The sequence below is a fragment of the Pinus tabuliformis genome, chromosome 4_2 (genome assembly GCF_031772625.1).
Source record: "Pinus tabuliformis cultivar Carrire ecotype Pingquan chromosome 4_2, CPIR1, whole genome shotgun sequence".
Taxonomy (NCBI): Eukaryota; Viridiplantae; Streptophyta; class Pinopsida; order Pinales; family Pinaceae; genus Pinus; species Pinus tabuliformis.
The window spans coordinates 653,855,013-654,143,370 of record NC_142304.1 but is presented as its reverse complement, the minus strand read 5'-3'; positions in this window follow the sequence as shown (position 1 = coordinate 654,143,370).

The window sequence follows — 288,358 nt, the reverse complement described above, 5'->3', positions numbered from 1 at the left end:
AAGATTGCAAAGCAGTAATAATGTGGGTAACCTTCTTGTCTCATGGCCTGATTTCATTTCTGCGTTAAAGCAACAATTTTATCCCTTGGGTTATAAGCAAAAAACATTAATGAATTGGTAGTATTTAAGGCAACGAAGAGGTCAAGATGTTCAAAGTTTTACAGAGGAGTTTAGAAAGCAAGCACTTAATTTGGGTAGTGCACTTGATACACCTGAAGTAGTAACTAAGTATATTGGATCATTACATAGTTACATTGGGCATTCATTATTATTGTTTGAACCTACTACCATTGACTTAGCCAGTGTAAAGGCCATTCAACTGGAAAACAGGGGAACACATGGACAAGATGACCACTTAAAGAGAACTGTGGAAGCTAAGAGAAGGGTAACAAAGCCCTCTTGCACACATTTTGAGAAAGAGGGGCATGACAAAGAGAATTACTGGAAGCTGCACCCTGAGCTGAGACCTGAGAGGATTGACATAAAGGGGAAGTAGAAGGTCGTTGCCACCATGCAGCAAGGCCAAGATTCTAATTCAGAGGAAGACGAGAAGGTCACAGCTATAGGATTTGCATGGGGTAGGCCCATTGACTTGGGGTCTGACTTTGGCGATGAGCCAAAGTTTGCAACCCTTGGGATTGCGGCAGGAGGAACCAAAAATTTGGGGTATGATTCCAGCACTGAATCAAGGATTTCAACCGATATAACGGAGAGGGAACTCCCCATAGCAGGAATACAATAACTTGAGGAGATCAACCATTGGATCCAAGTAGAGAAAGCTGAGCTAAGGAGGATTCTACAGGAAGCAAGGGAATAAAACCAAATACTATTAAGCTAGTTGCAAGCCAAGGATGAGGCCTTGGAAAAGCTTCAACATAGCTATCTGGAGGTAAAAATCGATTCTCTGATTTCATCTGATTTTCATGATGATGGATTTGCTACTTTTGAAAAACACACTACAGGGATTGGATCCAAACTATTAAAGAAAATAGGATATCAAGGAAAGGGCCTTGGCATCAAAGGCCAAGGCATCATAAACCCCATCGAGGTCAAGGAGTTTCCGTGCCATGCAGGACTTGGATACACCAGAAAGGAAATGGGGGAAAGATCCAACACAACTAGTAACCAGCCAATGATAGGCGATGAAATCCCTTCCTCACAGTCCAACGATGGTGAAGGATCCATGAATACTTACCGAAGGAACACCAGGGGAAAGTGCCCAAAGTTAGCTTTGAATGTTTGGAGGAGAAAGAATTATTGTAGCCATTGCAACAAATAGGGACACCAACAAACCATGTGCCCGATGCTCCATGTTCTGGAAACATCACTAGAGGAGTCAAAAGGTGAGCATGTTCAACAGATAAATCCACCCCATTCACAGTGGTCTACTTTATTAAGATGATTTTCTTAGGGGTAGTCACTTGTTATTTCCACCATTGTAAATCATATGTTGCAAGTAAATGTAATAAAAAATGATGGTGTGATTCCCATCACTTCAAAGATGCAACAATGATATTTTGGCCTTTCCTTATTAGTATTTGAGATAGTAATTACTTTTTATGTAATCCTTGAACAATGAGTGTGTGCTATGAACTCTTGGCAAGGAGGGGTTTTGAGTCATGTATGGTGTGCATGATTGCAAGAATGTACCAATTTAAAATGCAGGTGATTGAAAGTGTGGATTGAGACAATGTGCTAAGTGTAAATGCTTTTCAGGTCCAAAAGCTTTTAGTGGGGAGGATTGATCCAAATGGATCTTCACAAACAGTGGCATGGGAAAAGCTCAAAATTAAAATTGGTAGAAAGGCAATTATCTTGACATCAGATCGAAATGCTCATCGCCCTGGTTCCAACGGTGCGAACGACACTCCAATCTGAGTCCGAATGAAGGAGATAGAAGTAGTCAAATTTCTAGGTTGACTTGTAGGAAACAGAGGAAAGTGAAAGTCCAAGGATGCTCCTAGAAATAGTCCCATTGCATAGATCTTTTCATTTTGAATCTATTGCAACTTGAATGGGCTAAAATGGACTTCGGATGATGAAGTTATCGTGAAAAGAAGTTTCCTTTGTTCCTTTGAAAAAGGAGGCATTTCTTCTAAAAATGGGCTTAAGGCCTTAATAAAAGAAAAATCACATTGGAAGGGTTGAGCAGAGGAATTAAAGCAGAGGCGACAGGGATCCCCAACTGTGACCTCTGACTTATGGCATCGGAGATACACCTGCATGCGATGTCGGGACCCTAGGTAGAGCAATGAAGTGATTGCGATTATTGGCATCAACGATCAGCATTGGTATATGCCCAGGTATAGAGGAAGAACCCCTGGGCCATCGCAAATGCAATATGTTGATCAACGACGTGCGATCCCAGCCTTTGAATCAGAAAAGAGATCAATAGCAAGGATTTAGTCGGTGGTCGGGAGATTGGTGATCCCTAACACAAAGGGCCGATGCGATAACGACCTGTGATGCGATATTGACCGTCTAATCAAGGAACAGATTAATGGTCCAGATTTAATTGGCAATCGGTGATCAGTGATCCCCGACACAAAGGGTTAATGTGATAGTGACTTGTGATGCGATATTGACAGTCTGATCAAAGAATAGATCAACGGTCCAGATTTAATCGACGATCGACAATCCTCAATGCCAGGGACAATGCGATTGCAATAGATATGTGTTGATAAGGGCCAGACTCAATGGGATTATAGACCCAATTCTATAAAATTTGAAGTCCGTTTTTTCAGATTTTCTATGTTATCCCGTGTATTTGGGGTTTTTGGCCAATCCACCTATGTGATGTGATATGCCGACTAAATGTGGACCCGACCAGAGATTAAGGCAAATTTCATGAAATTTGAGATCCGGCTTTTAAGCTTTGTGGTCAGATTTTCTTGTTTTTCCCATGTATTGTTTGTTTGAACGAAAAGAGCTATTTCTGGGTTTTTGTTCAAACAGTCTCTATTATAAACGAACAGATCCCCAATTTAAGCAACAAAACAATGTGATAAAACTCGATGCATGTAGAAAAGTATAAGGGGGATTCCTCGAGAGGAAGACAGAGAGCTTGAGTGCCCGAGAGCCTAAGTGCCAGAGAGCAAAAGGGAAGGCTGCACCAGATGGAGAAGCAGAGCTAGACAGAGTTGCAGAGCCACAGAGAGAGAGGTCTAGACAGAGCTAGAGAGCTAGACAGAGCCTGAGAAGTTACTTAGAGAAGTGTAAAAGCCAAAAAGCTTGAAAGCAAGAGCGCTGCAAATCCGTAGAGCCACAGAGATTGATAGAGGCAGAATTATAAGACTGCTTTTGTAACTAATTCTTGCACTCTTCTTTTCATGCCATTTAATGAATGAAGGCCTTCCCATTGATCAAGCAGGGCCTGGAGATGAAGTCCAAGTTGGACGAACTCCGTTATCAAGTTTTATTGTCTTCTTCTCATGCTTTATGTGTTTCTTCTTCTTCTCTCATATGCACATTGGATTTCTATGGTTAAGCTCCAATTCCTACATGTGATTCTTTAATACATCTATAAGAAAAATATTTTGGATCAATGAGATAGGGAAAATTCTACTGAAATTGGTCTTTGGTGAGCCACTTGCCTTGGTGCAAGAGTTGGCTAGCTTTTACAACCCGATATAGTTGGATATCCTAGTTGTGAGTGTTCTCAATCTGTGTGTCCATGATATGATCAGTTGTGGCATGTTCTGGGAAATCTGGGTTTAGCTACTTTAGTGTGAGTTGTTCTACAATGTTAGATGTGTCCAACAATGGTGGAAAGTATGGACCAAGGTGGTCTACAATGAACAATGCATGCAGACCAAGGAATGGTGGAATGTTGAGCTCGAAGGCATTGTCCCCTATAGCCTTCGTGATGGTGTATGGTCCATATTGGAGTAGGAAAAGATTTTTGTGGGGTCAAGCGAGGCTCTCCTTCTACAAATGTAGCCAAACTTTGTCACCCACCTAGAACCTATGCGACACTGTATGATGATCATTGCACTGCTTGTATGTAGCATTAGCTCTATCCAATATATCATGGACCTGCTGGTGTATGTGTTGAATATGCTCAATAAAGCTGCTAGCCATATTGGTTTATGACTGGAAATGAGCCTAATTAGCATGAGTAGTTGCAAATGGTATGGCAACATTAATGGGACATAATGACTGAAATCGCACCCCTATCTATAAGGGGTCGTGGCCCGTTGATCTGTGGAGAGCTCTATTGTAGCTGTGCTAGACATAGAGGAGGCTTTCATCCCATGTGAACAGATGCTTCGAGTTGTACATGCATAGAATGTGTGCGATCATCTTGTTAACAACTTCTGTTTGGCCATTAGTTTAGGGATGGAAAGCTGTGGACTTAGTGAGTTTAGTATCCATCATTGACTAGAGACTTGACCAAAATGCACTTAGGAATCTGCTATCCCAAGTAGAGACAATGGAATATGGGAGCCCAAAGTGTACCCACACTCTTTCTAAGAAGAGCTTAGCAGTGGCCTTTGTTGTGATACTATTATTACATGTCGCCATAATGGCCATCTTAGAGAATTTGTTGACGACAATGAAAACATAGTCATTATCATGCTTAGTAGAAGGGAGGCCGAAGATGTAACCAATGGATATAGATTCCCAGGGTTGACTACGAGTAGGCAGAGGAGTATATAGGCCTTGTTTCTTGATGGTTGGTTTGGCAATGACACAAGCAATGCAGTATTTAATGTACCTCTGAACATCTTGATAAAGGTTCAACCAATAAAAATACTTCTACAGTACTGCCAGTTTTTTCTCTACTCCAAAATGTCTAGTGACCCGACTGTAGTGCGCCTCCCAAATCATCTTGGCATGCTCCCTCGAAGAAACATAGATGTGTCATAGGTGGGATAGCAGTGCATCCTAGAGGTTAAAAATTCGAGCTTGATTACCTTCCAGGAGTTTCTGTTATGTGCTGCTAAATTCTGGATTTCTATCATAAAGATGTGGCCACCTTGAAGTCTTGTTCCCACAATAGTTGAGCACAGTGATCAACGCCATGACTGATGGTCGACTCGGGTAGTCTGCAACATTATTGGTGATGCCCTTCTTATACTTAATGTTCAAACGTAATTGTTGCAGGTATGTGCACCATTTTGTATGGCGATCATTCTCCAACTTGCCTTGTGTTTGCATGAACTGCAAGGGTCATTGGTATGTGTGGATGACTATTTCCTTCCCCATAATGTAATGCTTCCATTGATGACAAACCTTCACAATGGAATACATTTCCTTTTCATAAGTGGGATACTTTCAGACCGTGTTTGTAAGCGTCTCACTATGGTAAGCCAATCGATTCCCTTGATGAGTAAGAACTGGACCAATAACATAGTCGGAGTTGTCTGTCTCAATCTCAAATGGTTGCTTCAAGTCTGGTAATGTGAGCACTATTGTAGAGCAGAGTCGATGCTTCAAATTAGAAAACACCTTCTATTGGTTTTCAGACCAAAAATACTTTTCTTTCACTCCTCCCTTAGCGACTTGACTTAAATTCCAAGTGATTTAAGAGAACCCCAACATGAACCTGTGGTAGAAATTGGAAATACCTAGAAATATGTGAAGCTCTGTTAGAGTGGTTCAGGCTAGCCAAACTCGAGTGACTTGTATCTTTGCTTTGTCCACATGCACACCCTGCTCATCAATGATGTACCCTAGATATTGAACCTCAGTCATGCCAAAACTACATTTCTCCAAATTGGCACATAACTTGTGTTGTCATAGGGTTTGAAGGACCCGTCGAATATGGTGGAGGTGCTCTTCCTAGCTCTAGTTGAAGATCAAGATGCCATATAAATACACAGCCACAAATTCATTGGTGAAGGGTTTTAGTATGTCATACATCAATCTCATGAAGGTTGTACGGGAATTCATCAACCTGAAAGGCATGACCAACCATTCGAAAATGCCCTCCTTGGATTTGAAGGAAGTCTTCCACACATCATTGGGTCCGATAGGCACCTGATGACAATCAGACCTCTAGTCAATCTTGCTGAAATATTTGACCCCCTTGAGCTGGTCCAAAAGGTGATAAATCCATGGGATTGGGTACCTATTCTGGAGACTGATCTTGTTCACTACCCGATAGTCACGATAGAGTCTTTAGGTACCATCTTTCTTTTGTACCAATCCAATCAGGCACCCACAGTGTGATGAGCTTGGCTTAATATTCTCTTTCTACAACAACTCCTAAATCTACCTCTTAATCTCATCCTTCCAAAAAACAGAGCATCGATAGGTTGGTCCATGGGGTAGCAGCAAACCTGGGATTAGATCGATGGAATGTTTGACCTGATAGTGCAGAGGTACCCCTGCAGGTGAGGTGAAAATGTCACTCTACTCCTCCACGACCTTGTTAGTCTGCTTCTCCTCTGCAGAGGAGTCTTGTCTGGAAGCTATGGCCACAAACTTCTTCTTACAGTGAGGGAAAATCATAAGGAAAATAAATTTCCTTGTCTCAGAAATGATCTTGTTGCATTGCTTTGCAGTGATCAAAGAGATGGTAGTAGGAAGGGCTACCTCCATTTTCCTGTGCAAATTATTTCCCAAAGTAATAATCACAGAGTGAGGTCTAGAGTCATATAAAGCAAGTTTCTTCCACAAGTATGGTTTTCCTTTTAATACATCAAACAATACCTCATCCGTTAAGGGCTTGATGTTGAAGGTAAGGCGACACTACTGGCTAACGCAAAGATCTTGTCCTTGGTGAATCCACCCAATGGTGTATGTCTAAAGATGTGCTATCATTGGCAGGCCCAACTACTTCATGACCTCTTGCTGAAATGAGGTTCTTTTGCCTCCCACTATTGACAATGAGCTGTAGCAGAGAACCTTTCACCCACATCTATGGGTGGAAGAGGTGATCCCCCTCCTTTGAATCTTCATGTTCATTCTTCTGAATCTTGGTGGTGGCCATGGTGGAACTAGCTCCGTGTCAATGATCTGCTTCCCTTTGTCATTCCCATTGTTGGGTTCTGACCTAGAGTCAGAACATGCGTGTTGTAGTGTTTTATTCTCAAAGATGTATGAAAAGAACCCACTTAAGATCGTGGATGACAAACAATCTCAACAATATAAATGACTACTAAACATTGTATATCTACAGCAACTGATAGAGACAAAACCTGCCAAGGTCCGGATCTATGCTACAATTATAGTTAAACAACAAAAAGAAAGAGTAATAACTCCAATAATCCAATGGAAATAAGATATGTAAAGAATAATTTTATTATAACACCTATGAAGGGAACAAATAAATGTTACTAGTCCCCCTCTATGGGGTGGGTTCTTGGCTACCCTCAAATGTCTTCAGCTTGTGTAGAGTCTCTCTCCTCTGTAATGTGAAAACCCAATAAATATATGGTGTGCGAGAATGAAACTAATCAGAGTTACACCAATGAGTGCAACAATGAAAATAATCAAAAGTGAATAATGAATGGAAAACCCTTCTATTTATAACAAAGTATTGATTTATCCTCCAATAACAAGCAATAATAAAATACTATTGATCCCATTCTTGGAATATTTTAGTATATTTGTTTAGGAGGGAAAAAGTATTAAACTTTTATTTAGAAATAATAAATAAATAAAAGATGTATTTATCATCTCAAGGAATTAGTTAAGGAATAATAAACAAATAAAGATTTTTTTTAATTATTCCTAAGGGATTTAGTCAAATTTAACAAAGAATAATAATTATTTAGTGATTAATTAGTTATTCTTAGAGAAAAACAAGAAAAATAATGATTTATCTGTTTATTTTTCATGATTGGGTCAAATTTGACAAGGAATAATAATAAAACAATTGTTTAATTAATTATTCCTCAAAGAAAATCAAATAAATAGTGATTTATTTAATTATTCTTCACGGGTTTAACTATAAATTACTTAATAAAGGTGGTTTATTAAGTAATTTCTCACAGTGAAGGAAATTTTACTATGGTAGAATTGGCTTTACATGGTGTACATCGATCCATCTAGTAAATTAGGCTAGATGAACAATTTTTTGGTGATAATAGATTCCCCCCAACGTATGAGTGTTGGGAGAAAAACGTATGACCAATGTATGTTGTAAAGACACAATCACTTAGACAACACAGGGAAGTCAAGGAGAGAGAGAGAGACCAATGAAGCTGAATTGAAAGAGGATATGGACAGAGGGTGCAAGACTAACACAAGTCTCCTTTTATGTTGTGGTATCGGACCTCAATGAGGCGAGGGAGGCATAACCATACCCGTCGAGATAACTTAGTACAAAAATAATGGTTCACCCAGAAACATGAAACTGAGCAATGAAGTACATGCTGAATGGTACATGACATGTTGGCATAATAGAGCCATAAAAACGATAGAATGTGCCCCATATACATAATGCCTTTGGAAAAACATGAGCAAGTAGTGAATAGAATAATATCTGAGTACATGAGATACAAATTCCCTTCCCTAAAAAAAATGGGTGGGAGGGAGGGTAGAACAATTGGAGAAGCCCTGCTGAAGAAGAAAGGGCTCCACAAAACTAAATGGATCATCTAGAGGAGACGTGCATGCTATGAACATTGCGATTGATGGGAACCGAGCCCTTCAAATTTCCAGAACTGCATCTGAGGCTATAGCATAGTAGGTATGCATCCGGGCATGTGGGGGGCTACCTGAAGAGCCACCCCCTAATGAGGTCTGAAAAATCTCACACACACCCATGAATCACTAGCACAATCTGTTGCATCACTTGACCATCAAGTGTGTTACAACCTAAAGTGACCTCAGGCTGAAGGGAGGCAATCATAGGATAACCAAAAACCAAGCTTAACCTGGTAGCTAAGCCCTACCAAGTCAGAAGAGGGCTATTGCCTTGTCAATATAAGTTGAGATGACTGAATAAAAGATGGATTTTAGGCTAGGTATAGTAGCTCTAGGTTTTTTGGATTGATTTTGATGGTTTTGTTGCTAGATCAAATGGAGCAGGTAGCTTTGAGTCTTGGAAATCAAGTCAGGAATGCAGGGTGTTCTATTGGGCAAGGTAGGTAGGTGTTTTAGCTCTCAAAATTGAGTGAAATGGTAGGTCTAAGACTGTTGAAGAGTTGAGGAGGGCATGCAGAGATCATGAGTCCTCTTCAAACAGTTGAAAACATAAAAAACTAAATGTATTGCCAAGGCAGAGCACTATTACCAATGTATTCTACCTATATATCTTGATTTCATTTGGTTTAGAAGAATGAAGTAGATTTTGGCACACATAAAACATGAGAAAAACTAATGATAGAAGGAGAAACTATGCAAAATCACATTACCAAAGGAATCTGACAAAAATAGTTGCAAATCCTAGTTTATTTCCTTGCCAAACTACTGTAGAGATGTACAATGTAGCTCAAGGCATCCAAGGGAGTTCAACCTTTACAAATGAGAAAGAAAATACATAATATAGGCATAAAAAAACTCATCCTGACATTTAGGGGTAGAATCCATGAGAAGAGGGGCAGTTTCAACCATTTCCCAACTAAGAACAAGAATATAGGCAGTGGAACAACTTGCCTCTATAAGTATGGAAACTGATTCATTGACCCCCAAACCACCTCAAACTAATGAATCTACCATCTAAGGTAATTTTACAATTACATTTACATAGCATAGCATCATTTGCAATCATAAATTCATCCATGATGAGAGAACAAGTCAACTTGTAGAAAAACTAGGCGAAAACTGGATTTTTGGGCAAACTGGCTCTCTGCGTAGCGCCACTGGCTAGGTGCATAGTGCCACTTCACAACTACTTTTGGAGGCCTTACACTTAGCCAAATCGAGCCTTATATAGCTCATTGGAAAGGTCTTCTTTTCTAGTTTCTGGAACATCTTGAAGTTTTGCATTTATAGGTCATTTTCTCCCTCAAAAGTGGAATCTCCCAAAGATGCTTATGTGTGTCCAAAAATAGGCAGAGAGGTCAGTTTTTGATGGGTTTTTGACCTTTTAGTGACCATGTTTTGCTCCAAAATTGATGATATTTTCTTGGTTTGATGATATCATCATGCTGAATCCAAATATACAAGCCATTTCTCCAAAAAGTCTTCCAGTGAAAAGCATAGCGCAAGCCTCTTGTGCGTAGCGCCAACTTCAAACTCACTTTTGACAGCCTTCCTGATGTTCAAATTGGGCGTGTGATAGCTCGTTGGAAAGCCTGGAAAGTCTAATTTCTAGAAAATCTTGAATTTTTCAATTTGTAGTTAATTTTCCCTATCAAAGATCAAATCTCCCAAGACTGGTCAAAATGTGCAGAATGAGGCTGCTCAAATGCAGAGTGCTATTGCAGTCAACTTTGGAAGGTCTATTTGTGTCTACATATCACTTGAATCATCATGAAAGTCATTTTTTCATTCCATATAGGAGAAAAGATGATTTTACCAAGGTCACTCTAGAGGTGCAACAACTCCCTTGAGGAAATTGTATTTTTGACATTTCTCTAAAACCACGACACCTGTGTAAAAAGTGAAGGAGGTTTTTCTTCTTTGGCCTATTGTGGACAAAAATTGATCTCACTTTTTCCAAATTCATTTTGTCTTGCTCAGAAACAAAAACCCTAGGAGACGGAAATGAGCCTTAGCTAAGCACAACTGAAGCACAAACAAGGTGTAAAATGACCCATTGGAACATGAAATAATGATAACAACTCTTTTAATGATGGTACAATCATTTGAATGGTGACATGGACTAACACTTGGAAAACTTTGGAAGGAGTGAAAACAAATCTTAGACCTAATACCTAGTGACCAAATTTTACTTGAAGACTCATTGAAATGACAAAATTTGACTTTGACACCCTAAGACCACATTGTAACAGCATGTTTGATCACTCATGGAAGGCTTCAAAGATTGATACTAACAAAATGTATGTATCAGAAACATGAATCAATCAAGTTGAAAGGGCAATAATGAGACCCTCTACTCGATCCGAGGCACCGAACAAGAATGGAAGTTGGAACCAAGATACACCACCCTCTAGGCCATTCTTCTAGAATAAATGAGCTGATGTCGACAGAGTAGGGCCCACGGTAGATGAGGCAATGAGGATTCTCAACTAAAGTACGAGCGAAAATAGTAATGTGACTGATGGAATGACACTTGGGATCACAGAAATATGGGACTAAAGGAAAAAAAATGACTTCCCTTGTTAGAGCATAAAGTGCATGTTTCACTTGGCAGAGACTGACTCAAATATAGAGGGGATGGGGACAATATGTCTGGACACCAAAATGGGAAAAAAAGGATTAAAAGTATGCAAATATGGATGGAATACAGTGACTTGATATGATGGGACATGGAATAGAATCCAAGAATGCAAGGGTGACTCATCATGGATGCTCTGAACAAGGGTGAATCGATGACGCTACTACATAGATGAGGCCTGATGGGGACCATGAAAACATGAGTAAATGATGGTTACTCATGACAAAAATCAACATATGGTATGACAATTATTAAGAGGAGGTGGAACTCAAAGTACAAGTATCACTTTATGACGAAATTCAATTTTGAGAGATGACAAAGCAACCTTCTTGGAAAAAGGGTTTCTGGGTGAAGTGTTAAATCATCAAAAACTGAGGAAGACCATTTTAGAGCTTAGTGAGAGCTTTCCAATGGTGTTAACAGTTCATCAAATAGAGCTATGGTCTGGTTGGGTTGTGCGACATAAAAACTGTGGGTTTTCCTATAAAAGGGTGTTTTCTCTCCAATTTGGATTCATTTGCTAAGTGAGTTGTGGTGAACATGGAGAGGAGGAAAAGGCCCTAAATCTTTTGGAGATTGTAGCAGACAAACCGATCATTCGAATCATGATCTGGTGGGATCCAAGAAACATGTTACTAGCAGGAGGGGGATAAGTGTTGGAGGAACTGGTGCCCCCCTGTGGGTAGCCATAACTATGCTAAGTATATGTCGAAGAGTGTGAAAGGGATCCAATGATACCACAGGCGGCGTGAGATGCCCTCAGTGCATTGGCATGTCCAGGATGAGGGAGGTCTGGGATGACGGTATAGACATAACCAGATTGAGCATAAATCAGATCATATCTCGAAGAAGTCTGGAGAGATTTTTCCTCGGCTTGAGGAAAATGGGATGCAACATCTTTCCCGATGGGGGATAGAAGTCTCTTCAGAAACCAATCTAGATAGACACGGTCTTGGAAAGGAGGAGCACGACATGTGCTCCTCCTTGGACGCCACTCTTGAACATGGTTAGAAAGTTGAGTGGTAGAGGACTGACGGAAAGTGGTCAATAGCTCTGTACCAGTGTCGTACCGGAGAGGTAACTGGAAATATGAAAGGAATGCTTCAGCAAGCATTGTGAAAACGGAATTAGATGTGGAGGGTTGGTTAACATAACATTTTCAGCATCTCCAGTGAGCATGCATTGGAAGAGCCGAAGATGAATGGATTCATCGATTATGGAGTTGGACGAAAACCACATGTGTTAGGATCAGACATGGTTTTTAGGATCCTATCTAGCATTACCCTCGAACTTTGGGATGTTTGAAGGAAGCGTAGGTGGAATAGAGGGCCAATCAACATCATGGTGTATGGGGTCATTTACCAACTGGTTACAATCTAGTAGACTTAGCCCATCCATAAAGGGGAGCATGGGGGTTGCCAAAACGGTTCTTGAGACTTTTCCGCTTGATGTGACTACTGGTATAGAACCAGAGCCAATACCCGGTTGGTTTCCTGCACCAGCTATGGGTCCAAATATGGTGATGATATGCGGTGAATGAGGCTCAGAATCATAAGAACTAGAAGAAAAGTAGGTATGGGGACTCAGAGGGCTATGAACTTGAATCCGATGGGGAGGAGTAATATGCCTAAGTGGAAACTGGGGTGAAGGCCTAATAGTCTCCGAAACACATGCCTTGGCAGTGCAATGATGGTAGGACACACGAAACACATGAATGGTGATCAGAGATTAGCAATATATCTTTGTCTTGATGCAGTGAGATAAATTTATTATGTTAAGTCTTAGGTTGGCAGTGTAAACCAAGCACCCTTTGCTTAAGGCGTGCTTGTGTGTGTAAGTGTATTAATTGATTAAGCCCGGATCGTGTTTGTAAAAAGAAAAATTCTTGTTGAAAAGAAACTAAAATAAATAACAGAAAATGAACTACAAAATAATTATCTAAACAATGTACTACTCGGTGGCTAAACCGATGGGAAATACACCGAAATGGTCAAGAGATCTAAATTTCGGTGTGACTAGGATTAAGTGACACTAAGTTGATCTAAAGTGGTGCAGCAATAACAAAAACCAGAGGGAAGATCATTTTAGAAAGATAGGGAGATGGGTGTTATACCTAGGGAAATCGATGGGGCCCTAAGGAAAATGACCAAACAAGTGGAAATGTGACACTATGGATGGTAACATCCTATCTAAATAGATTTGAAATAGAAAGGTACATATTTGGAAAATGTGGCTAAAAGTGCTACAGAAACCAGACTACTCACTCAGTTAAACTCCTCCTAGAAAGGTGGAAGTGTACTACAAGCCATAGGGAAGGCTAAATTTGACTATGACGAGTGAAACAGAGTGGATCAAGGCGTAAGTAGGATGAGACAAAGGTCAGACTCCTAAAAGACAACTCTCTACAAAACCTAGAAACAGATTTGAGAAAAACAATAAACCCACAAATCATAGGTACTGACCTGTTTCTCTGCAAGGATCACACTTTTTGGGCTGAAAGGTGCGTTCTGAAGCCCAAAACACACCTTTTGGGCTAGAAACTACGATTTCTATTTCGCGGATCTGAGTCTGTAAATCTTAGAAAAAAATTCCGCTTTTGTCATGGCTAGTTCATGTGACCTACGGAAACGACCATAAAGCTTGCGAAAGTCATAAGTTTATCAGATCTAGGGTTAAAAAATTAGGAAACATTAAGAGAATTTAAAACATAGGAAACCCTATGCTAAAAACCCAGGTTTTTGGATTTGAAGTATAAAACCCAGTGGAGTCACCAATTTTGTTGTAGTGTTTTCTTCTCAAAGATGTACAGAAAGAACCCACTCAAGATTATGATTACAAACAATCTCAACGGATTACAAACAATCTGAACAATATAAATGGCTTCTAAACATTGTAGATCTGCAGCAACTGATAGAAACAAAACCTGCCAAAGTTCGGGTCTATGCTACAATCATAGTTAAACAACAAAAAGAAAGAGTAATAACTCCAATCATCCAATGGAAACCAGATATGTAAAGAATAATTTTATTGTGACACATGTGAAGGGAACAAATAAATGTTTCTAGTCCCCCTATATGGGATGGGTTCCTAGCTATCCTCAAACGTCTTCAGCTTGTGTAGAGTCTTTCTCCTCTATAATGTGAAAACCCAACAAAGATATGGTATGCGACAATGAAAATAATCAGAATTACAATAATGAGTGCAACAATAAAATAATCAAAAGTGAATAAGGAATGAAAACCCTTCTATTTATAACAAAATACTGAGTTATCCTCGAATAATGAGCAATAACAAAATATTATTCATCCCATTTTTGGAATAACCACTTGGAATATTTTATTATATTTCTTTAGGAGGGAAAAAAGTATTTAAACTTTTATTTAAAAATAATAAATAAATAAATGATTTATTTGTCATCTCAAGGAATTAGTTAAGGAATAATAAACAAATAAAGGTTTATTTAATTATTCCTAAGGGATTTAGTCAAATTTAACAAAGAATAATAATTAATTATTGATAAATTAGTTATTCTTAGAGAAAAATAAGATAAGTAATGATTTATCTGTTTATTTTTCATGATTAGGTCAAATTTGACAAAGAATAATAATAAAATAATGGTTTAATTAATTATTCCTAGAAGAAAATCAAATAAATAGTGATTTATTTAATTATTCTTCATGCATTTAACTATAAATTACTTAACAAAGGTGGTTTATTAACTAATTTTCCACAGTGAAAGCAATTTTACTATGGTAAAATTGGCTTTACATGGTGTAATTTGATCCATCTAGTAAATTAGGCTAGATGATCAATTTTTTGGTAATGGAAATGCATCTAATTCAAAATCCTTCAGCTCGTCCATGAGGGACTACTTAGATCAACACTCACTTGTGTTGTGAGTGGAGCTCTTATGGAACTCACACCATTTTCTTATGCCCTTCTTTGTCTTCATCGTGTTTTTCTTTGATTGTGGCTTCGACAAGTTGTCCTGGATCACCCCAGCTTGGCTTTGGCATTTGATGTATGGTTTGGGGGCATATTTTCCTTTCTTTGGATTCTTAGATCCAAAGTCTTACTTCTTCTATTTAAACTTCTACTCAATCTTGACAACGTATCGGTATGTCATACGAATAAGGAGATGTCTAGGAACTCCATCTCTTCCTGGATGTACTTTTTCTTTATTCGTGGTAGAATCAAATGTGCTCTAGCCATGAAAATTAGTGGAGAGGCTAAACCGCATAGGATCTCCAAGACCTAGAAATGGTTCGGGGAAATTCTACCCAGTTAGAGAGATATTAAAATAATTAATATTTTTAATGGGGTTCCTAAGTCTAAAATTAGGAAAATTAAAATATTAATGGGTATTAATATAAAACTGGGTGAGAAGGTTATAAATGACATGGATCAAGCCAAATCTAATATTAACCGTTGATATGAAACTTAATCTAGGTTGTTAAAGACTCAACAGAAAAAGGATAAGAGGAGGCTTGAGGGTTGGTTGGAGATACACAAAGATTGATCATTCAACTCAATTTTCTAGAGTGGGGTTTTTTGAGAAAATTTGAACAAGTGATATGACTTGCAGTGACGGGTGGTGAGTACATAGTAGAAAGGTAGAGATAGTACCAGAGGGCCAACGCAATGATTGAGGAGGCTACACAGAGCTAGTAGGAGCCACATAGAAAGCCAGAGAGACTACACAGAGGCTAGAAAGGCCTACGTGGGTGATGCAAAAGGTCAGAGACCTGATGCAGAGAGGCAGAGTGCTAATGTAGGGGGTTCCAAAGCTACAGAGAGGCTAGCAGGGGCGATGTAGAGCCTTGGAGAAGTGCTGGAAAGATTTTCATGGGGCAGAGTTGTTGAATATCGGCTTCCGAAGAGAGGAATTACTATAAGATAGAAATATCTATTGGGTGAGCTAGTTTGGCACCTTAGTCGTACTCAAGAAAACTTCTAAATAAATAAAACCCTCAGAATTGTTGCACTGGTTTTCCCAAGTTGGGTTTTTTCGGGGACGATTGTCCAAATTAACGATGTCCCTTGTGTGTTTGTCTATTTCTTTTAGTTGTTTATCTGTAGATGGTTGAGACTGTATTGTGTTTATTCTAGTGTTTATATGGTTGAATAACTTGGTAGTAATTAAATAAGTAGGCGAAATAAACTAGAGAATATAGATAAAATTTCTAACGGTTAATACTTAGAAATTTCGACATAGTATCAGAGCGTTGTAGTTCATAGGAAAGCTAAAGGTGCCAGCTTAATTAGAGAATTTGCAGTAGAATCAACTATCCTGAGTGACAGAAGTTGTTCCTAGGTAGAAACCAGTAGAGAAAAGTTGACACAGAGGGTTTGCATCATTATTTTGAGCTAAAGAGAGGTTAGCGCAGAGGCAGAAGAAGGCAGAATAGTCTCATGAAGAGCCACGCAGAGACCAGGAGGGTTGACCTAGATGGCCAAGGGAGAAAATCAACTTTCTCAGCATTGTGTAGAGCCTAGAGGTTTAGTTATTTAGTTGTTGTGGTATAGGAAGCTGTGGGAAGATTGTAAGGAGTGAAGCTGGTGGGGCGATATTGCTGCTGAGACAGAAAAATACCTAACGGGGCAAAACCAAGGTAGAGGGAGTTGCTACCTAAGCGGATTTCTAGCCATGAAATCTAGATTAGTGTTGGAGGTGCATAGGAGATCGAAGAGGTGAGACGCGACGGTTGGTAGGTAGATTTCTAGGAGGGAAATCGAGACTTGGAGGGAGTCTAGCAAAGAACCTCCAAACGCGAAGTAGCGACTCAGAGGGAATCAAAGAGAGGAATTCTAGAGGGAAGTAGATACTCGAAGGAGTCGAAAAGGAAGAGCAGAGAGATGGCCATGAATGGACTAAGGGATTAGGATAGGCTAGATAGGGCATCCAATTTTGTGGTCTGAAAGGCCAGGATCATGTCCATTCTAGATAGACATCACATCAAGGCCATCGCCTTGAGAATAGTGACTATCCCAATTGACCCAACTGACAATGAAAAGTATGAGGAAGCAATGGCCAAGGAGAAATGAATAATCCTTTATGGGGTCAAGGATCATGTGGTCTAGCATTTTTCCAAGAAGGAAATGGAAAAGGAAATGTGGGACACCTTGAAGATGTTGTATCAACAAAATTCCAAGCAGAAGAAGATGTTACTTGAGAATCAGCTGCGGTCATACCAAATATAGAAGGGGGAGTAGATAGATCACTTCCTCAGTAGATTGAAGGAGATCCAAAACCAACTGACTTCCATAGCGGCCACACCACATCAAGAGTTGATGGTGAGGACCACCCTAAATGCAATCTCTGACAACTCTTCACCAAGAAGAGATCAGTCAATTGTCAAAGACGCGAATTAGCAACAAAGTATTCCAGATCAAGAAAGAGGAGGAAGAGGATGCAACTCTCGCATCTATAGTGAAGCAGAAGAAGAGGAAGAAAAAGGACCTCTCCAAGATAAAGTTCTTCAACTATGGGGAACTAGGGCATTATGTGAACCAGTGTCCAAGGAAGAAGAATAAGGGAGAGGTGTCTAACTCTAAGGTAGTTCCAGTGAAGGTGGAAATGGAAGTAGAAGAGGATGACAATTGTTCCATGAGTTCTCATGTATCTCTAGAGAAGAGGCGGGGAGACATCGAGCTACAGTTAGGAAGACTACAAGTGAGGAGGGGCAGGATCCTTGAGTTACCCGAAATCTTGGATTTTACCTAGCTACAACAACCCTAAAATGAGAGTAGGGGGATGGCAGATGGCGGTAGAAACAGATGCAGATGAAGTGGCAGAGTGTGCTATAATGAAGTAGAACTAGGGCAGCATAGATGAGGTTGCAGCAGTGTGAGAGGAATAGAGGAGGTTGTAGCAGTGTAGGATGTCACATAGAGGGTTGCAGCGGTGCGAGAGGCAGGGAGTTCTTCGAGCAGCATACAGGTAGTAGATGGAGCAAGAGATGGCGATAGAGAGAGCTTCAACTTCAAGAGTTTTTCTAGCCTTACAAGGATGTCATTAGTTGGGTGGATCAGTTACTTACTTCTTAGTAACTTAGTTGCAGTGTAGTAGAAGTTGGTAGTAGCATGATGCAGCATGATGAGAGGGGGTTGCAGTGTAGATGTAATGTTGGGAGAAAGGACTAACAACAACACAGATGCAAGTGAGCTATCGTATGAATGCAACAGTGGCAACAATAGGTCCATGTGTATTCATACAGGATGAAACAGTGTAAAGGATGTTGGGTGGGAGGCCTAGCATTAGCACAGGTACCGGTGTCGTATAATTAGAGTGATGCTTAGTGTGGAGCATTACTAGAGCACATTCCTCGCTAAGGGGGAGTGTTAATTTGTTGTAGCATCGAATGTGGTATAGACATGAGAATTGGTGGAGGGGCTAAAGCACATGAGGTATCCAAGAACCATAAATGGTTTGGGGAAATTCTACACAATTAGAGAGATATTAAAATAACTAATATTTTTAATGGGGTTGATAATTCTAAACTTAGGAAAATTAAAATGTTAATGGATACTAATATAAAACTGGGTATGAAGGTTCTAAATAACATGGATCAAGCCAAATCTAATCTTAGCCATTGATTAGAAACTCAATATTGGCTGTTGAAGACTCAACATAAAAGGTATAAGAGGAGGCTTGAGGGTGAGTTGGAGATACACCAAGATTGATCAATCAGTTTGATTTTATGGAGTAGAGTTTGCTAATAAAAATCAAACAAGTGATTTTAGTTGTAGTGACGGGCAGTGAGTACATAGCAGAGAGGCAGAGATAGTACCATAGGGCCAATGTAGTGATTGAGGAGGCTACACAGAGCTAGTAGGAGCCACGCAAAAGGCTAGAGAGACTGCATAGAGGCTAGCAGGACTTGCGTGGGTGATACAAAAGGCTAGAGAGCTGACACAAAGAGGAAGAGTGATGATGCATGGGGTTCTAGAGCTATGCCGAGGCTAGCAAGGCTGATATAGAGCCTTGGATAAGTGTTGGAAGGATTTTCGTGGGGAAAACTTGGTGAATATCTGCTTCCGAGGAGAGGTATTACTGCCAGATAGAAATCTCTTTTGGGTGAGCCAGTTAGGCACCCTAGTTTTACTCAAGAAAGTTGCTTAATAATAAAATCCCTCAGAAATGCTACATCGGTTTTCCCAAGTTGGGTTTTTTCCAGGGACTATTGTCCAAAAATAATGGTGTCCCTTGTGTGTTTGTCTATTTCTTTTAACAGTTGATTTGTAGAGTGTTGAGACTATATTATGTTTATTTCAATGTTTATATGGTCAAATAACTTGCTAGTAATTAAACAAGTAGGAAAAATAAACCAGAGAATAGAAATAAAATTTCTAACAGCTAATGCTTAGAAATTTCAACATGGTATCAGAGCATTGTAGATCACAAGAAAGCTAAAGGCACCAACTGAATCAGAGAATTTATAGCAGAAACAATTATATCGAGTGACAGAAGTTGTTCCCAGGTAGAAATTAGCAGAGAAAGGTTGATGCAGAGGGTTTGTGTCATCATTTTGAGCCAGAGAGAGCCCATTACAGATGTAGAAGGAAAAAGAGGCTCACAAAGAGCCATGCAGAGACCAGGAAGGTTGATGCAGTTGGCCAAGGGAGAAAATCAGCCTTCTCAAGATTGTGCAAAACCTAGAGGCTCAGTTCTTTAGTTGCTGGGGCATAGGAAGCTATGGGTAGATTGCAAGAAGTGAAGTTGGTGGGGTGTTGTTGCTTCCAAGATAGAACAATAACTAACAGGGCAAAGCCAAGGTAAAGGGAGTCGCTACCTACGTGGATTTCTAGCCAAGAAATCCAGATTAGTGTTGTAGGTGCATAGGAGATCGAAGAGGTGAAACTTGACCGTTGGTAGGTGGATTTCCATGAAGGAAATTGAGACTCAGAGGGAGTCTAGCAAAAAACTTCCAGACGAGAAGTAGTGACTCAGAGGGAGTGGAAGAGAGAACTTCGAGAGGGAAGTAGATACTCGGAGGAGTCGAAAAGGAAGAGTAGAGAGATGGCCATGAATGGACTGAGGGATCAGGATAGGTTGGATAGGGCATGCAAGGTTTTGGTCTAAAAGGCCAAGATCATGTCCATTCTATATAGACATCACATCAAGGCCTTCACTTGAGAACAATAGCTATCCTAGTTGACCCAACTGACAATGAAAAGTACGAGCAAGCAATGGCCAAGGAAAAATGCATAATCCTTGATGGGGTAAAGGATCATGTGGTCTAAGATATTGCCAAGAAGGAAATGGAAAAAAAAATGTGGGACACCTTGAAGACATTTTATCAGCATAGTTCCATGTAGAGGAAAATGTTACTTGAGAACCAGCTGCGGTGATACCAAATGTAGAGTGGGGAGTAGATAGATCACTTCCTTGGTGGACTGAAGGAGATCCGAGACTGACTGAATTCCATAGCAGCCACACCATATGAGGAGTTGATGGTGAGGACCACCCTAAACATAGCCTCTGAAGAGTGGGAGACATTTGTCCAAAGCATTTTGGGCAGGGTGAATCTTCCAGATTTGGAAGAATTGTGGATAACTTTTCACCAGGAAGAGATCAGACAGTTGTCCAATACGGGAAGTAGCAACAAAGGATTCCAGATCAAGAAAGAGGAGGAAGAGGATGTAGCTCTAGCATCCGCAGGGAAGCAGGAGAAGAGGAAGAAAAAGGACCTCTCCAAGATAAAGTTCTTCAATTGTGGGGAGCTAGGGCATTATGTGAACCAGTGACTGAGGAATAAGAATAAGGGAGAGGCATATGACTCTAAGGTAGCACCAGCGCAGGTGAAAAAGGAGGTAGAAGAGGACGATGATTGTGCCACGAGTGCTCATTTACCTCTAGAGAAGAGGTTGGGAGACATCAAGCCATGGTCAAGAAGACTACAGGTGATGACAGGAAAGATCATTGAGGTACCCAAACTCTTGGATTATACCTCCCTATGAGAGCCTTGAAATGAGAGTAGGAGGATGGCAGATGTCAGTAGAAATGGATGCGGATGAAGCAGCAGAGGGTTTTATATTGCAGTAGTCCTAGGGCAGCGTACATAAGGTTGCAATAGTATGAGAGGCACAAAGGGGGTTGTAGCAGTGAAGGATGTCACGTAGACATTTGTAGTGGTGCGAGAGGTAGGGAGTTATTGCAATAGCGTAGAGGTAGTAGAGGGAGCATGAGATATTGGCAGAGAGAGCTTCAACATCGGGAGTTTTTCTAGCCTTACAGGGATGTTAGTAGTTGGGTGGATTAGTTACTTACTTCTCAGTAACTGAGTTGCAGTGCAGTAGAAGTTGGCAGTAGCACGATGGAACATGATGAGAGGGGGTTGTAGTGGAGATGCAATGTTGGGAGAAAGGACCAGTAGTAACACAGATGCAAGGGGAGCTGCCATATGTAGTGGTAGTGGCAGGGCCATGGGTAGCTATATAGGATAAAATAGTGCAAAGGATGTTGGGTGGGAGGCCTAGCATCAACACAGGTACCGGTGCCATATAATCAGAGTGATGTTTAGTGTGGGGCATTACTAGAGCACATTCCTCGTTAAGGTGGGGTGTTAATTTGTTGTAGCATCAAATGTTATTTAGCAATGAAAATTGGTGGAGAGGCTAAAGAACATGAGATATCCAAGACCTAGAAATGGTTTGGGGAAATTCCACTTGGTTTGAGAGATATTAAAATGATTAATATTTTTAGTCGGGCTCGTAAGTCTAAACTTAGGAAAATTAAAATATTAATGGGTATTAATATAAAACTAGGTGGGAAGGTTCTAAATGACATGGATCAAAACAAATCTAATCTTAGCCATTGATTAGAGACTTAATATTGGTTTTTGAAGACTCAATAAGAAAAGTATAAAAGGAGGCTTGAGGGTGAGTTGGAGATACACCAAGATTGATCAATGAGTTTGATTTTTTGGAGTAGGGTTTGCTGAGAAAATTTGAACAAGTGATATGAGTTGCAGTGAGGGGCAGTGAGTACATAACAAAGAGGTAGAGATAGTACCATAGGGCTAGCGTGGTGATTGAGGAGGCTGCGCAGAGCCAGTAGGAGCCACGTAAAAGGCCAGAGAGACTGCACAGAGGCTAGCAGGGCCTGCGTGGGTGACACAGAAGGCCAAAGAGCTGACACAGAGAGGCAGAGTGATGATGCGAGGGGTTCCAAAGCTATGCAGAGGCTAGCAGGGCTGATGCAGAGCCTTGGAGAAGCATTAGAAGGATTTTTGTGGGGAAAACTTGGTTAATATCTTCTTTTGAAGAGAGGTATTACTTCCAGATAGAAATCTCTGTTGGGTGAGCCAGTTTGGCACCCTAGTTTTACTCAATAAAGTTACTTAATAATAAAACCCTCAGAACTACTACACGCTTTTCCCAAGTTGGGTTTTTCAGGGGACAATTGTCCAAAAATAATGACATCCCTTATATGTTTGTCTATTTCTTTCAGCTGTTCATCTATATAGGGTTGTGACTATATTGTGTTTATTTCAGTGTTTATATGGTCAAATAACTTGTTAGTAATTAAACAAGTACGAAAAATAAACCAGAGAATATAGACAAAATTTCTAATAGGTAATACTTAGAAATTTCAACACTCGTGTAGACAGCCACGATACTTGAGTACCAAATGCCGCTCAGATTCCTTAACACCCAACTCCGTGCAGAGGGTATTGAAAACCTTTGTGAAATACAACACATCTTGGTCCCTTCCATACCATAGCATGGTCCACTTTATTTATTTATGTTCACCTCCCAATAGTGTAATATTATTCCTTGATTTCGTCTCTAAACAAATCACAAGTGGGTCCAACTGAAAACAATGAGGATTCCCTCTCGTCCTTTTGTTTACAATAGGTTTCCCAATGGTCCTTGATGTGTGGGGGGAATTTGAGAAGTGAAAAAGTAATATTTTCATGATTGGAAAATTCATGGACTGAAAAATACCCTTCTAATAGATTCAACCATTTATCTACGACGTTTGCATCTATCTGGGCCTCAAATATAGGAATATCAAAGTTATATTGTACCTTAAAAGGAGTGGCACCTCTAGAGTGGATGCTGGATGAAGATGCATTGCCTATGGGTAGCTTCTAAGGACCTGGGAAATTTCATTCGTCATCATGTTCCTCTCTCGCTCGGGGACATCCTCGAGTAATACTTTGAAAGGATCTCATGCCCCCTCATCTTTCTTTTCTCTACCATGGGAGGCCATGATGGTTTGTGAGGCTGGTCCTGCAAACGTTCAACCAAATTGAACCCTAACTCCTTATACCCTAACCCTATTGGGGACATGTAAAGAAAAAAATAGAGAAAGAGCAGAGCCCTCTCATACCACTGATTTGGACTTAAACAAGAAAGCAACAAATTATAGATATAACCACAAATACAAATATGCAGCATAAATAACCCCATTTCATTAATATTAGAATATTGAAATATGCTTGCAAACAAAATCTAAATAAACTAGCTCGGGTGAGGGTAGCTATCTCTGAGAAGAGACGCATCGATTACATCCCTATGAAATGTGCTTCAACAAAGCTTAAAGGCCTATTTATTATAAAGAAACAATGGAAAACCATACACATCCCAAACCATAACCTTAGGAGATGAAGCCCCAAAACAGTGGGCCCCACTTACGTAAATTGGTAAATCAAATTCCCAGGGGCGTAACTTTAGTATATGATCTATGTTGGCCATCATAATACCTCATTTTGAAAACGTTGGTCTCTCTGTTTTCCTTAAAAAGTTCAGGACCTGAAAAAATGCCAAAAATAGAAACTATGCTATAATTAAGGAAACTGAAAATATAAAAGAGACAATGTGGGGGGCTCCAAGGGTGTAGGTTTTAACCTCGTACAGAAACTACCTGCATATGAATTCTAACAACAAAAAATAAAAAAGGCGAGAGCATAACAAATAAAACACATATACACAGAGATTTTCTCCTGGATCCCAAAATCGGGACTACCAGCTTGATTTTTCATTATATTCCTTTCAATGTTACAATACATATTTATACATGCCAAAGCATCCAATACCATTTACCGAAAATTGTTTTGTCCAAAACCATGGACTGAAAACCATCACATCCAAAACCATGTGCGAAAACCATGCAAAAAACCATAGATAGGTATGCCCAACCTAATATAGGGTCCAAAAATAATTTCCCCGAGGTGCTACCCTAGACCCTGTAGAGGGGGGCTACCCGCCCCTCCCAAACCCCCTAGACAGGGGCAGCTGCCGCCCCCCTTGTGACCCCCACGCTGCACAATTGCCGCAACAAAGGGGGGGCTCCCCCTCTCTGGTTTACTACGTGAGCTAGTCGTGGAAAGAATATAACATAACCCAACATTATCCCACTTGTTGTTTTGTTTCCACAGGGGGTCACAAGAGAACTTAGTCATTTATCCAGCCCTGCAATGCCCAATATTTCTCTACAACAAGAGAACTTCTCATAGCTCACATATTTTTCAATGCATCTGCAGTATTCTTCAAAGTGTCAACCTTTACTAGCAACACCTTTGCTTCTTCTATCATATCCCTCACAAAGTTATACTAAACATCAATTTGCTTTGGCTTTGAATAGTAAGAAGTGTTCTTTGCCAAGAAAATTGCACTTTGGCTGTCACAGTCTATTCTTATAGCTCCCTGTACTAACCCCATACTTAAACACAATCTTTGCAACCAAACTGCTTCCTTTCTTGCATGTGTGGCTACCATGTATTCTGCCTTTGTAGTTGATAGTGCCACTACAGATTGTTTCTTACTCATCCAAATGACTGCACGTCCAAATAGGTTAAACACATACCCACTTTTAGATATTCTCTGATCTAGATCTCCAGCCCAGTCTGCATCAACAAAGCCATGGATACCCAAAACTCTGTCCAATCTTGGTCTTCCTTGGTAGCACAAACCATAATCACTAGTGCCATGCAAATACCTAAAAACCTGCTTCACAGCTAACCAATGCTCATTCCCTGGATTTGACATTAACCTGCTCAATGCTCCCACTACATGTGCAATGTCTGGTCTAGTACAGACCATCGCATACATTAGGCTACTGACTGCACTTGCATATGGAACATAGGACATATCTTCTTCCTCTTCTTGTGTCTTGGGACACTGTTTGTTGGAAATAATACTGAGAGGGGGGGTGAATCAATATTATGAAATTCTTTTCAATATATTTTCCTTATTTATTCTTTGAATTATTTTTGCATGTCAGTACCATAAAATAATGAGCATGAACAAAGAAAACAGATAGTCACACCAAAGAACACAAGATGTAAGGTGGAAAACTAATGTGGGTGAAAACCACCTGCTGCAATATGTCTCTATCTTCTTTCAAATTAGAAACTCCTTTTACAATGGTTTTGTACTGGTGCAGTCCTTTACCAGTATGCAGGCTGCAACCTGCAGAGAGCTACAACTCTCTCTCGTTTTCCAGTCTCTCCTGGAAGGGAGCTACAACCCCCTACTTCTTTTCTTTCAAGGACCACTTTTCATAAATTTTCAAACTGGATCCAAGAACATCAAAAACCCATCAACTACACCTGCATCATCAATATCTGATTTCACCAAAGCCAACCCGCATACAGATCTACAAATATTTCCTTATAACTTTGCAGTTGTTACATCAGACATACCCAGATCATAACATGTGTAAAATAAAACATGCATCAATAATTCAGACCCAGATTATTAGATTTATAGATCAAGCGTATGCCACATATCACAGATCAAAATCATATAGAGATACCACTATTCCAGCCTTAAGATTTTGACCCATCAATAGAATTTATCCTTCTCCTTACGCTCAGGTTCCTTCTTCATTCAGATCCAGATCTGCACCAAAACCCAATCACAATATTCCAGATCTAGCACTTTATCAGATATTCGATAATTCAGAAGATGCTTTGCCAAATGATCTCCTTCCTCTTTTATAGTCTTAGGCCTTTCACAATACCACGGGCCAAAACCATAGGATCAAAAAACTGTTTGACTAATACCATGAACCAACCATGAAAGTACGTGAGATCAACACTTTTGGATGCAATACCACGGGCCAAAACCATAGGATCAAAAACTGTTAGACTAATACCATGAACCAACCATGAAATTGTGTGAGATCAACACTTTTGACGAGGTACCATGGTCAAAAACCATAGGTTCAAATACCAAGGACTAACTACCATGGACCAAAGGTAAGTTCTCCCACATATATGCGCTTTTCCTTGCATGAAAGTGCGTACCATGGTCCAAAACCATAGGTTCAAATACCAAGGACTAACTACCATGGACCAAAGGTAAATTCTCCAACATATACGCGCTTTTCCTCATAGGTTCAAATACCAAGGACTAACTACCATGGACCAAAGGTAAGTTCTCCAACATATACACGCTTTTCCTTGCATGAAAGTGCGTGAACTTTTTCTCTACATGAAATAAACTTTTCTCTGCAAAAAAGTGCGTGAACTTTTCTCTACATGAAATAAACTTTTCTCTGCATAAAAGTGCGTGAACTTTTCTCTACATGAAATAAACTTTTCTCTGCATATAAGTGCATGAAATTTTCTCTACACTATAATTTATTATCTGAGATGAGTGGGTTGCCATCAAGTAGAACATATGTATCATAATGCCAACACTGTTCAGCAGATAAATTTACACGTAAAGGAATAGGAACCTTCATCGGTTTACTATCGTGCATATTAAACCTCTGTAATATTGTCTTGACATACTTCTTTTGGTCTAACCAAAGCTTCTGCTTTGCCCAATATCTTTTAATTTCCATGCCCAAAATATAGTTTGCAGCACCAAGATCTTTCATGTCGAATTTGGAGGAAAATTGGGCCTTCAAATCCTAGATAATTTCTTTGTCATTTCCAACCAGCAACATATCATCCACATACAAGATCAGATAAATAACATGGTCACCAATTGATTTAAAATACACATAGTGATCTACCTTGCTTCTGGTAAAGACAAGTCCTCGTATAAATGTATTAAATTTATCATACTGCATCCTTGGTGACTGTTTTAGCCCATACAAAAACTTATTTAATTTGCATACCAGTTATTTCTTACCCTTCACCACAAAGCCTTTAAGTTGCTTCATGTAGATCTCCTCTTCCAAATCCCCGTGAAGAAATGTTGTCTTCACATCCATCTGTTCTACCTCAAAATCAAAAGAAGCAGCAACAGATAAAAGTAATCTAATAGAAACTTCCTTGGAAATAGGAGAAAAAATATCACCAAAATCAATTATCAGCACCTGGGAACAACCATTTTCTAGCAATTGAGATTTATATTTCTCCACCTTTCCTTCTGCATTTGTCTTCCTCCTGAACACCCATTCACTGCCAATGCATTTCCATCCTTTGAATCTACTACTTCCTTCACAGTTATGGGATCATCATCAGTAATAGATAAAGAAAAATTTGAACAGAAAGTAGATGGACTATACCTTTCTAGCTGCCTTCTTTCTCGAATTGAACTTCTCACAACTAGAGTGGCTCTTCATCTTCTAATTCCTCTTCTGCTATAGAGTCTGATTATTCCTCCTTAAGCTCAAACTCTATCTTCTAAGGTTCCTTTGGTTGGACTTCATGTTTAATGACATCTTTCACCTCCCTGAGCACCACATCTCAGTTGTACACAACCTTCCTTGTTACTGGGTTCCAAAGCTTATAACCCTTTAAACCAACCTTGTACCCAATAAAGATGCACTTTTTAGATTTACTATCCAACTTTGTTATTTTCTCCTTTGGAACATGTACATATGCATCACATCCAAATACCCTTAGATGTGAAAGAGAGGGCCTCTTCCTAGTCCATACCTCTTGTGGAGTCCTATCCTACAACACTGATGAAGGTGATCTGTTAACTAGGTAGCATGCTGTCTCCACCACCTCTACCCAAAATTCTTGTCCTAACCTGGCACCACTGAGCATGCTTCTTGCCCTTTCCATCAACGTCTTGTTCATTCTTTCTGAAACTCCATTTTTCTCATGTGTGTATGGAGTAGTCTTCTGCCATGATATACCACACTTCTTACAGAATTCTTCAAATTCCTTGTTGTAAAACTTTCCACCGTTATCTGACCTCAACACCTTTATCTTTCTCTCTATGTGGTTTTCCACCAGAGCCTTAAATTCTTTAAACCTGTCAAAGACTTCAAATTTCTTCTTAAGGAAATATATCCGTGTATTCCTTGAGAAGTCATCTATAAATGATAAATAGTACATAGACTTACCAAGTGATGGAACCTTCACAGGTCCAAACATATCACTGTGCACAAGCTCTAATATCTGTTTCACCCTCTTACCACTAGAGGGGAAACTCACTCGATTCTGATTCCCATATACACAATTTTCACAGAAATCAAAATCCAGAGAGCTATTACTCATACCTTCTACCATACCTTTACCATGAAGTATTCGAAGGCCCTTCTCTCCAATATGTCCAAGCCTTTGATGCCACAACATGGTCTTCTCTCCAGAGACCACTAAATTTTCTGCTCCACTTTCAAGAACCACAGAACTGTTACACCCATTAACGATAGTGCTACCCTGCAGCTTGTACAGAGTTCCAATGCGAACTCCCCGCATCAATACCAGTGCTCTTGAACCATCTTGCATGTATATTTCTCGAAAACTATTTTTACACCCACATCATTGAGTTTGCTTACAGAAGTCAGATTTCTGGCTAATGCAGGAATATGTAGAACACCTGGAAGTGTTCTAACCCTTCCACCTTGTAACTTCAACTTGAATTTTTTGTGCCTAATGATTCTAGCATTCCTGTCATCCCGCAAGAAGACATCACCACCTTCATATTTCTCATACTCGCAGAACCACTCTCTATGGGGAGTGAAGTGAAAGGATGTGCCTGATTCAATCAACCATGCATCATGATCTACATGTGTACTTGAAGAAGCGAATTACACATCCCCACCTTCATCTGAGGTGGTTTTTGCCTCTATAGAAGGAGCATCATCAGATCCCTTTCCTTTGTCAAGAGATTTAGATTTACCATCCCTTTTGTAGTGCCATTCATTTCCGCATTTCAAGCACACCACCTCTACATGTTTTCTTGGAGATTTAGATCTCCCACTCGATGAATTATTTTGGTTTCTATTGTGGGACTGTCCTCATACAACAAGGTGTTATCACAAAATTTGAACCTGAGAGGCTGTTGATCAAGTAGACTCTGAGTAACTCTTTCAAACCAATATTTTAGTTGAGGCTTAGCCTCCTCAACCTGAGAGGGCTCTCTCAATAAGTTTAAGATTTTTGATTAATGATTAGATGGCTGACTCTAGGAACAAAAAAGGACAAAAATGTATAACTGTTTGACTAGTTGAATCAAATATTAGTAAACATCTATTGGGCTATGGAGTCAAGATAGCCTTCTACAAAACATTATGATCAGAAAAACATGGAAGTCAAGGCACTTGGAGATTAGGTTTATAAGTAAAATAGTAACACAGTGAATCAACACAATTTGCAAGCATGTGAAGGAAGTTAGAGTATTTTCGAATGAATTCTAAGTATCACAAGCTCATACCACTGCAAATAGGTAATTGAAAAAGTCCATAAGAACATCAAACACATAAACCCCTTGTGAATCTTAAGTAGTCAAACTGATCTCTGTATTAAGTTTGAAAAACCACAGTTTCTTACAATAACACATCTTTCTCTTGCTAATAAAATTACCAACCTTGATGAATTCGATTCTCATGAATTATGTAACGTTTTTACAACCTAGGTTCTATGATCCATCCTTAGGAGAATTCGAATTCCTAACATTGACACCTATCTATTCATAAAACAAACTAATTAATTACAACTTGACAGCTAACTATCTTTAAAAGTCCCAATACAAATAGGAGAGAAACTCCTAAAACATGCTTTCAACAACCTTATCTATGACTTAAATACATTCTTTAATCCACTACTAATCCATGTCTTCAAGCTTTATGATGTCTCCAGTATTGTTGCAAACCCTGCTGAGTCATGACCTAACTGTCTTGAAAACAAGGAGACATAGTTCCTCCCTTAAAAACCCTACTTTATGCTTATCTTCGAGCAGTTTCATATATTTGGCATGTGTTATTAATCCATTAAAACTTAATTTGTCCACCTGTGCAAGAAAGGGAATCTCGAACAGATGAAAAAGAGGATGAAACATGACTGTGCTACGAAAATAGTCTATTTTTGTAGCACAACTTTTATATCACTTATGGAATACTTATTTGAACCATTCTTTCTGCATTACTGCCATCTAAAACTTCATCAATGATCCTCATATGTCTACCAACAATCATCAAAACTTGGAATTTATCAAACATTACCTTCGAAATACATCTATTAGGTGTTAAAAGGTCACCTTTAGTAGTTTCATAGCGCGCTACGAAACTGCTATGTATGCTCTTTTTCCAATACAGTTTTCAAAAATTTGCAGTTTGGGACTTTCCAAAATTTCATAAAGACTGATATGATCACCAAAAATCAAAACAACTTACCCTTATAAGATGTTCTTCTTCACATATGACGTTATTTTTTATACCAAAACTGTTTTAAGATATATCCTTCACTGCCCTTTTTCATCACCCTGTTTCATTATTGTTGTAGCCTTTTCTTCAGATTTTGTTAACTATATTTCTAGGTCTTCAATTTGTCTCTTCAATATCCTATTAGTAGCTCTCAAATGTGCATTCATCCTCCTGACAGATGTGGCTTCTTTGATAGCAGGAACAATCCAAGTAAAGTATTGAGTTTCACTGCTAACTATTTCTAGTTTGGAAGCATTTTCAACTTCCCAGAGGGCCTTTATCCTTTTGAAATTTGTATTCTTAGTAGCATGCCTTCTTGCTCTCATCCTTAGTCTAGAAATTTCATTATTAGCTGCTATTATCCTTCCTTCCATGTCTTCGTAGCTGGTTTTTTCTATTTGAGTGGGAAAAACTCTTTTTTGGTCACCTTCAGGTATTGGTGATGAAAGGTCTATCAACTCTTCCTGAACATCGGGAGCTTCTTCTATTTTCCCTAACTCAATATTGGACTCTTGCATCTTTTTGGATTGCCTGGTTAAGGGATTTATGGGCTTGAACAAAAATGCTGTGACATCATCCTCAAATTTGAGTTTCTTAGAAGATTTCATCTTCTTCAACTTTCCTTTATCAAACTCTATGACATCTACCTACACCAAAGGGGATTTCGCAATATCAATGGATTTTAAAATATCATTTAAATTCCCCTTCAATCGTGGACGTTCTCCCGAGATCACTGATTTACTGTTCTCCTTTGTAATTTGACTTCTAGTCAATCTCCTTTGAACTGGTTTGTTAGCTGATTGTTCTTGTGTCATTTCTTTAACTTCAGATATCTTTTCCTCTGTGGATTTAGGAGTCTCAAGAATAACCACTGATGTCTTTCTCACTTGCTCTTTCACCTGCTTTCTAGGGTTCAGCTTAGCAAATCTCTTTGACATGGACATTGAAGACTTGTTGGTTTTTGCTGATGGAGTTTCTTTAACCTTAGGGCTAATGCCTGTATCTTGATTTTCCACTCCAAAATAACACAGTAACAAAAATGAATACCATTCTTTGTTTATCATTTTGAGTTCATGTAAAACTAACAGTTTAATTAAACCATGCTGAAAAGGGAAGTTTCATATCCTTGAGATTTCATTTGCACTTTATCTACCATCTTAGCTATACTTTGATACAGGAAGTAAGGCAAATCTAAAGAAATCATACCAGTAAAATGCAACAAGAGTTTAAAATGATATGAATAAACTTTTTGATATCTACCCTCACAGGTAAAATAACGTTGAATGTTGAAGAGCAATTTGGCATAGATATATTTGATGTAGTTTCTTGGAATTGCCTTGGTTAAGTCTGTTTCTGCAAACTCTGACTTTAGAAACACTTTACATGGTTCCATGTTGAATCTGAAGTTTTTTAACCATATATCTTGTTCCCTAGGGGTCTCTGTCACCAAAGCTATGATCTCTGGAGAAGCTTGCAAGTTTAGGATTCCAACCTTTGTGTTTGTTGTAGTGAAATGTAATGCAAACTCCTTTGTCACCTGAGTATGTCCTCCTTGCAAATTTTTACAAAACTTCCAACATCCTGCTTTCTTGAAGCCTTCTACAACTGATTTATCTCTGGCTAAGACCTCGGTGCTTTCAGGCTCTATTCTTAAGCAATGACTAGACCTGTGACATTTCCTTTCTTCTGTTATATTTGCCTCTAAATTTCTGTAACAAATCAGCTTCGCGTGAAATTCTATTTATCAGCCTCGCTTGCTAATGGTGGTCAACCTCACTTGAATTATGGATGAGAGAAACATTGGTAAGAAATTACCATAAGATTACCATTTGAAAAATGATCTGTTTGAGGGTTTGCATGCAATGTGTGGTAAGAAACTAGCTAGCCCTTTCGAATTTAAAATTTCCTATCATGATGACTCCTAAATTTGATGATGAGCTTTGAATGGCGACATGCTTAAGGACTGACTCCTAGCTGACACCTAATAATGAAAATTTAAAGGAATCTTAACGGATTGATGTTTTCACAAGACTGTCTATGAATCCACACTTTCATAGCGCACAGGGAAAAGTGCTACGAAAAGAGCAGCATTTTCGTAGCATAAAACAAACATTTTACACTGTCTGTGCTACGAAAGCATGGTTTTGGGGCTAATTCAAAAAAATTTCAAAATGGTTTAAGATATGAGTTTCTAAGCAGAATGTGAGACTTATGAGACATGGAATAAGGTTGTTAGACTTTATTTTGATATGAAAATGAGACCTTTGAGACTCCTAAGCTATCAGCTAGCCATTAAAACAAAGGATGACATGACACTTATCTAAGACCATGACTAGGAACAATATAAACTCTTATTTTGGTGATAACACAAGGCCTCACCATTCTGTCTCTCCACATTTTTTTTCTCATCTCCTCTGTTACCAAAGATGAGACTATTTCATCAAATTGTATGGCAGCTGCATTGCTACCTATTGCGATAACCAAACTATCCTGTTAGGATTCCAAGAAACTCTCCTAGGTTGTAGCTCCGAGATGCTTGGTAACATATAAATTCAACTTATTGTTGCAAATGGATGAATGGAAGGAATGATGCTTGTCTAAGCCAGATAACCACTTCTATTTTTCTTAACTCCAGACATGCATGAACACCCCCAGACTACAAGGCTTTAGACCACCAACTACTCACAGTTTAAGATTGGGTGAATATGGAGAATACTGACCATACCAGTAGATGCACAAGACCATGTGATGGCCAGCTACAACCAGTAAATAAGTATGAAAATTTAATCTACTAATGCACTGACAGGATGAAAACTCTCTGGCACCAGATGAAGAGAAACATGAATAACTTATTCAATTATACATGCAATATTTTAACACAGAGGTAGGATGAAAGCTACCCTAATGCTAAACATCAAGAGTTTAGGAATACAACATATCAGGCACAGCTTGGAAGAGAAGATAAATGGAAAGTGAGCAATTAATAGAAAAAGAAGCTTGTATTAGCTGAAAAAGAAGACTAGATGCTGCAAGTATCAAAATACAGTCTCCAGAAGTTGAACCTTACATCAAAACATCAACCATCAACCTTGATTACATCTTGTTTGTCGGTATATATAGAGTTTAATTACAAAGGAATGTGGCCATTCTAGATATGGAGGGGTCATAATTGACCACCAACTGCATTTAACTGCCTGATGGATCCTATGAGTGCGTTTTCTTGCTTCAGTGGATGAATCTGATCTTCTCGGATGCTCTATTATCCTCTCAGGCAGCTGGAGTGTTCATATCCATGAAGTTTCATAACTACTAAATGCAGTTACATGCTCAAGATCTATCCTTTTCCTCCTTGGCCATACTGTCTGTTAAATGTGGTTGTTAAGGAGCAACTACAATTGGTACTGGTAGCCGATCGCCTTCGTCCTTCAGGTGCATGGAACGGTCAAGGGACGTGGATTGTATGGCAAGCGGACGGGTTGAATGAAGGAGAAAGATTGGTTGTCGGATCGAGAGAACAGATGGCGAAGATGGTTTGGTGGAAGATATCAGAAGAGGTAGGAGTGGAGTGAATGTGGGCCGTTGGATCGAGAGGTGGACAGATCCAACGGTGATTAGACGGAGAATGCAGGTGGTAGTTATCGGGTGGTGACAGAGGTTTAAGTGATAAGCGGTTTCCATCGGATCGCCGTCAGGGCATTGGGAGATAAATGGTGAGGGCGCGTGATCCCATTCAGCATGTGATGCATGGTGGCGGAGGAGAGAAGAAAACAACTCTCCATTGCGTGTTAACGTCTCATTACTTTGTGGGCATGAGGGGAGCGACTGCCATCTCATCGGGGCAGAGATGATCGGATGGTGGGGATTTGAGCACGTGGGTATTTTTTTTGAGCGCGACGAGGGCTATTGGATTAGGAGGTGGAGATTGATGGCTGAGGATACGGATGACGAGTTCACGATGACATGAAGTCGTATGGGTGCGGCTTTATGAGGCTTCGGGTTTTAGCACTCAGGGCTTAAGAGAAAGGGGTTTTTATGTGGTTTTTTGACAAAAAGCACGGGAAAGGGAGATAAAGGGAGGGCGAGAAGGGTAAAAGAAAAGGGTGAGAACGACTGTTATAGGCCACCTTCGAGCGTAACCAATCACCATCAAGCTTGTCCCTGACCTTCAAGGACCATGGTTATGTGGTAGAGCTAACACTAGCTCCTTCTAGGGATGAGATCCTCCCTATGAGGTCTCAAGAACTGTAGACCAATGACTTTCCTATCAAAACTAGATGAGAAAAAGATCCTAGTGTTCCATTGGGCATGGAGTCTAATTAAGCTTACACTAAAACTCATAAAACAACATATTTACAACTTTAAGGCCTAAAGACCTTAAACAACATAAATTTTCAAAAATTTCCCATTAACTGGGCCATCAAAAACTGTCTCTCCTTCCATGATTTTTAGCATGAAAGTATTGTTCCCCTAGATCTGAGTGATGAAAAAAGGTCCTATCCATAGGGCATCAAACTTCCCATGGTTGCCTTTCTTCTTTTTCATTGCATCCCACTTAAGAACCAAGTCTCCAACCTGAAAACTATCTATCTTTGCCTTCCTGTCAAAGGCTTCCTTGATTCTCTTTTGATTTGCTGCAGACTTCTCAACCAACTGTTCTCTGATTTGATGTACTTCTGCTAAATCAATGATCCTTTTTGCCATGTCCTCTTCCTCATTCTGCTCTTCTTGTAAGAACTTTGCCACAGGGAGGGTTAACTGAATTTGGAATACAGCTTCAGTGCCATATACTAGCTTGAATGGAGAATTCCCTGTGGATTTCTTGGTGGTGACTTTGTCAGCCCACAGTGCATACTTGAGCTTAGAATCCCAGTCCTTTTTGTTGTCTTCCAACAGTTTTTTAATTATCCTCATCTGGCTCTTGTTGGAAGATTCTGCTAGACCATTGCCTTGAGGGTAGTATGAGGTGGAATGAACTAACTTAATGCCCATTGAGTCACACATGTCTACCAACTCTCTTGCCCTGAAGGCTGCTGCATTATCTGTGACTAATTTATGTGGAAAACCAAACCTGGTGAAGACATTCTCTGTCAAGAACCTCATGACCACATGATGATCAGCCTTTTTGGTAGGGATGGCCTCAATTCATTTAGTGAAGTAATCAGTAGCTACTAAGATCCACCTATGCTGGCCATTGGAATGTGGATTGATTTCTCCTATGAAATCCAAGCCCAACTACTGAAAAGGGCCACTAACATGTATTAGTTTTAAGGGCAGGGAATTCAGTTACTACTTCCCTTCAAATCTTTGGCACCTGTCACAAGATTTAAAAAATGAAAAGACATCATAAAATAAGGTGGGCCAATAGTACCCAGCTCTAAGGATCTTGTGGGCTGTAGTTTTCTAATAGTGATGCCCTCCACATATTCTGGAATGAAACTGCTACATAACCTCCATGGATTTTTCTTTCTCCAAACACCTCAAAAGAATCCTAGAGGGGTCCCTCCAGTAGAGTAGGTTTTCATGAATGTAGTATTTGATGGCCTTGAGCTTGATAGTTCTGTCTTGGCTTGAACTAAGGCCTGGAGGAACTTCTTCCTCACTACTACCAAATTGGCTACCCACTTTGAATATCTGAGAGGGACTATGATTTTGGTAGCCAACAACTTCTTGATTTCTTTTTCAATCAGAGGAAGGAGCAAAGGGTTTATGGGTCTCAGATTCTGCTTGAAAGGGATGGTGTCTTTTTCTAAAGGAATTTTATGCTGGACAATCTTTTTGTCATACTTTTTTAGGTCACTATATTCCCAGGAAAAAACATCGGCAAATTTCTTCATTAAATTGCAGTACTCAAAACTTTGGGCAGCAGATAGATGAGTGGACAAATTTACATATTTTGGATGATATGGACTCCCTATATTATGCTTATAGACTACAAATTGATCTTCTTTTTGGGCAGCTTTATAGGGCACATTATTCTGGTCAAACAACTTTTCTAAGGGAACTAGACCTTTAGGTATATGATTGCTGGGTAGTTGGACAATGCTATCTTTGCCAATTTTTTTCTTTAGCTAGGATTGGGGCTTTCCTCCAAGGCTTCATTCTCTTGGTCAATTTGTGTTTCAAAGAATTCATCAATAACTTGCAGGAAACTATTCACTTCCTCATCATCCTCAAAAACTTTCCAATGTTGGACATTATCAGGCAAGGATGGTCTATATTTCATCTGAACTTCATAAACTAGTCTGGGAGGCACAGGAGGGATAAACATCCTAGTAGACACAGCAAGGGAATCAATAAGCTTATTCTTTACTCTAGGGATATATGAGATACAAAAACTATCAAAAGAATCTTTGAGTCTCCATACCTCATCTTTGTATGCTCTTAGCCTTGGGTGCCTTGCTTGAAATGTTTTGTTCACTTGCTGAATGATGAGATCAGCATCTCCAAACACCTTTATGTTTTTGATTCCTCTGTCTTTAGCTATGTTAAGAGCCAATATCAGAGCCTCATACTCTGCTATATGGTCGGTAGCTTGGAAAGTCAACTTAAAAGACAGATGTGTGCTTTCTTGTTTTGGAGATATCAGCATCACCCCTACTCCTGTAGTTTCCCTTGTAAATGCTATATCGAAAAACATCTCCCAAACCTAACTTCCTTGCTCTCCCAGGGCCTCGACTATTGGTTTCTTGAGCTGCATTGAGGCCTTATGATATTCTTCAATTTGGAGAATGCATGCCCCAAAGTCAATGTCCACAGCGTAGATAGGATGATTAGAAGGATTCTTCTCATCACTGATGATGTATGCCAGCTGTGCCTCTCTATATAATCTCCCGCTTTCTCCCCCAAGGACTGGAATAGTGGCATAATATAGATCATTATGTAACATCCCACCTAGTCTCTTAATCGACCCTCTGGACAACAACATGCCAAATTTAGGGGGGACATCTACTACCACAATGTCCATCATCATGCTCTTCATGGGCAGCTGAGTTAGGGTAATAGCTAAATCTTTGATCAACCCAAAACATTTCACCTTTCTTGAAACAAAGAAGAATAGATCATGATAAGGTCTAGTAATATCAAGGCCTAACTCTTCCATGACAACTTTGGGCATCAGATTGTGGCTGGCCCCTATGTCTAGCAGGCAATTGTGGAGGATTTTGTCATGAATGGTCAAGGAGACATAAAATGATGGGGAATTATCATCAACAGGTTCAATCATTGGGCTAAGCACAACTGCATGTTTGTCATCTTGCAAATTGACATAGTCAGTGGAGGTTTGTGTGGCTTTCAGCTCAAGGGCATCTAGAATAGGCTTTCTAAAGACTTCACTCTTTGCAAGCTCTATCCGAGGCACATATATTTTTAACTTCCAGACTTCTGATTCAAAGCTGAAAGGGGAAGGGGACTTGTTAGGACCTCTTACCTCTTGAGCTGGAGCTTTGAGGATGAGTGGGTCAACTGCTGGCCTTTTTTGTTTAACGTTTTGATGTTCTATGGGGACAACAGATCTCTGGACAAGATTCTCCTTGTCATTGGTTGGTCTTGACCTTAGATTATATCTTTGATGTTCATTGGTCTACAAAATAGCCTCTCTGTCCCACTCTTGACCAGTTTGGTCCTGGAGTAATGATTCTTCATAGGCAGCCAATGTCAAGAAGGCAACACTGCCCTTATCTTCCATGCAATGGATTTTATCCTCTTCTTCAAACTGCTCCTCGTCCATCACCACATTTTGGAAAGGAGACTTAACCTTTTGTTCTTCAATGGCTTGTTTACCCCTATGAATGATCTGCATTTTCATTTGCTCTTCTGAATGGATTTGGGTTTCTTGGAGCAAATGTGTTTGGAAGCTTTTCCTTTCCAAAGCTCTGCTCAACCTTCAGCTTAGATATTTCAGCAGCCGATGACCCTATCATCTTAGTCATTTTGTCTAATTTAGGCTTTGAAGATGAAGCAGAGGAAGAAGCCTCACCTCTCTGACTCCTTCTATTAGCATGACCTTTGAGCTTTTCTACAGCCATGATATTAGATTCTACCTTTAATGCTGCATCTTGCATCTCGGTCAGAGTGGCACATTTTCTTTCTCTCAGCAACAAGCAAAAATCAAAGTCAAAAGCATTAGCATAAATGAGTTTGGCAGAGGTGGGGGTAGGCTTTACTTCAGCTGGTATTTTACTATACATACGATTGAATCTTTTATTAAAATCAAGCAATGATTCCCCATTCTCCCTCTTGAGGTTTCCAAAATTAGTATGGTAATATAGTAGGTCTTTTTTATCTCCCAAGTGCTTCAAGAATACATCATCTAATGCTTCAATGTCTGATATAGACCTAGGGGCCAATTCTCTGAACCATTTTCTAGCCTCCCCATCAAGGCTTTGGACAAATACTCTCATCTAGACATCATCCTCACTGATATCTAGGTTATCAGTGTAACTATAAAAAGACTCAAGGTGTTCTTCAGCTGTTACTCCTTCTGTACTAGTGAACTTAGGCATGTATTTCTGATACTCTCCTACATGCATGGCATTTAAAGGAACAGGAAAGACCAGGGGTCCATACCTAGCAGTTATGACCCTTTCCATCTTTGTGGGTGCTTGTTGGCCTGCCACGACTGGGATAGATGGAATAGTACTAGTTGTTTGGATGACAAGGGACTAAGGAATGAATAATAGAGATGAAGGAAAATTGATTGTATGGGAGGATTTCTTTAGAATAAGATCCAAAGGGGAACTTAATGAACAAGGGGCTTTATGAATCTCTGAGGGTACTTCTTCACTAACAATGCTAGGCTCTATATCTTCGAACTATACATTCTCAACTATAATCTTCTCTTGTAGAGATACATAAGATTTTTTAGGCTTACCTGATCCTGATGCTCCTTTCTGTGATGTTTTTCTTTGCTTAACGATCTTCTCAGGGTCAAGCACTAGGTCAGGTGGTGATTTATAAGGATTTCTCCGAGTATGCCTCACAAATTGAGCCTGAACTGTAATGTCTAGTCGCCACTAGGTTGGTCCTCCAGTAGAGTCGCTAGATAGATGATTACAACCAAAAATGTGTCCAGACTTTGTCTATCATCAAAGATGGAACTGTGTCGTTCTCCCAGGGAAGCTGAGCTTCAATCTCCTCTCCCCGACAACAGTGCCAATTATGTTAGGATTCCAAGAAACTCTCCTAGGTTGTAGCTCGAAGATGCCTGGTAACATATAAATTCAACTTATTGTTGCAAATGGATGAATGGAAGGAATGATGCTTGTCTAACCTAGATAACCACTTCTACTTTGCTTAACTCTAGACATGCGTGAACACCCCCAGACTACAAGGCTTTAGATCACTAACTACTCACAGTTTAAGATTGAGTGAATATGGAGAATACTGACCACACCAGTAGATGCACAAGACCATGTGATGGCCAGCTGCAACCACTAAAGAACTCTGCAAATCTAATATACTAATGCACAGACAGGATGACAACTCTTTGGCATAAGATGAAGAGAAACCTGAATAACTTATTCAATGATACATGCAAGATTTTAACATAGATGTAGGATGACATCTACCCTAATGCTAAACATCAAGAGTTCAGGAATACAAGATATCAGGAACAGCTTGGAAGAGAAGATAAATGGAAAGTGAGCAATTAACAACAAAAGAAGTTTGTATTAGCTGAAAATGAAGATGAGATGCTGCAAGTATCAAAATAGTTACAGTCTCAAGAAGTTGAACCTTACATTAAAACATCAACCATCAACCCTGATTACATCTTGTTTGTGGGTATATATAGAGTTTCATTACAAAGGCACTTGCCCATTCTAGGTATGGAGGGGTCATAATTGACCACCAAATACATTTAACTACCTGATGGAGCCTCTGAGTGCATTTTCTTGCTTCAGTGGATGAATCTGATCTCTTTGGATGCTCTGCTGTCCTCTCAGGCAGCTGGAGTGTTCGTATCCATGAAGGTTTCATAACTACTAAATGCAGTTACACGCTCAAGCTCTGTCCTTTTCCTCCTCAGCCATACTGTCTGTTAAATGTGGTTGGTGAGGATCAACTACAATTGGTAGTGGTAGCCAATCGCCTTTGTCCTTCAGGTGCACGGAACAGTCAAGGGACATGGACTGTATGGTGAGTGGATGGGTTGAATGAAGGAGAAATATCGATCATCAGATTGGGATAATAGACGGCGGAGATGGTTTGGCAGAAGATATTGAAAGAGGTAGGAGCAGATTAAATGTGGTATGTTGGATCAAGAGGCAGACAGATCCAATGGTGATTGGATGGAGAAGGTACGTGGCGGTTATCGGGCGGGGACGAAGGTTTAAGCGGTAAGTGGTTTCGATCGCACTGCCATCGGGACATTGGGTGGTAAAGGGTGAGGGTGCGCAATCCCATTCAGCGTGTGATGTGTGGCAATAGAGGAGAGAGGAAAACCACTCTCCATCATGCGTTAACGTCTCATTACTTTGTGGGCGCGGGGAGAGTGACTGTCACCTGATCGGGGCAGAGATGATCGGACGATGGGGATTTGATCACGTGGGTCTCTTTGACAAGGGCCATTGGATCGGGAGGCAGAGATCGATGGATGAGGATATGGGCGACGAGTTCATGAAGGTGCGAAGTCGTATGGGTGCGACTTTATGAGGCTTCAGGTTTTAGCACTCGGGGCTCAAGAAAAAGAGGTTTTTATGTGGTTTTTTGACAAAAATCACAGGAAAGGGAGATAAAGGGAGGGCAAGTAGGGTAAAAGAAAAAGGTGAGAACGAATATTATAGGCCTCCTTCAAGCATAACCAATCACCATCAAGCTTGTCCCTGACCTTCAAGGACCATAGTTATGTGGCAGAGCTAACATATCCCACGAATCTAGTAGATAAAAAACAAACTGATGCATTTATCTTCATCTGAAATTTTAATATCAATAGATAATAACTCACTTACCACAATATTAAAAGCATTCAAATGTTCTTTCACTGAGTCTCCTTCTTTGATCTGCAGGTTATACAACTTTTTCCATAGGAATAGTTTATTCACCAGAGATTAGATTGGTACAAAGTCCCTAACTTGTCCCACAAAGCCTTAGTTCTAGCTTCCCCTGATACACTCAACAATACTGAATCTGAGACACACAGTCGTATTGTGCTCTTTGCCTTTTGATCCAACTTCTTTCATTCTTCATCGGACACTCCCGTTGTTTTAGTACCTGAATCTACCACGATCCACTGATCTTTATCCACCAGTAGATCCTCCATCTTGAGTTTCCACAACTCAAAACTTTGACCATTAAATTTATCGATCTCTATGTTTCCACTACTTGCCATCTTGTTTCACCACCATAATCGATTCCGCAGATCTCCCATTGAACAGGGTCTACCACAGGCCTGAACGAAAACCCTCAACAGCAAAGGCATCCCCTTGAAGCCAAAATAGCTTTGATACCAAATGTAGGTTTTAATCCTGTACATAAATTACCTGCATATGAATTCTATCAACAAAAAATAAACAATGCGAGAGCATAACACATAAAACACATATACAGAGAGATTTTCCCTTGGATCCAAAAATTGGGACTACTAGCTTCATTTTTCGTTATATTCCTTTTAATGTTACAATACATATTTATACATGTTATTGCTTCCAATACCATGGACTGAAAACCATCACGTCCAAAACCATGGACCAAAAACCATCGCGTCCAAAACCATAGGTAGGTCCGCCCAACCTAATATAGGGTCCAAAGAAAATTTCCCCCGGTCGTTGCCACGGACCCCGTAGAGGGGGGCTACCCTGCGTAATTAGCGCAACGAAGGGGGGGTTCTGCCCCCCTCTAACCCCCCAGTTAACTACGTGGGCAAGTCGTGGAAAGAATATAATGCAACCCAAAAAAAGAGGACTAAGCAGGTGGCCACCAATATCCACTTGGATAACCATTCCTAGCAACAAGACTGCTTCAATTCTTTCTTCAACCCCAAATTCTTCAATTTCATCCTTTATTTTAGAGTTTAAGACTTTAATTACCATTGTGGCATCTCCTAGTTTTTGGTCCAATTCTTATTTTATTTAAACTACTGTTGCTTTTGATCTCTTCAATAAATATTCTTGTTCAAAAATAATTTCAATGGATGGACATAGCTCAGTTATTGATGCATTAATGTCAACCCATGTTTTTTCTTTGTCCTTATATATAGTTGTGCAATCAATGATTCATTCTCATAAGTTTCTACTTGCTTAGTTAACATAATTATTTTGAATCTCAACCAAATATGCATCATCAGACTTGATTTCCTATTCTTGAATCTTTTGGAGTTGCATCTTAAGTTTCTAAATTTCTTGATCTTTCAAAGATAAATCTCCCATGGCCTTTGACAATTTCTCTGTTGAATCAATAGACTATGTTTCTACTGTGATTTCTGCTTCTGTAGATGTCCCTTCCATAGAACTACTCGATATAGAAGGTGTCACTATGGGTGTTGGGTAATTTTATTCACTGTTAAATTACTTGCATTTATATTTCAATCCGGGTACATGAGCTTGCGAAGTACACTACGTCGTATGTGCTAGGAGATTGGGTTTCAATATTTATGCATAACTGAAATGAATTGGAAACTTCAAAACTAAATTATATGCTATTTATGAGATCTTGGTAGGCACATGCACACGTTTTTTTCAAATAATTTATCTAATAAAAATGTCAAATCGAGAATTGAATTGTAAGGAGATTCAAAGAAAAGCAATTTTGACTATGAAAGCTCTTGAAATTATATGTGATTAATGATAAAAGCTAATGCTAGTCTATTTTAATTAAAATCAAATCTAGTTTATTATGCTTGAAATCAAAACTAATATATTAAATTCAAAGGAAATCCTAATCTATCAAATTCAAAAAGCAATTTTAGTCTATAATTAAAGACAACGGTAATCTATGAGACTTGAAAAATAAACCTCGATTATCATTATTATGGCAATAGAACTAGAAAGTAGGGATAACGAATCTTATGATGAATAAACTTGAACTAGAGAAAATAATAAACTATTAAACATAAATATGAGACTAAGCTAGAAAAACAAAGTCAAAGTAAATCATTTTTATCCTTTTTGTTTTAAAAAGCGTTTGTCCTGTAGAAAAAAATAGAGGCAAAAAAGTAAACTAAACGAAATGAATTGAATCTAAAGCAACAAAGCATTAAAATGAAATAGAGTTTTTATTTAAGCATAGAGAAGAAAGAAATTAAATTAAAGCAATGGAAAATGTCTACACTATTCTCACAGATCTCCAAGGGGCCCTCCTAAGCACTGCGAGGTGTTGAAAATTTAGATAAAGAGAAGAGAATTACCAATTAACAACTACATGAACACCATGGACAAAGTTTGTATTAGTTGCAGCGTGTAAGTAGAGTTTTCACAATGATAACATTAAAAAATAATTACAAATTCAGACCTGAGCTTCATACATTGAAAATATCCTCCTTTTTAAAAAAGATTACAATGTTTTATAGAATTTTGAAACAACTAGAAACTAAGAATTGCATTACATGAATTATGCCCATGATATCTCAACAAATCAATTTGAGAATAAAATCAAATAAGTTTTGATGGATTTTAGGATAAGAGATGAACCTGGATCTATTCATAATGATCTTCTTTCCACGAATTTTCTAAATAAAAGCATGTTCTGACCTATTTGTTGACTATGCATTAAATGATGAATTGAAAAATCATTTATCCACGTAATCTATAAAATAAGTCTTCAAAGAACCTCAAAAAATCTCTCAAATGGTAATGAATATGAGAGAATTACTCATTGAGAACCTAATTTCACTAGTGGTAAACAAAATCCATTTTTTTGTTTTCCAAAATTCGGTTTCCTTTTCTCAGAAAATGCGGTTGAATTTGACGGGTCAAAACTATTGTGTATTTCCTTTGATGTGATTCTAGAAGTGCACATGTGGGAGCTGTATGGAATTTAACCAATTAAAATCCATATTGGAACATTTAGAAACAATGTTCCATGTGCCATATTTCCTTCTAGAGTGGTACTACTACCTCAGCCATAGAGATAACTACATAAACTTGACTAAGTTGTAGAAACTTGCATTGACAAGACTATCATTAGTAAAACCAAGCACAGTTCTTAACTCATTACAAATAATGGAAATATTAATAATAATAATAAACTATGCAAACATGTATGTCGGAATTTGGTATGTTTATGAAGAAATATGGTTGAGAATGTTGACAATGGGTGAGTGGAATGATGCAAAAATGGATGGTGTTATTAGCAAAATCATGACAAATTTGAGGGCCAACATTCCCCCACACCTAAGTTTTTGCATGTCCCCATGCAAAGAAAGCTTTGAAAATTTTCAGAAATCAACTAGTTCTCGGTAATCCTTTATTTTGTTATTTCAATTAAATCCTTGACCAAAGCTCCAAGGGATTGGTGTAGATCATCTATCCTGGTAAGATTTGTTTTTCTCTCTTGTTTAGTGAACCAATGAATTAATTCTCCAAAATTACACATCTGGTAGCACAAATCTTTGTTTCCACACTTATTTCTTAATAGTTGTAAAATGAAAAAGAAGAGCTATCCATCCTCTTATTGAAATTCTTGCCATAATATGCTACTCATGAATGATATGGTGCCCACTGATTTGTTCTTCTTTAATAAAACAAACATATCCGCATTACTTATTAATCCCCTGCATATTATCATATACAACTTGTGTGAAATACAAGGGTATCCATAAAGTAGCATAGCCAAGTACTTGTCATTGTTGTTAAAGCCTTTGCAAATTCAATATTAGAAAGAATTTATGAAGTTTTTTTCACTTACTCAATTGTGCACAAATTGTTTAATCCTTGGTAGAATATCCAACATGCTATATTGTGAGGAATGCATCAATAATACTCTTAGTACATTCATGCGCTTTCCAACCCAAATAATGAATGATATCCATGTGCACCATGAATGTTGTATGTAAACAGATCACCACCTTTTGATCATGTGCTACAAACATGTACCATGAAGTCAAGCTTGCTATATCTGTAAAATAATTATTTTTCTCAAGAATTTCATGTTGATGGACCATTAAGGAAAGCATGAATGAAGGCCAAAAGGTTAGATTGTTCATCAAAGAAGCATGAATTAATTTATATGGCAACAAGAAGAGAAAAGGTAAACATAAGATCTCATGAAAAGGTTATGCAACCATAGCATGGGGCTCAATCATAACAACATTGGTAGAGCATCCAATAAGGTATGAGGGATGAAAATATTAGAATAAAGATGAACGATTGAAAAAAATGGTTTGAATAATGTGAATATGATATGGTGAAATAAATAGATCACATGTTTTCAATAGCTTTATTATTTAAATTTCCAAAAGAAATTAGCAAATTAAAAAGTCTAATGATAGTTTTACCTCAATTTTACCTTTTGAAGAACTTGAAATGGTGATGTAGGTGCTGTAGGTGTTGATTTGGATCAGGTAATTTGTTGTTGCATGATGCGTTGACCATCACTTTGACCTTGTTCCATATATTTTTTCCCCTTCTTGTAGCAAACATTTTTTTCAAATATCTCTCAAATGAAAAATTACATTCTCCTGAATTTTTATGAGGTTGTTACCATTAATTTTATGCATCTTACCACAAAATATCTCACCTAATGGGTGCACTGATCTCGAGAAAATTGAGAAATGGTTGGTGGTGGTCACGATGGTGCTGGGTTCTGCATCAATGACCTGATTCCCTTTGTCATTCTCATTGTCGAGTTCTAACTCGGAGTCAGGACATGCATCTGATTTGGAAGGATTTTGCTCATCCACCAGTGACTACTTGGACCGACACTTAATTGTGTTGTCAGTGGAGCTCTTATGGAACTCACACTATTTTCTTGTGTCCTTCTTTGTCTTCGTGGTGCTATTCTTTGCTTGTGGCTTTAGTGGGTTTACTTGGGTCACCCCGCCTTGGATTTTTCCTTTTCTATGTGGTTTGGGGCACCTTTTCCTTACTTTGGATTCACTGATCCAAAGTCTCTCTTATTCTATTTAAACTTCTGCTCAATCTTGACAGTGTATCGGTATTCTGTGCCAAGCAAGGACATGTCCAATAACTCCATCTCATCTTGGATATACTTGTGTAGACAGTCACATTACTTGAGTACCAAATGCCACTCAAAATCCTTGATAGCAAACTTCGTGAGGAGGGTATGGAAAAAATTTGTCAAGTCTGACACACCTTGGTCCCTTACCTGCCATAGTGTGGTCCACTTTATGTATTTATCTTCACAGGTCCTGACAGGGTAATATTGTTCTTTGATAATGTCTCGAAAAGAATCCCAAGTATGTGCAACTGAAAACTGATCTGAAAATGAGATCTTAGATTACTTTTGAGGTATTACAGACTCATGTGCATGGATTTGCCTATATCACTTAGTGCAACGAATCGATAAGATTACGAATAATATAGATAATGAGCAGTTAGGGAAACATAATAGACATACACACATAACACAACAGAATAATCAAGGAGTTCATCCAGAAATCTTGGGCTACCTCTCCTAGTCCAGCCTTTAGTGGTGACTTTCTATTATGTCTTCAAGAGAAAAATTTTACAAAAATGAGCTCAATTTGAGTCTCAAAACAACAGATACCAAACAACAGGAGTTTACTTGAATCCCTCAAGCATCTCTAAGTACGTAGATTCTCCCTCTCGCTTTCTGTCTCTGTCTTCTCTCTGACTTAGCACTACCTTCTCTGTCTCTGTCATTCAATAGCTTTTAACCCAATCAGCATTTGGTTGTTCATTTTCACTTTCAGGCTCTCCAGCTCCCAGTCTCTATTTACTCAAATCCCCTCTGAGCGTTAAACAATCATTTGTTAACATCTTCAGGGGAGGTGGCCACCTGTTCTGCAACAGAAGGGACCATCGGCGCATTAGAATCCCAAAACAGTCGTTCTCTGTTTACACAGAGAAGTACACAAAAACGATGCCAAGCTGGCGTTTATCGGACTTCAATATCATTAACTCTACCCTAAAATCCATCGTGTGCGCCTTTGATCACTATTGCAAGTCGCAAGTGCCCATGTGCCATGGTTTCCTTTGTATTTTCAAAATACATTAAAACAAAAAAAATCATGACAATGGCTTTATGGAGGGCTTCAAATAATATAAAACTCCCTTTATAAAAACTTTTGGGTCTGGTTTCATCGCATCAGGTGCATTTTCTTTATATTTCGTTTATTTAACAAAAATGTGAAATACATAGAAAAACCCATTTACTAAAACTCAAAATATCTCAATTATCATCTATAACCCCATTGGGTTCGGCTTATTGCAAGTTGCATATGTATTGGCCTCGCTCCTCTGTATCGCTCTAATGTGATATTGCGATGTGATACATCATAGATACTTATCGCATAGTCACCAGGCCTTTGGTAAGCGCTCCCTTGTATTTTTCCGATGCGATATTGAGAGTTAACTTGGGCCATCGATCTACGTGCTTGATCGACGATCCTCGTTGACTCGAGCTGATCGCTGCCATAACTTTCATATGATAGCCTCCAATAGCCTCCACTAGCCACCTTCGATTGTGATATGGTGATCGGATCTGGACCGTTGATCAGCTAGATTCGACGACTCTTGTGAAAAGTTGTTCAAGCCTCTAATAAACTCTATTTTTTGCCATGTTTCATGTTTTTTTCTCTCTCGATAGTGTAATCTGACTTTTGTGAAGGTTTTTCCTTCGTGATAGTTTTTGATATTTGAAGAATTAGAGGTTTTATTTTTTTTAGGATCCCTTTTGGATCATGCCTTCCCACTGAAAAGCTTTTGGACCACCAAAATTTGGTTTTTAAGCATCGATCAAGTGAGGATACAGATTCATCACTTGTACAATCTCTATCCATTGTGAACTACTTGGTTTTGAACCTTTGAGTTCGATTCTCAGGTACTCAACATCCCATCTGCGTGTAGTTCTCACCTTCCTATCCAGAACTGTGTCTTCCTACAACTCATTGAGATATTCAGGCAACAGATCATTAATAGAAGGAAACTAACTTTGCTCTTCAGGATCTTCAATCAATGAAGGTTCATATAGTCTCAAGTTCTTTGCATTAATGACTGAATAGATATGCATAAAAGATGGCAAATAAAGATGAAAGCGTTTTCACCAATTTTCTCAAGTATCTTGAAAGGCACATACCTTATTGGTTTTAGCTTCTTACCTTCACCTTGCATTTTTTCTTTGCTGATGTACTACCAGACTTGATCACCAACTTGGAAGCTATGCTCAATTCGATGCTTATCATGCCTTGCCTTGTACCTGGCTTGGCTTCTTTCCAGCTATTCCTGCACTGCCTGGTGAATTTCTTGGATTTGTTCACTGAACTTGGTTTCTTTGTCCACATCATTGTGCCCATCAACTGCTATGTATTTTCTGAAGAAAAAATCCAAGGGAGACTTTGGTGTAAAACCAAAGCAAGTCTCAAAAGGAGATCTATGAGTAGGAGAGTGCTTGGCACAGTTGTAAGCATGTTGCATATAACACAAATTTTCATCCCAAAGCTTGGGATGCTTACTCCAATAGCCCCTGGGCAACTGGATCACTATCATGTTGACCACCTTTGTTTGGCCATCTATTTCTGGATGAAATGTTGTGCTCTTATTCAATCTAGTGTCCATCAATTCCCACAGACTTGACCAAAACTTCGCAACAAATCAGGAATCTCGATCAGATACAATAATTGGGTAACCCAAAATGAACCCATACATGCTGAAAGAACAAATTTATTGTTTGTTTAGCCATAGCCTACTTGTTACAATGTATCAGAATACACATTTTGCTAAAAATATCCATAATAACATATAAATAATCATGACCTTTTCTAGATTTTGGAAATCCCCCAACAAAGTCCATGGAAACAATTTCCCAAGGATGAGAGAGAACTAGAAGTGGAGTGTACAAGCTTATTTCTATTGCTTGGTTTGCTTTTAGCACACATGGTAAACCCTTTAATATATCTAGAAACAGTTTCATGCATTCTTGGCCAATAACAGAACCTTTGCAATTGTGTAACTCTTTTACTTACACCAAAGTGACCTGACATTAGAGAAGTATTTGATTCTCGGATTATGTTAACTTTTTCAGTTTTTGGAATGCATAACTTTCCCAAATGATATAAGAGTTGGTCCTTAACATAACAATGCAATTCTTCTACTTGTTTGCCATGACTTAAAGTTGCATATACATCTTTAAAATCTACATCTTGAACATATTGTTCAATGTAGCTTTCATGCATTACTGAGCTATGCTTAAGTATATTAGATGCATTTATGATTGGTCTTGATAGCATATATGCAACCTTATTGTGTATGTCTTTCTTATATTTGATGACAAGATGAAATTGTTGTAGGGAACCCATCCACCTATAATGTCTCGATTGCTGCAATTTAGTTTGTGAGTGTAAATATTGAAGTGGTTGACGATATGTATGTATAATTTTTTGTTTTCCCATTAGGTAATGTTTCCACTTTTTCACACTCTGCAATAATGCACACAATTCTTTATCATATGTGGGATAATCAACTATTACAGAATTAAATGTCTTAGAATGATAGCATATGGGTTTACCGTGTTGCATCAACGCTGCTCCGATGGAATATTCACTGGCATTTGTTTCAATCTCAAATGGTTATTGAAGATCTAGCAGTGCTAGCATTGGCACTATACTAATTTTTTCTTTTAAGGTGTCGAAGGATTTTTGTTGTTCGCCTCCCCACTGAAACACCTTGTTCAATCTTGTTAAAGCATGTAAGGGAGCTGCAATCAAGGAAAACTTAGCAATAAACTTTCTCCAAAATTGTGCTGCTCCTAGGAAACTCCTGACTTCTGTAGCAGATTTGGGTTTAGGCTAGTTCACAATGACTTCAACCTTAGAAGGATCTATCTTCAATTCACCATCGCCTACAATATGACCCAAATAATTTAAAGACGTTTTTCAAAATTCACATTTTGATAACTTCACATAGAGATTTTCTCTTTTCAAAACATCTAAAGTTTGCTTTACATGCTTCAAATGTTTTTCCCATGTTTTACTGAAAACAAGAATGTCATCAAAATATACAATTACAAAATCATCAATAAAATGTATGAATACATCATTCATAACTCTCATGAAAGTGGTAGGAGCATTGGTTAAGCCAAAAGGCATAAACAACCATTCATACAGCCCTTGATTTGTCTTGAAAGCAGTCTTCCTTGCATCTTGTTCTACAAATATGACCTGATGATAGCCACTACGCAAGTCTAACTTGGAAAAGTAAACTACTTCTTTCCTGATCTAATAGATCATCAATGCAAGGAAGAGGATACCAATTCTTGATTGCTATTTTATTCAGTGCTCTGTAATCAATGCACAACCTGCACGAAACATCTTTCTTTCACACCAATACGACTAGAGATCCACATGGTGATGTGCTTGGTCTTATGAACCCTTTATCTAGAAGCTCCTATACTGCCTCTTGATCTCTGCATTCTCTAAAGCGGATAACCCATACATTTCGATGTTAGGTAATGGAGCATCTTGCTGCAAATGAATATCATGTACTATTTCCCTTTTGGGATGCAGACCTTTAGGTTCTTGAAATAGGATATCATATTCTAAAACAAATTTATCTAAATAAACTTTCTTTTTAGCATCACAGCCTTCAAATACATTGGTTGCATCAGGGTTCTTTTCCTTTACAACCATTAGTAAAAATTTCTTGCATGAATTTACGATTATTTATTCTACCCTGAGTTTATGAGAGAATAGTTATTTTTGAGTTTAAGAGCTCTTGCAATATTTTCTATTCCATATTTACTGAGTTGATTCTTATTTTCAGCCCTACAGAAAATGGATTTTCTATCATACAAGTAAGGACTTCCTAAAACAATACCACATATATCCAAGGGAACTATATCTAACTCAACCTCATCTACAAATGTTGACCCAATACCAAACCTAAGTTTACATTGTCCTGTCACTTGTAGCTTTGCTTTATCACATACCCAACCTAATGGATATGGATTCTTGTGAGGTGTTGTTAGCAATCCCAACTTCTTTACAATTGTTTAAGAAATCAAGTTTACTTGTGATCCACTATCAAATAAAGTATCAATATTTTGATGCTTGGAAATAAATATAATATGAAAAAGCTCATGTTTTTTCCTCTCATTATCTTCATTATCAATAGATTGTGCAAAATTACTTGTAGATGCTTTATAATTTTTACCTTTTATACCTATGGCTGTGATTGTTGTTTCATCACCCGAGTCTGACCCCAAGCCTTTCTGAATAGCAGCAGCAGGCTTCATCTTCTTACCACCGAAATTCTTAGGCTTCAGCTCCGAATGCAAAGACTAGTAGTGTTCATCATCGTGCCCATCCTTCTTGCAGTGACTGCATGAAGGTTTGTCTTTTTGTACATCATTTGTCTTCCTCTCCTTCCATTTCAGCTTCTTCCTTTCCTTGTTCTTTCCTGCATAGGGTTTTGATGATCCCCCAATCTCTGGGTTCACATTGATGCCTCTAGCTTCTAGATGTGTAGCCTGAACTGATACATCATTTAGGCTAGTGGGATTAAACATGAGAATGGTGTGCTCCAAATATCTATGCAGACCACCTATATACTTCAACAAAGTTTCAAGTGAGTCTAGAGAAATGCCTAGAGTTAAAGCTCTTTTTCTAAATTCCTGGGTATAAGTTTGTACACTTTGGCCCTTTAATTACTAAAGAGTTTGCCAACTCATCATTGCTTACTGCATATATGCTAGAGGATAGAATTTTTTTTCTGATGGTAGCAACAAATTCATTCCAGGTAGAATGTCTCTTTAGATCAACTTGTGTCTTGCCTTCACACCGCACTAGTGAAGTCCCTCCAAGGCGAAGGCTAGCCAGCTGAATCTTTCTCCTTTCCGAATCAATGTTCTGCAACCTGCAATATACATCAATCTGTCTAATCCAGTTATCTAGCTTTTCTGCATTTAATTCTCCATCATATATTGGCAAATCAAACTTTACATCTAGCTTAATTAAAGAAGTTTTCTATTTTTCTTTTCAGGGCTAGTTTTTTGTGAAGAGGACGATGAGGATGGTGACGATGGAGTAGATGGTGGAGAAGGCTTCTCTTGTTTTCCTTTTCCTTCTGGATGGGCAACTAGAAGAGGTTCCTCTGCTCTTTTATCTGGTTGAGGTGTTGAAGTGCTTTCACCTCGACCTTTCTTAAACTCTTGATACATCTCCTCCACCATGGCTCACATGGCCATAAAACTTTCCATGAATTTGGCTTCTGATTCCTGTGGAGTTTCTTCTGCCATTCTCCTATGAGAATAGACTCTCCCAATCTCTAGAGTAGCCTCAACAAGTTCTCCTTCTCCTAGTTTGAGCTTTGACCTAGTTAGCACTCAAGAATCTTGCACAAGCTTGTCTAAACATGGCGAACCTAAAGCTTTGATACCACTTGATCTGAAGATGAGATCTTAGATTACTTTAAGGTATTATAGACTCATGTGCATGGATTTGCCTATATCACTTAGTGCAATAGATCAATAAGATTGCGAATGATATAGACAATGAGCAGTTAGAGAAACATAATAGAAATACACACATAACACAGTAAAATAATCAAGGAGTTGACCCAAAACTCTTGGGCTACATCTCTTGGTCTAGTCTTTAGTGGTGACCTCTCTATTATGTCTTCAAGAGAATATCTTTACAAAATTGAGCTCAATTTGAGTCTCGAGACAACAAATACCAAACAATAGGAGTTTACTTGAATCCCTCAAGTCTCTCTGAGTACACAAACTCTCCCTCTTGCTTTCTGTCTCTGTCTTCTCTCTATCTCAACACTGCCTACTCTATCTCTGTCATTCAATAGATTTTAAGCCAATCAGTGTTGGTTTGTTTGTTTTCCCTTTCAAGATCTCTGTATCTTGGCCTCTGTCTACTCAAATCCCCTCTGAGTGTTAAGTAATCATTTGTTAATGTCTTCAGGGGAGGTGGCTACCTGTTCTGCAATGAAAGGGACCATCAACGGTCTATAATCCCAAAATAGTCGTTCTCTGTTTACACAGAGAAATGCATAGAAACGTTGCCAAACTGCCATTTGTTAGACTTCAAATATCATTAACTCTACCTTAAACTCGATCGGGTCTGCCTTTGATCGCTATCGCAAATCGCAAGTGCCCATGTACCATGGTTTCCTTTGTATTTACAAAATACATTAAAACATAGAAAATCCCAACAATGGTTTTATGACTGGCTTCAAATAATATGCAGCTTCCTTTATAAACCCTTTTGGGTTCGCTTTCATTGCATTGGGTGCATTTTCTTTGTATTTCGTTTATTTAATGTAAATGTGAAATACATAGAAAACCCATTTACTGGAACTCAAAATATCTCAATTATCATCTATAACCCCATCAGTTTCAACTTATCGCAAGTCACATATGTATCAGCCCCAATCCTGTATCGTTCCAATTGGATATTGCAATGTGATATATCATAGTCACATATCACATAGTCCTCTGACCTTTGGTAGGTGATCCCTTGTAGTTTTCCAATGTGATATTGCGAGTTAACCTGGGTCGTCGATCTATGCAGTTGATCGATGGTCCTCATTGACTCGTGCTAATCACTGTTGCAACTTTCATATGGTAGCCTTTGTTGGCCACCTTCCATTGGAATATGCCAATCGGATCTAGACCATTGATCAGCCAGATTTGATGGCTCCTGTGAAAAGTTGTTCAAGCCTCTGATAGACTTACTTTTTGGCCATTTTTCATGTTTTTTTCTCTCCTGATAGTGTAATCCGCCTTTTGTGAAGATTTTTCCTTGTCGATATTTTTTGATCCCTGAAGACTTAGAGGTTTTTTTTTTTTTTGGGATCCCTTTTGGATGAAAAATAGTGAGGATTCCCTCCCTCTTGTACTTTTTTTTAGAGTAGGTTTCTCATCTTTCCTAGACATGTGGGGCGACTTTGAGAAGTGAAAAGGCAATCTTTTCCTAATTGGAAAAGTCATGAATTGAAAAACGTCCTTCGAACAGATTCAACCATTTATCTATGGCATCTACATATTTCTAACCCTCAAATTAGATTATTAAAGTTAACTTGTACCTTAAAAGTAGTGGCACGTCGAGAGTGGCTGCTAAATGAAGATGCGTCTCCTCTGGGTAGCCATCAAAGGATCTCCACAAAGTCATCCATCATCACATTCCTCTATCGCTCAAGGGCTTCCTCGAGCAATATTTTGAGAGGATCTCTTGCCCCCTCATTTTTCTTTTCTTCCGCCATAGGAGGCCGTCGGGGTTTGCCATGATGGTATTATAAAGGTTCACTGAGATCGAGCTCTTACTTCTTATACCTAGACCTTGTTGGGGACATGCAAAGAAAAAATAGAGAAATAGAAGTCCCCTCTAATACCACTAATCCAAAATTAAATAAGAATGAAACAAATTACAAATATAACAATTAACACAAAAATAAAGAAGAAATAACACTTCATTTCATTAATATGATAATAATGAAATATGATTACAAAATGGAAATAAACTAGCTCAGGTAATGGTGTCTTATCTCTGAGAAGAGATGTGGCGGCTACATGCCTCTGAACTATGTTACAAGGAGGCTCAAAGGCATTTTTATTTTTAGAAACAATGGAAAACCGTAAACATCAAAAAATCTAACCCTAGGAGATGTAGCACCAAAACTGTGGTCCCCGTTTTGGTAAATAGGTACATCAACTTCCTGGGGTTGTAACTTTGGCATACGATCTCCATTTGGCTATCATAATACATCATTTCGAAGATATCAAAGAGGAGGTTGCACAAAAAGTGCTAGTATCGTTTGGTAAATTTTGATCTCTCCATTTTCCCTAAAAACGTCGTTTAGGGCCTCAAAACGACTTCGAAAGTTCACGACCCAAAAAACTGCGAAAAATAGTAAGCTCTGCTAAAATTAAGGAAAGTGAAAAACTAAAAGAGATAGTGTTGGGGGTCCAAGTGGAATAGGTGGGTGAACACCAATATCCACACGGATCAACCATTCTTAGCTCCAAGACTACTTCAGTTCTGTCTTCAATCCCAAATTCTTCAAGTTCATCCTTTGTTTTAGAGTTTAAGACTTTAATTATCATTGTGGCATCTCTTGGTTTGTGGTCAAAATATTCTTTTATTTCTACTACTACTGCTTTTGATCTCTTCAATAAATCTTCTTGTTCAAAAATAATTTCAATGGAAGTACATAAGTCAGTTACTGATGCATTGATATCGACCCAAATTGTTTCTTTGGCCTCAGATATAGTTTGTGAAATCAATAATTCATTTTCATAAGTTTCTAATTGCTTAGTAACTTCTAGTTCTTTTGAATCTCATCTAAATATGCATTATCAGACATGATTTCATATTCTTGAATCTTTTGTAGTTGCATCTTAAGTTTCTTAATTTCTTGATCCTTCAAAGATAAATCTCCCATGGCCTTTAACAATTCCTCTGCTGAATCAATAGACTCTATTTCTACTATGATTGTTGCCTCTATAGATATCCGTACTATAGAAGTACCTTCTATAGAAGGTGTCACTATGGGTGTTGGGTAATTTAATTGTCTATTAAAATTGCTTGCATTTATATGTCAATCTAGGTATGTGAGCTTGCGAAGCACACTACATCGTATGTGCTAGGAGATTAGCTTTCAATATTTATGCATAACTTAAATGAATTGGAAACTTCAAAAAAAATTAGATCTATTTATGAGATCTTGGTAAGCTCATGCACATGTTTTTTTTTCAAAGACTTTATCTAATAAGAACATCAAACTGAGAATTGAATTGTAAGGAGATTCAAAGAAAATTGATTTTAACTATGAAAGCTCTTGACATTCTATGTTATTAATCATAAAAGAAAATGCTAGTCTAATTTAATTAAAATCAAATCTAGTTAATTATGCTTGAAATCAAAACTAAACTATTAAATTCAAGGAAATCATAATCTATCAAATTTAAAATGCAATTTTAGTCTATGAAATAAGGGCAACACTAATATATGAGACTTGAAAAATAAACCTTGATGATCATTATTGTGTAAATAGATCTAGAGAGAAGAAATAACGAATCTTATGATGAATGAACTTGAACTATACAAGGTCATAATCTATTAAACATAAATCTGAGACTAAGCTAGAAAAAGGAAAGTCAAATTAAATGATTTTGTTTGTTTTTGGTCTTTTAACAAGCACTTGTCTTGTAAAAAAAACGGAGGCAAACAAGTAAAAAAAATGAAATGAATTCAATCTAAAGCAACAAAGCACTAAAATGGAATAAAGTTTTTATTTAATTTTAGAGAAGAAATAAATAAAATGAAATAAATTGAAAAAATCTACATTATTTTCACAGATCTCGAGGGGTGCTTCTAGAGGAAAGTGAGGTGTTGAAAATTTAGATGAAAAGAAGAGAATTGCCAATTAACAATTACATGAGGCCGTGGACAGAGTTTGTATTATCTTTAGTGTGTAAATAGAGTTGTCATAATGATAACTTTCAAAAATAATTACAACTTCAAACCTCAGCTTAATACATTGAAAATCTCATCCTTTATCAAATAGATTACTGTGTTTAATAGATTTCTGAAGTAACTAGAAACTCAGAAATGCATTGCATCAATTATGGCCATGAGATCTCAAAAAATCAATTTGAGAATAAAATAAAATATGTTTTGAAGGTTTTTAGGATAAAAGATCGGCCTAGATCATTTCACAATGATCTTCTTGCCATATATTTTTTAAAGAACAGCTCGTTTTGGCTTCTTTGTGTACTATGCATTAAATGATGAAATGTAAAACCGTTTATCCACATAATCTCCAAAATAAGGCTCCAAAGGACATCAAAAATTTCTCAAATGGTAACGAATTTGAGAAACCCTCTCCTTACGAACCTAATTGTGGCAGTGGGGAAGAAAACCCATGTTTTAGTTTTCTGAAATTCGTTTTCATTTTCTCAAAAAATGTGGTTGAAGTTGATTGATAAAAATGCTACGTATTTCCTTTGACTTGATGTTGGAGGTCCACACATGCGACATGAGTGGAATTTAACCAATAAAAATCCATATTGGAAACTTTATGTTATGCAACCAACTCACAAAATAGAAAAAAATATAGATCAAGGACTTCAAAATCAGCCTCTTCGAGGGGGAAACCTCCTTTACATTACACAAATGAACAATTTTTTAAATGATATAAATGACAAGGCCTACTTTCTATATATAGGAGTCTAAGAGGTCTTAATATAATCTTAGCCTACATAACAATAATATTTTAGGATCACAAAATAACAATAGTGGGCTTCTAATGGGCACAATAATAACAATATGGGGACTATATGGACACAATAATACAATAAGGGGGTTGCACTAATAACAATAAGGGGTTATAGTAGTAGTATAGGGACCTGACATACCACTCTCCTTCAAAAAGTGTTTTCCTTAGCGCTTGAGTAGTTTTGGATGCTTCTGTATAAAATTCTCATCCTCCCATGTGGATTATTTAGCAGGTAAGTTCTTCCACTTGATGAGATACTCTGAAATTGATACATTTTGTAGCTATCAATTTCTTATTTCTGTGACTGCTCTTGGTTCCAATATGATTTTTCCTTCATTGTCAAGTTCTGGCAATATTGTTTGAACTAGGATCTTCCTCAACTTTTGAATGAGTGCCCACACTTGTTCGTCATTCTTCCATTCATCCCTTTCTTTGTTTATCCAATCTGGTTGGATAATAGAAATGACAAAAGACAATACTTCCACATCCTCTTCCCTTCTTGAGAGTGCATCTGCAACAAAATTTTTCTTCCTTTTTTTGTAGATGATTTCAAATTCATTACCCTACATATTTGTGATCCATTTTGTTGTTCTTCTGAAAACAATCTTTGTTCTAAAAAGTATTTAACACTATCATGATCCATTTTTACCTTTAAGTGTCTTCCCATTAGGTAAGGTCACCATTTCTTAAGTGCATGTAGTGTTTCCAACATTTCCTTCTCATAAATAGATTTGTTTAAATAATTTCCTTTGACTGGATGAATTTTGAAAGAAATGGGTCTTTTTTCTTGTATTAAAACAATACCAATTCCATTTCCTATGGCATCACATTCCAAAATAAAGGTTTTTTTGAAGTTTGGTGTAGCTAAGACTGGTGCTTGACACATTGCCCGTTTAAGATGTTCAAAGGCCTTCGTTGCTTCTGGAGTCTAAGAAAATGGATCTTTCATTACTAATGTTGTTAGAGGTGCTGCTATTCTCCCATAATTCTTAACAAACTTGCGATAATACCCTGTCAACCTGAGAAATCCTCAGAGATGCTTTATGGATGTGGGAATTTTCCATTCCTTAATGGCTTTAATTTTGCTAGGGTCTACCTTAACACCTTCATGAGATACAATATCACCCAAATATACAGGCTCTTGTACTCCAAAGAAACATTTGGAGAATTTTGTATATAATTGTTTCTCCTCCAATAGTTTGAGCACCCTTTCAACATGTTGAACATGATCCTTCCAAGAATTATCGTATATTAGTATATCATCAAAAAATACTAACACAATTTTTCTAAGGAAGGGTTTGAAAATAGATATCATCAAACCTTGAATTGTAGAAGGTGCATTGGTAAGGCGAAAAGGCATGACCAAAAATTCATAATGACCCTCATGAGTTCTAAATGTTGTTTTTGGAATGTCTTCAGTCTTCATTCTAATTTGATGATATCCTGAATGGATATCCAATATGGCGAAGTATATTTCTCCATGTAATTCATCCAATAATTCATCAATGACAGGAATGGGAAATTTATCTTTAATAGTAATATTTTTGAGCTCCCTATAATCTAGACACATGCGCCATGATCCATTCTTCTTGTGTACCAATACCACTGTAACATAGAAATAACTTTGACTAGGTTGAATTATACCAACCTCTAGCAATTCTGCAACCATACGTTCAATTTCATTATTTTTGGCATATGGATATCTTTAAGGCTTGATGTTTGGGGTAACACATCCTGTAATTAAATGAATAGCATGATCATGATCACAAATAGGTGGGAGGAATTTGGAAGTCTCAAATAACTTTGAATGGTTGTCCAAACGTTTTTGGAGATCTAGAGCAATAGATGATTTTGTTGTGGGAACCTCTAGTGGACATAATTGTGCAAGTACCCCATCGGGTCTGGCTTATCGGAAGTCGCATATGTATTGGCCTCGCTCCTCTGTATCGCTCCGATGTGATATTGTGATGTGATACATCGCAGTCGCATATCGCGTAGTCACCGGGCCTTTAGTAAGCACTCCCTTGTATTTTTCCGTTGCGATATTGCGAATTAACCTGGGCCATCGATCTACGCGCTTGATCAACGGTCCTCGTTGACTCGAGCTGCTCGCTGCCATAAATTTCATATGATAGCCTTGATAGCCTCCACTGGCCATCTCCAATTGCGATATGCCAATCGGATCTGGACCGTTGTTCGTCAAGATCCGATGACTCTTGTGAAAATTTGTTCAAGCCTCTAATAGACTCTATTTTTGGCCATGTTTCATGTTTTTTCTCTTTCGATAGTGTAATCCGACTTTTGTCAAGGTTTTTCCTTCGTGATAGTTTTTGATCTTTGAAGACTTAGAGGTTTTATTTTTTTATTTTTTTCTGGATCCCTTTTGGATCATGCCTTCCCACTGAAAAGCATTTGGACCACCAAAATTTGGTTTTTAAGCATCGATCAAGTGAGGATACAACTTCCTCACTTGTCCAATCTCGTCCATTGTGAACTACTTGGTTTTGAACCTTTGAGTTCAATTCTCAGGTACTCAACGTCCCCTTTGCATGTAGTTCTCACCTTCCTATCCAAAACTGTGTCTTCCTGCAACTCATTGAGATATTCAGGCAACAGATCATTAATAGAAGGAATCTAACTTTGCTCTTCAGGATCTTCAATCAATGAAGGTTCATACAGTCTCAAGTTCTTTGCATTAACGACTGAATAGATATGCATATAAGATGGAAAATAAAGACGAAAAGTGCTTTCACCAATTTTCTCAAGTATCTTGAAAGGCCCATACCTTAGTGGTTTCAGCTTCTTACCTTCACCTTGCATTTTGTCTTTGCTGATGTACAGCCAGACTTGATCACCAACTTGGAAGCTATGCTCAATTTGATGCTTATCATCCGTTTCCTTGTACTTGGCTTGGTTTCTTTCCAGCTATCCTGCATTTCCTGGTGAATTTCTTGGATCTGTTCAATGAACTTGCTTCTTTTGTCCACATCACTGTGTCCATCAACTGCTATGTATTTTCTGAAGACAAAATCCAAGGGAGACTTTGGTGTAAAACCAAAACAAGTCTCAAAAGGAAATCTCTGAGTAGAAGAGTGCTTGGCACGGTTGTAAGCATGTTGCACATAACAAAAATGTTCATCCCAAAGCTTGGGATGCTTACTCCAATAGCCCCTAGGTAACTCGATCACTGTCATGTTGACCACCTCTATTTGGCCATCTATTTCTGGATGAAATTTTGTGCTCTTGTTCGATCTAGTGTCCATCAATTCCCACAGACTTGACCAAAACTTCCCAACAAATCGGGAATCTCGATGAGATAAAATAGAAGTGGGTAACCCAAAATGAACCCATACATGCTGAAAGAACAAATTTGTTGTTTGTTTAGCTATAGGCTACTTGTTACAATGTATTAGAATACACATTTTTCTAAAAATATCCACAATAACATATAAAAAATCATGACCTTTTCTAGATTTTGGCAATCCCCCAACAAAGTCCATGAAAACACTTTCCGAAGGATGAGAGAGAACTGGAAATGGAGTGTACAAGCTTATTTCTATTGCTGGGTTTGCTTTTAGCACACATGGTAAGCCCTTTAATATATCTAGAAACAGTTTCATGCATTCTTTGCCAATAACAAAACCTTTGCAATTGTGCAACTCTTTTACTTACGCCGAAGTGACCTGATATTAAAGAAGTATGTGATTCTCGGATTATGTTAACTTTTTCAGTTTGTGGAATGCATAACTTTCCCAAATGATATAAGAGTTGGTCCCTAACATAATTATCAAATTCTTCTACTTGTTTTCCATGACTTAAATTTGTATATACATCTTTAAAATCTACATCTTGAACATATTGTTCAATGTAGCTTTCATGCATTACTGAGCTATGATTAAGTATATTAGATGCATTTATGATTGGTCTTGATAGCATATATGCAACCTTATTGTGTATGTCTTTCTTATATTTGATGACAAGATGAAATTGTTGTAGGAAACCCATCCACCTATAATGTCTCGATTGCTGCAATTTAGTTTGTGAGTGTAAATATTGAAGTGTTTGATGATCTGTATGTATAATTGTTTGTTTTCCCATTAGGTAATGTTTCCACTTTTTCACACTCTGCACTAATGCACACAATTCTTTATCTTATGTGGGATAATCAACTATTTCAAAATTAAATGTCTTAGAATGATAGCATATGGGTTTACCGTGTTGCATCAACGCTGCTTCGATGGCATAGTCACTGGCATCTGTTTCAATCTCAAATGGTTGTTGAAGATCTAGCAGTTCTAGCACTGGTGCTATACTAATTTTTTCTTTTAAGGTGTTGAAGGATTTTTGTTGTTTTCCTCCCCATTGAAACACCTTGTTTAATCTTGTTAAGGCATGTAAGGGAGCTGCAATCAAGGAAAAGTTAGCAATAAACTTTCTCCAATATTGTGCTACTCCTAGGAAACTCTTAACATCTGTAGTAGATTTGGGTTTAGGCCAGTTCACAATGACTTGAACCTTCGAGGGATCTATCTTCAATTCACCATCACCTACAATATGACCCAAATAATTTAAAGATGTTTTTCCAAATTCACATTTTGATAACTTCACATAGAGATTTTCTCTTTTCAAAACATCTAAAGTTTGCTTTACATGCTTCAAATGTTCTTCCCATGTTTTACTGAAAACAAGAATGTCATCAAAATATACAATTACAAAATCATCAATAAAAGGTCTTAATACATCATTCATAACTCTCATGAAAGTGGTAGGATCATTAGTTAAGCCAAAAGGCATAAACAACCATTCATACAACCCTTGCTTTGTCTTGAAGGCAGTCTTCCATGCATCTTGTTCTGTAGCTCTGACTTGATGATAGCCACTACGCAAGTCTAACATGGAAAAGTAAACTACTTCTTTCAACTGATCTAATAGATCATCAATGCGAGGAAGAGGATAAGGATTCTTGATCGTTATTTTATTCAGTGCTCTGTAATCAATGGACATCCTACACGAACCATCTTTCTCTCTCACCAGTATGACCAGAGATCCACATGGTGATGTGCTTGGTCTTATGAACCCTTTATCGAGAAGCTCCTATACCTGCCTCTTGATCTCTGCATTCTCTAAAGCAGATAACCCATACCTTTCCATGTTAGGTAATGGAGCATATTGCTGCAAATGAATATCATGTGCTATTTCCCTTTTGGGTTGTAGACCTTTAGGTTCTTGAAATAGGATATCATATTCTGAAACAACTCTATCTAAATCAAGTTTCTTTTTAGCATCACAGCCTTCAAATACAGTGGTTTCATCAGGGTTCTTTTCCTTTACAACCATTAGTAAAAATTTCTTGCATGAATCTACAATTCTTTATTCTACCCTGAGTTTCTGAGAGAATAGTTATTTTTGAGTTTATGAGCTCTTGTAATATATTCTATTCCATCTTTATTATGTTGATTCTTATTTTCAACCCTACAGAAAATGGGTTTTCTATCATACAAGTAAGGAATTCCTAAAATAATACCACATATATCCAAGGGAACTATATCTAACTCAACCTCATCTACAAATGTTGACCCAACACCAAACCTAAGTTTACATTGTCTTGTCACTTATTTCTTTGCTTTATCACATACCCAATCTAATGGATATGGCTTCTTGTGAGGTGTTGTTAGCAATCCCAACTTCTTTACAATTGTTTAAGAAATCAAGTTTACTTGTGATCCACTATCAAATAAAGTATCAATATTTTGATGCTTGGAAATAAATCTAATATGAAAAAGCTCATGCTTTTTCCTCTCATTATCTTCATTATCAATAGATTGTGCAAAATTACTTGTAGATGCTTTAGAATTTTTACCTTTTATACCTATGGTTGTGATTGTTGTTTCATCACCCGAGTCTGACCCCAAGTCTTTCTCAATAGCAACAGAAGTCTTCATCTTCTTACCACCGAAATTCTTAGGCTTCAGCTCCGAATGCAAAGACTAGTAGTGTTCATCATCGTTCCCATCCTTCTTGCAGTGAGTGCATGAAGGTTTGTCTTTCTGTACAACGTTTGTCTTTCTCTCCTTCCATTTCACCTTCTTCTTTTCCTTGTTGTTGCCTGCAGAGGGTTTTGATGATCCCCCAATCTCCGGGTTCACATTGTTGCCTCTAGCTTCTAGATGTGTAGCCTAAACTGATACATCATCTAGGCTAGTGGGATTAAACATGAGAATGGTGTGCTCCAAATAGCTATGCAGACCACCTATATACTTCAACAAAGTTTCACGTGAGTCTAGAGAAATGCATAGAGTTAAAGCTCTTTTTTTAAATTCCTGGGTATAAGTTTGTACACTTTGGCCCTTTAATTACCGAAGAGTTTGCCAACTCATCATTGCTTACTGCATATAAGCTAGAGGATAGAATTTTTTTTTCTGATGGTAGCAACGAATTCATTCTAGGTAGAATGTCTCTTTATATTAGCTCGTGTCTTGCCTTCCCACTGCACTAGTGAAGTCCCTCCAAGGCGAAGGCTAGTCAACTGAATCTTTCTCCTTTCTGAATCAATGTTCTGCAACCTGCAAGATACATCAATCTGTCTAATCCAGTTATCTAGCTTTTCTGCATTTAATTCTCCATCATAGATTGGAAAATCAAACTTTACATCTAACTTAATTAAAGAAGTTTTCTACTTTTTCTTTTCAGGTCTAGTTTTATGTGAAGAGGATGATGAGGATGGTGATGATGGAGTAGATGGTGGAGAAGGCCTCTCTTCTTTTCCTTTTCCTTCTAGATGGGAAACTAGAAGAGGTTCCTTTGCTCTTTTATCTGGTTGAGGTGTTGAAGTGCTTTCACCTCGACCTTACTTAAACTCCTGATACATCTCCTCCACCATGGCTCACATGGCCATAAAACTTTCCATGAATTTGGCTTCTGATTCCTGTGGAGTTTCTTCTGCCATTCTCCTATGAAAATAGACTCTCCCAATCTCTGGATTAACCTCAACAAGTTCTCCTTCTCCTAGTTTGTGCTTTGACCTAGTTGGCATTCAAGAATCCCACACAAACTTGTCTAGCCTTGGCAAACCTAAAGCTTTGATACCACTTGATCTGAAGATGAGATATTAGATTACTTTTAAGTTATTATAGACTCATGTGCATGGATTTTCCTATATCACTTAATGCAATAGATCGATAAGATTGTGAATAATATAGACAATGAGCAGTTAGAGAAACATAATAGACATACACACATAACACAACAAAATAATCAAGGAGTTCACCCAAAACTCCTGGGCTACGTCTCTTGGTCTAGCCTTCAGTGGTGACCTCTCTATTATGTCTTCAAGAGCAGATCTTTACAAAAGTGAGCTCAATTTGAGTCTCGAGACAACAAATACCAAACAATAGGAGTTTACTTGAATCCCTCAAGTCTCTCTGAGTACACAGACTCTCCCTCTTGCTTTCTATATCTGTCTTCTCTCTATCTAAGCACTACCTACTCTGTCTCTGTCATTCAATGGATTTTAAACCGATCGGTGTTGGTTTGTTTGTTTTCCCTTTCAGGCTCTTTGGATCCTGGTCTCTGTCTGCTCAAATCCCTCTGAGTGTTAAATAATCGTTTGTTAATGTCTTTAGGGGAAGTGGCTACCTGTTCTGCAACGAAAGGGACCATTAGTGGTTTAGAATCCCAAAACAATCATTCTTTGTTTACACAGAGAAATACATAGAAACGTTGCCAAAGTGCCATTTATTGGACTTCAAATATCATTAACTTTGCCCTAAACTCGATCGGGTCTGCCTTTGATCGCTATTGCACATCGCAAGTGCCCATGTACCATGGTTTCCTTTGTATTTACAAAATACATTAAAACACAGAAAATCCCGACAATGGCTTTATGACTGGCTTCAAATAATATACAGCTACCTTCATAAACCCTTTCAGGTCCGCTTTCCTTGCATTGGGTGCATTTTCTTTGTATTTCGTTGATTTAACGAAAATGTTAAATACATAGAAAACACATTTACTGGAACTCAAAATATCTCAATTATCATATATAACCCCATCGGGTTCAACTTATCGCAAGTCGCATATGTATCAGCCCCACTCCTTTGTATCATTCTAATTGGATATTGTAATGTAATATATCGTAGTCACATATCACATAGTCCCCGGGCCTTTGGTAGGCGCTCTCTTGTAGTTTTCCAATGTGATATTGCGAGCTAACCTGGGTCGTCGATCTGCGCAGTTGATCGACGGTCCTTGTTGACTCGCGCTGATCGCTGTCACAACTTTCATATGGTAGCCTTTGTTGGCCACCTGCGATTGCGATATGCCGATCAGATCTAGACCGTTGATCAGCTAGATCTGATGGCTCCTGCGCAAAGTTGTTCAAGCCTCCGATAGACTTAATTTTTGGACATTTTTCATGTTTTTTCTCTTCTAATAGTGTAATCCGCCTTTTGTGAAGAATTTTCCTTCGCGATATTTTTTGATCTTTGAAGACTTAGAGGATTTATTTTTTATATTTTTTATTAGGATCCCTTTTGGATCAAAAATAGTGAGGATTCCCTCCCTCTTATACTTTTGTTTAGAGTAGGTTTCCCTTCTTTGCTAGACATGTGGGGCGACTTTTAGAAGTGAAAAAGAAATCTTTTCCTGATTAGAAAAGTAATGAACTGAAAAATGTCCTTTGAACAGATTCAACCATTTATCTATGGCATCTACATATTTCTAACCCTCAAATATGAGAATATTAAAGTTAAGTTGTACCTTAGAAGGAGTGCCACCTCGAGAGTGGCTGCTAAATGAAGATGCATCTCCTCTGGGTAGCCATCAAAGGATCTCGACAGAGTCATCCATCATCACAATCCTTTGTCACTCGAGGGCTTCCTCGAGAAATATTTTGAAAGGATCTTTTGCCCCCTCGTCTTTCTTTTCTTCCGCCATAGGAGGTCGTCGGGGTCTGCCATGATGGTCTTATAAAGGTTGACCGAGATCGAGCTCTAACTTCTTATACCTAGACCTCATTGCAGACATGCAAAGAAAAAATAGAGAAATAGAAGACCCCTCTAATACCACTAATCCAAAATTAGATAAGAATGAAACAAATTACAAATATAACAATAAACAGAAAAATAAAGGAGAAATAACACTTCATTTCATTAATATTATAATAATGAAATATGATTACAAACAAAATGGAAATAAACTAGCTCAGGTAATGGTATCTTATCTCTGAGAAGAGATGTGGGGGCTACATGCCTCTGAACTATGTTACAATGAGACTCAAAGACCTTTTTATTATTTAGAAACAATGGAAAACCGTAAACATCAAAAAACCTAACCCAAGGAGATGTAGCACCAAAACTGTGGTCCCCGTTTTGGTAAATAGGTACATCAACTTCCCGGGGTCGTAACTTTGGCATACGATCTCCATTTGGCTATCATAATACATCATTTCGAAGATATCAAAGAGGAGGTTGCATGAAAAGTGCTAGTACCATTTCATAAATTTTGATCTCTCCATTTTCCCTAAAAACATCGTTTAGGGCCTCAAAGCGACTTCGAAAGTTCATGACCCAAAAAACTGCAAAAAATAGTAAACTCTGCTAAAATTAAGGAAAGTGAAAAACTAAAAGAAATAGTGTTGGGGGTCCAAGTGGAATAGGTGGGTGAACACCAATATCCACACGGATCGACTATTCTTAGCTCCAAGACTACTTCAGTTCTGTCTTCAATCCCAAAATCTTCAAGTTCATCCTTTGTTTTAGAGTTTAAGACTTTAATTATCATTGTGGAATCTCATGGTTTGTGGTCCAAATATTCTTTTATTTCTACTACTACTGCTTTTGATCTCTTCAATAAATCTTCTTGCTCAAAAATAATTTTAATGGAAGTACATAACTCAGTTACTGATGCATTAATACCAACCGAAATTGTTTCTTTGGCCTCAGATATAATTTGTGAAATCAATGATTCATTTTCATAAGTTTCTAATTTCTTAGTTGACTTCTAATTCTTTTGAATCTCATCCAAATATGCATTATCAGACATGATTTCCTATTCTTGAATCTTTTGTAGTTGCATCTTAAGTTTCTTAATTTCTTGATCCTTCAAATATAAATCTCCCATGGCCTTTAAAAATTCCTCTGCTGAATCAATAGAATCTATTTCTACTATGATTGTTGCTTCTATAGATATCCCTACTATAGAGGTACCTTCTATAGAAGGTGTCACTATGGGTGTTGGGTAATTTAATTGGCTGTTAAAATTTCTTGCATTTATATGTCAATCTGGGTACGTGAGCTTGCGAAGCACACTACATCATATGTGCTAGGAGATTAGCTTTCAATATTTATGCATAACTTAAATGAATTGGAAACTTCAAAAAAAATAGATCTATTTATGAGATCTTGGTAAGCTCATGCACACGTTTTTTTTCAAAGACTTTATCTAATAAGAACATCAAACTGAGAATTGAATTGTAAGGAGATTCAAAGAAAATTGATTTTAACTATGAAAGCTCTTGACATTCTATGTTATTAATCATAAAAGAAAATGCTAGTCTATTTTAATTAAAATCAAATCTAGTTTATTATGCTTGAAATCAAAAGTAAAATATTAAATTCAAAGGAAATCATAATCTATCAAATTTGAAAAGCAATTTTAGTCTATGAATTAGAGGCAACACTAATATATGAGACTTAAAAAATAAACCTTGATTATCATTATTGTCTAAATAGATCTAGAGAGCAGAAATAACGAATCTTATGATGAATGAACTTGAACTATACAAGGTCATAATCTATTAAACATAAATTTGAGACTAAGCTAGAAAAAGGAAAGTCAAATTAAATGATTTTGTTTGTTTTTGGTCTTTTAACAAGCACTTATCTTGTAGAAAAAAAACGAAGGAAAACAAGTTAACAAAATGAAATGAATTCAATCTAAAGCAACAAAGCATTAAAATGGAATAAAGTTTTTATTTAATTTTAGAGAAGAAATAAATAAAATGAAATAAATTGAAAAAATCTACATTATTTTCACAGATCTCGAGGGGTGCTTCTAGAGGACTGCGAGGTGTTGAAAATTCAGATGAAAAGAAGAGAAATGCCAATTAACAATTACATGAAGGTTGTGGACAGAGTTTGTATTATCTGCAGTGTGTAAATAGAGTTGTCATAATGATAACATTCAAAAATAATTACAACTTCAAACATCAACTTAATACAATGAAAATCTCCTCCTTTATCAAATAGATTACTGTGTTTAATAGATTTCTGAAGTAACTAGAAACTCGGAATTGCATTGCATCAATTATGGCCACGAGATCTCAAAAAATCAATTTGAGAATAAAATCAAATATGTTTTGAAGGTTTTTAGGATAAAATATCAGCCTAGATCATTTCACAATGATCTTCTTGCCATATATTTTTTAAAGAACAACTCGCTCTGGCTTCTTTGTGCACTATGCATTAAATGATGAAATGTAAAACCGTGTATCCACATAATCTCCAAAATAAGGCTCCAAAGGACATCAAAAATTTCTCAAACAGTAACGAATTTGAGAAACCTTCTCATTAAGAACCTAATTGTGCCTGTGGGGAAGAAAACCCATGTTTTAGTTTTCTGAAATTCATTTTCATTTTCTCAAAAAATGTGGTTGAAGTTAATTGATAAAAAATGCAATGTATTTCCTTTGATTTGCTGTTGGAGGTCCACACATTGGGTGGAATTTAACCAATAAAAATCCATATTGGAACCTTTATGTTATGCAACCAACTCAGAAAATAGAAGAAAATATAGATCATGGACTTCAAAATCAGCCTCTTCAAGGGGGAAACCTCCTTTACATTACACAAATGAACAATTTTTTGGATGATATAAATGACAAGGCCTCCTTTCTGTATATAGGAGTCTAAGGGGTCTTAATATAATCATAGCTTACATAACAATAATATTTTAGGGTCACAAAAATAACAATAGTGGGCTTCTAATGGGCACAATAATAACAAAATGGGGACTATATGGACACAATAATACAATAAGGGAGTCACTAATAACAATAAGGGGTTATAGTAGTAGTATAGGGACTTGACATACCCCTCTCCTTCAAAAAGTGTTTTCCTTAACGCTTGAGTAGTTTTGGATGCTTCTGTATAAAATTCTCATCCTCCCATGTGGAATATTCAGCGGGTAAGTTCTTCCACTTGATGAGATACTCTGAAATTGATAGATTTTGTAGCTATCGATTTCTTATTTCTGTGACTGCTCTTGGTTCCAATATGATTTTTCCTTCATCGTTAAGTTCTGGCAATATTGTTTGAACTAGGATCTTCCTCAACTTTTGAGTGAGTGTCCACACTTGTTCGTCATTATTCCATTCATCCCTTGCTTTGTTTATCCAATCTGGTTGGATAATAGAAATGACACAAAACAATGCTTCCACATCCTCTTCCCTTCTTGAGAGTGCATCTGCAACAACATTTTTCTTCCCTTTTTTTGTAGATGAATTCAAATTCATTACCCTACATCTTTGTTATCCATTTTTGTTGTTCTTCTGAAAATAATCTTTGCTCTAAAATGTATTTAAGACTATCATGATCCATTTTTACCTCTAAGTGTCTTCCCATTAGGTAAGGTCACCATTTCTTAAGTGCATGTAGTGTTTCCAACACTTCCTTCTGATAAATAGATTTGTTTAAATAATTTCCTTTGACTGGATGAATTTTGAAAGAAATGGGTCTTTATTCTTGTATTAAAACAACACCAATTCCATTTCCTATGGCATCACATTCCACAATAAAGGTTTTTGTGAAGTTTGGTGTAGCTAAGACTGGTGCTTGACACATTGCCCCTTTAAGATGTTCAAAGGCCTTCGTTGCTTCTGGAGTATAAGAAAATGGATCTTTCATTACTAATGTTGTTAGAGGTGCTGCTATTCTCCCATAATTCTTAACAAACTTGTGATAATACCCTGTCAACCTAAGAAATCCTCAGAGATGTTTTATTAATGTGGGAATTTTCCATTCCTTAATGGCTTTAATTTTGCTAGGGTCTACCTTAACACCTTCATGAGATACAATATGACCCAAATATACAACCTCTTGTACTCCAAAGAAACATTTGGAGGATTTTGTATATAATTGTTTCTCCTACAATAGTTTGAGCACCATTTCAACATGTTGAACATGATCCTTCCAAGACTTATTTTATATTAGTATATCATCAAAAAATACTAACATAATTTTTCTAAGGAAGGGTTTGAAAATAGAATTCATCAAACCTTGAATTGTAGAAGGTGCATTAGTAAGGTGAAAAGGCATGACCAAAAATTCGTAATGACCCTCATGAGTTCTAAATGTTGTTTTTGGAATGTCTTAAGTCTTCATTCTAATTTGATGATATCCTGAACGTATATCCAACTTGGCGAATTAAATTTCTCCATGTAATTCATCCAATAATTCATCAATGACAGGAATGGGAAATTTATCTTTAATAGTAATATTTTTGAGCTCCCTATAATCTAGACACATGCACCATGATCCATTCTTCTTGTGTACCAATACCACTGTAACATAGAAATAACTTTGACTAGGTTGAATTATACCAACCTCTAGCAATTCTGCAACCATACGTTCACTTTCATTCTTTTTGGCATATGGATATCTTTAAGGCTTGATGTTTGGGGGAACACTTCCTGTAATTAAATGAATAGCATGATCATGATCACGAATAGGTGGGAGGCATTTGGAAGTCTCAAATAACTTGGAATGATTGTCCAAAAGTTTTTGGAGATCTAAAGCAATAGATGATTTTGTTGTGGGAACCTCTAGTGGACATAATTGTGCAATTACACCTCATTGTTCTTTCTTTAGAATATTTTGCATGATATTAGAGATGATTATCCTTCCCGGTTTCCCAATGACACCCCTTAATTCAACTTCCTTTCCTTTCCAAAAAAATTCAAGAAAAGTTCTTGAAAATTAAAAGCTATCATACCCAAAGATTGTAGCCATTGGACTCCTAGTACAACATCAACACCACCCATTGGAATGGAAAACATTGAAATATTCATTACATATTCTCCCATGGATAGCTTGATATTATGGCACTTTCGAGAGAAATTTATGGTTCCTCCATTTGCAACCATCACTTGAAACTCTAGCACTGGATATAGGAAGCAATTCAATTCCTTGGCTATCTTACAGTAAATAAAATTATGGGTACTACTCGAATCAATCAACACTATTACCTTTTCTTCTTGATATGTCCTTCTATATTGAGAGTTTGAGCAGTTGTAATTCTTTCCAATGCATTACAAGATATGGTCAGATTCATTTCTTCCTTCTCCAGGGTTGGCTCCTCATGTGTATCCTCTTATTTTGATGTTTCTTGTTCATTTTCTTTCTCCTCTTTGCTATCTATGTAAATCAATTTCTTCTCAGCACACTTATGACCTTTAGTGTATTTTATATCACAATTGTAACAAAGCCCTTTTCCTCTTTTTTCTTCCAATTGTTGTGGTGTCAACCTTGTAGGTGGTGAAAGGCTAGGAGCTACAACACTTCCATGTTTATAGTTATGAGTGGTAGGCATCCTTGTTGCCATAATTTTGCTTTCAATTTTTCTTGCCAACCTGTATGCCTTCTCCAATGAATTAGGTTCCCAAAGGAGAACCTCATGTTGGATGTTATCATTTAACTTCCCTATGAAGACTTCAATCCTATGCTTCTTTGGAATATCATTTACCCTTATATTCAATTTTCGGAAGTCCTCAATGTGCTTTGCCATTGAACCCTTTTGTTTGAGATTTATCAATTGGATAAAGAAGGTGTTGCTCATTGTATCCTCATAATGTGATATCATTTCCTTCATGAAAATTGACCAGGTGACAAGTGGTTTATGAGAACAAAAAACTCTATTCCATACAAATTGATTTGGTTCTAAATATAAAGATGCAATACATACCTTTTGTGACAGTTGCACATCATGTAGATCAAAATATTGCTCCATCTATAGTATCCAAGTTACCGGATCCTTTCCATCAAATTTCCTCATATCTATATTTCAAATATGGTGGGTCTTTAATGCAACATTAGAGTCTATGAAATGATGATTAACATTTCTTTTGTTCTCATCGTGAGTTTCCTCTACTAACTTTTCGACATTAGGAAGTCTTTCTTGTAGTGACTTTGTCCCACCTTCCTTCAAACCTTCCACGTCTTTATTCAAATATTCCACATTGACATTTAATTTTTCTTCTATACCATTTATATTATTGATCATATCTTTGATCAAATTCTTCAAATCATCTCTCTGATTTCACGTACTACGTGTTTCTATTTTCTTGATTCAAGTAATTCTTTTTCTTATTTTTAGGAGCTCAATTTTGAATCTATTGTATCTCTAAGATTTTGGATCTCCAAGGAAAAAGGTTTCTGACCTATGGTGGCCCTTTGTGTCATATTTCCAACCCCACCGGTCTTATCGAAATTGTATTCTAAAGAAAGATTTATGCCCAATCTCCCCAGCTGACCTGATTATATACATTTTTAGTAAAGCGAGCTTGTACGAAGTTCCACTAGTCCCTATTTCTACCTTCAAACCTAAAAATTCTAGCAACAGAACTAAATTCCGTCCTCTTTCTGTAAATTCTTATGAAATTTCAATTCGATTCTTAAAGAGAAAGTTATGATGATCTTACCAAGGTCACCTGTTTGGGATGTAATTTGGGAACTTGCAAAAACCCTAACTTCGTTGGATCATATGTCTGAAAATATATATAGATAAGATCTAACATTCAGACCAAATTTTTATCATGATTTCATAGAAAATGGGTTTTAATTTCAGCTTCTGAAACTTCGTAGAAAAAAATCTATTTTGAACATTCCATGATGACCAGTTTGGAGCAACGAAACACTAGAATCCAAAGCTCTAATACCAAATGTTATGCAACCAACTCACAAAATAGAAGAAATGATAGATCAACAACTTAAAAATCAGCCTCTTCGAGGGGGGAAAATTCTTTATATTACACAAATGAACAATTCTTGGATGATACAAATGATAATACCTCCTTTCTATATATGGGAGTCTAAGGGGTCACAATACAATCAAAGCCTACATAACAATAATATTGTAGGGTCACAACAATAACAATAGTGGGCTTCTATGGGGCACAATAATAACAACGTGGGGACTATATGGGCATAAAAATACAATAAGGGGGTTGCACTAATAAAAATAAGGGGTTACACTAGTAGTATAGGGATCGAACACTTTATAAACATATCCATGTGTTGGATTTCCTTCTACAGTGGGGATACTACCTCAACCATGGAGATAGCTACAAAAGCTTGAATGAGCTATAGAAACTTTCACTGTCAAAACTATCATTGGTAAAACCAACCAATGCTCTTCTTAACTCATTAAAAATAATGGAAATAATAATAAATAATGTAAACATGTATGCTCTAATTTGGTATGTTTATGAAGAAATATGGTTAAGAATGACGACAATGGGTGAGTGGAATGATGAAAAAATGGATGGTTTGATTATAAAAATCATGACAAATTGGAGGCCTAACCTATACGTATACCTTGCAAACCTGGAAGTCCTTAATGATGTAGAGCATTGAATTTTTCTGTGAAATTTTTGATCTAAGCTTCTAAGTTTTGGCACTTATTCTCAAGCTATAACCTCAAGTTTCTCTTGGTGAAATCCATTCTTACCTCCAAGACTGTTTCAGGTTTGTTTTCAATCCCAAATTCTTCAAGTTCATCCTTTGTTTAATACTTTAATTTTCATTTTGGCATCTCCTAGTTTGTGGTCCAAGTCTTCTTTTATTTCTACTAATGCTTCTTTTGATCTCTTCAATAAATCTTCTTGTTCAAAAATAATTTCAATGGAAGGCCATAACTTAGTTACTGATCCATCGACCCAATATTTTTCTTTGGCCTTAGATATAGTTTGTGCAATCAATCATTCATTATAATAAGTTTCTAATTGTTTAGTTAACTTATAACTCTTTTGAATCTAAGCCAAATATGCATTATTAGACATGATTTCCTGTTCTTGAATCTTTTGGAGTCGCATCTTAAATTTGTCAATTTCCTGATCTTTCACAGATAAATCTCCCATGGCCTTTGACAGTTGCTCTACTCAATTAGTGGACTGTGTTTCTATTATGATTGCTACTTCTGTAGATGTCCCCGATGTAGAAGTACCTTCTAGACAAGGTGTCACTATGGGTGTGACAATTGTCATATTGATTTGTTTCTCTCTTTCTTTAATCAACTTCCCAATTTTTGCTTGCATCTTTTAAGCATATTTTGTTTTTCCTTTTCTAATTGGAAAACTTCTTGTGCTTATGGATGTTCAGAGGTGGGGAACTTTAATTATTTCCTTAATGCTTGAATATCATCATTTCTATTCTTAATTATCTCTTCTACTTCTTTAACCTCTTTAGGATCTAATCCTAATTTTAAAACTAGATCTTCAAGTCCATTGATTCGTGTATCCTTAGCTAAAGAAGACATTTCTTCTAGCTCTAGCTGAGAATGGATATTCTTTAGTGATGCTTGTAGCTTAGAAGTTGTCATGGAAGACCTTTTCAAGGATGATTAAATAATCTCGGCTGCTGCTTGTGTAGAAAAATTTGATATATAGGATGAATTTATTTGGTGTCAAAATAAAATAGGGAAGTTTTGTAATCCTCAACTATCCTTGGTACATGGATCTTTGGCTCTAGAAATGCTAATTGGAACTATCCCTTCTCACTGTCTAATGCTGAAAGAAACCTTGTTTGTGTTAAGGAATACTACTTCAATAATTGTTCATACGTCGAAGTATTAAGTTCTTCATTCTTATTTTTTATTTATAGGAATTTACAAAATATAGTATACTACCTTGAAGTAGGAGAGGAAGGAGAAGAAGAAGAGGAAGCTATAGTTTCTTCTACCTACTGTAGTGAAAAAGGATACTCTGTTGAAAATAGAACAGTAGTAGATTCTTCAAAATTTTGAGCTTCTGAGGATTCTTCATCAATATTTATAATTTTCTTCCTTTTAATCACTTGAAATTCTAATTCATGCAACTCTGAACCTGTTGGCGATACATTTTCTCTTAGACTCTTCCCAATCATATTTATTCTCATACTACTCAATTTTAGGTTTAGGCATATGAGCATAAGGTGTTGATTTAGGTACAACTCTTACTGAAGATATAATTCCCAATGGTTCATAAGACCAATTGAAACTGATTTTGAAATTCATATGTTTTAGTAAAACATCAACCTATTTTGCTGCAACTCTTGTGTTGGCTATAAAAGGGTTGACCCATTCTTTTAATTTAAACTGTGATTTCTGTTTCCTAGTAACAAAGTGAACACCATCTACATTCATTATTTGCCTAATATACTCAAGAGAAAAAATTCTCAATGGGAGAAATACATGCAACTTGTATGGTTGTAGTTCACATCCATAAATCCTAATTTTAGTGAAATTCTCGTATAAATATTCGTCTCCAACTCTAGTCTTCTCACTTAGGTGTAATTTAGTCATAATTCTTGGAACAACATCACTATTTAATAAACAATTGGCCATATACAAAAATTTATTAACAAAATCACTAAATGAGAATTCGTTGAAGGGATTTCTCACTAATGATGTCCAGTGAATGCTTGACTGTGGGGCACCTACATCATCCAACTTTAGAAAAGGGAACTTAAACCTTTCAACCCGATGATATAGAAGCAAGTACACTAGAACTGATTGATTGTTGAAGGAACTTTCTGCACTGAATTTCAAGAATTGACCATGAATTGCATTGGATAGAAACTGACTGTAGTTGAATATTATTGAGGAATTTTTACTGGAAGAGAAAACTAAGAGGAATCTCAAGGTGAATTCATCAACCTGGTGGTTGTTGTCGTATCCTAATAGACATGAAACTAAGGAAATTACCTGCTTAGACAATTCATGGAACATAGTAGCAAAATAGGGAGGATCGGTCCTGGGTAATTCAGAATTCTCAGGAAAGAAAGATTGAAAGATATGAGATCTATCTAAAAATGATAGCTTTTGGTAAATTTCCATTAATTCATCAGTAGAAAATGGATGCAAAGGTTCTTGAGGATTCAGTTTGAGGGCTTGGAAAATTGATTCAAAAGTCACATTCAAAATGGTTTCATTATTCTGAGCTATTACATCTCTTTGGATAGGTATATATCGAGCTCCATGTTTAGTCAATTTAGTGTTATCTAAATTGCTAGTATTTATTCTCAACCTGGGGCTCGTAAGCTGATGAAGTGAGGGTGTACTATATGTACTTAAGTAACCTCTTAGAGTTTTTCTTATCGTTGGGGGTGTTGTTGTGGTTAATTATGTTCCTAAGATGGAGTGAGAATTTATAAACAAGTGAGTGATGGTGTGTGTGTAGAGTGAATCCTAAATGAGTGAAAGTGTGTGTTGAGTGATCTCTAACTATTTGCTTGAAAGGAAATGCTTGAAAAGAATAAGTGAACTGAAATGACTTGAAATAAACTTGAAAGCAAATGACCACTACCAATGGCACTAGACACCGTTCAAGTTGCTGCTAATAAAAGAAAAGAGAGTCACTTTTAGAACCCAAGAATAAAGATTATCTCTCTCTAACTCGATGCTTCAAAGCACATGTACTGTGTAAAGCACGGAAAGAAAGTATCTTAAGTGGAATTAGAAAAGTGAGAAAAATATGCTTGAAAGACTAATGATAATGATTTGCTATTTCTAATTCTCTACTTCAGCCATATGTACTATGGAAAGCATGATTAGAAAGTAGTGAGGAAATAGTCTAGGAAGCACTTTAAAATCAAAACTTCTACTTTAAAGACTAGTGGTAATGATTTACTCTTTCTAACTCGATGCTTCAAAGCACATGTACTGTGTAAAGCACGAATAGAAAGTAGTGAAAGAACAGTCCAAAAAGCACCCAAACTAGCTGCAAATTAGTGATATTTTGATCTTAAAAGATAATAATTTATGATGAAGATCATTCATGTATGTTAACAACTCTTTGAGAAATAAGATTAAAAATCAACTATAAAGACAAAGGCAGCACTTGAATTGTCAACTTCAAATACCATTAGCTGTAAAGCAAACACACACATATAAAAATAAATCCCGGGCTAAAAGAAACCTGCAAAGAAATAACACTGATCAGCTTGAAAGAAAGGAAAACAAGTAAATGAAACTATACATGCTTAAGGAAATAAATGAGAAAATAACGAAATACTGCACATAAAATACTTTACAAAGGCTGAGATGAGCAGGGGCCCTCTGTTCATTCAGCCACAAGAAAACTCAGAGATCTGGAAACTTCAAAACGGTGCTATGTCTATTCCTCCATTTGCAAAAAGTATACAAAACAGAGTGCTGGAATAGCACTAGAAAACAGAGTTCACAAAGCTCTTAAATTCAACACAAGTTCAGAAAATTACAACTAATAAAAGTTCCTTGAGCGTACGCAGACGCAACAATTTATAGGAGTTTCTAAGATAGCCTACTCGTACAGCTAATTAACAGAAAAACAATAAACAGTCATGCGTATTTATGGTCCCTTGACACATCACGGCTGCGTGGACGAGTTTAGTGGTTCTGTCGTCATGGATAATAAATCCCATGTTGGATTGCGTCCCCTGCCACCTGTAGAACATGGACAAATCACCATTTAAGATGACGTGACCAAGCAGCTCTCAATCACCGTTTAAACAGCCTTGAGTTGACCGTAACTTAAACAGCTTTGACCATGCGTGGAGATGACGTGGATGGCTGGAACAATGGGACAAGAACCTCGAGCACGTTGATACCTGAGTGCCCATGTGGCTCATCTAGCAAACCGACACGTGGATCATTGTGTTTAACAAAAAGGCTGCAGGATCTTCAGATAGCTGCGGGATCATCAGATAGCTGCGGGATTCCTGCAAGTAAGTCAAAATCTAAACAAATAGTCATCCATTAGCAAAACTTGCTTGATCATGCTTATTGACACCTAATGTAATGATCTGAGAGGTTTCATGGTGAAAATGAGGCAAAAGTGAAGGAAAGATAAGGAAGAACTGAGGAAAATGGTAGACAAGTAGGTGTAGAATAGAGGCTCTACATACCCCCACTCCGAGGGTATTGCATGTCCTCATGCAATGAAAACACAATTCAGTCCATCTGCTGGGATGCCTCAGCTAGGACATCCAATCTCCTTCTCTTCCTTTGTGTAGAAACATTAACCTTTGGCCTCTTGAACATGCATCTGAATTTCAAATTGATTAAGGCTCTGTTCAGCCTTCTACATCTCTTCTTGAGTCTGCTGTGTTTCTTCTGCCACATGCTCATGTGAAGAAAGGTGTTATCTTGGATTGCTTTGGCAATTTCAGCTTGCTGCTTCATTTCTTCATTTCTCTGTTTAATGTGACGGTTTAGCACTTCAAGTTCATAGATTTCTTGTTTAAGTAAATCTATTTGCTGCTCATGAGGTATGACATTACTTGGGCCAGCAGTGTTTTGCTCCAATGTTTCAAAATAGTTATACACCTCTTGTTGAATTGGGTCAACAATTGGTGACTTCCTTGGACTATATTCATGCTCAATTTCAGTTTCAAACTCCGGCTGAAATGGACTGTCTTCTCTTGGAGGAGTAGCTGCCTCATGTGATGGACTATCCTCAAGCTCTGCTTTTGTAGCACCCTTCTCAGGTGTGCTAAGATCAACGAAGAGTGTCCTTGTGGCTTTCCTTTTATTCTGCAATCTACTACTCCTTCTTACAGTGGCAGCACCTTGTGTTTCTTTTTGTGCCTTTTCCCTTGGTTTTTGAACTTTTACTTTCTCAGAGAGGGCAGTTTTCTCATGGAGTTTAGCTACCGTTTGTGCTAAGGGCTGGTTATCCCTTTCTTCATCACTAGAATGCTTTGGGGTCTGATCAGTTTCTTGGATTATAGATTTTCCCTTTGTCTTCTCTTTTCTTTTTGGTAGCTTCCTCAACCTGAGGGTATGCCTCCAAGAATTTCGAACCTTCTGGTTCAGCCCTTAAAAGCTTTCCCATCGACTCCTCAGCTCTGTTTAAAACACGAATTTGATGGTGACCTTACACAGTAACCCCGTCACTTTACACAGTAACTCCTTGGTTCCTGTTCAGACTTTGTGGAACAGAGGGTATACGGTGCATCAACAGCCTCAGACACCGAGAATTCACGGCTTGAATTAGAGTTAAGCGGAGGATAACAGCGTGGACACAGTGAAACGGTGATTAACAGTCGTAATACGACTGTATCACAGGTTTACTGGCTATACGGCAGAGGGAAAACAGAGGATGGTTTATGGAGGTAATCGTAGTGAGTGAAACGGAATAAGGGAGATGATAGCGAGGAATGGAGTATTATGAGCACAGAGGGTTTCGAAATGATAAATGGAACGGCTATATTCTCCGATTTCGGCTGTGAATTGACACATGGCTGCGGGACGAGAACTGAGAGACGTAATACGGTAGGTTACGTCATTAGGGTACAAGACCTTAATGACAGAAACAGCCATATGTGATTTCAAAAATTGTGGTTATTATGAGCTGGTAGACGTGGAGGATTCGTAGATTTGTGGTCGCATGGGAAAAGAAAATGGGTAATCATTACGATTAGTGGCCAACAAAACATAACCCAGAAAATTCCGCATAATGAAATAACCATAGGTTTAGAGTTTTAAACATACCTCGGATCCGCATTTGATTTGGCTTCTGATGATTTGCTACTAACCTTTTGTTAACTTTATTGCTAGCACATGATCTTTCCTCCTTGTCTTTGATGATTTTGAACTGTAAATATTTTCTTCAGACAAACTGTGTTTCTTGTGCAGGTGCAGAAGGCTGCAGGAAGGCTAAAAAGCTGCAGAATTGTTAAATAGCTGCAGGAACTGTAATGAAGTCTTCCAGCTGCATAAAATACTTTAGTTGCCTAAAAAAACATTACTAATGAAGTGAAATGGAATGAAGGAATGAATGAATGAGTGAGTGGGAAACAGTGAGGTGAAGTGAGGATGGTAAGATGGAAGGAAATGGTGAGATGGAATAAATGAGATGAAAATGAAAGAGAGAGATTTTTTTTGAAAACATGAGGTGTCAGGTGACCCTGATTTTCACCTCATGTTTTCTGCATGAGACTGCCAATCAGAGATTGGTTTTCAGGCTCATACATTTATTCATTTTTTCCTCTTTTTTTTTTTCTTTTTTTTTTTTTTATTGAAATTGAAAGAAACAAAGATTAGGCTGATGGAGGAGAAGAATTCTTCTCCACCAGCCTCATTTCAGAATCGCCTTGGAATAACTTAACAAACTCCTCTTTTGAGAGTGGCTTGTGGTAGACTTTTAACCGGTGGCCATTCACAATAAAGGGAGTTTGAAGTTCATCAATAGTCTTCACTCTAACTGCTCCATTATTAAAGACTTCATTAATCTCATATGGCCCAAGCCAATGAGTTTGAAATTTTCCTTTGAAGTCCTTAAATTTTGAATCAAACAAGAGTGTCCAATCACCCTTTTGAAACTTCTTTTCTTTGATATGTCGATCATGCCATTTGCTTCTTTGGTGCTGAACTAGATCGGTTCTTAGAATTGCATCTTGTCTCATTTCATCTAGTTCATTTAACTGGTCCAATCTGTGCTTCTGGGCTTCTGATAAGCTCATCCCCAATTGAACTGCTGTCTTGAAGGTCTTGATTTGGAACTCAATGGGGAACAGGACTTCCTTCCCATAAACAAGTTCATAGGGAGAATGTCCTGTGGTGTTCCTCCATGTGGTTCTATAGGCCCATAAGGCTTCAGGAAGCCTTTCTGCCCAATCTCTTCTATGAAGATGAACAGTATTTGTGATGATGCTTTCAAGAACTTTATTTGTAGATTCTACTTGACCATTCGCTTGCGGATGGTATGGAGTAGATGTTCTATGCTTAATCTTATATTCCTCCATCAGCTTTTCCACCATCCTTGATGTAAATTGGCTTCCCTGATCTGTTACAATTTCTCTTGGGACACCAAAACGAGTGAAAATATCCTTGAAAAGAAATTGAACAACTGAATTTTCAGTAGCAGAAGTTAATGCTATAGCTTCTACCCACTTGGTAACATAATCAGTACAAACCAGTATATATCTATTTTGCTTGGATGGCGGATTAATTGGTCCAACAAAATCTAGAGCCCATTTCTCGAAAGGTTCGATGCATACCTGTGGCTGTAGTGGCATTTCATTTGAAAGAGTTGGTCTCCCAGTTCTTTGACAACTGTCACACCTTTTAACATATTGCTTTGCATCCTTAAAGAGAGAAGGCCAATAATATCCTGATGAAAGGATTTTATAGGCAGTCCTCTTATCAGAAAAATGTCCGCCACAAGGTTCGTCATGACATGCCTTAAGGATGTCAGGCATCTCATCCTCCCGTACACATCTTCTGATCATCAAATCTGGCCTTGTTCTGAACAATTAATTAGAAATCCAAGAATAAAGTGAACTATCCTGAATGATTTTCCTTTTCTCATTAGGAAATAAATGTAAAGGTAATTTTCCAGTAACTAAATAATTAGCAATATCAGCATACCAAGGGGTTTTGGTAGTTACTGCAAACAAATACTCATCTGGAAATTTATCCTCTACCGGAGAGTCCTCATTAGTGTTTTGGATTCTAGACAAGAAGTCAGCTACTGTGTTCTGTTTACCTGGTCGATCTAACACAGTTATGTTGAATTCTTGTAAAAGCAAAAGCCATCTTGTAACTCTACCATTAGTGACTGGTTTGTTCATGAGGTATCTAATGGCAGAGTGATCAGTGTGGACAAAGGTTTCATAGCCGGTTATATAGTGTCTAAACTTGTTTATAGCATGAACAACGACTAGAAACTCCTTTTCAGTAACAGTATAATTTAACTCAGTAGGAGTCAAATTCTTACTCGTGTAATAAATGGCATAAGGGATCAAATCCTTTTGTCCCAAAACAGCTCCTAAAGCTGTATCTGAAGCATCAGTAGAAATGTGGAAAGGGAGTTTCCAATTTGGACCCCTTAAAATGGGTGCTTCAGATATTATAGTCTTTAAAGCTTCAAAGGCAGATTGACATTCAGGATCCCACTTAAATTCACAATCTTTAGTAAGTAGTTTGAAAAGAGGGGATGCTATCTTAGTGAAGTTTTCAATAAATCTCCTGTAATAACCAGTAAACCCAAGAAAACTTCTAACATCTCTTTGGCAATTTGGAACAGGTAACTTAGAGATGACTTCTACTTTAGATCTATCAACTTTGATTCCATCTCCTGAAATATGATGTCCTAAAACAATCCCTTCAGTAAACATCATAAAACACTTTTCATGACTTAAAGAAAGATTTATTTCCTTACATCTTACCAGTACTTTTTCCAAATTTGCCAAAGCTTCTTCAAATTTATTACCATAGACTGTGAAATCGTCCATGTATACCTCTACACAATCATGAATCAGATCTGAGAAGATTCCTAGTACAGCCCTTTGAAATGTGGCTGGTGCATTGCACAAACCAAAAGGGAGTACTCAATAGGCAAAAGTTCCCCAAGGACAAGTAAAGGTGGTTTTGTCTTGATCTTCAGGTGCTACTTGAATCTGATTGTAACCACTAAAACCATCCAAGAATGAGAAATACTTTTTACCTGCTAAAGTGTCTAATACCTGATCAATAAAAGGTAGAGGAAAATGATCCTTTAAGGTTGCCTTGTTCAATTCTCGATAATCAATGCAAACTCTCCATTTACCATTCTTTTTGGGCACTATAACCAAGGGAGAAACCCATTGGCTATCTGAAATGGGGTAAATGAAGTTTACCTTGAGCAATTTCTGAAGTTCTTCTTTCACAATTTCCCTAAGATTTGGATTCATCCGTCTTTGTGGCTACCTAATAGGTCTGCTGTTTTCTTCAATATAAATATGATGAATACAAGTCTTAGGGTCGATTCCTTTCATGTCAGTATATTCCCATGCAAAGGCAGTGGAATGTTTTTGCAACAGTTTAGTTAATTCTTCTTGTTGTAGTCTTTACAAGTTTTTGTTAATGTTTAATGTTTTTCCTGGAAAGATTTCAACTGTAGAACTACCAAACTCTTCCATTGAGAAGAGAGACATCTGTCTAGAGGAGAGATATTCAATATCTGCATCTAACTGGAACTGTGAAGAGTCATATTCTGAGGATACCTCAAAATTTTCTAATGTATTTAGAATTTGACTGTCCTCACTGATTTCAGAGATGGTTAGAACAGGTTGAAGAGTATCCTCATCATTAATCCACTCATCTTCTCCTATTTCTGTTATTGCCTTTGCGGGAGGATACAAGTTGAATTTCTTGGTAGAATTACCATCTGATATATACATGTCTCCCGACCTACAACTTATGAAAGCATCAGCTGTGGCCAGCCAAGGTCTTCCTAAAATAAGAGGATGTCCTCCTAGATTGTTCTTGGGAGTTAAAATCATAAAATCAACTGGATATTCCCAAGAGTCTAGTGAGACTGGAATGTCTTCCAATACACCATCAGGTTTAATGATTGATCTATCTGCAAGTTGCAACAAAGTAGGTGTAAAGAGAAGGTTAGGAAGTTTTAACTGATCCATGGTCTGTCTACTCATAATGTTGATAGCGGCTCCTAAGTCAATCAAGGTATTTGGGATTTCAACCCCATTAATATGAGTTTTAACAATAGGGCTACCGGGATCTACATATTTTTGCATGGTAATTTTACCCATCATAATGTCTGCAATTTTTCCAACTAGATGTATCCTTTTGGTGTCTCTAGTTCTTTTTATTGTTTTTTTCAAACTCATCTCCTTTATTGTCTTTGCTAGAATGGGAATCTCTTTAATGGCTGTTAACAAGGGAATCTTGATACAGACATTTTTCAATTCATCTAGAAAGCTATAGTCAGGCAACCAAATCTGCTTCTCCACTTCTTTATCAATTTGCAATCTTTCAGGAAAAGGAGGAATAGCTGAAGATGTGGGTTTCTCTACTAAGGGAGTTGATCCTTTTTCTTTTTCTTTAATGCTTGGGTTTTGAAGGGATACTTCAGAACCCTTATTGGCCTTGAGAGATTCTTCCTCAGAAATGCTTGGTTGTTGAGCACTTGTAGAAGGTTGGTCTAAGATTCTACCTGATCTGAGTTGGACCTCATTGAGAGGGACATCCATATAGGTAGGGAATGGTTGACCTTCCATAAGTGGTTGACCTTCCATCACATAAGCACTTTGAGGGTTCCTATTATTGGGGTTTGGTTGAGGTTGAGAGGGAAGTTGATTTGGCCTCTGCTGAGATTGTAACAAGAGTTGAGAGTTTTGATTTTGATTTTGTGGAAGAGGTTGTTGTTGTTGAGGGAATGGTAATGACAATTGTTGACCTTGATTTGGAAGTTGGGGAGCTTGTTGATTCTGAAAGGATTGAGGATATTGATAGAATTGGGCAAATCTCCCATAAGGATTTTGCATTTGCATGCTTTGCAACCATGCTTGGAAAGGATTTTGTGGTTGTGACCAAGGTTGTTGCCAAGGATTCCAATTTGGTGGGGGCTGAAAATTCATAGAGTTATTAAACCCTTGATTTTGCTACCCCTGCCAAGGTCTTCTTGCAACGAAACAAAGGGATTCAAGCGTACTTGGATCTTCTTGAAAGACTGCTTTGAGGCCAGGGATTGAAGGACATTCCTTGGTCTCATGGGTTTCTGAGCAAATTACACAGGTTTCCACAACTTGTGCTTCCAAGGGACATTCCCTTAAAGCATGCTTCTTTCTACACTTCGGGCAAAAGATGGTCATAGCCTCGGCTTCTGCTTTTTGTTTATTCTGAATCTTAAGGGTATCAATTTGTTCACTAAGACTCCCTAAGATGTCAGTTTTAAATTCATCTAGCATATTACCGATTTCAGCCCTACTCACTGATCCTGTTGCAGATTTATTTTCCCTAAGGAGAGAAGGATCTCTAGGCCCTTTTTGAGTTTTTGATTTGCCCCTTGAGAGATGGATACAAAGTTCTGCTATATCATTGAGAGAAATTTGAGAAATATCCCCTTTCCCCATCATGTTTAAGATATCTATCCATTCATCCCTAATGGCTTTTAATAAGAGGGCTTTTAAGGTCTCTTCATCCAGGCTGCTCATCTTTGCTCTTTTTAAGTTATATTGAAACCTTTCAAGCAAATCTTCTAAGCTCTCATCTTCTTTTTGCATCATTTTAAAAACCTCATCCTTATGATTAGTAGGCATACAATAGTCCAAATACCTATCCAAAAAGGTCTGTTTCATTTCATCCCAGGTCCTAATGGATTGAGTAAGTAACCCCATGAACCATTTCAAAGCTTGATCTTTTAATGTTGATGGGAACAGTTTGAGTTTCTGAGTATCATCCAGATAGTCATAGGTTCGACACACAACTTCAAATTCAAACAAGAATGTTTCAGGGTGCTGAGTTCTTAATCCATGAAAATTTGGGAGGACGGATGGTGATATGTTTTTCATGGTGGCTCGGGAATCCTCATTAACAATGGGAAACCCAAATGAATTATCCCCGTCTCTATTTCCTCCTATGGGACCTCTACCTCCTCCATTATTATTGTTATTTCCTCCTCCTCCTCTACCTCTACCTCTACCACCTCCTTCCTCTGCCATGATGATTCTCCTAGGGATTTCAAAATCTTCTGGTTCTTCTACAAAGGGTGAATGAGAAGAGATTTCTCCTTCCTCTTCAGGTGAGTCTATTTCCTCAATTACAATTGGTTTTCTGGTAGGAGAAAGAGAAGAGTCTCTTCCTAGTTCAAACTCAATAGAAGGTATAGGAGAGTCAACTCTTGGCTCTTGAATTTCAGGACTAGGAGTTTCGGTTGGAGATAAGGGAGGTGTCTCTTGTCTATCTCTTGAAGCAGATGGACTTGTAAAAATTGAACTTCGAGCTCTAGCTAAAAACCTTCCCCTAGAATCTCTAGCTCTATGCATGTCATTTTTATTTTATCTTCAAGTTAAGTTAAATAGTTCTTTTTCTGATCTTCCAGTTCACTCTAGGTGCAAGAAGAGAGCATACTCAAGAAACTATTAAATCAATAACTTTCTCCTTTCTGATCCTCCAGATCACTTCAAAGTGCAAGAGGAGAGCATACTTAGATAGGTTATTAACTTCTTTTCTTGAAGTTTTTTTATATTTTTTTTTTCTTCTAAGAATATGGCTACTTAATTTCACTTCCCCGGAAACGGCGCCAAAATGTTTAGTCAATTTAGTGTTATCTAAATTGCTAGTATTTATTGTCAACCTGGGGCTCGTAAGCTGATGAAGTGAGGGTGTACTATATGTACTTAAGTAACCTCTTAGAGTTTTTCTTATCGTTGGGGGTGTTGTTGTGGTTAATTATGTTCCTAAGATGGAGTGAGAATTTATAAACAAGTGAGTGATGGTGTGTGTGTAGAGTGAATCCTAAATGAGTGAAAGTGTGTGTTGAGTGATCTCTAACTATTTGCTTGAAAGGAAATGCTTGAAAAGAATAAGTGAACTGAAATGACTTGAAATAAACTTGAAAGCAAATGACCACTACCAATGGCACTAGACACCGTTCAAGTTGCTGCTAATAAAAGAAAAGAGAGTCACTTTTAGAACCCAAGAATAAAGATTATCTCTCTCTAACTCGATGCTTCAAAGCACATGTACTGTGTAAAGCACGGAAATAAAGTAGCTTAAGTGGAATTAGAAAAGTGAGAAAAATATGCTTGAAAGACTAATGATAATGATTTGCTATTTCTAATTCTCTACTTCAGCCATATGTACTATGGAAAGCATGATTAGAAAGTAGTGAGGAAATAGTCTAGGAAGCACTTTAAAATCAAAACTTCTACTTTAAAGACTAGTGGTAATGATTTACTCTTTCTAACTCGATGCTTCAAAGCACATGTACTGTGTAAAGCACGGATAGAAAGTAGTGAAAGAACAGTCCAAAAAGCACCCAAACTAGCTGCAAATTAGTGATATTTTGATCTTAAAAGATAATAGTTTATGATGAAGATCATTCATGTATGTTAACAGCTCTTTGAGAAATAAGATTAAAAATCAACTATAAAGACAAAGGCAGCACTTGAATTGTCAACTTCAAATACCATTAGCTATAAAGCAAACACACACATATAAAAATAAATCCCGGGCTAAAAGAAACCTGCAAAGAAATAACACTGATCAGCTTGAAAGAAAGGAAAACAAGTAAATGAAACTATACATGCTTAAGGAAATAAATGAGAAAATAACGAAATACTGCACATAAAATACTTTACAAAGGCTGAGATGAGCAGGGGCCCTCTGTTCATTCAGCCACAAGAAAACTCAGAGATCTGGAAACTTCAAAACAGTGCTATGTCTATTCCTCCATTTGCAAAAAGTATACAAAACAGAGTGCTGGAATAGCACTAGAAAACAGAGTTCACAAAGCTCTTAAATTCAACACAAGTTCAGAAAATTACAACTAATAAAAGTTCCTTGAGCGTACGCAGACGCAGCAATTTATAGGAGTTTCTAAGATAGCCTACTCGTACAGCTAATTAACAGAAAAACAATAAACAGTCATGCGTATTTATGGTGCCTTGACACATCACGGCTGCGTGGACGAGTTTAGTGGTTCTGTCGTCATGGATAATAAATCCCATGTTGGATTGCGTCCCCTGCCACCTGTAGAACATGGACAAATCACCATTTAAGATGACGTGACCAAGAAGCTCTCAATCACCGTTTAAACAGCCTTGAGTTGACCGTAACTTAACCAGCTTTGACCATGGGTGGAGATGACGTGGATGGCTGGAACAATGGGACAGGAACCTCGAGCACGTTGATACCTAAGTGCCCATGTGGCTCATCTAGCAAACCGACACGTGGATCATTGTGTTTAACAAAAAGGCTGCAGGATCTTCAGATAGCTGCGGGATCATCAGATAGCTGCGGGATTCCTGCAAGTAAGTCAAAATCTAAACAAATAGTCATCCATTAGCAAAACTTGCTTGATCATGCTTATTGACACCTAATGTAATGATCTGAGAGGTTTCATGGTGAAAATGAGGCAAAAGTGAAGGAAAGATAAGGAAGAACTGAGGAAAATGGTAGACAAGTAGGTGTAGAATAGAGGCTCTACATACCCCCACTCCGAGGGTATTGCATGTCCTCATGCAATGAAAACACAATTCAGTCCATCTGCTGGGATGCCTCAGCTAGGACATCCAATATCCTTCTCTTCCTTTGTGTAGAAACATTAACCTTTGGCCTCTTGAACATGCATCTGAATTTCAAATTGATTAAGGCTCTGTTCAGCCTTCTACATCTCTTCTTGAGTCTGCTGTGTTTCTTCTGCCACATGCTCATGTGAAGAAAGGTGTTATCTTGGATTGCTTTGGCAATTTCAGCTTGCTGCTTCATTTCTTCATTTCTCTGTTTAATGTGACGGTTTAGCACTTCAAGTTCATAGATTTCTTGTTTAAGTAAATCTATTTGCTGCTCATGAGGTATGACATTACTTGGGCCAGCAGTGTTTTGCTCCAATGTTTCAAAATAGTTGTACACCTCTTGTTGAATTGGGTCAACAATTGGTGACTTCCTTGGACTATATTCATGCTCAATTTCAGTTTCAAACTCCGGCTGAAATGGACTGTCTTCTCTTGGAGGAGTAGCTGCCTCATGTGATGGACTATCCTCAAGGTCTGCTTTTGTAGCACCCTTCTCAGGTGTGCTAAGATCAACGAAGAGTGTCCTTGTGGCTTTCCTTTTATTCTGCAATCTACTACTCCTTCTTACAGTGGCAGCACTCTGTGTTTCTTTTTGTGCCTTTTCCCTTGGTTTTTGAACTTTTACTTTCTCAGAGAGGGCAGTTTTCTCATGGAGTTTAGCTACCGTTTGTGCTAAGGGCTGGTTATCCCTTTCTTCATCACTAGAATGCTTTGGGGTCTGATTAGTTTCTTGGATTATGGATTTTCCCTTGTCTTGTTTTTGTTTCTTTTTGTCTTCTCTTTTCTTTTTGGTAGCTTCCTCAACCTGAGGGTATGCCTCCAAGAATTTCGAACCTTCTGGTTCAGCCCTTAAAAGCTTTCCCATCGACTCCTCAGCTCTGTTTAAAACACGAATTTGATGGTGACCTTACACAGTAACCCCGTCACTTTACACAGTAACTCCTTGGTTCCTGTTCAGACTTTGTGGAACAGAGGGTATACGGTGCATCAACAGCCTCAGACACCGAGAATTCACGGCTTGAATTAGAGTTAAGCGGAGGATAACAGCGTGGACATAGTGAAACGGTGATTAACAGTCGTAATACGACTGTATCACAGGTTTACTGGCTATACGGCAGAGGGAAAACAGAGGATGGTTTATGGAGGTAATTGTAGTGAGTGAAACGGAATAAGGGAGATGATAGCGAGGAATGGAGTATTATGAGCACAGAGGGTTTCGAAATGATAAATGGAACGGCTATATTCTCCGATTTCGGCTGTGAATTGACACATGGCTGCGGGACGAGAACTGAGAGACGTAATACGGTAGGTTACGTCATTAGGGTACAAGACCTTAATGACAGAAACAGCCATATGTGATTTCAAAAATCGTGGTTATTATGAGCTGGTAGACGTGGAGGATTCGTAGATTTGTGGTCGCATGGGAAAAGAAAATGGGTAATCATTACGATTAGTGGCCAACAAAACATAACCCAGAAAATTCCGCATAATGAAATAACCATAGGTTTAGAGTTTTAAACATACCTCGGATCCGCATTTGATTTGGCTTCTGATGATTTGCTACTAACCTTTTGTTAACTTTATTGCTAGCACATGATCTTTCCTCCTTGTCTTTGATGATTTTGAACTGTAAATATTTTCTTCAAACAAACTGTGTTTCTTGTGCAGGTGCAGAAGGCTGCAGGAAGGCTAAACAGCTGCAGAATTGTTAAATAGCTGCAGGAACTGTAATGAAGTCTTCCAGCTGCATAAAATACTTTAGTTGCCTAAAAAAACTTTATTAATGAAGTGAAATGGAATGAAGGAATGAATGAATGAGTGAGTGGGAAACAGTGAGGTGAAGTGAGGATGGTAAGATGGAAGGAAATGGTGAGATGGAATAAATGAGATGAAAATGAAAGAGAGAGATTTTTTTGGAAAACATGAGGTGTTAGGTGACCCTGATTTTCACCTCATGTTTTCTGCATGAGACTGCCAATCAGAGATTGGTTTTCAGGCTCATACATTTATTCATTTTTTCCTCTTTTTTTTTTTCTTTTTTTTTTTTTATTGAAATTGAAAGAAACAGAGATTAGGCTGATGGAGGAGAAGAATTCTTCTCCACCAGCCTCATTTCAGAATCGCCTTGGAATAACTTAACAAACTCCTCTTTTGAGAGTGGCTTGTGGTAGACTTTTAACCGGTGGCCATTCACAATAAAGGGAGTTTGAAGTTCATCAATAGTCTTCACTCTAACTGCTCCATTATTAAAGACTTCATCAATCTCATATGGCCCAAGCCAATGAGTTTGAAATTTTCCTTTGAAGTCCTTAAATTTTGAATCAAACAAGAGTGTCCAATCACCCTTTTGAAACTTCTTTTCTTTGATATGTCGATCATGCCATTTGCTTCTTTGGTGCTGAACTAGATCGGTTCTTAGAATTGCATCTTGTCTCATTTCATCTAGTTCATTTAACTGGTCCAATCTGTGCTTCTGGGCTTCTGATAAGCTCATCCCCAATTGAACTGCTGTCTTGAAGGTCTTGATTTGGAACTCAATGGGGAACAGGACTTCCTTCCCATAAACAAGTTCATAGGGAGAATGTCCTGTGGTGTTCCTCCATGTGGTTCTATAGGCCCATAAGGCTTCAGGAAGCCTTTCTGCCCAATCTCTTCTATGAAGATGAACAGTCTTTGTGATGATGCTTTCAAGAACTTTATTTGTAGATTCTACTTGACCATTCACTTGCGGATGGTATGGAGTAGATGTTCTATGCTTAATCTTATATTCCTTCATCAGCTTTTCCACCATCCTTGATGTAAATTGGCTTCCCTGATCTGTTACAATTTCTCTTGGGACACCAAAACGAGTGAAAATATCCTTGAAAAGAAATTGAACAACTGAATTTTCAGTAGCAGAAGTTAATGCTATAGCTTCTACCCACTTGGTAACATAATCAGTACAAACCAGTATATATCTATTTTGCTTGGATGGCGGATTAATTGGTCCAACAAAATCTAGAGCCCATTTCTCGAAAGGTTCGATGCATACCTGTGGTTGTAGTGGCATTTCATTTGAAAGAGTTGGTCTCCCAGTTCTTTGACAACTGTCACACCTTTTAACATATTGCTTTTCATCCTTAAAGAGAGAAGGCCAATAATATCCTGATGAAAGGATTTTATAGGCAGTCCTCTTATCAGAAAAATGTCCGCCACAAGGTTCATCATGACATGCCTTAAGGATGTCAGGCATCTCATCCTCCCGTACACATCTTCTGATCATCAAATCTGGCCCTGTTCTGAACAATTCATTAGAAATCCAAGAATAAAGTGAACTATCCTGAATGATTTTCCTTTTCTGATTAGGAAATAAATGTAAAGGTAATTTTCCAGTAACTAAATAATTAGCAATATCAGCATACCAAGGGGTTTTGGTAGTTACTGCAAACAAATACTCATCTGGAAATTTATCCTCTACCGGAGAGTCCTCATTAGTGTTTTGGATTCTAGACAAGAAGTCAGCTACTGTGTTCTGTTTACCTGGTCGATCTAACACAGTTATGTTGAATTCTTGTAAAAGCAAAAGCCATCTTGTAACTCTACCATTAGTGACTGGTTTGTTCATGAGGTATCTAATGGCAGAGTGATCAGTGTGGACAAAGGTTTCATAGCCGGTTATATAGTGTCTAAACTTGTTTATAGCATGAACAACGGCTAGAAACTCCTTTTCAGTAACAGTATAATTTAACTCAGTAGGAGTCAAATTCTTACTCGTGTAATAAATGGCATAAGGGATCAAATCCTTTTGTCCCAAAACAGCTCCTAAAGCTGTATCTGAAGCATCAGTAGAAATGTGGAAAGGGAGTTTCCAATTTGGACCCCTTAAAATGGGTGCTTCAGATATTCTAGTCTTTAAAGCTTCAAAGGCAGATTGGTCATCTTACATTTTATTTGAAGGGATAGTGGCAGTTAGCTCTGGTAGAATACTGACAGATAATTAAAAGTGGGGAAAGAATGGCGAGATAGTACAAGTGGAGTGGTAGCAGGAGATTGGATTTCTTTTATGGGCAGGGTGATCGTAGCAAGTTGTTTTCTTGAGGGGGGTACCTCAATGCACACATAATTTCCACATATTCAATGACAAGACTGGATAATCTGCTTTGAAGACCTCTGCCACACACCCCCCACCCCCCCGAGCCCCACCCAACAACACCCCCCCTCCCCCAAAAGCCCCATTGAATTGAATCGAAATTTATTTCTAATCAACAAGATGTCAAATCACTTTATTTACAATTTAGATAATACTTTGAAAACAATAGAGGATTATGCTAATAATAAAAAATAAATAAATCAAGCGACATTTTTGCTAGTGCGCTAATTTACGGATATTTATTTATTTTATTTTTCCATATATATATATATATATATATTAAATCCCTTTTTCTTTTTTTTTCTTTTTTTTTTTCTTTCTTTGTTTTTCGCTTTTTATTTTTATTCTCTTTTCTCTCTCTTTTTTTTTCTTTTTCCTTTTTCTTTTTCCTTTTTTTTCTTTTTCAAAGGAAAAAGTGAAATATAAAAAAGGTTAAAAGTAACTTATAACATCGGCTCCATCTGGGGACTACTTCCCCCACTTTGGGATGCAAAGAACTTGCAGATCCATGTGCCTTCTCCTCAAGCTATGGATTCTTTGTTGTGAAAAACACACTTCGATGCAGAAATTTAAAGAAAACCAGAAATTTACAATGATGATGGTTGCAAGCATTTAATATTAAGTATAGTGTATGAGGTATTTCCCATTGACTACAAATTAAGAATACTATCCTTGCAGGTTGCATAGAATGAATGTATTATTATCCTTTATTTATGCAATGATGAAAGGTCCCAACCAGAAATTATCAAAATTTTTATTCTTGCCTCTTTCCTCTCTTCTAGCATCCCATCTTAGAACCAGATATCCTTGTCTAAAATCTCTTTCTCTAGCCTTCCTTTCAAACAAAATTTTCATTTTGTTTTGATATTGTTGAAGTTTGTGCTGAACTTCATCTCTGTCTTGGTTTAGCTCAATAATCTGATTGATTCTCCTTGAAAAATCATTAGCTTCTTCATATGATTCCTGTAAAAATTTCATAATTGGAAATGCTAATTGTGTAGGGAAAATTGCTTCAGTTCCATATACCAGTTGGAAAGGGGATTTGCCACTATATCTTTTGGGTGATACTCTGTTTTCCCAAATTGCATATTTGAGATGACTATCCCAACGTATTTTGTGATCTACCAATAATTTCTTGATAACCTTAACCAGACTTTTATTTGATGATTCTACTAACCCATTACCTTGTGGGTAATATGGTGTAGAATGATCAAATGAAATATGATATTTCTGACATAATTATATTATTTTAATACTTCTGAGTGCCTATGCATTGTCTACAACCATTTTCCTTGGACAACCAAATCTAGACTATATATTTTTGTTAATGAATCTCATCACTACAATATTGTTGCATTTAAAACATCATTTTCTTCTACCCACATGGCTAAGTAATCAGTGGCAGTTAATATCCATCTATGTTGGTTGCTGAAAGCTGGAACTATTTCACCTATGAAATCTAATCCCCATTGTAATAAAGGATCTTTAATTAAAACTGCAACAAGGGGAAGTGTTGATAGCCTCTCTTTTCAAGAAAATATCTGACATGGGATACAACTCCTCACATTTTCTCCAAATCGTGGAAACATTTTGGTGAATAGAAACCTACTCTCAAAATTTTATATGTAGTTTCCCTCCAAGCATAATGTCCTCCACAAATGCGTTCATGAAACTGTTCAATTACTCATAATCTTGAAGAAAATGCATTATGTATTTATACCAATATGAAAGTAAAAATTTGTCATCAGTATGTAAAAGAAGAGGAACAAGATATGTACTAGAATAAGGTTCTTGTGGATTCTTCTCACCTAAAATTTGAGAAGGTTCTTTTAGATTCTTTGCACCTAAAATCTGAGAAGGTTCTTATGGATTCTTCTCACGTGAAATCTGATAAGGTTCTTGTGGATTCTTCTCACATGGAATCTGAGAAGGTTCTTATGGATTCTTCTCTCCTAAAATTTGCATAATGGTGTTGATACCAAGTATCTTACAATTTGATTAAGCCAAAAGTTTACTTAAACATTGTCCTTTGACCAACTTGGGATGTCTGTTATCTCATTCAAACTCAAGTATCTTAGCAATCCATCTGCCCCTCTTCCCATTTGTATCAGGTTGAGTGAGAACTATTTTTACTACATTGTTGGGGACATAAGAAACCATAGGAGAATGTAACACATATCCTAAATTATTTTAGAGCTTGCGTAAGGGCATATGATTATTTCTCTACCATGTCATATTTCAGTTCAACATCTCTCATCACCTTACTAAAAAAGGCAATTGGTTTCTCATATTGATCATCATTTTTTTGTAATAAAACCACTATTATGGTAGTATCTAAGGCAAAGGAGAAAAAACTGTTTTGAGTAATCTGGATTAGCTAGCACTAGGGCTTCTGAAATGACCTTCTTGCTCCGTGGAAAAAAATATCTAGCATGTACTATTCATATGAATTCATGATCCCTTTTAAGAATACGAGTAATATCTTCAAAATCTTAGCATAATTAGTTATAAATCTTCTCAAGAAATTTATTTTTCTTAAAAATGATTGAATTTCTTTTTTGTTTCTAGGTAAATTAATTACCTTCATCGCTAAGACTTTTTTCAGATCAATAATGGCTCCTTCCTTTGAAATTATATGTCCCAGTAGCTTTCCTTCTTTCATTACAAAACATGATTTTTGGGATTAAGAGAAATCCCATATTGCTTTCATATTTCAAAAAAATTTCTCACGTGTTTTACGCATTTATCATCAAGATCGTAAAATACCGTTAACTCATTAAGATAAATGACAATAAATTTATTTATCTTACCAACAAATGCCAAATCGATTTCTCTTTTAAATATTGCTCCAACATTGATTAAACCAAATGACATCTTGGCATACATAAATGTAACCATGCAATTGTAAATGTTGTCTTTTCTTTGTATTCTTGACTAACTAGAATATGGTTATATCCAGAAAAACCATCTAACATTGAAATCATGTTTGAACCTGATACTCTCTGAAGTAATTGATCCATTTTTGGTAATGGATAATTATCCTTTAATCACAATTTTTTCATATTCCTAAAGTCAGCACAGTCTTCTTTCTCCAATTTTCTTTCTAACATGTACTAGGTTGGCTATCCATTCAGAATATCTTAAGGGAACAATTATTTTTGCACCCAATGGCGTTTTAATCTCTTTCTCAATGATTGGAAGCAAGACTGGATTTATTCTTCTTAATTTCTACTAAAATGGTTTAGCTTATGGTTTGTGAGGAATTTTATTGTAAATAATGGTTGTGTCATAGGTTTTAAATTTTTCATATGATCATGCAAATACATCTCTACAATGTTTAAAAGGATTTATATAATTTTCTTTGATTTTTTGAGGCAGTGATTCTAAAATTTTAACATTTTTGATTTCTTTAGAAGTACTAATATTACAGTGGTGAACATCTTCTTGTTGTGAATTTAGTAATGAAGTTTTTTAGACATCATTATCATCAAACTATTTTTGAAGGGGAACAAATATGTTTGGAATGTAATTATTTGATAATTGAATGATATCATGATCAACAATTATCTATTTTAAAGGTGAATCTGGATTATTGTCATTTGATTTTATTTCTTTAATGTGTTCTTATTCAACATGTAAAGCAAAAAATTAATCTATTATTTGTAAACAAAAATTTAACTGTTCATCATCTTTAGAAACCTACCACTGATTGAGATTTTCAGGAATGGAAGGTCTATATTTTACTTCAATTGTTAATGCAATTGTAGAGGGTCAAATATTTTGAAAGAACTACCAGAAATTGCCAAAGCATTAGCATGAATAGTTTCTTCTCATGGGATTGATGTGATATTGAAGGTTTGAAAATAATTATCTACACAATCCCAAACTTCATTCCTATAAGCTCTAAACCTATGATTCTTAGATTGACAAATATTTCTAATTTTCTTTACAGTCAACTTTGAATCACCATATACTTCCAGTTTTTGAACGTTTAGACTCTTAGCTAACTCGAGATGAGTAAAATTCCAAATCCAACACCATCTTTGGAAAAATGTCCCATAAAAATACATTTTCGAAATGTTGGTATTTAAATGTTGAGGGGCATTGATAGTTTCTTCAATGATGAATTGAGGATTTGGATCATCATTAGAAGCTAGAGTAAAGCATCCAAAGTCTTGATCAAGTGCACAAATGGGATGATTAATTTCTTGGTTTTCTTTACAAACTGTATTGATGAATCTCAATTCTCTTTCTAGTCTTAAATGTCCATCTCGATAGACTAGGATTGTATTATAAGACATGTCCATTTGAAGACTTCCCCCTAACTTGGCACAACATGATATTGATAATAACATTCTAAATTTTGGGGGAATATCTGCAACAACAATGTCCAAGACTATACTCTTCATAGTGATCTAAGCAAGTGTTACAACTAAATCCTTAATTAATCTTAGGTAAGGTACTTTCTTGGAATCAAAAGTATACATATCATGATATGGTCTAGTGATTTTTAATTGAAGTTGATCCATGATTTCTTTAGGCATTAGATTATGGGAAGCACTAGAATCTAACATGCAATTATATAAAATGTAATCATGAATTTTCAAGGTGACATAAAAATTAGGTACACTTTCATAAAGCGTTTCTGAACTAGGACCAAAAATAAATGAAGGTATTTCATTCTGTAAACCAATGACACCCCCCTCTACATAAACACTTGAATATTGAATCCATTTAGAGACTTGATATTTATAACGTGGATTTTTGGAGAGTTTATATCATGGGATTGGGGTTTTAACTCTCTCTAAATCCTCTTCAACACTAAAAATAGTTGGAACAAGCTTTTCATAAGTATTATGTTCTTGTAATTGATTCTCTAGTTGAATTGATGATGTTTGTGTTTCAACTATTTTTGCTTGAGGTTCATCAAAGTTAACCTTTTTGACCGGTCTACCAGGTCCTAGTATTGGTCTAAGGTCATACCTTCTATTTAATTTAGCAATGAGGAATTCAGAAAAAGCTTGATACTTAGAAATTTGATAATTTTCTTTATTTTGAATCAGAAACTGATATTGACTAATTGGAACAATAATGTTATGTGATGATGGATTTTCAAAATAATTGATATCATTTGTTCTGATAGGAACAGTTTCAAGATCTTGATCATCAATCATTAGGGGAGGTTGAATTTGCTGATCAATGTTTGGTCTTTACAAAATTTGAGGTTGAAAAGGTCTTCTATATTGAACTTGTGGTTTATTTGCAACTTGTTGGGTTACTCTAGGTTGAGTTTCCATTCTTGATATTCTATTAGACAAATTTCTAAGTAGAGAAGTTATTTCATCAATTTTATGTTCTTCATCTTTAGTTTTTGATGATGAGGGACCTTCTTCTCTATCTTCCATTCTCTTTTCAACCTTTTCTGCCTTATATTTTAGTTTAGCAGATTCTGATCTCTTAGCTTCAACTTCATTTTAATTAGTTTTCATGTCTGCTAAAGTTTTATGTTTTTTCTCCCTAATAATTACAAAAATTCATCTTCAAAAGAATTGGAAAACCTAACTTTAGCAGCAGTAATGAGAGGTTTACAATCTGGGGGCATTTTTTATAAGGTTTATTGAATCTCTTAATGAAATCAACTACATGTTCACCAGGGTTTCTTTTCAAGTCTTAAAATTATATTAAGTAGTAAACAACATCCTTTTTTATTTCCCATTGATTTTTGAAAATGTTGAGTAATTCAGCCCATGACTTAATGGAATTAGCTTGAACTTGTCTAAACCATATTCTAACATTTTCTTTAAGTGATTGAACAAAAAGTCTTGTGTATAGATCTTCATTCTCAATATTCATTTTATCTAAAAAATCTATGAATGCAGCTAAGTGACCTTTGGCAGATGGCCCTGTCTCTCCATTAAATCTAGGTAAATGTTTTAAATACCCAGCGAGAAAAGCATGAAGTTGGGTTGCTAGTGGAAGGACTAAGGATACATAACATGCATTTGATGTTGTGATGGAGTTGTCTTTTTGGGTGAAAAAACTTTACTATAAGAATGGGGTAATGAAGGTTTAAGTTTTTGGAAGAATCAAGGATTAATAAATAACTTTTGAACTTCAAGTAAAACATTTTCAGGGTCCTCAAAATCTAGAGGATTAGTATAAATACTAAGTTCCTCTTCAAATTTAGTAGAAGTGGATGGATAAGTTTGTACAAAAATATATTTAAAATCAACTGGTTTAAACTCAAAAAGAGAAAGTTTAGAATCTTCTTCATTGCCAGAAGGTTCCAAATGGGAAGAAGGAATTTGAAAAGGCTCAAGCTAATGAACTAAAAGGGAATTTTGAAGATCTACTCCTCTCGAAAGGAGTTCTAATACTTTTGGGGGAAGATCTGATAATTTAACAGGTATTGTAGTTGATTGTAAAGCATTACATTTTGAAGGTACTTCAGATAGAACACAGGAAGAAGCAACAAGAGAGGCTTCTAACCTACATCTAATAGATGAAACTCTAACTAATCTCTCTAGATCTAATAAAGGAGAGAAAAGCTTAGGATTTGACTAAGATATGGTATGCTTGCGTGAAGCTAGATTTAATATGTAGAGTCACCAAGTAAATTATTTTAACCTACTGACCTATTATTCAATGTTAAGAGGCAAGCATGATCATTTTCCTAGGAAGAAAACTTCAATCTCCACTCCCCGGCAACGATGCCAATCTAATGTTGTCCTTTATAGACAGTTCTAGGATGAGGAATTGTGCCAAAGCATCTAAAGTAAGGTTTTGATTTTAAATGGATGACCAATTCTTTAAAATTTAAAACAAATGTAAATTGTAAGTATTTTTGAGAAAACAAAAGGGCCAATTCTTCATTCGTAATAGAATTAATCTTTGTAACGATTTGGAAAATCAAATTTAAGAAGATATATAATTCCTTAAAAATTCATATTGAATATATAATTTGTTATAAATAGTAGATGTGTATAGCATTTTTTTACAACCAAAGAATACATGTCCAAGAGATGATAAAAGGAAAAAATTAAAATATTTACAAGAATTAATTAAGAAAAATAGTTTCAGTTAATTAATCTCTTTTAATAATTATAGCTTTTCAGGGGTTATCAGATAGATTGATATTCAATTTAATCTGACACAAACTCTTATGTTACCTTGAACACGCGTAGAGAAAATAAGAAATGGAAACATAATTGAATAACCAGAATAACCTAAAGAGATCCACGTGACGCTCAAAATTAATCCAGAATCCTTCTATTATCTTCATAGATAGCTTAGAAAATTACAACCATGTCACTATGTAACGACCCTAGTTAAAATTCAATGTAAAAATATATAAGAACATGGTCATGGGACATGTATTCCAAGCTTAATGGTGGGAAAAGATCCTAGTGGGTGTTCATTTTGGTTATTATGGCTAAGTAAATTGGAAAAGGCAATGGAAAAGGATTTGGAAAGGCATGAGGAATTTTTGGCACATTTATTTATGAAAATAATGGGAATTAGGAGAAAAGGAAGGTGAAAGGTGACAAGTTTCATGTTGGGTTGTGTTATATTCTTTCCACGTAGTTAATAGGGGGTTTGAAGGGCACCCGTAACCCCACTTTATGGGGTCCGGGGTAGCGCCCCGAAAAATTTTGGTTTTGGACCATATGTTAGGTTGGGCGGACCCACCTATGGTTTTGTGCATGATTTTCGCACATGTATTTTGGACGCGATGGTTTTCGGTCCATGGTATTGGACGCGATGGTTTTTGGTCCATGGTATCGGATGCTTTGGCATGTATAAATATGTATTGTAACATTGAAAGGAACATAATGAAAAATCAAGCTGGTAGTCCCGGTTTTGGGATCCAAGGAAAAATCTCTGTGCATATGTGTTTCATGGGTTATGCTCTCGCATTGTTTATTTTCTTTTTTTAAGAATTTGTATGCAGGTAATTTCTGTACAGGGTTAAAACCTACATTTGGTATCAGAGTTGTTTTTGTTTCAAGGGGACGCCTTTGTTGTTGAGGGGTTTCGCTCAGGCCTGTGGTAGACCCTGTTCAGTGGGAGATCTGCGAGATCGATTCTGGTGGTGAAAGAAGATGGCGAGCAGTGGAAAGATAGAGATTGAGAAGTTCAATGGTTAGAATTTTGAGTTGTGGAAACTCAATATGGAGGATCTGTTGGTGGATAAAGATCAGTGGATCGCGGTAGATCCGGGTACTAAACCATCGGGAGTGACCGATGAAGAATGGAAGAAGTTCGATCGGAAGGCAAAGAGCACAATACGATTGTGTGTCTCAGATTTAGTATTGCTGAATGTATCAGGGGAAGCTACGGCAAAGGCTTTGTGGGTCAAGTTAGGGACTTTGTACCAATCTAAGTCTCTGGTGAATAAACTGTTCCGGCGGAAAAAACTGTATAACCTGAGGATGAAAGATGGAGACTCGGTGACAGAGCATCTGAATGCATTTAATACTGTGGTAAGTCAGTTATTATCTGTTGATATTAAAATTTTAGATGAAGATAAGTGCATCAGTCTGTTGTGTTCTCTACCAGATTCGTGGGATAGTCTGGTTATTGCAATAGGTAGCAATGCAACTGGCTTGCAGTTTGATGAAATAGTCTCAGCCTTGCTGACGGAGGAGATGAGACGGAAAAATATGGACAACCATAATGGTGATGCCTTGTCTATACGAGGACGGTCCTAGAACAGAAAAAAAAAAAGTCATCGAGTGGGAGATCTAAATCTAGAGGGAGATCTAAATCTCCAGGAAAACCTACAAAGGTGGTGTGCTGGAAATGCGGAAAGGAAGGGCACTTCAGAAGGGATTGTAAATCTAAAGCTCCTGATAAAGGAAAGGGATCTAATGATGCTCCTTCTGCAGAGGTGAAAACCACCTCAGATGAAGGTGGGGATGTGTACTTGGCTTCTTCATGTACACATGTAGATCATGAGGCATGGTTAATTGACTCAGGTGCATCCTTTCACTTCACTCCCCATAGAGAGTGGTTCTGCGAGTATGAGAAATACGATGGTGGTGATGTCTTCTTAGGAGATGATAGGAAGGCTAGAATCATTGGTCGGGGAAAAGTAAAGTTGAAGTTGCAAGGTGGAAGGGTTAGAACACTTTTCGGTGTTCTACATATTCCTGCATTGGCCAGAAATCTGATTTCTGTAAGCAAGTTGGATGATGCAGGTGTAAAGACGGTGTTCGAGAAAGATACTTGCAAGATGGTTTGAGGAGCACTGATATTAATGCGGGGAGTTCGGATTGGAACTCTGTACAAGTTGCAAGGTAGCACTGTTGTTGATGGGTGCAATAGTTCTATGTTTCCTGAAAATGGAGTAGAGAATCTAGTGGTCTCTGGAGAGAAGACCATGTTGTGGCATCAAAGGCTTGGACATATTGGAGAGAAGGGCCTTCGAATACTTCATGGTAAAGGTATGGTAGAAGGTATGAATAATAGCTCTCTGGATTTTGAATTCTGTGAAAATTGTGTATATGGGAAGCAGAATCGGGTGAGTTTCGCCTCTGGTGGTAAGAGGACGAAACAGATATTAGAGCTTGTGCACAGTGATGTGTTTGGACCTGTGAAGGTTCCATCACTGGGTAAGTCTGTGTACTATGTATCATTCATAGATGACTTCACAAGGAATACATGGATATATTTCCTTAAGAAGAAATCTGAAGTCTTTGACAGGTTTAAAGAATTTAAGGCTCTGTTGGAAAATCAGACAGAGAAGAAGATAAAGGTGTTGAGGACAGATAATGGTGGAGAATTTTGCAGCAAGGAATTTGAAGAATTCTGTAAGAAGTGTGGTATAGCACGGTAGAAGACTACTCCATATACACCTCAGCAAAATGGAGTCGCAGAAAGAATGAACAAGACGTTGATGGAAAGGGCAAGAAGCATGCTCAGTGGTGCTGGGTTAGGACAGGAATTCTAGGTAGAGGCGGTGGATACTACATGTTACCTGATTAACAGATCACCTTCATCAGCGTTGGAGGATAAGACTCCACAAGAAGTATGGACTGGTAAGAAACCCTCTCTTTCACATCTAAGGGTATTTGGATGTGATGCATATGTACATGTTCCAAAGGAGAAACGAACCAAGTTGGATAGTAAATCTGAAAAGTGCATCTTTATTGGGTATAAGGATGGTTTAAAGGGTTATAAGCTTTGGAACCCAGTCACACGGAAGGTTGTGTATAGCCGAGATGTGTTGTTCAGAGAGGTAAAAGATGTTATTCAACATGAAGTCAAACCAAAGGAACCTGAGAAGATAGAGTTTGAGCCAAAGGAGGAAGAATCAGACTCCGCAGTAGAGGAGGAATCAGAAGATGAAGAGCCACAAACTCCAGTTATGAGAAGATCAGTTCGAGAAAGAAGGCAGCCAGAAAGGTATAGTCCATATGCTTTCAGTTCAAATTTTTCTTTGTCTGTTACTGATAATGATCCCAGAACTGTGAAGGAAGCAATGGATTCAGAGGATGGAAAACTATGGGAAGAGGCCATGGTCGATGAAATGGCATCTTTGCACAAAAATGAGGCTTGGGATCTGGTGGAGTTGCCAGCTGGAAGGAAACCCATTGGCAGCAAATGGGTGTTCAAGAAGAAGACAAATGGAGAAGGAAAGGTGGAGAAATACAAAGCTCGGTTGGTAGCAAAAGGTTATTCCCAGGTGCCGGGAATTGATTTTGGTGATATTTTTTCTCCTGTTGCCAAGGTAACTTCTATTAGATTACTTTTATCTGTTGCTGCTGCTTTTGATTTTGAGGTAGAACAGATGGATGTGAAGACAACATTTCTTCATGGGGATTTGGAAGAGGAAATCTACATGAAGCAACCTGAAGGCTTTGCGGTGAAGGGTAAGAAAGAACTGGTATGCAAGTTAAAGAAGTCTCTGTATGGGTCAAAACAGTCACCAAGGATGTGGTATCAGAAATTTGATACATTTATACGGGGACTTGGCTTCACCAGAAGCAAAGCAGATCATTGTGTGTATTTTAAATTAATTGGTGACCGTATTATTTATCTGGTCTTGTATGTGGATGATATGTTGCTGGTTGGAAATGACAAAGAAAATATCTAGGATTTGAAGACCCAATTGTCCTCCAAATTCAACATGAAAGATCTTGGTGCTGCAAACTATATTTTGGGCATGGAAATTAAAAGAGATCGGTCAAAGAGGAAGCTCTGGTTAAACTAGAGGAAGTATGTCGAGACAATACTCCAGAGGTTTAATATGCAGGATAGTAAACCGGTGAAGGTTCCTATTCCTGTAGGTGTGAGGTTATCTGCTGAATAGTGTCCCAAGACACAAGAAGAGGAAGAGGACATGTCCCGTGTTCCATATGCAAGTGCAGTGGGTAGCCTGATGTATGCAATGGTCTGTACTAGACCAGACATTGCACATGCAGTGGGAGTATTGAGTTGGTTTATGTCAAAACGTGGGAAGGAGCACTGGACAACAGTGAAGCAGGTTTTCAGGTATTTGCGTGGCACAAGTGATTATGGTTTGTGCTACCAAGGAAGACCAGGATTGGACAGAGTGTTGGATATTCATGGCTTTGTTGATGTAGACTGGGCTGTAGATCTGGATCAGAGAAGATCTACAAGTGGGTATGTGTTTAACCTATTTGGAGGTGCAGTCAGTTGGATGAGTAAGAAACAATCTGTAGTGGCACTATCAACTACAGAGGCAAAATACATGGCAACCACTCATGCAAGCAAGGAAGCAGTTTGGTTGCAGAGATTGTGTTCAAGTATGGGGTTAGTACAGGGAGCTATAAGAATAGACTGTGACAGCCAAAGTGCAATTTTCTTGGCAAAGAACCATGCTTATCATTCAAAGACAAAGCACATTGATGTTCAATATCACTTTGTGAGGGATATGATAGAAGACAGAAAGGTGTTGCTGGTAAAGATGGACACTTTGAAGAATACTGCAGATGCATTGACAAAATCTGTGAGCTCTGAGAAGTTCTCTTGGTGTAGAGAAGCAATGGGAATCTCAGGGCTGAAAAATGACTAAGCTCTCCTGTGGCCCCCTGTGGAAAGAAAACAACAAGTGGGAGATTGTTGGGTTGTGTTATATTCTTGCCACGTAGTTAATAGGGGGTTTGAAGGGCACCCGTAACCCCACTTGATGGGGTCCGGGGCAGCGCCTCATAAAATTTTGGTTTTGGACTATATGTTAGGTTGGGCAGACCCACCTATGGTTTTGTGCATGATTTTCACACATGTTTTTTGGACGCGATGGTTTTCGGTCCATGGTATTGGATGCTTCGGCATGTATAAATATGTATTGTAACATTGAAAGGAACATAATGAAAAATCAAGCTGGTAGTCCCGGTTTTGGGATCCAAGGAAAAATCTCTGTGCATATGTGTTTTATGGGTTATGCTCTCGCATTGTTTATTTTCTTTGTTTAAGAATTCGTATGCAGGTAATTTCTGTACAGGGTTAAAACCTACATTTCATGTGAGGAGGAAAATGAAGAAAAATAATGGAAATTGAAGAAAATAGAGGACTCGTTTATAAAAAGGCTTTTGAGGATCAGTGGGAACGCATGGTTAATGTGGACTTTGGTTAGCGCAGTTTTGGGTCTCTATCTCTATTCTCTCTCTCTCTCATACTCTTAGACACTTAGAGTTCTCTTGGAGCACTCTTGGAGAGTGTGGCATACTTGGAGTTTTGGAGAAAGAAGGAAAAGGAAGTGAAGGAAAGTGAAATAAGACATTGGGATCAACAACCACAACATGTTTTACTTGCAGGTATCGAGTTCAATGTATGTTTTCATCACTAGTTTTGGAATGCATGGTGCATGCATGTGGTTTATTGGTCATGGTCTGTAATTGGCATGGAGGATTTCCTAGATTAATAGTAGATTTGTCTAGCCTTCACATTTCCTGAATAACCATGGTGTTGTGGGTTCATTTCCTTGATTTTCTGGTTGGTTCTCATGTTTCCTTTAGCTTGGGTTGAGTTGTTAGTTCCTGGAGCCTTGGTTGGAAAAATGCTTTGGAAGACTTGTAATGAATTTGGTTGATTTATTAGTCCCAGAGGCTTAGTTGGACAAACACTTTGGAATCCCTGTATCGGCTTGGGTTGAGTTACTAGTCCTGTAAGCCTTGGTTGGAAAAATGCTCTAGAAGCCCTTGGTGGGTTGAGTTACTAGTCCTAGAATCCCTGGTTGGAAAAATGCTCTAGAAGCCTTGAAAAGGATGTGGATTGAGTTACTAGTCCTCGAGCCTTGGTTGGAAAAACTCTCTAGAGAACAAAAATAGCCATGGGTTGAGTTACTAGTACTGAAATATGGGTTGGAAAAAACTCTCTAGAGCCCTAGAAGGCTTGGGTAGAGACTAATCTGATGATTGTTTTGTGATGTCTGACCATGATGTGGAAACATTGTCTGATGGGTTGAGGTGGTTGGGCTCTAGAAGCTGTAGATAGTTTTGGATTAATGTGTTTTATAAGATACCAGATTCATGCTTAGAATATGGCTCGAGGGTGAGTGGCTAAAGAGAGATTTAGTTCAGCCATGTCTGTGATCGAGTGGTAAGTGGAAGTCCCAAACATGGTCAGATTTGCCTATGTTTAGTGAAAGCTAAGTTCTCTTGTTGTTGTACTCATTTATATGTGGATTTAATGGCTACTGTCTCATTTTTATTTTCATGGTTGTATGCTAGTTATAAGAATGGTTAATTGACTGGTTCATGTCACGGTTATTTCATGTATTTACCTGTAATTGTTAAAATTATGGATGCAATACCTAATTAATGTTATAACAGTTCAAGGGATAATGTGGTGATCCTTCTTCTCATGTCTCATAAGTGTTTTCAATCCATCATGCTCTGTCTTATATACTAAACCTGTAGATTACATTGACGTCATTTGTTTGGCAGAATGTCAGTCCCAGTTGGGGATGGTCAGGCCTAGTCCTAGAGTTAGTTTTTGGTTTATTAGTCTTGTCATCATGTGTTTAATGAATTCTGAAAGTTATAACATGTTTTGGGAAGTTTCCAGAATTCTGGGCTTGAAAAATTCCTTAACTCCCGTGGACTCTCGCATAGATATGCTAGAAATAGTCCCTACATTTAGGCATGCATGCTTGTGGAAGCATCCAAACCTATCTAGATGTTGGCATGCTCATAACATGGGAGCGTATAGAGGATTAATAGGTTAACAACATAGTAGGATTCAAGGGTTGGTTAATAGAAAGTTTGGGATGGTTCTTAGGACTCCTATTGCTGATGTTGAAGGTCGGTATGGTGTGTTTCCGTCAGTTCCACTTCCTTAATGTGACGTACGAGTTCGAATCATATCATAGTAACTTATCGTCACATGTTTATCGTGGTTGGATTGTTACTTAGGTAGATGTGGGAGAAGGGTGTTACAGAGTGGTACGAGATCATGGTTCACCCCTCTGAATGGATGGGTGGTGTGTTGGTCATTCATTCATATCAGTTGTATATGTGTTCCTTATGGTTGTAGTCCATGTGCTTGTTGCATTTGCATGGTGTTGATCATGGTTGTAGTGATTTTTCCATGTTAAGGTTGATGGTGTTGTTGTTGGGATATGTTTGTTATGAATGCATGTCAGTTGTATATTCATTTGTTATGTATGTCAGTGTCCATATGTTATTATGTAAGCATTTCCATGGTTATAGTTATGCATGAATTATAGGTCAAACATGCATTGTAAGGTCAATTATACATTTTAGGTCATCATGATGATATTGATATGTTATGATGCTAATATGTTGGTTGAGATAGAGTATTAGATAAAGAGAATTAGAATGAAGTTGTGGCATTAGACCTTGGGGTAAGAGAATATTGTCGTACAGGTTTGTATGTTGGGCATGCAAGTATGTAGGTTAAGGATTTTTATATGCATTATGGTTATGTGTATGCCTTTGATTATATTGATGTTATGGTTACATTCATGATATATGTTATTTGATTAGTGTAGTCATATACACATGTTTTCGATAGTCATGAATGATAGTAACCTGTGGTGGTATGCATTGATATTGTTGTTTTAGGTTAGATAACTTGATAATTATGTTACATGTTGTTGATGACTATGTTATAGGTTAACTTCTTGTTGTTATATGATATTTGGCTTGATGATTAGGGTTATTACATTAAGATATTGATGTTATATGTATCATGCTAAATTGGAGTGGCCTATGTAGATGATTAGGGTTATGACATTTAGGTATGAGTCAACTTATTTGTGACATTGTGTTGTACTAATCGGGACTGAATGTGCAGATTGATTATTGAGTATAAATGATATTTTTTTATGAGTTTATGATGTGGACATGTTAGTTCATGACTACTATGGATATCATGACCTTATTTATGTTTGAGTTGATATTTTGTGAAGTCATATCATGCTAACTAGATTGATTGTGCAGATAAGATAGCTTCCCCTGAGACACATTAAGGTATGAGCTTGCTTATGTCATCTACTTTGTGCTAAAATGTTTCATTATGTTGTCTATTTGGTGTTTGAGTGTTGGTTTGCATTATCATGTCATCTATTAGTTGTTGAATGTTTGATTAATCGCATGATATGAGTATCTGTCTATAAGATTTCATGAAGAGATGATCTTGTTTTAAGATAGTTGTAATAACAAATATGTGTTGAGACACTTGATATGCACCTGAGTGCAAGTAGGTGACAATTGTAGCATTATGTCTAATGACTATGAGTTGACTATGGATTATGACTTGATTGTTAGTCTTGATAAATACTTATTTTAAATTGATATATATAATTGTCTTCATACTTGGAACATGTGGTTGACATGTGTGAGTAGTTGCAGGGAAACATGCTTGGTATTAGCGTGACAAGGTAATAATAAATTTGTTTATATAATCAGCAGTTGGATGTTCTGATAGCACATAATAAGACTCATTTGCAAAAGGTAAATGGTAAAAGAAAGGAATTGTGTAAGAATTCTTTTGGCTATGTTTGGAAACCCTAATTCCAAATGAATGATTACTTTGCATACACGAAGTCTCCTTAACCCTAATATTGTATGAAATTATGTAGGTATGTGATATATTCATGGACATGTATTTTATAGGTATAATAGTTGATGTCTAGTTATAACTAGATCTATCAAGGGAAATAGAGTCCCTTGAGACATGGCACAAATGTGTTCAGTTACAAGGAAACGTGTTTGGCATAGCAAGATAAGGTAAGTGGTGCATTGTTATGTTTATTAATGCACTATCAGTTATGTGTTTATGAAAATATGATGCCATGGATTGGATGGAAAAGGAGACTTCCATGAAATCTTGAAGAAGGCTTAGGTTAAGCTTTTCCTTGGAAGCACTATGAACCATGGGGATTGAGTCATGGTGTCTATTTTCCGTCTTGTGCTTCTGATATTTTGATGATTTGTTGTGCTTGATCACAGTTTTTTTTAACTTCTTGTGCATGGCCATTCCACTTTGTTTGTGGTGATGTATTGTTATTGCTTTTCCATGGTTTTCTTCTCATTTGCTTCTTGATTTTTCCTTTATTGTTTTGAGGGCCTTGGGAATTTGTTGAGAAAAGAGGAAAGTTAGTGGAGCTTAGGGGGAGCTTAATGAAATCCAACGGGTGTTGTGAGGTATTGATGAAGCTCATTGTAGGTATCAATGCATTTGAAGACAAGTGTATGACAACTAGTTTGACTGGTTAGGTCCATTGGTGTAAATGGATGATGGAAGGACAATCTTGGGAAAGGTAATCAAGAAAGGTAAGGTGAATGGATTTGAGGTGTCATATGGCTTGGCTACGTTGGGAACTATTATTCTCTATGTTGCGCATGTGTTGCATGCATAAAAGGAATTATCCTAACCTTGACCTTGTGATATCTAGTAATTATGTTGTGACCATGATTATGCTGATGTTTTTATGTGTATATGTGTATGTATGTATGCATGTATGTACGTATGTCATGTCTCATTTTGTCATCATGGATCATGATTATTAATGCTAATATTTATAGTTATATATATGTATGTATGTATGTATGTTGTCTGACAAGATCATTAGGAATCATTCTTGTAGAGGAATGATTTCTTACGTAGGTGAATGACATGAAGAGGTTCCTAGTTATGAAGAATCAAGTGGAAGAGTAGTCATGAAAAAATATATGACGTAAGTATCATGTGTTTATGAGTTGATATTGTGATTTCTTTTATGTTATGGAAAATATATAATGAGGTATACTTCAGTGTAACGAAAATAGTGTGGTATGCGGCATGCTAGGACAAGCATGGATAAGACACTAGAAGCAAGGTTGCTGGGTAGAGACATTATGGTTTTGGATGTGTGGTACTACTATTGTGCATTGTTGTACATGTTTCATCTATGATGTTGTGTGCATGCAGTGTTTTGTATATATACTATGTATACATGTTGTTTATGCAATGTTATGTATAGTTGGTTCTATATACATGATGGATATGCGATGTAGTGTGCATAAGGTATTGTGCGCATATTGGATATGCAATGTTATGTACATGTGGTGTTGCCATGTTGTACATGTGGTGATATGTACATATGGTTTTGTGTGCATGATTGTCCAAGTGTTGTTGTGGGGATGTGGTGTTGTGGACATGTCGTACATATGGTGTTGTGTACATGGCGTGCATATGGTACTATGTACATGTGGTGTCATTTACATGTCATGCAAGTAGTGTTTTTTACATCTAGCATTGTGTACACATTGTACAAGTGGTACAATATACATGTGGCATTGTGCACACATTGTACAGGTGGTTTCATGTACATGTGATGCTGTGTACACATTATGCAGGTGGTATTGTGTATATGTGGTATTGTGCACATGTCGTACATGCGGTATTATGTGCATGGTGTGGTCATGGTATCATGACATGTGTATTAATTGTGATGTACTTTGTGCACGTATATGTATTTTCAGGTGGAGGTGTATGTATGGTGTTGTAGTGTACACCAGATGTAGGTGTATATATTCTGTTGTGTTATACACTGGTGTAGGTGTATGTATGGTATGTCAGGTGTAGGTGCATGTATTGCATTGTGTTGTATGTCTTGTGTGGTTGTATGTATGTGATGCGCAATATGTGTATGTGCACATGGTTATGGAGAATTCACTGGGTGTTTGTCAGGCGTGGAAACCAATTCAAAGTGCGTATGGAATAAAGACAAAGGTAGAAGCTAAGAATTGATTAAAGGATAAGTATCAACATTTTATTTTAGTTTTATTAGGCATGTGATTTACGATTATGGTTTATTATGATTACATGTGATCTATGACTGTCGTTTATGATGATTGCATGTGATTCTTGGTTTTGATATATGATGGTTGTTTTTTGAGCTAACTAGATGTGATATTTTTATAGACGTTGATTTGGTCAAATATGGTAGATTGACTTGTTGTGCCAGGAAGTAAATATGATTGAAAGTGTACCTTATTGATGAGCTACCGATGAGGTATGATGTGAATTTATTTCAATATATTTTAAATCTAATGGAAATTATGTGCTTGGTAGAGGAATGCATGAACATGCCCAATTAGGTAATTGAAATTGACTACAACAATTTGCAACAACAAAAGGAATTGGAAAATGCGGCAGTATGCTGGTAAAGTATTCAGGAGCAGGGTCATTGTGGGACACTGGTACACAATAGTGTCCATTGATTTACATGAGAGCATGTTATGCTTGGTATGATGGTTTGAGGTAGGGATATGCATTGGTTATTGTTTCTTGTAATGCGAGGAAGCCTTGCCAAGGGATGGACTTCCCAGGATGGAGATGCGAGCGGAACTTGGAAGGTCTGTGACTACCTGGAAGGGGGTGACCATATTTTCTGAGGGACAATGTAGCAGAGAAGGGAAGGTTGGGGATATATTTCTTTTAGTCATTATCATTGCTAGATGGAATCAAATGCACATTGGGAGTGTGCCCTAGAAAAATGAGCCGATAACTATTCACTAAGGGGAAAATTGGTGCATGATTATGGCGCTAGACATTGGATGTCGTTTAGACTTTGGCAGTGGATTGTGGACTTCCTAGGAAGGAGGTGAATCTTGGTATTAATTTTAGGGTGGATGATCAGGTGACTAGTATTTAGCTCATAAATCAAAGTTATCATAATTGCACAAACACTAAACAGCTATGTCCTTCTCAGTGATGCAATCCCAATGCAACTTGTTTCACTCAAAACAGAGCTCGTATGAGGAAGATATCACATTCTATCCACTTTTCCAAACAAAGGAATTTTGAAAAAAATTTACAATCAATGCATAGTCAATAGTATATATTACTGATGTGGCAGGTGACTAGGAGAGACAACGGGTTGGTCAATAGTTAATGGAGTCTCACCAAGTGGCGCATTGTGGTTGGTCTGCAATGTGGTGAGTTGGCTTGATTTCATTGGTTGGAGGAAGGAATAGTGAGGAGGAGACATGTGGCAAGCCCCAATGCCGCCACGTGTCCCTGCACAAAGGTCTGGCATAATCGGCGCGAAGTAGAAAAATTTATGGGCAGGTAAGAAGAGTTGAACCTGCAACCTCACCCTCATAGTGCCCACAACTTACCACTATACCATGACCATGTGACTTAACAAATATGGGTCATATTTTGTATTTGTTACACTATGGCGTTTGGGAGGAGGAGAGGTCCAATCACCTCCCATGTTATCACTATCACAGAATCGGAGGCCAACAGTTAATGGTAACCACCAACATAAACCTCACATGTGACCACCACAACAAAATTTTGTCTAATGATTAGCATAATCGCGCAGATTAAGCAATAATCACAATTAAAATGAACCAAAAACGAGCTTTTCCACTAATTAACCTACAGTTAAATTGACAAAAAATTTGGTGGTCTAACAAATTCAGAAATTTCTCCATTTTTTACAGGATTAACTGGAGTTCTCTAGTTTTAGTGGAGTTTTCCTAGGGGAAACTGGTTTCGGCCATAATTTTTGCAATTTTCGACCAAATTGGGTTGAGAAAAAGTCACCCCTAGATGATTTTGATGTTCTGAGCACATTGAAGCAGGTTTTAGGAGCAATAGAGCATTGTAACCAACACTTTTTCCATTTTGAGCTAATATAGAGGTCCAACCATGGAAGTTGGACCAAGGAGATGTAGCCAGGAGGGGTGAACTCCTTCATCAAAACACTGTGTTAAGTGTTCATTTTTATGGTTTGATGTACATTTTTTTACTTCTATTAAACACTTGTTTTACAATATATTTTTCTCATGAATATGACATAAAACTTGACAAAATTTACTTGTTCATTCATAAACACCATAAAGGAAACCTATGCACATGAGGCAAATGTTAAGTATTTTTTTTTTTAATTATGAAGTTGAAATTAGCATAGTAAAAGTAACATTAAACAATGGATCAAATTGGTATATGAGAAAAGGTTATTTTCTTGATCGCTTGGATTTTGTGCAAGTAGGGTTTTAATGGTTGCAAATTTGCGATGTTTACAAGTTTAAATTTGTAGAGAGGAGAAGGGAATCTATTGGTTGTAAATCCTGAGGTAATGCCCAGAAGAAGGAGAGCCACAAGGCCATAATCTCCACGCAAAGTTTCAATCCCAGCTACACCTGAAGTACCTCAACTTTTAGCTTTAGTTGAAATTGAGGAGGTACAAGTAGTACTCGAAGCTAAGCTTGAATCCAAAGCCATTATGTTTGGAGCAAGAGAGGCAGAAGGTCTTTCAGAAGAGGAAGCATTGAAGAAAGCTTTCTATGAGTTAACTGACATGGTTAAAGTTCTCTTTGAAGAGAGGAATAATAGAATGGATGGAGAAAGTTATAAGTCCCCACATTGAGAGGGAAGCTCAAGAGATAAAAAATATGAAAAGAAGGATTCAAAGGGTAGTGGAGGAAAGCCTCATCCATCTCCACAATCTCCATCGTCTTCATGATCCTCATCATCTCAAACAACATCATCTTCCACTTCCACCACAAAAACTGTTTATATTCATTCAAAAACCCTAAAAGAAAAATCTCCCTTACTCAAATTAGGCATTAAGTTTGCACTTCCCATGTACAATGGTGAGGTCAATGTCAAAAAGTTAGACAATTGGATTCGACAATTGGAGGTTTATTGTAGAATTCAGAACCTTCAAGAAGTTGGCATAAAAATCCAGCTGGCTTCATTGAGGCTAGAAGGAGCAACACTAGTTTGGTGGGAAGAAAAGACTCAAGAGGAATTGCAAATTCATTGTAAGATATCCATTTATTGGGTTGAATTTGTTTCTTCAATTAAAGGACAGTTTTATACTTTAGCATATCTGCAAAAATTGATTATGAGTTGGAAAAATTTTAGGCTACTCAAGGGCCAAACAGTTCAAAACTATACCCAAGAGTTTATGAAAAGGGATTTGTTGTTAGGAGTAAACTTGAATTCCCAAGATACTCTCTTGAAATATAACAATGTAAACTTTGAAACAGGAACTATGAACTCAAAACGAGAACTCTGCCCAAAAATCCCTGAAAAAACATGAAAAACAGTGCTAAAAATGAAAAGTGTGTATACTAGAATGAGGGTTTTTTTTTTGGGTCAATTTTGAACATGTTTAAAAAATGGCAGCGATAACGAATTTTTTGTGCGAAAATTGTGCAAAAAACAACCTAAAAATGAAAAGTGCTAATAATGGAACGATGGATTTTTTTTTTAAGGATCAATTTCCAACGTTTAAAAAAATTCCTGTAAAACCAAATTTTTACGTGCGGAAATTGTGCAAAAAACACCCTCAAAACGAAAAGTGTTGATGCTGGAATAACAATTTTTTATTTTTTTGGGGTAAATTTTCAACATTTTGAAATAATGGTGTAAAAGATTTTGTTATGACTTTGAAAAACATTTAAATTTCAGAAAAATAATGAAAACATAAAATTAAAAATAAAAACAGTGAAAAGAACACAAAAAAAAAGTTTAAAAAAAAATACCAAAATGTAAATAAAAATATATATTAAAACCGAAACATAAAATTAAAAAAAAAACAATCAATCATAAAAATGTAAAAAAAAATACAAAATTAACCTATAAAATATAAGAATTAAAAATTAAAAAAATTTAAAGAAATAAATAATAAGAAAAATATATTTTCAAAAAAATAACATTTTTTTAATGTGGTAAACCATAAAAAAAAATTGGAAAGAAGAAAAATACTATAAAATTAAGTAAAAATAGGAAATTTTAAAAAGGCATTAAGAAAAACTAAAAAAATAAAATAAAATTAAAAAAACAAGATTAAAAAAAATAGAATAATAACAAAAAAAATGAAAAAAAAGTTAAAAACTACTAAAATTAAGATTGAAAACATTTTTAAAAAACCCTAAAAAACAAAAATATTCTGAAATTAAAAATAAAATAAAAACCTGAAAACAATTAAAATAAAAAAAAAATACATATTTTCAAATTAAAAAATAAAGTAAAAAAACATTTAAAAAAAACAATATATTTTGATTAAAAAAAAATTCAAATTTTATATTAAAAAATTTAAAATTTGGATTTCACAATGATTTAAAATTTGGACTTAAAAAAAATAAAAACAAAAAACATTGAAATTAAAAGAAGCTAAATATATTTTTGATATTTTTTAAAATAACATTTAAAATATTTAAAATATATATATTTTACAAATATATATATAAAATTAAAAAAAAATTATATATATATATATATATATATATATATATATATATAAAATAAAATTTATTTTTTATTTAAAAAATAATTTTATCAGCCACCGCCCTCACAAGTGGTCGGGCGGTGGCTGTTTGATTCCGAGAATCGAATAGCCACTTCCCGGCCACCCCCACGGGTGGTTGGGCGATGGCTATCCGATTCTCAGAATCAGATAGCCACCACTCAGCGGCCTGTAGGGGTGGCTGGGTGGAGGTTATCTTATTCTCAGAATCGGATAACCACCACTCGGCCACCCATGGGGCGGCGGCCGAGCAGTGGCTATCCGATTCTGAGAATCATATAACCACCACCCGGCCACCCCCACAGGCGGCTGGGCAGTGGTTATCTGATTCTTGGAATCGGATAGCCACCGCCAAGCCACTCGTGGGGGCTGCGGCTGATAAAATTGTTTTTTTTAAATAAAAAATAAATTTTGTTTTTTTAAATACAATAAACATATTTAACAAAAATTATTTTTATTTAAAAAAACAATTTTATCGGCCACCGCCCCCACGAGCGACCGGGCGATGGCTATTTGATTCCGAGAATCCCATAGCCACTTCCCGACCGTCCCCACGAGTGTTTGAGTGGTGGCTATTTGATTCCGAGAATCGAATAGCCACTTCCCGGCCACCCCCACGGGTGGTTGGGCGGTGGCTATCTGATTCTCGAAATCGGATAGCCACCGCTCAGTGGCCTGTGGTGGTGGCCAGATGGTGTTTATCTAATTCTTAGAATCGTATAACCACCACTCGGCTGCCCATGGGGGTGGCCAAGCAGTGACGATCCGATTTTGAGAATCAGATAACCACCACCTGGCCACCACCACAGGCGTCTGAGTGGTGGCTATCCGATTCTGAGAATCAGATAGCCACCGCCCAACCGCCCATGGGGGTGGCTGGGAAGTGGCTATTCGATTCTCGGAATCAAATAGCCACCACCTGGTTGTTCGTCACAACGGTGGCCGATAAAATTGTTTTCTTTAAATAAAATATAAATTTTGTTTTTTTAAATACAATAAACATATTTAACAAAATTTATTTTTTATTCAGAAAAACAATTTTATTGGCCACCACGCCCACGAGCGCTCAGGGGGTGGCTATTTGATTCTAAGAATCGAATAGCCACTACTCGGCCACCCCCATGGGCAGTTGGACGGTGGCTATCTGATTTTCGAAATCATATAGCCACCACTCAGCCACCTGTGGGGGTAGCCGGGTGGTGATTATTTGATTCTCAGAATCGGATAGCCACCGCTCGGTTGCCCCGCGGTCGAGCGGTGGCTATCCGATTTTGAGGTTATCTGATTCTCAGAATCGGATCTGAGAATCACATAACCACCGCATGACCACCCCCATAGGTGGCTGAGTGGTGGCTATCCGATTTCAAGAATCAGATAGCCACTGCCGAATCGCCCATGGGGGTGGTCAGGAAGTGGCTATTCGATTCTCGGAATCAAATAGACACCGACTGGCTGCTCGTGGGGGTGGTGGCCGATAATTTTTTTTAAATAAAAAACAAATTTTCTTAAATATGTTTATTGTATTTGAAAAAACAAAATTTACTTTTTTATTAAAAAACAATTTTATTGGCCACCGCCCCCGCCCCCACGAGCAGCCAGGTGGTGGCTATTTGATTTCGAGAATCGAATAGCCATTTCCCGCCAACCCCCACGGTTGGTTAGGTGGTGGCTATGCAAATCTCGGAATCAGATAGCCACCACTCAACCACTTGTGGGGGTGGTCGGGTGGTGGTTATCTGATTCTCAGAATCAGATAACCACTCCACTTTAAGGGTGGTCAGGGGGTGGTTATCAGATTCCAAGAATCGGATAGCCATCGCTTGACCACCAGTGGGAGTGGTTTTCCTATTCTCAGAATCGAATAGCCATCGTCCGACCACCCATGTGGTTGGCTATCCGATTCTTGGAATCAAATATCCATTGCTTGGAGGCCCGTGGGGGTGGCTATCCAATTCTTGGAATCAAATAGCTATTGCCTGGTTACCCATGGGGGTGGCTATTTGATCCTTGGAATTGGATAACCACCCATGGGGGTGGCCAGGCGGTGGCTATCTGATTCTCAGAATCAGATGGCCACCTCTCGGTTGCTCGTGGGGGTGGCTGGGTGGTGGCGATCAGATTGCGAGAATCGAATAGCCACCCCCATGGGCAGTCAGGCGATGGTTATCCGATTTCAAGAATCAGATAGTCACCGTCTGACTGCCACCACTCAGACGGTGGTGGCTATCCGATTCCGAGAATCAGATAGCCACTGCCCAACCGCCCGTGGGGGTGTTCAGGAAGTGGCTCTTCGATTCTCGGAATCAAATAGCCACCGCCTGGCCGCTCATGGGGGTGGTGGCCGATAAAATTGTTTTTTTTTTAAGTAAAAAATAAATTTTGTTAAATATGTTTATCGTATTTAGAAAAAAACAAAATTTATTTTTTTATTAAAAAACAATTTTATTGGCCACCGCCCCCGCCCCCACGAGCAGCCAGGTGGTGGCTATTTGATTTCGAGAATCGAATAGCCACTTCCCGCCAACCCCCACGGTTGGTTAGGTGGTGGCTATCCAAATCTCGGAATCAGATAGCCACCACTCAACCACTTGTGGGGGTGGTCGGGTGGTGGTTATCTGATTCTCAGAATCAGATAACCACTCCACTTTAAGGGTGGTCAGGGGGTGGTTATCAGATTCCAAGAATCAGATAGCCACTGCCCAACCGCCCGTGGGGGTGTTCAGGAAGTGGCCACCACTCAGATAGTGGCCTGAGTGGTGGCTATCCGATTCCGAGAATCAGATAGCCACTGCCCAACCGCCCGTGGGGGTGTTCAGGAAGTGGCTCTTCGATTCTCGGAATCAAAGAGCCACCGCCTGGCCACTCATGGGGGTGGTGGCCGATAAAATTGTTTTTTTTTAAGTAAAAAATAAATTTTGTTAAATATGTTTATCGTATTTAGAAAAAAACAAAATTTATTTTTTTATTAAAAAACAATTTTATTGGCCACCGCCCCCACCCCCACAAGCAGCCAGGTGGTGGCTATTTGATTTCGAGAATCGAATATCCACTTCCCGCCAACCCCCACGGTTGGTTAGGTGGTGGCTATCCAAATCTCGGAATCAGATAGCCACCACTCAACCACTTGTGGGGGTGGTCGGGTGGTGGTTATCTGATTCTCAGAATCAGATAACCACTCCACTTTAAGGGTGGTCAGGGGGTGGTTATCAGATTCCAAGAATCGGATAGCCATCGCTTGACCACCAGTGGGAGTGGTTTTCCTATTCTCAGAATCGAATAGCCATCGTCCGACCACCCATGTGGTTGGCTATCCGATTCTTGGAATCAAATATCCATCGCTTGGAGGCCCGTGGGGGTGGCTATCCAATTCTTGGAATCAAATAGCTATTGCCTGGTTACCCATGGGGGTGGCTATTTGATCCTTGGAATTGGATAACCACCCATGGGGGTGGCCAGGCGGTGGCTATCTGATTCTCAGACTCAGATGGCCACCTCTCGGTTGCTCGTGGGGGTGGCTGGGTGGTGGCGATCAGATTGCGAGAATCGAATAGCCACCCCCATGGGCAGTCAGGCGATGGTTATCCGATTTCAAGAATCAGATAGTCACCGTCTGACTGCCCATGGGGGTGGCTATCCGATTCTTGGAATCAGATAGCCACCATCTACCCGCCCATGGGGGTGGCTATCCGATTCTTGGAATCGGATAGCCACCGCCTGGTCGCCCATGGAGGCGTGGCCCTGGGCGGCAGAGCTGCGTGCAGATATATATATTCTTAAAGTTTTAATCATAAATATATGTTTTTAAAAGTTTTAAATGTTTTTTATTTTTTTAAAATTGAAATTATATGTTTTTTTTTTGTTTTAATTTTTAAACAATTTTTTTTTTTTTTAAATCATATATATATATATATATATATATATATATAATTTAAAATGTTTTTAGGTTTATCTATCTATCTATATATATATATATTAAATTTTAATTGTTTTTTGTTTTTTTATTTTTTTATTTGAGTATATTTTGTTTTTTTCAGGTTTTTTTTTCAATGTTTTTAATCTTGATTTTAATAGTATTTTAGATTTTTATTGGTTTTTTTTCCTTTTTTTTAATCTAGTTTGTATTTTATTTTTAATTTTTTAATTTTTTTGATAATTCTTTTTAAAATTTTTCTATTTTTAGTTACTTAATTTTATAGTTTTTGTTTTTTTGCCAACTTTTTTTATGGTTTATACACACACACACACACACACACACACACATACATATATATACATTTTATGTTTCTTTTTGTGTTTTTTTTTTTTCTATATATATATTTTTATATTTGTTTTTTTTTTCAATAAAAAAATTTGACATAAAAAATTTAAAGTGTCAAAATTTGTTAAATTTAGAAAATAATTATTTACATTTCATACATTAGAAAATTTAAAGCCAAAAAATAAGTCTTTTAAAAAAAAGCCTAATGTAGAATCACCACTTTTTCAAATCAACATGCATATTACTAACATTCTAAAACGTAACATACATAAAAAAATTTAAAGTGCCAAAAACTATGCTCTAAAAAAATATGTGTGTTCTGCATCTCCCCTTTTCAAAGTTGGGTCACTCTTTTGCTATCTCTATGAAATGGGTAATAGTATCAGTTCCCATTTCAAAGTTTATATTGTTATATATTGGGGGTTTACATTCCTACTTAAAATAAACTATCCTTATTTTCAATCCAAGCAATTTAGATGAGGTATGTGTTATAGCCACGCACCTTGAAGCGAGAGGAAAGAACATTTAGGAAGAGGGTAGTAAGAAGAATCTATTCAAGGGTAAGGAGAAAGAGAAGGGTGGAAAATGGAAAGGAAATAAGAATGCAAGTGTGAAGAAAGAAGGGGAGAAAATTATATGCCAACATTGTTCCAAAGCGGGGCATGATGAAACCCACTGTTGGAAATTACATCCCTAACTAAGGCCTCAGAAACCAAACAATAAGGGAAAACAAAAGATGACCACTACCACACAACATGATCTTAAATCTGATTCAAGTGATGAGACCAAGATTTCAGCCATGGTTACAAAAGGAAAAGAAGCTATAGTAAGTACTAGGTCATCACATAGTCACAACAACACTCCAAATGAAGAATCAAGGATAGAGTTGTTCCACGTAAAGGCAATTTCAAGCCATATAAAGATTGAAGCATTATTTGATAGTGGGTCACAATTGAGCTTAATTTCGGAAGACTTGGTCAAAACACTTAACCTTGAAACTGTATCCCATCACAAGCCATATCCCTTGGGTTGGATAGTCAATAATGCAACTTTACATGTTACAAGGAAATGCTTATTCAGGTTTTCCATTACTGAAACATTCATTAATGAAGTTAGTTAGATGTAGTTTCACCTAACATCTTAGGAATGATTCTGGGGACCCCATATTTGTATGATAGGAAAGTGTTATTTTATTGCCATGAGAACAAATATATTTTTCTCAAGGATGGAGTGGAATATATTGTGATATCCCATCAAAAATTGTTAAACATTTCTTTTGTTAATGCAGGGCAGATGAAGAGACTAGTAAATGCAAGTAAAAAAATTGTGCTTCTCATGATCAAGAAAAAGAATGATATAGATTATGAATGTTTTGAAGGTTATGAGGATAAGTTAAAATATGATTTGTTTGATGTGGTAAGAAATCATGGTGAGATGTTTCAGAAACCGAAGGGGTTACCTCCCAAGAGGGGAATTCAACATGAGATACAACTACAACAAGATATTCCACTTCCAAACATTGGGATGTGTCGCATGTCGATCATGGAGAGCATGGAAATCAAAAATAAAATTCAAGAATTGCTAAAAGAAGTTATCGTACGCCCATCTACTTCTACATGTGGTTCACCCCTTGTCTTGGTGCCAAAGAAGGGTGGGACTTGGCACATGTGTGTGGATTTCCGTGCACTAAATAAGGTAATGGTAAAGTATTGTTATCCACTCCCAAGAATTGATGATTTTCTTGATCAATTGAGGTATGCAAAACATTTCACTAAGTTAGACTAACGAAGTGGTTATCATCAAGTTAGAATAGCTAAAGAGGACATTTGGAAAACCACATTTAAAACAAAACAAGGATTGTTTGAGTGGCTTGTTATGCCTTTGAGTCTTACAAATTCTCTAGATACTTTCATGAGAGTTATGAATGATGTATTGAGACCATTTCTATATGACTTTGTCATTGTTTACTTAGATGATATTCTCATATTCAACAAATCCATAGATGAACATGTCATGCATGTGAACAAAGTATTTTATGTTTTGAGAAAAGAACAATTTTTTTTAAAGATGTCAAAGTGTGAATTCGGCAAGATTTCTTTAGTGTATTTGGGACACATTGTTGGAGGAGGTGAGATGAAGATAGACCCCTCTAAGGTTGAGGTCATTGTGAATTGGCCCAAGCCCAATATAGTTACATAGGTAAGAATCTCTATAGGGGCAACACAATATTGGAGGAAATTTATTGCTAATTTTTCTTCCATTGCAACTCCACTACATGCATTGACTATTTCTAAGAAAGTATTCCATTAGGGAGATGTAAAGGAAAAAATTTTGATGCTTTAAAACAAAAGATTAGTTCAATGCCGGTATTGGCTCTTCTAGATCTTAGACAACCATTTGAGATTCAAACATATGCTAGTGATTACGATGTGGGACCAGTTCTTATGCAACATGGTAAGCCCATTTCATTTCATTTTGAAATTTTTAATGGCATTGTGACTAACTATCCTACTTATGACAAATAACTTTACGCATTGGTACAAAGTGTTAAAAAATGGAAACACTACTTGATGGGGAAGGAGACCATTATCCATACCAACCATCAACCATTGCATTACTTACAGTCATAGTCAAAGTTGCAGCAATCACAACACTTCATATGGATGGGTTTTTTAAAATAGTCTCATTTGGTTATCAATTATAAAAAGGGAATCTACAATAAGGTAGTTGATATGCTTTCTAGGCCTATTGTATATTCATCTATTATACTCTAGCACAATTATGTTTTACATGAAGGTTACATTGAGCAATATGCATATGATAATGACTTTCAAGATGTGTATGCAAGCTTGAGGGAAGGAAACCAAATTGAAGAGTTAGATTACCATGTACATAACAATTTGTTGTATCACTTGGGAAAGTTATGTATTCCATAGGGAGAAAGAAACAATATCATAAGGGAGACACACACTTCATTGATTGCTCGACACTTTGGTGTAGGCAAGTCAATAGTGAATCTCCAAAGGTATTTTTATTGGCCATGCATCTTTGATAATGTATCTCATTTCATTAGAGGATTTTCTTTGTGTGCAATAAGTAAGCCTAGCAATAGGAAAATAGAATTGTACACTCCACTTCCAGTACCTTCACATCCATGGGAGAGTACCTCAATGCATTTTGTAGGACGTCTTCCATTGTCAAGGAAAGGTCATGATTACTTGTATGTAGTTGTAGAAAGGATTAGAAAGATGTGTATTTTAATGCCATGTAAAAAGAAAATTATAGCTGAGTAAACAACATCTTTAATTTTAAAATATTTGGGTTCATTTTGGTCTTCCTACCCTTGTAAGTGATTGAGATTCTCCATTTGCTAGGAATTTTTGGTCAAATTTGTGGGACATGATGGACACTAAGTTGAAGAAGAGTACAACCTTTCATCCGCAAACAGATGGAAAAACCAAGGTGGTTAACAGGACTGTCATTCATCTTCTTAGAGGATATTGTAGCAAACATCCCAAGTTGTGGGATGAATAGTTGCATTACATACAACATGCATACAACAGGGAAAAGCATGCTTCCACAAATACATCACCATTTGAGGAATGTTTTGGGTACTTGCCAAGATTCCCATTGGACTTCATCTTTGAGAAATATGTCACCATGGTCATAGAAACATCAACAAGGAAAGGAAATTCATTGAGCAAATTCAGTTGATACATCACACAGTGCAAGAAAAACTTGAAAAGAGTCAAAGAATCTATAAGGCAAGGCATGAAAAACACCATGTCTATCATAAATTTCAAATTGGAGATGAAGTTTGGTTATATATTAGCAAAGTGAGACTTCAAGGGGAAGGTAAAAAGTTGAAGCCAATCCATTATGGCCCTTTTAAAATTCTGGAAAAGATTGGTGATAATGCATTTAAGCTAGATTTTCCTCCTTATATGCAAATATACTATGTTGTTAATGTTGAGAATTTGAGAGATTTTGAGCCTCCTTTGATTGATGATCAAGGAGAGCATATTCAATTGCCATCAATAGATGATTTATCTCCAGAATATATTGATGAACTTCGACAAGATCTCATACTTCATGGAAGAACCATAACTTCAAAGAGAGGGAATGTTGAATACCTTCGAGTGGGACTCAAGGGAAAAAAATTCCTCTAAGGCCAAACGGATGTAGATTGAGAAGGCGAGGGAGTTGTATGCTCACCTGATGAACAATTGATAGTATCTTTTGGGGTCCAAAAGGATTCCAATGGGGAGGAACGATCAGGTGATCAATATTTAACTCAAAATTAAAAGTTCTTTGAATTGCTCAAACACTAAATGGCCGCATCCATCTTGGTGATACAATCCCAATGCAACTCGTTTCACTCAAAACATAGCTCGTATGAGGAAGATATCACATTGTCTCTGCTTTTCCAAATAGAGGAATTTCGAAAAAAGAGGTACGATCACTACACAATCATCAGTCCATACTACTGATGTGGCAGGTGACTGGGCAGGTCAACGTGTTGGTCAATAACTAATGGAGTCTCGCCATGTGGTGTGTTGTGGTTGGTCTGCAGCGTGGTGAGTTGGCTTGATTTCATTGGTTGGAGGAAGGACCAATGAGGAGGAGACATGTTGCAAGCTTGGAGGCTGCCACATGTCCCTCCCCAAAGGTCTGGCATAATCGGCACACAGTAGAAAAATTTATGGGCAGGTCAGCGGAGTCAAACCTATGACCTCACCCGCATAGTGCCCACAACTTACCACTACACCATGACCATGTGACTTAACAAGTATGGGTCGTAGTTTGTATTTGTTACATAAACTGTAGTGTCTTGGGGGGAGGAGAGGGCAAGCCCTGCAGAGCAGCCCACTCCCATGTGACCATTATCATAGAACTAGAGGCCAAACGTTAATGGTAACCACCAACATAAACCTCACATGTGACCACAACCACAAACTGTTGGCTAATGGTTAACATAACCATGCAGATTAAGCACTAATAACGATTAATGTTAATTAAAAATGAGCTTATCCACTAATTAACATGTAGTTATGTTGACATAAAATTTGGCGGTCTGACAAATTCAAAAATTCCTTTATTTTTGGCGCAATTAACTGGAGTTCTCCAGTTTTAGTGGATTTTTCCTGGGGAAAATTTTTTTGGCCATAATTTTTGCAATTTTCGACCAAATTAGGCTAAAAAAAAGTCATTCCTAGATGAGTTTTATGTTCTAAGCACATTGAAGCATGTTTTAGGAGCAATAAAGCATTTTATATTGCACTTTTTTTCATTTTGAGCTAATACCGAGACCCAAACCATTGAAGCTAGACCAAGGAGAGGTAGTCCAAGAGGGGTGAACTCCTTCATCAAAATAATATGTTAAGTGTTCACTTTGATGGTTTTCTATACATTTGTTTGTTGTTCTTCAACACTTGATTTACATGCTATTTTTCTCATGAATTTAACATAAAACTTGACAAAGTTTATCTATTCATTCACAAAAATCATAAAGGAAACCTATGCACATGAAGCAAATGATAAGGAATTGTTTTTAATTTTCAAGTTGAAATTAGAACAGAAAAACTAACATTCAACAATAGATGAGTGGAGGTGTGAGCCTCTGGATTCCCTTGTTTCAGATGCAGGACCATATCCTTTTATTTGCTGGTTGAGCAAATGTGCATATGTGTATATGTGTGTATTATTGTAAACATTGTATTGAGATGGATTTATAAAGCTCCATAGACAATATGATTATTTTCTGGGTGAAGCAAATGTGTATGTGTATATGTGGTTATTATTGTAAATATCATAATGAGTTGTGCTATAAAGCTCCAGTAAACGGTATGTTTGTGATGTTTTAGTAGACGGTCATTGTAAATACTGCAATGAGGTATGTTATAAAGCTCCATGGGCAATATATTTTGTTTTCAACAGTCTTGCTGGGTATAAGTGTCATTCAACACTGAGGATGGTGTTCCCCCAAGGGCGAGGGTTCAGTAGCAGCCTTGGTTAAAAATCCATGTAAAAATATATAAGACCATGGTCATGGGACGCACATTCCAAGCTGAATGGTGGGAAAAAGATCCTAGTTGGTGTTCATTTCAGTTATTATGGCTAAGGAAATTGCAAAAGGAAATGACAAAGGATATGGAAAGGCATGAGGCATTTTTGGCACATTCATTTACAAAAATAATGGTAATTAGGAGAAAAGGAAGGTGAAAGGTCATAGGGTGCATATGAGTAGGAAAATGAAGGAAAATAATGGAAATTGAAGAAAATAGAGGCCTCATTGATAAAAAAACTTCTAAGGATTAGTGGGTAAGCTTGGTCAGTGTAGAATTTGTTCAGTTCACTTTTGGGTCTATCTATCTATTGTCTCTCATATCGTTGAAAACTTAGAGTGCTCTTGGAGCACTCTTGGAGAGTGTGGCATATATGGAGTTTTGGAGCAATAAGGCAAAGCAAGAGTAGGAACGCACAAGAGGACATCAGGATCAGAAGTTACAATAGGTGTTTCTTAAAAATACTGAGTTTCATATATGTTTTCCTCACTAGTTTTGATATGCATGGTGCATGCATGTGGTTTATTGGTCATGATCTGTCATTGGCATTTTATTTACGAAAGGTCACAGGTTTCATGCGAGAAGGAAAATGAAGGAAAATAATGGAAAATGAAGAAAATAAAGGCCTCATTAAAAAGACTTCTCATAATCATTGGATAGGCTTGGCCAGTTCAGTTTTGGTGCTCTCTCTCTATTTTCTGTCTCTCTCATACTCTTGGAAACTTAGAGTTTTCCTGGAGCACTCTTGGTGGAGTGTGGAACACTTGGAGTTTTGGAGCAAGAAGGAAAAAGAAGAGGAGGAAAGTATAGGAGGACATTGAGATTAGCAACTACAACATGTTTTTCTTGCAGGGTTCAAGTTGCATGTATCTTTTCCTCACTAGTTTTGGCATGCATGACACATGCATGTGGTTTATTGGTCATGATCTTTCATTGGTATGGAGGATTGCCTGGATTGACATTAGATTTTCCTAGCCTTTCCATTTTACGAACAACCATGGCATTGTGTGTGCATTTTCTTTGTTTTCTGGTCTATTCTCATGTTTCCTTAGCTTGGGTTGATTTACTAGTTCCTCGAGCCTTGGTTGGACAAATGCTTTGGAGTCCTTTAACAACTTGGTTTGAGTTATTAGTCTTGGAACCTTAGTTTTCGAAAAAATCTAGAGCCTTTTGTGGGTTGAGTTACTAGTCCTGGAGCCTTGGTTGGAATAAATGCTCCGGATCCCTGAAAGGCTTGGATAGAGACCAATCTGATGATGGTTTTGTGATGTGTGACCATGAGGTGGAATCACCATTTGATGTGTTGAGGTGGTTGATCCTGGAATCCTTGGATAGTTTTGGATTGATGTGTTCTATGAGATCCCACATTCATGCTTGGAATATGGCACCAGGGTGAATGGCTAAAGAGAAATTTGGCTCAACCATTCTATGGTCGGATGGAATGGGGAAGTCACATCCCAGGTTTGGACTTTGCATCATCAATATGAGGTTATTTCTCCTTGTATTTCTATGAGTATTATACTGGTCTATATGTGGATTATGTGGTTGTGATTTCCATGGTATTTCTATTACTATTATGCCGGTTATGTAAGTTTTTTTTGATAGTATCTATGTATGGATCTCATCACATGTTTACTCGTAAATGAATGCGCAATGTATCTATGATCTAATGGTTGAAATGGCATCTAATGTGTTGAGGCATCAATGTTTCTTAGAAATTCTCATATAAGTATGAGATCCATAAGATTAAATCTGTTATTTACACCTATAGATTACATATTTCTGATAAGTTTGACGAAATGCCTATCATGTCTAGTAGGGGTCTAGTTAAGGGCTTGTTCAAATATTTTCTTTTGCATCATTGTTTCCATGTTATTTTTACTATTATGGAGATGTCATTCAATTCTGGGCAATGACCTGGGTTGTGGGCCTCAAAAAGTGGCTCAAAACCCGGGGACGCTAGCACAAAACTGGACAAAATAGTTCCTGGATGCTAACATGCCTATAGCATGAGCATATAGTGCTCCTTGGATAGTTGAAACCCAATAGCATGAGAGCATCGAGGGTTTAAGTGGTCAAAAACATCAGTGGAACCTAGAGGCTAGCTTCCTGAAGAGTTAAGATGGTTCTCAAGGGTCCTGTACCTGATGTGGAAGGTTTGTATGTCGTGTTTTCGTCGATTCCATTTCATTAAGGTGACATAGGAGGTTGAATCTATTGATAGTATCCTCTTGTCACATGTTTACCCTAGTTGACAGGTTACTTGGGTAGATGTGGGAGGAGGGTGCTATAGAGTGGTATTAGAGCATGGTTTCCCCCTCGAACTGGATGGGTTATGGTTTGGTCATGCATTCCTATCAGTGGCATATGTGTTCCTTATGCTTGTAGTCCATGTGCTTGTTGCATTGGCATGTTGTTGATCATGGTTATAGTGATGTTGCCATGCAAAGCTTGATTGTGTTATTGTGGGATGTGTCGTCATGAGTGTATGGTTGTACATGCATTTGTTTTGCATGTCTGTGTTTATATGTTGTTATGCATGCATTGTCATGGTGAATGTTGTTGTGTATGAGGTCATGGTATGAATATAGGTCATCATGATGATTTTGGTATGTTATGATGCTAATGTGTTGGTTGAGATAAAGCAGGAGATATAGGTCATCAAAGTGAAGTTGCAACATTGGACCTCGAGGTAAGAGCATGTCATCGTACAAGAATTGCATGTTTGGCATGTAGGTATGTTAGTTAATGGATTTCCATATGCATTAGGGGTATATGCTTTAGGTTTATGTACATGTCTATTGATGTTATGGTTACATACATGATAAATGCTAGTTGATCAGTCTAGTCATATGCATATGTGTCAGATAGCTATGAATGATAATAACCTATGGTTGTATGCATTGTTATTGTTGTTTTATGTTAGATAACTTGAGGATTATGTTATATGTTGTTGATGAGTATGTTATAGGTTAAATTACTGTTGTTATATGATAGTTAGCTTGATGATTAGGTTATATGTCATTGTTGAGTATTTTATAGGTTAACTTCTTGTTGTTATATGATAGTTAGCTTGCTGATTCGGCTATATGTTGTCGATGAACATGATATATAACTTGTTGTTGTTATATGCTAGTAACTTGATGATTAGGGTTATTATAGTAATATCGTGATGTTATATGTATCATACTAAACAATATTGGCCTATGAAGATGGTTAGGATTATGACATTTTGGTATGAATTGACATATTTGAGATATTGTGTTATATAATCTAGGTTGATTGCACATATGTAATTGTTATGCATTAACGACAAATGTTTATGAGTTTATGATGTGAACTTGTTAGCTAGTGACTATTATGGATATCATGACCTTAATTGTGGTTGAGTTGATACGTTTTGAAGTTATATCATGCTAATATGGATTGATTGTGCAGATAAGATTTCTTCCCCTGAGATACATTAAGGTACGAAATTTCTTATGTCATCTAATTTGTGCTTGACTGTTTGACTATAACATCTATTTGGTGTTTCAGTAATTGGTGTCTATTATCATGTCTAGCAGATTTATTTAACATGATATATTTGCAAGTTGGTTGAATATTTTATGAATTGCATAATATGAGTATGTGTTCCAATGATGTTGTTTTAAGATGGTTGTAATAATACATACGTGTTGAGATAATTCATATGTACTTGAGTGTAGTAGGTGATAGTTGTAGCATTATGTCTAATGACTATGGATTATGACATGATTGTTAGTCTTGGTAAGTGTTGAGTTCAAATTGATAAATATGATTGTCTTGATATTTGGAACATGTGGTTGACATGTGTGAAGAGTTGTAGGAAGCATGCTTGGTATTAGCATGAAAAGGTAATAGCTGATGTATTTATATAAATAACAGTTGGGTGATGTGACAGTGCATAATAAGACTTGATTGCAACAAGGCAAAAAGGTAAAAGAAAGGAATCAAACAAGAATTCCGTTGGCTATTTTTGGAAACCTAATTCAAAATGAATGAGTTTTTTGCATACAAGAAGTCTTCTTAACCTTAATATTGTGTGACATTATGTGGATATGTTCTAGATTCATGAACTTGTATTTAACAAGCATATTAGCTAATCTCTAGTTACAGGTGGATCTATCAAGGGAGTTGGCGTCCCTTGAGAGATGGCATGGATGTGTTCAGTTGCAAGGCAACATGCTTGGAATAATAAGATAAGGTAACTGGTGTATTGTTATGTTTATTTAATCACTAACAATTATATTTTTATAGAAATATGATGGAAGGGATTGCATGGAAAAGGAGACTGGAATGAAGTCGTGAAGAAGGCTCAGCTTGGGATTTCCCTTGGAGGTTTTGGGAACCATGGGGATTGAGTCATGGTGTTTGTTTCTAGTCTTATGATTTTGGTATTTTGTGATTTGTTACGCTTGATTTATGGCTTTGTTTATGTCTAGTGTATGGCCATACCAATTTGTTTGCAATGTCATATTGTTGTTGGTTTTCCATGGTTTTCTTCTTGTTTGCTTCTCCATCTTGCCTTTATTGTTTTGAGAGTCTTGGGAATTGGTTGGGGAAGGAAGAAGTTAATGGAGACTGGGGAGAGTCGTGTGGTACGTGACAAGTAAGGTGAGATATGAATGAAGCTTGGTGCATGTGTAAGGGAAGTTGAAGGAAAGAGTATGACAATCGGTTGGATTGGTTCAATCCATTGGTGTAAATGGATAGTGGCAGTATAGTCATGATAAAGGTAACAAGAAAGGTGAAATAAATGGCTTTGAGGTGTCATATTCCTTGGCTATGTTGGGAACATTTGTTCTTGATGTTACGCATGTGTTGCACATATAAAGGGAATTATATTGAAATTGAGCTTATGATATCTTGTAATTATGTTGCGATCATGATTATCCTGATGTATATGTGATTATACATGAAATTATGTTTATATTTCATGTCTGACAGGGCCATATGGATCATGATTATTTTATGCTAATGTTTATAAGTACATATGTATGTATGTATGTCATTGACTGGCTAGATGATTATTATTTTATGTTGATGTTTATATGTATGTATGTGTATGTATGCATAGCATTCTATGACAGGATCATGATTTTTTATGCTAATTTTTATATATATGTATGTATCTATGTATATATGTAACTATCTGACAGGGTCATAAGGGATCATTCTTGTGAAGGGATGATTGCTTATGCAGGTGAATGGCATGACGAGGTTCCTGGTTTATGAGGAATCAAATGCAAGAGTAGTAATGAAAAATATATGAGGTCAATATCATGTGGTTATGAGTTGATATTAAGTGATTATATTATGTCTATCTTATGGACAATCTATACCGAGGGATACATAAGTGAAATGAAAGATGTGTTGTCTATGGCATGTTGGGACGAGCATGGCTAAGACACTGGAAGAAAGGTTACTAAGTAGAGACATTGTGGTTTTAGATGTGTGGTACTACCATTGTGCATATGTTGTACATGTTGCAGTTGTGATGTTGTGTGCATGTGGTTTTTCTCATAATAGTGTGTGTACACATTTTTTATGCAATTTTATGTACAAGGTGGTACATATAGTGTTGCACAAATATTGCATATGTAGTGTTGGGTATAGATGGTGTTATGTACATGTTAGATATGCAGTTTTGTGTACATATTGTAAGGTGCGCATGATGGATATGTGGTGTTGTGTGCATGTTGGATATGCAGTGATGTGTCTATAGGGTGCTACGTACATGTTATATATGCAGTGCTATGTACATATGGTGTTGTGTGAATGTTGTACATGTGGTGCTATGTACATATGGTGTTGTGTGCATGATTGTACAAGTGGTACTGTGAGCATGTGGTGTCATGTACATGTTGTACATGTGGTGTTGTGTACATGTTGTGCATATGGTGTTGTGTACATGTGGTGTCATGTACATGTCATGCATGTGGTGTTGTGTACATTTGTCGTTGTGTACATGTTGTATAGGTGGTACGATGTACATGTGGTGTTGTGTACATGTCATGCATGTGGTGTCGTGTACATGTGATGTTGTGCACATCTCATGCAGGTGGCACATTGTACATGTAGTATTGTGTACATGTTGTTACATGTGGTACTTGTGTACATGTGGTATTAGGTGCATGTCGTACATGTTGCATTGTGTACAAGCAGTACTATGTATGTGCCTTGTGTAGTTGCGGCATCATGACATGTGTATTCGTTATGTTGTACTCTATGTGTGTATATGTATTGCGTGGTGTTGTACATAAGGTATAAATGTATTGTGCTATGTTGTACGCCAAGTGTAGGTACATGTATTATGTGGTGTTGTACATCGAGTATTGATGGATGTATTGTGTTGTACATCAAGTATAGGCATGCGTATGTTTTGTGGTGTATACTGGTTGTAGGTCTATGTATTGTGTGGTCGCATACAATAGGTGTAGGCACATGTATTGTGTTGTGTTATACACTGGGTGTAGGTGTATGTGTTGTGTGTCAAGTGTAGATACACATATTGCATGGTGTTGTATGTCATGTGTGGTTGTAGGTTTGTGACACACACTATGTGTATGTGCAGATGGTTGAGGAGAAGGTACTGGGTGTTTGTCGGTGTGGCAACCGATTTGGTGTGCATATAGAATAAGGACAAAGGTAGAAGCTAAGGATTGATTAAAGGATAAGTATCATCATTTTATTTTACTATGCATGTCATTTATGATTATGGTTTATGATGATTACATGTGATTTACAATTTTGGTATATGATGATTACATGTGATATATGATTCTGGCTTATGATGGTTACATGTGATTTATGATTTTGATCTATGATGGTTTTATTTTGAGCTAACCTGATTTGATATGTTTATACATGATTATTTGGTCAAAGATGTTAGTTTAACTTGTTGTGAAAGGAAGAGAACATAATTGCAAGTGTACCTTATTGAGAAGCCATCAATGAGGTATGATGTCAATATTATTTCAAATTATTTAAAATATAATGGAAGTTATGTGCTTGGTATAGGAAGAACATAAATTCTTGGTTGGATGGTTTAAATCGACTGCAAGGATTAGTAGAAACAACAAAATAAGTTGGAACGTGTAGCAGTATGCTAGTAAAGTATTCATGAGAAGGGCCATTGTAGGAAAATGGTACCCAATAGTGTCCATTGATTTAAATGAGCATGTTATGTTTGGTATGATGCTTTGAGGTATGTATATTCCTTGGTTATTGTATCTTCTAATGCGAGGAAGCCTTGATAAGGGATGGGCTTCCCTGGAAGGGGGTGCTAGCAGAACTTGGAAGTTGTGTGACTACATGGAAGGGGGTGACTGGATTACTCGAGTGAATGTGTAGCAGAGAGGGAAGGTCAGGGATATGTGTGTTTTTTCCATTATAATTTCAAGATGGAACCAAATGCACATTGGGAGTGTGCCCTAGAAAAATGAGACGATAACTGTTTGGTAGGAGGACAAGTGGAATGAGATTATAGAGCTAGGCATTCGATGTAGATTTGACTTTGCAGTGGATTCTAAACTTATTGGGGAGGAGGTGAATCCTGGTATTACTTTGAGGGTGGAGGTGTGAGGGCTTGGATTCCCTTCTTGTGGATGTAGGCACCTATCCTTTTTATTTCTTGGTTGATAAAATGTGTATATGTGTATATTATTGTAAATATTATAGCGAGTTGGATTTATAAAGCTCCATAGACAATATGATTATTTTATGGGTGATGCAAATGTGTATGTGGTTATTATTGTAAATATAATAATGAAATGAGTTATAAAGCTCCAGTAAATGGTATGTTTGTCATGTTTTAGGAGATGGTCATTGTAAATATTGCAATGAGCTATGTTATAAAGCTCCATGGACAATATACTTTGTTTTTAGAAGTTTTCTGCTTTATAGGTCTCATTAAACACTGAGGATGGTGTTCCCTTGAGGGGGAGTGTTCTACAACAACCCTGGTTAAAGCGACATGTAAAAGTATATAAGACCATAGTTGATGGGACACATATTCCAAGCTAGATGATGGGGACACATCTTAATGGGTGTTCACTTTGGTTATTATGGCTAAGGAAATTGCCAAAGGCAATGACAAAGGATTTGGAAAGGGAAACAGGCATTACTTAGCATTTTATTTATGAAAATAATTAAAATTAGGAGAAAAGGAAGGTGAAATGTCATACATTGCATGGGAGGAGGAAAATGAAGAAAAATAATGGAAAATGAAGAAAATAGAGGCCTCATTAATAAAAAAATATTTTGAGAATTAGTGGGCAGGGTTGGTTTGTTCAGTTTTGGAGCTCTCTCTCTGGACACTTAGAGTTTTCTTGGAGCACTCTTGGAGGAGTGTGGCATACTTGGGATTTTGGAGCAATAAGGAAAATAAAAGAGTAGGAAAGCATAAGAGGAAATCAAGATCAATAGATATAATGGGTTTTTCTTGTAGGTAGGAAGTTGCATGTATGTTTTCCTCACTATTTTTGGCATGCATGTCGTTTATTAGTCATGATCTATCATTGGCATGGAGGATTTCTTAGAATGAAAGTGGATTTTCCTAGCCTTTCCATTTCCTGGATAGCCATGGTGTTGTGGGTTCATTTGCTTTGTTTTCTAGTTGGTTCTCATGTTTCCTTAGCTTGGCTTGAGTTAGTAGTTCATAGAGCCTTGGTTGGACAAATGCTCTGAAGCCCTGTAACAACTTGGGTTGAGTAATTTGTCATGGAGCCTTTTTGGACAAACAATCTGGAGCCCTTGGTGGGTTGAGTTACTAGTCCTTGATTATTGGTTAGAGAAACGCTCTGGAGCCCAACAACAACTATGGGTTGAGTTACTAGTCCTAGAGCCTTAGTTGGAACAAATGCTCTAAAGCCCTGGAAGGCTTGGATAGAGACCAATATGATGATGGTTTTCTGATGTTTGACCATGAGGTGGAATCATCGTTTGATGGGTTGAGGTGGTTGGCCTCTGGAAGCCCTAGATGGTTTTGGATTGATGTGTTCTATGAGGTCCCACATTGATTTTTGGAATATGGCACAAGGGTGAATGGATGAAGAGAGATTTGGCTCATCCATGCTATGGTCAGGTGGAATGTGGAAGTCCCATCCCAGGTTTGGATTTTCCATCATCAATATGAGGTTATTTCTCCTTGTATTTATATGAGTATTATACTAGTCTATATGTGGATTATATGGCTATGATTTCCCTGGTATTTCTGTTGCTATTATGTTGGTTATGTAAGTTTTTTTTACAGTAGTTATCTATGGCTCTCATCATGTTTTTACTGGTAAATGAATCAAAAATGTATCTATGATCTAATGAATGAAATGAAAACTAATGTGTTGAGGCATCAATGTTTCTTAGTGATTCTCATATAATTATGAGATCCCTATGCTTAAATATGTTATTTACACCTGTATATTACATATTTTTTATATGTTTTAAGAAATGCATGTCATGGCTATTAAGGATCCAATTAAGGGCTTGCTCAAATATTTTATTTTGCATCATTGTTTCCCTATTATTTTACTATTATTGATATGTCACTCAATTCTACGTAGTGACCTAGGATATGGGCCTCAAAACATGGCTCAAAACCCGGGGACACTAGAACAACACTGGATAAAATAATCCCTCAACATTGGCATACTGATAGCATGAGAGCATACAAAGCCTCCTAGACATTCAAAGGCCTATAAAATGAGAGTGTCCAGAGATTATGTGGTTAAAGACATTAGTGAGGCCTAGGGGCTAGCTACCTGAAGAGTTGGGATGGTTCTCAGGGGTCTTGTAGTTGATGTGGAAGGTTTGTATATTGTGTTTCGTTCGGTTCCATTTCCTTAAGGTGACATAGGAGGTTGAATCTCATCATAGTAGCCTCTCATCACATGTTTACCCCGGTTGACTGGTTACTTAGGTAGATGTGGGAGGAGGGTGTTACAATGAGAGTGGATAACCTTGCCATTTCTTGGATAGCCATGGTGTTGTGGGTTCATTTCCTTCTTTTTCTAGTTGGTTCTCATGTTTCCTTTAGCTTCGGTTGAGTTGTTAGCTCATGTAGCCTTGGTTGGACAAATGCTCTGGAATCCCTGTAATGGCTTCGGTTGAGTTATTAGTCCTTAAGCCTTGGTTGGACAAACACTCTGGAAGCCATGTGTAAGGTTGGGTTGAGATACTAGTCTTAGTAGACTTGTTTAGAAAAATGCTCTAGAAGCCCTTGGTTGGTTTGTTGGGAAAAATAATGAGAGCATGGGGGGGGGGGGGGGGGTGAATTAGTATTTACAAATCAATAAATTTTACATTTCATATTCATAATTCTATATGCAACTTTAATGAATCGAACTTCCATGTGCACACAACTGATCTTAAGACAATTAGCGTATATCCAATGAACTTACAATCTAGTTTATCCATCATATGTTTCTGTTCAACTAGTGAATTAGTACTTTATTAACCATTATATAAAAATTAACCACGTGTTGTAATAAATAAGTGATCACAGATAATAAACACACATAAGCAACACACATGAACACCAAGATTTAAGGTGGAAACCCAATTTGGGAGAAAGCCACTTGCTGCTATTGTCTATGTCTTCCTTTTAATATAAAGAATAAGATGTTTACAATATTTTACTAGTGCAAACTCATACCAATATGCAGGCACCCACCTGTAGAAGGTTACAACCTTCACTTGTTTTCCAGTTGCTACTAGAAGGGAGCTCCAACACCCTAGCTCTTGTAATGGTTGATATGTTTACCAGTACGTAGGTGTCAGCCTACAAAAGGTTACAACCTTCACTCGTTCTCTAGGGACCATGTTTCATAAATTTTTAGACTAGATACTCCTTGTACACATCAACACAATATGTAGGCCATGTTTCATCAATTCATACGAGACTCATTAGTAACATTGAAGCTCAAAATCAATCACCACTGCAATACAACCATCAAATACCACTGCATCAACCAATCACTGAAACCCAATCACCAATCTCTGATATAACTGAAACCCAATCATCACTTTATAATACAACTGGATCAACCATTTAGTCAAAATCCAATAAATCGACACTTAATCAAAACTCAACAAATCAACTAGAATAGTGAAATTAATGTAACTAGAACACATAACTGAACCCAAAACACTGCATCAATAACCAGAATCAACTGCAACCTCAAAATTCATATGTCAGAATGTATACAATAGTTCAATGAAGCTAACGTGCATGTATACGTTATTTTCTGTAACCGAAACTACGTATACCTCTAAATATGTTGAATTATTAAACTTCTGAACCAAAAAGTGTACCAACGAATGACATTCTGAAGATCTATTGTCATATTATAGAGTTCTAAACACATAGCAGCAAAGATCACCCTTATTACTCAATCAATCAATAAACCAGACTCGATCTCCTTATACAATTAATTTTACTTTCAAATCCAATGAAGACATCATTAACAAACAATAGTAAAACAACAACACTAATCAGATAGATCAGTCATCTCTGAACAACAATCTTTTCTTCTGCAGACGCTACTTGGAAGGGTCAAACTATCATGTATACATGCCTTCACTAAGGTGAACCAGTGTATAGATCTGAAAATAATAACTTATAATTTCACAGCTATTGCAGACTTCAGATATACCCAGATAATAAAATATAAAGGATAAAACATGAATTATCAATCAGATCTAGACTGTCCATTATCACATCATACAATGATAAGTCATTCCAGGTCTCATGATCCTGATCCAACATTGTATCTAAGGGTGCACAAGATATTTTAGATCTATATCATAACCATAGCCCTTACAACCCAAAATATACTTCAGATAGAAGTATTCATGAAAAACCCTTTCATTTGCACTCTTAGCCCTTTGATCTTCTCCTCCTTACATACTTGGAGTCTTTTTCAATACCTAGGACCAAACAACATTTAGGACATGTGGTATTCTTAGACGGGATCAAGTAACCATTATTCCGCTCAATATTGTGGGCTAATACAATGATATGGACCCTTGGTATTATATAACCCTAATTTTCCATCCCATACACGCTTTTCCTTCTGTGAAGAAAAATGCATATGTATATGCTCCTTTTATTTTTTGTACCCACATGTGTACACTTCTTGGACTAGGGTAAACAATGTATACAACTTAAACCATTCTCTTTCCTTAACTTCTTGATTTTGATCTATAATCCTTTGTCCCATCATCTTGTTCTTCTGTACCATTACGCTGTTACCTCTGAATAGACCTGTTACAATTCTGAACTGACCTATATATGGGTTTCCATCAAAGACAACACATGTACCATAATGCCAACAGTCTCCCCCTTTGGACTTGATGGCAACCATGTTGGTGTTGATCATTTCAAGTTGTGGAACTAGTTACATATATCAAGCAACACCAATATACTCTCCCCCTTTGACATCAAGGGGAAAGGGTGGACCAAGATATTCTCCCTCTTAGTACATGTTGAGATGCACTATACTGTCCATGCTCCCCATAACCACATTCAAAGTCCACAGAAATATTTTTCAAAGGAATAACATGACGCTATAACTTAATTATGTGAGTATGACCTTCCTATCACTAATGAATCATACATACGTCAATCACCCAACCAATTGGGGATACACCAAATGTTAATACATGACTATAAATTGCAATTATTACATCATCCTTCCCACGAATAATGGGGGTACAAAATACATCATATATCCAAAAGGACTCACTCATAATAAATTATGATATAAAGAGAGAAATTATTACACCATAGGTCTTTGCATGACCTTCTTGACAAATGATATTAATAAATGAGACCAGAGCTTAATTCAGAAACCATGATGCCAATAATGCATAATATTTTGAAGGCTAATGCTCCCCCTAAAGCTGTGCTACATATGCATTGTCAACAATTAATTCATCAAGGCATCTTCATCAAACCAACATATACCCAATTGTGCAGTTTCTAACTCGCGTATATACGTGACTTGTCTTCATAATATCTGTGTATGAAAATTGGAACACTAAAATTTCATACTTTTAGTTTCCTCTGATTCTATTCTGACTGTACCTGGTCCTAGAATTTTTTTCTGAAACATTAGTTCCAAGAATATCATTCTCATGGTGATTCTTCATCAAAGACTCAATTGTACTCTTGTTTCCAGTCATGTGATGAGAACATCCACTATCATCTTCATTTTCAAATGAGCAGAGAGCAAGATCACACCTTATTTGATCTTCCTTTTCTTAATTCTTGGTGGATTCATCTTTTTCAGATTTTCTGATATAAATCTACTTCTTTGATTGCTTACCATATTGTCTACGATGATCCATAGACTTGTCCTTGCATTCTTTTACTATATGCCCAAAATTGTTACAAGCATAACATATTAAATGTTTCATAGTCCTTCTAAATAAATCAATGGCTTTGTGACCAAAAATATTGCAACAAAAACAATATCCCTTAAAGTGCCTGGAAGCTGATGATCTTTATTTGTGATGGTTATTAGCTTGAAACATTCTACTTCTGCATCTCGCTACAACATGTCGAAAATTATGACATATAAGACATTCAACATTATTCATTAGAGGAAAGAATCGATTAACACTTCCATAGTTAGGAGTAAATGATTTTCTCTAAAGACTTTCTTTCCTTGATTGTTGATGTGGTTAAGAATTTCATATTTTGCAATAGAGTTCCTTGCCTGAGTTTATGAGCTAGATTTGCCTTTAACAGTTTCATGAAAACCAAGAGAATATTTGATGGTAGGAGACCTTTGACTACTAAAAATATTATCCAAAATCTTAGTACTATCTTGAAATCATAACAGTTTATCCTTTTCTCCTAATTTACATTTTAAGATATTTACCTCAACCTGATATTGTTCTTCCTTTTCCAGATACTGCTTCTTCATTATTTCTTCAACTTTTCTTCCTTCAACTGAGTTTTTAACGTGGTCATATCTTCTTTATAGGAACATTCCCTTTCAACAAACATATCTTGTTGATATCTAACTTTATCTATGAGACTTTTAACTTCTGCCTTCATTATATTTCTCACACATTCACTATCTTCAATATAATAGAGAAAGGGATCACCAGAGGAAAAAGAAATAGTACATAATAATTATTTTGCTTCTTCATCTTCATTCTTAGGTGATTCTGAATCTTAATATTTTATTCCGCTTAATAGTGAATCATCTCTAACTTCTTTGAGATGTCTTCTTCTTTTGAGTTTATTTCTTTCTTTTGCTTCTTTCCCATTGTCTTGATGGATCTCCTTCAAGTGATCAAGCTTCTACCAAAGGACCTGCTCTAATACCAATTGTTGGGAAAAATACTGAGAGGGGGGTGAATCAGTATTTACAAATCAATAACTTTTTACATTTCATATTTAGATTTCTATATGCGACTTTACTTAATCGAACATGCATGTGCACGCAACTATTGCTAAGACAATTAGTGTATATCCAGTGAACTTACAAGTTAGTTAATCCATCATATGTTTGCCTTCAACTAGTGCATTAGTACTTTATTAACCATTAGATGAACATTAACCATGTGTTGTAATAAATAAGCCATCACACATAAGAAACACACATGAACACCAAGATTTAAAGTGGAAACCCAATGTGGGAGAAAACCACCTGCTATTGTTGTCTCTATCTTCTTTTTAATATAAAGAGTAAGTTGTTTGCAATCTTGTACTGGCGTAGAATCATACTAGTACACAAGCGCCCACATGCAGAAGGCTAAAACCTTCTCTTTTTCTCCAAGTACAACTGGAAGGGAGCTACAACCCCTTAGCTCTTATACTCGCTGATATGTTTACCACTACATAGGTGCTGGCCTATAGAAGGCTACAACCTTCACTCGTTCTCCAACTGCTACTGGAAGGGAGATCCAACCCCCTAGATTTTGTACTCGCTGATATGTTTACCAGTACGTAGGCGCCGACCTATAGAATGCTACAACCTTCACTCGTTCTCCATGGACCACGTTTCATAAATTTTCAGATTGGATACTCGAGGTACACATCAACACAACATGTAGGCCACATTTCATCAAATTTTCATAGTAGATCCATCAATAACATTGAAGCTCAAAATCAATCACCACTGCAACACAACCATCAAATACACCTGCATCAACCAATCACTGAAACCCAATCATCAATCTTTGATATAACTGAAACCCAATTATCACTTTCTAGTACAACTGAATGAACGATTTATTCAAAACCCAATCAAATGACACTTAATCAAAATTCAACCAATCAACTGGAATAGTCATATCAATGTAACTAGAACATATAACTTAACTCAAAACACTGCATCAACAACCAGAATCAACTACAACCTTAGAATTCATATGTTAGAATTTATATGCTACTTCAATTAAGCCAACCTGCATGTATACGCTACTTTCTGTAACCTAACCTATGTATACGTCTAAAGATATTGAATTATTAAACTTCTAAACTAGAAACTATACCAAGCAATGACATTATGAAGATCTACTTTGATATTATAGAGTTCTAAGAAAATAGCAACAACAATCACCCTTCTTACTCAATGAATCAATCAACCAAACTCAATCTCTTTATACAATCAGTTTTACTTTCAGATCCAATGAAGACATCATTAAAAAATAGTAGTAAAACAACAACACTTATAGGATGAGCCCCAAAGGTTAGCTCAGTTGGTAAAAAATCGTGCCTCGCCATCGGGAGGTCACAGGGTCGAATCCACCCGAAGCCCTTGGGGTCAGGTCTTACACTAGGCCAAGGGGCAATTTAGCCTAGCTATCACCCATTTTTTTCCGTGGACGTAGCGATCACTCACTGACCAGGGTGCTCGTGAACCACATGCAAAAAAAAAAAAAACAACACTTATAGGATAGATTAGTCATCTCTAAACAACAAGCTTTTCTTTTACATACGCTAAATGGAAGTGCCGAAATAGCATGTATACGTGCCTTCAATAAGGTGAACTAACGTATAGATCTACAAATAATAACTTATAACTTCACATCTATTCCAGAGTTTAGATATACCTAGATCATAACATATAAAGGATAAAACATGAATTAGTAATCAAATATAGACTATCCATTTTCAGATCATACAATGATAAGTCATTTCAGGTCTCATGATTTGAATCCAACATTGTATCCAAGGGTGCACAAGATATTTCATATCTAGATCATAACCATAGCCCTTACAACCCAAAATATACTTTAGATTGAAGTGTTCATGAAAAATCATTTCACTTGCACTCTTAGCCCTTTGATATTCTCCTCCTTATATACTTAGAGTCTTTTTCAATACCTCGGACCAAAACAACACTGAGAACCTCCAGTATTCTTAGATGGGATAAAGTAATTGTTATTCCTCTCAATATTGTGGGCTAATACGATGGTATGGACCCTTGGTATTCTATAACCTTAATTTTCCCTCCCATACACATATTTTCTTCTGTGAAACTGCGTGGATACATATACAATCCTTTTATGTTGTGTAGTCGCATGTATATGCTACTTAGACTAGGTTAAACAACGTATACAACTTAAACCATTCCCTTTCCTTAATTTCCTGGTTTTGATCTGTAATCCTTTGTCCCACCATCATGTTATTCTTTAGCATTACTCTATTATCTATGAATAGACCTGTTAAAATGTGAGTTTCCCTTTATCAATTCTGAACTGACTTCTATGTGGGTTTCCATCAAGGACAACACATGTACCATAATTCCAACAATCCCCCCCTTTGGACTTGATGGAAACCATATTGGTGTTGATCACTTCACGCTATACAAATTGTTAGATAGATTAAGCAACACCAAGATACTTTCCCCCCTTTGACATCAACAAAAAAGGGCAGACCAAGATATTCTCCCCCTTAGTACATGTTGAGATGCATTATACTATCCATTCTCCCCTTGAGCAAATGCAAATTCTACAGAAATATTTTTGAAAGGAATAACATGATTCTATAACTCAACTATGTGAGTATGACCTTCCTATCACCAATGACTCATACATACATCAATCACCCAACCAATTGGGGATACACCAAATGTTGATACATGACTCAAAATTTGGAATTATTACATCATCCTTCCCATGCATACTGGGTGTAAAAATTACTTCATATGTCCAAAAGGACTCATTCATAATAGACTATGATAGAAAGAGACAAATTATTACACCATATGTCTTTACATGACCTTTTCGACAAATGATATTAATAACTGAGATCATAGCTTAATTCAACAACCATGATGCCAACAATGCATAATATTTTGAAGGGTAATGCTCCCCCTGAACCTATACTACCTGTGCATTGTCAACAATTCATTCATCAAGGCATCTTCATCAAACCAACATATATGCGACTGTGTAGTTTCTAACTCACGTATATACGTGACTTGTCTTCATAATACCTGCATATGAAAATTGGAACACTGAAATTTCATACTTTCAGCTTCCTCTGATTCTATTCTGACTATACCTAATCATAGAACTTTTGTTGAAACATCAGTTCCAAGAATATCATTCTCATGATGATTCTTCATCAGAGACTCCATTGTACTCTTGTTTCCAGTCATGTAGTGAGCACATCCAGTATCGTCTTCATTTCCGAATGAGCAGAGAGCAAGATCACACCTTATCTGATCTTCCTTTTCTTTATTCTTGGTGGATTTATATTTTTCATATTTTTTGATATAAATATGCTTGTTTGATTACTTACCATATTGTCTATGATGATCCATAGACTTGTCCCTGTATTCTTTTGCTATATGCCCAAAATTATTACAAGCATAACATATTATATGTTTCATATTCCTTCTAAAGCAATCAATGGCTTTGTTACCAAACATATTGCAAGAAAAACAATACCCTTAAAGTACCTAGAAGCTGATGATCTTTTTGTGTAGCGGTTATTAGCTTCAAACATTGTACTTCTACGTCCTTCTACAACATGTCCAAAATTATGACATCTGAAACATTCAACATTATTCATTAGAGGAAAGAATCGATTAACACTTCCATAGATAGGAGTAAATGGTTTTATTTAAATACTTTATTTCCTTGATTGTTGATGGGGTTGACCTCTTATCTCCTTGTTGAGCATTTCATATTTTTTATTAGAGTTCCTCGGCTCAGTTTGTGAGCTAGATTCACCTTTAAGAGTTTCATGAAAACCAAGACCAGATTTGATGGTAGGAGACCTCTGACTATTAAAAATATTATCCAAAATCTTAATACTATCTTGAAATCGTAAAAATTTATTCTTTTCTTCTAATTTACCTTTTAAGATATTTACCTCAACCTAATATTTCTCTTCCTTTTCCAAATACTGCTTCTTCATGATTTCTTCAACTTTTCTTCCTCCAACTCATTTTTTAACCTGATAATCTCTTATTTGTAGGAACATTCCCTTTTATCCAACAGATCTTGTTGATATCTAACTTTATCCATGAGCATTTTAACTTCTACCTTCAATAGATTTCTCACACATTCACTATCTTCAATATAACAGAGAAAGAGATCACCAGAGGAGAAAAAAATAAAAATAAAAAATTATTTTGCATGTTCATCTTCATTCTAAGGTGATGTTGAATTTGAATATTTTCTTCCACCTAATAGCCAATTGTCTCTAACACTATCATTGTTTCTTTGAGATATCTTCTTATTTTGAGTTGCTTTCTTCTTTTTCTTCTTTCCCATTGTCTCGACTAATCTCCTTCAAGCAATCAATCTTCTTCTAAAGGACCTGCTCTAATACCAATTGTTGAGAAAAATACTGAGAGGGGGGTGGGGTGAATCAGTATTTACAAATAAATAAATTTTTACATTTCATATTCATGTTTCTATACGTGAATTTAGTGAATCAAACCTATGTGTGCATGCAATTATTCTTAAGTCAATTAGCATATATCCAGTGAACTTACAATTTAGTTAATCCATCATAAGTTTGTCTTCAACTTTTGCATTAGTACTTTATTAAACATTAGATAAACATTAACCATGTGCTATAATAAATAAACCATCACACATAAGAAACACGCATGAACACCAAGATTTAAGGTGGAAACCCAATGCAAGAGAAAACTGCGTGCTGTTGTTGTCTATGTCTTCATTTTAATATAAAGAACAAGATGTTTACAATATTGTATTGGCATAGGCTTATACCATTACATAGGCACCCACCTGCAGAAGGCTACAACCTTCTCACATTCTCCAACTGCTACTAGAAGAGAGCTACAACCCCCTCACTGTTGTACTAGATGATATGTTTACAAGTACATAGGTGTTTGCCTACAAAAGGCTACATCTTTCACTTGTTCTTCAACAGCTACTGGAAGGGATACCTAACCCCCTATCTCATGTACTAGATAATATGTTTACCAGTACATAGGCGCTGGCCTACAGAAGTCTATAACCTTCACTCATTCTCCAGGGACCACGTTTCATAAATTTTCAGATTGGATACTCTTGGTACACATCAACACAATATGTAGGCCACATTTCATCAAATTTTCATATTGGACCCATTAGTAACATTGAAACTCAAAAGAAATCACCACTGCAATACAACCATCAAATAGAACTGCATCAACCAATCACAGAAACCCAATCATCAATCTCTGATATAACTGAAACCCAATCATCACTTTCTAATACAATTGAATCAACCATTTACTCAAAACCAAATCAACTGACACTTAATAAAAATTCAACCAATCAACTGGAACAGTCAGACCACTGTACCAAGAACAGATAACTGAACACAGAGCACTGCATAAATAACCAGAATCAATTGTAACCTCAAAATTTATATGTCATAATGTATATGCTACTTCAATGAAGAAAACCTGCATGTATACGCTACTTTCTGAACCCCAACCTGCATATACCTCTAAAGATAATGAATTATTAAACTTCTGAACCAAAAAGTGTACCAAACAATGATATTATGAAAATCTACTATCATATTACAAAGTTTTAAATAGGTAGTAGCAAAGATCACCCTTCTTACTCAATCAGTCAATCAACCATACTCAATCTCCTTATACAATCAATTTTACTTTCAGATCTAATGAATACATCATTGACAAACAACAGTAAGACAACAACATTGATCAGATAGATCATTCATCTCTAAACAACAAGCTTTTCTTCTACATACGCTACTTGGAAGTGTCGAACCAGCGTGTGTACGTGTTTTCACTAAGGTGAACCAACGTATAGATCTACAAATAATAACTTATAACTTCATAGTTATTCCAGGCTTTAGATATACCCAGATCATAGCATATAAAGGATAAAGCATAAATTCACAATCAGATCTAGACTATCCATTATCAGATCATACAATGATAAGTCATTTCAGGTCTCATAATCCTAATCCAACATTGTATCCAAGGGTGCACAAGATATTTCAGATCTATATCATAACCATATCCCTTACAACCCAAAATATACTTCAGATGGAAGTATTCATGAGAAACCCTTTCACTTGAACTCTCAACACTTTGATCTTCTACTGCTTATGTAGTTAGAGCCTTTTTGAATACATTGGACCAAAACAACACTTAGAACCTGTGGTATTCTTAGATGGGATCAAGTAACTGTTATTCCCCTCAATAATGTGGGATAATACCATGGTATGGACCCTTGGTATTCTATAAGCTTAATTTTCCATCCCATATGTGATTTTCCTTCTGTGAAACTGCGTGCATACGTATATGCTCATTTTATGCTGTGTACCCGTGGGTATATGCTACTTCTGTTAGGGTAAAAAACGTATACAACTTAAACCATTATCTTTCCTCATTTTCTTGATTTTAATCTGTAATCCTTTGTCCCAACATCCTACTCTTATGTACCATTACCTTGTTACCTCTGAATAGACCTGTTACATTGTGAGTTTCCCTTTATCGATTTTGAACTGACCTATATGTGGGTTGCAATCATGGACGAAAAATGTACCATAATTCCAATAGGGTTGAGTTACTAGTCCTGGAGGCCTTGATTGGACAAATGCTTTGGAAGCTTGGAAAAAGCTATGGGTTGAGTTACTAGTCGTAGAGTTTTGGTTGGGAAAACTCTTTGGAGATCGACAACAGTAGTGGGTTGAGTCAGTAGTCTTAGAAGTCAGTTTAGAACAAATGCCGTGGAGCACTGGAAGGATTAGGTAGTAACCAATTTGATGATGGTTTTTTGAGGTCTGGCCGTGAGGTGGAATCACTATTTGATGGGTTGATATGGTTGGGATCTCGAAGCCCTAGATTGTTTTGAGTTGATGTGTTTTATGAGATCCCACATTCATGCCTGGAATATGGCATAGGGGTGACTAACTGAAGAGATCTTTGATTCAGACAGGTCTACGGTCAAGTGGTACATTGAAGTCCCAAACCTAGTCAGATTTGCATATGTTTAATAAAATATAATTTCTCTTGATTTTGTACTCATTTATATGTCAATTTAAGGGTTGTTATCTCACTGTTACTTCATGGTTTTATGGTCATTATAAGCATGGTTAATTGATTGGTTCATGTCATGTTTATTTCATGTACTTACTTGTAATTGTTAAAATGATGGACACAAGACCTAATTAATGTCATAACAGTTCAAGGGTGAAGGTGGTGATCCTTCTTTTGATGTATCATAATAGTTTTCAATCCTTCATGCTTTGTCTTGTACCTTAGACCTTTATATTTCATTGATACCAAGTTTTTGATAGAATGTCAGTCCCTGTCATCAAAAGATCATCTACATATACCACAAGATATACAACTGCTTTGCCAAGCTTCTTGATAAACAAAGTTGCATCATCAATATCATAATGTTTGAAATTGAGTTTCAGAAGATGCTCAGTTAGTTTTTCATACCAGGCTCGCGGTGCTTGTTTGAGGCCATACAAGGATTTCAAAAGTTTGAATACTTTATGTTCATGTCCTTTCATAACAAATCCTTTAGGCTGGGACATAAAACATTCTCTTTTAGATATCCATTCAAGAAAGTAGTGTTTACATCCATTTGATCGACTTTCCAACTGTTTTGAGCTGCTAGGGCAAAGAGTGTCTAGATGGTAGCCCATTTTGCTGTGGGGGAAAAAGTTTACTCATTATCGACCCCTTCCTTCTATGAAAAACCTTTTGCCACAAGCCTGGCTTTTTGTTTGTCAAGTGAGCCATCATCTTTATACTTGTTATTGTAGATCCACTTGCATCCAATTGGTTTGGTTCCTAATGGAGGATCAACCAGCTTCCAAGTGCCATTCTTTATCAGAGCATCATACTCTTTTTGCATTGCTTATTTCCATTCATCATGAGAAGCAGCTTCTTTGAAGGAATTTGGCTCGAAATCTGTTGACAAATTGAATTCACAATCATAAGAAACATCCATATCAACAGGTGAATCAGAGTCATCTACATCACCTCCATTTTTCCGGTTTGAATTTCTAGTTCCTGTCTTCCCAAACTCTTGAGGATGAACAATTTCAAGTGTCTTTGTCAGCCACTTTGGGGGACCTACTCAGATGATCCAGGCTGCTCCGCTGGTTGATTTGGGACTGAATCAAGATTGAGTCCCCCAATTCTATCAATCACATCACTTAACGTATCATTCATTGTTGGAGTTTCATGTGGGGGAGAGAGTGCTTCAGAAGAAGATTCCATAGGATGATATAGTATAGGAATCAACCCTTCAAGATGTGTAATCTAGTTATCAAATTCTTGAAATGATTTTTCATTTGCGAATCTATCCAAGCGATCAAGTTGCTGCTCAAAAACATTGTCAGTTTTGGATGTTTCAAGAAAGATTACATCTCTAGATACAACAAAATTTTTATTGACTTCATCATAGAGATGGTATGCCTTGGAGGTGTTTGAATACCCTAGGAAGATACACTTACAACTTCTTGCACCAAGTTTGTTTCTATGTACCTTTGGTATCAAGGCATAACAAGTGGAACCAAAGACCCTGAGATGGTTTACCGAAGGAATGTGGCCATACAAAATTTCATAGGGAGTCTTGTTTCTAATAGAATTAAATGGACATCTATTATTTATATGTATAGCAAATAGAACTGCATCAGCCCAAAACATCAATTTTAAATTTTTGAAAAACATCATGGAGCACACAATATTTAAAATTGTCTTATTCATTCTTTCAGCTACATCATTCTGTTCAGGATTATAAGACACAATTGTTTTATGTTTGATCCCATGTTGGTGAAGACAGTTTTCAAATTCATTTGAAGTGTATTCTTTTCCATTATCAGTGCAAATAGAGCCAATATGAGATTGTGCATCATTTTCAATCCATGTATGAAAGTTCTTAACTATTTGAAAAGCATCAGATTTGTTCTTCAATAAATAAACCCAACACATTCTGGTGTAGTCATCAATAAATGTCATCATATATTTATTTCCATTTGCAGAACTAACAGGCATTGGACCACATAAATATGAATGAATGAATTCAAGTTTTCTATGTGCTCTTGAATGTGAATCATGAAAACACTGTTTGGTGTGCGTTCCTAGAATGCAAGCATCACATTGCTTATGTTTCCTAGGAATTGTAGGCAAACCAGTAACACCATTTTTCTCCAACAGGTGGAGGCTGTCATAGTTAAAATGTCTAAATCTAGCATGCCATAATAAACTCGATGTAAGTGCACCTTCTTCATAATGAGAATCGTATGAGAAATGTTGTGCATGAGCAGAGGTACCCTTCATCTTGAGAAGCCTTGCTTCTTCTATCCCCCTCATGACAAGTGACTGGTTAGATGCTTTTCTCACCTCAATATTGCCATCAAACATATGAATGGAGTGACCTTGCTGGTGGATGTGGCCCAAGGACAAAAATTTTCTCTTCAACTTTGGGAGATATAGAACATGATGCAGAAGAAAGTCTGGAAGACCATGAAATTTAAGCCTAATTGTGCCAAGCCTTGATGGCTTCAGTTTTGATTGTTTGCAAAGTATACTGCTCCATCAACATTGTCAGTAAATTCTTCAAAAAAATATTTTCTATGAGTCATGTGGCAAGTTGCTCTTGAATCAAGCAACCAATCATTTTTCCAAGAAGCAAGTGAAGCATTAAATAAGTCTTCATTTACTCCAATATTACATTGTGGCACAACATAATGAGCAGATTCAGGTGATTTGCCTTTGTGTGTGTCATTAGTTTTACCTTTGGATTGGTTTCTTTGCTGCTCAATTTTGTCCCAAGGTAACTTGCATGTGGAGGCATCATGTGATCCATTTCTTTTGCAACGTATGCATTACGAATCTGAATTTTCTCCTTGAGACTGTCTGCCCCCCCTGCCTCTGAAATATCTTCCTCTTCCTCTTCGACTACCTCTTCCTCTGGAAGAATCTTGGGAAAGATTCTTTTCTTTATGAGTAAGGCACACGGCCTCTTCAGAAGATTCATGGGCTGCCTTATTTCCAAAAGGTTTCTCTCTTTTAGAATTTTTTTTCACAAGAGAGTCCAAGGTAATATCGTTGAGATTTCCATTTGCTTGCAATGTCTCAAGGTGATTGGAGTAAGTAGAATAAAATGCCTTGATAAAAGCAATAAGAGGAATATCCAATTCAACCTTAGTGGCTTTGATATCATGCATTATATATTTTACTTTGAATGCAAGAGCAAGAGGATCATTATTTTTTACTTCAAGAGTGAAGAGTTTAATCATGAGTTGAACAACTTCAAGTGCAGAGTGTGAGTCATAGAGTTCATTTTTCTTTCGTAAGGCTTCTAAAGCATTTGAAAATGGAGAAATATGACAACTCACCTATTCACTTACAGATGCTGCAATTAATGCATAGGCTTTTCTGTTCTTATTTTCCCAAATGGTGAACTCCTTGCCTGAGGTAGGTTGTTCTGGCTCTTTGTCTTTGTCTCCAACACACACTCCTTTCCACAACTCATTGAAAATGAGGGTGTGCTTTATCTTCTGGGACCACTCAGGATAGTTCTCCTTGCCAGTGAGAACTACTCCCACAATAGATATGATTGAATGCATTGTAAAATCTGAGTGTTGTAAAAAATACTTATGTTGCAAAATTTTACTCCTAAAAAATATCTGATTCTGATATATGGAGACAGAGGTATCACTGTACAAAATTTAATACCATACACCACAATATCATTTAGTGTAATAGCATTCACCATTCACCGACTCAATGCCATACACATATGTAATGCAATAGCTCACAATCATTAAAAATATTCATACCATTTGCGCAAGAGAGGAGGCTCTCACGCATAGGCCACAAGTGTATCAATGGAGGAGAACTGGAGAGCCAGGAATCTGAGACCAATACTGAACCCGTCACTCAATTTTTTTTTTGGTTCAGGAACTGCGGCTCCTACGAATGTGATTGGGATGGGTGGAGTGGTACCGCAAGTGTGCACTGATAATTGGATTATTCACATTGATCATCGCCTTCTTGCTAAATGTTTTAGCATTTTTGTGGAGAGATAAATAATAATTGTAATTAAGACCCTCATCATTCACTCATAGGCCACAGAGCATATCGACCTAGAGTAGTGATGAAATGAAGACTCCTAGCATAAAAAACTTTGGGTGGAAAGCCTAATGCTACTGAGATTGTGGCTGACGGTTTTGCCAATTCAGATTTTGATGATCTGCTAGCTCATAATTTCAGAAGGACGTGATTCACTAGAGAATATCTGAGTCCCCATGAAATTTTTGTATCGGAAGAAGGCTTCTAGCACCATTCAAATATGACGAAATCGTCATGATTGATGCAAAGGCTGCAGAGTCTTTAGGTAAGGAACAGTGCTGCGACACTTTGATTTCCAAAACACGTAGGAGGGGTGTTCTGGCTAGCAGCTTTTGGCTCTCTCCCTTTACGAAATCTATGGGACGAGGCAGAGCTTTTCCTTCTCAGCATTGTGGGGATTCGTAGTGATGGAGGTGGAGGCGGGCATTTTTTTTCAATGAAAAATTCACAATGTTTATAGAGATCATCTAAGGCAAAGCCAGTAGCGGCTGTGGTAGGAGTCTCGACTTCATTGACGAGTAGTGAATGAAACTATTTCAAAATTATGAGTCAATTGTATTCTTGAATGCGAGGTAGTGTCAGAGCTGCCAGGTAGAATTAGCAGAATAATAATGAGAGAGATGTCAGTCTGCATAGGTAGAATAGGGAGTTAGAAAGTAGAGGGAAGCCAAAAATGGCACTAGCTCTAGTACCATGTCAAACCAAGAGGTAACTCCTCAAAAAAAATTATGATATTCATTCAGGTTGGATCTTGTGTCCTCTTGGTCTGACATGGTACTAGAGCCAGTGAAGCCAATTTTTCTTGTGTCCTTAGCTAAAGAAGCCAATTTTTCTAGCTTTAGTTGAGAATGAATATTATTTAGTGATGCTTGAATCTTATAAGATTTCATGGTAGAAACTGACAAGGATGAATAAATCATCTCCCCTGCTTTCTTATGTAGATCAATTTGTTCTATAGGATGAATTTGTTTATTGTCAAGAGAAAATAGGGATGTTTTGTAATCCTCAGTTGTCCTTGGTACAAGGATCCTTGGCTCTATAAATGGTGATTATAATTGTCACCTCTCACTATCTAATGCTGAAAGTAACATTGTATATGTTGAGGAAGACTGCTTCCAAAACTCTACATATGTCGAAGTCTTAAGTGCTTCATTCTTCTTTTTCATTTCTAGGAATTTGGAAAATATACTCTACTACCTTGAAGAAGGAGAGGAAGGAGAAGAAGAGTAAGTTTTTGTTTCTTCGACCCACTGTAGTGAAAAACAAGACTGTGTTGAAAGTAGAACAATAGTAAATTCTTTAGAAGTTTGAGCTTCTAAGGATTCTTCATCAAGATTTATATTTTTCTTCCTTTTAGCCACTTGAAATTTTGATTCCTACAACTTTGAACCTTGCAACTTTGAACCTGTTGGTGACACATTTTCCCTTGGCCTATTTAGATTTTTCCCTACCATTCTTGGGGCTTCTAATATTGTACACCAACTTCTAAATATCCTGCAAAGTATTCTCATCCCAATCATCTTTATTTGCATACTACTCAATTTCAGGTGTAGGCATATGAGCATAAGATGTTGATTTATGTGAAACTCTTACTGAAGTTATAATTCCCAATGGGTCATAAGACCAACTAAAACAAAGTTTAAAATTTGTCTGTTTTAGTAAAACACCATCCTCTTTTACTGCAGCTCTTGTGTTGGCTATAAAACAATCGACCTATGCTTTCAATTTAAACTATGATTTTTGTTTCCTAGCAACAAAGTGAACATCAACTACATTCATCATTTACCTAATATAAAGTGAAAAAAGTTTCATTAGAAGGAATACAGACAACTTGTATGGTTGTATTTCACATCCATAAATCCTAATTTCATTGAAATTATGATATAGATACCAATCTCCAACTCTAGTCAACTCACTTAGGTGTAAGATTTTGTTAATTTCTATTGAAATTATAGGAACAACATCATTGTTTAGTAAAAAAATGGACATGTATAGGAATTGATTAACAAAATCACTAAATGCGAATTCTTTAGAAGTATTTCTCACTAATGATGCCTAGTGGATGATTGACTATGGGGCACCTGCATGTTTTGGGAAGTTTCAGTGTCTACGGATAAACGCTTAAACCCCTAGACTAGTAGCTAAGTCTAGAATAATAGTGCAAAGCGTTCTCTACCTTTTCTATGATCAACATATTAAATAAGAGACAAATATGCCTACTTGTAGCTTTCACTTACTCCTTATCTCCCTTGATCAATTTTGTTGCTCCTCTCCATACTGAATCTGTTGAAGAGTACCTGCACATAGACATAAGAGAACAATCGATCAAAGCATATGATAATGATATATTGATTAAACATAGCATGTAATCATGTACATGGTACACATATGAAAGCATAAATGAATAACACAAGCATATGGAAAAATATTTCAATACTTTACTAGTAAAAGGAAGAGTTACAACCCATTGCTTGATTTAGCATCACTCCTCCAATTCAATCCCATCCTCTCCTCATAACAAGCAAGACATTTTGACATCATTACAATACTTGAAATCAACTCAAGTCTCATACTAATAGCATCTCCCTATAATTAAATAATTTCCAGCCCCTTATCACTTAGATGAGTGGTCTTTTTATAGGTGAATGAAGGAAGTTATGCCATAAATGGTGATAATGAATGCCCTCCCAAACTTAGAATTTAGCTCCATGGAGGAAGGAATAAGGGATTGATGTTTCTTAACTCCCTTCCTCATCCAAATACGAGCTCAAAGGAGTATATAGCCTTGAGAAACTTCTAGAGGCATCCAATGGATAAGGAATCTTTCAAACCATCACGGAAATTTGCTCAAATTCGCCCAACGTAGGCCAAAGAGGGCTCAAGTGTGGTGCATAACACCCTATTAGTGTAGGGTCTGCATTGCACCACACCCTAATGAAGGCCTTCCTACACTGATCTTCTTAGAGGCAATTTCTGGATGATTTCAGTCATGGAACTTCTTAGGAAGCTGGGCATTCTAATGATGACTTCTTTAGGACATGTAACAACTGAATTAGGGTTTGATGGACCCTAAATAACTAATTTATAAGATGGGAGTGATGTGCCCAAATGGATCTGTAACAGTTTCCCCATAAAGCATGAAGTCGAAAATATATATGTCGAGTGAAATGCTTTATCATGTGGAGAGGAGGTTTTGAAGCGAAAGGTGACCTGCATCAATTACAATACATATATCATAATAATTTGATTTTTCTCATGAACTTGATGAGGGAAGGTATACCCATGCTCAACTTATAAAATTTCATTACATGTACAAATATAGTCATCTACAGATATAGACCCATGAATGGATGACCATGAATGTAAGGCCATTGTACATTTGATTTAGTACTCCTAAAAATATTGCAGCCTGGATAGATGAAACTAGATCCACGGTCTTCAATCCTATTCAATCTTTCATTCAAGTGCAAGTCTAACCCTGTGAATAGATGATATGAAGTCGAATATGGGAAGACATCATTTGATTACTAGCCAATGATGTAAGTCATTAACGAACATGAGACGAATCACCGATAATGACAATGACCCTCAAGGTACTACAATAAATTTTGCATGGTGTGAATAAATGATTTGATGTCGAACACCATAGAAAGTATTTCAGTCAAAGGCCAGTGATGTCAACCTATCACCAGAAGTGAGAAACCTACCATTGATATACACAAGCCTCAAGGTACTAAAGGGGTGTTTCTAAGTCAACTTCTTTGATAATGTGTTGATGTCGACAAGAAGCGACTTGTCGTAGGAGGGCTTTGATGTATCCCACATCAATGACACGAAACTAAGTAAATGATTTTGGAGATGAAAAATCAACTAACGACACAAGGTCCAGGAATGACGGTCATGAAAATGAAGGTTTACGGTATTGCAAAGGATGAAGTTTGAACTTAATGACTTCTCTTGAACATGTCGTCGACACTAAGATGAATTGGTTACATTAACCCAAAACAAAGTAATGGATGGTATGATAGACTAATGGTGTATTAACCATAAAGCTTGAATGACACAACCCACATAGTCACCGTGATGAGGTGAAAGTGTCATGTTCAAGAGCAACTTGCTACCATAAAGTGTTTTCCCCTTTTTACAATTTTTCCCAGTCATTGCTAAACAGTACCTCTTTATTTTCTATCAAGCTTGAAGGAGGATAACATATGCTTGTTGTATAATTTCACCCTTCGGGTGAATCCATCGCTATTTGATGCTTTAATGAATCTAGCGAAGGTGAAACTTGGTCTTCTCTAGATGGACAAGTTTGTCGCTATTTGATGTTTTTAATGAATTTAATGACAAAGATAACTCGGTACTTTTCATGTTTAGGGAGTTTGAAAAGGGAAGAAAAGAAAACTCTACAACTTCTTTTTCGTAAGTTAATCTCTCAAGTCCGAAAAGGCATAAAGTAATACAAGAGAGATATCATTTCCAGTCTTTTAACGAGATGGAATGGAAAAGTAATCGACAATCTTTTCATGTTTATAGAGTCTGAAAAGAGCTTAAAGAGGACTCTAAGGGGGTTCCTTTTTCGTTTCTAACAAAGCTTGAAAAAGAGATAAAAGTTTGCTTTGTGGTCAAATATCTTCAATTTACATTTGAGCACATGAAATTCTACATTTCAGTTGTTAAACCTACTCAAAACACCATCAAAATAGATTAAAAAAACCTGTTCCATGGATAAAAATGTATATAACTAATGCTTAATTGATTAATGTGCAAGAAATAAACATAAAAACAAGTTTTGCCATTCATTTTTACCATTTCACATTTACCCTTTGATTTTGGTGCTCTGGAGCAGTATTTACCTTGAAGTTCACTAGCTAATTACAGAGGATTTAGTGGAATGTTCCTCGTGCTATCCAAACCAGGTAGGAGCTATCTTTTTTCTCTTTCATTTCATTCCATTTATTTTTAGTTTTAAGCAAAAAAATTGAGTTTTTAAGGCCCCTAGGGTTTCAATTTTGAACTCTGGAATCGACGCACTCTTTCAATATCGAAATGTGTGCTACATTGTACACACCTAGAAGGCTGCATGCATTTCAGTACATTGTCTCTAAGGCAGGGGTACGCTGGGTGCAAAACCCAAGTTTACACAACTATTTTCTCCCAAAATTTTTGTTTTTTTTTGCAAAAAATGGATCATAATTTGTCTGATGGTTGCATTGCAGACATTCATCAGATCAAAATGGTGATTATTTGGAGAGAAAAAGAGCATTAAGAACAAGATATGATTGCCCTAAATAATCAGAATATGGTTGAGGCCCTAAGGAATTGCGGGTTAATAAAGTATTTCTGATTATCTAGCATGCGGCAACAAAATGAGTTTTTACAGTTCCTTGTTCATTCATGGGATCCTATTGATCAAAGATTTCACATTAGGGACAAATTGATCCCATTTACCATCGATGACATCTACTTTCTGACTGGACTATCAAGGTGGTGTGCCCCCATCTCACTATCGAGATTTTCCAAATGAGATGAATCAGTGAGAGACTATATACGATAGTTCTGCCGGGAAGGTGCTCAACCTAGTAGAGACGAAAAGATTAACATTAGGGATGTTAGTGATTTACCATTGAGTACAATCCTCTTCACCCTCGCCAAACTGGCTGGCAACGTGACACAACACTTGGAAAACAAATCATACATGCAGTATGATTTAGAGTGTTTAGAGCCAAAAGTGTTCAACTAGTGTGAGGTAGTTCTTTCATTCATGAAAGAACAACTGACCAAGGTGAAGAGTGGAAAGACAAAGAATTTTGGCTATGGGTCGATCCTAATTTCTTTTGCCTTGGAGAGAATACCACTTATGCAACTACAACTTGTTTCACTGGGTGTATCTGGACCTAGAGATCCATGGATGTAGAGATGGGTAGATCTTATGGCTAGAGATGTTGGTTAGTCATTGATCTCATTTACCCTTGCATTCCTTGAGTGGTTTGATCGATAGGATATGGCCATTGTAGAATATCCATATTCAGGAATTGATTTCCGTGGTGTTCCATAGTTGATGTCACTAGTTGGAGCACAGTGGAGTGCTATAGGTAAATTCTTTGACCAAAGTGTCTTTTGATTTTAAGGTTTCTACGTTTTTTTGTGTTTTTTGATTATTTCCAAGTCTAAACAATTTTTTTTTTAATGTATGCAGATGTTGGACCTGTTCGACCTATGGGGAACCAACGAGAGGTAGGTGGGCCAGCATAGAGACCTATTGGGAGAGCAGTTCTCTGAGACTTAGATTTAGCCGAGGCATTGGCTGAGCTAGAGGACCAGATAGAGGGTTTGACCCTAGGCATTCCAGATGTCCGGATCGAGGAGTTACCTATGCAACTGCAGTGCCACACCATCAGTGTGTCAAGTTGTTGGATGAGACTTTTCTGCATGATAGCACAAGTTGTGACTTGTTATCATGAGCAACACTAGTCTAAGATGTTTTCTACATACATTTTGAATTTTTGGGTCAGATGACCAATTTTTGCCTTGGATACAAACTGTTTGTAAAAAAATTTAAAACAACTATCTATTTTACTTTTAGAGTTTTATTATGGTTAAGTTATGCAATCATATTCAACTAATGATGTGAATTGAATATATTTACTTTACATATGTCGCAAAAGTCTATTTAACACATAATTCGCTAGAGAATCAGTTAATGTGTTTAGATTTTTGGAAATATGATGATATTGAATAAACTCAAAATACCTTTCCAAAGTACGAACTCTAAGGAACATGCGATGAATTGTTGGGTTTCAGATGGTATAAATGCTAGTAAGTTGTAGTACAACACATTGTGAATCTAGTCTAATGATGATTCGACATATGCCAAGTGAAATTGCATCAAAGAGAAGTTCAATCAATGCACTATACATAGCGATGTTGTTCATTGATCAACCAATACAAATCCCTCTAAAACTCACTAACTCTCCGCTTGGAACGAAAATGGCCCATGCTGCAAAGGATAGATTCTGCATACTACGACTAGCTCCATCGGCATAACCAACAAATGGTTCTGAAAAGTTTGACATCTACAACAAATGAAAAGTGGATTACTTAACCAAATAAGAACTCTAAAAGAAACACACACACAGAGGTAACCAAAGCATATATACAGTGAGTTTTACTACATTTAACTAAGCATAGTAACGTTTAAGGTACAACCCATTTTGGGGGTGCGACAATGGAATCCCATCATAGCCCACTAACTCGTAGGAAGCTTTCATCAAAACATGCTTAAAAATATAAGGGCCCATCCAAAGCAGTTCAAATTCTCCTACGCTAAGTTTATTAGTCTCATGATCGTAAAGCAAGACTAGATAACCTTCTGAGAAGACACGAGGCTTGACATTTTTATCATATTGTGCCTTAATACATTTCTTGTGCACTTCGTTAGCCAATGTTTCATCACGAAGGGTTTCATCTAGATGGATTAAATCTAAAAAACGTGCTTCCTCTTCATAAGTTTCAAGTAGTAGGTCAATCACAAGTTTGAGAGACGAGATTTCACACTAGATTGGTAAGACTGCTTCCAAACCATACACTAATTGAAAAGGTGTAAATCCGATCGCATTTCTCACCGAGGTTAGATATGCCCACACAGATGAGTACAGAACTAAATGCAAATTTCTTTTATGAACTCCAATCATTCTTTGCATCATGTGCTTAAGGACTTTATTGATAGCTTCAACTTGTCCATTAACTTATGGATAATATGGAGTAGAACTATCATGTGACAGTCCTAACATGGTGATCAATTCAACCATCATGTGATTGCTAAAATGTGATCCATGACCTATACTATGGATTTTGGTACATCAAACCTAGCAACCACATGGTTGAAGAAAAATAAAGTAGCTGTTTCACCACTGTTGTTCTCTGTGGGCATCACCTCGGCCCATTTGGTAAAATAATCAATGGTGACTATAATATCCCCATGCCCCTTGGCTAAGGTGGGGTTACATGTCATAAAGTGAATGCCACATTTGGTGAATAGGCCGACAACAATGACTAGATGCAGTGATGCAGGTGGTAATCTATTTTTTTGGTCAAATATTTGGCAAGCATGGCAACTTCTGACAGTAAGAGTGAAATCTTTGAATATAGTTGGCCAAAAGTAACCAACACGAAGAATTCACTGTGTGGTAGCATAACTAGATAAATTCCCCCCATAAGCACTTGAATAATGTTCATTCAAAGCTTTTCCAGCTTCCTAATGAGTGAGCCACCTACATAAAATCGTATCATCACCACGACGATAAAGCGTATCACTAATTATCAGATAATATTTGCCTTCGTATCGAATATGTCATTGTTGAGAGCGAGAGGTATTAGGCTGAAAAGCTTGGGTCTAGGCATAGACCACTATATCTCCATACCATGGGTCACTTGACGAGATAAGAAATAGAGACTCATCCAAGATTGATATTTCTGATGTTAAACCATTGGAGAATAAGGGAAGATCGCAAAGTAACGTGCCGAAGACAAGAGATTTCTTTGATTTAGATTTGATGAACTCCAAATCAAATTCCTGCAAAATTACTATCCATTTTGAATATTTTCCATCGAGCAATTGACATGACAAAATGTATGTAATAGGGTTGCAATCCGATGTAATGGTAGTTTTACAAAGGAGGATGTAATCATGAAATCTTTGTACATATTGAACTGCTGCCAAAGCTAACTTTTCGACATAGGAATACTTACTTTCTATATAATTGAGATTACGACTCAAGTAATAAATAGGATGTTCAATTCTATTTTCTTCCTGGACTAAAACCATAGCAATGGTTGTATCTGCAGCAACAAGATACAGGTAATAGTCTTTTCGATAGTTTCGGGTATACATTAATGATGCTCTAATAAGGGAATCTTTAAGAGCATAAAAGGAAGCTTGCGCAACCTGATCCCAATGGAAGGGTACCTCTTTCTTCAATAGACAAGTAAAGCCTTTAGCCAACTGTTACACAAAAATATCATCACCATGACTATTTGCAGTCAGTATGGGTCTATCATCACTTATACTGTCCTCCTAAGGAAGTCTCAGACCTCAGCTCTTCATGTTAAGCTTTGAAAATGAGAGAAAGACATTAAAAATCAACAAAGCTCTGGTTCCGCACTTTCTCTCAATGTTGTCCGCGGTCCCGCAACCCCTGTTCACATTACCTGCTGACCTGCCCGCTCTGTCTCTAAAGGAGTGGGTGTGGACCCCTGTGAAAGTAAAAAAGGCGCAATTTTATTCTAAAAAGCTCACGTTGGGTTAATTCTAGATGATTCTAGAAGGAATTTTGACGTGGATTGTTTGCTCTTAGGTGGTTCATGCATCCCAAAAGAGGAGATAATCCCTTGATGAGAGGAGCTATCCCTTTGAAGGAGGGATTTATCCCTTTGAAGGAGGACCTAGTAACTTCCCTCCATTGCACTATAAATTAAGGCATTGGTGTAGGTTTTAACCCTGTACAGAAATTACCTGCATACGAATTATTAAACAAAGAAAATAAACAATGCGAGAGCATAACCCATAAAACACATATGCACAGAGATTTTTCCCTGGATCCCAAAACTAGGACTACCAGCTTGATTTTTCATTATGTTCCTTTCAATGTTACAATACATATTTATACATGTCGAAGCATCCAATACCATGGACCATCGCGTCAAATACCATGGACCGAAAACCATCGCATCCAAAAAACATGTGCAAAAATCATGCACAAAACCATAGGTGGGTCCGCCCAACCTAACATATGGTCCAAAACCAAAATTTTCCGGGGCGCTACCCCAGACCCCATAAAGTGGGGTTACAGGTGCCCTTCAAACCCCCTATTAACTATGTGGAAAGAATATAACACAACCCAACAATCTCCCACTTGTTGTTTTCTTTCCACAAGGGGCCACAGGAGAGCTTAGTCATTTTTCAGCCCTGAGATTCCCATTGCTTCTCTACACCAAGAGAACTTATCAGAGCTCACAGATTTTGTCAATGCATCTGCAGTATTCTTCAAAGTGTCCACCTTTACCAGCAACACCTTTCTGTCTTCTATCATATCCCTCACAAAGTGATATTGAACATCAATGTGCTTTGTCTTTGAATGATAAGCATGGTTCTTTGCCAAGAAAATTGCACTTTGGCTGTCACAGTCTATTCTTATAGCTCCCTGTACTAACCCCATACTTGAACACAATCTCTACAACCAAACTGCTTCCTTGCTTGCATGAGTGGCTGCCATGTATTCTGCCTCTGTAGTTGATAGTGCCACTACAGATTGTTTCCTACTCATCCAACTGACTGCACCTCCAAATAGGTTAAACACATACCCACTCGTAGATCTTCAATGATCCAGATCTCCAGCCCAGTCTGCATCAACAAAGCCATGGATATCCAACACTCTGTCCAATCCTAGTCTTCCTTGGTAGCACAAACCATAATCACTCGTGCCACGCAAATACCTGAAAACCCGCTTCACTGCTTTCCAGTGCTCCTTCCCAGGTTTTGACATAAACTTGCTCAATACTCCCACTGCATGTGCAATGTCTGGTCTAGTATAGACCATTGCATACATCAGGCTACCCACTGCACTTGCATATGGAACACGGGACATGTCCTCTTCCTCTTCTTGTGTCTTGGGACACTGTTCAGCAGATAACCTCACACCTACAGGAATAGGAACCTTCACCTGTTTACTATCCTGCATATTAAACCTTTGGAGTATTGTCTCGACATACTTCCTCTGGTTTAACCAGAGCTTCCTCTTTGACTGATCTCTTTTAATTTCCATGCCCAAAATATAGTTTGCAGCACCAAGATCTTTCATGTTGAATTTGGAGGACAATTGGGTCTTCAAATCCTAGATAATTTCTTTGTCATTTCCAACCAGCAACATATCATCCACATACAAGACTAGATAAATAATACGGTCACCAAATAATTTAAAATACACACAATGATCTGCTTTGATTCTGGTGAAGCCAAGTCCCCGTATAAATGTATCAAATTTCTGATACCACATCCTTGGTGACTGTTTTAACCCATACAGAGGCTTCTTTAACTTGCATACCAGTTCTTTCTTACCCTTCACCGCAAAGCCTTCAGGTTGCTTCATGTAGATTTCCTCTTCCAAATCCCCGTGAAGAAATGCTGTCTTCACATCCATCTGTTCTACCTCAAAATCAAAAGCAGCAGCAACAGATAAAAGTAATCTAATAGAAGTTATCTTGGAAACAGGAGAAAAAAATATCACCAAAATCAATTCCCGGCACCTGGGAATAACCTTTTGCTACCAACCGAGCTTTGTATTTCTTCACCTTTCCTTCTGCATTTGTCTTCTTCTTGAACACCCATTTGCTTCCAATGGGTTTCCTTCCAGCCGGCAACTCCACCAGATCCCAAGCCTCATTTTTGTGTAAAGATGCCATTTCATCGACCATGGCCTCTTTCCAGAGTTTTCCATCCTCTGAATCCACTGCTTCCTTCACAGTTCTGGGATCATTATCAGTAACAGACAAAGAAAAATTTGAACTAAAATCAGATGGACTATACCTTTCTGGCTGCCTTCTTTCTCGAACTGATCTTCTCACAGCCAGAGTTTGTGGCTCTTCATCTTCTGATTCCTCCTCTGTTGCAGAGTCTGATTCTTCCTCCTTTGGCTCAAACTCCATCTTCTCAGGTTCCTTTGGTTGGACTTCATGTTGAATAACATATTTTACCTTTCTCAACAACACATCTCGGCTATACACAACCTTCCGTGTGACTGGGTTCCAAAGCTTATAACCCTTTAAACCATCCTTATACCCAATAAAGATGCACTTTTTAGATTTACTATCCAACTTGGTTCGTTTCTCCTTTAGAACATGTACATATGCATCACATCCAAATACCCTTAGATGTGAAAGAGAGGGTTTCTTACCAATCCATACTTCTTGTGGAGTCTTATCCTCCAACGCTAATGAAGGTGATATGTTGATCAGGTAACATGCATTATCCACCGCATTTGCCCATAATTCCTGTCCTAACCCGGCACCACTGAGCATGCGTCTTGCCCTTTCCATCAACGTCTTGTTCATTCTTTCTACGACTCCATTTTGCTGAGGTGTATATGGAGTAGTCTTCTGCCATGCTATACCACACTTCTTACAAAATTCTTCAAATTCCTTGCTGCAAAATTCTCCACCATTATCTGTCCTCAGCACCTTTATCTTCTTCTCTGTCTGATTTTCCACCAGAGCCTTAAATTCTTTAAACCTGTCAAAGACTTCAGATTTCTTCTTAAGAAAATATATCCATGTATTCCTTGAGAAGTCATCTATGAATGATACATAGTACATAGACTTACCCAGTGATGGAACCTTCACAGGTCCAAACACATCACTGTGCACAAGCTCTAATATCTGTTTCGTCCTCTTACCACCAGAGGGGAAACTCACTCGATTCTGCTTCCCATATACACAATTTTCACAGAAATCAAAATCCAGAGAGCTATTATTCATAGCTTCTACCATACCTTTACCATGAAGTATTCAAAGGCCCTTCTCTCCAATATGTCCAAGCCTTTGATGCCACAACATGGTCTTCTCTCCAGAGACCACTAGATTCTCTACTCCATTTTCAGGAACCATAGAACTATTGCACCCATCAACAACAGTGCTACCTTGCAGCTTGTACAGAGTTCCAATCCGAACTCCCTGCATTAATATTAGTGCTCCTCGAACCATCTTGCAGTTATCTTTCTCGAACACCGTCTTTACACCTGCATCATCCAACTTGCTTACAGAAATCATATTTATGGCCAATGCAGGAATATGTAGAACACCCGGAAGTGTTATAACCCTTCCACCTTGCAACTTCAACTTTACTTTTCCCCGACCAATGATTCTAGCCTTCCTATCATCTCCTAAGAAGACATCACCACCATCGTATTTCTCATACTCGCAGAACCACTCTCTATGGGGAGTGAAGTGAAAGGATGCACCTGAGTCAATCAACCATGCCTCATGATCTACATGTGTACTTGAAGAAGCCAAGTACACATCCCCACCTTCATCTGAGGTGGTTTTCACCTCTGCAGAAGGAGCATCATCAGATCCCTTTCCTTTATCAGGAGCTTTAGATTTACAATTCCTTCTGAAGTGCCCTTCCTTTCCACATTTCCAGCACACCACCTTTGTAGGTTTTCCTAGAGATTTAGATCTCCCTCTAGATTTAGATCTCCCACTCGATGACTTATTTTTGTTTCTGTTCTGGGATCGTCCTCATACAGACAAGGCATCACCATTCTGGTTGTCCATATTTTTCCGTCTCATCTCCTCCGTCAGCAAGGCTGAGACTATTTCATCAAACTGCAAAGCAGTTGCATTGCTACCTATTGCAATAACCAGACTATCCCATGAATCTGGTAGAGAACACAACAAACTGATGCACTTATCTTCATCTGAAATTTTAATATCAACAGATAATAACTGACTTACCACAGTATTAAACGCATTCAGATGCTCTGTCACCGAGTCTCCATCTTTCATCCTCAGGTTATACAGCTTTTTCCGCATGAACAGTTTATTCACCAGAGACTTAGATTGGTACAAAGTCCCTAACTTGACCCACAAAGCCTTTGCCGTAGCTTCCCCTGATACATTCAGCAATACTGAATCCGAGACATACAATCGTATTGTGCTCTTTGCCTTCCGATCCAACTTCTTCCATTCTTCATTAGTCACTCCCGATGGTTTAGTACCCGGATCTACCGTGATCCACTGATCTTTATCCACCAACAGATCCTCCATCTTGAGTTTCCACAACTCAAAATTCTGACCATTGAACTTCTCAATCTCTATCTTTCCACTGCTCGCCATATTCTTTCACCACCAGAATCGATCTTGTAGATCTCCCACTGAACAGGGTCTACCGCACGCCCGAGCGAAACCCCTGAGCAACAAAGGCGTCCCCTTGAAGCCAAAACAGATCTGATACCAAATGTAGGTTTTAACCCTGTACAGAAATTACCTGCATACGAATTCTTAAACAAAGAAAATAAACAATGCGAGAGCATAACCCATAAAACACATATGCACAGAGATTTTTCCCTGGATCCCAAAACCGGGACTACCAACTTGATTTTTCATTATGTTCCTTTCAATGTTACAATACACATTTATACATGCCGAAGCATCTAATACCATGGACCATCGCGTCCAATACCATGGACTGAAAACCATCGCGTCCAAAAAACATGTGCGAAAATCATGCACAAAACCATAGGTGGGTCCACCCAACCTAACATATGGTCCAAAATCAAAATTTTCCGGTGCGCTGCCCCAGAGCCCATAAATGGGGTTATGGGTGCCCTTCAAAACCCCTATTAACTACGTGGAAAGAATATAACACAACCCAACAATTGGGCTGGTTGCTAGGGAGGTTAAAAGCTGAACATTTTTTAGGGTAAATGCTGGTGGAATTGAGACTTACTAGTTAAGCTTGAGAGGAGAGATCACATACCTTTTTGGCTTCATTGGGAAGAGAGTGAAACTTGTCAAAGTAGAGGAGACTTCTTGTTGGACCCTGGGAGGAGCTTGTACAGCATCAAGGCACTGGTTGTAAAGTTCTTCTTGATTTGAATTAATACAATCAGATTCATTTTTCTCAACAAATTGTCTTATGTCATTTGTTTCATGAATTCCTTGATCATCATGATAAGTATGCTTTATGATATTGGCTTTTTAGGTGCTATTTAATTTGTTTGCTTGTTTGTGTTTGCAGATTCGCTGCAAGGGAGCTCATTTGGATCAAAGGAGCGAGGCTTCCACAAACATGCATTGGACCGAAGGTATGCCTAAAACACTTGTTTGCCTTTGTTTATAAATTGCATATTTAGAGAAAGATAGTTTTTAATTGGCTTGCTTGTCACTAGATACCTTTAGATACTAGGGAGGTCAATCTTGTCCGCAATATCGACTCATTCTGTGTGACAAAATGGCGACAATACTGGGGGCTTGATTTCTTTATTTGCTTTACTTTGACCTGAGAAACTGTGTTTTTGTTTCTGTTTTTGGCTTGTTGTGTGTGGAATTGGGTAGATTTAGTAGATATAGGATTATTTTTTGTTTTTCATAACTTTGGGAGAGGACCGCACCCTCGGCTTGCAACACAGTGCGGACCTATCTGTACTTTTGATTTTTGCACAAAGCAGTACCGCACCTGTGTGAACTGTGGGCCTGTGGACCCTGTCAAAATTTTGGAAAACTTAAGATTTTCTCTTTTAGTCAGCTTAGCTTTTGTTTAGATGCTATTATCCTCTACCCAGACCTGCATGCGACTTGTTAGGAACTTTTCTTAGGTTAATTCCATTGGTGTTAGGGTTTTAGGTGAAATTCCTAGAAGTTTTGGTTGTCAGGCTTAGTTTTCATTTTGGTCTTGTAGTAGCTCAGAGCTTAGAAGCTGTAGAAGCCTCAGATCACCTTGGTTTTTACTGGCCTTCTTATGAGTCTGACCATTTGCAAAATTTTCCTTTTTTGAGGAATCCACCTTGTGTTTTCTCTTTGTGAAACTTTGAAAAGACTTGTGTTAAAAGTTTGGATTTCATTTTTAGAAAAGAAAACAAAAATTGGTTGTTTCTTGACTGATTTGTGATTCTGGACAAATTAGTCCTTAGTTTGCTTATAGCTAAGTAAAACATCCTTGAAAAGACATCTTGTAAGCTTTTACTTCAAATAGTTTTTTATAGTTTATAGATCTCAAGATTAGTTATTTCCATAGTTTTGAGTGTTTTATAAAATAAAAAAATCTCTTTTGGAAAAAGTTTGTTTTTGGTAGTATTTGAGTGTTTGAAAGAAAAGGGAAATTTTTGTGAAAATAACTAGTTGTCTCATTTTGAGTGCATTGGAAAAGACAAAAAGTTCTTCTTTTGATTTGTTTGTTAAGAAATATTTGTGTTTACAAGCATTTGCATTCTCAAACTCTTTCCTAGCAAGAACTTCATTGAAGGGAAAAGATTGCTTATCATCTTAAGTGCATTTTTTAGTGATTTCGAGTCGAGTCTTCACTCCACAAGTTTCATCTCCGCACCTCTTGACTTAAACAAAAACCAATAAAAATAATGCTTAAAGTAAAATCTATCTAGTAATCTTTTTATTTTTAGGGATCTATTACACCAACATAGCTTAGGCTAGTGTCTTGGAGTAGGGAGTAATTAACTCTCCAAGACAGTAAAACAAACAAGTAGCTGTATCTTACGGTAGGAGAAAAATCCAATTGTTGCATCTATGCTCTGGGAAAGCTCCTCTTAAAGGAGAAGCACGAGATTGTGTCTGAACTAGTGTGGGAATCAACCCTTCCTCATTGGGAACGAGGCAGATATTCACGTATTAAAAACGGTAAACCTCGGATTAACCATTGTCGAGGAGCCTGGGGTCACTTGTTGGTAAACCTTGGATTATGTCAAGGAGCCTTCAAGGGGATTGAGCTTGTTACTTTGCCCTTGTGTGTGTATCAGATCGTAGACTGTTCCCCTAGGTATATTTGTTTCCCTTGGTAACCATAGTGACCATATTCTATAGGATTCTTCCTATGGTGACGGTGGAGGGAAGATCCCACTGTACCTGGAGCAGATGTCGGCTAGACTCACTTGGATTTTTTGGGGGGTTCTCTTCACTCGAGATGGTTTAGTGGAGGAACTTGTGCTAGTATATTCATTAAGTAGGTTGCCGGGGCAACTGTTCCAACTGCCATTTCTGTATTGAACTCTGCGACGTTGGATTTCATCAGCAACTAGTGTTTTTAGTACGGAAAGTTACTGTTTGTGTGTGGCTTGATCTTCTAGATTCTTTAGGCGTGTGATTCAATTTTTTTTTGTTATTTAGAGGCTTTAGGTGGTTTTCATTGAGATTTTACTTTGTTTTCATGTGAAGTAGTTAAAATATTTAATCGTGGTTGAATTACTGAGGAAGTCCCGTAGACTTTGGGGCCAACCTCCTGAGTTTTCACTGAGCTAGCCTAAAGGGTTAAGAGCCCTCGTAACTCCTAGAGATAGTAGAGTTGGGTCACCTGAAGAAGGAGAGTCTTCCTTGGTGGTACATCCTAATTTTCAAGCTCTAGTAGCAGATTATAATCCACAATCTGTGTCTGTTTCCAAAGTTACTGGTAGCTTTTCATCTACTAGTGATTTAGGTGAGGAACCTGAAATATCCGAACTTGAAACTAAATTTGCTTCTACTCCAACATCAGGATTTACCTCTCCAACTTCTAGTGGTCCTGGTTCACCCAGGGTAGAAAGAATAATTACCCAAAATCTTCCTTCTGGACTTATAGCTATTGAGGAACTTGCTACTCCAGAAGAAGAAGAAGGCACCCTATCCCTGAAAATCAACCTGTTATAGAACTTAGGCAGCATGAATCAATATTTTACAGTCCACCTAGGAGCAGTGCTTGGTATATTTCATTGACCAATTTTTTTTAAAACTCGGGACTAAGTTTTTCACCATCTTGTATTCCTTATCACCCAACACCTAGGGGTTACTATCCTCCATTAAATATGTCAAGACAGTCATCCATGTTTTATCAATCTCCAGAATCATTTTTATACGGTAGCCCTTCTGTTCCCTCTGGGTATCAGTCACTTACTGGTACTTTTTCGGGAGCATCTCCTCAACCCATTGACCAAGGGTTATTAACTGCAAATAATGGAACTAAGCCGTTGACTATAGAAGATATTCTCATGATGTCAAGTACTATTCCTAATCCTCAACCTCAAGGTGGCCATTTACCACCTGGGGAGCAGCCTCAAAGTCCTTAATTATCACCTGGGGGGCAACCTCAAGGTACCTAATCTGCACCTGGGGGGTAACCTCAAGGACAGTACATACCTACAGGACAGTACGTTCCTCAAGGTCAACCCCAGACTCAATATGTACCTCAAGGTCAACCCTAGTATCAATATATACCTCAAGGTCAACCCTAGTATCAGTACATGCCTCAGGGTTATCAACCTCAAGGTCACTACTCGAACCAAGGTTTCCAACCACCTTCCGGTCAATCATATGTTCAAGGAACTGGAAATGTACCATTGAATTATCAAGCCTACCCTCAACTCGGTTATGGTCCTCAATATTCTCAACCTGTTATGGGTCCATACCCCGGAGTGAACTTAGTGTTGGATCCATCTCAAACTCAACAGGTCTTGCAGCCGAATGTATAGTTGCCATCTCAAATTGGACAACCCTTGGTTTCTGGTTCACCCCAGCAACCTGTCCAGTCTACTATTCAAACTTCTGTACCTTCTGTAGTTTCTCAGCCTAGGCCTAGTATGCCTCGTACTTTGCCTCAAACGGCTACTGCAACATTTGTTCAATATACCCCACCTACTTCTGGAGTATCAACAACTCCGGTTTCTACTGTTCCTGTATCAACTCCTCTAACATCTTTACCTCAGTCTGGATCCACAATTCAAACTTCGGTTCAAATTCCTGTAGGAAAACCTGGTCCAAGTACGGTTGTCACTAGTCAACCTCAATTTACTTATCAACCATACCTGGGACAGTACTAATTCGGTCCTGCTATGCAACAGCCAGTCTATCAGTATCAATCGTACCCTAGGTATACATATCAACAACCTCAACAACCCGAGTACGGTCCGGTTAATCCTAGTTTTCCGGGAGGATATAATATCCCAAATTCAATTCCAATTCCTAGTTATCCTGGATATCCTCCTCCTGGGGCTAGTCTCATGACCCAGAGTTTTAGGGACCCTAATCGTTAGTTACCATTTATCGCAACTTTGGACTTGCCTGACTTGTTGTGCCTTATGAACGATCCCATTAACTATCTTCCATTTTGGCTGCCAATGTCGAATAAGTTGCTTAGTGATATTCCTAAGTTTGAAGGCAAATTAGGAGAGGACCCGTCGAACCATGTGATGACTTATCACCTCTGGTGTGCATCTAACTCCATTTCAGATGATTCAATCTGTTTAAGGCTTTTCGAGCGCACTCTAATTGGTCTTGCATCCAAGTGGTACATTGAGTTACCGCGAGCCACATTTTATAACTTTAGTCAGTTAGCTACTTCGTTTTTAACTCATTTTCAGTTGCCAGTCAGATATGACAATGGAACAGAATTACTAACTTCGTTAAAGCAGTCTACATCCACTTACATTTCAGATCACATTCATGAATGGAGACGTCGACGACATTTAGTGAAAATTTTTATTTAGGATCAGATCTTAGCCGAATGGATTGTAAAATCTTTATTGCCAAAGATCACTGACGATGTAGCTAAGGCTGGAGTCATTACTGAGGAGCAAGTAATTGCTCAGTCACAGTACCTTGACTTAGTTTATATGCAGTCAGGTACGTTACAAGAGAAAACCCATGATCTTCCTAAGCAAAATCAAATCGCTGCAGCTCCTTCAGGGTCTCATGCTGTTGATGGTATGATTGGTACGGTTAATAACAAAAGTAAGAAGAAGTCTTCCAAGGATTCTTCTCCTATCATAAGCTTATTAGATTCCTCGACAGGAGATTCTTCCGCGGAAATTTCCGCCAATATTCATGTTGTGTAGTCATCTATAGCCAAATCAAAATCTGGTGGTAAGAAGAAAGGGAAGAAGAAAAATAAAACAGATAAAAATTCGAAAGAGAAACCAAAAAAAGCGGAATCAAATGATGAGAAATGCAAACCTCATTATCCATGTCTCATTTGTGACAAAGAGCATTTTACAAGAGACTGCCCTCATCGAGCAGAGGTTGCGAAAATTGTCAAAGGTTCCTAAACACCTGCTGTTTTGAAGGATCGTTTTCCAAGTCAAGACAGTAAGATGATAGGTTCTTCCTCAAATGCCAACGAAGAACCCATACTGATGATGTCCGATGTTAGGATTGCGACTCGATCACATGATTATGGAAGTAAAAGTCCTATTGATGGTAAAGAAGCAGAATCTTCTCATTCTAACCCATCAACCTCAGCTCCCGATTCTGATCAGCTACAGATCGAGAAACCTAATCTAGTCTTAGTAATCAAACCGCCTGCCAAGGGTATACCTCGAAATTCAGCTGTCAATCCACATGTGAGAGTGGCTCAGAACTATAACATTGTTGAATATTTAGTTGTTTCACCTTCAGCAATGTCAGCTTTAGAAGTGCTGCAATCATGTCCAGCACAACGTAAATTCCTATTGTCGGCTATAGGAGCTGTTGACGTTCAGGACTCGAACCTTATAATTTTCGATCTAGAAAATAGTACACCGTGATTACCTCATCAAATGGGTTTCCAGATCTCAGTGTTAGTAAAAAACAGACCTATTTATAGGACCGTGATTGATGAGGGAGCCTCAACGTGTATGTTGATACAGTGTTGGAGATCGCTTGGTTCTCCTTCACTAAATCAATCCCCGACAATTCTAAAGGCCTTTGATGGCCATGGGTTTCATCCTTTTGACATTCTACAGGATTTACCTATAGGGGTAGAAGGAAAAACTGTTAATCTAGATGTGGAGGTGGTTGATGCCCCTCTAGATTACAACCTTCTCTTGGGTCGTAGTTGGTCTTACGCTATGACAGCTGTCGTTTCATCGGTCTTTTGGCTTATAAAGTTCTCTCATAATGGAAAGATTGTAACAATAGACCAGCTGACTTACTTTTCATCTGACCCAGCCTCTTCTGAAAGTATTCAGAATGTCAGCAAAACGACTATCTCGTATAAGGATGTTGGAGTAGAACTAGTTAAAGATGTTGGTTTACTGGGAACTTTTCCTTTTCCTCCTATCAACGCATTGTCTTCTACTGCAACCATTCATATGATTTCGTCACACACCATTGCTTATGATGATCATTGGATCGTACCTTCTGAATCTAAGATAGACTCATTTGGTGATGTTATGACTTTGAGTCCATATGAAATTGCGTATCAGGCCGTGCAGTCATTTTCCGACCCATATTCAACCAAAATTGACTTCATGAATGTGGTCCATGAAGAATCACTTTCAACATCAAACTCCGATTCAACAACATTTTCTCAACTTGTTCACGCTGATGAGAAAATTCGTGAAATCCTATGTGTCGATGATTTACCATGGGAAGATCTTCATCATAGATCTTCGTTTTTACCCGAGAGTGATCGTTTTGAAAATGATTTTTCAGCAATTTTTATGACTGAATATGTCAAGGAACCTCAGAATCCAATGAAAAATCCTGATTCAGAGTTAAATTTGGGAAACATTTCTCGAACTGTTCCTATTGATATTTCGGTTAAGCCTGGAATTGTTGAAAACATTCATATAGGTGCCTCATGTACAGAAGATGAAATTCAAACATATAAGGCCCTATTTGAAGAATTATGTGACGTGTTTGCCTGGTCATATGAGGAAATGCCAAGAATTGACCTCGCTATTATTTTTCATGAAATCAAAACTTACCCAGACGCTAAACCCGTCCGGCAACGTTTGCGTCAAATCCACCCGCGAAAAGCTCCTGCTATTAAAGCAGAAGTTGAAAAGTTACTCAAAGCAGGTTTCATTTATCCGATTCTGTTAACGGATTGGGTATCGAATATTGTTAACAAAAAGCAAGGGACAACAAGAATATGTATCGATTATAGGGACATTAATCGAGCCTGTCCAAAAGACAATTACCCAACTCCCTATATCGATCAAATCGTTGATGATTGTGCCGGTAGTGAAATATTCTCCTTCATGGATGGGTTTTCCGGATACAATCGAATCAATATTCTACCTGCTGATCAGCGAAAAATGGCTTTCATTTGTCCATAGGGTACATTTTCTTATTGCAAATTACCTTTTGGGCTCAAGAACGTCGGGGAAACTTTTCAAAGGGCCATGTCTTATGTGTTTCAGGACATCAAGCAGATTGTGCAACCCTATCTCGATGATTTTCCTGCTCATTCATTACATCAAGCTAATCATCTCATCCATTTACGAGCAATCTTAATGAGGTGTAGGCATTATCGGATTAGGTTGAATCCACACAAGTGTGTTTTCTGTATAGAAACGGGTCGGTTACTAATCAAAAGCTGGCATTCGGGTCGATCCCTCAAAGGTTGAAGCTATTGCCAAATTGCCTCCTCCTTTGAGTCTTCGCCAACTCCAAAGTTTGCAAGGGAAAGCAAACTTTTTACGTCGATTCATTCCTAACTACACTGAGATTACAAAGGGTTTTACCCGGTTGTTGAAACAGAATACTCCATTCTTTTGGGATGAGATAGCTAAGAAATCTTTTGATGCACTAAAACATGCGTTGACCCATGCACCGTTATTGCATCCTCCCAACTACAACCAGGACTACTTCTTGTATCTCGCCGCCTCCCATTCCACCATTGGAATGGTGTTAGTTCAAGAATATGAATTTTGTACTGAACAGGTGACATATTACCTTAGTCGAACTTTAAATCCAACTGAGCTAAAATACTGACATGTGGAGAAATTGGCGTTGGCAGCTGTTCAAGCTGTCCAACGTTTTCGTCATTAAATTTTACTACGTAAAACTATAGTAATTTCTGATTGCAACCCTATGATCTATATTTTGACCAAGCAATTGCTAGGGGGCAAGTACTCCAAATGGATTGTGATCCTGCAGGAGTTCGACTTGGAATTTGAAAAGTCTAAGTCGAAGAAATCTTTAGTTTTTGCGGAGTTAATGTGTGACTTCCCGTGTGCTGACACGGAAACTATGGCGGATGAGCCCATTGCAGACGAATCCTTGTTTCTAATCAGCACTTTAGATCCATGGTATGTGGATATCATCGTTTATCTCTAGAGCCAATCCTTTCAGCCAGAAATATCAAGGTCAGAATGTCGAAAAATACGATTCCAGTCCCAACAATTCAGAATTACTGGAGATACTCTTTATCGTCGTGGGGCAGACTCTATTTTTCGACATTGTTTAACTCATGAGGAAGCTGAAAGGGTTCTAAATGACTATCACTCTGGAGCGTGTTGCGGTCAATGTCTGGGTATGCCATAGCCCAAAAGATATTGCGCGCTGGCTACTTCTGGCCATCCTTGTTCAAAGATTGTATTAACGCGGTCCAAAAATGCCACAACTGCCCAATTTTTGATCAAAAGATGCGTGCTCCACTTTCTCCTCTCCACTCTATAATTTTCGTCGGTCCATTTGAAAAATGGGGTATCGATTTTATTACATGTAACCCTCACTCAGCCGGGGGGCATGCGTACATCATCCTTGCGGTAGATTGTTTTACCAAGTGGGCCGAGGCGATGCCTACATTTGAGGCAGATGGAAAAACAACTACGATTTTCGTGTTCAATCATATAATTGCTAGGTTTGGTGTTCCACAAGGGATTATCACTGATCATGGGCGTCATTTTCGAAATGTTATGATCACTGAACTTACAGGCCAGCTTGGATTGCGTCACGATAGTTCAACTCCATATTATCCACAAGCTAATGGTCTGGTTGAAGCCATCAACAAAGTTCTAGTCATCATGATCCAATGAATCATTGGGATTCACAGGTCGAATTGGCATAACATGCTATTCTCAATGCTTTGGGAATATCGAACCTCAGTAAAAACGTCAACATGGTTCACTCCTTTCCAACTAGTTTATGGTCTGGAAGCTGTGTTACCCATTGAATGCAAAATCCCGTCATTTCAAATGGCCATCGAGTTACTTCCAGCCACTTCTGAAGAGGAAAAACGTTTGTTATACTTGGCTCATCTAGATGAGAATCGACGTGATGCTACAATGGTGATCGAAACTCATGCAAAACGTATTAAAGATTAGTATGATTGAAGTGTGACCCCTCAAAATTTTTCAGAAGGAGACCTAGTCTTATTGTACGATCAAGAAAATTATAAATTAGGTGCTGGAAAATTTGTACCTATGTGGCATGGTCCCTATGTTGTCAAGCGAAAGCTGGAAAAATGGGCGTATGAATTGTTAGAATTTGACGGGGTCTCTTTATGTAAACCCAGAAATGGTCTTTACCTGAAGAGGTATTATGCTTAAAAATGGGTGTGGAGATTTTTTAGTTAGGATAGTTTTCTTTCTAGCTGGTGTGTTTTAGTTTTAAAAGTGTGCTTAGCTTAGAGAGTGTTTTTCATATTGTTCCTGCTTATCTCGGTTTTACTCTTGATATTGCAGATGTCAACGCCTCTCCAAACATATATTGGATTTGCTGATGGTGCTTGTCGTAATACACGGAACATTTCTTCCGCAGCTTGGGTTATCTATTTTCCCTCTGATGAGTTGGTATCTATGCATGGGGTAAGCCTCGGTAAAACAACAAACAACGTTGCAGAGTATAGTGCAGTGATTGAGTTATTATCTGAATCTATTTCATTTGGGATTCGGAGTTTGATAGTGAGGTTAGATTCTAAACTTGTTGTATTACAGCTTAATAGAGTATATGCCATTAGAAATCCAGTGTTATTGAGATTATTTTTGAGAGTGCGTCTCGTGGAACATGAATTTGATTATATTGAATATCAACATATTCCAAGATCTTTAAATACATTAGCAAATGCAATTGCTTCTCGAATGTTAAGTAGACATTTGCAATAATCATACAAATAAACTTAAAAACATTCCATAACATGTTTTACAAGATAAGCTGGTAATAGTGATAGAGTATAATATAGGAGTGTGTCAAAATATACATGGTCCTCGATCATAGGTTGAGAAACACCTTATGATCAGCAAAAATGATAGTACAAAAAGCAAAAATGTCATAAGTGTCTACAGTAGGCGATTATCCTATCACTGGTGATGATCTCGATAAGAAACCACTGTATGGGCCACCTTACAAAGGAACTTCCTGAAAGGTCCTGGGACCCCAGTCACATAGCGTTGTAGTCGAAGAGGAATGTCATCTATGCCAGTCTCCGGAATGTCTCCTGTCAAACACTCTAGATGGCTCTCCAATTCGGCCAAGGTCTCTGCTGATTCGTCCTATGGGGCTGGTGCTGCTACAGCTGGTTGTTTCCTCTCGTAAGGTTGGAGAGCGGATGGTCACTATGGACCCACATCTGCATTTGAAACTTCCATTATCAATTTTGGGATGAGATAAAAAAAAAGAATTAAATTAGGAAAATGTTGAAAATGATTTTACCTGAGTCATCCCATTGCTCTCCTGGTGGAAGAGCCATGTCTGAGTCACCGCGAAAATCTACCCCAGCGTAAGGAAAGTCCTAGATAGCAAAAACCTGGTTTTCCAACCAATGGAAATACTCAGGTTTTAATCGAACCACCTCTGTGCCCTCATCAAGATGACGGGCCATAATTACAACCTATCACATCAGTTTGGGATCTCGAGGAAGTCCAGCTCCAACAGTGAGGTGCTGTGGGACCAACATTGGGACCCTCTCTAGACCAAAGCTCACAACTAAAGCACCATATCCAAAGGTCTTCAGTTGTCCATTCTTGGCTCTAGTCAGTTGGCATTTTACATTAGCCAACACAACATCGCACCAGTTTAAGATGGTGCCTTGAAAGCAGTCAACTGCCATCCGTATCTGGGATCTAGTGGCTATATGTAGTGCGGCGCTCCCACAGAGCCTAGTAATAGTAAACATGATTACCATGAGTTCAGGAAGGGATATGGTTTTGATGTCTATCCCTTTTTCTCTAGTCTGGTTGTTACAGAACTCTAGCCGGAGGCTATCGACAGACTAGCCACCTGGCCTAGTCCCGAATAGAGTCAAATGTTCACCTCTCTTAGGAAAACTAGTCAAAAATTATATGTCTGCCGGCTCCATTTCGAGCTGGTGGCCACCAATGAAGAAGCACTGGTCCTATATGCTCCACCTATATACCAACCACTGCAAGAAGTCGACCTGGGCCCTCATGCCAGGTATGGCCCAGAAATTGTATAAGTCGCATGCCTTCAATGCATCGATCAAAGGTTGATGATTTATCGCGGCAAGATCTACGTCCTCATGCTCCCGTTCTCGCCAATCAAGCATGATGTATACTCTACATCCAACAAAAAGGCGAATTAGAATATAAAAAATGGAAATTTTTGGCTGAATTTTGAGAAATTTAGGGTTAAAAACCCTTGCTGCGGGGACCGCACCCTCTTTGTTAGAGATAGTGCATGGGGCCGGACCTTGCCTTAACGGCAGGTGCGGACCCCTGACTTTTTCCCCATTGAGAAAAAGTTGGGGTCCGCAGGTTACCTGTGTTGTGCTTGAGGGCCCCTGCGCGCGGGTTTCTAGCCTAAAAATCCTCTAAAAAATGAAACTAAACCTAAAAACAAATTTTAAATGGATGAATTTGAAGAGTAGGATGATGTGGATTACCTAGGGGAGACGATGCTCAATTCCGACGGACGGATTTTCCGTAATCTTCACGAGAAGTTTCTGACCAAAAGCTCTATTTTCTCTCTCAAATCTCAAACGGTAAAAATGAATTGACGAAAGACCTTTTTATAAGTTTTTTGAATAAATGAGTTGTTAATTTTTTTATGTTTCACTTTAGAAAGGTAACTTTTGCAGCATTTTTATCCATTTTAAACAGGTATCAGTAATGTTTGAGTTTTTGTTCACGATAACGGGTTTTTCAGGCGAAATCGGTCATTTTCGACGGAAAAAACATTAGAGTAACCTTTAAGCTCTTTTATGACTCCTAAAACATGAAAAGATCACCGAGTTTTTCTTTTTAAACTTGTTAAAATGGAACTAAAAAGATGGTCCACTTACAGCTCTTTTTCTGACCGTAAAAACATGAAAATATTGCCGGATTTTTGTCATTTCAAATTCGATATTGGTTATAGAACGACGTGTCATTGATCGCTTTTTTACTTTTTCAGATCAAAGGCACTAATTACGAAAAGTACTCCTTGGTCGTAACGATCAAGCGATTCTCTCGGGTATTACTTTATACTTTTTCAGGCTTGGGAGACACAAATTTACGAAAAAGATCAACCATGGAGTCTTCTTAAGTTTTTTAAGACTCTCTAAAATTGAAAAACGTCGAGTTTCTCCTATACTAGACTCGTTAAAATTTAACAGTAAAGGACCTGTTCAATTACAAACAGGAAAGGACCACTCCTTCTTAGGGTTTGAATTTAAACTATGTTGGAATCGTCTGAAGGATGAGCTTATAATCAAGCAAATGTTATCCTCCTCAAGATTGTCAAAAATAAAGAGGTACTTGCCAGAAATGATGGGGGAAAAGGGAGAAAAATGAGCATGTTTGTCATACTTTGTAACCACTCTTGAGTGCGACACTTTTATTCACCTGGGTTGGGAAATAGTTTGCCTAACATTTGATCAAACCACATTGAAAGTCTTCAGCTGGTTTCTAGGTATTAACTTTGGGTCAATTGTCACCAAACCATCTACTGTGTCGTTATGTGTTCAAGAGGTCAGTGAAAATAAGCCATTCATCTGCAAAATATCTGTCATCCATCTTGACCATCCCTGAGTCAGTCCTTGCAACTAAATTTCTTCAAACTTGATCTATGATTTTGTGTTGTGGGCTTGCCTACGACGGATCGCTTTCTATCGACTTCAGCTCATTATCTAGAAGGATGATCTAGAAATTGTCAGTACCTTGGGATCTGCATGCCTCAATGGCAGGTTTCTCACCTTCGATGATAGGTTGCATCATTGACCTTCGATCAAAGGATTCCGTGACATGTTCGACATCAACACATCTATTCACATCTCATGGATTGTACTGAGTACTTTGAGAGCCATTGACATTACTGCTGGTTTCTCTCACACTTGTTAATAGTTTACATCATTGACTGGTAATCAAGTGGTTTCTACCATGTTCGACTTCAACACATTCATTCGCATGGATAGAATTGTACTGTTTCGAGAAGAAGAAATGAAGACCCTGGATCTAGTTTCCGCCATCAAGGCTACGAGGAAATTTGTATTCATTATACTGTGGACTATTCATAAACAGATGGCTGTGTTCATACTGTGTCTACATGTGTCTATACTTGTGATGTATTACAATATCATTCCTATATCAGAGTAGTAGTTAGTTTTCTAGTCAGTTTTGATATGAGTATGGGAATGCCTACCTTAGCGATGATATGATCTCATATATGTATTTTTCATTGAATGTTCTTACAGGTTCCAACCAGGCTCTCCACAAGATGATCCTCGAAATGATAAAGTACTTCACTCTTCCTAGATGATAAATGAAATCCTCATCTACTACAGACTTCGCACTTTAGGGGGCAATCTGTTACACAAAAATATCGTCACCATGACTATTTGTAGTGAGTATGGGTCTATCATCACTTATATTTTTCTCCTAAGCAAGTTTCAGACGTCAGCTCTTCATGCCAAGCTTTGAAAATGAGAGAAAGACATTAAAAATCAACAAAGCTCTGGTTCCGCACTTTCTCTCACTGTTTCCTGTTGTCCCACACCCCCTGTTGACATTACCTGCGGACCTGCCCACTCTGTCTCTAAAGGAGTGGGTGCGGACCCCTGTGAAAGTGAAACAGGTGCAAGTTTATTCTAAAAACCTCACTTTGGGTTAATTCTAGATGATTCTAGAAGGAATTTTGACGTGGATTGTTCGCTCTTAGGTGGTTCATGCATCCCAAAAGAGAAGGAGCTAATCCCTTGATGAGAGGAGCTATCCCTTTGAAGGAGGACCTAGTAACTTCCCTCCATTGCACTATAAATTAAGGCATTGGGCTGGTTGCTAGGGAGGTTAGAAGCTGAACATTTTTGAAGGTAAATGCTGGTGGAATTGAGACTTCCTAGTTAAGCTTGAGAGGAGAGATCACATACCTTTTTGCCTTTATTGGGAAGAGAGTGAAACTTGTCAAAGTAGAGGAGACTTCTTGTTGGACCCTGGGAGGAGCTTGTACAACATCAAGGTAGAGGTTGTAAAGTTCTTCTTGATTTGAATTAATACAATCATATTCATTTTTCTCAACAAATTATCTTATGTCATTTGTTTCATGAATTCCTTGATCATCATGATAATTATGCCTTATGATATTGGCTTTTCAGGTGCTATTTAATTTGTTTGCTTGTTTGTGTTTGCAGATTCGCTACAAGGGAGCTCATTTGGATCAAAGGAGCGAGGCTTCCACAAACTTGCATTGGACCGAAGGTAGGCCTAAAACACTTGTTTGCCTTTGTTTATAAATTGCATATTTAGAGAAAGATAGTCTTTGATAAGCTTGCTTGTCACTAGATATCTTTAGATACTAGGGAGGTCAATCTTGTCCGCAAGATCAACTCATTGCGTGTGACACCAACTCAACATAGTTTGGAATGAACCTCCTCAGAAAGTTTGCCTTCCCTTGAAGTCTCTGAAACTGTAAAAAGTTCGAAGGTGGAGGCAAGTCAGGGATTGCCTGAACCTTAATTGGATTGAGTTGAATTCCATCCTTTTAGACTACAAATCCAAGCAATCAACCAGAGCCAACAAAAAACACACACTTCTGTGGATTGAGTCTTATCTTGTAGTGTCGACACCGTAAAAATATTGCTCTCAAATGTTGTGGGTGATCAGACTGCTTTCATGAATGAGCAAGTAAATCATCAAGATAAGGTTGAACAACGTGCTTGATGTCATGGAAGGCATAATTCATTCCCCTCTGAAATGTAGCTCTTGCATTCTTCAAACCGAAAGGTAACTTTTGATAGGAAAATGTGCCCCAAGGACAAATAAAATATGTTTTAGATTGGTCCCATGGGTGGATATTGATTTGATTGTAGCCTGAAAATCCATCCATGAACGAAAAGATTTCACATCCAGCACATTCGTCAATAATCTGGTCAATTAAGGGTGTAGGATAATTGTCTTTTGGACATGCTTGATTTACATCCCTATAATCGATGCACACTTGAATCGTCCCTTGCTTTTTAATAACTAGAACAATGTTAGATACCTAGTCAGTAAGAGGCACAGGGAAAATGAAGCCAGAATGTAAAATTTTTTCAACCTCTGCTTTAATGGAAACGAATTTCGTACTGGTTTGACATTAGGGTACATTTTAATCTCATGTTCAACAATGCTTGAGTCAATTTCTCGCATCTCCTCGTAATACCATGCAAAAATATCTCTAAATTCATGAAACAAAGCCTGGTAATTATCAAGTTCCAATGGAGAACAAGATTTTCCAACATGAGTGTTCTCTACAATATTAGGCTTGGTCGAAATGTTTATAGAAATCATTTCTTCTATGCTTGACAAATTACACTTAGAATCTACAACATATATCCTAATAGAATTCAACAATAAATCAACAATTGATGGGTGGTTTAGTTCGTTTGAATAATCGTCATTTTCATCTAGAAGATGGGAACATTGATGATAATCTCCCTATGATTCCTCTCCTATCATCATTGGTTGGATGATTCCTTCATACGTAGAATGTATATGTGAAAAAGGATCCGAAGAGGTACCATATTCTAATGATCTATCTACCCATACAAAAGCTGAGTGTGGATTTGGTTTTGCTGCACAAGCCTGAAAGATTGATTGCTATGATAATTCAATGGGGCTTAACAACAACACCTCCATATTACCATCAACTTAAATTTGGTTGGAATTCCTCCTTAAATCAGATGAGGTGGAGGAAATCATGTTGCAGGTTTCAACTCTTGCCACTTCTGCCAAATTAGATGGTGACGGGAGGGTAAAAGTGCCCATTAGGGAAGGATCTTTAAAGCGACCTACTCCAACACTTTGAAGTGACAGCGGGGGTCTGTGTACCAACAAAATGCTTCCCGTAGCCTGTGAACTATTGGCAAAGAAGGCTAGCTAATCAATTATTGTGATTCCACCGTTAAAAGGGAATGCAATAGTATGGAAGTACGTGGAAACCACAACAACCATAACATATATCCAAGGCCTTCCCAGTAAAATGTTGCAATTGATGGGTCCATCAACTACATTAACTTCAACAGTAACTGTTTTGCCCTTAAGCTCGATTTCCAGGTTACTCAAAAATCATAGATGAAGTATATGTTCTTCCATCAAAGGCTTTTAACGTAGTTGGTGATCGTGACAATGGCATTGAACCAAGTAATTTCCAGCAGCTCAAGTACATAATGCAAGTAGATGCCCCCTTGTCAATAATAGTTCGGTGAAAATTCTTATTGAGAGATTTTACTTGGATTAGGAAATCTAATTGCGCTAGTAACTGTAGTGAATATCCCGCATGGTTAAAAAACAGAAGATTTGAATCCGTAGGATCTATTCTGCCTATTGCTGACAATAAATCCTATTTCTAGGAGGTATAGTTTTGTAACACCTTGCGTGTCGACATAGCTAAAGGTGATTGAGCATGATCTTATACTATGTTATAGTTTTGAGCTACTCGAGCCCAAGGGTTGAATGTCGATTTGCGCACAACTCCCTTTGGTGGTTTTATTGTCAATTCAGGTACAGTAGATGGAAAAACATCAGATGAAGTTTAGCTCGAAGGATTAGGTTGATCAGTGTCCTGATTATTTGATGACGATGGATTTCTATAATCTTTGTTTCTTGTTGACCGGCCTGTTGTCAACTTGGCTATAATGGGTGATTTTGGGGAATGGTTTCTAAGTATCACCTCCCCCCGGCCACTCCGACCAAAACATCGTTTTGTGGCTTTGTGATGGATAACATGAGTACCTGGGATGTGGAAGCATTTTCTGTTGCAACCAAATGTGTTTCCGGGGTTGGAAACGGATCTGTCAACACTGCGGATGTGTTTGAAAGCTTTAAAAGTTTAGAGACCTCATATAGATGTGGATAATATCTTGTATAATTCTTGTCATTGCATATCAGACATATATAACAATGTTTCCTTGCCACGGTAGAGGAATTAGATGATTTATTTGGAGGGGAATTTTCTTGTTTCTTTTTGTTCTTCCCCTTTTTCTTGCCTGCAGGTTGCTTTGGATTTTTGCTTTTTCCAAATGACGCAACATTAATCTCGGAGGCAAGAATATTTTCTGATCCATTGGTAGTTTGATTGGAAATAGTAAGAGTTTGACTATATGGTCTTCCTATTGATTGTGTGCTTGAAGAACCGATAACACCATTGCTAACATGAGATTCCTTACTCGATTGTGGAGGAGGCGAAATAGTGAAAGCTGGTCGAGGTGCATTGGGAATTTTACCATTAAGCGTGTCGGATTGTGTGTAAATAAAATCCAAGTATTGGGCACGAGCAATGACTTGCTCTTCTGTGACAACTCCACCTTTTGCCACATCCTCGATGATTGCTGGCAATAAGGATTTTATGAACCACTCAGCTAAAAGCTAATCAGGAACATATGTCTTAACCATTCAACGATGACACTGCCACTCATGAATATGATCTGATATATGGGTAGAAATAGTCTATTTAAATTTGGTTAGGAGTTTTGTTCTAGTCTTGTATCTGATAGGTAACTAGAAGTGTGTCAAAAAAGTAGTGGCTAAAGTGGTGAAGTTATCGAAAGAAGCTCTTTGTAATTAAATGTACCATTTAGCAGCTGGACCAATAATTATTCTTTGGAAAAGATGAAGTTTGACCAAATTGTCATTTAAGGAGTTAGATGAAAACCACAAATGAAAGGTCATAACATGATTTGATGGGTCTTCTCCAGGATTTCTGCTAAACTTTAGAATCCCAAATGGTAACTTATGCGGAATTACCGACCACAAAGGTGCATATAAGATTGGATCATTAGTGAGCCGATTTAAATTTGGTAATTCGAAAGTTGCTACAAATTGCAACCGTCAATTCAAGTCAGGTTGCGCATACCCATGATATGATGGAATTGCTTGAGTAATAGGCCTTTGCATATCGACATAGGGCATCTGCATTTGGTAACCTTGGTATGGTGGTTGAACAAAAGTAGTATAATTTGGTTGTTGATAACCAAGTTGAATGTGTGGTTGTCCATAACTTGCAAAGCCTTGTTGACCTTGACCTTGGTAAGCTTGAGATTTAGCAAAACTAGGTTGAGCCTGTGAAACAGGTCCAAACTGGGGTTGGAACTGCTGGAAATGGGGTTGTTAAAATTGAGGCTGCCACGATTGTTGAATCAACTGTTGTTGTTGTTGGTACAACTATTGTGGATTCAATTATTGTTGTTATCCAGCAATGAAAGTTTGGCCAGGTTGTGAATAAACTATACTAGTGTAAGCTTGGGTCAGTCTAGATAAGGGTACACTAACTTGAGTTTGTTGTTGGACTCCAGAAACAAGTGGTTGTTTTACAACAACTTGAGGAATTTGAACTTCTTGACTTGAAACTTGTGATTGCAAGGTAGAAGAATCAATTTGAACAAGTTGAGATACAACAGTTTGAACTTGTGATTGTGGTATAGTAGTAACAACAGGTGTAGTAGGAATATCTGACACAGTTTTCATTGGTTGTGTTGGCTACACAAGCCTTGGTTGAAGTGGCATTATTGGTTGCCATTGGCAAACTCTAATTCCAGGTTGACCTAAATACTATGGAATATTACCATATGGTAGTCCCTCGGAATAAGGAGGATACGATGAATAAGCATATTGCTATCCATATGGTGGTAATCCAGTATTTAATGGATACATAAGTCTTTGTTGACCAAATTTCCCAACTTATATTGATATGTAGGTCAAACTGTTGAGTTTCCATTAGAGAAGAACCATATAAAATTCTGGTTTAGGACATGGGTGATGACCATGGTGTAGAAGCAAACCTTGAGTGGGTTCTAGACAATGATTGGTAACCAACTGGTATGGATGATTCACCATACAGGTGTGACTTAGGTGTTGTAGAAAACATTGAAGACGTTACAATAGAAGAATCTACTGTAGCTGCATTAGATGATACAGTCTGAGATGTTGACGGTTGTGTAGCCATAGTTAACTGACCCAAAAGTTGTCCTAAAGATTCGACGGGTACTTGAAAAGAAGCAGGATCAAATGAAGCAAAGAAATCAGGAGTATTGGGGTAAAGATAAAGCCCAGTTCCAAAGTGAAATAGGGTTCCAAGTGTGGAATATTCTTCCAATTCCTCCTCTATGGCAATCAAACTTGGTGGAATAGCTTCACCATCAGGTCAGCAAAAGATTTTTGGTGTTGATGAAGTTGATGTTTCAATAGTTACTGATGTTTGAGGGGTAACCAGTTGATTTTCTTACAGTAAAGTAACAACTTCTGAATGTTCAAATTCGAAGTCCAGATGTTCGAGTAAATGAACAACAATTTCAGTAAGAGGTTCCAAAACAACTTCAGGTTCAGATGTAACTTTTGTTTGGATAGGGATAGATTCTGGATTAACTTCTGGTTGAACTGATTCAAGTTCAGAAGTACTTTCTTGTTGAGAAATTTAAAGTTGAGGATCAACTTGTGGTTGAACAACTTCGGTTACTGTTCCATTAGGATCGGTGTTAATGTCCTCAGGTAATTGTGAAACTTCCTCTTCAAGAACGAATGTACCAGAAATAGTTGGAGTAATTGGAGTCTCTATACTTACCGAAATAGATGATTCAAGTAAGTCAGATGAAGAACTAGGAGTTCTTGATGTACTAGACTTAGTTAAGCGAGACCGCTTTGCCCGAATTGGTGTTGCTTTGGGAGGCAAAGGTGGTCTACTCGCTATTCTCCACGAATGACGGGGTATGGTTTGATGTTCCTCCATGATTGCTAATTAATTTTATTATAAAAAAATGAATAAACGAAAAGGGGTATACTAGGCAAAAGGTTTGCTCAGCAACTGTGAACTGCAAAATACCTCCTGGCGAACCAAGAAGTACGAGTAGGTAATCTCCCCGAATGCTGTGTTTGGTGTATTAGAATTTACAAGGCAGCTGACTCAGTTACTTAAGGATGGATAGAAACCTAGAGTTGTCCTCCCATATATACCTGAAGGTACATGGAGGCCCAGTCTATATAGGAATTGTCTAATGCAAAACGACATAGTGAGAGCATTCCCATATACTTTACGTAATGTAACACCGCCCTATATACCCAAAGGTACGTGGATGAGCTACGATATACTCACATACGTGGAATGAGGTATCAAAAGCAGGATTTGTTGCAGACAGGTTAGCAACAGATGCTTTGTTTTATGATGTCGGAACACGTCTCTAGCCTAGAACCACTAAATGTTTGCGTTAATGAGAATACTCCATTAGGTAAACTGATGTTTATTTTAAGTTGATCTTGCTTAGGAATTTTCCTTTCAATTTCACCACGTGATGTATTCTAAAATTCCTAGGAATGTAACTATCATGATAAGAATTCTTTCCATTGAATTTAATGATGAAAATCCTAGCTACTTAGGGATAGAGAAAACATATTTCTTTTGATCAAAGAGAAAAGATCACAATGTAAATACAAATTCCCTACACTATTCCTTATCAACACACAAACATTTTCAAAGCAACCTGCATGTCTTTATTTTCAGTTTCCCTTAATGTGAATGAACAAAAGGAAAACTAATGCACAATCGATCAATAAACACTTTTCATAAAAATGATGATTTTGTGACAATTTCTTTTCAAGGAAAGGAAGACTTTACGACACTTTCATTTTCAAAGAAATGAGGAATTAGGACACTTTCAACGAAAAGACTAATCATTTTCACACATCAATCAATTGATCTTTCATGAATGAAGATTTGACAACAATTCAATTTTCGAAGGAAAATACGATTTTACGACTCTTTCTTTTGCTAAAGATCAATCAATAAAAAAACTAACTTTCCACTATAGATTGAAAATGATAAAGTAAATACATAAGAAAAATTTATCGATCCTAATCTAGGTAGAGAAAGGTAAGGATAAGAAAAACTATTTTCAGAGACAATACATCATTGATATTCAGTAAATCATTCAAATAGGAGAAAATTGGCTCAAAAACTTCAGCTCCTAGACGAGAAACTAACCCTCAAGGATTAGCGTAGACAGTAGTGAGAGACAGTTCACTCAAGCGCACTGGATCTATGCAGGAAGTGCATTGCAATGCACTGTGTCCTTCATTGGGTTGTGCTGGTGATAGTAAGCAATTTTGAAGACAATTTGGCATAGTTTTGGCTCAATTTTCAATGAAAGAAGACTAAAATTCAATCAACGACCACAAGTATAGTATATGTAGAAATGTCTTAAGAGGATGATAAGCTACTAATATGTATGATTGCTCCCCAGCAGAGTCGCCAATTTTTTTTGGGAAGTTTTAGTGTCTACGGATAAACGCTTAAACCCCTAGGCTAGTAGCTAAGTCTAGAACAATAGTACAAAGCATTCTCTACTTTTTCTATGATCAACAGATTAAATAAGACGTAAAGGTTCCTACTTGTAGCTTTTTCTTAATCCTTATCTCCCTGGATCAATTTTGTCGCTTCTCTCCGTACTCAATCCGATTGGAGAGTACCTGCACATAGACAGAAGACAACAACCAATCAAAGCATATGATAATGATCTATTGATTAAACATAGCATGGAATCAAGTACATTATACACATATGAAAGCATAAATGAATAACACAAGCATATGGAAAAAGATTTGAACACTTTATTAATAAAAGGAAGAGTTACAACCCATTACTCAATTCAGCATCACTCCTCCAATTCAATCCCATCCTCTCCTCATAACAAGCAAGAAATTTTGACATCATTACAATACTTGAAATCAACTCAAGTCTCATACTAATAACATATCCCTATAATTCAATAATCTCTAGCCCCTGATCATTTAGATGAGTGGTATTTTTATAGGTGAATGAAGGAAGTTATGCCATAAATGGTGATAATGAATACCCTCCCAAACTTAGAATTTAGTTCCATGGAGGAAGGGATACGGGATTGATGTTTCTTAACTCCCTTCCTCATCCAAATACAAGCTCAAAGGAGTAGATAGGCTTGAGAAACTTCTAGAGGCATCCAATGGATAAGGAATCTTTCAAGCTCAAGTGCATTGCATAACACCATATCAGTGTCTGTTCTACATTGCAGCGCACCCTAATGAAGGCATGCCTACGTTGATCTTCTTAGAGGCAGTTTATCCATGATTTTAGTCATAGAACTTCTTGGGAAGCTAGGCATTGTGATGGTTGACTTCTTTAGGGAATGTAACAACTGAATTAGGGTTTGATGGGCCCTAAACCACTCATCTATAAGATTGGAGTGATGTGCCCAAATGGATCTGTAACATTGCAACATCCAAATTTTTCAAAGGGATCTTAAACCTTTCAGTTTGATGATATAGAAATAATTACACTAGAACTGATTGATATTTGAAGGAACCTTCTGCACTGAATTTAAAGAGTTGATCATGAATTTCATTAGACAAAAGCTGATTGTAGCTTAATATTATTGAATATTTTTTACCAAAAGAGAAAACTGACAGGAAGCACAAGATGAATTCATCAACCCAATTGGTTGCTAGGGTATCCTAATAGACATGACACTAAGGAAATGACCTTCCTAGACAATTCAGGGAACATAGCAGCAAAATAAGGAGGATTTCTCGTCGGTAATTCATAATTATCACGTAAGAAAGATTTAAAGATATCAGTTCTATTTTAAAATGATATATTTTGGTAAATTTCCATTATTGTATGAGTATAAAATGGATGCAAAGTTTCTTGAGGATTCAATTGGAGGGCTTGGAAAATTGATTCAAAAGTCACATAGAAAAGGGTTTCATTGATTTGAGCTATTGCAACTCTTTGGCTAGGTAGATATCAAGCTCGACACCAAGAAAAAACTTTTGGGAAATGATAGGTTTGTGGTAAACAAAACTGTGGCAATAGGGACACCCAAAAATAAAATTCATCACTGGTATCTTGGCACTTTTGAAAGGCGCAATTGTGTAGTTCATATAGATCAAATTCACAATTAGTTTCTGGAATTTTGACATGAGTATCTACTAATGGGAGTTCATGTTGGTTAATAGCTTGGGGTAAGGGGACTATTTGTAACCATTTTTTCCTTTACTTTATGTGAAGACATTGGGGAAAAAAAACGACTAAGACAATTCCTAAGGATTTTACCCAGATATGGCAATTGCATACTTGAAATAGTTTTTGATGGTCATTGCTTACTAGAATGCTTCTTATAGAGGTGCTCTTCGAATTGTAGCAACAACAAAATGAAACGGGTTTGATTTTAATAGGTGGAAATGTTTTACTAGGGAATGGAATAACAAGTTGAATGATTAACCATTGTTGGCATTTTGGAGTTAACAAAATGAGAAGTTGGTGAGAATAAATGTGGTGCCAACGGCGATCTACCACTTTAGCAGGAGGGATAGTGGTGGTTATATTTGGCAGAATAATGACGTATGATTAAAAGTGAGGAAATAATGGCAGGAGAGTAATAATGGAGTGGTAGCAGGAGAGTGGTTTCCGAGGGGGGGGGTGAGTGCAGTGAGTTGCTTTTTTTAAGGGGGTAGTAAATGCATGTATAATTTCCATGCATTCAATAGTGGGATTAGGAATTTTTCTTTGCAGACCTCCCCACCCTCTCCTTTGTTAACTGTCGCAGATGTGAGGGTGGGGTGAAATAGATCGCGGGTGGTGATCTTTTCCGTTGTAATTCAATGAAGTCTATTTCTAATCGAAAAAAAAGTCAAATCAATTTATCTACAATTCCAATAGTCCTTTGAAAACAATAAAATATTATGATAATAATAAAAACAAATAAATCAAGGCACATTTTTGGTAGCACACTAATTTAGGGATATTTATTTACTTTATTTTTCCATATATATATATATATATATATATATATATATATATATTTCTTTTTTTTTAAATCCCTTTTTGTTTATTTCTTTTTCCCTTTTCTATTTTTATTCTCTTCTTTTATTTTTTAATGTTTTCTTTCTTTGTTTTTTCCTTTTTTATTTTTGTTCTCTCTTTTTTTAATGTTTTCTTTCTTTCTTCTTTCCTTTTTCCTTTTAATTCTCTTTTCTATGTTATTTTTTATCTTTTATTTTTGAACATAAAGGGTAAAGTCTAAAACAAAATAGGGTAAAAATAAGTTACAACATCAGCTCCATCTGGGAACCACTTCCCCCTGTGGGACGGATAGAACTTGCAGATCCATGTGCCATCTCCTCGAGCTGTGGAGTCTTTGTTCTGAAAAACAAACTTTGATGCTAAAATTTAAAGAAAACTGGAAATTTACAATGATGACAGTTGCAAGCATTTAATACTGAATATATTGTTTGAGGTACTGCCCATTGAGTGGCAATGATGAATATTTTCCTTTCAGGTGCTGAGGCCTCAAAATCGCTGCACAACATGGGGGATAACCATCCGGTCCAGACCTTAAGACAACTCCTTTTCCGTTTAAAGTGGTGGCTCTAACTAGGGATAATGGGACTAGTTTCCTAGTGTGAGTTTTAATATGAGAGTGGTTGGTTCATGAGCATATGCAAATAGAATAATGATAATCAAAATGACCTATTCTATCATGCAAATCTTCTAACTAACTTATTATAATATAAACCTGGGTATTTCTGTGTGTTATGTGATGTACATAGATATCTGCCTAACATGTGATAATAAAGATTAATCAAACAGAAATAGAGATGATAACGTGTAAGATAATTTATTTGACTAAATAGTTGGTCAAAGAAATTTACAAAATATATCGCATATATGATGAATTATATATATGAAAATTAACAATTTCAGCTAGGCATCATACAATAGTCCAATTAACGCTTAACAGAAAGAATAAATCTCACACACAATTCATGAAAGTAAAGTGTTGTCACTGATTAAAAGAAAACTAAAACAATCATAAAAGATAATAGTACCATATGTGCAAAGTTCTGCTCATTTAACGAATGACATGGGTCAACTCCTTTCTTCAAATCAGATTATCTCCCAAGAACACAATAGTGCATTGACAAAGGAAAGTAGTCTGATATCTAAAAGAAATGATCATGTTCCATAATTCCACCAAAGCATTCACAAACTTACAAAAGTGCATCCTTTGCAAATTCTTTTGGTAAAATTAGGACCCTTCTCTAAATGCATGAGAAGGGTATAAATACTATTCTAAATAATGTGCAAAAATTGATTATACAAAAATTGAGGAGGTTTCAAACAACCTTCCTCCTAACTAGTTAACTAACTCTAAAAATAAACAGTGGCCTAATGTGTAGAACTAAGATGATGATTTGCTATCTGCTAGCTTTTCCTTCAAATTGTAAATATCGGTCATTGGTTTGAGTTGAGGAGGTGCCCCAAAATGTGTCCATCGATGCGAGGTGGCAACATCCACTGAGTCGAATGAAGTGAGCAGTTCAGGGTCATGATCTAGCTGTGCGGTCTTACGAGGTATTGCCAATACAACTCCCAATTGGTCTTGGTAAATTTTACGATTTCCTTCCTTTGAGTCTCTTCCTTTTTCTACCAACTTTTATGCAAAGAACCCAAATTAGGCATTTCTTTTAGGTTGCCTTCCTTTAGGAGGTTGGTATTAAACAGAGTGTGGTTCACCGCCTTGATTATATTCTTTGATACCCCAGCTGCCCTTGCCACTACTTGCTCAACTTGCTTGATTCTAGTGTCCCAATATGTGAAAAGAATGTCTTTGTGTGTCTCCTCGATTTCAAGAAGATTAGCCTTCCTCTTGTCTTCTCTTTCCTACGATTTGATGAACCCTGATATTTTGGTGTTGAGATCAGTAAACTCGATGCTCTGGTCGATCACCTTATCTGTTAGCTGGTTGCTAGTGATAAAATAAGGATTAATGTGTGAGATATTTTGGCAGAAATACTCCTGCTATTTAATTAGGAGGGAATTCAGTTCCAAAGCCAATTTAATGAACTCCTCAGTAGTGGGAACATCCTTATATCTTTCCATGGCATGCTGCAATTCTTAGAGTTGCATGTTTTTAGCCAATATATTGGCTTTGTGGATTATTTTTAGGACCTCCATGCTCTGTTGCAATTGGGAAAGCTGCTCAACTTCTTGCTTGTTCACATTTTCTTTCTCTGTTTCAAGTTGCTACTTGAGTTGTGCAATCTTCTCCTCCTTTTCTATCAATAAAATAGAGACTTTAGTGGCTTTGCCCATAGTAGCTGTTGCATATGCTCCCGTGAACTGTGACAATCTAGCCATGTTGTCAAATGGGTTGAAAGGAATGTCCCTCCAAACTATGTCCGTGGGCTCGTTTCGAGGTGGGAGCTTCGGCGTTTCTACCCTTTTTCTTTTTCTTTGTCTTCTTACTACAACCTTGTGGAGTAGGCTATAGAACACATCAAATGGAGGGATTTCAGTCACTTTCAAGACAATCTCTAATGTGGGCAGAGCAGGGATAATCTCAGTCTGCTGGGATGTTGTCACCTTCTCATCCATACGCTTGGACTACTCATCCATGGGTTTGGATTGCTCGTACATAGACTTGGATTTTGTATTCTCCTAAATATGTAGAGGAGTTTGACACTACATTGTCTCTTGGGTATCTATCATTTTGGGAGTGTCTTGTAGTTTCTAATTAAACTAATCCCACTCTTGTTCCAAACTGCTACCTTTGACCTCAGAATGGATTTATCTAGGTGGGGTGCTCAGAACCTGTTTCTCAGCTAACTTCCTATTGGACTCTGTTATATTATCTGTCTCTTGGGGCTTCCCTGTATCTGGTGTTTTCTCAGTATTCACCTGAGACGTTGTGTGAGAACTAGGTCCTTCATTGTTAATAGTCAGACTTGGTGTAGGCTTATCTTTGATCTTTAACAAGTGTAATGGGATTACTGTGAGCCTTTCATTTCTGAATTCCAAAAATATTTCAAAATTTTCAGGACTCAGGTTCACTTTAGCCCATTTGAATTCTTGTTTGAAGGACTTGGCTAACTGTAAGAGGTATTCAAATCATTATCCTCATGGTTGTATGGCTTAAGTTTTACCGTAGTAGTGATGTTATGTGCTACCTTGTCTGGATTGAATTTCCTTTTTGGCAATGTATGAAGCCTGAGGGCTTCCATGTTTGTTGAATCCAGAATGGAATGATTAAAATTTTCTAAAGCAAAAGAACCACACTTGATAGGAAAAGAGGGTCATAATAACCTCTTGTTTTCTTTGAGGACTTTAGTTAGGCTTTTTCCTATGGTTTGGTTGGCGATTTCCCTTGCTAAAGATTTATGAGAAACATATAAAGGAAGGACATGTGGGTTGGCTGTGCTACCAAAAACCCTAATGTAGGTGAACCATTCTTCAATAAAATATTTTTCGACAGCTACAGGGTTTGTTGTGACTTCTTGGGAAAACCCGGGGGCTTTCTTATTGAAAATCGTTTGATGTAGGGGAAAAATAACATAATGACATATCTTATAGAAATGAAGTATATAATGGGATTCCCATATTTTCTTATTAATGAGGTGGGTAGGATAGGGGTTCTATAAGGCCCATTTCCAACCCATGGTTAGAAATGCGGTGCAGAAACAAATGGCATCCATAATGTAGGCACAAAAATAGAAGGGGGAAGGTTCTCTGGAGAGGAGGCTCTTTTCTGTTGATACTCGATAATGATGGTGGCTAGGTTATTAGATAGGATGGTGGCCCAATTCATGATGTGGGAGTCAATGTAAGCATCAATTAGAGGAATCGATTCTATGGAAAACATAGAATTATTAGGCAACACATATAGTCTACATAACATAGTAGCTGCATAGTTATAAGGGTTTACCAAAGAGGCTATAGCATACAAACCCAATTTGTCAAATTTGAATTTGTTGTCTAACACTCTCCAGCCGTGAATCAGCTTGAAGGGATCTGACTTCTTCTTTATGAATCTGGCCATGTATGTCTTATCATATATATCCTGAGGATCAGGTATATGATACATTTTCTTCATTTCCTTTGCTCTGAATGATCTCATGAGTTCGTTTCTTGAATTCCTGAATTGCCTATATTTAATGGTGAAGTTTTCGACCACCCACCTGAACATATCCGTGTATGGGAGGATTTTAGCCCTTGCTCCTATCCCATGCAAGAAATAACAAGCAACATCCTTGAATTGAAGCCTCAAAGGTCTTGTTGAGTCTGTTGTTGCTCTAGAAATAGTAATCTTGGGACACTCGTCCTCAAGCCTATTGTAAATGACCTCCCTAGTTGTTGCTCCTCCCTCAGAGTTACAAACTATGTCAGAGAATATGGGAGCCATCTCTCTAAAGTTGGATTCTGCAATGCTCTAATTTTTCTGTTTCTGCATCACCTTCCTCAATTACATGTCTTTCATAGCTTACCTCAAATGGATAAGATATATCATCACAGGAAATATTGGGAAATTATGATTGAAAGCATTTATTAAATGACCTTAGACCGTGAGAAATGTTTAATGAGATACTCAACATTAACTACCCATAACTTGGAAAATGATTAGCATTCCTCAGGCTGCTAAATATTTATTATCCTGTAAATTTGTTCATTTTTGTATTTAAAACGCCATTATTTCACACGCTTACCACTCTTGTTCGCATATTGCAATCTCCAAATGGATACAATATAGTGTTGTGCTTACCATAAAGCGAAATACGATTGCGATTGTTGCAATATCACATTTCGCAAATCGTTAATGGCAATTGTAATGGCATACATTAATTACTTGTGAAGTTTGCAAAGTGTGATTTGTGAAATGACAAGGTGCTTATAATCAGGATATCACAGTGGGAGGTTTGATCGCGCATCGCAAATTTTTAAAGGTGTTTTATGATAGTCACATGGAAAAGTGTGATTTGTGATTTGCGATAAGGATCTCATCCTTGGGTTGTTTTGCAATATTTTTCAAGGCAATTTCTTAGAGTTAGGTTTTATTATCCTAAGACTAAAAATTTAAAAAGGGTCCCCATTTATATCTCTAACCTAGCTATTGTTATTCATAAATGGGGGTTGTTTATGAGAAAACTAGTGTCTTTTTGATCTGCTAGCCCTCTACGATTGGCACCTATCCTAGAAACAAACAATCAAAGCAATTTGGGATTTCCTCTATGTATGATAGATAAGAGAGAGGAAAAGGAACCAACCTCGATCTTCTGCTTGACTGCTTGCTTGATCTCTCTCCCCCTCGACAGAGCTTGCAACTTCTCTCCTACTTATCCTGCTTAGAGAATACCTGTAGAGACAAAGTAAAAAAACAACATCAAAGCATCTCTATCTATTATATCATAAGCATTGAAGAATCAAAAATATAATGAACATACAATGGCATTGACAAATAACAACATTCACAAATACACAATTGTATCGAGGAAAAATCAAAGAACTTTATTAAAATAGAAGGGAGAATTACAACCCAGCTATCTGATCTAGCATCATCCTCCCAGCATCAAAGCCCTATTCATCTCATAAAAAGCAAGATCACATCAACAACAGAACGCTCTTTCTCAACCACAAACTGTCAGCACTTCCTTGCAAATTACAAAATTCCAGCCTTTAGATCTCTCAGATGAGGGATCCATTTATAGATGTGTGTAAGGCTGTGAGTTATCTCTGGGTTTTTGATTAGTGTGATTCCACTTGTTGTTTTTGGTTCCACTTTGAGATTTCTTGGATCTCTTACTCATCCCTGGGAAAATTTAGAGAGGCAAGTATCATAAGAGAAGTTTCTAGAAGATTCCATGAGCATCCACTTAGAAAATTGTCTCGGACATTTTTCCATCCTCGCTCATCGCACCCTATAGAAGGCCGCTTCAGTATGCATCGCACTTGGCTAGTGTAGGAGTTAGTATGCACCGCACCCTGACAGTGGAGCAGTCAATATGGTCCTGTTTTAGCCAGTTCTAAATGGTTTTTCAGGTGGAACATTTGGGGAATGATGTAATCAGTTGACCATGATCCTTTAGTGTATGAAACAACACTTTTAGGGTTTAAAGAGCCCTAGTTTATCAACATATAATATTGGGGTTGAAGTGCCTAAATATGTCTATAATAGTTTCCCCCTAAAGCATGAAGTCATAAATCTTTTGATGTCGAGTGAAATGATTTATCATGAGGATCCAAGGTTTTCGAAACTGGAAGGTGACCTGTATAAGATTCAATACAATACATCATCATCATAATATAATTTTCATGATCTAGTTGAGGCGGGCATTCCCATGCTCAACTTTATAAATTCAATTTCATGTACATAGGACAGATAATCGTTTGCAGTTGCAGATTGCTGATTCTTTACATGTGGAGTCATCATCCCTGGCTTGGATGACTATCTATGCAACTTCTGTGTACATTTGATATCTTTATGTCCCTGAATATATCACAACTTGGATGGATGAAACTAGATCTGGGGTCTTGAAACTCGTTCAATCTTCACCCGATGTACAATTTGATCCATGTGAAGAGATGTTCTAAAGTTTAACATAGAAAGACATCACCTGATTACTAGCCCATAATGTGAGCTGTTAACAGACGCGAGAGGAATCATCGATAATGATGATGACCCTCAAGGTACTACAGTACAATTCACGTGGTGTGAATATATGATCCGATGTCGAACACCACACAAAGTCTTTCGGTTGAAGGCCATTGATGTCAACCTGTCACCAAAAGTGAGAAACTTGCCATTGAGGCATGCAAGCTTCAATGTACTGAAAGGGTTGTTTCTAAGTCAACTTCTTGGATAATGAGCTAATGTCGAAAAAAGTGACCTGTCGTGGGAGGGCCTTAATGTATCCCACATCAACGACATGAAACAAAGCAAATGATTTTCTGGAGGTGAAAACGATTTGACAACACAAGGTTCAGGAATGGCGGTGATGAAAAATGGAGGGTGAAGGTATTGTAGTGGATGAGGCGTGAACCGGTTGTGGTTTTTCGACTGAATGACTTCTCTTGAAAATATCAGCGACACTGAGATGGATTGGTAGCATTAGCCCCAAAATATTGATGGTGTGGAAGACCAACGGTGATATGACCTGTGAAAGGAATAACCCAACCCGACTCAATCATGGTGACGGAGTGAAAGTGTCATGTTCAAGAGTGACCTACTACCATAAAATTCTTCAAGTTTTCTTCCCTTTTTCCGTAGTCATTGGTGACCAGTACCTCTTTATGTTTTTCAAGCTTGAGGAGGATAACATATGCTTGTTCTATAATTTTCCCTTCGGGCAAACTTGTCGCTATGCTTTAGCGAGCCTAGTGACAGTGAAACTCATTCTTGTCTAGGTGGACAAGTTTGTCACTATTGTTTTAACGAGTTTAATGACAAAGACAACTCGGTCCTTTTCATGTTTAGAGAGTTTGAAAAGGGATGAAAATGAAACTCCGACAGCTCTTTTTCATAGCATAATCCCTTAAGTCTGAAAAAGGATAAAATAATACAAAAGGGATGACTGTTTGATCACTTTAGCGAGACGAAAAGGCAAGCGCTTGAACTTTTTCATGAGATAATCCCTCAGGTCTGAAAAAGATTAAAATATAGAGAAGGGATGGTACTTCCCATTACTTTAATGAGATGGAAAGGCCAATAGCTCGACAACCTTTTCATATTTAACGAGTCTGAAAGGAGTTTAAAGAAGGCTCATTTTTTAGGAACGAGTGTCATTTATGGTAGCAACTAGTTCTGGGTAAGCTTGGAACTTCTCAAAACAAGGTGATGTGAAGAGGCTCGCTAACAGTACCACTCATCGCAGTTGTTCCTCAAAAAGGAAAACAATCAAGTGGAAGTGTATGATTGGCCAAAAGGATGGAGGTTATGGCAGGAACACAACCAAGGCTCAAAAGGCTGATAGAATGGTAATCACAAAGGTTATTTACCAAAGGCGGGTTCATTTTTTAACGAGCTTGAACCATGCGATAACTATGCTCAGGGGTAGGTTTATTTTTTAACGAGCTTGAACCATGTGATAACATTGCTCAATGGTAGGTTTATTTTTTAATGAGCTTGAACCATGCGATAACATTGCTCAATGGTAGGTTTATTTTTTAACGAGCTTGAACCATGCGATAACATTGCTCAGTGGTAGGTTTATTTTTTAACAAGCTTGAACCATGCAATAACATTGCTCAGTTTTTAGTTTTCCTTTTATGTAAGCTAGAAACAACAAAACTAAAAAGCTAAAAAAACTAGAAAAACTAGAAAGCTAAGGAACTACTGAGGTTAGGTAGGATGGTTTTGTCCGTGTAATAGACAAAACACTTCCTTTGCTTCACACGCAGTGCAGAAAAAGATGAATGGTGTGTTAGAACAATCACCTAACCTAAGAAGTTAAAAAGCTTAAAATAAAATAAACAACTAAAAAGTAAAAAATGAAATTGGTCATTTTTAGCTTGCATAAAAAGGTTTGCATGCCCCCAGGCATCGAGAAAAGGAGAGTCTCCAGTAACCATATGGAAATCACTGTGGTTAAGCAAGATTGTTTTTGTCAGTGGTTAGACAAAATACTTCCTTGGCTTTGTCTATCAAATAGACAAAGGTGAATGGTGTGAGATAACACCTCCAATCACATAACTTACAGGGAAACCTATCTTCTCAGCTGGGTTCGTCCACCAAAGTAGACAAGGGTGCATGCCCCCTAAGCTTCATTACATTCACCAGACTACTCGTGGTAATTAGGTGGACGGAATGAAGGTTGAAGAGACATTCTCGACACAAAAGGACCGTTTAGGGATGATGTTTGACTTGAAGCTGTGCTTGAACTGGGAAACGAAAGCTGGTCAACAGTGGCAATTTTTCCTTCATGCGGGAAACACATCACTCGAAATGGTGTTGAGACAATAGCTTCCATGTTGTAAACATAGTCACGCCCAAGGAGTAGATTGTAATCTAACGGTCCCTGGACTACGATCATGTTCAAGTGAATGGTTTTCCTTCTCAAAGTAATTGGTAAATTAGGAAGGATCCCTAATGGTTGACTGGTTCCTTTATTAAAGCCTGACAAATTCTGAGTAACAGGCATAAGCGATGGTGAACCAAGCGCTTTCCAAGCTGTTGAGGAAAGGATACTCACAGATTCCCCTTCATTTATGATAGTTATAGACATGATCATTTTGTAAACTTGTACTATGATCCAGAATGGTACATTAGAAGGAAGGCTGTATCTTGCTAGTCGATTCCAATCAAAGGAAGTGACTAGACTGCTTGGAGGGGTACTGAATAAACGGTTGAATTAAGCCCTTGAGTAGTGGGAACTGGGGGATTCTCCTCCTGTTGTGAAGGAATGGGCAGTTTTCCCACAAGTTCATCGGACTATGAAGTAACAAAAAGAATTTGAACAGTAACATTCTCACTCACTTTGGGAATGGTATCATCTCAAGGTGGATCTTCTAAAGTTAAAACTAGGTTGACTGCCATCTCGACCAGTTGAATTTGATCTGGTATGGACTCAGAAGATTCACTTTCAACAATAGATGCTTCGACCGACGATTGAGTTAAGTTAGTCGGATTTTCAACTAGTAAAGGACTTGGGGAGAGTTTCCTATATCCAGGTGGAAGTTGTTGCGGTGAAGCAGGATGGTTACTCAAGACTCTTTTGGCTTCATCCGAAAAAGGACAATGGGGAAGGGTATGGTCCCATTCACATAAGCTACATGGAATTTTGACTCTTCCTTTTTGTCCACTATTACTAGTTGATGGTGTGCTATCAACATGATCACCAGAGGTTGATGACACCTATTGGTTCAAATTGAGGGACCATTCTCTCAAGATCCGAGGAATGTAGGGACATTCTCGATGAAAATGGTCGCCTTTGAAAATTATGCATGGATTTATGGGTTTGGAAAGTTCAGTGTGTGGATTTTCACCGGATGCTGGATGGTTGCCCCCTTACTTAACTGAGTTCTTCTTCTTCTCCTTCCCTTTATTGTTCTTCTCAATCACCTGATTACTAGCATCACTACTTTCACCAAGTGAAGAGGAAGGAGGGGAGGGAGAAACAAATGAAGAAGAAGGTGAAGGGTTAACTTCAGTATTAACTGGTTGCTGATTCGATTGCTGAGGAATCATGGTATTTTGAACGACAGAGGTTGAGAAAAGCCAGATTGGCAGGCCAATTGTGATTCCTGGAAGGAACAATGTGGCAATATATGGAGCACCAATATTTCCCCAAGAAGAAAATGGACTGGGATTTCCCTCAAGAGGGATTCCTTAATTGGTGGTTCCCAGATTTGTCTCCATATCTCAACCTTAGACCAATGAAGGGATAGGGATGATTTTCCGAAATTAATCAATTTTAATGATGCTTTGACACAAATTTTCCTTTTCAATTTTTAAGAGTGGAGAAAAATCTAATGATGAGCCTGAAGTGACAAGTGCTCAGATGAACCTTTTCTTTTAAGGAGTCAAAAAGGAACGAAAGTGACTAATCTAGAAATATAGATAGATGGATTACCAAACCAGTCGCAAAACTACAATATACACCTTGGTGATAAATTAAAGAGAAATTACCAAGGACTTATGTACGACAGTCAATCTTCCCGAAATGCTGTGTTCAGTGCATTGTGATCGATAGGGTGGTAGACACAGTGTCCTATGGATAAAGGATTTAAGCCTATTGTGGTCTCCCAATATATATGCGACAGTACGGGGAGCACAAGTCCATGCTATCACTTGTCGTATCAAGGAGGAGGAATCACCCAACATTCAATGAAAACGATAATTACTAGATTTTATGATGCTGGAACATGTCTCTAGCCTAGACCTCTAGATGTGTTTCATTAGGTTCTAAAGCGTTGTTAAGTTCATTGAAATCTATTTTAGAGTTGATCTTGTTTAGAAGTTTTCCTTTCAATGGTTCATAGGGTGATGAAGATGTAAAATTCCTAAAAATGCAATCTACAATGGTAAGCAATCATTGTTTATTTTGATCAATGAAAATCCTAGCTACTAGGGAAAGAAAATTACAATTATTTCAAACAAAAAGCAAAGAGCACACTCTAAATGCAATTTCCTAAATCATTTTTTCACATACAACCTAAATGCAAATGCAAATGCATGTATTTTTTTTTTGTTCCCTTAATGTGAGGAATGCCAAAAAAGAGAACTAAGTATAGATATGAAACATTTCACTAAAAGCAACATTTTGACAATTTCTTTTTCAAAATAGAAAGGAAGGCTGAACGACACTTTTCAATTTCAAATAGAAAATGATTTCAACACTTTGAATAACAACAAATCAAATCGAATACATGACAAAAAGTTCAATCGACTATCCAGAGAAGGAAGACTCGATGACACTTCTCTTTTTGACCCAAAACGATAGTTACGACACTCTTTGTACCAAAACGACAGATTGATTTAGGCAACTTTTCGACAAAAGATTGTGAATGATGGAAAAATACATAAAATAATTTATTAATCCTAATCAATGGACGCTAATATATGTAATGCATGCACGCTTCAGTAATGAGGTATTGTTCATAAGAAACAAATCAACTAAACAGAGCTGAAAATAAGGACAAAAACCTCAAATTATCAAGAAGGGAAATAGGCTCAGTCAGTCATCGCACCTAGGCTTCAAAGAAACAAGTATGAATCGCACTTGCTACAGTTGAGAAGTGTGATGCATACTAGTGGACTGTGACAGACAGTGCAACGGGCTAGGGAGCACAACTGAGATGGGTTTTGGCTCAAATTTGCAGCTAATTTCAGTGAGTTAAGCTGAGCTACGATGGATAGTAAAGAGAAAAGTATAGAGGAATTATCTTGGGAAGTTACTGAGCTAACAAAAGGGCATCTAGAATGCTTTTAAGTCAAATGTTCAATTCATAAGCTAAACCGGAGATTGACTGAAGCAGCATTCATCTACTATGCAACTGTAGAGCAAGAGAAGTTCGAAGGCTATCTGGCTAACTTCAAGCTTCGTCTATAGTTTATGAAGAAAAAAACAATAAAAAACAAACATCTATTCGGTCCCCAGTGGAGTCACCATTTTGTTTCCCGGAAAACTAGTGTCTTTTTAATCTTCTAGCCCTCTAGGATTGGCAGCTATCCTAGAAACAAACAATCAATGAAATTTGGGATTTCCTCTATGTATGATAGATAAGAGAGAGGCAAAGGAACCAACCTGGATCTTCCACTTGACTCCTTGCTTGATCTCTCTCCTCCTCAATAGAGCTTGCAACTCCTCTCATACTTATCCCGCTTAGAGAATACCTGTAGAGACAAAGTAACAAAACACCATCAAAGCATCTCGATCTATTATATCATAAGCATTGCAAAATCATAAATACAATGAACATACAATGGCATTTACAAATAACAATATTCACAGATACATGATTGTATGGAGGAAAACTCAAGGAACTTTATTAAAATAAAAGGGAGAATTACAACGCAACTGTCTGATCCAGCATCATCCTCCCAGCATCAAAGCCCTCTTCACCTCATGAAAAGCAAGATCATATCAACAACACAATGCTCTTTCTCAACCACAAACTATTAGGACTTCCTTGAAAATTACAAAATTCCAACCTTTAGATCTCTCAGATGAGGGATCCATTTATAGATGTGTACAAGGGTGTGAGTCATCTCTAGGTTTTGATTAGTGTCATTCCACTTCTTGTTTTTGGTTCCACTTGGAGATTTCTTGGATCTCTTACTCATCCCTGGGCGAATTTAGAGAGGCAAGTGTCATAAGAGAAGTTTCTAGAAGATTCCATGAGCATCCACTTAGCAAACTATCTCAGACATTTGTCCATCCTCATTCATCGCACCATATAGAAGGCCTCTTTAGTATGCATCACACCTGGCTAGTGTAGGAGTCAGTATGCATCACACCCTGACAGTGGAGCAGTCAATATGGTCCTGTTTTGGCTAGTTCTGGATGGTTTTTCAGGTGGAACTTTTGGGGAATGATGTAATCAGTTGACCATGATCCTTTAGGGTATGAAACAAAACTTTAAGGGTTTAAATAGCCCTAGTTTATCGAGATATATGATTGGGGTTGAAGTGTCCAAATATGTCTATAACAGGGGCATTGTTACATAGTACAACACCAAGTTACATAGAATGAATGTATTATTACCCTTTACTTCTACAATGCTAAAGTTCCTAACCATAAATTATCAAACTTTCCATGCTTGCCTCTTTCCTCTATTCTAGCATCCCATCTTATAATCATATATCCTTGTCTAAAACCTCTTTCTCTAGTCATCTTGTCAAACAAATTTTCATCTGGTTTTGATATTGTCAAATTTCATGCTAAACTTCATCTTTGTCTTGGTTTAGCTCAATAATATGATTGATTCTCCTTGAAAAATCATCAACTTATTCACATGATTGCTGTAAAAAATTAATAACAGAAAATAATAACTTTGTAGGAAATTTTTTTCTTCAATTCCATATACGAGCTGGAAAGGGGATTTTCCAGTAGATCTTTTGGGTGATACTCTGTCTACCCAAAATGAATATTTGAGATTATTATCCCAACTTCTTTGTGATTTTCCAATACTTTCTTGATAGACTAAACCAAATTTTTATTTGATGATTTTGCTAACCCATTACCTTGTGGGTAATATGGTTTAGAATGATGCAATGAAATCTGATATTTATGACATAATTCTATCAATTTAATACTGTTGAAAGTCTAATCATTGTGTGTAACTATTTTCCTTGGACAACCAAATATAGACAATATTTTTTCTCCAATGAATCTCATCACTACTATATTAGTTTCATTTGTAATAGGGATTGCTTCTACCTAGTTGGTGAAGTAATGGGTGGCAGTCAATAACCATCAATGTTGGTTGCTGGAAGCTGGAACTATTTCACATAAGAAATCTAATCCCCATTGTAAGAAATGACCTTCAATTAAAACTGGAACAAGGGGAAGGCTTTCTAGCCTCTATTTTCAAGAAGATATCTAACATGGGATACAACTCCTTACCTTTGCTCCAACTTTTGAAAAAAAATTGGGCCAATAGAAACCTACTCTAAAAATTTTATATGCAGTTGCCTTCCAAGCATAATGTCCTCCACAACTGCCTTCATGGAACTGTTCAATTACTCCTACAATTTCACTTGTAGTCAAACATAATAAACAGATATTTATAGCATCCTTCCAATAAAATTTGCACTTATGATACAATACTTCATGGGCTTGAATTGAAGAGATTTGGCTGATCCTTTGGGAATTCATGAGGATAATCAAAATATCAAAGAAAATGCATTAGGTATTTATACTAATCTGAAAGTAAAAATTTGTCATCAATATGTAAAGGAAGAGGAACAAGATATGTATTGGAAGAAGGTTCTTGTGGATTCTTCTCACCTGAAATCTGAGAAGGTCCTTGTGGATTCTTCTCAAATCTGAGAAGGTTCCTCTAGATTATTCTGACCGGAAATCTGAGAAGGTTCTTGTGGAGTATTCCCTCCTGAAATCTACATAATGGTGTTGATACCAAGTATCTTACAATTTGATTCATCCAAATGTTTAGCAAAACCCTATCCTTTGACCAACTTGGTAGGTCTAATATCTAGATCAAACTCAAGTATCTTAGTGACCCATATGCCCCTCTTTCCATCTGCATCAGGTTGAGTTAGAACCTTTTTTACTGCATTGTTAGGGACATAATAAATTATAGGATAATTTAAGACATAAACCCTAAATTATTGTGAAGCCTGCACAAGGGCATAGGCTTATTTCTCTATGAAATCATATTTCACTTCAACATCTATCATCATCATACTAAAAAAGTCAATTGGTTTCTCATATTGATCATCATTTCTTTGTAATAAAACAACTGCTATGGTAGTATTTGAGGCAAAGCATAAGATTCTAAATTTTCTTGAGTAATATGGACTAGCTTGAACTAGGGCTTCTTGAATGGCCTTCTTGATCCATGAGAAATAATATATAGCCTATATTCTCCATTTGACTTCATGACCCTTTTTAAGCATATCAGTAATATCTTTCACAATCTCAGCATAATTAGGTATAAATCTTCTCAAGAAATTTATTTTTCCTAAAAATGACTGACCTTTTTGTTTCTAGGTAAACTAATTACCTAAATTGTTGATACTCTTTTTAGATCAATAGCAACACCTTCCTTTGTTTATGATCCTTACATTATTATATTACATTATTCCCTTGGGTACCTCCATCTGTACCCAACATTACGCCCCCTAGGTATACTACAATATGATGGGGTTTGAACAAGTGTACAACTTTTGGAAAGAAAACTTTAGCACAATCATTAGAGTGGAGGATTCAACTATCGTACCCAATTGTTTTATTTTTGAAGATATATCAAATCACTCTTTTAAAAAAGGTTTAGAGTTAAAAACATATGGGCATCCTTCTAGCCAACCGCAAAGATCAATTGAATTAGCAGATCCTAAATCTAGATAAACAACATTTTGTCTAGATATCTCAGACTAGTGCACTCTAGGAAGGATTGTGAAAAACTTATTCAAAATGTTAGACAGTAATTTGTCACTCCCTTCATATCAGTCTTCCTACTGTGTCATGAGTCCAAATCATTCATGATCATGCTCCCTAATGTTGCCAAATGACCCACTTTTCCAAAGTTTTTGCATCATCGCGACTGTTGTGAAAGTAAACGCGCTGATGAGCGCTCCAAAACAGACCTAACGCGCTGCCATCGTGGAAGTACACGTGATTCCCGCGATGGTCGGATTTTATGGGACATCGCGACTGTTTCTTATATTTGCTCGCGATGACATAAATTTCTCCATTATGCAGTAGCGATGTCAGCGCTCCAGTACAGTTATGTACCCGCGATGATCCAGCCTAGGCGAGTTTGTTCTAACAGCCAGCCTTCCAGATGACTCCAGACCTAGTTGTTGGCCTTGTATATGTCGCCCTCCCTTCTATGGCATGTCTGTTTCGTCATTTGAGCCACCTTCCTTGGAGATAAGCTCATCTTCCCACCATTCATGGAGACTCCTTCTCCTATTTAAGCCTCTACCATTGCTATGAGCCGCTAGTTTGGAATTCATAGTGTTTGGAGTGTTGTTGATAGTGTGTGAGCTTGATAGGTAGCTGGTGTGACAAGTGTGGGATTGTTAGAGAGCTTAAGGAAGGTTGTGAAGTGTTTTGATCTTGTGTAAACTCGTGAGTGAGAGAGTTTTGTCTTGGGAGATCTATCCTCAAGGGTGAATGCTTGAGGAACTTGCTGGCTGGACCCTCTTGAGAAGGATTTGACGTCAGAACTATGGTTGTATTCTTCTTTGTTTATCAATAATAGACGACTATCATTATGGTTCCACTCTTATTGTCTTTATGATGGCGATTGAGTTATATCCTTTCTGATTGATATATAGTTGCATCTATTGGATTTTATGCTTGTGTTTGTATCGTTCTTTGCATGTGTAGGTGTCTGTTCATGAGGATCGTGGGGATTATGACTAGCCGGAGAAAAGGAACGGGAGCGACGACTCTTCTACAAGTACTAGCATTGGAATCCAGGTAGGCCCTCATCATCGGTCTTTAATTTGCAATTAGGAACCTGCGTGTTAGCGTTGTTTGATTGTTTCTAGACCCTATTTGGACTAGTAGGGATCGCCTCTATCCAAAGAGGGATTTACCTCCACAACAATTTGGCGACTCCACTGGGGAATTTCCACCTTTCTGCTCTCTGACTTGCATGCCCGTGGGCACACCTGAGCCATCAGCATATCTAAAGTATCACCTCCGGGTCGCTGCCCCTCCAGAATAGGCCTCTCACCTCGACGATACAACCCGGCCAAAAAATATATGTCTGTGTAATCAAACTCAATGTCTCGGCCTCGGATAATGAACTTCCCATCCGTAGGATTCCAGGCCCTGATCAGGAGTTCCAGAAGGTCAGGCTGTACTCGCAAGCATGGAGTTAAGGAAAATTTAAGCAATCGACACCCCCGCAATGCATTTCGGCACCTGACATCAGCAAAAGCTACTATATCATCGTTATCATGAGCGCGTTCCTGCCAAACGAATGCCATTATAACCCTGCATGATTAAAAATCTCATTAGCACCCTGCTTGCAAAGTTTCATACGTAAATTTTGTTAAAAAACTTCTTGCGTGGTGTCAGCGCAAATGTTTTTAAAATAGTCGCGCTGATCATGGGCGCCTTTGTTATTTTTCTCGGGTCAGCGCGGAAGTACATCACTTTTCCGCACCGATCCAGGTGCGGCCTGTGGATTTTTTTTTCGTCATCGCGGACACGATAGCGAAATCAACAATGACCGAGAGCGGAATGGACTTCAAAAAATCCGCTCAAACAACCACATTCCACTGTCAAAATGTAGGAAAAAGACTTCAAAACAGAGCACAGGGCAAAGTGTATCTACCTGGAACCGGTTTCAGGACGAATGATGCATGTACGGGGCTAAATTTCATTTGCCAACCTCAATGCTCCAAGTCGCTCCACAAAGCCTCAATGGTAACAGTGGTAAAAATTTTTGTTTATCCCCCTATTTATGGTAATTTTGTAAAATTAAATATTATTTTCCACAAATATGGGTTTTTATCATGGTTTTTACTATATGCTTGGTTACAATATGGTTTTTTACTATGTTTTTATGCGCATTGTTTATATTATCTCGAACGGTTTTACGTGTGCAGTGTTCCTTGTGCAGGATCTCAACTGGTAGGATTATGATAGTTTTATACGCACTTGGTCCCAAGAAGTCATTTTTAGGCTTTTTTCCGACGTGAAACAAGAAAAGATAGCTGAGTATCCCTCTCAACGTGTTAAAAGGAGCAGGAGGCGGTCGTCTTTAAGCTCTTTTTTCGACCGTTTAAACTTCAAAAGATCGCCGGGTTTTTGTCGTTTCAGACTCGTTATTGGCTACGAAATGACGTGCTTCTAACTGCTTGTTTACTTTTTCAGGTAGAAGTTACTACTTATGAAAAGTACTCCTTGATCATACTGGTCGGGCGGTTCTTTCGGGCATTGTTTTATACTTTATCGGGCTTGAGAGGCACAACTTTACGAAAAAGGACCCCCCTAGAGTTTAATTTTCTGTTGTCTTTTCAGACTCTCTAAACAGGAAAAGACGTCGAGTTCTTCCTTTGTCAGACTCGTTAAAACTTAATGACATCGGAGTCTGTCGAAATGACGCTTTTCAAGCATATGCTATCCCCGTCAAGCTTGTCATAAAAAAATAACCAGGGTACTCACCAGCAATGGTGGGGAAAATGGAACCACAATCATTGTCGTGTCGACAGTATGTCACTCTTGAACATGGTACTTGTCCTCATTCGTGTTTGGGTGGGGACATTTCATCTTGTTTTCACACTTGCCTCCGTGGGTTTGGGTTATCCTGTTTGACCTCTCATCTGCTCCTTGCCTTGTCACCATGACCCTTGATCATTTAATGTCAAGTACTGCCAAGTCCACTGTCGTGCCGCCGATATGTTCAAGAGAAGTTTACCTCTGTAGAATACTCAACCTCCCTCCGATACCTCACACAAAATATCTTATCCTTCTCTGTCTCGTGTTGATGATGTGGGAAACATTATGGCCCACCTTCGATCAAGATCCCTTCCAGTCGACTTCAGCTCATTATCCAGGAAGTTGACCTAGAGACTCCCTTCAGGTGCCTTGGAGCCTGCATGCCTCAATGGCAGGTTCTTCATGTTTGACTTGGGTTTTCATCATTGGCCTCCGATCGAATGATTTTACAGGTGTTTGACGCTGGCTCACTGATTCGCACGCTGTAGATTGTACCTATAGTACCTTGAGGACCATTGTCATTATTGATGGTACCTCTCGCATCCGTTAATAGTTTTCATTATTGACTGGTAATCAGACGATGTTCTTGCATGTTCGACTTCAACTCCTATATTTGCATGTTTGGACTTGTACTTTGTTTGGGTCGAGATGGAGCGCAAGACCCTGGATTTTGTCTGTTGAGATCCAGGTTGTGATTTTGTGGATTATTATGATCATTACATGACTCATTGATGGGTGGTTGTGACCATACCTGAGTCTTCATGGATGGCTGCGACCATACCTTTATTATCATCATGGTCTCATTAGCTGGGTGGCTGCGTCCATACCACAGACCTATTCCGTATGTCTTTTGGATGGCTGTGCCCATGCCTAGACTACATGTAATTGATTATCAGAGATATCAGTTGTACTTGCATGCACATTCTTCCTGGTGGTGTTCCAGTTCAATTAGTTTCGTAAAGCATTTCACCCCTCCCACTCTCTTGGGCTTCATGCTTTAGGGGGCATCTGTTACACAGTAATTTGTCACTGCCTTCATACCAGTCTTCCTACTATGTCATGAGTCCAAATCATTCATGCTCATGCTCTCTGATGTTGCCAAATGACCCACTTTGCCAAAGTTTTTGCATCATCGCGACTATTGTCAAAATAAATGCACTGATGAGCGCTCCAAAACAGACCTAATGTGCTGCCATCGACAAAGTACACATGATTCCCGCGATGGTAGGATTTTATGGGACACCGCGACTGTTTCTTATATTTGCTTGCGATGACATAACTTTCTCTGTTATGAAGTAGTGATGTCCGTGCTCCAGTACAGTTATGTACCCGCGATGATCCAGTCTGGGTGAGTTTGTTCTAACAGCCAGCCTTCCAGATGACTCCAGACCTGGTTGTTGGCCTTGTATATGTCACCCTCCCTTCTCTGGCATGTATGTTTCGTCATTTGAGCCACCTTCCTTGGAGATAAGCTCATCTTCCCACCATTCATGGAGACTACTTCTCCTATTTAAGCCACCGCCATTGCTATGAGCTGCTAGTTTGGAATTCATAGTGTTTGGAGTGTTGCTTATAGTGTGTGAGCTTGATAGGTAGCTGGTGTGACAAGTGTGGGATTGTTAGAGAGCTTAAGGAAGGTTGTGAAGTGTTTTGATCTTGTGTAAACTTGTGAGTGAGAGAGTTTTGTCTTGGGAGATCTATCGTCAAGGGTGAATGCTTGGGGAACTTGCTGGTTGGACCCTCTTGAGAAGGATTTGACGTTAGAACTATGGTTGTATTATTTGTTGTTTATCAATAATAGACAACTATCATTATGGTTCCACTCTTATTGTCTTTATGATGGTGATTGAGTTATATCCTTTCTGACTGATATATAGTTGCATCTATTTGATTTTATGCTCGTGTTTGTATCATTCTTTGCATGTGCAGGTGTCCGTTCACAAGGATCATGGGGATTGTGACCAACCGGAGCAAAGGAATGGGAGCGACGACTCTTCTACAGGTACTAGCATTGGAATCCAGGTAGGCCCTCATCATCGGTCTTTAATTTGCAATTAGGAACCTGGGTGTTTGCGTTGTTTGATTGTTGCTAGACCCTATTATGACTAGTAGGGATCACCTCTGTTCATAGAGGGGATTTACCTCCACAACACAAACCATGCACAATATATCAGTGATATCATTTACAAGTATTCCTTCATATAATTTAAGGGATCTTGATATTCACAAGGAATTTTGTATAGAGTACAACACTTAACATATACAAAGAAGTCAATCCAAGAATGCACACCAACTATTGTTGTTGTCACTGGGTCAGTCAAAGCCTCACATTCCAGTGAAATTGTTTCAAATATGGAGATGGATCTTCACTAAGAGAATCCTCTGTCATAAGCATCTCAATAGCCTAGTTAAAAACATTACAGTTAGCTGATTTTATACTATTGGTCATTGGAATTCACTCTAGTTGCAGCTCTCTTGCTGGGATATTATAAGGAATTCTTCATGTCTGAAGAAATCTACAAGATGATCATTAGTCAAGCTTGGAACTTGCATGAATAAGTACATGATTTTTGGGCCAACAAAGCGAAAATTTTTCTTCACCAGATCCTAGATAATAATTTCTGTTTGGATGACTTCATAGGAATGGTCCTTGCATATTTTTGTTTCACAATGGGCTTGAAAGTCATGAAGTTCATATGTATCTGTCAAATGAGCCGAATTCTCATTCAATCTGAACAGAGAAAAAATAAAACATGTCAAACTGCAGACCTCAGAAAAGGATGAACCTTAGGAAAGATTGTTTAAGAAACAAAAAAAAATCAAGAAGAAGAAGAAAATGTATCTTTGAATGCAATCTCTTTAAGGAGAGAGAGAGATGAAAGTTTATATGGAAAAAATACAAACAACATATCTAAATTCCAGTGCCCAAAATATGTAATAACCATGGTAGGCTAATGCATATGGGAGTTTATAGGAAAAAAGGAAAGCAATTCAAAGAGGATGTCTAATTCTAGTCCCCAAAATATGTATTAAACATCAGATATTTTAGAGCTTTATAATATGGACATACATTGTTAATTGCAATACCTTAATAGCCCTATAATATTGATTTCTCTCATTTCAAAAGAAAGAAACAATCTATAGCTAGAGGTGAGAGTTACCTCAAGAATTTGTTTGGAATTCTCTACTATCCCTCTGATTTTGGCTACATCTGTGATATCATGCTCTACACTAATTCATGCAATTTTCCTCTAATTGAAGGTTTCCACATTAGTTACTTCAAAACCAACAAATTCATATTTGCAAAATTTGTTTGAACTGAGATCAAGAAGAATAGCAGAAAGATGCCCAAATCAATATTTCAAGGAAAATAAACAAAGGTGAGAAGAAAATAATACCTAAAGGCTTCATGCTTGCTCAATATTGTTAGCTAATTCATTCCCACCTGCACATGCATAGATATAAAAGGTAAAACAACATTTTTCATGATAGAATTGAAATTAATTAGTTCCAAGATTTCTGATTTTGAACTGACTAAGCTCAAAGGTCAAATATACCGACATTCTTTGTAAACAATAATATGACAATAATTAAGAAGAAGAAGAATTAGAATGTTGACGAGGAAAGGAGTAAAAAAACATTCCATGTGCTTGTGATTGGAGATAGGCACACCGCATTCTTGATAAATATTGACAAATATTTTCATTCTAGATCAATAATCTTTCCATCAAAGTTTGTAAATTGTGACCATTACTGATCTTCCGATACTTATAGGTTTGGCACACTGATCATGAATTTGACTTATTGATGGAGTATTTTTACTTGGACTAAAAAATAGATCAAGCTAGTGTCATCTCACTAGTCCAGGTTGAATCTTCCTTTTGGGAGTTGAACCATAGAAAAAGTCAAGGAGAAATGAATAGTTGCACTTAACATCTCTAGCCACTAAACCAACCATCCTTTTGCTGAGAAACTATAAAAATTATATCTAACCATTTTGGAAATAAAAGCAACAAGTCTTCTAATATCTTTCACCTCTAAATGTTCCAAGAACTTCAAAATGGGTGTTGAAATATGAACCTTATGAAGCATTTTTAAATAATGGAACATATTCTCAACAATTGTTTTCACAATATATGAAATTTTAGCACTCAATTCTAAAAATCAGTTGCAATGGATAAGATTCATTAATTGCAGTTGTTTCACCACTTTGAAATCATGAAGACAATGAGTTGCTTTCCAATGCAGAAGAAGAATGCTCTAACTTTCTATGTTGTTTCATTTTTTTCTTAGCAGTTTTCAACCATTTATGTAAGCAATTGGTTGTTTGTTCTTCAAATATAACCTTCTTCATGTGAGAACCCATATTCACATGAAATACTCATCATATTTGAGAGAATGACCCTAGGGTTTAATCACATCAGAATTATTTGAATAGTCTTGAAGCTCACTATCACAAAATTGGTTTGCCTAAAAAATCAATTTTCTACTAATCTTTCAACACAAGTCATTGTGTCTCTTTCTCCAGTTTTATTTTCACATGGGTGAGACTACTAACATAAATTTATTGAAAAAACAAAAGTAAGTTTTAGAGTGGCTCTTTTTCCTAACTACAATATTTTTTAGGTTATCCTAAAGCCCACAATAGAGAGAATAATATGTTCTACCGAAAATAAAAAATAAAAATTGAAACTTCCCAGTTCTAATTTTTCCTAATAAATTTGTTTGTTGTGAGTTTAACTAATTCTCAAGTGGAAAATTATCTCCTATTTAATAAATACTACTATTTTTTTAAGCATCACATAGTGTACAACTTGTCTAAATCTATCTTTTGTACAATGTAAACAAGGTGAATTAACTAGTTGTGATGAGTTGAACAATGCAATATTCCAATTTATATTAATTTGATTATATATTTGATGAACATGGAAAGACTCACCTATGTCACAAGTGCATAAGGAGGAAGTGTAATGTGGCTACATAGAAACTGCACAACAACCCTAGTCACAAACACAAGTAGCCCAATAAAGTCCTCATCAGATATAAAAATTGTTACTGTCAGTATTCTCCTTAGACAGACTGCTACATCACAATATGATAGTACTAATCCAAGCAGAAATAACCTAATTAAAATTATTATTTTCTTGCCTTGAATGTGCTCTCTTCATATTTAAGGAAAGATAAAGGTTTTATAAACAAAATATGTACAATAGTCTATGGGATTGAATGTTAGGCCCCTATACTACTAGTGTAACCCCTTATTATTATTAGTAAAACCCACTTATTATATTGATGTACACATGTAGTGCCCATATTGTTACTATTATGCCCAATACAAGCCCACTATTGTTATTATTGTGCCCTTACATTATTATTGTTGTGTCGGCTCTGATTATGTTATGACCCCTTGGACTCCTATATATAGAAAGGAGGTATTTTCATTTGTATCATCCAAGAATTGTTCATTTATGTAATGTAAAGGAGGTTTCCCCCTCGAAGAGGCTGAATTCTAAGGTGTTGATCTATCTTTTCTATCTTTTCTTGAGCTAGTTTCATAACATTTGGTATCAGAGCTTTGGATTCTAGGGTTTCACTACTCCAAACAAGTCATCGTGTTATTTTCACTATAACTTTTTTTTTCTGCAAAGTTTCAGAAGTTTCAAAAAAAACCCATTTGAGAAGAAATTGCGCTGAACCTTGGGTCCAAATTTCAGAACTTTTCGCACTATATTTGTGGAGATATGATCTGAGGAAGTTGGTCTTTTTGCAGACTCCTGAATTACATTCCAAATAGGTGACCTGGGGAAAATCGTCATAAATTTCTCTCTAGGGATCAGATTGAAATTTTGTAAGAAGGTATAGAAAGAGGATGGACTGTAGTTTCTTATATACATTTTTCAGATCCAAAGTTCGAAACAGTGACTCGTGGAATGTCATACAAGTTCTCTCTATTGAACTAGTCTATAATCAAGTCACTGTGGGAGATTTCGCATAACTCTTCCTTGGAGAATCCAATTTGGGTCAAACTTGTGGCATTGGAAAGAGGACACATAGTGATACTATAGGTCACAATTTCAAAACTTAAAGACCCAAAAGTACAGAGTTAGAGTCATTTCAAGATTGAGCTCCTAAAATCAAGAAAAAACAAGATGAGGAAGTTTGATGGCAAGGATCCGGTAAATTGGATACTTCAGATGGAGCAATATTTTGATCCACATGGTGTATCACTGTTACAAAAGGTATGTATTGCATCTTAATATTTAGAAACCGATCAATTTTTATGGTATCAAGGGCTTTGTTCTCGTAAACAACTTGTTACGTGGTCAATTTTCACAGAGGAAATGATAGCACATTATGAGGATACAAAGAGCAACACCTTCTTTAGAGCAACACCACAACAATTGGAAAGAGCAAAAGGGATTTCTGACATATTGGAAACAAAAATTATGGAAACCAGGAAGCATACCCCTCAAAACTATAAAGATGGAAGTGTTGTTTCTCCTAGCCTTCCACAACCTACAAGGGTTACACCACAACAATTGGAAGAAAAAAGAGAAAAAGGGCTTTGTTACAATTGTGATAGAAAATACACTAAAGGTCATAAGTGTGCTGAGAATAAATTATTTTACATAGAATATGAAGAGGAGGAAGAAAAGGATCAAGAAACATCAAAAGAAGAATATATACACTAGGACCCCACCCCAGAGAAAGAATAAATGAATCAGACCATATCTTGTAAAGCATTGGAAAGAATTACCACTCCTCAAACTCTCAAGATAGAAGGACATATCAAGAAGAAAAAGGTGAAAGAAGTGAAAGATCACATCGATAAAGAAGAAATGAATCCAACCATATCTTGTAATTCATTGGTCGAAATTACCACTCCTCAAACTATTAAGATAGAATGACATATCAAGAAGAAAATGTTCAAGAAGTGAAATATCACATCAAACATCAAGAAATGAATTTGACCATATCTTGTAAAGGATTGGAATAAGTTACCACTCCTCAAACTCCAGAGATAGAAGGACATATCAAGAAGAAAAAGGTTCAAGCAGTGAAAGATCACATTGAGCATCAACAACAAGTTCTCCAAATTTTAAAGGATAACGCCACTTCGGTGCAAAATCAAACAAAACAACAAGTAGATCGACATCATAGTGAAAAATGTTTTGATGTAGGTGATTGGGTATTTTTACTGCTACATCTCAAGCAAACTATTTATGAGAAGGAAATGTTGGCAATACTACATGCACTTAAAAGATGGCGACCTTACCGAATGGGAAGACTCTTCAAGGATGAGGATGTGGAAGCATTGTTTTGTGCTATTTCTATTATCCAACCAGATTGGATAAATGAAGCAAGGGATGAATGGAAGAAGGATGAAGAAGTATGGCCACTTATTGAAAAGTTGCAAAATATCCCAATTCAAACAATATTGCCAGAAATTGAAGAGGAAGGAAAAATCATATTGGAACCTGGAGCAGTCACAGAAACAAGAACCCGACAGCTACAAAATTGATCAATTTCAGAGTATCTCATCAAGTGGAAGAACTTACCAACTGAAGATTCCACATGGGAGGACAAGAATTTTATACATAAGCATCAATAACTACTCAAGAATTGAGGACAACGCTTTTTGAAGGAGAGGGGCATGTTAGGCCCCTATACTACTAGTGTAACCCCTTATTGTTATTAGTACAACCCACTTATTATATTGATGTACCCATGTAGTGCCCATATCGTTACTATTATGCCCCATAGAAGCTCACTATTATTATTATTGTGCCCTTACATTATTATTGTTATGTCGGCTCTGATTATGTTATGACCCCTTGTACTCCTATATATAGAAAGGAGGTCCTTTCATTTGTATCATCCAAGAATTGTTCATTTATGTAATGTAAAGGAGGTTTCCCCCTCAAAGAGGCTGAACTCTAAGGCGTTGATCTATCTTTTCTTGAGCTGGTTTCATAACATTGAATTATCAATATACATTCTTTTTCATGAAAATTTTTATCAAGAAACTCAAAAGGTGATCACATGCTTAATCAATGATGATTCTGGTTATGATTAAACAAAATTTTCATGAAAACAAGATCTCAGGCTAAATTCGTAATGGAAGCATCAACTCAAATCCAAATAAGATACAAAGGTGTAGCATAAATGAAATTCTAAAGTTATATAAATTGAAATTGATTTAGAGTATATGAGACTAATTTTTTATTAATTATTCAATTGATTTTGCATATAAATCTCATCAAATTCAACCCACATATAATCTAGAACTCTATGTCATCTAATTTTGACTTTAGGTCATTAACATGGTGATGCCTTGTCTCAACCACAAAACCACAGCCAAACAAACACAATATTGCTAAATGTTACCATAATTACCATGGTAAACCCAATGAATCTACAACATATTGTATTCTTTACTAAATAAACATATTTCTTACCCATATCCACAAAAAATGCAAGTTTGAAAGCATTATGGAATCTACAGAACAAAAGAAACAATCAATCCATTGTTATTCCCATGAATATTCAATGAAGATAATTCAGAAATATAGTTTGTCAATGAGGCTTTAGAATGCACATCATTTGATACCTCGAATAGAGTGGAATGGATCAATAAAAGGACAATTTGAGGGTGACCTAACCAAAATAGTTCTTCGTTGGCTTCACTATCAGAGTTCCTTTTAGTACATAAAGCCTATCTTGAATTTGTAATGCCATCTTTCTTATTATAACTTGTAGCTTTGTTCCAACCAAAAAAACTATCTACACATTTTGGAAGATAAAATGGCAATAATTTTGAAGAATTCAATCACAAAATTCCAAAGATCATTGACTCACATGATCAATGGTACCTTGTCCTATCAGTCTAATATTTTTGTGCACTTACAATTAAGGGAGAAACATGATACAAAAGAATGTATATCACCCCACCTATAGGAATACATCCAATCAAAAAGAGAATGCTAGTTTAAACAATTGTAGATATTTGGAATGAAGACTTTGGTGCCACTCAGTCCAACCAAATATTTGCAGATTTTTTAAGGAAATATTTAATGTTTGGCTGTGCAAGATTTTGCTACAACCAGTGTTGTTGATTAAATGTGCCTTGGGTTCAAATTGAGTTGGGTTGCATTGAGAAAAATGTTGTTGATGTGCTTACCTTGTCTACAAGAAGGAAGGAGAGGATGGCCTCCTTGTACTGGGCTACTTCCAGGGGGAAAACCTCCTCAGTTGTATAGATAATAGTTGTAGCAGCTATGACAGATGGTTAGTGCTCCAGGAAATCCAACACAGTTAATATATCAAAAAATCAAAACTAGATCATAAAAATGCAATACCACCAATATAATTTCTTATCACTGGATATCCATAACTAGATGAATTCATTTAGTGGTGAAAATAAGTCTATTAATGAGCAACAAAATCCCATCACAAAATTGTTAGATATATAACAATGCACAAATAAAAAAGGCCCATAAAGCATTACATCAAAGTTGTCTGCAACTCCAATATTAATATCAGAGTGAGGAAATATATTAAAAATTGTAACTCAAAACTAAACTTTTAGATTCCCAAAAGCATAAGAATATTGGAAATGTCAATGAAAATGCAAGAATAAGGAAGGAAACTTGCACCATGAATCCATCGTTTGGCTTAGTGAAGTATCAATGGTTTCAGTAACAATAATGTTGGTATAAAAGTGAAGAAGGATGCTATAGTTCACAACTCAATGCTAGCTTTCAGTATGGAAGGATAAAACATCAAGTTTTTCTAGAATGGAAAACAAAATACCGGAGTAACATAGGATGTTATAAGTTTCTCCCTAAATCCAACAAAAAACATTGAATAACAAACCATCAAAATTGTTGGAAATGGAAATGACAATACACGAGCTGGGAAGGATGCTATAACTTGATCCCTAATCACAAAAACCATCTAGGCCAGTTGGTCACATGTGGGCTTCACTGGGGGAGCAATACTATACCACGTGGGTTCATATTGGGGGATATATATTGAAGAAAAAATGACACAATATAATGAGCATATAATAGGGTTGAAGTGTTTTAATATTGATAGGTAGAAAAAATGGAGCTCAAAGTTAATGAAAATATATAAAGGGGTATAAATAATGCTAATGAAATATTAGAAAACTACAATATCTAGTGAAAGGAGGGGTTTTCTAAATTGGGAATCTGTATTTGGCTTGTATTGGTATGGGGTTAAATAATGTGATGTTTAGAGATATTTTCCAATATGTAGTCAAATTAAGGGTATTGTTTAGTATGCCACAAATGCACATACTATGTTAGAGGTTCATTGAGTGAATCCCCCATGGCTGGTAAACATGAAACATCATATCAAGCATCAATTGCAATAATACTCACATAAAAATAAGAGTATATTCCATAGGGTCAGCATCCATCCATTAGTTTTTGGCTCAAGATCAACTTGAACATGCTCCTATCCATCATTTCCTTGCTCAGGCTCTATAGGTTGCTATGGTTCAGAAATGACCATAGTCATGGTAGGGAATTTATCAAACTAAGGAATAAATGGGAATAATAGTTAGGGCCCATTTCTTGTTTCACTCTTGGCATTCGAGGATAGTACAACTAACAATCTGTCAAGGGTGTCCCTTAGCAGATCTTTAGGACTAAGAAAAATGTGATGGAGAATAAATACTGGGGGATTTCCTTTTCATGGTATAATGATACCTAACCCATAAGTCTAACATTTGTCACAAATGTGCCACCTCCATCTCCAATTTGGCCACCTAGACCTGGAGCTGCAAGTGCAGTTGGGCACATATTAGGGAACCATCAGACCAGATGAAAGAACTGCAATGAATGTTGCACATTCTTAAATAAGAATTCATTTCTTGTTTTCCCAATATTATAGAGAATGTCACTTCTAATTAGAAGCTAAGCTTCATTGAACTCAAGGGCCCAAGGAAGTTTATGTCATAAAAGGGCAACCTTCCAAGATATCGAAAAAGGAAGTTGGTACGGAACCTAAAGGTCCATTCCTAAACTATCTTGGCTAAGTTAGAGTACCAAAAAACGTTTTCAATATTTTCATCTAGCCACATGAGGATTTATACTAAGGTGCCACTAACTATTTCATATCTCTAACAGTCACGCTTTGAAGCACTAGACATGCAAAGAAGGCCTTTTTAGGCTCTATGGTAGCTTACAAATAGCCTCAAGTCTATGCATCCAAGTCTTTTACTTGGAAATGACTCTCCATATTTTATTTATTCTTAAATCAAGCACAAGCTTAATGGCTAACCAACAATGTCCATCAATAGGCCTATTCTCTAGTTGTATCTCAGTCTTTCCACCAAGTCTATGACTCCTAAAGTCCAATCTTAAGGAAGATATTATCTAGGAAAAATCTCTAAATCCATTAATTTCTCAACATCTCTTGTTTGGAAAGATTGAACTCAGCCTTGAGGGTTAGCTAGACATTCCATTCTATGGTTTGAAAGTCATTACATCAATCACAGGCCTCATTGCCAACCAACAATATCCATTAGCATGTCTATTCTTATTGAATCCCTTTTCTCATCACATCTCCAATCTATGGCCCTTAAAGGAAAATATTAAGATATTGTCCATGGTAAATCTCTAAATATTTTCAATGATTATCCTATCTAGGTTGAAAAGATTTAACTATACCTTTCAGGTTGGACAATCCTTCCATTTTGTAGTATGAGATTCATACAAGTCCCTAGTTATCTTAATCCATGTTTTGAGAAACCACTTAGCTAAGAACCATACTAATTTTTCTTGGGATTTTCTTCCAAATAGAACAAAAGGTGACCACCAGAGACAATGATCACTAAAGGGAAGGCCAAATGCAAAGAGTCACACTTCTAGACTAGTTCATGTTTAGTGGTCTTCTAGTCATTCCAAATACTCTCAACAACAAAGGTTCCTTTAATTATTTCCAAAGCAGGAGTAAAAATCCAAAGTTTAAATATTTAAATTTATTTAAACTTTTATGCCCAAGGGGACTCCTCGGGTGATACAATTCTTGGGCAGAACCTTCCATGTTGCTCACCCTTCAATAACTCTGATGACTAACTTGACATGTAGGGTTTTCCCTGAGAGTGCAATAGAAAAATATTTACTCCAAGAGATTGTGTTTTCAATTGAGGTGAGGCCAAAGAACTTGTCATGGAGGTTTTATTGTTAAAATCCCCAAATTTGAGAAGCCTTTCCAAATGAGAGTTGAGAATTTGATGTACCAAAGCCTAAGGAAATGATCTAGGGATAGGGAGGGAAGCACAATAATGATACAAATGATCGTGTTGCTAATAGACTGATCCCTGCATCCACATGACATTCTCCCTTTGTGAAATTGATGGTAATTTCTATAATCTTTGTTTTCCCTAGAATGACATCACTAAATTTCAGACTCTTGGACCTAGGTGAATGTATGATATTTGAAAAAATGAAATCCATATAAATTTAACTATTAAATTGAAGAATGTGTGTGTATATTATGTTTAAATATATCCTAAATTTATGTATCTTTATATGAGTTTATTTGTTAACATATCCTCAATTAACTTTAAATTATCACTTTACATGTTGTTTTGGATGTGTTTCCTTCAACATGGCTCACTTCTGTAGATCCATACAATCAGTTGAAATCTTCCAGTATCCATACATGGAGTGCAACACTTATGAGAAAGAATAGTCATAGGGATTTAGTGTGTGTGGCACCCAAGTATTCAATGATTGAAGCAATACGAACCTATAAAATATTGGTAGGTGAGATGCCCATGATACTCCAATGATTGGAGTGATTTTTACAAAGCATGTTATGTGAAATATTCAAGGATCCATGTATGGAATGGGTTGTTGCATAAGACAAAGAATTGTTGGATAATTTCATGTGTGATGCCCTAGTTTCAATTATTGAATTTGATCCATGCCAAGGTCTGTACATTCTCTTAAATTATATTTAGGTCAAAAAACTACAATTATATGAAGTAATTGGATTCAAAATTAGCTTCCAACAGACGAAATTTGATCAAACAAATGAGCTTAGGGAATGAAAGAAAAGGAAATAAACATACCTACAAAATCTTTGTCACCATAAACTCCTCTATAAATAGTCCCAAATGTGCCTTGAGTGATAATACTCATGATATCCATTTTTTTTAGGTCAACTTTCCACACCTCCTTTGGCTTTTTCACTTCTAATTTCATCCATACCTTGCAAGATTCCCATCTAGATTCCTGATATCGATTGGATTTGTTCTGAAAAATGCACTCTTCTTTGGACTCCCCTCATTCCATTTTATTTCAAATTCATAGGACTTCCCATTTCTATTTTCACCACCCTTCATGGATTACTTTTCCTCTTGAGGTTTTGAATCCCTATTAATAAATAACAATGGACCTTACAACCCAATTTAAAACCAAACTCAACGATCGACACCTTTCTCCTGAATTCTGTAGAATCTCAGAGAGTATGAGCAGAGAAAGTGCATCGAACTCTCTCTCAACCCAGTAACGAAGAAGAGTGGCAAAAATTAAATTTTAGTAGGTTGTTTATATTTATTGATTTATTTTTTCATTTTCCATATAAATATATATGTGTTTTTAACGTTGAATTGTGTATAAAATATTATTTACTTTATAATGATATAATTTTTTGTCTTTATTTTTATTTTATATTACATGTTATTAATTTATTAATTGGTTTCTTATTTTCTTTTTTCTAATTAATATATTTATCTTTAATGTGCAAATTTTAAATTAAACATATTGATTTGTCTTTAACATTCAAATTTTGTATAAAATATTATTTATTTTATATCCATTATAATTATTCATTGTATACTCTTTTTGCATCTCTACAATATTTTTTCCTTACTTAGATTAGTCAATCCATCTAAGTCCTAAAGATGAACCACACTAAGTGGTTCAAAACGTGTCGAATTGAGAAATTCCAATGTAATTTTCCTGAATATTCTCATTATAAACATTATGGATCACATAAGCTTGCACTCAGATAGAGTCAATTTTAGATTTTAGAGTAGCCAAAAATTAGATTTTAACAGTTTGTCAATTGCTATGGTAGCTTATGTTGCCACTATTGAGGTTAAATTTTCTTTTCATTTGAGCAAAAGGAGGCCACTTGACATAGAGGCTATACCTAATGATGTTGAAGGCCTAGAGAGTGATAATTTTGGCATGAGGGCATCAATAAAAACTATAGAAGACCTCCCTAATACAAGAAAGTATGTTCATATAAGGAGGGAAAGGGGACATGAGGTTACACATAATGGGATATCCACTAACCCTTAAGGAGGTGGAAAATATCCTCAAATATGTGAATAATGTTATCAATAAACTCAAGTAGTTGTAGGTAGCCCATTATTTTCAGGGAACTTCACTTAGAGCTCAAAAATACCCTATTAGAAGCTAGCCATAGTTTAGCTTAAATTAGTCATTCACGTTAGTCATTTTTAGTTGTATTACTTATTAGCTAGTCATATATTTTAACCTAGGACTAAATTAGTCATTTATGTTAATCGTTTTTAGTTGGGTCACTTAATATTTCTCATTTTTGGTAGTATTTCACTTGGAAAAATTGCGGTGACTAACGTTTTTAGTCGTTGTCACACGGAATAAGTCGATCTTGCGGACAAGATAAACCTTCCTAGAATCTAAAGAAGACCTAATGACAAGCAAACCAACCAGACACTATCTTTCTCTAAATATGCTTTTATAAAAAATGGCAAACAAGTGTTTTTACGGCCTACCTTAGGTCCAACGCAAGTTTGTGGATGCCCTCACTCCTTCTATCCAAATGAGCTCCTTTGTCGCGAATCTGTAAACACAAACAAGGCAGCCAAATTAAATAGCACCTGAAAAGCCAATATCATAAAACATATTTCACATGAAGGTCAAGGAGTCCATGAAACAAATAACATGAGATACTTGTTGAGAAAAATGAGTTTGATTGCATTAATTCAAAAGAAGAAGAACTTTACAACTTGTGCCTTGATGCTGTACAAGCTCCTCGTAGGGTCCAGCAAGAAGTCTCCTCTACTTTGACAAGTTTCACTCACTCCCCAATGAAGCCAAAAAGGTATGTGATCTCTCCTCTTAAGCTCAACTAGGAAGTCTTGATTTCACCAGCATTTACCCTCAGAAATGTTTAGCTTCTAACCTCCCCAGCAACCAGCCCAATGCCTAAATTTATAGTGCAATGGAGGGAGGTTACTAGGTCCTCCTTCAAAGGGATAAAACCCTCCTTCAAAGGGATAGCTCCTCTCATCAAGGGATTAGCTCCTTCTCTTTTGGGATGCATGAACCACCTCAGAGCAAACAATCCGCGTCAAAATTCCTTCTAGAATTCTCTAGAATTAACCCAAAGTGATTTTTTTAAGACAAAACTTGCGCCTTTTGACTTTCACAGGGGTCCGCACCCACACCTTTAGGGACAGAGCGGCAGGTCCGCAGTTTTTGTAAACAGAAGGTGCGGGACCGCAGGTCACAGTGAGAGAAAGTGCGGAACCAGAGTTTCATTGATTTTTAATGTCTTTCTACCATTTTCAAATCTTGACTTGAAGAGCTGAGGTCTGAGACTTGCTTAGGAGGACAGTACAAGTGATGATAGACTCATACTGACTGTGAATAATCATGGTGACGATATTTTTGTGTAACAGATTGCCCCCTAAAGTGCGAAGTCTGTAGTAGATGAGGATTTCATTTATCATTTAGGAAGAGTGAAGTACTTTATCATTTCGAGGATCATCTTGTGGAGAGCCCGATTAGAACCTGTAAAAACATTCAATGCAAGATATATATATGAGATCATATCATCGCTGAGGTAGGAATTCCCATACTCAGATCAAAACTGACTAGAAAACTAACTACTGCTCTGATACAGGAATGATCTTGTAAAACATCACAAGTATAGACTCAGGTGGACACAGCATGGACGCAGCCATCTGTTTATGAATAGTCCATTATATAATGAATACAAAATTCCTCGCAGCTTGGATTGTGGAAACTAGATCCAGGGTCTTCATTTCTACTTCCTGAAACAGTACGATTCTATCCATGCGAATGAATGTGTTGATGTCGAACATGGTAGAAACCACTTGATTACAGTCAATGATGTAAAGTGTTAAAAAGTGTGAGAGAAACCACCAGTGATGTCAATGGCCCTCAAAGTACTCAGTACAATCCATGAGATGCGAATAAAAGTGTTGATGTTGAACATGTCATGGAATCCTTTGATCGAAGGTCAATGATGCGACCTGTCGTCAAAGGCGAGAAACCTGCCATTGAGGCATGCAAATCTCAAGGTACTGACAATTTCTAGATCATCTTTCTAGATAATGAGCTAAAGTCGATAGAAAGCGATCCGTCGTAGGGAAGCCCACAACACGAAATCATAGATCAAGTCAAAGAAATTTAATTGCAAGGACTGACTCAAGGATGGTCAAGATCAATGACAGATATTTTGCAGATGAATGGCTTATTGGCAGTGACCTCTTGAACACATAACGACACGACAGATGGTTTGGTGACAATTGACCCAAAGTTAATACCTAGAAACCGGCTGAAGACTTTCAATGTGGTTTGATCAACTGTTAGGCAAAGGATTTCCCAACCCAGGTGAATAAAAGTGTCGTGTTCAAGAGTGGTTACAAAGTATGACAAACAGGCTCATTTTCTCTCTTTTCCCCCACCATTTCTGGCAAGTACCTCTTTATTTTTGACAAGCTTGAGGAGGATAACATTTGCTTGATTATAAGCTCATCCTTCAGATGAGTCCAACTTAGTTTAAATTCGAACCCTAAGAAGGAGTGGTTCGTTCCTGTTTGTAATTGAACAGGTCCTTTACTGTGAAATTTTAACGAGTCCAGTATAGGAGAAACTCGGCATTTTTCAATTTTAGAGAGTCTGAAAAACTTAAGAAGACTCCAGGGTTGACCTTTTTTGTAAATTTGTGTCTCCCAAGCCTGAAAAAGTATAAAATAATACTTGAGAGAATCACTTGATCTTTTACGACCAAGGAGTACTTTTCGTCATTAGTGCCCTTGATCCGAAAAAGTAAAAAAGCGATCAACGACACATCGTTTTATAACCAATATAGAATTTGAAACGACAAAAATCCGGCAATCTTTTCATGGTTTTACGGTCGAAAAAGAGCTGTAAGTGGACCATCTTTTAATTCCATTTTAACGAGTTTAAAAGAAAAACTCGGTGATCTTTTCATGTTTTAGGAGTCAGAAAAGAGCTTAAAGGTGACTCTAAATGTTTTTTCATCGAAAACGATAGATTTTGCCTGAATAATCCGTTATCCTGCACAAAAACACAAACATTACTCATACCTGTTTGAAATGGATAAAAATGTCACAAAATTACCTTTCCAAAGTGAAACATAAACAAATTTGCAATTTATTTACTCAAAAAACTTATAAAAAGGGCCTTCATCAATTCATTTTTACCATTTTAGTTTTGGGTGAGAAAATAGTGCTTTTGCTCAGAAAACTTCCCGTGAAGATTGCAGAAAATCCAACCGTCGGAATCAAACGCCGTCTTCTCCACGTAATCCACATCATCCTACTCTTCAATTTTAACCATTTCAATTTTTGTTTTAGTCATTTATTTCATTTTTGGGAGGGTTTTTAGGCTTAAAACCCGCGCGCGAGGGCCCGCAGGTTTACCACTGCTGGCCTGCAGACCCCGACTTTTTCTCCATTGGGAAAAAGCTCGGGGACCGCACCTTCCATGTAGACAAGGTGCGGTCCCACGCACTGTGTCTAACCCGGAGGGTGTGGTCCCCGTCGCAAGGGTTTTTAATCCAAAAATTCTCAAAAATGGACCATCAAAATAATTTCTAGCAATTTAATTTATCCTTATACTTGATGCAGAGAGTACATCATGCTAGATTGGCGCGAACTAGAGCATGAGGACGTGGATGCTGCCGCATGGAATCATCAGCCTTCACTTGATGCTTTGAGGGCGTGCGGCTTGTATGAGGGCTCAGGTGGATTTCTTACAGTGGTTGGTTGACAGATGGAGCATACAGGACCAGTGCTTCTTCATTGGTGGCCACCAGCTTGAAATCGAGCCAGTGGACATATATTTCTTGACTGGTTTGCCTACGAAAGGTGAAGACTTGACTCTATTTGGGGCTAGGCCAGGTGGCCAGTCTGTCGATAGCCTCCGACTAGAGTACTGCAATAGCCAGGCTAGAGACAAAGGGATAGACATAAAGACCATATCCCATCCTGAACTCATGGTGATTGCATTTACTGTCACCAAACTTTGCAGAGCTGCTGCATTACATATTGCCACCGGATCCCAGATGCGTATGGCAATGGATTGCTTCCGAGGCACTATCTTCAACTGGTGCGATGCCGTGTGGGCCAATCTGAAAGGCCAACTGACCAGGGCCAAAAACGGACAACTAAAGACCTTTGGTTATGGGGCTTTGGTTGTGATTTTTGGCCTGGATAGGGTTCCTATGTTGATCCCACAACACCTTACTGTTGGAGCTGAGCTTCCTCGAGAGACCAAACTGATGCGATGGGTCGCAGTTATGGCCCGTCACCCAGACGAGAGGACAGAGGTTGCTCGATTCAAACCTGAGTATTTCCAATGGTTGGAAAACCAGGTCTTTTCTATTCAGGACTTCCCTTATGCTAGGGTAGATTTTCGTGGCGACCCAGACATGGTTCTTCCACCAAGAGAGCAGTGGGATGATTCATGTAAAATCCTTTTCAACATTTTTCCTATTTTAATTTTTTTTATTATTTTTCCATCGTCTCAAAACTAATAGCAAAAGTTTCAAATGCAGATGTGGTCCACAGCGACCAGCCGCTCTCTGGCCTTACAAGAGGAAACAACCAGTTGCACCCGTGCCAGCCCCATAGGACAAATCAGCAGAGGTTTTGGCCGAGTTGGAGGGTCATCGCGAGCGCTTGACAGGAGATATTATGGAGACCACTATAGATGACATTCCTCGTCGACTTTAGCGCTATGTGATTGGGGTCCCGGGACCTTTTAGGAGGTTCCTTTGCAAGGTGGCCCATGCAGTGGTTTCTTATAGAGATCATCACCAGTGATAGGATTATTGCCTATTGTGGGCACATATGACATTTTTGTTTTTTGTACTTATCATTTTTGCCGATCATAAGGTGTTTTTCAACCTATGATCGAGGACGATGTATTTTTTGACACACTCCTATATATATATCACTATTACCGGCTTGTCTTGTAAATCATGTTATGGAATGGTTTTAAATTTACATGTATGATTATTGCAAATGTCTACTTAACATTCGAGAAGAAATTGCATCTTCTAGTGTATTTAAAGATCTTGGAATATGCTGATATTCAATATAATCAAATTCACGTTCCAAGAGACGCACTCTCAAAAATAATCTTAATAACATTGTATTTCTAATGGCATACACTCTATTAAGATGTAATACAACGAGTTCAGAATCTAACCTCACTATCAAACTCCGAATCCCAAATGAAATAGATTTAGATAATAACTCAATCACTGCACTATACTCGGCAATGTTGTTCGTTGTTTGACCGAGGCTTGCCCCATGCATAGATACTAACTCATCAGAGGGTGAATAGATAACCCACGCTGCGGAAGAAATGTTCCATGTATTACGACAAGCACCATCAGCGAAACCAATGTATGTTTGGAGAGGCATCGATATCTGCAATATCAAGAGTAAAACCAAGATAAGCAGAAATAATGACGAAAAAGACTCTCTAAGCTAAGCACACTGTTTACACTAAAACGCACCAGCTAGAAAGAAAAACTATCCTAACTAAAAATCTCCATACCCATTCTTTAAGCATAATACCTCTTCAAGTAGAGACCATTTCTGGGTTTACCCAAAGAGTCCTCGTCAAAGTCTACCAATTCATAGGCCCCTTTTGCTAGCTTTCGCTTGACAACATAGGGAGCATGCGACATAGGAACGAATTTTCCAGCGCCTAATTTATCATTAGCTTGATCGTAAACTAAGACTAGATCTCCTTCCGAAAAATTTCGAGGGGTCACATTTCGATCATACTGATCTTTCATGCGTTTTGCGTGAGTCTCGATCACCAATGCAGCATCACGTCGATTCTCATCTAATTGAGCCAAGTATAACAAATGCTTTTCCTCTTCAGAAGTGAGTGGAAGTAACTTGATGGCCTTTTGCAGTGACGGGATTTCACATTCAATGGGTAACACAGCTTCCAAACCATAGACTAGCTGGAAAGGATTGAACCCTGTTGATGTTTTTACTGAAGTTTGGTATGCCCAAAGCACTGAAAATAACATGTTATGCCAATTCAACCGATGAATCCCAATGATTCGTCGGATCATGATAACTAAAACTTTGTTGATGGATTCAACCAGACCATTCGCTTGTGGATAATATGGGATTGAACTAGCGTGACGTAAACCAAGCTGGCCTGTAAGTTCGGTCAACATAACGTTTTGAAAATGACGCCCATGATCAATGATTATCACTTGCAGGACACCAAACCTAGCAATTATATGATTGAACACGAAAATTGCAGCTGTCTTGCCATTTGCCTCAAATGTAGGCATCGCCTCGGCTCACTTGGTAAAATAATCTACCGCAAGGATGATATACGCATGCCCCCCAGCCGAGTGAGGGTTACATGTAATAAAATTGATATCCCATTTGGCAAAAGGACCAACGGAAATTATAGGGTGGAGAGGAGCAGGTGGAGCGCGCATCTTTCAATCAAAAATTTGGCAGTTGTGGCATTTTCGGACCGCCTTAATACAATCTTTAAATAAAGACGGCCAGAAGTAGCCAGCGCACAATATCTTTTGGGCTGTGGCATACCTAAACATATGACCACCACACGCTCCAGAGTGACAGTCATTTAGAACCCTTTCAGCTTCCTCGTGAGTTAAGCAACGTCGAAACATAGAGTCCGCCCCACGGTGATAAAGAGTATCTCCAATAATCTTGAATTGTTGGGACTGGAAACAAATTTTCCGATGTTCTGACCTTGAAATTTCTGGCCGAAAGGATTGGATCTAGAGATAAATGATGATATCCCCATACCATGGATCTAAAGTGCTGATTAGAAACAAGGATTCGTCCGCAATGGGCTCCTCTGCCACAGTTTCCGTGTCACCACGCGAGAAGTCACACATTAACTATGCAAAAACTAAAGATTTCTTAGACTTGGACTTCTCAAATTCCAAGCCGAACTCTTGCAGGATAACAATCCATTTAGAGTACTTACCCCCTAGCAATTGCTTGGTCAAAATGTAGATCATAGGGTTGCAATCTGAAATTACTGTAGTTTTACGTAGTAAAATGTAGTGACGAAAACGTTGGACAGCTTGAACAGCTGCCAATGCCAATTTCTCCACATGTGAGTATTTTAGCTCAGTTGGATTTAAAGTTCGACTAAGGTAATATATCACATGTTCAGTTCCAAATTCATCCTCCTCAACTAAGACCATTCCAATGGTGGAATGAGAGGTGGCGAGATACAAGAAGTAATCCTGGTTGTAGTTTGGAGGATGCAATAACGGTGCATGGGTCAACGCATGTTTGAGTGCATCAAAAAATTTCTGAGCTATCTCATCCCAATAGAATGGAGTATTCCTCTTCAACAACCGGGTAAAACCATTTGTAACCTCGGTGTAGTTAGGAATGAATCGTCATAAAAAGTTTGCTTTCCCTTGCAAACTTTGGAGTTGGCGAAGACTCGAAGGAGGAGGCAATTTGACGATAGCTTCAACCTTCGAGGGATCGACGCGAATGCCGGCTTTTAAAACTACAAACCCCAGTAATCGACCCATTTCTATATAGAAAACACATTTATGTGGGTTCAACTGAATCCGATAATGCCTACACCTCATAGATATTGCTCGTAAATGGACGAGGTGATCAGCTTGATGTAATGAATGAGCAGGCAAGTCATCGAGATACTGTTGCACAATGTGCTTGATGTCAGGAAACGCATAAGACATGGCCCTTTGAAAAGTTTCTCTGGAATTCTTGAGCCCAAAAGGTAACTTGCAATAAGAAAATGTCCCCCATGGACAAATTAAAGCTGTTTTTGGTTGATCGGCAGGTAGAATATTGATTTGATTGTATCCAGAAAAACCGTCCGTGAAGGAGAATATTTTGCTGCCAGCACAATCATCAATAATTTGATCAATATAGGGAGTTGGGTAATTGTCCTTTGGACAGGCTCAATTGAAGTCCCTATAATCGATACATATTCTTATTGTTCCTTGCTTTTTGTTAACCAGAACAATATTCAATACCCAATCCGTTAACGGGATCGGATAAATGAAACCTGCTTTCAGTAATTTTTCAACTTCTGCTTTAATTGCAGCAACTTTTCTTGGGTGAATCTGACGCAAATGTTTCCGGACGGGTTTAGCATCCGGGTAAGTCTTGATCTCATGAACAACAATCGCGGGATCAATACCTGGCATTTCCTCATAGGACCAGGCAAACACGTCGCAGAATTCTTGAAATAGGGCCCTATATAGTTGAATTTCATCATCTGTAAATGAGGCACCTATATGAATGTTCTCAACAATTCTGAGCTTAACTGAAATGTCAATAGGGATAGTTCGAGAGATGTTTCCCAAATTTAACTCTGAAGCAGGATGTTTCATTGGATTCTGAGGTTCCTTGACATATTCAGTCGTAAAAATTGATGAGAAATCATTTCCAAAACGATCATTCTCGGGTAGAAACGAAGATCTGTGATGGAGATCTTCCCATGGTAAATCATCTACACATAAGATTTTACAAATTTGCTCATCAGAGTGAACAAGTTCAGAAAACGTGCTTAAATCCGAGGTTGATGTGAAAAGTGATTCCTCACGGACCATATTCATGAAGTCATTTTCGGTTGAAGATGGGTCGGTAAACGATTGCACGGCCTCATATGCAATTTCATATGGACTCAAAGGCATGACATCACCAAATGAGTCAATCTCATATTCAGAAGGAATGATCCAAGGATCATCATAAACAATGGTGTCTGATGTAATAATATGAATAGTTGCAAATGAAGACGATGTGTTGATCGGAGGAAAAGGAAAAGTTCTGAGCAAACCGGCATCTTTAACTAGTCCTACTCCAACATCCTTATATGGGATAGTCATTTTACCGACATGCTGAATACTCTCAGAAGAGGCTGGGTTGGATGAAAAGTAAGCCAGCTGGTCTATTGTTACGATCTTTCCATTATGTGGAAATTTTATTACTCGAAAGACCGATGAAGCGACCATTGTCATAACGTAAGACCAACTTCGACCCAAGAGAAGGTTGTAATCTATAGGGGCATCAACCACCTCCACATCTAGACTAATGGTTTTTCCTTCAACCCCTATAGGAAAATCCTATAGAATGCCAAAAGGATGAAGCCCACGGCCATGAAAGGCCTTCAGAATCGTCGGGGATTGATTTAGCGAAGGAGAACCAAGTGATCTCCAACACTGTATCTACATAATACACGTTGAGGCTCCCTCATCAATTACAGTCCGATGAATAGGCCTGTTTTTTACTATCACTGGAATCTGGAAAGCCATTTGATGAGGCAAACGTGGTGTACTATTTTCTAGATCGAAACTTATTAGGTTCGAGTCCTGAACATCAACAGCTCCTATAGCCGACAAAAGTAATTTATGTTGTGCTGGACATGATTGCAGCACTTCCAAAGCCGACATTGCTGAGGGTGAAACAGCTAAATCCTCAACAATGTTATAGTTCTGAGCCACTCTCGCATGTGGATTGAAAGCTGAATTTCGAAGTATACCCTTGGTGAGCGGTTTGATTACCAAGTCTGGATTAGGTTTCTCGATCTATAGTGGATCAGAACCGCGAGCTGAGGTTGATGGATTAGAATGAGAAGATTTTGCTTCTTTACCATCAATAGGACTTTTACTACCATAATCTTGCGATCGAGTCGCAATCCTAACATGGCACATCATCAGTATGGGTTCTTCATTGGCACTCGAGGACAAACCTATCATCTTACTATCTTGAGCTAGAAAAGGATCCTTCAAAACAACAGGAGTTTGGGAACTGTTGACAATCTTTGCAACCTCTGCACGATGAGGGCAGTCTCTTGTAAAATGTTCATCGTCACAAATGAGACAAGGATAACGAGGTTTGCACTTTTCATCATTGGATTCCAATTTTTCAGGTTTCTCCTTTGAATTTTTGTCCGTTTTATTCTTGTTTTTTCCTTTCTTCTTCCCACCGGATTTTGATTTGGCTGTAGATGACTCTACAACGTGAATATCGGCGGAAATCTCTGCAGAAGAATCTCCTGTTGGGGAATCAGGCAAGGTTATGATAGGAGAAGAATTCTTGGAAGATTTCTTCTTACTTTTAGTGTGAAACGTACCAATCATACCATCAGCGGCATGAGATCCCGAAGGAGCTGCAGTGATTTGATTTTGCTTGGGAAGATCGGGGATTTTCTCGTGTAACGTACCTAACTGAGTATATACCAAGTCAAGGTACTGTGCTTGAGCAATTACTTGCTCCTCAGTAACAACTTCGGCTTTAGCAACATCTTCAGTGATCTTTGGCAACAAAGATTTTACAAACCACTCGACCAAGACCTGATCTGGAATAAACACCTTCACTAAACGCCATCGACGTCTCCACTCATGAATGTGATCTGAAATGTAAGTGGATGTCGATTGTTTTAACGAAGTCAACAATTCCGTGCCATTGTCATATCAGACTGGCAACTGAAAATGAGTTAAAAACGAGGTAGCTAACTGACTAAAATTATAAAAAGTGCCTTGCGGTAACTCAATGTACCACTTGGCCGCGAGACCAATTAGAGTGCACTGGAAAAGTCTAAGATGGATTGAATCATCTGAAATGGAGTTAGACGCACACCACAGGTGGTAATTCATCACATGGTTCGACGGGTCCTCTCCTGATTTACCTTCGAACTTAGGAATGTCACTAGGAAACTTATGTGGCATTGGTGGCCAAAACGGAAGATAATTAATGGGATCGTTCGTTATGCACGACAAGTCAGGTAAGTCCAAAGTTGCGATAAATGGTAACTGACGATTAGGGTCCCTAAAACTCTGGGTCATGAGACCAGCCCCAGGAGGAGGATATCCAGGATAACTAGGAATAGGAATTGCATTTGGGATATTGTATCCTCTCGGAAAACCAGGATTAACAAGACCGTGCTGGGGTTGTTGAGGTTGTTGATAAGTGTACCCAGGGTACGGTTGATACTGATAGACTGGCTGCTGCACAACAGGACCGAATTGGTATTGTCCCTGGTACAGTTGATAAGTAAATTGTGGTTGACTTGTGACAACCGTACTTGAACCAGGTTGTCCTACAGGCATCTGAACCGAAGTTTGAATCGTAGATCCAAATGGTGGTAAATATGTTTGAGGAGTAGATACAGGAACAGTAGAAACCGGAGCTGTCGATACTCCAGAAGTAGGTGGGGTAGATTGAATAGATGTTGCGGCAGTTGTAGCAGTCGTTTGAGGCAGAGTACGAGGCGTACTAGGCCCAGACTGAGAAACTACCGAAGGTACAGAAGTTTCAATGTTAGACTGGACTGGTTGCCGGGGTGTACCAGAAACTAAGGGTTGTCCAATTTGAGATGACAACTGTACATTTGGCTGCAACACCTGTTGAGCTTGTGATGGATCCCACACTATATTCATTCCGGGGTACTAACCCATAACAGGTTGAGAATACTGAGGACGATAACAGGGTTGAGGGTAGGATTGATAATTGAAACGTACATTTCCCGTTCCTTGAACATACGTTTGACCGGAGGGTGGTTGGAAACCTTGGTTCGAGTACTGACCTTGGGATTGATACCCTTGAGGCACGTACTGATACTAGGGTTGACCTTGAGGTATAAATTGATACTGGGGTTGACCTTGGGGTACATATTGATTCTGGGGTTGACCTTGAGGAACGTGTTGTCTCGTAGGTATGTACTGTCCTTGAGGTTGCCCCCCAGATGCAAATTGTGTACCTTGAGGTTGCCCCCTAGGCGAGAATTGAGGCTGCCGCCCAGGCAGTAACTAGCCACCTTGAGGTTGAGGATTGGGAATAGAACCTGACATCATGACAATGTCTTCTATGCTCAATGGCTTAGTACCATTGCTTCCAGTTAATAACCCTTGCTCAATGGGTTGAGGAGATGCTCCTGAAAAAGTACCAGAAAGAGACTGATACCTGGAGGGAACAGAAGGACCGCCATACAAAAAGGATTCAGGCGATTGAGTAAACATGGATGACTGATTCGACATATTTAGCGAAGGATAATAACCTCGAGGTGTTGGGTGATAAGGAGCGTGACGTGGTGAAAAACTTAACCCTGGGTTTTCTAAGAAATTAGTCAAAGAAAGATACCAAGTACTGCTCCTAGGTGGACTGTAAAAAATTGATTCACGCTCCCTTAGCTCAATAACAGGTTGATTTTCAGCGATAGGGATGCCTACTTCTTCTTCCATAGTAGCAAGTTCTTCAATAGAAATAAGTCCAGAAGGAAGATCTTGGGTGATTACTCTTTCTACCCTAGGTGAACCAGGACCACTAGAAGTTGGAGAAACAAACCCTGATGTCGGAGTAGCAGAAAATTCACTTTCAGGCTCGGATATTTCAGGTTCCTCACCTATATCACTAGTAGATGAAAAGATACCAGTAAGTTCGGAAATAGACACTGACTGTGGATTATAATTTGCCACTAACAGTTGAAAATTAGGATGTACTATCAAAGAAGATTCTCCTTCTTTAGGTGACCCAACTCTACTGTCTCTAGGAGTTACGAGGGCTTTCAAGCCTTTAAGCTAGCTCGTTACTTCCTCAGGAGCTTGGCCCCGAAGTCTACGGGACTTCCTCAGTAACTCAACCACGTTTACAAACTCAGGAGGTTGGCCCCGTAGTCTACGGGACTGCCTTAGTAATTCAGCCACAGTTAAAAACATTTAACTACTTCACATGCAAACAAAGTAAAATCTCAATGAAAAGCACCGAAAGTCTCTAAAGAACCAAACAAATTTGAATCACACGCCTAAAGAATCTAGGAGATCAAACACATACAAATAGTAACTTTCTGTACTGAAAACACTAGTTGGTGATGAAATCCAACGTCGCAGAGTACAATACAGAAATGGCGGTTGGAACAGTTACCCCGGAAACATGCTTAATGAATATACTGGCACAAGTTCCTCAACTTAACTATCTCGAGTGAAGAGAACCCCCCAGAAAATCCAAGTGAGTCTAGCCGACATCTGCTCCAGGTACAGTGGGATCTTCCCACCACTATCACCTTAGGAAGAATCCTAAAGAATATGGCCACTAAGGTTACCAACTGAAACAAATATACCTGGGGGAATAGTCTATGATCTGATATGCATGCAAGGCAGAGTAGCAAGCTCAATCCCCTTGAAGGTTCCTTGACATAATCCAAGGTTTACCAACAAGTGACCCCAAGCTCCTCGACAATGGTTAATCCGAGGTTTACCGTTTTTAATACGTGAATATTTGGCATCGTTCCCAATGAGGAAGGATTGATTCCCACAACGGTTCGGACACGATCTCATGCTTCTCCTTTAAGAGGAGCTTTCCCAGAACATAAATGCAACAATTGGATTTCTTCCCTACCACAAGATACAACTACTTGTTTGTTTTTACTGTCTTGGAGAGTTAATTACTCTCCTACTCCAAGACACTAGCCTAAGCTAAGTTGGTGTACCAGAGCCCTAGAAATAAAAATGTTACTAGATGAATTTTACTTTAAGCGTTATTTTTTATTGGTTTTTGTTTAAGTCAAAAGGTGCGGAGATGAAACTTGTGGTATGAAGACTCAACTCAAGATCACTAAAAATGCACCTAAGATGATTTAAACAATCTTTTTCTCTTCGATGAACTTCTAACTAAGAAAGAGTTTGAGAATGCAAATATTTTGTAAACACAAATCTTTCTCAATCAAACAAATTAAAAGAAGAGCTTTTGCCTTTTCCAATGCACTCAAAACGAGACAACTAGTTATTTCACAAAAATTTCCGTTTTTTGTTTCAAAGCACTCAATCACTACAAAAACATACTTTTTTTTAAAAGAGATTTTTTATTTTTTTTATAAAACACTCAAAACTATGGAAATGACTAACTTCGAGATCTATAAATTATAAAAAACTATTTGAAGTCAAAGCCTACTAGATGTCTTTTTTAAGGATGTTTTACTTAGCTAGATGTAAGCTAAGGACCAATTTATGCAGAATCACAAATCAGTCAAGAACAACCAATTTTGTTTTCTTTTTGAAAATGAAATCAAAACTTTTAAACACAAGCTTTTCAAAGTTTTGTAAAGAGAAAACTCAAAGCGGATTCCTCAACAAGGGGAGATTTCATAAATGGCCAGACTCATAAGAAGGCTGGTAGACACTAAGGTGATCTGAAGTCCCTACAACTTCTAAGCTCAGAGCCACTACACAACCAAAATGAAAAACAAACCCAACAAGCAAAACTCCTAGGAATTTCACCTAAAATCCTAACACTAATGAAATCAACCTAAGGAAAGCTTCTGACAGGTTATATGCAGGTCTGGGTAGTGGATAACAATTTCTAAACAAAAACTAAGCTGACTAACAGAGGAAATCTTAGGTTTTTCAAAATTTTGACAGGTTCCGCAGGCCCACAGTTGACACAGGTGCGGTCCCGCTCTGTGCTAAAAGCAAAGGTGCAGATAGGTACGCACTGTGTCAAAGGCTTAGGGTGCGGTCCTGTCCCAAAGCTATGAAAAACAAAAAATAACCCTGGATCTACAAACTCTACCCAATTTTCCACACAACAAGCCAAAAACAGAAACAAAAACATAGTTTCTCAGGTCAAAGTAAAAACAAGGAAAACAATCAGTTCCCCAGTATGGTCACCATTTTGTCACACGGAATAAGTCGATCTTGCGGACAAGATATACCTTCCTAGAATCTAAAGAAGACCTAATGACAAGCAAACTAGCCAGACACTATCTTTCTCTAAATATGCTTTTATAAACAATGGCAAACAAGTGTTTCTACGGCCTACCTTAGGTCCAAGGCAAGTTTGTGGATGCCCTCGCTCCTTCGATCCAAATGAGCTCCTTTGTCGTGAATCTGCAAACACAAACAAGGCAAACAAATTAAATAACACCTGAAAAGCCAATATCATAAAACATATTTAACATGAAAGTCAAGGAGTCCATGAAAAAAATAACATGAGATACTTGTTGAGAAAAATGAGTTTGATTGCATTAATTCAAAAGAAGAAGAACCTTACAACCTGTGCCTTGACGCTGTACAAGCTCCTCCCAGGGTCCAACAAGAAGTCTCCTCTACTTTGACAAGTTTCACTCACTCCCCATTGAAGCCAGAAAGGTATGTGATCTCTCCTCTTAAGCTCAACTAGGAAGTTTTGATTTCACCAGCATTTACCCTAAAAAATGTTTAGCTTCTAACCTCCCCAGCAACCAGCCCAATGCCTGAATTTATAGTGCAATGGAGGGAGGTTACTAGGTCCTCCTTCAAAGGGATAAAGCCCTCCTTCAAAGGGATAGCTCCTCTCATCAAGGGATTAGCTCCTTCTCTTTTGGGATGCATGAACCACCTCAGAGCGAACAATCCACGTCAAAATTCCTTCTAGAATCCTCTAGAATTAACCCAAAGTGAGTTTTTTAAGATAAAACTTGCGCCTTTTGACTTTCATAGGGGTCTGCACCCACACCTTTAGGGACAGAGTGGGCAGGTCCGCAGGTGACAGTGAGAGAAAGTGCGGAACCAGAGTTTCATTGATTTTTAATGTCTTTCTCCCATTTTCAAAGCTTGACTTGAAGAGCTGAGGTCTGAGACTTGCTTAGGAGGACAGTACAAGTGATGATAGACTGATACTGACTATGAATAATCATGGTGATGATATTTTTGTGTAATAGTCACCTAGTCACTAATTTCTCATTTTCTACTAGTACACTTTCCTTTCTACCAATTTTTTCTTGTAAGATCTTCCACGTTTCCTTGGAAGATGTATATTTTTCTACCTTGCAAAAAAACTTCTCATCTAATTCCTGTTTTATAAAATTCGATAATAAAGCATCACATGGGTCATTAGAACAAAACTCAATTATCTATTTACTTCCAAGAAAAGTTTGAATTTTGAAAACCAAAAATACAGAATGTTTACCAGTAAACATAAGAGGTGGTAGCAGATCCAAGCTACACCAATCAACCTTGATTTCTCTTCCATCTTCTACTATATTTCTTAGTTCGTCAGCTACAACTCAAACCTATCTAAACATGGCAACAATCTTTGCCTCTTCTTGTCAATTGATTATTTTAATATGATTGAGATGTCCTTTCCGACCTATGATTGTTTTCTTTCTTCTATATTATTGTTTCCTTCCTTATTGCATGAGACTTCCTTCCATATCACCCTTGGAAAAAAATATGATTCTTAAAATGCACCCCCGTAAGGCACAATCTTCGCCCAAAAACACTATCACACTTGAAAAAATAGAAACAAATTGCAGATTGTCTCGCCTTTTCAAGGATCTAAACTCTCTTACCAATAAAAAACCCCATTTTTTTAATACCATGCATCTTTGTTTTTTCTTAATAAAATAAATAAATCTTTACAAACCTTTGAAAAATCCTTGTAGGAACTTTTACAAATGATTTTTTAGCCAACCTTTATAAGCATCCCAAAAAATAAAACTTACAATTCCTTTCAATATACCATAATAATACTTATTAAAATAAAATTTTCCTCGAATTACATATGAATCTTTATGCATGAATCTCTTTTTGAAAAAATCCTTTAGAATGACCTTTAAAACCTTTGATTGTTAAAAAAAAATTACTTTCCCATGGACTTTAATAAATCTTTAACCTTTAAAACAAAACTTCAAATAATTATTTTTTTAACTTTCCTTTCTTGTCATTGACTTTTCCCTTTAATAAAAATCCTTTTGACTTGCTTAACGTGGCTTGAAATATGGTTTGACCGTGTTACTAATGCTACTCTCGGGCTTTAGAGGTTGCATTAGTCCGCTACCACTAGAACATGGAATGTGCATTTTAGTGGGGCTCTTCCATGTTATAATGCATGTGGAATAGTTTCAACAGAGAGTTATAGTGATGATTTTCAAAAAAAATATCTCTCACACAAACTACAACTGCTCACCTTAGCTCTCCCTCAGATCCTGAAATTTGACCACAGCTCTAATACCAATTTGATGGAAAGGAAGAGAGGAGGAAGCACAAATTAAACACACAAATAAAATTCATTTCATGAAAATTTATCACATACAAATTCACCAAATTATTGCTCATGGCTCTTCTGGCCTCATACACCTCACAATGACCCAACCACGAGTATATAAAACCCTAACTAAATATGGAATAATTCTATTTCTAACTAACTTGAATCAACTCCAAGTAACTTTTTCATGCAAACACACACTAAATTAGACTTCTCCACATATAGATTGGACTCAAAATAACTCACACTGACTCAAATTAACTCACACTTTCAATATAGATTGCACTACATGCACGGGTAATTTCTATTTCCAAATCTCTCGTTTAATTATGATCATATGATTCAACATAACTCAAACATGACTCGAGATAGCTTAAACATTACTCAACTATGTCTTCTAGGCTTACAATAAAGATTGACTCACTCATAACTTAAACATGATTGTTGGTAAGAACTCAATGGAGTTCTTAAGAATTTATATGCTCTTTCTATACTTCATACATAGAGGTTCTAGCTTCTCTCTCTAGAATCTTTTTTGCATGTTCTTCATCCATATTCATGTCTTCATAATAGGTTTCACTTTTATAGTATTCATGAGAATCATCCACTTTTGGGTGGGATTCTCCAAGCTTTGTTGTCCTCTTAGATGCTTGCTCATCTGCTCTCATACCTTTGGCTGACTTCTCTATTAATTCATCGACATACTATGACACAACTCGATGCTGCATGACACTTTCCTTTGTATCAAATTATGCTTCCAGGATCTTCCATGCTTCCTTGGAAGAAGTATATTTTTCTACCTTGAAAGAAAGCTTCTCATCCAATTTTTGTTTTATAAAATCCAATACTAAAGCATTGAATACTTAATCATATGGATTATTATATCGATACTCAATTAACTCTTTACTTCGAAGAAAAGATTGCATTTTGACAACCCAAAAATCAAAATTTTTACTAGTAAACATAAGAGATGGTAGCATATCCATGCTACACCAATCAACCTTGATTAATCTTCCATCTTCTACTAGACTTCTTGGTTCATCGAACAAGTCCAAAACATGTCTAAACATGGCAATGATATATGCCTCTTCTTGTCAATTACTTCTTTTGATATGTCTGATCTGTCCCTTCCAATTGATGATTATTGCCTTTATTTTGTCTTATGGTTTCTTTCATTATTTCATGAGGCTTCCTCCCATATCACCAATAAAAATAAAAACATGATTTCTAATATGTGCCCCCTAAGGCACAATCTTCAGCCAAAAACACTGTCGTGCTTGACAAAACCAAAAAAATTGCAAACTGTCTCTCCGTTTCAATGCTTTGAACTATTTTGCCAATAGGAAAACCCCTTTTATTTAACACCATGCACCTTTGTTGTTTTTATATATAAAAAAACTTTTAAAAAATCATTTTTATAACTTTGCAAAATCCTTGTATAAACTTTTACAAACACTTTTAACCAACCTTAATTAGCCTCCCAAAAAACATACCTTACAATTCCTTTGATTATACCATAAGAAGATTTATTAAAATAAACTTCCTTGAATTATGTACAAATCTTCATACATGAATCTCTTATTGGAAAACGTTTTTAGAATTATCTATAAAACCTTTGATTGTTCACAACACTTTTATTTTCACACGGACTTTAATGACCCATTAACCTTTCAAATAAACCTTAAAATATTTGTTTTTAAAATTTCCTTTATTTTTGTTGACATCGCCCTTTTTAAAAATTCCTTTTTACTTGTTTAACCTACCTTGAAGTATGGTTTGGTCATGTTACTAATTCTACTCTCAAGCTCCAAAGATCATGTTAGTCTACTACCACTAGCACATAGAATGTGCCTTTTAGTGGGTCTCTTTCGCATTGTAATGTGTGTGGAATAGTTTCTACAGAGTGTTATTATGACGCTCTTCAAAAAATAAAAAAAAATATCTCATGTAGACTGTGGCTACTCACTTTAGCTCTCTCTCAGATCCTAAAACTCGACCTCAACTCTAATACCAATTTGGTGGAAAGGCAGAGAGAAGGAAACACAAATTAAACACACAAAAAATGTTTAATTCATAAAAAAATTTCACATACACATTCACTGAGCCACGACTCTTGGCTCTTTTGGCCTCATACATCTCACAATGACCCAACCATAGGTATATAAAGCCCTAACTTACTAAATATGGAATCATACTATTTCTAACTGACTTGGCTCAATGCCTAGTAACTTGTTCAATCAAAGTCAAACTAAATTAGACTTTCCGCATATAGTTTGGACTCCAACTAACTCACATTGACTCAAATTAACTCACACTCTTAATATAGACAACACTGCATGCATGAGTAATTTATGCTTCCAACACTTCCCATTAATTACAACAATATGACTCAACATAAATCAAACATGACTCAACATAAATTAAATGTGACTCAACTCTTCTCACTAGGCTTACAATAAAAATTGACTCAATCATCACTTAAACGTTCTTGTTGGTCTAAGTCTTAGCTAGGCTTAAAATTACTCATAAATTTTACAATGTCGGATATTATTTTTCACTTCTTACAAATTTTATACCCTCGACTTTGACTTATCTTGTATTTGTTCTAAAAAATAATCTAAACCTGTCTTCTATAGCTTCCTTTTCAAAGAATTTTTCACTCATGGAATATTTCCATAAGTCTTCATCTTCAAATTGTCTTCTTCTCTTTACTTGTTGTACTTCATATTCATGATCTTCCTTCTGCCATATTTCTTGATAACATAATCTAATTTCTTCTTGACTCCATTGCTGGAAAATTATTTCAATGCTTTCTTCTTTGTCTTTAGAAACATCCATATCTTTCTCTTCATTTTCATCATTAGGTACCACTACTTTTTGCCTGTAGTATTCACACTCAAGATCATCATTATACTTATATGCAAAATCATAATCATGCTCCTTTACCCCATTCACCATTTCATGTAATTCTTTTATTCTAGATGTTCCTTTGAAGCTATAATTAATTTGTTCAATTGGCTTCTCAATCCGTTATTCAATGAGCTACAAATATGCATCAAAATTATTAATATTTTTTTTTAAACTTTATATCCCATGTTATTCTGAAAACTTGCATATTCAAAAAAATGTTTAAAACATTTTCATTATGCTCTACAGTGAGATCTTTCCCCTCTTACTCTACCTTCACTACCTCCTCAACCTAATTGAAACTATCTTCCAATAGTATGTTTTAAATGGATATTCTCATAAAAAACTCTTTAATCACTTTATCCTCTTCTTGATCATCAACTACTACTTGATCACACACTACTTCATGAGTAGTTCCAACTGCTTGATAATTTTTTGCTAAAGTGGCAGCTTCAATCTTTAATTCTTCATCAAACATGGAATTTACCATATTTCCACAATTAGTCTCTCTTTCAAAAAATATACCACAAGTTTCATTAATATAATGTTCATTGACCCTATGGTAGGATATTAGAGCATACATGTGCTCATTAACAATTTCAACTTCACTAAGCTCATTAGTCGCACTGGATTCACCAATTCACATCAAGCTTTGCAATGCTTATCCAAATGTGTCTCATCATAGTGGGCTTCACCATCCACATTAGAGTGGAGTTCTTGAGTATTTATATGCTCTTGCTCTACTTCATACATAGAGGTTCCAACTTCTATCTTTGGAATCTTTATTGCATCTTCTTCATCCATATGCATGTATGCATAATGGGTTTTAATTTTATAGTCTTCATGACCATCATCCAATTTTGAGTGGGATTATCTAAGCTTTTTTGTCCTCTCAGAGTCTTGCTCATCTACTCTCAGACTTGCGACTAAGTTCTCTATTGACTCTTTAGCAGACTTTGCCACAACTTGGTGATGCATGCAACTTTCCTTTGTACCAAATTTTTCTTCCAAGATCTTCCATGCTTCCTTGGATAATCTTGGTGGCTCTAGAAATGCTTAGAAATCATATATGGCTCCAGAAAGGCTCAAAAATAAAATCTTCAAATTTTGTCGAAACTAGGACTAGAACGTAGAACTCATCATCCTGATTCCAATGGTGCAAATGACACTCAAATCCGAGTTCCTATGCTTAAGGTATTCACAGTCAATTGTTTTGTCAACTAAGCACCACTAGCTAAATTTGGCAAAGAGCCAACTAAAATTGAAGGCTCGCAAAATTTGGAGGTACCACTAAATTCAGCAATAGTTAAACAAGTGATAAAATGGAAGTTAATAACAATAGTTTGTAGCAGTTGAAAAGGGAGAGTTTTTTTCCACAATTTTAGTGCAAAGTCTTTGACCATTTTTTAAATCAAAAAATTATTAAAACATAGGGCGGGCAGGCCAAGGGCCCTACCCAACCCCTCTGACAGTTGTGCAACATATAATATATGAATAAGACCATATGCATGGCAGATACAATGACCACCAATTATGATGGGCCGGTTGGAGTTAAACCCACCCAGGTCGGCATCTAGTCCACCACTACCGACCCAAAACAAAACATATGTCATATTAAAATGTGGCCACCAATTCCAAATTCAAATGTAATAATGCAAATTAAAAAGAACAACCACCCAAAAATTAACATGGAGATTCCATTTTTGGTAGCTCCAGGGTTTGACCCCGGGCAGTTTTGGCATTGATGTGTGTTGTAGTGTTGTAGATGTATGGTTGATTGCCATTGATTTTAACCTGGATGCTTGGTTTGAAGGTAAGTTGAATATTCATGTGTATGTGTGGTTGCAGATGATTGAGGTGTAGATGGTCCATGTTTAGTAGCTTAGACTAGCTTGGATATGGTCCTTGGCTTCTCTACTAGCTTGGATATAATGGTTGAGGTGTAGATGGTCCTTAGTTGGATGATGTTGTGTTGTACTAGTTTGGAGTCCCTCTCATGATGATGGTGATATGATAGCATGTTTACTAGGATGGAGGTGTGACTTGTTGGATGATGCTATGTTGCACTAGATTGGAGGTTTGATGATGGTGTGTTGCACTAGCTTGGAGGCCTTCCCATGATGATGGTCTTCATGATCATGTTGTTGCATACATATATTGCTGGATGATACAGAGTTTAGTGTTGAGAAGCCTTATTGATTAGGTCTCTGTGGTCTCCATTTCTTATATTAGGTCACTTATGTTGACATGTCATACCTTAGGCTTAGAGAGGATCAACATGTCTTTGTGGATGCTTGTGATGGTTGTGTAGATGTTGGAGGATGTCTGACAAGTTTTGGAGCTGCATATTTATGGCAAAGATGTTGAGGAATAGTTTGATGGCTCAGATGCTTAGGTTGCTTGTTGGCTGGAATCCTAATGAACCTAGTTTGAATTGGGATGATGATGGAGTTGCTACAATGACTTGAAGGAGTGTTATAGAGGTGTTAGAGACTTCTAGAGGTCCTGCAAAGGCTGGTCGAGCTCTAAAAGTAGTTGAGGCAAGTTATGAGCTAAGGAAGAATGATTTTGAGTCTCCTTAGCCCCAGTCGCATGCATGAAAGGTTAAAGGGAGTGATTATAGCTCCATTCACTTAAAGGAGAGCACTAATAGAGTGACTAAGGGATTTCATGATTTTTTCTCTACATTCCTCACATTACTCAACCAATTTTGGTGTTGTGGTGATGTTATTGATCGAGAGTTTTTGACATATGTTCAAAAAACATTTGTGGGCCCTCTAGAAGATGATCTAGGTTGAAGATATCAAAGGGTTAGTGGAGTTAGTGATTGATTTGGTCAAGAATCCTTCCTCGACCAAATTTGAAGCATGTGAATGAATTTGGTGAGTCTTCCATAACTTGTTGCATTTACTAGGTTAATAATCTCAGAAAAATTTAAATACAAGAAGGTTTTGGGTTCATTTTGTTGGTTGCTTTGAGAGTGAGTGAGAATGTTATTGTGAGATCATTGTGAGTGAGTAGAGTATGCAGTAGCTACTGACATATGTTATGCAGAGATATATAAAAGGTTTGTGAGCAAAAAATTAGAAATAGATTTGAGAAGAGTATTCAAAATTTATGTGTTGGTTGTGGTATAAAATTGGCAGCTTCTTTTGTGGTTATGAGCAGTATTTTGGTGAGAGTTGATGTGAAGAAATTCCCTCCTCTAGGTTATATTTGTGATACATATTTGATGAGCCTAATGCTAGAGCTGTTGGGTTTCTCATGTTGAGAAATTGAGAAACAAGACTGAAAATATATGAAATGTGGTTCGCATAGAGGAAGTGAAGGTGTGGAGGCTTCAATATAGACAATGACTGCGCTGATTCAGTAGTAGGAAGAGTTTTAGCCATCCAATAGTATTTATAAAATCCAATGGTGGTTGGGTGAGGATCGTTGGTCATGAGAGCTTCCTGAAAATGGTAGTCTGTACATCCGCGAGAGAAACAAATTTTTGATTTGATAGATGTGAGCATATTGTAGAGTAATTGAAGTCTTCTCGCTATGGGTGTAGCTAATACATGTACAATTTTCTTAGAAGATTAATAAAAATAATTGCGCAACACAACAATAGGAGGGTGGTTTTCTCCCGAAAGGGTTTCCACTAGAAATACTTGTGTTCTCGTGTATGCATGTGTTGATATTTCTCGTGGTTAATTCTCATGTTTATTATGGTTTCAATTTATTGTTGCTTACATGTTTTTGATGATCTAATGTTGTGCATGTGGATGGATAATAAAGTTTTGAAAAATATTTAAAATTGGTGAAATTTTGTATAAAGGCTATCACTACTGATTCACCCACCCTCGTAGTAGTGAATATATTTCCAATAGGCGGGTTTTGTGACAGTTGAACCAAGTTGCCAATGGTCCAACAAACCTTTCATTGGTTTCTCTTCCCATAAAATTTACATAAAACCCAAGTTTATCATTCGACTAGGGAAATCAAACATGGAACCACACCAATACTGGTAGAGAGGAACCACATTGAACACAGTTCAAGGAGGGTATATTACTTGTGGGGAATCTTGGAGATCTCCTTAGAGCCAATTTTTGGTGTCAGAAATATGTCGACTTTATATTCATTTTTCTCAGTTTTTCACAGTGAACGTGATTGTGTGGTCATTTTCTTCATCTAAGCATCCGAATTTTACTCAGCCTGCAAAAGAGAATCTTTGAGGAATATTTGAGATTCTCGGGGAGCCCAATTTGATCAAGTCAGAAAGGTGCTGAGTTCATAGTTAGATTTGAATAATTTTCACTATGAATTCAACCATGTTCTCTATTTCCTCAATAGAGTTGTGAATTTTTATGCCATCCCTAGAAGTGGAGGTATAAGATGCATTAATGCCATGTCTTCTTTATATTTTAGTTGAGATGGTGATTTGATGTTGACATCCTTGTTTTCCACTTTTTTAGAGGATCCTTGTATGCCACCTCATGTAAGACTTTGATATTTTGTCATGCGGAAGGAGAGATTATATGAGTGAGAGTTATTATAGGGGAACATCTTATGGAGAGATATGCCACACTAGCTAAGCGAGTTCTTCCTTGTATTGACAATGAATACATCATGTAATCATCATCATCTTGTAGGATTTAATGAAGCAACCTCCCCACTCTTGAAACCAGGTCGAGAGACGTAGTCCACACTGGATGAACTCCGTTATCAAGTTGTGTGTGTTCTTTTATTTTGATGGTTTCCTTTATGTTTCCTCTTCTTTAAAGTATACACATGTAGTTTCTTCGTACTCTTTCAAATGCAATTATGCTAACATCACAAAAGTAAAAGATCTTGGTTAATTCTAGTAGCTAAGAGAATCCAGACCAAGTTTAGTTTCAGAGCAATCTTATTGTTGATGCCAATTGTGAGTGTGTTTAATGATAACCATAGATTGAACATGAAATAAGGAAGAAAATGGACAAGAATAAATATATCTACAAGGCCTTCCATGGGATGTAAAAAACGGTAAATATATTGTTTGCAGATTATAAGGAGGAAATGGAAAAAGAGGAATAAGAGAAAGAGAGAGCAGAGGACGATGCTCCATCTTCATCTTCAAGTGAATATAGTTCTTTTTCATCTTCTTCTCATCATTCAAATGAATATATTGTTGAAAAAGTGTAACTAGGTTCGATCTTCATTAGTATGAAATGTATTCTTGTATATGTAAAATGAAAAAAATATATTATTTTTATTGGATCATTGGTTACATGCCCAAGTTATTTTATTTTATAGATCAAGCACCCATTGAGTGATTCTAGGGTTTTTCCTAGGTATAAGAGTCATTTTCATATATGGAAGACCCTATGGGCACATTGTAAATTGTAAAAGAAAATTTATTTTTTCTTTCAACTGTCAAAATACCTCCAAGATAAAATTGGCCTAATGGGTTGTCAAGTCGGCCTACATGAAGAGCCACGTCCACCCTTGAAGGAGCCTATAGATAAGAGGAACTCATCTTGCATTTGGAGCATTCATTCACACATCTCTTATGTAAATAAGGCATAAGAAGAAAGTCAAAGAAGGAAGTGCGAAGAAGAGAAGGACGAAGAAGTTGAAGTGTTTGGGTCTCTCTCCATTCTTTTGGAAGTGCGAAGTTAGGGTTTCTTCGTTGGGCTAGTTTAAGGTTTGATTTTGGAAGAAAAAGAGAAGGAAGGAAAGTGAAGGTATCTTAGGGCATCTTAAGATCCCTAAGAATCAATCCAAGGAAATCTAGGTCAAGGGGAAGGAAGTTAGAGGGAGATTGAAGTATCCTAGAGAAGAAACAAAAGTTGCAACAATTGTTGGGGAGAAGAATTTTAGATCTACTAGAAGGTCAAATATATTTCAGTAGGAGCCCAAGGAAGAATTGATCTTGAAGGGTATTTGTCTGATTCTAGGTCATGGTATTCATCAATTTAAAGATCCAAAATATAAGAAGAGATTTTACGTGTTTCCCCTCAAGAGGAGGAATTTTGGCCTAGCTTGTATCCTACATACTATGTCATTGTTCTTACTATTTTGGTATATGTTTGATGTATTTCACATTGGAATAATAAATATAAAATCTAATAATTAAAAAGGTAACATTAAAAGTTATGAAGTTAAGAGAATTAACATATACATTTCCTTATTGAATTCTCAACATGGTATCAGAGCTTTGGTTCTCTAAACGAATCATGAAGATCTCCTCTAAAATGAAGAAGGTCATCAAAATAATTGCAAACCATCTCAAGAAAGGTATCAAAGAAGTATACAGTATCATATTCTCTTCAAAGAAGGTATCACTCAAAGAAAGATATGGGGGACTCTTCTTGACTCTCTCTAGGACATTCCAAGATGAAGAGATTTGACTGATTGATAGCATATATCGAGGCACAGGATTGGTCACTCCCACCAATTGAAGACCTTGTCAAAAGGAAAATCCACATACTCTGTGGAACTTGGAGACAAAAAAAGCTATCCATTTAAAAGCATTGGCTCATCATCGATAAGGCTCAAATATGGAAGTAACATCCACCTCAACAACATTATGTTTGTTCCAGATTTGCACAAAAAGCTACTTTCTATTTGAAGCTTAGAAGATAAAGGAGATATAGTAGCCTTCATTAATGGTAAATTAGTTGCATGGGAAAAAGGATCAATCATATAACAAGAAAATGTGATTGGCATCTGACAAGGAAGGCTCTATAGATTAATATCTACCGTAAACCATGTCGTAGTCCACACTAATATTAGTCCATGTGACCTTTGAAACAGAAGGTTTGGTGATTTACATTTCAAGATACTTCCAACTCTATTTTCCATAGTATATGGAATACCAAATCTAAAGGAGGATCATGAAGGTGTATGCAAAAGATGTACATTGGGAAAAAATACCAAGAGACCATTTGGAGGCAGTGCTTCATGGTATAAAGAATTATTGGATCTCATTCACTCTGATGTATGTGGCCCTATGACTCCAAAATCACATGGAGGACATATTTATTATGTCACATTCATAGATAATCACTCTAGAGAGACTTGAGTTTACTGAATGAAAAACAATGATGAAGTATTAAATAAATTTCAATAATTCAAAGACGAAGTGGAGAACCTTACAGAAAGAAGAATCAATATACTAAGACCTGATAATGGAGGAGAATATACACCCAAAGAGATTATAACATTTTGTAAGGAATATGGGATTAAGAGGTAGCTGATAATTACATACCGCCCTGTAAAAAATGGAGTTGCAGAAAGAAACAACAGATACATCGAATAAAGTGTAAAAGTAATCACTACAAGAAAAAGGACATTGGTGAGGGGCGAAAAATGTCACCATAAGCTCATTGGTGATGGTCAAAAGATCCTTTGTCACCAAAAACCGAACGTCACCAAAAGTGGCGTTGCCAAAAGTATAGATGTTGTAGTGACATTCAAATTCTGTCACCAATAATGATTTATAATGATGGATAGTGACCGTCACCATTTTGTATGAGCAATGGTGACGGACCATAGCCTCCATCACCAAAAAATGAACGTCACCAAAGGTGGTGTCGCCAAAAGTATAGGTGTTGTAGTGACATTCAAAATCCATCACCAATAATCATTTATAATGACAAATAGCAACCATCACCATTTCATATGAGCAATGGTGATGAACCATAGCCTCCTTCATAAAAAACTGAATGTCACCAAAGGTGGAGTCACTAAATGTATAGGTGTTATGGTGACATTAAAGGTCCATCACGAATATTGATTATAATGACGGATAGTGACCATCACCATTTCATATGAACAACAACGATTTATTGTGATGGATCCTTCATGGTCATCACTATTGGTGCATATATATGGTGACATTTGTTGACCCTCACCAAAAGATGCATTGCCATAAGTATAGGTGTTGTGGTGACATTCAAGGTCTGTCACGAATAATGACTATAATGACGGACATCGACCGTCACCATTTCATATCAACAATAATGATTTATGGTTACAGACCTTTGAGGTTCGTCACTATTCATGCATATATATGGTGGCATTCATTGACAGTCACCATTTCATATTTTGGTGATGGTTGAAAATGTCACCAAAGCTCATTGGTGATGGTCAAAAGCCCATTCCATATGGATCATGTTAGGGCACGATGGAATCAAACCACCAACCTCCTGCTTGTAAATCAAATGCTCTTCCATTGAGATAGCACCCTTTAAAGAATTAGACTTTTAGATTAGACCTTGAAACTTCATAAATTGTAAATTATACAACTTTCAATAAATTAAAGTCTCGACAATATTTTACTAAACAAGCAAAGCAACATCGAAGCTACAGGTACCTACCTAATGGTTATGGAAGTTATGAAAAGTGGGTGGAGGGAAAAATAATTATGTATAAGAGAATCAATATGTCCAGTTGAATACTCAATTAGAAGTGAAAGTTTGAAGACATTTATAATCTATAAATGACCTATAACTAGAAAATGCACCAAATATCGCAAAGGAAATGTCATAAGTTGATAACCTATGAAAGAAGAACGTTGATCAAGATAGATGCAATATATTATAGGTTGAGTTAAAGAAAAATCTTAATGTTGTTGTTAGGTGTTTATATATCTGAATGATATCTAAACTTGTGTGCAAATGTAACACGGATCTCTAGAAGCCATGAACAACATATGACAAAAGAAGTATATATATATATGTCATATGAAGTATATATATATATATATATATATATATATATATATATATATATATATATATATATCCCCTTTACATAAACCAACATGCAATTTGGAATTTCACAAGTCCACACTCAAAACATGACAACAACCAACAAATAAAAGAAATTGACTTGGACAAAAAGAAATAGCTTCACCTTCATTCTTGAGCTGCTTTTGTTTATTTAAATTTGACTCATGACATTCTTTATCTGACAAGGAATCAAAATCATCACTAGTATTAAATTCATCGAACATGGATTTTGGATATCCCACTAACATCTGTGTTTTTGTTGCCATGCCTGAAAACCATGGAGTTTCCTGTTGATAGTAGAATAGGATGTGTGCTTGCTGCTCAAGAACACATTCCTTATTAATAAACAAAATCAGCTACCGAAATATAATCATAACTTAGCAAAGAAGTCTAAAAGTTTTTCTTAATTAATAAAATTTGTATTTGGAAATAATGTTTCTTTAGATTTAAAAAATACTATGTTGTACAACACTTCTATCTGTTTATGCAGGCAATTATATCATAACATATGTCACATAGTAGCAATCTATAGTACCTAAAGTAAAAAGAAAAATTTGCTCAAGAAAATAGATTTAGAAAAGAGATTTGAAAACTATAAGTTTGTCATCAAAGCTTTACTTAATTTAACAACAAACTAGTTGGAGTTTGAAAATCAAAATCATTCATAAGAAATGAATTGGAGAATGGCCAACGTCATTATTCATACAAATAGAGCTAGAGTCACTATTTCCATTACAGACAACTGAAATTTGGGCAGTGGTCAGACAATTCGAGTTTATTTTATAGGAAGACTCATCAATACTATAATTTTTTTTCCACGGTCTGTTGTGTCTTTCGATCTAGATCAGATAGCTTGCCATTCTCAAGCTCTACCTTTCAAGTACTGATTTATGGCTAACCCTTTAAAACACAATTCTACCACTCCATTTTATTTTGTTTTTCCAAAAGAATTGGTAGGACCTTCCCATCCTCTATCTTACATAATCAATAACCATTCATCAATGATATAAAGAATAGCAGATACATAACAAAGGCCAAAGATGTTCTTGTTGTATACCTATGTTATAGGACTCATTTGACCTTACTGGTGCAAAGAGCTCACCCTGAAAAAATAGCATCCATGTGGAATTTAGAAAAAAAAATTAAATCAAGCTCTATGTAAACCAATCAAAATATGAAAATCCTTTTAATCAATAAAATATCTGACTTAAAATAAAGGTGGCCTAGAATTGAATGTTATATCAACCATGTCAAGTAACTAACATCGGGTGAGAAATACAATCCATGCATATTGGATTAGTGAAATAATTGATCTGGTAAAGCTAAAAAATAGATGACTTAGAGCTAAGAAATGCAAATAAATGACTTATAGCTAAGACATGAGGTTTCCCTTCAACCATGTCGTTAAATAACTCTTCTTTATGTCACTTACCATTAAATGTTTTTTGATACTAGGTGGAAGTGGTATTGTAACATTAACCTCTGATAGTCTATTTCCATGACTACTTCTCAAGATCCACTCCATTACCAACATTTGTGGCTAGATAAGATACATGCAAAAACCATCAACATTAAAATCAAATCTACATCCTTGTAAGAAAATGGGAGGAAAAAAAATCCAGAAATTGAAACAAACTGTAGGATACCTCATTCCTGCAACATGATTGTCTTGTTGTGAACAATAAAAAATTAAATTAGGAGAAATGTAATTTTTTCCACATTTTGACAATGAAATCTTTTGCATATTCTATGAACAATTGATGAAAAAAGTCAGCTAAAGCTTGTCGGTATCAAGATTATAGTAAAACATAAAGGAACTACTCCAGCACATATATAATCCTAAACATAAGTATCTATACATATAAGTTTTTATTGAGGATATTCTATTTTGTGAAAATATGGAAGTCAAATCTTTTAAATAAAACAATTTATGGTACCAATGCCTTATGAAGTCCATTCATTTGAGTATTTACGAAGTCCATTCCAGAATTTATTCAAAGTTCAAATTTCAAGAAATTAACATGTAGCCTAAAAAAACTCAGATTTGAAAAGGATATAACCCAAAGATCTAGCATATATATCTCACATTTTTATATCCTAATTTCCAGACATTGAAATGACACTTTTTAGCATACTATTGTGAATTCATCCCAAAATGCTAGGAAAAAATATTGTTGGTTATTTTGCTAATATATAAGTTTTATACATGCATTTATTTAAACAGTTAGCTTGAAATGTCAAACATATCTAAGGACGCACACAATACGTTACATCTTTCGCACTGGTGTGTGAACTTGAGACAACGAAGTCCAACATTAACAATTTTCCTACAATATGCACTAGCAGAATAGGTGAACAATAGTATTGTAGCTATATGTTATGAATATATGTATTGTAGTCCAATAAGAGTATGGTTGGAACATTCATGTCCAACCCTTCCAATTTTGCCTATAATTTTGACTGGTCTAATAGGTGAACAATAGAACTGTAGGTGTGCATTTTGTATCACTTACCTAAATCCAACACCTTCAGCATAGAAATTTCAAAGAATATGTCCAGAAATGGTAGGTAATTTGAAAAATGAAAGAGTTGGCTTGATTGTTTATTGAGAAGACTAGATTCTTACATTGTTCAATATAAATTCATGACACTTTTCCAAGCTTAGATGGAACAAAAAGGAACCAAGTTAGAAGGCTATTTAAAGAATCATTACTTAGCTAGGGTAAAATGTTAGCACTTTTTTGTCAAAAAGCATAAATGTAAAAAATTTAAGAAATTCAGTGAAGAGACTGGAGAAATTTTCTTATCAAACCACTAACATAAACAAAGCTAAGAAATATTGCTTTGTAGAAGAGATATTCATGGTCAAATTAACAAGAAAGTGACCTTTTAGCATAGTTAATGGACTAGTGCTCATGTCGTAGTGTTTGGGGGCATGCTAGGGACCACAAGGAGTGCTCATGTACATATAGAGAAGAAGTGGGGAGACATCAAGCTATAGTCAGGAGGACTATAAGAGATGAAGGACAGATACTTGAGGTACCCAACCTCTTGGATTATACCTTACTATGAGAGCCCCGAAGAGAGAGTAGCAGGACTAGCAGATGTGGGTAGAGACGAATGCAGATGAAGCAGCAGAGAGTGTTATATTGCAAGAGTCCCTGGTAGCATGAGGCTAGCAAGCTATAATAGTGTGAGCCCTAGCTGCGGTCACAAAGGAGCCCTAGCTACAGTCATGAGGGGAAACCTAAACGTAGTTTGAAGGAGCTCTAGCCACAATCAGAAAGGAAGCCCTAGCTATAGTAAAAGGCAGCCCTAACTGCAGTCAAAAGGAGGCTTAGCCACAATAAGAAAGAGACCTAAGACATAGTCTAGAGAGAAGCTAAGATGCAGTTAAGAGAGGCATAAAGACATAGTCAAGAGAGGCCAGATACATAACAAAAGGAAGGTTCTTATCCACAGCAAAGGAGGCCTTAATCTGTAGCAAGAGTGAGGCCCTTATCAACCATCAAAAAGAAGCATATAGCCGTAGTCAAGGAAGGTCTAAAGCAGCACTTAGAGAGGCCCTAAACATACTCAAAGGGAGGCCCTAGCCACTGCAAGAAGGATCCATAAGACAACAAGAAAGAAATACAGCAAGAAAGACAACATGTGAAAGAGAGGTTGTTTTGAGCGTTGTTCTCAGGTGATCTTGTAGGGAGAAGGGCCGATGTTTGAAGTTTAAGATCACAACAAGAAGAGGCATTCAACGTGGATTAAATAGGGTTGTTTTGTAGCTATTCCAGGAAGATTGAAGGGTTCAAAGGAGGCCGAGTATCTTGCTTGAAGCTTCAACTAAATGATGAAACTCAACTAAAGGATGAGTTAGCTTAATAGTTTTTATGATGGCCTTTTACAATCATATACTTATGAGTGAACCCAACTCTTATTATTGGGACTTATCCTAGTGTCCTGATAGGTGGGATATAGAGGAAAAATATGATCTCCCTTTCTCCATTGCATTCCTCCCACCTTGAAAATCAAAAGGGGACATAATGAATTTATATACACATACTTAATAGATATATATTCCCAATCTCTTTCCATCCACTAGTTGCGCCTGCTTGAGCTATGCTAAAGCAATTAGTCAATCCAGAGCATGCATATCACTACTTATTCTCCACATACCTTTGGGTGGATCTCTCTATGCTTGTAGTGCCAGTAAAATGGTTTGCGTATGGTAAGGGCCCTTTGTATTTACATCTATTTTCGCCTGGCCTTACCCTACTCTCATCTCTATGTATTCTCAAATTAAACCAACTATAGAATCAGAAACTTTGTTCTTGTGTGGTATATAAAATTACTTTTCAGACATAAAATTACAACATATTGTCACAAGGAGACTAATTATGGTTTAACATATCAAACTTGACATCTTACATTAACAATTTCTTTTTATGTGATGCCAGTCTTCTGCCCAGGCCTTGGAACCATGCCTAAAGGGGTGTACTACATGGCCAGGGGTTTGCACTACCAGTAAACTTAATTATAACTAATTATGAGAACAAGATAGCATTGTTTATATACCATATTGCTTAAATTAAAGATTAGCTTCTTGTATGAATTACAGTGCACTAGTAGAAACAGAGAGAGTTTCCAACAAAAAGCACCCAAAAAAGTAGTAAAAGTCATAGGAGACACTTATTTCGCTTCCTCGGTGCTGGTCTTTGAAGACCTCCACCACCATCATCACTTCCACATTCATCCTCCTGCACCTCAAGAGTTGCATGTACCACTCTACCCCTGTTTCTTGAAATCTCTCTAATAGGAGTCTTTGTAGCCTTCTCAGAACAAGGAATCATAAGTGGATTGTTTCTATGAGGCATCAAATAATCATCACTTTCAACAACTTCCATCATCAACTTCTAGTCCTTAAATCAAATCGAAAGACAAAGTGGTAGTAAGAAGCTTCTTCATATGCCATTTCTGTAGCTCTGGGAGCATTTTTGAGGACAACACAATGTTTTCCATTTTCATCGACATTTATTTCAACTCTACCATCCTTTACTGGAAATGATAACAGAAACATGTTTTCTACTGCCTGGGAAAATGATATCCTATTTAGAACCAAATTCTCTAATCTGGTTTGCTTCTGTTTTCACAAAATGTTAAATATGCTTGCCATATTCTTGTCTGTTTTTGATTTTTCATCTTCCAGGGACTCTTTCACTACTTCAGGTCTAGTGCTTTTTGTCGGCTTAGTCTGTTTTCTATGTATTATGGCTTTCCTTTTCTTGGGTTCACTATCCATTGGTCCAAGCATAGTGAAAATTCCTGCCATATGCTCGAGAACAAAAGAAACTAAAATCCCAATATTTCTCCATGATATTTGGGTTTGATCATATTTTCCCTCCAAAGACATGCTTCCATATGCCTAGTCACTATAGTTTCTTAGAATATCAATACTAATAACATCAACTGGAGTATCACCATCATTGTTTTGTGATCTGCTAACAGTAGTGAGGAGTGTGGATATGAGATCAAAGAGTGTATCAACATCTATAACTTGCTCACGAGGTCCCTAAACATAATTGTGCAAGCATTCGACTTTGCTAATTATAGCCTCAAATTTGCGAGATTTTGCTTTTAAAATATTTTCTCTCTCCTCGTCAATCAAATTCTTGAGGGGATGATAATGGTACCTTAATATACAGTGTTGCACCATAATCTGATTGTTACCAATGCATGTAGTAGCATCTTCTTTCTCTATTGGGGGCTTATTGTGGCCTTGTTGTGATCCTTTTACCCCATAAGAAGAAACTTCCAGTGTTTGAATCAATGTTTATTCCTCTTTAACTCTAGCTTGGGTACCAAGCCTTCTACCCATCCTTTATATCACTTGCTTTTGGAGTTGATAGAAATTTCCCTGCTACAATAAAACAAATATATATCCATCTCAAGGTGAAAGAATAACACCAGTATATCTTTGAATGATATTGGCTATGTGTTGTGCTCAATAGCTAGGAATGTCTCTATTGGTCATAGTGCGATGAAGCGACGGGTTTGCGTTTCCGAGCCCGTGCTGTGAAAGTATATCGATACAAGTGATGAAAAAACATATGTTCAATTCCCAGAACATATCTTATTTTCATTACTTGTCCAGGATAAATCCATTGAAATAGTTGAGAAACATAATCAAAAGAAAATAAATATGTAGTTTATTTAAAAAAATGTGCAATGGGTGGAAAACATATGCACCAAATTACAAAATGTGAAATTCAAAGCTCTGTATAAAAGTTTTAAATTAAAAAAATTTCAAACAGTTGCCAGGAAGTTTAACGAATGCAACTGCCCGACACTCATCCAATGGCCATTTGAGGAGGGTCAAAGCCATCCATCAGTATGAAGAGATCTATAAAAGAAAACATGAACTTTGAAGAAGGGATCCTTGATTTTTCATACCCAAGTGTTGCCCGATTTTTGAGCAAGGGCTTGACGAGTTAGTGAGGGTTTCCCTTTTGGTTTTGCTTCAATTTATTTTCATGCTTAGATTTTTTCTAATATGATTTCATTGGTGGACCTTAATATATGACACTACACCATACTCTGATTGTTACCACTGCATGTGGTAGTGTCTTCGTTCTCTCTCGGGGGCTTACTATGGCCTTCTTGTGATCCTTTTACCCCACGAGAGGAATATTGCAGTGTCTGACTCAATGTTTCTTCCGCTTTAACTCTATCTCAGGTACCAAGCTTTCTACCCATCCCTTCTATCAACTTCTTTTGGAGTTGAGAGAAATGCAGAAATTCAACGAAATCTAGAAGGAAGGGCTTGAAATCTATGTTACTAGAAACTAGAAAGGGGAAACAAAACGAGAAATGACAACGAGATGAGAAATGGAGTTTGGAGATTTCACATTCAAGAAACGAGGAGAGAGAAAAAACAAGAAAAATATGAAACATAAAACCAAGCATTCATCATTAACATTCTTGAATACTATGGTTCATAGTTGGTTGATCATAGGCTTTAGCTGCACACATTGGTCATTCCTTAATACTTATAGTGGGCAACAAAGCCTCCATTTCTCACATAAGCCATTCTTGAATACCCATGTTTGATCCTCTAGGCTGGAAAATACAATAGTGAAGAAACACTTGGCATTCAAGTTTGATTTAGCCTTTGCATTTTCCGGATGAGTACATGATCCCACATACATTGTATATATTCTTGGATGTGAGATGAGTGGAACTCAAATTTGGCATCTATTGTGTCATTTTCCACACAGTTATTGGGTTATTGTTTTCATGGTTGGGTAACAGGATGATAGAGATTGAGTTGATTTGTATTGGATATAGAGCCAAAAATAGAAGGTTGTCTTGAACTATTGCCACTTGCAGAACCATAAATACTACAACATGCGTTTGAAGAAAAAATCTAAAGAGAAAAATTTTAAAAAATTATCTTCAATCCATTATAATAGAAAACTAATCTTTATAATAATATAAATAATATATTTTAAAAGTATAGTTGAACTAGATATTAAATTTCTAGTTTGTCAGAAAAGAAAAACAACTAAATTATTTAACTACTAATTTATAAAAATATATATAAAATATCTATACACATTACTAATTTATAAAAGAGATTTGATCCCTTTAGGGTGTTGGTATATCGGAAATTAAGATGGATCTAGGCTATTATATATTATTTACCATAATTATTGTTAAAGTGTATAATGGCTATCTCATATTTGTATTTGCATTGATTAAATGATTATTATATGTAGTCATGTTTTGTATTAATTATTTTAATGCATCCTATATATGGTTTTGTATAGTAAATTTATTTTCATGTTAAATGTTAATAGTTAAATTTAGATATTCTTTGTTGATATTAGTTATTTTTTATTAATTTTCATTTTATTCTATTGGATCCATTAAAAATTTTTATCTGAGTAAATGTTTCCAATTAACAAGTGTGGTTGATCAATATAAATAAGTGAAATAAATTATTAAATTGTGATTTTTTTTTTTTTTATTTCTACTTAGTTAATATTATATATAAATATCACTTGTGGTTATAACATACCAAACCATTCATTTTTAGCTTATAAATATGATTATGTTAAAATAACTTAAAAAGAATGGTATCACAACTTACCAAACCATTGTTTTTTAGTCCCTAGATTTGTTTATGTTAAAGTAACTTTTGAAAAAATGTTATGGCCAATATTTTTGTTATATTCCATGGTTTTTTACTTTATATTGATTTAATTTGCTAGTTTTTGCACATGGTTTTGTTAAATTCCATGGTTTTGTATATAATATTTATTTAATTTATTAGTTTTTTTTCTCATCAATTTTCTTTCATAAATTAAAACAAGGGAGAGAGACCTTGAAGTCTTGAAAAGAAATGTCATAATCTAGGTATTTTATTCTAGGCCCCTCTTAATATATTTTTGGTTGTTAGATTTTTGTGCCAAGATACCCTTTCCGCTTGGGGAATATGCTATAATATTTGGCATTTTAACCCATTGAAAATAATAAAAAAATCAAATCAAATAAAAAAATTAAAAAACATAAAATTCTCTAATGCATAGCTTTTTCTTGCTCATGTTTTTTTCCCATGGTACTCCTAACCCATGGTTTTTGTCCATGGTATTTTTCTATAATGTAGCCTATTCAAAGGCTAATAACTAAAGCAACCTAGATCCATTTTAACTTAAGATAGATCTACGCTGGTTATTTATAAAGGAAGAGGAGTATTTTCTGTCACTATTTTTATGTAATTATGAAACCTTCCATATTTATCATAGATGAAATTATGTTTGTTATTATTGGAAATTTCCTAACATAATCTCTCTTATCACTGATGAAAAAAGTATTTATGCTATAAAACTATTAATGGGATGGATAATAGATAATTATTATTTTTTATATATTAAATTAATGTCTTTGGTTGCTGATATTTAATATTATAGATAATCTAATAGTTGATAAAAGTTTCTATAGGATGGTTTTATCAAAATCAGTTTCCAATCATTTGAGAGGTTATAGACCACGCCAGTGGCAAAAAAACATATTGTGTCGCAATGTTTATATAAAGTAATTAATTAACTAGAAAAATTAACTAAATTATCTAACTACTAATTTATAAAAATATATATAAAATATCTACATACATTACTAATTTATAAAAATGTATAGAAGCAAACCTTATACATTTAAATTTATAATCTTATATAAAAATACACATTTTAAATATTAGATACAATCACTAAATCCACTTTTAAATAAAAGCAACACAAAAATAACAAAAAAAATTTGTAAAAACTTAACCATACACTACTACACATCAATGGCTACAATTAAAAAAGTAGCATAACTTTAACTAATAAAATCCATAAATAGTCAACATTATTAAAGATATATTAAGCATTATTGCAAGTTGTTGTCACTAGGGAAAACACCCAACCTATTTGCAACAAACCTGTTCAGTTAGCACCTAAGATATATATGGTTGACTTCTAACCATAGACTATGAAAATTCCTTCAAAAACTATCTAGAAAACCAATGATTTTTATGATTCATGTTGACGTTCAATCGAGAAGAGATCCATATTGCAAATGAATCAGATTAATGTTTTCCATAAAATAGTTTCAAGAAACTATCTGTTTTTGGAAAACCTAGTTTCTTGCATTAAAAAACAAAAACTATTGTATAAAACATTGTTTTCCATACCGACGAAGACTTTGGTTCTATTTGTAACAGAGCTTGAAATTGAGATTTCTGATTAAGAACTACTATCAAATGGAAAGAGAACAAGAAAATATTTTCAAGTTTCATTGAAATGAGGGAGGGTAGGGAGTTACCTTGAGAATTCTACGTTTTTGTTTTTTCCACTATTTTCCTAGTGTGGTATACTATCAAACTACTATTTTGGTAATTTCTGGTGTGGTATACTACCAAACTACTATAAGAGTTCAACATATATTTAATATAAATTTCATTGCCAATATAGTAATTGTGGGGCTAGTTCATTTGAAGCTAAATTCTTAAAAATAAAAACCAAAATAACCTAATTTCAGGTGGAAAAGTTGGTAAATCGTTTGAAGCAATTGAAATGGAGGAAGGAATTAAAGGAGAGAAAGGGTACATGTACAAGTATTTTCTTGGGCTCTTCAAAGAAGACCAAGGCTTCTGACCCTTCCATCGTGGTCCAAATTTTCCCAGCGAAAATAGATCCATGTTTTGTGAGCAATCGATTGAAGAGATCCTCCTCAATATTATTTCTCAACGCATCCAAATTCAACCCTGGAACAATAACTGCCAGCGAATTAGTGCAACATGTCATGTGAAAATACGAAAAAAATTTGCAAATCAGTTCTAAGAATGGCCATCCATCTAGAAACATAGCCATAGATCTGAGTATATTGTGCCCATGGTCTTTTTTTTTTTCAACTACTCAACATACAATTCATGTGAAAATATAAAACAAATTTGAAAATCAATTCTAAGAATGGCCATCGATCTAGAAACCCTAAAGATTGATCCACCGACCTGTACTTGTTTCCATATAGCCACAGATTAGATTGTATTGTGCCCATGATCTTTCCCTTTTTTTCCAACTACTCAACATTCATTTGAATACACTAAGGCGGGAAATAAAACTTGTTCTGGTCATTCCTTTTTTTCAACTACTCAGTGTTCATTCGAATACATTAAGGCATGGAAGAAAATGCGACATAATGGTCTTTCCTCTTTTTTCAACTACTCAACATTCATTTGAATACACTAAGGCTAGGAAGAAAACACGGAAAAATGGTCTTTCCTTTTTTTTCAACTGCTCAACATTCATTCGAATACACTAAGGTGGGAAAGAAAACACACTATAAATTAAATTTTTAATTTCGATGATCGTTAAATTTTTTAAATATAATTATTTATTTTTTTATAATTTTTAAAAACATCATATTTTATGAATATATCAAAATGTATGGAATGTATATTTCCTTATCTTATTGTATACTCATTTCAAAAAATTATATTTTTTCTTTTTCAAAATTACAAAATAATTAACCATGTTGTAAGTTGTAATCTTAAACAAATTCAAATTTGGATTTTATATAATTAAACAAAAAAAATATAAATATTTTTTATTAATGTTTAATTATCTAATACTAATAATATGGGTTTCCATGTTATTCAAGGATAATTTTAGGGGCGAATGTTCGCCCTTTGGCGAAATTAAGGGTTTTTAAATTTTTAGTGGGCGAATATTTTGTATCATAGTAAATTTTTACAAATCACCTCAAATAGCCCACCTTATTTTAAGGGAGAGGGTAAAAAAGGTAAATTTAGCCCTTGAAATTAGGACTTACAACCTTCCATTCGCCCATTTTCAAGAATAGGTTTTATTTAAGTGAATCCTATGGGCCAAATACCATATTTATAAAAGAGGTATGGTAAATTAATAAAAATATAAATAAATTAGAGGTATGGTAAATAAATAAAACATTTTTTATATTTACTCCATAAGTCACCTTATATACATGTAAGGGTGTAAACAAATAAAAATATAAGTAAAGTGGAGGTATGGTAAATAAATAAAACGCCTTTTTATACTTACTCAAAAGGTATGGTAAATAAATAAAAATATAAATAAACTAGACGTATCGTAAATAAATAAAACTTCTTTTTATATTTAGTCCATAACCCTCGTTCTATTTATGAAGGCTCAAGAAAGATGTTTTATTTAAGTGAATCCTATGGGCCAAATACCATATTTATAAAAGAGATATGGTAAATTAATAAAAATATAAATAAATGAGAGGTATGGTAAATAAATAAAACATTTTTTATATTTACTCCATAAGTCACCTTATAGACATGTAAGGGTGTAAACAAATAAAAATATAAGTAAAGTGGAGGTATGGTAAATAAATAAAATGCCTTTTTATACTTATTCAAAAGGTATGGTAAATAAATAAAAATATAAATAAACTAGATGTATCGTAAATAAATAAAACATCTTTTTATATTTAGTCCATAACCCTCGTTCTATTTATGAAGGCTCAAGAAAGATGTTTTTATTTAAGTGAATCCTATGGGCCAAATACCATATTTGTAAAAGAGGTATGGTAAATTAATAAAATTATAAATAAACGAGAGGTATGGTAAACAAATAAAACATTTTTTTATATTTACTCCATAAGTCACCTTATATTTAAGGACACTCAAAAAATGGGTTATATTTAGGTGAAACATATGGCCAAAATACTATGGGACAAATACCATGGACTACATTGTTATTAATACCATGCAAAAAACCATTATTAACCCTAATATTAGAATTAATAAAAATAAAAATGGCACATGGTATTGACCCATGGTATTCACCAAAATGACACATGGTATTGACCCATGGTATTCACCTGGAATGTAGCCTATTTAAATGGGGGAATTAAACCAGCATGTAGCCTATGCTAAGATTCCTAGGACTTTACAAAGTTTTATTATTTAGTGAAAGACTAGCCAAGATCTTACAAGATTTTATAATTGAGTAAAATATTAGCCATGCCTGGTGAGAGATTCGCCAAAAAATTATATATACATATTATATTATTGATAAAATCGCCTTCCATTTTTCCTATACACCATGGAGATTCGCCCATTTATTATATTTATAAATTTAGGGGGGGTTCTTAAAATTTTCCCTGATGTTATTTAAACAAAGATTTGGTTTTATAATTATTATGTCAAACTTTAAACCTAGAAATTAACTTTTAACAACGCAATCTTTTATAACCAATTTGGATGTAGTTCATTGTTATGGCATTAAAAAATGAATCTCATGAATCAATTTGGTTGTAGTTCATTGTGATGGTACTAAAAAATGAATCTTATGAGCCTGGTCCCACCCACACATTGGTTTAGTTCCACCCAAGGAACCATTGATCTTTCTCCATGAATATGTAATATTGTACCAAGAAGCACCATAATGTATGGCATTTCTATTTCCCACAATTGAAAAAGCACCATAAATCCTTCTACATGAGCATTTTGCTTCCGTATTGTTGAGCTAAACATGGCATGACTTTCCTGTGGGAACAATAATTTCCAAAACCCTCATCCCCGCTATCATAATATATCTTAGAATCCATCATGTTTGAGTCTAGTATCCCTAGTAAGCATATAGGAGTGTAGGGGAAAACAACCTCAAAGTCAATGGGAAGCCAAGGTGAAAGGTTTGTGCATCTAAAAGGGATACCTCGATTACATAGATGTGGTTTTCTAAGCTTTTACATTAATCAAATGTATATTTTAGGTGGAATTCTACCATAAGAAAATGCTGGACTGAGTTTTCATACACAATGGTTGATTCTACTTTGAATTTTGATACTTTGTGTTTACTCACTTTAATGTCATTACATATAACTAATAATTTGCAATTCCTTGTCTCATTTGATCTCATTTTATTTCAATTGTGAAGTGACTAAGCCTTGAACCCCAAATCCTCATAGCTAATATTTACAAAGTATGCATTGCCTCATTTCCTCTCATTTTACTTCAGTTAAATAGAGAAACTATGCCTTAGCCCCAAACCCACACAACCAAGCTTTGCAAACTACAAAATCCTCTCTCTCCCCGGTATTCCACTTAGTTTAGATATACTTGTTGGGTTGTGTTATATTCTTTCCACGACTAGACCACATAGTTAACTAATGGTTTAAGGGGTACCCGTAACCCCACTCTATAGGGTCCAAGGTAGCGCGCTGGAAAATTTTGGTTTTGGACCCTATGTTAGGTTGGGTGGACCCACCTATGGTTTTGTGCATGATTTTCACACATGTTTTTGGACACAATGGTTTGCGGTCCATGGTTTTGGATGCGATGGTTTTCAGTCCATGGTATTGGATGCTTCAACATGTATAAATATGTATTGTAACATTGAAAGGAACATAATGAAAAATCAAGCTGGTAGTCCCGGTTTGGGATTGAGGGGAAAATCTCCGTGTATATGTGTTTTATGTGTTATGCTCCTGAATTGTTTATTTTCTATGTTTTAGAATTCACATACAGGTAATTTCTATACAGGCTTAAAACCTACATTTAGTATCAAAGTTGTTTTGGCTTCAAGGGGACGCCTTTGTTGCTGAGGGGTTTCGCTCGGGCCTGTGCTAGACCCTGTTCAGTGGGAGATCTGCCAGATCGATTTTGTTGGTGAAAGAATATGGCGAGAAATGGAAAGATAGAGATCGAGAAATTTAATGGTTAGAGTTTTGCATTGTGGAAACTCAAGATGGAGGATCTGTTGGTGGATAAAGATCAGTGGATCGTGGTAGATCTGGGTACTAAACCAATGGGACTGTCCAATGAAGAATGGAAGAAGTTGGATTGGAAGGCAAAGAGCACAATCTGATTGTGTGTATTAGATTTAGTATTGTTGAATGTATCAGGGGAAGCTACAACGAAGGCTTTGTGGGACAAGTTAGGGACATTGTACCAATCTAAGTCTCTGGTGAATAAACTAATCCTACAGAAAAATTTGTATAAACTAAGGATGAAAGATGGAGACACGGTGACAAAGCATATACACGCATTTAATAATGTGGTGAGTCAGTTAGCATCTATTGATATTAAAATTTTAGATGAAGATAAGTGCATTAGTTTGTTGTGTTCTCTACTAGATTCGTGGGATAATCTAGTTATTGCAATAGGTAGCAATGCAATTTCGTTGTAGTTTGATGAAATAGTCTCAGCCTTGTTGACGGAGGAGAGGAGATGAAAAAATATGGAGAGCCAGAATGGTGATGCCTTGTCTGTACAAGGACAGTCCTAGAACAGAAAAAAAATAAGTCATCAAGTGGGATATCTAAATCTAGAGGAAGATCTAAATCTCTAGGAAAATATGTAAAGGTGGTGTGATGGAAATGTGGAAAGGAAGGGCACTACAAAAGGGACTGTAAATCTAAACCTACTGATAAAGGAAAGGGATCTGATGATGCTCCTTCTACAGAGGTGAAAACCACCTTCGATGATGGTGGGGATGTGTACTTGGCTTCTTCAAGTACACATGTAGATCATGAGGCATGGTTGATTGACTCAGGTTCATCCTTTCACTTCACTCCCCATAGAGAGTGGTTCTGCGAGTATGATAAATATGATGGTGGTGATGTCTTCTTAAGGGATGATAGGAAGGCTAGAATCATTGGTCACGGAAAAGTAAAGTTGAAGTTGCAAGGTGGAAGGGTTACAACACTTCTGGGTGTTTTGTATATTCCTACATTGCCTAGAAATTTGATTTCTGTAAGCAAGCTAGATGACACAAGTGTAAAAATAATGTTCGGGAAGGATACCTGCAAGATGGTTCAAGGAGCACTTGTATCGATGCTGGGAGTTCACATTGGAACTCTCTACAAGCTACAAGGTAGCATTGTTGTTCATTGGTGCAACGGTTTTGTGGTTCCTGAAAGTGGAGCAGAAAATCTAGTGGTCTCTGGAGAGAAGACCATGTTGTGGAATTAAAGGCTTGGACATATTGGAGAAAAGGGCCTTTGAGTACTTCATGGTAAAATGATGGTAGAAGGTATGAGTAATAACTCTCTGGATTTTGATTTTTGTGAAAACTGTGTATATGTGAAGCAAAATCAGGTGAGTTTCCGCTCTGGTGGTAAGAGGGTGAAACAGATATTAGAGCTTGTTCAAAGTGATGTGTTTGGACCTGTGAAGGTTCCAACACTAGGTAAGTCTATGCACTATGTATCATTTATAGACGACTTCTCAAGGAATAAATGGAAAGTCTTTTGACAGGTTTAAAGAATTTAAGGCTCTGGTGGAAAACCAGATAGAAAAGAAGATAAAGGTGTTGAGGAAAGATAATAGTGGAGAGTTTTGCAGTAGGGAATTTGAAGAATACTTTAAGAAGTGTGGTATAGCATGACAGAAGACTACTCCATATACACCTCAACAAAATGGAGTTTCAAAAAGAATGAACAAGACGTTGATGGAAAGGGCAAAGAAGCATGGTCAGTGGTGTTGGGTTAGGACAAGAATTCTGGTAGAGGTGGTGGAGACAGCATGTTACTTGGTCAACAGATCATCTTCATCAGCATTGGAGGATAAGACTCCACAAGAGGTATGGACTGGTAAGAAACCCTCTCTTTCACATTTGAGGGTATTTGGATGTGATGCATATGTACATGTTCCAAAGGAGAAAAGAACCATGTTGGATAGTAAATTTGGAAAGTGCATCTTTACTGGGTATATGGATGGTTTAAAGGGTTATAAGCTTTAGAACCCAGTAACACAGAAGGTTGTGTACAGCCGAGATGTGGTTTTCAATGAGGTGAAAGATGTTATTAAACATGAAGTCCAACCAGAGGAACCTGAGAAGATAGAGTTTGAACTAAAGGAGGAAGAATCAAACTCTACAACATAGGAGGAATCAGAAGATGAAGAGCCACAAACTCTGGGTGTGAGAAGATCAGTTCGAGAAAGAAAGTAGCCAGAAAGGTATAGTCCATATGCTTTCTGTTCAAATTTTTCTTTGTCTATTACTGATGATGATCCTAGAACTGTGAAGGAATCAGTGGATTCAGAGGATGGAAAACTCTAGAAAGAGGCCATGGTTGATGAAATGGCATCTTTGCACAAAAATGAGGCTTGGGATCTGGTGGAGTTTCCGGCATGAAGGAAATCCATTGACAACAAATGGGTGTTCAAAAGGAAGATAAATGCAAAAGGAAAAGTGGAGAAACACAAAGCTTGGTTGGTAGCAAAGGGTTATTCCTAGGTTCTGGGAATTGATTTTGGTGATATTTTTTCTCCTCTTGCCAAGGTAACTTCTATTAGATTACTTTTACTATTGTTGCTGCTTTTGATTTTTGAGGTAGAACAGATGGATCTGAAGACAACATTTCTTCACAGGGATCTAGAAGAGGAGATCTAGATGAGCAACCTGAAGGCTTTGCGGTGAAGGGTAAGAAAGAAATGGTATGCAAGTTAAAAAAAGTCTATATATGGGTTAAAACAATCACCAAGGATGCGGTATCAGAAATTTGATACATTTATACAGGGACTTAGCTTCACTAGAAGAAAAGTAGATCACTGTGTGTATTTTAAATTAATTGGTGATTGTGTTATTTATTTGGTCTTGTATGTGGATGATATGTTGTTGCTTGGAAATGACAAAGAAATTATCCAGGATTTGAAGACCTAATTGTCCTCCAAATTCGACATGAAATATCTTGGTGCTACAAACTATATTTTGGGCATGGAAATTAAAATAGATTGGGTAAAGAGGAAGCTCTAGTTAAACCAGAGGAAGTATGTTGAGACAATACTGCAGAGGTTTAATATGCAGGATAGTAAAGTGGTGAAGGTTCCTATTCCTATAGGTGTGAGGTTATCTACTGAATAGTGTCCCAAGACACAAGAAGGGGAACAAGACATGTCCTGTGTTCCATATGCAAGTGCAGTCGGTAGCTTGATGTATGCAATGGTCTATATTAGACCAGACATTGCACATGTAGTGGGAGTATTGAGCAGGTTTATGTCAAAACCAGGGAAGGAGAATTGGAAAATAGTGAAGCAAGTTTTCAAGTATTTGCATGACACCAGTGATTATGATTTGTGCTACCAAGGAAGGCCAAGATTGGAAAGAGTGTTGGATATTCATGGCTTTGTTGATGTAGACTGAGTTGGAGATTTGGATCAGAGAAGATCTACAAGTGGGTATGTGCTTAACCTATTTGGAGGTGTAGTCAGTTGGATGAGTAAGAAACAGTCTGTAGTGGCACTATCAACTATAGAGGCAGAGTACATGGCAGCCACTCATGCAAGCAAGGATGCAATTTGGTTGCACAGATTGTGTTCAAGTATGGGGTTAGTACAGGAAGTTATAAGGATAGACTGTGACAGCCAAAGCGCAATTTTCTTAGCAAAGAACCCTACATATCATTGAAAAATAGAGTACATTGATGTTCATATGACTTTGTGAGGGATATGATAGAAGACAAAAAGGTGTTGTTGGTAAAGGTGGACACTTTGAAGAATACTGTAGATGCATTGACAAAATCTATGAGCTCTGAGAAGTTCTCTTGGTGTAGATAAATAATGGGTGTTGCAGGGCTGGATAAATGACTAAGCTCTCTAGTGGCCCCTATGGAAAGAAAACAAGTGGGAGAATGTTGGGTTGTGTTATATTCTTTCCATGACTAGACCGCGTAGTTAACCGAGGGTTAGAGGTGTTGGCATTATGATTCTGGTATGGCTTTATGATACATATGTTGTACTTGATGGCAACCCACTCATCTCAGATGATAAATTATAGTGTAGAAAATTTCACGCACTTATATGCAGAGAAAAACTTATTCTATGTAGAGAAAAATTCACGCACTTTCATGTTGGAGAACTTACCTTTGGTCCATGGTAGTTAGTCCTTGGTAATTGAACCTATGGTTTTGGACCATGGTACCTCGTCAAAAGTGTGTATATGTTGGAGAACTTACCTTTGGTCCATGGTGGTTAGTCCTTGGTATTATTGAGCCCCATGTTTTTGGGCCCCTTGTATTGGTTATCTATGGTATTGATCCATGATTTTAGGAAGAAGCTTGCCTATATAAAGCAAAGGAGATCACTTGGCTAATTCATTCTTGCAAATCGAATATCTTAAGATCTGAAATATTGGGTTATTGTTTTAAAAGTTTGATCTATGAAAGGGAAGTTGAAAGCAAATCTGTGAAGGGTGATCTCTCGAGCGCTGCAGCTGCGGAAGTGTGGAGGCGCCACAGAAGGCGCAGTGCGGAGGCGCCACAGAAGGCGCAGTGCGGAGACGCCACAGAGGCGCCACAGAAGGCGCAGTGCGGAGACGCCACAGAAGGCGCAGTGCGGAGGCGCCACAGAAGGCGCAGTGCGGAGACACCACAGAGGCGCCACAGAAGGCGCAGTGCGGAGGCGCCATAGAAGGCGCAGTGCGGAGACGCCACAGAGGCGCCACAGAAGGCGCAGTGCGGAGGCGCCACAGAAGGCGCAGTGCAGAGGCACCACAGAAGACGCAGTGCGGAGATGCCACAGAGGCACCACAGAAGGCGCAGTGCGGAGGCGCCACAGAAGGCGCAGTGGAGAGGCGCCACAGAAGGCACAGTGCGGAGGCGCCACAGAAGGCGCAGTGCGGAGGCGCCACAGAAGGCGCAGTGCGGAGGCACCACAGAAGGCGCAGGTGCGGTGGTCGCGGCGCCACAGAAGGCGCAGGTGCGGAGGTAGTACAGATATCCGCAGATCTATACCAGTGAAGTTGCGATCCCTGCTTAAAATTTGTTTTAACTGCCTTTGACTATTCTGCAGGGTTTTGGGTGCATAACTGATGTTTGGTTACTGGTATTGAGTTCAGATAACAGCATGATTAATGACTTATCTTTATGTACTAGATCTGGTTGATAACTCTCATAATATCATTGTATATGTATGGATCTGGTGATTGGGTGATTCAGAAGGTTGTTTGATTATGAGCTTCAATGTTGTTGTTGGATCCAGTTTGAAAATTTATGAAAAGTGGTCCTTGAAAGAAAAGAAGTAGGGGGTTGTAGCTCCCTTCCAGGAGAGACTGGAAAACGAGAGAGAGTTGTAGCTCTCTGCAGGTTGCAGCCTGCGTACTGGTAAAGGACTGCACCAGTAAAAAATCATTGTAACATGAGTTTCTAATTTGAAAGAAGATAGAGACATATTGCAGCAGGTGGTTTTCACCCACATTGGGTTTCCACCTTATATCTGGTGTTCTTTGGTGTGACTATCTATTTTTCTTGTTCATGCTCATTATTTTATGGTACTGATATGCAAAAATAATTCAAAGTGTAAATAAGGAAGATTTGTTAAAAGAACTTGATAATACTGATTCACCCCCCCCCTCTCAGTATTATTTTCAACAATTGGTATCAGAGCAGGTCCTTCAGAGAAGCTTGATCGCTTGAAGGTAGATCATTCATCATGAGCAACTACGAGAGAGAAGCATCAATCAGGCCACCAATTTTTGATGGGACGAACTTCAATTATTGGAAGATAAGAGTTACTGCCTATCTTCAATCTCTTGGTACAGAAGTTTGGGATATCATAGAGACAGGCTACACTTTTCCTTCAGCTACTCCTACAGATTCGACTGAGAAGAAGAAATATGAAACAAATGCGAAAGCAGTCAATACTCTATTAGGATGCTTATCCCAATCGGAATTCGTGAAGGTAATGCACTATAAATCCGCAAAAGAAATATGGGACAAAATTGTCACGAGCTATGAAGGAGACGAACAGGTAAAGCGTGCTAAACTTCAAACTTTCAGGATTCAGTATGAGAATATCAGAATGTATAATGATGAAAGTGTGGCTAACTATTTCCTTAGGGTAGATGAAATTGTTAACTGCATGAAAAACTTGGGTGAAGAAATAAAAGAGGCTATTGTGGTTGAAAAAGTCCTAAGATCCTTGTCCCCCAAGTTTGAATCTAAAGTGTCCGCTATAGAGGAAAAAGCAAATCTACAAACTCTCACCATGTCTCAACTACATGGAATTCTAACTGTTTATGAAATGATAAAGGAAGGTCCATCAGACAGAAGAGAAGCGGCTTTCAAGGCTTCAGGCAAAGGAGATTACTATGAAGCAAGTCACATGCCAGAAGAAGAAGAAGAAGAAGAATCAAATTTTGTCAGAAATGTTCAAAGGGGTTCTGGAAGGTTCAGAGGTAAGTTACCTTTTAAATGTTTTGCTTGTGGAAGAGTAGGCCATTATGCTGCAAAATGTCCTTATAAGGATAAAGGAAAGGAACCTGCTAGATGGAACAAGAAACAGAGTGCAAACAAGAAAAGTTACTACACATGAAGATAGTGATGGTCTATCGATTAGTGATGAAGATGAACAAGGTAATGACTATAAACTGTTAATGGCATTTGAAGATGATGATTATATGGATGTTATAGATGTGGATAGCCTTTTTGAAGAAATTACTAGACTCAAGAGATGTATAGAAGAGAAGAATATGATCATTGATACTCTACAATTTCAAATTGATGAAAAGGAAAAACATCTTGAAAAATTAGAAGGTGAAATTGTTGGTCTTAGAAAAGAGATTGAGAAAACAAAAGCTATTAATCTTAAGTTTGTCAAAGGATCTGAAACTTTGGATGAGATTATCAATGTACAGCGTTCTCCACTAAACAAGACAGGTCTGGGCTATAATGGAGAAACTTCTCAAGCAACCACTTCAAAAAGTTATCTTGATGCAGCAAGAAGGAATGAGCAAAAGCACAATGAAGACCATCAAGCAAGGCAGGGACGAATTGAAAACATAGACTATCAAGGGCAATCCGTTTTAAGGGTGAACAAAAGCTACAACTAGCCACAGGTAAAATCTTCTCAATTTAGTTCAAGAATGGATGACAATAGAAATTACAATCATTTGGCCGGTAGATTTGATAACCGCAGAAATTTCTTCAATGGACAATGTTTCTCTTACCATAACTTTGGGCACAAAGCAGCTCAATGTGTTGCATATAAAACAATCATGACTAGAGAAGCTCAAAAACAAAGAAGTATGATCGGGATTACAAAAAGGACCTATAACAACTTTTCGGCTCTTGAAAATGAAGTTGAATGTTATATTTGCAATAACTTTGGTCATGAAGATTCTGAATGCAGGAGCAGGTTTCAACAGACAAAGGAACAAGCCTCAAACACCAAAACATGGAGAATAAAGGAACCACAAACAGAAAGATGTGGGATAGCATTCTATGCAGAGGGACAGGAAAATCTATGGTACATTGACAGTGGATGTTCGAAGCATATGACAGGTGATAAAGAAAAACTTGAGTCATATTCTGCTCTAGAAAAAGGAAAGAAAGTTTCTTTTGGAAATGATACTCCTGCAACTATAAAAGGAAAAGGCATTGCTCAGTTAAAAGAAAAGGTCAAGGCTGGAAATGTTTTGTATGTTGATGGATTGAAACATAATCTTCTAAGTGTCAGCCAGATGTGTGATCAAGGAACCGAGGTGATATTTAGAACAAATGGATGTCTTGTTCGTTATCTTGATACAGGTAAAACGGTGATCAAAGGTAAAAGAACTCCAAATAATCTATACGTATTTGAAGAAGGACAACAACAATGCTATCTAAGCAAGGATGATGAACACTGGCTATGGAATCGGAGGTTGGGGCATCTAAGCTTTTCACAAATAAGGAAAGCATGCAAATATGAGGAAGTTCGCAATCTTCCAGATATCAAAATTCCAGACAACACCATATGCAAATCATGTCAGTTTGGAAAGCAAACTAGAACTAATTTTCCAGAGAAGGAAGGATCAGCTAGCATGCCTCTTGAGCTAGTACATACAGATACATGTGGTCCATTCAGAAAAAGAACACCTCAAGGAGAAGAATACTTGATATTATTCATTGACGATTTCTCCAGGTTTGTCTGGTTAGGACTAATGAAGCACAGAGATGAAGCATTCGAAAAATTCAAATCCTTCAAAGCCTTGGTTGAAAATGAATCAGGATACAAAATTAAGTGCCTCAGATTTGACAGAGGTGGGGAGTTTACCTCGAATGAATTTTTCGATTTCTGTGAAGAACATGGGATAAGAAGAGAATTCTCTACAGCTAGAACTCCTCAACAAAATGGAGTTGTGGAAAGAATGAACAGAACAGTCCAACAAATGGCTCGTGCTATGCTTGATGAGTTGGGTACTCCCGCAACTTTCTGGGGTGAAGCTGCACATGCTGCGGTTGTTATTCTCAACAAAACAAATGTCCATGTTAACAGCACTCAAACCCCTCATGAGCTCTGGTGTGGTGAGACTCCTTCAGTGAAGCACTTCAAAACCTTTGGGAGCAAATGTTATATTAAGAATACTGATGAGCAACTTGGAAAAATTGAACCTAGAGCAGATGAAGGCATTCTTCTTGGTTATTCTCCACATAGCAAAGCATACAAGTGCTACAATAAAAGACTTGGCAGAATTGTTGACAGCATTGATGTAGTGGTTGATGAGAAGGGATACATTCCTAGGCAAGTACATCATGAAGACATCGAAGAAGATGAAGGCTACCCTCAAAGACAGAATGATGAAGAAGAAGAACCTCAAGAAGAACCAGAGGAGCAGACAAAAATAGAAGAGAAGACTCCATCCAGATATGTTCAGAAGAATCATCCAGAATCTCAGATTGTGGGGCAGAAAGAAGCAGGTGTACAAACAAGAAGAAAAATTGCAGAAGCTTCAAGCTATTTGGCATTACTCTCTTCCACTGAACCACAAAATGTGAAAGAGGCATGCAAAGATGAATGTTGGGTCAAAGCAATGGATGAAGAACTTGAGCAGATCGAAAATAACAACACTTGGGAGTTGGTTCCTAGACCAAAAGATAAGAATGTTATAGGAACAAAATGGGTCTTCAAAAATAAATTGAATGAAAATGGAGAAGTAATTAGAAACAAGGCGAGACTTGTTTGTAAAGGGTATGGGCAGCAAGAAGGAATAGATTTTGAAGAAACCTTTGCTCCTGTTGCAAGACTTGAGGCCATCCGAATGTTCCTTGCTCTCTCAAGATTTCAAAACTTCAAAGTATTTCAAATGGACGTGAAATCAACCTTTCTGAATGGAGACTTAGAAGAAGAAGTATATATTGAGTAGCCAGATGGTTTCATTCTTGGAAATGATCCAAATCTTGTATGCAGATTGAAAAAGGCTCTCTATGGTCTCAAACAAGCTCCAAGGGCTTGGTAGTATCGTTTGGACAAATATCTTCATCAACAAGGTTTTTCAAAAGGATCAGCAGATAGCAATCTTTATATAAAAGTTGAAAATGACAAATTGCTAATACTTGTTGTGTATGTAGATGACATTATCTTTGGCAGCAATGAAGAAGCTATGAGTCAAAGCTTTGCCTTGGTCATGCAGAAAGAATTTGAAATGTCCTTGCTGGGAGAACTGACATATTTCCTTGGTTTGCAAATCCAACGAAAGGAAGGAGGAATCTTTTTGTCTCAAACCAAGTATCTCAAACAGATTTTGAAGAAATATGGCATGGAAGATGCAAAACCAGTATGTACACCCATGGTCATAGGATGTAGCCTCAGTGAAAATGATGAATCTGCAGCAGTACATCAACCAACCTACAGATCTATGATTGGAAGTCTACTCTATCTGACAGGTACCCGACCGGACATCATGCATGCAGTTGGAATAGTTGGAAGATATCAGGAAAATCTGAAGGAGACTCATCTTCAGGCAGTGAAGAGAATTTTCAAATATCTTCAAGGGACTCAAAATCATGGTTTATGGTATCCTAGAGATACAAATCTCACACTTCATGCTTATACAGATGCCGATTGGGCCGGAAGCATGGATGACAGGAAGAGCACAAGTGGTGGCGCATTCTTTATGGGTTCCAGACTAGTATCTTGGTTCAGCAAGAAACAGAGTTCGAGTACCTTATCTACAACTGAAGCAGAATATGTTGCTACTGCATCTTGCTGCACTCAACTCCTTTGGATGATGCAGATCTTGTAGGATTTTCAAATCACTTGTACACCACCTATCTCCATCTTATGTGATAACACAAGTGCAATCAGCATCTCAAAGAACCCCGTCATGCATTCAAAAACCAACCACATACCAATCAAGTATCATTTTCTTCGGGAACAAGTGCTTGAACAGAAGGTCAAGTTGGAGTATGTTCCTTCTAAGGAACAAGTTGCTGACATACTCACCAAACCATTGCCCAGGGAGACTTTTGAATACCTTAGGCAAAAGCTGGAGGTTGTTGATGCATCATCTTGTTGTTGAATCTCTTCTGATTGTTGGTTGCACGGGAATATGCGTACATGTGATGGGTTGCGGATTGGTTGAAGATCAAATAGCACTAGTTCAGGGGGAGCTTATAATGCGTTGTTGGCATTATGGAGGATGTAGAGAAGGCGATCATGGATGCTGATCTGAATATTACTGCAATATGTCTCTATCTCTTTCATGGTCATTTATGGTGTTTGGTGGATTATGTTTCTTCTTTACAGATCTGGTTCATATTCAGGGGGAGCATGCTCTTAGGGGGAGCATAACCCTTTGCCCTTGATGTCAAAGGGGGAGAATGAGCTGAAGATTTTGAGGTTGCCATCAAGTCCAAAGGGGGAGATTGTTGGCATTATGATTCTGGTATGGCATTATGATACATATGTTGTACTTGATGGCAACCCACTCATCTCAGATGATAAATTATAGTGCAGAAAAGTTCACGCACTTATATGCAGAGAAAAGCTTATTCTATGTAGAGAAAAGTCCACGCACTTTCATGTTGGAGAACTTACCTTTGGTCCATGGTAGTTAGTCCTTGGTATTTGAACCTATGGTTTTGGACCATGATACCTCGTCAAAAGTGTGTATATGTTGGAGAACTTACCTTTGGTCCATGGTGGTTAGTCCTTGGTATTATTGAGCCCCATGTTTTTGGGCCCCTTGTATTGGTTATCTATGGTATTGATCCATGATTTTAGGAAGAAGCTTGCCTATATAAAGCAAAGGAGATCACTTGGCTAATTCATTCTTGCAAATCGAATACCTTAAGATCTGAAATATTGGGTTATTGTTTTAAAAGTTTGGTCTATGAAAGGGAAGTTGAAAGCGAATCTGTGAAGGGTGATCTCTCGAGCGCTGCAGCTGCAGAAGTGCGGAGGCGCCACAAAAGGCGCAGTGCGGAGGCGCCACAGAAGGCGCAGTGCGGAGACGCCATAGAGGCGCCACAGAAGGCACAGTGCGGAGATGCCACAGAGGCGCCACAGAAGGCGCAGTGCGGAGGCGCCACAGAAGGCGCAGTGCGGAGACGCCACAGAGGCGCCACAGAAGGCGCAGTGCGGAGGCGTTACAGAAGGCGCAGTGCGGAGGCGCCACAGAAGGCGCAGTGCGGAGACGCCACAGAGGTGCCACAGAAGGCGCAGTGCGGAGGCACCACAGAAGACACAGTGTGGAGACGCCACAGAGGCACCACAAAAGGCGCAGTGCGGAGGTGCCACAGAAGGTGCAGTGCAGAGGCGCCACAGAAGGCGCAGTGCGGAGGCGCCAAAGAAGGCGTAGTGTGGAGGTGCCACAGAAGGCGCAGGTGCGATGGTCGGGGGCCACAGAAGGCGCAGGTGCAGAGGTAGTATAGATATCCGCAGATCTATACCAGTGAAGTTGCGATCCCTGCTTAAAATTTGTTTTAACTGCCTTTGACTATTCTGTAGGGTTTTGGGTGCATAACTGATGTTTGGTTACTGGTATTGAGTTCAGATAACAGCATGATTAATGACTTATCTTTATGTACTAGATTTGGTTGATAACTCTCATAATATCATTGTATATGTATGGATCTGGTGATTGGGTGATTCAGAAGGTTTTTTTATTATGAGCTTCAATGTTGTTGTTGGATCCAGTTTGAAAATTTATGAAAAGTGGTCCTTGAAAGAAAAGAAGTAGGGGGTTGTAGCTCCCTTCCAGGAGAGACTGGAAAACGAGAGAGAGTTGTAGCTCTCTGCAGGTTGCAGCCTGCGTACTGGTAAAGGACTGCACCAGTACAAAATCATTGTAACAGGAGTTTCTAATTTGAAAGAAGATAGAGACATATTGCAGCAGGTGGTTTTCACCCACATTGGGTTTCCACCTTATATTTGGTGTTCTTTGGTGTGACTATCTGTTTTTCTTGTTCATGCTCATTATTTTATGGTACTGATATGCAAAAATAATTCAAAGTGTAAATAAGGAAGATTTGTTAAAAGAACTTGATAATACTGATTCACCCCCCCCTCTCAGTATTATTTTCAACAAGAGGGGGGGAAGTCACAAGGGGTTTGAGGGGTACCTGTCTATGGGTTATGGGAAAGTGCGCCGGAAAATTTTGGTTTTGGAACCTATGTTAGGTTGGGTGGAACCACCTATGGTTTTGTGCTTGATTTTCACACATGTTTTTGGACATGATGGTTTTGGGTCCATGGTTTTGGACGTGATGGTTTTGGGTCCATGGTATTGGATGCTTCGGCATGTATAAATATGTATTGTAACATTGAGAGGAACATAATGAAAAATCAAGTTGGTAGTCCTGGTTTTGGGATCCAGTGGAAATTTTCCATGTATATGTGTTTTATGCGTTGTGCTCTAGCATTGTTTATTTTCTGTGTTTTATAATTCGTATGCAGGTAATTTCTATACAGAGTTAAAACCTAGAATACTTTTCTTAGAAGAGAAGCAATGTCTCATTAAATACCTTACATGTTAACTTATCATCTGATCCCATTACATTTACCAAGCATTGAGGACATTAATAAAATTTCAAAATTCAATTTCACACTCATTTGATGTAATCACCATGTCCATCAATTTCAGGTAAACTCTACAAATAAATGTAAGTAATTATTTTACTTTTTTCATTGATTCTAAATTAGCAAGTGAGAAAATTGCAGATGCATCTTTATTTTTAAAGTACAATCATCCAAGAAAACTCAACAAAGACTAGAGATAGGTTAAATCCTTTATGGAGTGAAAAATATTGTTGGTATCCTCCAAAATAACAATACTTTTAGAATTTGGGTTCAGCTTTTACCACAAATGCAAGAACCAAAGTGGGAAGCTTATTTTAAAGTTTTTATAACATGATATATTATAAAAAAATTGAAGAAGCACACAATACAAAAAAGCTTTGTATCTAGTATCATTCTAGATAGAGGAAAGTACTCATTAGGCTATGTATGACATGGGTAAGAATTGCTGCCCACCTACTTTCAAAATCATCATGGACATTTAAATATTTAAAAAGGAATTGATTAGGCTACCTGTGACTAAATAAGAGTTATTCCCCACCTTTCCAAACTATCATGTACTTTTAAGCTATCATATTTCATCAACATCCTTTCTATGATGAAACACATTACAACTTTCCATTATATTTATGCATTATATGAGTTGATGTACTTGTAAGGTGCATAAATTCCAAAATAATTGTCCAAACACCCATGTTTCCACTAAATTAATTGTTTAAGTAAGAGACACATTCTATTGTATGAAGCATGCATCAATCAAACACTACTCTACTCATAGTTTACAAACCCAACTAGTTTTTCATATACAAACACATTCAAGACTAATCCATAATAACAAGCAATGCTAAAAACAATATTCTTCATCAAACATCTACCAATGCATAAACAATGAGGAGACAAGAGCCACATATAATATGCAATCAATCGAGGCCAAAACCTCTCCAACATGAGAGGAAAACCAAAACAAGATCTTATTCTTATATAGACTTCAATTGATGAATACCAAGACCATGGCCTAGACCCTTCACTCAATGACCTCTCCAAGACCAAGTCACAAGCCTCCTTGATTCAACTTCCTTATTTTTTCTTGAGTCAATGATGAGCAGGCTTCTGCCTTCAATAACTCAACTATCCTTCAAATTCCAGTTCCACGGATAAGATCTATAGTTCTTGGCCCTCTTGCATAAACCCTAGAACATGTGTTTGACCAACCTTTTGAGCCTTGATCTTCTTCGCTTGGATGGTATGAACTCTTATTATAATTTGGCGTGTAACCTTTCTTATATTCTTCCTTGATTCGACTTCTTAGACAACAACAAGATCTTCAACCTTTTATGTAGTAGATAGTTCTTCCTTCCTTCGCACATGTGGATCTATTAGCCCTAAAACAGACCCATAGACAACACCAAAACCTTCTCTCCTTGTTTCTTTCTCTTGGTTGGTTATCTTAACACTTCTTATTACAAACTTAACCAAATTTTCTTGTCCACAAATGGAGGATGAGCTGCCCTATATATAGTGTTTTCTCCATAAAAACACGTGCTAGGAAGTGTTAAGGAGTGCTATGGGAAGACAACGGAGAAATAGGTAAAAATAATGCATGCAAATGAACGATTAAGATTTTGTGATAGGAAGTGTTAGTGAGTTCCAGGTGTGCTAAGGAGGGAGTGATAACGTATGCTAGGTAGTGTTAAGGCATATTAGAAGCTATGGAAATGTGCCAAGATGTGTTAGGTGCTAGGGTGGGACAATGCATGCCATAGGGTGTTATGGAGTGTCAGGGAAACTTAAGGGATCACTAACTTCAAATGCATGGAAATGAATGACTAAGAGTGTGTGACAAAGAGTGTCAGTGAGTTGTGGGTGTGCTAAGGAAGGGATGACAATGTATGTTAGGTGGTTCCAAGAAATTATAGAGTGTTAGGGCGACATGCTAGCGTATTCCAATGTATGTCAGGGTGTGCCAATGCGTGTCAAGGAGTGTTAGGGAGTGAAACATAAACACAAAGGAAAACTAGTTCAAAATACATGGAAATGAACGAATAATAGTGTAGGATAGGGAGTGTCAGTGAATTCCAAGTGTGCTTAGGAGGGAGTGACAAAGTTATATGCTAGGTAGTTCCAAGGCATGTAGGAGTGCCATGACATGTCAAGGAGTGGTACGGTATGATGGGGAGTGCTAAAGCATGCCATCGCATGCAGGGAATGCCAACATGTGCCACATAGTGCCAAGGGATTGTTATACATGCCAAGTGCTATGCCATGTCAAGATGTAAACTATGTTTCCTAGTTGTTTTATGCCCATGGTTAGACGTGAGCATTGACTTGGTAACTTCTTAAGTGATATGAGCTAAGATTGGGCATGAGTAGCCTAAGATGAGTTATAGGCCATTCTTAGGCGAACAAGGGATAGTATAGTTGTAGTAATTGTAACTTGGTCAAGATGTTGTAGTCGAGGTAGGACTTGGTTGGTTCCCAATTCCTAAAACCAATAAGTGTTGTTATGAGGGCATGATAGCTAAGGAGTGCCATGGCATGCCAAGGAATGAAAAGGTGTGATAACACATGCCAGACAATTTCAATGCATGTGAAGGTGTTGGGGAGTGTGAGGGCATCACAAGGGAGAACTAGGTCAAAGTGCATGGAAACAAATGAATAAGAGTGTCGTCCACGTGTCCCAAGGACGAAGTGTATTAGGATAATTTCATATTAGGAATTGCAATAGGCAAGCCTATGATTACAATAATGGGATGGAAAAAGCAATTTTAGACAAAGGGAGACTTTTGTCTAGCGACAACACTACTTTTTCAATGACTTGGTTGGGTACCAATGTCACGAAAAAAATACATTTATCCATGAGGGCATGACAACTAGGGAGTGCCAAGGTGTGCACGGAATGCTAGGAAGTGATAACACATGCAAGAAAGTTCCAAGGCATGTTAGTCATTCCAAGACATGCCAAGTGCTAAGGCATGCGAAGAGGTGTCAGGTGCTAGGGTGTGGTGCCAATGCATGCTAGGGAGTGTCAGCGAAACACAAGGGAGGACTAGTTTCAATTTCATGTAAATGAATGAATAACAGTGTGTGATAAGGAGTGTTAGCAAGTTTTAGGTGTGCTAAGGAGGCATTGACAAGGTATGTTAGGTAGTGTCAGGGAAACACAAGGAAGGACTAGTTTCAATTGCATGGAAATGAATCAATAATATTGTATGATAGGGAGTGTTAGCAAGTTCTCGGTGTTCTAAGGAGGCATCTTTGGAAAAATTTTGGGATGGTTTGGAGAAAATATTGTGTTTGGTGCACACTTGCAATTTTTTGGCAATTTTTTGTCTAGCAGCACAACGATCTCACACGTTTCTTCTTCCTCGGGGCTTCAAATGATGTAAAATAATAATTTTTGGAAAGCTTATGATCCCATCTCAAACCCAATTTTCCCAATTTTCGGATCTGGGGCTCAAGTTTTGAGAAATTTTCAAAAAAGAGGCGAAAATTCACCTTTCTTCCCCTCTCTTTCCATTTCGTTGCGCACCTAGAGACACCTTGGGAGAATGGCCATATCTCAGCCAAAAATTGGTCATTTTGAGTGAAAAAATACTCTAAAGACATCTACACTCTCCCAGATTTCCAGAAAAGGATTCCGATCTGGATTTGGACTTCAGAAAGGCACTCAAAAATGGCCTCCAATAGCTCGCTGTACACTTGGAAATTTATGAGAATTTTGTAAAATTTTCACTGTGTAATTTTTTGTAATTCCTATATTGACTTTGGTAAATGTCAAAAGGGTGAATTAGATGAATGTGAGGGGTAAACGTAAATACAAATAATGGGTGGTTAGTATTTATAAGTTGTTTTGATGTAAAATTGACCTCATTTATGGGAGAGGTTAGAGTCAAAGTTAATTGTAGAAGTCGTTTTTAACTTCCCTAGACATTAGGTTTGGTTAGAACACCTCGTGGAATAGTTCTTAAAGTCATTGATTCAACCCCTAAGAGTGGGGAGATGTTGTTTTGTTCTTTATGTATCAGTTTCTCACTGATAGAATGGGTTGGGTTTCAGAGGAGAGAACTATTGTAGCTTGTACTTGGACATTGTCTGGAAATCAAAGGACACAATTTGCAACTATTATCTAGGAATTCATGTGTAGTAAGTTTTTTATGTTATTTTTCCCATGTTATAGATTTATATGAAATATATTAATCTTCTCTTTCCATTCATCAATTATTCAATGGTTTTCCTTACATTTTATAAACAAAATTCTTTGCATAAAGCTTTGTTTTGATGGAAAAATCATTATGTGTTACTTTATTTCTTGCTTAATGAATTCATGTTTCATGCTCATTAATACCTTTCGCTTCTTATAAACACTACATTACATCGAAAAACCCTAAGATCCATCACAAAATCAATGCTACCTTTCTCCTTTTTCTATTTTTTGTTGCAACCCTTTGATCCTCTAACCTAGCTACCTGGTTTTTATCCCTTATCCAGCAACAAATCCCTAAATTTTCCAAAACCCACTTGAACCTAGCTATCTAGCCTAAAATCCTTTACATTCCAATCATATATTTATTTTTATTTCATAGAGAGATCCCTCTCTAGCTTGGTATGACTAGCTACCAATCTAAAAGCTTGGTCTGTGATTACCTCCATCAATCTCCTCATCAAACTGGGACATTGTGGAGGATAACAGAGGTCATGAAAACTAGGGAGTGCCAAGGTGTTCTAGTGAATGTAATGTTTCCAAGTAATGAAAAAATGTAATGCTCAGTGTAAGATCATGTATGCCAAGGTGTGTTAGGGAATGTTAGGGCATGCTAACATGTGCTAGATAGTACGTAGACATTTCAAACAAGATAAGACATTCCAAGTGCGAAGGCATGCGTACAAGGGTGTGACAATGCATGCCAAGGACTATAAAGGAAACAAAAGGGAGGAACAAGTTAAACCACAAGTAAATAAGGAAATAATAGGGTTAATAAGTCATCAATTGACCTTTTCCATGAAGGTCATGCTAGGAAAACCAACACTAGGTGCCAATAGGTGCCAAGTGCCAAGTGTCAATGCATTCTAAGTGCCAAATATTCCTTTGTTTATTCTCATCTAGTTTCCAATAATTGATCTCAAATTAACTTTAATATTAAACCATGCCAAATCATTCCAAGTCATCTCAACGAATGCCAAACATGCTAATACTTTCCAAGTGCCAACATGTGCCAAGTGCCAATGTGTGTCAGGGAGTGGGATGCATGTTATGAAGTGGAAGGGCATATTGAAGAGTGCTAAGATATGTTAAAGAGTGCCAATGCATGCTAAGCAGTGTTAGGGAGTACTAGGACAACATAAGGGAGCACTAGGTCAAAATGCATGGAAGTGAATGAATATAAGGGTGTGTTGAGGAGTGTGAATGAGTGTTAGCTCTCATGCCAAGGAGGGAGTGACAAGGTATGCTAAGCGTAGATAAGGCACACCAGGTAATATCAGGGAATGTCAAGAAGTTCTAGACTGTGCTAGGTATTTTCAGGGTGTGCTAGCATGTGCCAAATAGTGCCAAGGAATTCTAGGTGCTAAGACATGCTAGGATGTGCATGGTGCCATGGTATGCCAATATGTGTCAAGGTGTTTCAAGGTAACAAAAGGAATAAACAAGCTAAAATGCAACGAAATGAAAACATAATAGGGTTAATAAGTTGGGACTTTATCTTTTTCAAAAGGGGCATGCTAGGGACACTTACAATACGTTCCAATACATGCCAAGTGCCAATGTGTCGCAAGTTCTAATGTTTTTCAGTGCGATATTTTTCCAAGGTATTCCAGGGCATGCCAACACATGATAGGGGATTGCTATGCTATGTTAGGGCATGCAAACATGTGCTTGGGCATCCTACTCATGGCAATATGTTCTAGGTACAAAGATGTTCCAAGACATGCGAGGTGCCAAGGAATGTTAGTGTACTGTTCCAAAGCATGTTAAGGTGTGCCATGAGTGTTGAGGAGTGCTAGATCTCTCTCATGAATATAATCGATAGAGCTTGATTATGTATTACATAATATAGTTCCTACACACACTAGTGGAACTCTATTTAAAGGAAAATTGCTAGATAATAAAACTAATAGAGGTGAATCATGTGTTGACTCATAGAGAAGCTATATTCTTATGACTTGAGGGAAATGATAAAAACTAATTAATTCTTAACAAATTGACTGACTATTATAACCACTATGACCTTGGACACATAATAAAAAGGCTCCACAACAATGGTCTTAAATCATTATCTTTTGACAAAAAATATAGTAACAAGTACATAGCTTCATCAAAGACTCATTGGAATGATCAATGATGACGAACATATTTGACTGTCACCAAAAGTAACCAAAAAGAGCATTGGTGAGGGTCAATAAAATAATGTCACTAGAAGTGTCACCAAAAAGATAATTAGTGATGGGCCTTTAACGACCCTCACCAAAAGTGTCACCAAAGAGAAAATTAATGACGAGCCTTTAATGACCCTCACCAAAAGTGTCATTGAAAATGGATTTGATGACAAACCTTAAAGGACCATCACTATATACATTTACAACAATGATTTTATAAAGACCATCACATATGTGACATTGGTGATGGACCTTAAAGGTCTGTCACAGCCATGAAGTGTCGTAAAAAACTCATTGGAATTATCAACGATGACGAAAATTTATTGACCATCACCAAAAGTAACCAAAGATATCATTGGTGATGGTCAATAAAATATTGTCACTAGAAGTTTCACCAAAGAGAGAATTAGTGATGGGCATTTAACGACCCTCACAAAGAGTGTCACCAAAGAGAGAATTAGTGACGAGCCTTTAACGACCCTCACCAAATGTGTCATCGAAAATGGCTTTGGTGAAAATATTTAAAGGACCATCACTATATACACTTACAACAACATTTTCTTGAAAGACTGCCACCATATGTCACATTGGTGACAGACCTTAAAGGTCCATCATAGGCATGACCCTCACCAATGACGTTTTTTCTTGTAGTGAATGTTACACGATCAAGATCTACCTAAGATTTGTGGAGTGAGGCAACAAAGATAGCAATTTACATACAAAATCAATCTCCTCACAAATCTCTAGAAAAAAAGACTCTAGAAGAAGTGTTCAATGGGAAGAAGTCATTTGTCAATCATCTTTGAATCTTTGGATATCCTATGTATAGTCATATAACAAGGGACAAAAGAAAGAAGTTAGATCCTTTTTGTGTGAAAGGTATATTTGTTAGGTATAGTAACTCAACAAAATCCTATATAATATATATCAAAATTGGAAATCACATTGAAGTTAGTCATGATGTCATATTTGATGAGATCATAACATTTAAGAAATCAAAAGAACTTTCTATAGATTCTGATGATGAATATTTGAGGAATAGATTGACAAGGATGGAGAAGGATTTTACCATAAGGAAGAAGGACCTAGTGAACCTATTTAATCCGTGGTCATTCAAGAAATAAGGAAAATACCTATCTGGTTAAAGTATACACTACTTGATGGAGAAGGTCATGGGGTAGCTCAAGGATCACTTAGGTAAATTAAAATACCTAATATATATTATGGGTATGCTGCATACATGATTAAATTACTAGAAGTAGAACCATCCACCTTTGAAGAGGCTATAGAACATTGAGAATGGAAAGATGCCATGAATGAACAATATCAATCTATAATGAAGAATGGAGTATGGGAGATAGTACCTAGGCCTGAAGAACAATATGTAGTTACTTCCAAATGGATCTATAAGATCAAGCATGGAGATGATGGAAATATAGATAAGTATAAAGCTATATTTGTGGCAAGAGGGTTCTCTAAACTTGAAGGCATCGGCTATGAAGAAACATTTTCTCTAAAAACAAGATATATAATGATTCGATCATTAGTCTCTCTAAGAGCATCAATGGGATGGAACATCCACCAAATGGATGTCAAGCCTACATTTCTGAATGACATTATAGATGAAGAAGTCTACATAGAACAACCCTTGGAATTCGAAATCAAAGATAGTAAGGAATATGTTTTCAGATTAAATAACACATTATATGGCCTCAAGCAAGCATCGGGGGCATGGTATCCAAGGATGGATGCATACCTAGAGAGATTAGGCTTCACGAAAAGTTTTGCTAACTAAAAACCTTTCTATTAAGGCTACAAGCAATGAACCTATAATTATTTTTCTCTATGTAGATGATCTTCTCTTGACAGGTGTAGAATGTTGAATTGAAGAATGTAATAAACAATTGGAAGTAGAATTTGACATGAAGGATCTTGGGATGATGCATTACTATCTGGGACTTGAATCTTGGCAGGAACCTAATGAAATCTATTTAGGTCAAGGAAAGTACGTGATCGAGATACTGAAGAAGCTAAACATGATGGAATGTAAAACTATGGCCACTATGATCATTAAAAGATTGAAAACACTGAGTTTTGAATCAAGCCCTATGGATTCTTCTAGATATAGACAATTGATTAGCTCATTGAGTACTCGGTGAATACCTGACCGAACATATGTTTTGTAGTAAATGTACTAAGTTAATTCCAGGTGGAGCCAAAGCATGATCATTGGATATAAGAAAAACATATTCTGAGATATCTATGAGGAACCGTCAAATACTGCCTGAAATATGATAGATGGAATGATTTTCTAATGACTAGTTATACAAATTCTGACTAGGGAGGAGGTGAACAAGATGGAAGAAGCACTACAGGAGGATGTTTTAGTCTAGGATCCTCTATGGTCTCATGGATGAGTAGAAAGAAAGGCATTGTTACTTTGAGTAGTGCTCAAGTTGAATGTGTTACAGCATG